This window comes from Zootoca vivipara, chromosome 4 (assembly GCF_965207765.1).
Source record: "Zootoca vivipara chromosome 4, rZooViv2.hap1.1, whole genome shotgun sequence".
Lineage (NCBI taxonomy): Eukaryota > Metazoa > Chordata > Lepidosauria > Squamata > Lacertidae > Zootoca > Zootoca vivipara.
In genome coordinates this window covers 3,708,027-3,996,384 of record NC_142587.1, presented here as the reverse complement: position 1 = coordinate 3,996,384, position 288,358 = coordinate 3,708,027, and the positions used below count along the sequence as shown (strand labels likewise).

At 44.4% G+C, this 288,358-nt stretch overlaps 2 protein-coding genes across 2 annotated transcripts; one reads left to right on the top strand and one right to left on the bottom strand.

Annotated features, from left to right (window-relative positions):
• Positions 1 to 3,193: 3,193 nt before the first annotated feature.
• Positions 3,194 to 11,362, top strand: LOC118082376 (uncharacterized). The gene is made up of 2 exons (XM_035109827.3): positions 3,194 to 5,752; positions 9,152 to 11,362. Exons 1-2 carry the CDS (start codon positions 4,942 to 4,944, stop codon positions 9,724 to 9,726), a joined length of 1,386 nt encoding a protein of 461 aa, XP_034965718.1. The 5' UTR covers positions 3,194 to 4,941; the 3' UTR covers positions 9,727 to 11,362.
• A 90,775-nt stretch (positions 11,363 to 102,137) lies between these two features.
• On the bottom strand, positions 102,138 to 255,966 carry PCDH17 (protocadherin 17). The gene is made up of 4 exons (XM_060273306.2): positions 253,224 to 255,966; positions 200,719 to 200,777; positions 200,376 to 200,548; positions 102,138 to 104,770 (listed from the first exon to the last, which is right to left on the bottom strand). Exons 1-4 carry the CDS (start codon positions 255,822 to 255,824, stop codon positions 104,085 to 104,087), a joined length of 3,519 nt encoding a protein of 1,172 aa, XP_060129289.2. The 5' UTR covers positions 255,825 to 255,966; the 3' UTR covers positions 102,138 to 104,084.
• Positions 255,967 to 288,358: the final 32,392 nt, after the last annotated feature.

Below are 288,358 nucleotides of genomic sequence, written 5' to 3'. Positions count from 1 at the left end.
CGCCAGTGCTTCCATTCCCACCCTGGCCAATCACAATGGGGAACTGAACATTTTAAACCTGTGCCCACTGCTTTAAAAAGTGATCTTCACTTAAACAAAATGAAGTGGCAGAGTCTAGGAACGACTATGCCATATGATTCTGCTGTGTATGTAGAAGAGTTCTAATACAGATCTTAAAAAAAAAATCATTAAGCAAAATGAAAAGAAATGCTTTCAAGGATGAAGCCTGTCACCACAAGTAGTGGGCCAACACTTGCTCGAAAATCAAGAAACTGCAGTGCATAGGGTCAGAACTGTTGCCTTCTCAGCACAGAGAGAATAAGATTTGTGGGGCTTTGAAATCCATTTCTAATAATTTTACGCTTTAAAATCCCTGGATAGCTTGATAATGGAGAATATGGTGGACATTAGGGATATTGTAAGGAGTCAAATATGGACATTTAGAGGGAGAAGACACCTTCATAGAATCATAGAGTTGGAAGAGACCACAAGGGCCCATCCAGTCCAACCCTCTGCCAAGCAGGAAACACCATCAAAGCATTCCTGACATACTGTATGGCCGTCAAGCCTCCACTTAAAGACCTCCAAAGAAGGAGACTCCACCACACTCATTGGCAGCAAATTCCACTCTCGAACAGCTCTTACTGTCAGGAGGTTCTTCCTAATGTTTAGGTGGAATCTTCTTTCTTGTAGCTTGAATCCATTGCTCCGTGTCCGCTTCTCTGGAGCAGCAGAAAACAACCTTTCTCCCTCCTCCATATGACATCCTTTTACATATTTGATATATTCAGTTGTCCCCACCACTTTCCCAGCTACTGCAAGTAAGTTCCTGGGCCCCTGGGAGTGCAGGGCAGACAGGCAGCAGGGGTGATGGAGGCAGGTGCCCTATGGGTGCATTTAAGCTTTTAGTGAACATTAGAAGCAGGTACTTGCACAAGGCTCAAGCTTTTATTCAGTCCCTAAATTGAGTGCTCATAAAAATTCAACGTATTAGGGGTTTGTGCATCTCTACTGAGGAAGCATAATCACAGCAGTCTCATCTCTATATATTCAGAAATGTGTAGTACAGAGCCTTCCTGGGATTACCCCACTTTGGACTGTAAGTGAGATACTGGATGTTTAAATTATTCTTCATGGGGTGGGGTGGGGAGGGGAAAACACTGCATGTTCTTATTTTACCAAGGGAATTTCCATCACATAAATCTGTAGAGCAGCAAAACTAGCATAGGAGAAGACTAAACTACTTCTTTTAAACATTCCGAACCTCCTTTCATGCAGAAAGACAGCATACCTGTGCATGCACAAAGTCCTTTGTACAGATAGTGTACACATTGCTGGCTGAAAACACAGTCAGGTCGTTATTTTTCTTGATTCAGACTGAAGCTGGAAAGACCTCAAAATGCAGTGTTTCATAAGAAATGGCAGGATAGATGTGAGTTGTGGTTAATGTCGTATGCACACCACTTTCGAAACCAGCAGTGGGAGCTCATTGGTGAAGAATAAATGAGAACACACACCGCCTCAGAGTAGTTGGTGCACAGCTAGAAAGACTGACAACCTGACTCAAAATTGGGCAGCAACATCCTATATACAGTTTTGTTTTAGTGAAAAGCTTTCAAGGCAGGCTGGAATATGAACTTTTCAATTAAATCCTTCCAAATGAGATTAGACGGTATAAAATTTATAGTGTTGCCATTAAAAATATCAGCCTGCATGCAGAAAGGTTAACCCTAATCCCACAATTCAAAAAAAGAAAAAGAAAATGGGGGCTTTTGCTCCCAGCTTCTTCCTAATTTCAGGACTTAGATGGACCTTTCAAAAGCTGACAATAATCCTATATAACCCCTTTGTAGAATATTAGAAAGAATCCAAACACTGTATTCAAGAATGAAAAGATAAACGTTGCAATTACAGTTTAATCTCTCTAGCTACAGAACTCCTATTTGCTTACTTCCTCGCCCAGTATCATTGTCCTTAGCGCTGCCTTCCCCTCCACAGTCACACTAATGATAAATGCAAAATGTTATGCAGATGGTTTTAAAAGGCTTAGGCCTTTCAAGACTTTCATGAAAGATCTAGGAGAGGAAATGGCTGGCAGACGCTGTTTGTGGCTCCTTAAAGAGTCCTTGAAGAAAATGTAATGCAAATTTTATGCCATTTTTTCATATTGCATACTGTGCCCACAATAAGTGAACAAATTATTGATTTTCAATAGGGAAATTATATCAAACACTTATTTCATGCTTTCTGGGTCAGCGTTAGCCAGCAATAAGCTTGTCAGGATGACATTTATTTAAATCCAGTAACCTCTGTTATGTCAGAGGAGGAGATGCTGAGTTTGCACGATGAATCAAAGCTGTCTGCTTTAATGTAGATATCCTAGCACATTTCCTTAAAATCAATTTTAAGAGCAATGGAACACCCTCAAAGCACATGAAGCACATGAAGCATTGTTATTGTGTGAAAATGGACCATTCATTTGGCAGGCTTTGAAAAAAAACAATTGTGTAGTGTCTTGCTTCTATAAGGTAGGCCAGAGTATTACAGTTTAAATTGATAACTTTTGCTGTCCATTCCAGGAAAGGTGCTATTTGGGGATTGTTTGGTGGAATGTGTCCCCATGATTTCGGTGGTGGTAATAGCCGCACATACAAAACTGGCCTATCATGGAGATGACTAAGGTGGCTTCTTCCTTTCACCCGGTTTTCTGTGTACAGGGAGCGGTTTTGTTTTTGCATATGATGGAGTTTCAGTGATTTCATCTCCTTCCTCTAGTGGTCTAGTGCAGGGAAAGTGCGATGACCTTATCTGCTGTGTATAAAGTAGGCTTCAGAGAGAGTTGAAGGAGCCAATCCGCCTGCCCTGCCTGCCCTCTTCAATTCCCTCTCCTTGTACATCTATCTTGAAATGGAGATCTGTGGGCAGGTTTCATCTTGAGCATTTAATTCTGCAATGTGTGTAGCCCTTTAGGTGCTTTAACAATTAATCATCAGAAGATAGGGGAGAATGAGAAGTGAGAAAGCGCTTTATATCATCTAATATAAAGCGGATTGTGGTAGGGCTGTTAAGAAATTTAGCTTAGGGTTTGGTTTGTGTAAGGCCACAGCTCATGCTGAGTAATGGGGGGCGTGTGTATGCAAATTCCTTGGATCTGATTGGTTGTTGGGGCCTCTCTTAAAGCTGCGTCCACCATTTTCTGGTCACATTTTTGCCTGGCGTTTGAACTGTGTGTTTCTATCGGTTCCTGTCTGGCAAGAGAGCGTTCCTGGATTCCTGGAGTCTGGTTGTATCTGGCTTATTTAATTTGCTGATTTATTCAGCTTATTGCTTGCTTTTGATTTTTAGCTTTCATTTACTGCCTTATTTAGCTCCGTTTTGATTCTCCCCCTCCCCTCCCTCCCCACTCCCTTCCCCTACGGCTCGGCCTCGGCTGGGGGCGTTGGGAGTCCCCCCCCCCCGCACAGGCATCCCACTTTATTTAAAGGGCGCACCCCCCTTTAGATTCCTTTAAATTCTTTAAATCCCCCCCCCGCTTGCCTTGGCTAGCCTGCTGTGGCTCTTGGTGGGCAAGGGGGCCTTGGTACCCTGAGGGAGCCTTGGCTCCTGGCTCCTTGCCTGGCCGTTTTCCTGCTGGGGCTGGGCTGGGCTGGGCTGGAGCCACGTGGGTGGTTAATAGGGCTGTTGCCGGCTGAGGAGCATTGAGGCTGCTTGCGCTCTGCTGGGGGCCTCTAATTTGGCTTATTGGGGGCTGTGGCGTTTGCCGCCCCCCCTGGGGTGCCTGCGGGGTGGGGGTGCATCATTGGGAGGGCGCCAGGCCGTTATTGTGCCTGGTTTGCACGTTGCGTCCGCCATTTTAATGCTTGCAACCCCCTTTGCTATTAAGCAGAGAGCTGCTGCTTGTGCATTGGGGGGAGCGGTTTGAGGGGGGTTGCTGGGTCTTTAGGACCTTGGGAGGGGGTCCCCTCACTTGATTCACCTGGGGGGCCTCTAGTTTTTGTGTCCTGTATAGCGTTTGTTTTCTGTTTGCATCTGTTTTAGCTGAGGAAAAATTTTTTCCTGGCTGCAGTTTATTTCGAGGCTTGAGTGCTTGCAGCCAGTTTCTGGGCGTTTGGCGCCATCTACTGGCCACGAGTTGTTACTACACCTACAAATTTAATTGCCTTTTCCCTCAGCCTATATTGAAGTCCCTTGAACAGGCTTTGACTTTATTGTGTTGCCTGACTAGCTTATTGGGTCATTTTAACTTATTGGTTTCCTTTAATTACTTGATTTAATTTATATCCTTTTATTCAGGAATCTTAATTGATTCAATTGGATTATAATTGGCTTTGACCTGCGTGGGCTTGCTTTGGTTAAGTGAAAGGAAAAAACTTTTACTCCTTGCCTTTAATTGGAGGCCTGAGTACTGCAGCCTACTTTAGGTTCTCTATGCCATCGGCTGGCCTCAAGGGGGTTATCGCACCTTGTTAGTTTTGATACTGTTCCTTCCCAATAGATAGGGAATACATTGCTTGGCCTGCGTTTTGGGTTTCTTGCATTGTTTAATTGGCTTAATTGATGTCCATTGTTTAATTCAATTTAATTTTAATTCACGTTAATTTAGTTTTCACGTATTCTGGTTAAGGATTCTATTTGGTTGCGTGGGTGGGAGTTTGGCTTTGGCCTGCGCATTTCCCTCTCCCTCCCTTTTAGGGGGGGGGCCGGGGCGTGTGCCGGGGTCCGGCCTACACCAGCCTGCAATACAAGTCTAACTGATTTCCCTGGGGCCTTTCAGAGGCCTGGGTGTCCCCAAATATTTTGCAGTTAGTTTTGCAGATTGGTTGGGAAGGCTCCAATATTTGAGGGGTGGGGTGACGCCGCCTAGTGGTTAAAGTGGTAATACGCACCCCTGTGTGATTCCACGTGTGTTTGCTTGTTATTCCAAGTAGTTAATAGTTCAGGATGGCGGCCCACCCATCCACTTCAGGGAAATCTAAGAGGGTCATTAAGGGCGCTTCGCAGAAGCTGCGTTCGCCAGCCTCGCAGGCAGCGGGTCGCGTGGAAGCATTCATCGCTAGCATTGCTGGTGACCCACAGGCCCTGGCCCAGCTTGGATCTGGGCTTGATGCCTTATTACAGAACCCGGCCTCTCATCCTGCCGCCTCGACCTCTGCTGGTTTACCTCTGGAAGCAGGGCGGGAGGCGGCGACTACGGCCATGCCTCCAGACCGGCAAGGCCCAGACCCTCTTTCTGCCCCCTCTACCTCTGCAGGTGTATCCCTGGACCCTGGGCAAGCTACGGTGGCGGCGTCGCAGCCTCTGTCCCCCATGGCGACCATTCTGGAACTGCCTGAGACCACCACGTCTGGGCCAGCTGACTCGTCGGATGACGACTTCGTGGGGCCTTCTGGTGTTCTGATGCCGAATGCCTCTTCCACTCCTATGGTGGTGCCGGCGCCCCCTCCCGTCAAACGACGAAGTGAGGGGAAGCAGCCTCGGCGCACCAGGAGGGCGAGGCAGGCTAAGGGCAGAGTAAGTGGGCAAGGGCAGGGGGGGCGGACGGGGGCCTCCTCTAATGTTGTTGTTTCGCCCGTTGCTCCATCCCAGACTCTTGCCGTCGCCTCGCGGCGCGAGGGGCTTTCGTCGGCATCCGGCGAGGAAGCCCTCCCAGTGCCGGCTAGAGCGTCGAGTGGCGGAAAACGTCGTCACAAAAGTCGTTCCAGGAGGCGGGCAAAGAGGCGCAAGGACGATACCTCGGCTTCGACCACCTCAGGTTCGTCCTCTAGCTCCGAGGGTTCTGATCACTCTATGGGGTTGTACTGGGCTTACGGGGAAGTGGATTCTGGCCTTCCTCGTTGGGCCTGGGCTCGTCGAGCGAATTCGCATCGTGCTCGTTATGGAGCTGTTCAAGAATGTCTCGACGGAGAGTTGGTCCCGGAAACCACGGTTTCCACCAACAGTACTAGGGATATTATTCCGGGCAGTCACTTGTCCTCTAAATTGAGGTCTAGGATATTGGATGGTAAATATGTAGACATTTTTGATTTAGCTCCACCAGAGGAGGTGGTCCCTGAGCAAGGAAACGCCCTCGTTGGTACTAAGAAGAAAGGCAGGGGGAGAAAGGTGGAGCGGACTTTCGAGCGTTGGCTCGATTGTTATCAAGTTTTTTCCGGGGTAGTAGTAGCGGCATATCCCCGCAGGGCTCTACACCTTATCGTGTACCAGTCCATCGTAAGGTCAGCATATAACATGGCAGGGGAAGCGGCCGCAATTGCTTATGATGAAAGATTTCGCAGGCGGGCGTCAAAAATTGACACCGCCCGCTTTGACAGGAAAGACTTGGACCTTTGGACCACGTATGTGGCTCCGTCGGTTTCACGGAAACCCGCCGAGCAGCAAAGGGCTAAGACCCAGCCTTTTAAGGCGGCACCTAAATTGCGCTGCTGGGATTTCAATAAAGGACTGTGTCAGCGCCCGCGGTGTATTTATGCGCACACTTGTGACCGGTGTGGCGGTAGCCACCCGGCTGTTAACTGCTATGCGGGCCGGCGGCCCTTTCGTGGGGGTCGGGGAGGATTCAGGCAGGCGCCAAGGGGTTCCGCCCCTGCCCTCCCCGCTCCCCCCGCAGCTTCCACATCAAAGTGAATTGCTTCAGTTAGCTTTTTCTCCCATTAAGTTACCGGCCCTTAAACATTGGTTAGCCTCCTATCCCAATATTGAGGCGGCTGCATATCTTCGGGATGGTTTCTCCTTCGGGTTCCGGATTCCGATAGCTTCGGTTCCCCTGGCTAGGAATCCTAGGAACCAGAAGTCGGTGAGAGAGATGCACGAGGTCGCAAGGCGGAAGGTTAATAAAGAAATAGCCCTCCAGCGCATGGCTGGTCCTTTTGCGTCTCCGCCTTTTCCCAATCTGCACCTCTCTCCCTTGGGAATCGTCCCCAAGAAGGCTCCGGGTGAGTTTCGGCTCATTCATAATTTGTCTCACCCTAGGGACACGTCCGTGAACGACGTGATCCCTCCGGAGCTTTGTACGGTCAAATACGCTTCTCTCGACCAGGCAATTAAAATGATCAGAAAGTTTGGGCCGGGGGCCTTGTTGGCAAAATGTGATATCGAATCGGCTTTCCGATTATTACCAATTCATCCGCATGATTTTTGGTTGCTGGGCTTTCAGTTTGAAGGCGCCTATTATTTTGATAAGGCCATGCCAATGGGCTGCTCCGTAGCCTGTGCGGCCTTCGAGTGCTTTAGTACGTTTTTGGAATGGGCCCTTCGCACGAAGACCGGATTAACGGGGGTCACTCATTATTTGGATGATTTTTTAATGGTTTCTGCGGCCGATACGGGTGACTGCGTCACCCTGCTACAGGCCTTTAACGACCTTACCAATGAGCTGGGCGTGCCCCTCGCAGCGGATAAGACTGAAGGCCCAGCTACCAGGCTCACGTACCTGGGTATCCTTCTGGATACCGTTAATCAGACTTCCAGCTTACCTATGGAGAAGATCACCACGCTTCGACGGGTGATAGAGGAAATGCTGGTGCCGGAAAAAGTGACGCTTCGCCAGCTGCAATCGTTGCTGGGTCACTTTAATTTTGCCTGTAAAGTTGTGTCACCCGGTCGCCCCTTTTGTGCGCGTTTGAACAAACGCACCATTGGCCTGCGTCAGCCTCATCACCGGGTGCGCTTATCGCAGGGTGAGAAGGCTGACATGAGGATGTGGCTGGTATTCCTGGAGGAATACAATGGGGTATCCTTGTGGCAGGATGTTTTAAACCTGCACAACGATTTCCAAGTGCACTCCGATGCGGCGGGTTCCCTGGGATTTGGTTTGTTTTGGAATGGCAGGTGGTGCGCACAAAGATGGCCCCCTGCTTGGCGGGACACTGAAATCACGCGGGATTTAACTTTTCTTGAGTTCTTTCCTATAGCAGTTGCAGTCCATATTTGGGTTGACGACTTCAAGGACCGCCGCGTATGCTTTTGGTCAGATAACCAGGCTGTGGTGACTGTCCTTGCGAAACAATCTTCTAAGTCAACTCGGGTATCGGCTCTGCTGCGGGCATTCGTGCTGCAGTGCCTGCGTTTTAACATTATTTTCTCTGCGCGTTTTGTCCCGGGCGTGGCCAACGATATAGCTGACGCTTTGTCACGATTTCAGATGGAGCGCTTCAGGTCCCTGGTTCCAGACGCACAACATCAGCCGGAGATTTTCCCGGATCGTCTTTGGAACCTTGGCAGCTGCTAGTCTTGCAGGGAGTAGCTGCTTCTGTTTCCCCCTCTACCCTGCGGGCTTATCAAAAAGCTTGGACTGACTTTTTAACTTTTCGCAGTCAGTCGCTCGCGGTGGAGGGAGCGGCCCGCCCCTCTTCTTCCCAGGTGCTTCAATATTTGGCACACCTGTTTCACCTGGGAAGGGCTGCCAGGACCATAAAGCTCCAGTCTGCGGCCATTTCATTTTTCTCGAAATTGTTTTTTAATAGGGACCCTTGCGCCAAATTTGTGGTGCGTAAGGCCATGGAGGGATGGGGTAGGCTTTGTCCTCCCCGTTCCCCTACCAGGAACCCGATTTCTTTTGATCTTCTCACTAAAATGAGATTGAAGCTTAGGGTGGTGTGTTGGTCTAAATATGAGGCCCGTTTGTTTTCGGCCGCCTTCTCAGTGGCCTTTTTTGGCGCTTTGAGAATTGGTGAAATTGTAGGGGGTCAGATGCGTCAGGGGGTGCCAGGGGGTTTGCTACTCCAGGACATACGTCTGTCACCAACGGAATTGTTAATCACGATTCGGAGTTCCAAGACCGACCAGGCTGGTAAAGGAGCAGTAATGCGACTGCCTGCTACGGGGCAGACGGGCCCCTGCCCGGTTAAGGACGTAGCCAAATTCTTGGCGGAAAGGCCAGCTGGGGAGGGCCCCTTGTTTGTGCATCAGGATGGTAACCCGATGACTAGGCTGCAATTTACTAGAGTTATGAGGAAGGTGATAGCGGCATGCGGTTGCGTGGCCGCTAATTACGCTCCTCATTCCTTTCGCATTGGGGCCGCCACTACGGCGGCCCACTGGGGTCTTTCGGTTGATGCTATTAAGGATTTGGGCAGGTGGAAATCTGCAGCGTATAGATCTTATGTTCGGAAGCGCTCCTAACTTTGTCGTTTGTTTTCCAATGTTTTCCCAGGGCTCGCGGACGTGCACATATGGATGGTGGGACATTCCATAGTCCATTGGGCAGGCCTTCGCGCTGGCCAAACGCCATTGGGTCCTCGACTTGGCCTTCCATCCAACATCCAAGTGACCTGGATGGGCAAGAGGGGCATGCGCTGGGGGGAGCTTCTCCCTTTGCTGCGGCGCAAAGCCCTCTTGCTCGGGTGCCCGTCCGCCCTGGTGATCCAGCTGGGAGAAAATGACATCCCCGCTGTGGACCCGTTATCTCTTCGCCTGGCTATCCTACGAGATTTGTTGGAGATAAGGACTTGGTTCCCTGATACCGTCGTTTTTTGGTCCCAAATGTTGCAGAGGATGCAATGGCGGGGTGATATTCCTCCTCTGGCTGGGGAAAGAGCTAGGAAGAGGGTTAACAGCGCAGCATCCAAACGGGTGTACGAAATCGGGGGGAGTTTGATTCGTCATCCCGAAATTAATGTTAGAGCCCCGCTTTTATATCGGGATGATGGGGTTCACTTATCCCCTGATGGGTATGATATTTGGCTGCGTGATGTGTCTGAGGGTTTAAAAAGTTGGTTAGGTCTCTGAGTGTTGGCGGCAAGCCAGGGCTGGCTTGATTGGCGGTTAGGCTTTTGGTTGGTTAATCGGTTGGTAGAGGGGGTGGCACACGGATGCCTACCCTCACCTCCGTTTGCTCCATATAGAAGTATTCCGTTAAAGGAATCTCAGGGCTTACACTCTTGTCCTTACCATCCCGCCATTGGCGGGAATGGTGGGCCCAATTTTAAGAGCAAGAGCCTTGAGGAACATTCTTGGTGAAGGTGAGGAGGGAATGACTGGGCGCAGCCACCTCCTCACTCCCAGGTATGTTTACTTGACTTCCATGCGGAAGTCGGAGCAGGAACTGTCCAAGCGGACAGTGGTGAGTCCTGTCCTATGGTGACAGCTGATGTGAGTCCTGCCACGTGGGCAGATGAGGTGAGTCCTGTCCAATGGTGACAGCTGATGTGAGTCCTGCCACGTGGGGCAGATGAGGTGAGTCCTGTCCTAAGGGGACAGCTGATTGAGTCCTGTCCTGGATGGACAGATGGGGATAGTCCTTCTTTAGGAAGGACGAGTGAATAACCAAAAGCCTAAGCCAACACTCGGATTAAAATTGTGTATTTAATAAAGTTGTGGCCCTAAATTATTTGCCAAAAACCAAACCATAATTCTGTTGTCAGTTGTGAGTTATTTAAGGTAATTTTCTGGGAAGCCTCGACACACAAAGCGCTTTATATCATCTAATATAAAGCGGATTGTGGTAGGGCTGTTAAGAAATTTAGCTTAGGGTTTGGTTTGTGTAAGGCCACAGCTCATGCTGAGTAATGGGGGGCGTGTGTATGCAAATTCCTTGGATCTGATTGGTTGTTGGGGCCTCTCTTAAAGCTGCGTCCACCATTTTCTGGTCACATTTTTGCCTGGCGTTTGAACCCCTCCCACCCGCCCTTTCTTTCTTGCAGGTTAGCACGACATTGCTATTGCCTTCGGGGCCGCCTGTATTCAGGGGTCAGTAGGAATTTTTCCAATTGGCTGATTGGCTGTGCCTCTTGGTTTTCGCCTACTGCGCTAGCAAATTGTCACAACTTGTTAGGTTGGCGGTTAGGCTTTTGGTTGGTTAATCGGTTGGTAGAGGGGGTGGCACACGGATGCCTACCCTCACCTCCGTTTGCTCCATATAGAAGTATTCCGTTAAAGGAATCTCAGGGCTTACACTCTTGTCCTTACCATCCCGCCATTGGCGGGAATGGTGGGCCCAATTTTAAGAGCAAGAGCCTTGAGGAACATTCTTGGTGAAGGTGAGGAGGGAATGACTGGGCGCAGCCACCTCCTCACTCCCAGGTATGTTTACTTGACTTCCATGCGGAAGTCGGAGCAGGAACTGTCCAAGCGGACAGTGGTGAGTCCTGTCCTATGGTGACAGCTGATGTGAGTCCTGCCACGTGGGCAGATGAGGTGAGTCCTGTCCAATGGTGACAGCTGATGTGAGTCCTGCCACGTGGGGCAGATGAGGTGAGTCCTGTCCTAAGGGGACAGCTGATTGAGTCCTGTCCTGGATGGACAGATGGGGATAGTCCTTCTTTAGGAAGGACGAGTGAATAACCAAAAGCCTAAGCCAACACTCGGATTAAAATTGTGTATTTAATAAAGTTGTGGCCCTAAATTATTTGCCAAAAACCAAACCATAATTCTGTTGTCAGTTGTGAGTTATTTAAGGTAATTTTCTGGGAAGCCTCGACACACAAAGGACATGTGAGTCACTCAGGCGTCCTGTTCCCCACATATCCTACCCTCCAATCCTGCTGACATACAAATAGCTAACTGGATTCTGAAATCTGTAATAACACTGACAATTCCCAAGAATATAAGGCCTTTGAGGATCTGACTGCAGAGCTGCAAAATCAAAGGCTATAGAATGTATTTAAAGGTAAAGGGACCCCTAACCATTAGGTCCAGTCGTGGACAACTCTGGGGTTACGCGCTCATCTCGCTCTATAGGCCGAGGGAGCCGGCGTTTGTCTGCAGACAGTTTCCGGGTCATGTGGCCAGCATGACTAAGCCGCTTCTGGTGAACCAGAGCAGCGCACGGAATCACCATTTACCTTCATGCCGGAGCGGTACCTATTTATCTACTTGCACTTTGGCATGCTTTCGAACTGCTAGGTGGGCAGGAGCTGGGACTGGACAACGGAAGCTCACCCCGTCACGGGGATTTGAACTGCCGACCTTCCGATCAGCAAGCCCTAGGCTCAGTGGTTTGGACCACAGAGCCACCCACATCCCATAGAATGCATTTAGTGCTGCTTAAATTTAGCATCAAATGGCAGGCACACTGCTGGAGTAAGGTCCACTCAGGATCAGCTGAATGGAGCTCCTGGGTCAATCCAAATCTCCCTAAAGCAGTGTGGCTAGCATTCAGCCACAAAAGCAAGGTGGGCTTGTAAATATAGCAATCAGGAGCCTTTATTGAGTGCAGCATTCCTGAGCTTATCTGCCCCAGCACTGCAGCTTGCATTTGGTGCCAAATTTCAACAGTGCCAAACGCAAGCTGCTTGGCTCTGCTTAAATTTGGCACGGAATGCAAACCATGGTTCTTCACCTGGGCTTGGATCCACCAGATGTCCCACGATGACAAAACATGGTATATAGGGGGGGGGGGTCAAAATCAGATCTAGCCCACTGGCTGAAACTGGTCCCATGCCCCTGCACTTCATGAGCCACCCCTGCATAAACAACTGCTGGACTGCAACCAGCTTGGTGCATCCCAAGGTGTACAGGCTTGAATGAATTGGAGTTGGAAGGGACCCCACCTAGCCCAACCCCTTGCAAAGCAGGAATCTCAGCTAAAGCATCCAAGGCAGATGGCCACCCAACCTCTGCTGAAAAACCTCCAAGCAAGGAGAGTCCACAATCTCCCGAGGGAGACTGTTCCACTGTCAAAAGGCTCTTACTGTCAGAAAGTTCTTCCAGATGTTTCGTCAGAATCTCCTTTCTTGTAACTTGAAGCCACTAGTTTGAATGCTACCCTCCAGAGCAGGAGAAAACAAGTTTGCTCCCTCTTCCATGTGACAGCCCTTGAGATATTTGAAGATGACTCTCATATATCTCCTCTCAGTCTCCTCTTTTCCAGGTTAAGATCCCTTATAAGGTCTGTCCGTCCCCCAAAACATTTGCACTCTAAGCTGCTGAAGAAGTTGAGAAGCAGAATCCAAGATAATGGGAATAAAGGGTGCCTGCTTTTTTAGAAAAGAAAAGAAAAGAAAAAAGTCCAGCTTTGTTTTTAAAAGTTACTTACACAGTAAATTCTAGTTTCAGAGTCTGTTATGAATTAGCCTATCTTTACTGGACTTTTTTTTTTCTCATAATGATTGAATTATCACCTGATTTTGTGTGTGAGTGTGTTCTTTGCGAAGTGTTCAATGTCATCTTCCCCTTTTGTTGAAAAGTAAATTAAGCAGCTCAAAGAAGCTTTGTGCCAATGTGTTTGCTTCTTTATTCTGTCTGGGAATATTGGGAATTCAGATCACCTTCTTTCTTTGCGACACCAAGTGTAATAGCTTTAAGAAGAGCATAAGAAGGAACAACGTGAGCAGAGGGAGAGAGAAAATGCAAATACACTGTGGCAAAGGGCCCAGGAGAGAAATAATACATGCAGGCACGATGCATTTTTCTATGTGTTTGAAGCACCATTTCAATTCCTTGGCATTTATTGGAGGGGAATAATCGGATAAAACTTTTCACCCATTTTGGTAGTCCTCTACCAAGGAAGTGATACAGAAGAGCAGACTTGCTGGAGCTGTCATTCTTGCACTGAAAGATGGCCACCACAATTGCATGATGCAGGCATGTTGTTCTGGGCTGGTGTTTTGGAGAAGAGACAGGAAGCAGGCAGCCTGCCAAAGAGGTATGCATGAGCAGGCAGCTTCAGAAGGTCCAAGCAAGAATCTCTAGCTGCAAAGGACCTGGTGGAGCCCTTCTGGGCCCTTCTGACCATCTGATGCAAACCATCTCCCTCCTACTTTGATGCCTCAGAGAGCCTGCGCTCCATTGACTGGCACCTGACACTCTTTGGGTTCCACACAGTGTCTCCACTGAGGTGCTGGAAGATCAAACAAGGGGCTCCATTACACATGACCTGGGCATTGGAAAGGTGGTTTCATGAGGTGTTGCCCTTTCCAGGTATGTTTGTCACAGAGGGGAGTCAACTTCTACAGACATGAGGATTTTGTGCATTTATGTTTTTATTTGCTTACATAATAATGAATCTGCACCCCTCCCTAAATCTATTTAAAAATACTTCACAAAAATCAAACTAAAAAAAGCAATGGTAGAAAGGGATTAAAAGTAAGCAGTGACAATCACTCAAAAGGTAGTGGAGTCTCATTTCCTGGGGGTTCTTAAGCAGAGGTTGGATGACCATCTGCCATGGATGCTTTAGCTGAGATTCCTGCATTGCAGGGGGTAGGACTAGATGAACCTCGGGGGTCCCTTCCAACTCTATGATTATTTGATTCAGTCAATAAAATGACAGACAAAAACAGGTCAAAAACAGTTGCACCACAGATTAAAATTTAAAAGTAAAAGCTGAAGGGGGGGCATTTACCTGGTGCCAAAAGACATCCAAGTCAGAAACAGGCATGCTTACCTAGGAGAGTGTTACCTAAGTGGAGCGTCACAACCAAGAAGGCCTACCCTCCATTTACCACCTGGCTCACCACAGGTGGTGAAGTAACCCTGAAGATCAATCACCTTGCCCAAGAAAGGAAGATTTGAGACTGGGCAATAGTTGGCCATATTGGCCGCATCTAAAGATGGTTTTTTAAGAAGCGGTTTAATAACCGCCTCTTTCAACGGGTCTGGGAAGACTCCCTCCTAGAGAGAAGCATTCACCACCCTGTGAAGTCCATTGCCCCGCCCTTCCCAGCTAGCTTTTATAAGCCAGGATGGGCAAGGATCAAGGAGACAGGTGGTTGGTTTCATTCGTCCAAGCAGCCTGTCCACATCCTCGGAGGTAACAGATTGGAATTGATCCCACACAACTTGACTAGACAAGACTCTAGCACTCTCCTGCCCCGGCCCTGCTCCCACGGTGGAGTCTACCTCTTTCCGAATCTGGGCAACTTTATCTGCAAAAAACATTGAAAAATCATTGCAGGAGATCATGTGGCCCGTATTGGGCCCTGATGGATCAGGTGGCCAAATTGCGAACCACCTGAAAGAGTCTCCTGCTGCTGTTTTCTGCAGATGCAATAGAGGCAGTGAAGAAAGTCTTCTTCGCCATCGCTACCGCCACTTGGTAGGCTCAACACATAGCTGCCAAGTTATCCCTTATTTTAAGGGATTTTGCCTTATGCTGAATAGGCTTCCTCGCGAGAAAAGGGAAAACTTGGCAGCTATGGCTCAACATTGAGCTCTAACCCGTGTCCGGTCAGCTTCAGAATGAGTTCTCCGCCACCGGCGCTCTAGCTGTCTCAGCAATAGTTTCATTGCCCTCAGATCCATGGAAAACCACGGGGCTGTCTGGGCTCCATGCAATTGGAGAGGGCGCTTCGGAGCCAAACAGTCAATAGCCCTGGTTAACTCCACATTCCAGCAGGCCACCAGGGAATCGGCTGAAAGGCCATCAACATGAGATAAAACATCCCCTACCACTCTCTGGAAACCATTTGGATCCATTAAGTGGTGGGGGTGGACCATCCGAATCGGTCCCACCTCCCTGCAGAGGGGAAGAGTTGCGGAGAAGTCCAGTTGCACCAGGAAGTGATCTGACCATGGCACATGGCACTTCTTTAGTTTCACTTTTATTTAATGTCAGATCACCAGCATCCATAGAGGTTAACACTAGGTCTAAGGCAAAATTCAAATATGCTATAGGGAACGTTGAAATATATCTAGATATTTATTTAATTAGTTTCCTAGCTGCACCCTTCCCAGTGGTTAACTAAAACTGTGCTAATTTATATTTAAAAAATGCACACTGAAGTCACTTTCTGCTGGCAAAAACCCAGCCACAGAAGGTGGCCCTGATTCTCAGGTTGCAGTTGATTCATGCTTTACCACATAATAATTGCAACTATTCTCAAGCAGTTTGGTTCTCTGAAATAGCCCTTAAAGATCAGCTGTCATGGATAAATTTTTCTTATCATATAAAAGCTTTACCCATTAGTGGAGTCCAGCTTCTCAAATGAGATGCTTATCACTTGACAGCTGAGGGGTAGTTAGCATGGTGTGCCAAAAAAATTGAATTATATACCAAGAAAACTCAGATTTTGGGCCAAGTAAATTCATAAAACTATTACAGCAAGTCACATTATATAAATTAATATGAAATTACACAACATTTATTCTAACTTGGCCTATATTGAAGAGAGTTGAACGCTTTCAAAACTGCCCAACCTAAACATAAAGAATAAATCATACATTTTAAAAATTACTTGAAATAAAATTTAAGCTGCCCTTTGATAGTATGTATATACGGGAGGAATGTGACTGTCCAGTGATATACATAATGTTTGTTTGCTTGCTTGCTTGAAAAAAGCCTCTTCATAAAATTTGTTGCTATGTACTAATGTCCACCGAAGGACTATTCAAGCCCTGTTGTTCACTGATGAGCATAAATGGCTGTATTTTTAAAACACACATACATTTTTAAAAAAATCGTGCATTTTGAATGATCACTCTAAATAACCAAACATTGTATGTTTTTCAAGAAGGCAAAAATGTTCATGGAATTCACTTCCTGCCCTGTTTAGCACAACACCAATAATATATTAAATGGGACATATCACGTCAGTTTTACAAATGGGGGCTTGAGAGCGAGATAAATTGTCCTTCTGGGGACTGAAGCTCCACCACCCCTAAATACTTTCACAGTTTATGCAGGTAAGTCTGCATGTTGCCACTCTTGAGTTTCTTTACCAATAATTTAGGAACTCCCACCACTTTATAATAGCTAAGTTTTGCTGCCTGTGCAACCTATTCTGAAGCACTTGAATATCACCTTTGAGGAATTTGTAAGGAAACCATATTTTTTAACTTACAAAATGTGTGCATTTTCTCTGCTAGGGGCAGCAGAGGAGAACTTTGGAAGGAAATTAGAAGGGCATATTTCAAAGGTCTAACAGCTCAAATTTCCATGCTTTAGTTTGCTGCATGATTTGTAATTTTAAGACTCTGCTGGGTTTCTCTCACTAAAGAGCACTTGCTCCAAACCTTGATCTTAGCATCCAGGGAATTCTCCTTTTTTTGTATTTTTTTCCTTGCCACAAACAGTAAGTCCCTCAAAAGGAGTGCAGTAGTGGGACCTGAGAGGGGGACTTAGGCTGGAGTCAGCAACCCAGCAATAGAGCAGGACTTTAAGGCTTGTTTCCCCGTCAGAGAATCAGCATTGCTTAGGAGTGTAGATTAGTTATCATTATTAGTTATCATTATAGTGGTGAGAATTATGGAGCTGAAAAATAGCTAAAAATAATGTTATGTACTTGTGAATTTTCATAAACATTCTATAAGAACTTTCTAGTAGAAAAGTGGATACAATTCTTCATCCAGTGCTAAATAAGGAGGGAGAAGCAGCGGCCCACTCCCCTCCCACGGCTGTGAATTACCATATAGTATATCAACTTTGGTTGAGATTAACTGCAGCAAATAATTACCATAATAATTACAATAATTGTTATAGAAATGGAAAAAAGGCCTTGTAGAATAGATTGGGGTAACATGCATTCCTTTTAAAACAAAGGACTGACTCATTATAACAAGACATATTTTCTCTCCGAAACTAATTAACTTGTCAGTCAAATTTACTTGAACAATGTTTAAAATGCCTGTGGAATTCTGGAAAAAAAGTTTCAGAAATGTTGAGGGTGGGTAGGTGGGGGAAGATGGTGATCCATCTTCGTATTTTCTTTCTCTTCTCACTTCCCATTTTGCTATACATACATAAGCATCAATGAAATTAATGTATGTCACATCACTTCACATTACTGGGAAGAAAGGAGAAAGACTCACGAGCTTTGTAGCCATTGCCACCTAGTCTGGCTCCACTGCACTCCCACTGCTGGTACATGAACCTGCGGACACTTGATGTCAGTCACAATCTTTATGTATCCCATAGATTCTTGAGAAATAGTCCTGTATTGAACCAGCTTCCATCCAATTTGAAACATAAGCCATGGTCAGCTGAGGTGTGCACACTTCAGACAACCTCTGCACATGGACAAATGACATGAGGCCAAGCTGCTGGATCAGACCAAGGGCCCGTCTAGTCCAGCATCCTGGACAGTGGTCTGTGGGAAACTCCACAAGCAGGATTTGAGCACAAGAACAAAATACTCCCCTCTTGCACTTTTCAGCAACTTTGATTCAGAAGCATTACTGCCTCTGACGGTGAAGCCAGAGCATCGCCATCATGGCTTGTGTCAACTCTTCCGCACCTTTTCTCTAAACTAAAAAGTACCAAATGTTTTGATCTTTCCTCACAGGTGAGTCACTCCATCCCATTGATCATTTTGGTTGCCCTTTACTGAACCTTTTTCAACTCGACAACATCCTTTTTGAGGTCAGGCAACCAGAATTGTACACAGTATTCCCAATGCAACCATGCTATAGATTTGCAAATCTAGCAGGTGCACAGCTGGCGACTTCCTTGAGTTCAGGAGGGAGGAGGTTACAGATGCAGGGAAACCAAGCTGGTAATGTGCATCAGGTGAAGTCATGCCCACCCACTCTCTGGTGTGTACAGCAATGTAAACATGCAGCTTGAAGCCCAGGGCTCTCATACAACCTCACTGTGTTTCAAGCTGCTAATGTGTCCCATGGAGTGGAAGTGGCTTGATGTTTCCTGTATCATTTTATTTGGCCCTTAAGCTTTGATTATTCCTTTATTGGCTGATTACAAGGCTGTGGTTGTGGCCCTACATTAAGGGTGAGGTGGATGAATATCATCCCACCAGGATTTCCCTGCTGTCTAATTCCTTTGTGCTTCCCAGACACACAGAGAGAGGAACAGTAAGATAGAAACAAAGATAGGGACATAATTTCAAAAAATATTTGGGTAGTATCCAAGAGGAAATAAGAAAAAGTGTGTGTGTGTGTGTGTGTGTGTGTGTGTGTGTGTGTGTGTGTGAAAGGCAGAGAAAGCAGCAAGCACCAACCACGGGGAGCGCAAGGGGGGCATGGTGATGTCACCCCCCTCAGGGATTACACCCGGGGCGTGTTGCACCCCCCCCCCCCCCGGACCTCCCTTTCTCAGCCAGTGGTTTATGTACTGGCACAGTGCTTGTTATATTACCATCTGAATGGAAGAGAGATTGAGGGAGAAACAGAAAATATTACAATAAAGTATCCATGTGCTTGTGAATTCTTAAAAGTTCAAACAGTCCCATCTGCATTTGTTGTGATGTCTTTCTAGTAAAACTGATGAGATTAATTTTATCCATGGAACAGTTGTAAATTTAGTGACAGTAGAAAAGCAAGTTGTGCATTTAATTACCTTAGAATCAAAGAATCATAGAGTTGGAAGAGACCACAAGGGCCATCCAGTCCAGCCCCCTGCCAAGCCGGAAACACCATCAAAGCATTCTTGACATATGCCTGTCAAGCCTCTGCTTAAAGACCTCCAAAGAAGGAGACTCCACCACACTCCTTGGTAGCAAATTCCACTGCCGAACAGCTCTTACTGTCAGGAAGTTCTTCCTAATGTTTAGGTGGAATCTTCTTTCTTGTAGTTTGAATCCATTGCTTCGTGTCCGCTTCTCTGGAGCAGCAGAAAACAATCTTTCTCCCTCCTCCATATGACATCCTTTTATATATTTGAACATGGCTATCATATCACCCCTTAACCTTCTCTTCTCCAGGCTAAACAGACCCAGCTCCCTAAGCCGTTCCTCATAAGGCATTGTTTCCAGGCCTTTGACCATTTTGGTTGCCCTCCTCTGGACACGTTCCAGTTTGTCAGTATCCTTCCTGAACTGTGGTGCCCAGAACTGGACACAGTACTCCAGGTGAGCTCTGACCAGAACAGAATATAGTGGTACTATTACTTCCCTTGATCTAGATGCTATACTCCTATTGATGCAGCCCAGAATTGCATTGGCTTTTTTAGCTGCTGCATCACACTGCTGACTCATGTCAAGTCTGTGGTCTACCAAGACTCCCAGGTCCTTTTCACATGTACTGCTCTCAAGCCAGGTGTCACCCATCCTGTATTTGTGCCTTTCATTTTTTCTGCCCTTAAGTGGGCTGTTGCAAATTTGATGTGGGCCTATCAATCGTGAGTGGCTTCTATTTGCCCACCTTACAGAGTTGCTTCAGCATATGCAAAAGTGATATTTAGCTGCTCCCGGCAGCTTCTCAAATGTTGGGGTTTAAAATATCTTCTTAGAGGTCATTCCAAGTGTCTAGCAGAGTTTGTTGTACAAATATATTTCGCCTCACAACCTCTGTGGCTTCATTTGTTAGAATCCACAGCACACTGTTATAGCTGTTAGAGTGTACTGTTCCAAACTAATGTTGCAATTTTTCATTTCCTTCAAGTGTCCCCCTCTGTTGTTTTAGCCTGTTATTTCCATTGGACTTGTGTAGCACACAATTTGGAAAAAACTGAAGGATAGCAGCTGTCTGATCTGTGATTAATCCATGAAATGTAAATCAGGTCAGTTCACTTTAAAATGTGACTAAACAATTTTTATTTTTATTTTTAGCATTTCTATCGGATCCCTGGAAGCAAAATGTTTCAGAAACTCCTATGCGGAAAGCAATTAAACAAACATTTTCATAGGACTAGCAGTTTTTTTAATGGGAGTTTTATATTTTTCTACTAATGATGCATAAACCCCCTTCTTCTCCTTATTTTCACAGGAAAAGAGGACAGTGCCATAAACCCTCGAATTCTTGAGAATGGCCAAACCAGTTTTCTGTTTTATTGAAGGTGAAAGGTAAGGAAAGTGCAAAATATTTTTTTTTTCCTTTTTAACATTGACTATTTCCATTAGCAGGCTGCTTGGATCTTAGCACTCACATTAGGATTCTATAGGAAGTACTTGCCAAAGAAAATTGCTGTCACAACCTTTCGTTACTTTACACAAAAATCTGTAGGAACAGTAATTTACACTATAAAAAAAGTTTTTGAGGGGCGGGGTGCAGAAAATAAACCTTGCACCATAATGAAGTCCTTTGCCCTTCCCTTTAGACCACCAACTGTGTTCTGCTCCCCACCTAATCAAGATCTAATCTCCCTTCCTCCTCTTCTCCCCTTTCCCCGAACATTCCTCCTCGGCTTTGCCTTCCTCTCTTCCTCTCTTCTCCCTTTACTTCTGATAACTGCTGGTAACTTTTCCATGCTAAGTCAAGTTCACTTTGCTGGTTTGTCTTTTTTTATAATTCCCCAAAGTATTTTTGTACTCTTATGAGCATGTTCTAATCCTACTTCTTATTGCATACCACCCAGTATTTTGGGAGGGCAATTCATGGCACCCCCACCCTATTGACCCCATTGCTTGCTCCCTGCCTCCTCCTGAAAGCATGAGGTCACACTGGCCTGCACAGCATTGAGAGATGCCATGCCAACCTGCACAGCCTCCACCACCTCCAGCGCTGCAGAAGTGCCATGATGGAGGGAGGAGGAAGAGTGGCAGTGCATGGGGTTTTCCTTCCTTTTTTTTTGGGGGGGGGGTCCCATGCTCTGGTGTGAGCCAACTGACTTGCGTCACAGCACTAAACAAAAAAGTCTGTCTTTTGGTCCCGCACTGTGGTGCAGCCAGAGCATAGGAGTCCAAACAGGACAGCCAGGACTGGAATCAGAAGACGGAATGACTTCTGTCATTCTGTTATGTCCCACTTAAATCAGGAGGGTATGTTGGAGGGTATGTTAGTGGTAAAGGTAAAGATAATGGGACCCCTGACCATTAGGTCCAGTCGTGACCGACTCTGGGGTTGTGGCGCTCATCTCGCGTTATTGGCCGAGGGAGACGGCGTATAGCTTCCAGGTCATGTGGCCAGCATGTCAAAGCCACTTCTGGCGAATCAGAGCAGCACACGGAAACACCGTTTACCTTCCCGCTGTAGTGGTACCTATTTATCTACTTGCACTTTGACGTGCTTTCGAACTGCTAGGTTGGCAGGAGCAGGGACCAAGCAACGGGAGCTCACCCCGTCGCGGGGATTCGAACCGCCGACCTTCTGATTGGCAAGCCCTAGGCTCTGTGGTTTGACCCACAGTGCCACCCGCGTCCCTCATGTTATTGGTATATGGGTCCTATTTTGATGCTGCTGTTGTTGTTTAATCGTTTAGTCGTGTCCGACTCTTCGTGACCCCATGGACCATAGCATGCCAGGCACTCCTGTCTTCCACTACCTCCCGCAGTTATATGTTCATAGCTTCGAGAACACTGTCCAACCATCTCGTCCTCTGTCGTCTCCTTCTCCTAATGCCCTCAATCTTTCCCAACATCAGGGTCTTTTCCAGGGAGTCTTCTCTTCTCATGAGGTGGCCAAAGTATTGGAGCCTCAGCTTCACGATCTGTCCTTCCAGTGAGCACTCAGGGCTGATTTCCTTCAGAATGGATAGGTTTGATCTTCTTGCAGTCCATGGGACTCTCAAGAGTCTCCTCCAGCACCATAATTCAAAAGCATCAATTCTTCGGCGATCAGCCTTCTTTATGGTCCAGCTCTCACTTCCATACATCACTACTGGGGAAACCATAGCTTTAACTATACGGACCTTTGTCAGCAAGGTAATGTCTCTGCTTTTTAAGATGCTGTCTAGGTTTGTCATTGCTTTTCTCTAGGTTTGTCATTGCTTTTAGCATCATTTTGATGCTACTAATATTTAAATTAAATTTAATAACTCTATCTCTCCAAACCTGGTGTGCCTTCTTGGGAAATACCTGGGGTACTGAATCCAGTTAATTGGCCTCTTGGTCAGACTTCTACTGTGGACATTTGTTCTAGGCTCAAGGCTGGCAGTGACAGAGAGCTCCTCAATCTCAAGTGGTGTCCGGTAATCAACAAGCGAAGCCTTCTCGCCCTGCAGGCTTAGTCCAGACTTCTTAATAAAGGATCACGCAGGCTTGCCTTGGGCTCAAATGAAATGTGCCCTCTGCACTCAAATCCACTTTTCTTTTCGAGGTTATTGTTCCAGCCAAAGGCCATGACAAAGCTGCAGCAATAAAACAATACAGACCCATAATATAAGCCAGCATCCATGATGTAAGAGAAAAGTTATCAGAGACAAACTCAAATCCAGCTTAATTTCGAATTAAGCCTCTGAATCACCACAATTAATAGTGATTTTAATTGAACTCTTTTCCCAGATTGTTTTTGGCAGCCAATGCCACTCTCTGCGTTATGAAAGTATTATTGTCACTCAGAAGCAACTGGACCATTTCTGCTGGGGTATACAAAGGCTTCAGAAAGTGATCTCTTGGGTCTCTCTATAAGGGGCAGGCTAACAGATGATGAAAGATGTCATCTACCTGAGGTTGATCACAAATACAACGTCTGTCTGTGTATGGGGCAGCCATGCAGTGGGCATCACTGGGAAATCTGGTGTTTTTCATGAGTTACAGGTCCCTTCTGGATTCTATCCAGAAGAGCCAATCCCTTAGTGGACACTTACTTCTTCAAGGTCAAAGCGGAGCTTGGCCTTTTCAAGATTGCCTTAATGGAGAAGGGAGTTTATGCCTGTGAAGTGATATGGCAGAGAAGCAGGGCTGCAATTTGGCAATGCCCGCATATTCCATTATTTTTTGTCTCCACTCCTCTATTGAGGGTATCCGATGCTGCTTCCATACCTGGAAGCGGATTTCAAGAATTTCATGTACATGAATGAACATATATACTCACATCACCTATTATGTCATGCACCCAATTGGATGTTTGTTTGTTTGTTTGTTTAATATACCGCCCTATAGCCTCAGGTCTCACAAAGCAGCCGGAGGGACGCTTCACAGAGCAGCATGCATATAAAGATTGGTCCCTAATAGACTTGTCTGTTCATCTGCTAGAGGCTTATATTCTGTAACGTGCATGGCATTATATAGTACATACCGTGCAGTGAATAAGACCCATGCAGGGGGTGTACAAATTGCATTTGGGAGGATTATATGTAACCAAATCTGAATGATGAACACATTGTCCATCTGCTTGTTTTCAGTGACAAAATTACCAGTCACAGCATTAATATGGAAGCACATTGGTGTGATAAGGCATCCTTCAATTTGCAGGAGGTGGACACAGATTTAGAGCATGTTGCATCATGCTGCAGCAGTGTTTATCCAATTTGAGCTTATTTTCACTGAGGTCATTTCAATCTGTCAGAATAGCTCCTAATACACATAGCAAGACAGACTCAACAAAAAAGAAAGAAGATTAAGTGGGTGGGGGGAGAGAAAGGGATTACATAAAGAGGATGTTCCGTGCAGCAAAGGAGCCTCTCTGATTTCGATTTACAACATAGTGCAGCCAAAGTTGTACAGAGCACCAAATTCTGGCAACTTTGAATGTACAAGCCACGACCCTTAAGAATGCGAACCAGCTGAGCTTCTCATTTGGCTCTTACTATTCAAAGGATCTGAAGCTTTAATTAAGGAAACATGCCAGGACGTCTTTCTCTTTAAATGGGCAGCACCTGCATCAAATGAAAACGATCTGTTTGGACTGCTTGATTTCCTAACATTACAGAGGCAATTGACAGCACCCATATGGCCATTAAAAGCATCTGATGAGCAAATACACAGGAATTGCAAGATGGTCCATTCAGGGGGGGGGGGGGAGAAGATGAAATATGATTCATTCCTTGAAAAGTAAATTGCTTATGATAGAGCCATAGAAAGAAACACTCTTTCTGAAATTTGCACTGTGGATGGACAAGATAATTAAGACTGCCGCTGTAATGGTTTTGGCCTTCAGAATATTTAGCATAAGACTATTCTGTGAAAATTACCTCAAAGGCATGCGTAGATTATATTTTATTTTTGAACTGAATGTCAAAAATTACATCCTTCTTCTTGTTTTCCTGTACAGGAGTTGGTGGCTGTGCCACAGCATGGTAAATTATCATTCCCAACCTCATACACCTGCAAGAAAGATGTACATAATTTAAAGAAATGTAAAGGCTTTAAAGAAAACGTGGGAGTCTTCCGAAAATCTGCATTGAAATCATGCTTGTAGAAGAAAATGTGGAAACAACTGATAGAATATATTTATTCAGACTGCATCAAGCCACAGGAAACATTCCAACTGAAGTGTAATTCTATGATTTTGATTAATACAGAGAAAAGGAGGCTGCACTATACACTATAAATTTTTCTACTAATTATAAACCAATGTTATAAAATCATTAATACTGTCTGCACTCCTTGAATAATGTTGACTAGTTAGAAAGCTTGGAGTTCTTAGGATAGAATACCTACAATCAAGAAATGTGACTTTGGGCTGGATTTCATATTCTATTTTCCATGCCCCTGTCACTTCTGTGTGCTGAATTTCTCCCTCCCTGGTGCATCTTTATTTATTTAGGAGCATTTCTACCATGGCTACCAGGAAAGTTCTTCAGGCAGCTCACAATATATTTAAAACACAATAATTCTTTTACTGAATCAACTCGGCATTCCAGCTCTATATAAAACGACCCTTTTGAACACTTTTGGAATCGGACTGACATTGACGGATATTATTAGTTGATAACTTTTGTCTCTTTACACTCTAATGTACTATTATTTTCTAAGTTATACTGTAACACTTTAAACTATATATACTCTAGTGAACTTGAAGCTCATTTCTTGTTTGTATTCATTTGTTCTGTTCAAGACTGTTAGTCTTACCAGAATACATACCTTATTTGACTGTGACTCACGAGTAGGATTTATTCCTAACATTGACATTTCTGGCCAGAGTTCTTGGTGCAAAAAACCCTTCTTTTCGGTGTATCTACAATTAGAACTCCAGTTTATTTAATGTGGACAAACACCGGCTCCCTTGGCCTGAAAGTGAGATGAGCACCCCACAGTTGCCTTTGACTGGACTTAACCAACCATCTTTACCTTTACCCAACCAGGAGGTTGGTGGTTTGAGGGCAACCCTGTGGGCAGGTTTCCTTCATTGCAGAGCTGGGGCTAGATCAGTGTTTCCCAAACTTGGGTCTCCAGCTGTTTCTGGACTACAACTCCCATCGCCCCTAGCTAGCAAGACCAGTGGTCAGGGATGATGGGAATTGTAGCCCCAAAGCAGCTGGAGACCCAAGTTTGGGAAACACTGGGCTAGATGACTCTCAGGATCCCTTCCAACTCTAGAATTCTATGATTCTATATGACTCTAACCAGGGACAGACTTTGGTAATATGGCACCTTGAGCGAGGGAAGAAAAATGGCACTCCCCCACTCAATATTTCCTATTTTCACAATAATTCCTTTTGGTATAGTTGTTTTTTTAGTTGATCTTCTCACAAGTCTCTCTATATACTACGTCATAGTTGCAGCAACTCAATCACCCGTCTGACTGGGCCTAGCTGTGAGTATGTACCCATATAAATATTTGTTGTTGTTGTTGTTTGTTGTACCGTAGTAGTAGTATTTTGAGCTCCCGCGGCTTGGCACCTGCACTGCTCTAAATCTGGTGTTGCCCTAACCACCAAAACTGATGTGCCCTGTAGCCAGAAATCTCTCCCATCCCATCCCACATTCAGCCCACATGAGATGGAGGGAGCCGAGATACTACTTCACATGAAGGTTCACAATTGGCAGCAAAAACAACACAGACAAGGGATACCACTATGCACTGGCGGAGGAAGGTGGTGTGGGGGGGGGTTGCACCGCTCTGGGTGTCATCCCTGAGCAGGGGTAACATTTGGTGCTCCACCTGCCTGCGACTCGGACTCTCATGCCTACCGCGAGCCGCTGGGGGAAGGGGGAAGTGGCTATGCTACTTTGCCGGTTCCTTCCTCTCCCCTCCCTCCCTCCCCGCCTACCTCCTCCAGCTGGGAGCGCGGCTAAGCAGCTCCCCCCTTCCCCTGACAGCTGGCGGTAGGCATGGGAGTCACGGGCGGGCAGTGCGCCATTGCCCTGTGCTCCTGGCTGGAGGACGCAGGCAGGCAGGGGAGAGAATGGGAAGGAGGCAGGTGAGTGGGAAGGGGAGAGGAAAGAAGTGGGAACGGTGGGTCTAGCATGGCTGTCCCACGCCTGGGAGGGCACCCTCTGCGCCCCTCGGGGGCGTGCCTGCCCTGGGCAGCACAGGCATATGCTCCACCACTGCCACTATGGTAAGAAGCTGGCAAATAACTACACACTTCTCACTTTGCAGGAACCCTTCTCATTTGGAAATGAGAGGACACTTACTTAATTTATATACTTCAAATGTGGACCAATTAAGGAGTAAGGATTTAATAACACATTTATTAACAGCAGGTAGTATGGTAATAACCAGAACATGGAAAATCTTGCAACTAATGAATATTGATCACTTGCGTAATATAGGCTGGCAAGCAGCCATAATGGAAAAGCTGTCGTAAAAATTGAAGGTGGCAAGGAGAGAAATAGCAAGGTAAATTTTACACTGTATGGTATGATTTTATGAAATATTCAAATGAAACATGTGGACAAGAAACATTTACGACATATATTGCAACATGGTGTAGAAAAGCAGGCAATATTATTCTGTGTTTACCAAGTTGATTTATTGAAGATTTCATTTTACTGGTTTACTATAATCACCTCATTATCATGTACTGTAAAATAATATGTTTAGTAGTTTACCCCCCCCCCCCTAGTGATGCATTTTTGTTAGTTATGTCATGTTTTATTATTTATGTGTGTACAGATTTGCAACAACAAAATAATAATAAATTGTTTAAAAAAGGGAACTGAGAGATCACCACAGATGTCCACTTCCAGAACGAAGAGAGCACTCGCTGAGTAGCAAGCACCTCACAACTCTCCCTTGCACTGCTTCTAGAAAAGTCTGCAGTTGTCTCATCAAAGGCTCGTGACCCTGCACTGGTTTGGCTAAAATAAGTGCCTGGCATCACAGTGGACTCCTCATTCCTCAATGGCAGTGACATCCATCAGTTAAAAGTAGCCTTTGCCTCCTCAGCTTCCCAGGTAATAACAAATACTTCACCTTGCGCTCCCAGTTTAAAGGCAAAGTGAATAGCAGGGCAGAGATGTAGACAAACACAGCAGTTTCCATATACAGTATATGATTCCTTGGCTACCCGTTGTGGCTATCCCTGTTGTAAATATACTCAAAGTGGCTGGACAGGAAATTGCCTGGAAGACTCATGTAAGCTACTCAGGGAAAATATAAATGTCCGGAGTAAATAAATATCATTCCTGTCTTTAAAAAAAAACACAAACAAAAAAGCCATCCTCCATCCTTTGTGCACAAAGAGCGCTGTGCAGTTCAAAAGTTTGCAAATTACACTGTAAACAATGGTTATTTGATTGACCCTGCACATTTTATTCCAAGAGACCAACTGGGCTGTGATGTTTTGATCTGTTTCCAGAAAGGAATTCTAACAGATTGCAGCATGATCCTTCTTTCCTAATAATTTATAAACATACCATATGGTGACAAAAGCCAAAATCTCTAACCTAATTTACATTTTTTTTAAAAACACCTTTTTGTAGGTCATCCAAAAACCTGATGAGATCCAAGGTGGCAGCTCTTGCCTGTCTTTTTCCCATCAGAGACAGAGTGATAGGAAGAAAAGGTAAGAAGACCCTTATTTCTCTTCTGTCAGTGGCAGCTGGGGGTTGGGGTTGGTGGTTAATGCATAGAAAGCAGAGGCCTGCTTTTTACAAAAGGTTGTGCTCTGCAGTTCTGCTCACAGCCTCTGCTAAGCAAGTTGGAAAACTTAGACTTTCTCAACTGACCCTTCAGTGCTCGCAGCAATCTCTGTAGCCCTGCAGCAGCAGCAACAACAACAACAACATACTAGCTGTTGGTCATGGGAATTTTCAGGTGGAATTTCAGTACAAAATTTTCTGTACACAAATTACAATCCTTTCCATTTCCTTTGTTTGAAATATTAAAGCAAGCAGTAGTGTTCCTCGGCTCATGAAAGGATGAAAATATCCTAATAGAAAACAGATGGTTTATTGATCAGAACAGGTTCCCATGTTGTCCCCTTGGCCCAGCATATAAGGGACATTTTAGTACAGAAGACGTAATCTGCAAACAAGAAGACAAATATCAAGGGAGGAATCGTATACACAAGAAGCTGGCATATAGCCACCCCCTCCACCCCCATCGCTCAGCCCAGACACTGAGGTCCTCTTCCGGGGGTCTTCTGGCAGTTCCCTCCCTGAGAGAAGTGAGGTGCCCACCCTGTGGAATGCCCTCCCATCAGATGTCAAGGAAATAAAGAATTACACGACCTTTAAAAGACTTCTACCCTGCATGGGAAAGTTTTTAATGTTTGATGTTTTGCTGTGTTCGATGCTTTAATTTGCTGGAAGTCACCCAGAGTGGCTGGGGCAATCCAGTAAGATGGCCATAATAATAATAATAATAATAATAATAATAATAATAATAATAATAATAATGGTGTAAGCCAGTGGAACTTAAGCTGCAATTAAGTTACACCAGAGCCAAACCGCAGAGCCAAACAATTTCAACTTTTGAAAAATAGGACAAATGATACTCAAATTTTGCCCTTTCAGTATTAAACCTATGTTGTTAATTACTCTAAACAGTTGAACCAAGATGGTGGCCCATACCTGGTGGTTCAAGTCCTCACCTGGGACTTTTTTTGGTCTTAGTTTAGGAATCAAAGTCTCTGTTTCTTGGGTTGATGCCAGTTGTCATTCCAGTAAAGGTTCAAGTTCTTTAAATACAGTTCCATTTCTCTCTACAAACCTCAGTGAAACATTCTTTCCAAGATTCTGCAGATATTTGCACATCTTTCAGAATTCTCTCCTTCCTTCCATAGAATAGTAACCCTCCCATAAATGTATCTCCTCTTTTTTACTGATAAACTTAGATCTTCCCATAACGTGTTTTTTTTAATTATTTCCACAGATAATTTCTTTTTGAGCTCACTGTTTACAATTCCCTCTCCCTGCCAATCCATGTCCATATATATTTGCATTTGATGAAGTAGTGTGTGGTCTGCAAATGCTTATGCCATAATGAATGAGTTAGTCTTTAAGGTGCCAGCATTTTTTTTTATTTTAAATTGCTTTCTTGTGTGTGTGTGTGTGTGTGTGTGTGTGTGTGTGTGTGTGTGTGTTTGTGTGTGTTTAATCAATTCCTCAAGGGTTCCTGTTGCTTTTAATCATTATGAAAATCTCAGGTATTTGTGCAATTTCCTCTTAGCTATCCTACATTCAAAATCAAACCACCCAAGGATCTGGCTTCCTAAAGTCTTAACTGATGCTGTCTTAACCACTAAACTAAGGTGTCAGTGCAGCAAGAATCTTATGATATAAATCATTCAATTTAGAATTTTCAAAATACACTGATAACACTAGATACACTCTGTGCCTCCCATAATTTTCTTTCTACCGTCTCACTTAGGGTTCTCTATGCATCAATGGGGACCTAGGTGGCGCTGTGGGTTAAACCACTGAGCCTAGGGCTTGCTGATCAGAAGGTCGGCGGTTCGAATCCCTGTGACGGGGTGAGCTCCCGTTGCTTGGTCCCAGCTCCTGCCAACCTAGCAGTTTGAAAGCACGTCAAAAAGCAAGTAGATAAATAGGTACCGCTACAGCGGGAAGGTAAACGGCGTTTCCATGTGCTGCCCTGGTTCGCCAGAAGCGGCTTTGTCATGCTGGCCACATGACCTGGAAGCTATACGCCGGCTCCCTCGGCCAATAATGCGAGATGAGCGTGCAACCCCAGAGTCGGTCACGACTGGACCTAATGGTCAGGGGTCCCTTTACCTTTACCTATGCATCAATTTACCTCTTTTCTTCTACACTGCATATATATGGAAGAGGCACTATCCTGCAATTATTAGCTAACCCTGGGAAATACCTAAGGGAAGGTCAGCATCCCAGGGCCCCTTGCAACTGCATGCGGACAGGAGCTTCATCAGGCCTTGCTCAAGTGTGGTCATGACCAGGGCAGTCTCGAGTAGGTCGGGCGCCCTGGCACTGAGCGGCGGAGATCACTCCGCCCTCGCAGGGCACAGCATGGTTTCCGCACGGCTTTGCCGCGCAGCGCCCCGCCTACCAGCCTGGCGCCCTGGCGCACCGCGCCACCGGGACTCTACCTAGAGCCGGCCCTAGTCATGACCCTAAGGGCTGCACCACTCACTCCTTTTGCATTGGGGAAGCCACCACCTCCTTTGAACAGAGCCTTCCCACTGGGCCTCTAGCACTCCTCGGCTTACAAGCACTACATCTGCTCTAGCAGCAACCCAGTACTGACCCAAACCTCTTGATTGTCTTTTTCAGATGTGGCACCCAAGGAAATATGGATCTGTGGACATAGCATCATCCACTGCCCGGTGGGGTGCACCTGTCGGTCACTGGGAACAAACTCTGGTTGCAGGATCTGGCAAAGGGCCGAAGGGGTGGTTGCACATTGCACATCTGAGTGGTTCAGTGGTGACACAGCAAAATGTGTGTGGGGGTGGTGCTCGGGGGCATTGGGTTGGATCTTTAGCTAAAAAAATCCATGTATGAAAAAGTAAGGAAACTTCACTTACCAGAATTGTAAGCCCCTCTCTCTGAATAACCCCAAATTGTTTCAGGTGAATTCAGCTGAAATGCCCTCCAAAATTCAATCAAAATCTGAGAGTGAAGCAGAAGGAGACCAACCCTATTGAAGATTATGCTTCACTTGCAGTGACCTTGGTCTATCATGGTTATTATCTAGGACAAAAAATTATTCCCAGACCTCTGAGCTGATAACATAGACAGAAATCCCTTCTGTCGTAAAACCGTCTCCACTTATGGTCTGCACAGTGTTGTTGACATCTGATAATCTGGTATCCCATTTATAATGGCTATTGTGTTTAGAAAATATTAATACTGTATGATTTCTAGTTCAGTGCCTGAGCGAGAAATATGTTGCACATCAAACAGTCAGCACCGATGCGACAATAATAGACTCATTTACAAGACGCATCAACAAATAGTTCTTAAAGCTAGTGCAAATGTATTCCTAAAAGCATCAGTGTTGGAAATGGAACATAGAGAGTCTACTATTCCCCAAAGTTAAGACTTCTTCTAAAAAAAAATATTTTCAGCATGTGTCCCCTATCTAAAACATAAAAGATAAAAATGCTGGGTGTAAGAAATATGCACAAAATTTACAAGTGGAGCAGACTGATTTCCCCCACTCTTGGACCAGGCTGCTTTACACAGGCTTAACTGGGTAAGTGGCTGGCTTCACAGTTTAAAATCTTACACATCACCCTTTTTTTAATTGAATGACAGAAAAATACATAATTATATCCATTCTGAAGGAAATCAGCCCTGAGTGCTCACTTGAAGGACAGATCGTGAAGCCGAGGCTCCAATACTTTGGCCACCTCATGAGAAGAGAAGACTCCTTGGAAAAGACCCTGATGTTGGGAAAGATTGAGGGCACAAGGAGAAGGGGACGACAGAGGACGAGATGGTTGGACAGTGTTCACAAAGCTACGAACATGAGTCTGACCAAACTGCGGGAGGCAGTGGAAGACAGGAGTGCCTGGTGTGCTATCGTCCATGGGGTCACGAAGAGTCGGACACGACTAAACGACTAAATAAAAACAACAACAACATGCACTAAACATGGTGAGATGTAAATACAAGGGAAAAAGAAAAAGAGAAACAGCACCCGTGTAGAAGGCAAAGTAAAGGGGGGAGGGGAATAATACCAAAATTGTATACTTTACAAAGTTGTTATTGTAATTCACCAGATCTTAACCTATTACAGTGTTTGTAAGAATGGATTCCAAATACCATTGAATTTGCCCATGCCAAGTCTGTGTTTATATGCAAGTTTCACAGGGCGGGCGCCACTTCCGAGCAGGCCCTCTGCCTGGTTTCCCATAACCTCACTTCTCGCAGTGAGGGAACTTCCAGAAGGCTCTCGGTGCTGGACCTCAGTGTCCGGGTTGAACGATGGGAGTGGAGAAGCAAGTGTTTTATCTGGAGATATTGCCATTGAGCATTTGTAGGTAATCTATATTTGTCTCTTAAGAAGAAATATGTATAAAATTCATCCTCTTCGTTTATCAACTGGTCAAACGTTAATATACCCAAATTCATCCACCTCTTCCATACAACCATTTCTTTCCCGATTTTAAAAGACGGGTCTTCCCACTAAGTCATTTTGTCATGGGAGAAAAAGTCAAATTTATATTTTTTTGACATTTGGTGCCACATCGTTGAAACTGATGTTATTGTTTCAATAGCATCTTTAGTATTAATGTATTTAGACCCAAGTGCTACCTAGGAATATTCCAAAGTAGCCCAATTTGGACAGTTGTTTTCAATTGTGGGTCTCCAGAATTGTGTACCTGACAGTAAATATGCTTGGTGATACAATTCTAAGTCTGGGATCCCAAATCCTCCTTCCTAGATATTATTGGAACTGAAGAGCCCCAAAGGCTCTTTTTAAAACAAAGATTTAATTTTGTGAAAGTATTTGCTTGTCGTGTGAATTGGAATTTCTCCTAAAATATAAACTACTCTAGGTATTGTGTTCATTTTAAGAGCATTGATTTCCCCCCACAGGGTCAGGTTCAATGACTCCCATCTGTCAATATTGATTGCTATCTCATGACATATTTTGCTGGTGCTTAATGATGCTAATTTAGGTAAATCTCATTGTATTAATATGCCTAGATATTTGATGTTATCTATGCGAATGTGAAATTGGTATTGTTTAAACAGTTAAACCAAGAAGTTATTCCCTATTAACATCAAACCGATTTGAACCATCTTACAAAATTGGGAGATGATATATAATGAAGTGGGGGGAAAATGTTTAAAAGGACATTTGTAAAAAAAAAAAAAAAAAACCTGAAGAATTTTTCTTAGGGATCATAGGACAAGACCTGCCAAGGAAAACAAAGAACTGTTTCTTGTTAGCACAAGGATGGAAGAATGAGGAAGTCCCAACAAAAGAACAATGGCAAGAAATGGCTATGCGGAATTTGCAAAGTTAACATACAAACTACGAGAGAAGGACAACCGTGACTTCAAGGAAGAATGGGAACTTTTTACAAACTATTTCAAAAGACAACAAAAGGACTTGGACTCCTTGGCAGGTTTTGAATAAACATCCACAATTTATTAGTAGAACATAGGATAGATAAGGCAATGATATGTACAACTTTATAGCATGCAGAGAATAGCATGTGTAAACAAATCAGAGGGGGGAGCTGAGGGAAGTCTCTGGAGGGTGGGGGAGGGAGGGAGGGAGGGAGGGGAGGGGAGGGGAGGGCATAAAAAGGGGAAAATGTAATTGGTTATATTGATTATGTGTTTTGTTAAATTTGTTCAATAAAAATATTTTTTTAAAAAAACAGTAGTGTCCCAATCAATGAAAGTAATACCGTAGTAACACTCTATTCTGCCTTGGTCAGACCACATCTGGAATACTACATCCAGTTTTGGGTGCCACAATTTAGGCTCGAAGGTGTGCAGAGGAGGGTGTCCAATAGGAACCAGGGTCTAGAAACCCAGCCTTATGAGGAACACTTGAAGGAGTTGGGTATGTTTAGCCTGGAAAAGACAAGACTGAGAGGAGATGTGATTATAGCCATCTTCAAATATCTCAAGGGCTGTCATGTAGAAGTGGGGCAAGCTTCTTTTCTACTTCCCCAGAGGGTAGGACTCAAACCGACGGATTCACATTAGAGGAAGGCAGATTCTGGCGGAACATTAGGTGGAACTTTCTGACAGTAAAATCTGGACTCTCCTTCATTGGTGTTTTTAAAGCAGTGGTTGGATGGCCACCTGTCATGGCTGCTTTAGTTGTGATTCCTGCAATGCAGGGGGTTTGACTAGATGAGTTTTGGGGTCACCTCCCACTCTACAATTCAATGATCTCCTTAAGGTTATAGCTAACCTTAAGGTGAAATAAACTAACAGGTGAGCACCCTTAGTCACCTCTGAAAGTGGAGAGTGTTTCTGGGGGCCAGCTACTCTGGGTTATGGGGCCCTTAGCCTGGACATGGAACACCATGGCTCTAGCTGTTGTAGGACTAAAACACCCATTGTCCTGGCACATGGCTCATGCTTGCCAGTTCTGAGGGGTGTTGAAAATCAACAGTATGTGGAGGGCTACAAGTTCCTGCCTCACATGGTATAACATATAAGCTCTAAGCAACACACCCAATAATAGTAATGGATGCTTTGCCAGTTTGGAATATCTTGCTTGTTGATGTCTGAAACAGTGGGATTGATTTATTGTTACTGTTATTGTTATTGTTTAAAGGAGGGACATGTTTGTTTCCTGATGACACAAAAGGACAGGAAATGTAGCAAATATCTTCCAAGAAAATAAAAAGATGCATGTCCTATGATTTAAAGAACTTCAAGACCAAACAGAAAGGCACCTGGAGGAAAGGGACATGCAAAGGTACAAGAGGAAGACAGCTGAAGAGAAACAAAAAGAAAGAAAGAAAAATAACAGAACAAGGACACCCAGAGGCACAATCTGATCCAAATTATTCTGGGCATCACAGCAGAATGAAATATCCAATCTGACTTCCCCTCACATACACTTGAAACAAATATCCCATCATTTGTGCCTCTTGAAGTTTTGTGGTATGGATGTGCATAACTATGCAAAATAAACACCGATGAGAGAGACAGAGGTGAGCAGAGACTCCAAAATGAAAGACTTAAGCAGCAATCATAGCAGCAGGCTCCATAGGTCAGGATCCAGCAGATCTCTGGCTGAGCTGGGAGGTTAACTTCCTCCTCCTTGGCTCAGTACGTATATCTCTCCTGGCTCAGTGGGCTGAGCCAAGCTGGTGTAAGTCCTGAAAGAAAATGGTGTGGCAGAGGCAGGGCATGGCATGGCAGGGCAGGGCAGGGTGGCTTAGGTTATATATTAAGCCAGTTTGGCTCAGCCACATGACCTGGCAACCTGGCCGAAGTGAAACTGGCAAAAAGGGTGGCATCACTCAAACACTACTTTAAAGGCTTAGGCCAGCTCAGGCAGCAGTAGCCCCACTGCTGAATGGCGTTTGGGTGTGCTGCTGCTTTATGCCAGCTCGCCTTGCACTGTCCTCCTTTATGTGGGCTTCTTGTGCATGGGTTCGTTTCCTAAGGGTAGTGTTCTGCTGGTGCAACAGGACTTCAGTTTCCTCTTCTCCCCCTGTAACCCATTCAAATTTAGCTCCCGAGGCAGTGCTACTCCATGCACAGAACAGAAGTCCCTTGTGCCAGCAGAGCTGCCCAAAGTGTGGCTAAGAGGAATGCTGTCTGGACTAGAAGTACAAAGTGGAGGTACACCATCACACACAACCACAAAGCCCAATAAGGATTGTGAAAGAGTTTGGATTTCAACTCTGATTTCAACTCATTATAGGCCAATGAGGTTGTTTTTTTAAATAAAGAATAACATGAAACATTGCAAACAACCAATAAGGGCCTTTATGGGAGCTGCTTAAGCCCTTCCCTGGCCAAGCCATCACATGTTTAGAGAACACATGCACTATGTTCACAGTGATGTGCTGCTCTCTTGCTGGGCTCCCCAACATCCACACATCCAGTCATATACATGAAAGAGCACCCTGGGTACACAAAGCTGAATACACACGGGAGCTTTCACACAGCTGGGAACCACAATGGTGCAGGATTTCTGATTATATTCATGTAAAGCTAATAATGCTTTCCAGGTGTCCTCACCAGCTGCCTGTTTCTGAAGCATGTCACCTGCCGGTGCCCTTTTTATCCTGCCGTTTCAGCTGCCCAGTAAATATTAATTATATCCCAAAGGCATCATAGACACTATGTCAGGTTTTTATAAAAATGTATCCATCATTCCCCGCCATGCCCGTTTCTTCTCCAGCTCACTCAGAAGCTTCACTCCTCCCTTGAGAAGAGGAGCTTTTCAAACCTCAGTTCAAATTCTAAATGCTGCGTTAAGTTGCGTGTTCAATCCCAGAGACCTCCCCGCTAAATAAACACACATTTGATTCAAATTTTAGTTTTGGTTTCTGGCAGAATTTAGGCCACAACGTTATTGGTTACAGAAAAGTGAGTGGTTGCATAGGCTCTGGTTCGACTAGCTCCCTGCACCCTTGCAGGTAGCGCTGACCCAGAGCTCCATCATAGGTCAGCCAAGGGTGAACACCTGAGGTAGGTGGAAAGCCCGGGAACAGACTCTGTTCACCCCCAGATACAGGCACAACCTCCTCTTGGGGGTTGACCAAACCAAGTTGAGTCCCTGGATTCCTTTAACAGAATACCCTTCACATAGGGATAGCGAGACCGTTCTCCCACCCCTATTACCTGAACCAGTGCCTATCCGCAACCTTACAAGTTGTGACAATTTGCTATGCGGCAGGTGAAACCCAAATGGCAACAGCCAATCAGCCAAGAGGGGGGAATTCCTGCCGTGCCCCTGTCCCAACGATAGACGGCATAGCAAGGTCAATCGCAAAATGCCCTAAAAGTAGGGAGAGGTGAGCAGGTGTTCTGATGGCACGCGTCGAAAGAGGAAGCTCTGGCTCATGTGCATAGGTATATAATATAGGTCCCTCGATCTGTCTAGACTGCACCCATTGGCCAGATTAAACGAGCAATGAGGGACCTACCAATCAGGTGTTGTGGCTATTCAATAGACCCACCCACAACCAGGAGGTCAATCTCCAGGTCTCACCACAGCACGTGCCCTCTTTTAGGGAGGACACGCTTTACAAGGAGGCCTGTCACTACGTAGGCCAGAATAAGTGGGGGGAGTGCCTGCCCAGAAGGGTGCACCAATGCTGGGAGCACACTTCATATATTAATAAATGTTGTGCTTTAGTGAAATGTTAAAGAGCATTGCCAGCACTCCACGCATCAGCATTGCTCCCCACCTGCTAGAGGCGGTAGACAATTTTGTCTCCCTGGGCTCCATCATAACCACAACCTTTCCATTGATGCTGAGCCAGACAAGGGCCGGCCCTACGGCCAGGCTGGGTGGCGCAGGGCTCTATCCCAACTTTACTCAACCTCTGCTGTTGTTTAAAACTACCATTTTCTTCTCATTATCATTCCATCCCTGCTTTACTCAAACCTTCACACTTGTTCAAATGTTAAATATGAATGGGACAGGAAAGAGTTTGTGGCTTTGAGAATGGGGGAAGGGATTTAATAAGAATACTTGACATTCTCATTGGGAGAACTGTACCCTGGCCTGGACCAGCCATGGACCAGCTCCCCCTGATTAGATGGTGTGCTGGCAAACAGGAAGCCCAAGGCTTCTACAATGCCATGTCCAAAATACTCTCTAAGCAAAATTTATTTGCAAAGCACCTGTGAATATGGTGAGAACTGCACCTTGGAAATGAGGCTGGATTTTAGGAAAGGACAACATCTCAACCAAGGTGCAATAATTGTGCTAAGGAACTAGGGAATTCTAGAGGAAGGTATAAAATGCCCAAAACTGTAGAGCTGCCAATGGATTTTTTAAAAATATTCAAAATGCCTTAGAATTGCATTGCTCAAGGATCACAGCATTAACTGACAAATATTTATTTAACAAATATAAGGTAATTAGTAAGACTTTGCAGAACTGTTTCACATAACAACTGCCTATGTTCTCACACTGTACAAGGCAACGACATGTGAAAATTTCATAGGGTATGAGGAAATGACACACAGAAATTACTTTTTCACACCTGGGCAGGAAAGAAATCTGTACTGTATATCTTCCAAAGGTAGCCTCTACTTTTGTTTTTCTCCACAGCTGTACACTATAATTCTCTTGGTGTCACTAGAAATGTTCCCATTGTTCCCCATATAACTGAAGTACATGCATATCTTCATTAGCACTGAAAGGAAAAACTGATTACCTGTTTCGGAGATGCTTCTGCTATTGAAAGCTAGAGTGTCTCAACAAACACATTATAATTACCTGGCAGCTCCTTACATAAACAAAGTAACAAGACATGACCTGGGAATGGACAGAGTACCCCCAGCAGTAGCTGGCCAGACTAGTAAAGCAGGAAGTTGGTGGTCATTCCGTGTGGCTTGTCCCCAGCATCTGTGAAGCAAAGGTTTGTTGTCCCCAGAGATGGCCTACCCATGAGGCAGATGGAAGCCGCTGTCTTGGGTTGTGGGATCTCATGGGCTCCCCACCCACCCCTGCCACCACACAACTCCTGCCAGCAAACCTTTGGCCACTTTCTTGTTTCACCTCTGAAGCATGTTTCCTAAGAGAAGTAAACTAGCCATCCAGATGCATGCTCATCCATGGAGAAGGCCACACTGTGGCATCCCATGGGTTGGGAAGGGTACTCAATGTGTGAGGAAACCTCGCAATATCCTAGTACCAGGAAGCAGCAGCAGGAGTCAGTAAAACTTCTGTGTGTGATCAAAATAGCAGCTAGGCTTGATAATCCATATTGTCCAAGAATGCCTACATCTGCCACACCACTACCCTATCCTAAAAGGGAAGTTGTTTGCAACTAGTCAGCAGTTAGTCTAGACCAATAACTCCAGCGCTGTCTTCTTTAGGAATGAGCAAACCCTTGCCTCTTTCAAGGCAGTAGAGACCCACCCCCATGCATAAGGAAGCATTAACCATACTCTTGACCCAGCCAATCAACCCCCCTCTGCTAGATTTAATAAGCCAAGAGGGACAGGGGTAAAGAGTGTACTTGGTTTGACATAGAACAACAGGCTTGTCCACATAGTCAGGCTGTATAAACTGAGTGGTCCATCAACACATTTTGGTAGGGAGTGCAATAAATATGGAATCGAGGTCTCTTCAAAGCTGAATGACTTTATCCTTGAAATGTGCAACTGGTTGGTCAAAGCAGGTCTTTGAGGGCTCCAGAGAGTATTTCTCCTCTGTTGGATCAACAACCTCTGGACCCACCAGAAAAAGCTCCATCAGGCAGTTGCTTGAGAATGAAATGCAGGCTATGAAGTTCACAGTCTTCACTGCCTGCACTGCCACACAGTAGACACAATCCTATGCACCAACCTGTGTTTTGTCCACTTCAGAGAGAGACTTGTGGTTTTCCTCTACTCTGTATGGCTTGCTTCATAGCCCATAGGTTCATGAGCATATTTGGAGTGATACTGTCAACCACCCACCTCATCTCACTGACTGGGGCTGGTTGACTTTCTCCACTAGAAAATTCCCCAGAGCAATCCAAAATCTGTCAGATTTCCTTAGTCTCTGGTGGCAGACCCATCCAGCTGCCTTGCCGGGGGAGGGGTGGGATTGTCACAAACAATCCCAGCGTTACCAAATGGTGGGCAGACCATGACAATATGGTGCACTCCAACTCCAATGCCCCCCTTCAGAACACCCCTCACATCACTTGTGTCTGCCCTGTTCAGTGTGTTGGACTGATGGCTCTTTGAGATAGTCCTTTTGTTGGCATGGAGTTTAGAAAGTAAAGCAAGTTCAAAAAGTTTGGGAACCAAAGTTTGAGAATCTTCTTTCCAAAAAGAAGTAATACTGGGGCAATGGCCCACAGGTTCTTGGAGTCTAGTATAATGCAGGTTAATGGTTGTATAAAATCAGCGAAAACAAGGCAACAGAGGAGATAAAAGTGTTAAATTATTGGATAATCCATGCATCATCTGTAATGACCAGTAATAATTTCATAGGAAAGCAGAGCACTCAGACTGAGAGTCAAAGTACAGACATACTGTACAGTATGTGTTTCAGTAGGGGGAAACCAGGAAAGCTTAGAAAGATTACAGAATGCAGTGCCAAGTGTAGCAATCAGTTAAAACAGTAAATGTGGAATGAAATGAAAATTGCAGCAGAGGTTAAGATAAATAATAAACCATGTTTTCAAGTACACAAGAAATGAGAGGACATTGAAGGAGACAGTGGGATTTCAAAGAGATAGCCTGGATATTTTACTAACCGAAGAGGCAGACATTGCTAAAATGCAATCAAATGAATTCTTTTTCTCTGTGTTCACACAGAAGACTGGGGGACAGATGTCAGCAACAGACATAAATTTCCCAGGAGAGCCAGTAAAAACATATCCAAGGCAGATAGATTCATGCTAGAACAGGTGATCAAAAAATTAGAACATCTGAAAACTAGCAGAGCTTCAGAGCTGGGGGGCGGGGTGGGGGGGAGGAATATGCAGATCCTCTCAGGAATTCACAAAGAAAAGGCTACAAATGGCAGGGGAAACAATTCCACAGAGATTTTGAACCCTTTGGGGAATGCAGAGGGGGTCCAAGCTGAGGAACTATTCCCAGACGGTGGGCCTGGCCATTCTCATAGGTTGACAAAGCTTTGCAGGGTCAAATGCCCAGCAGCAACACATAGGGCTGAGACTGAGAACCTTATCTTATGCAGTAAGATAAATTATGGGGGCTGGGTCCCCTTTGACAAACGTTTGCAAACTGATGGCAGGTTTTTCAACAAAAGCCTGAAACAAAAATGTGGGCCTGTTCCTACACTTCAGTAGTCTGCCTTTAGAATTCTGCCAGTGCCTCAATGAGTCTCTGGAATGTGGAGATGAGCCGGTTGATTGATATGATCCTAAAATCATAGAAGAATCCTAGAATGGTAGAGTCTGAAGTGGCCCCCTGCAATGCAAGAGTCTGTTCTGTTGTCTATATGGTTTCTGGTACAGACCATAAGCTTTCTGGTTTACTGGGATGTTGAAGTGAAGAGTGAACACAGCTTAGGGCTCACCTTCTGCCTGGTGAAAATGTTGATTGTTTTATACTTACTGTTGTAACCCACTCTCTGGTATAAGGCTGATATATGTTATATAAGTTAATAAACAGCCTTGACAAGGTCCTCTCTCATCAGGAAGGGTCATGGTTGGTGGAGAAAAGCACCCCACACCACTGGGGCCACCTAGACATCTAAACAAAAATGCCTGGTTGGGGAGAGTGCACCCCAATCCCAAACAGGTTAAATATCCAGCCCCTGAGTCCCATCCCATCCTTCACAGCAGAAAAACAGCAACTCACGACTTCCACTGCCTTCCTAGAGTCAGATGTAAATGAGCGAGAGAGCCCATGGGTGACTCTGCAGCACAGATATCCAGATGTCTACACCAAGCAGTTTCATGCAGGTGCTGAACAGTGTGGGGGACAAGATGGAACCCCAAGACCACAGGCCCAAGGGAAGGGCAGCAGCATCTCAGCACCACCATCTGGGTCCAGCCTCCCAGGAATGAAGGAAAGAACAGAGTGTATGCAGAGCTTGTCCCTGCAAGGTGGTCCAGAAGGATACTATGGTCGCTGAGAGGTCCAGGAAAACCAACAGGGTCACACTCTCTGGTCCATCCATCTTCCATCACAAATCAGTAGAATGGCCAAACAGTTTTCTTTCCCAAAACCAGTCTGGAAGTCAGACTGAAAAGGATCTATATAATCAGTTTCATCCAGAAACTATTTCATCCAGCCTAAAGATGCTACACATCTTGTCCAAAACAGAAGTATTTAACAGTAGGTGATAATTGTTCATACTGGACGAGCCATAACAAGAGGGAGGAAGTTCCTTCACAACAGGGGCTGAAAAGCTGAGAGTCCTAACACTCTTATTCCACAGGTGCCCAGACACGCACAGGAGGGATCTCTTTGCAAGAGCTATACTTTTGGGTTAGGGGTAGTTAAGGGGTGCAGAGACTTGATTGGCCAGAGAGCAGGTGATCTGCAGAAATGCCTCCACAAGCTTCTGTAAGGAGCATAAAATATGTACAGGACAGAAAAGATTGTGTGGGTTTGATTACTTTTGGACGGCTGGGGGCTTTAAAAGAATTGCTTGCTCTTCTCATTGGAGGGTTGTGCCCTAGCAGCTCTACCAGAACAGCCTTCACTGCTTTTCTGACTTGAAAATAATTTGCCCCATGCGAGCCTTGTTGGAAAAACAACCCTTTTTGGAAAAGCAACCCTTGGCCTACATGCTGGCCATGCATATTTGGACTTCACCTTAGCAAACCTCTTGACACCCTTCCTTTTTCTCCTTACTTCAGCAACTGTAGATATAATGGCTGATTAAGCTAATTTGTCATACAGCGTCTTGCAAGCAACTTAGAACAATAAATCACCTCACCATCACAAAGGTTAAAATAAACTACCCATCTGAATAATTCAGTCTGAATAGTTTCATAATTATATACTCATATCGCGGGGGGGGGGGGGGCTATGAATGAGAGAGTGGGGGTTATGCCAGCCCTACAAAGTAGCCTAGTGTTGTTATACCCATTTTTCTTAAGGGAGTGGAGAGGAAGTTTGTGATAATCTTGTTGTAAATTTGGAGAAGTGCAAATTTGGAAGAATAACTGTGTTTCAGTTTGTATATTGATCTTTGCCACTGCCAGTTTCTTTCACTTGCTAATTCTATGGGTGTTTCCAGCCATTGTGGGACCATTTCCTCATGGCCACCAACTGTGGTACCTGCCTCCACTCTTCTCCTTTTCTTTAGGGTTCTTAAAGCTATAGAACTCACTGCATTAAACCAGAAACACAGAAATCAAGTTGAGCACATGAGCCTATAGTGCTTCATGTAGTGACCATGTTTGCTTTGCAAGCACAACTTGTCATATGACTTTGACTTTAAGCCTTCCCTAAAGCCATCTTCATTACAGTTTATCTGGCACTGCATGCATCATAGAAGAGGTGGGTGAGTCGCCTATAACTCAGAGTACTTGGTGTCTGTGCTTTTGAAGGAATGCCTTCATCTCCCACTCTCTTGTGCAGAGTTATATGCCTAATTCCAGGAGTGGCCCTGAAAAATAAGGACACTTGGAGGGCATGCAAGGTCCCTTTAAAGGAGGGAAGCTCCACCCTCCTTGTGAGTCTCGCAATGCTGAGACCTGGCCAGGATCCACATATGGATCCAGGAGCTTGCAGCAGATAAAGTGTCCCTATTGCAGGAAAGGCATTGAAGCATGATTTACAATAAAATGTAATCCAGGCAGATCAGAAAAATCCCTCGTGACCAACTCTGGGGTTGCGGCACTCATCTCGCGTTATTGGCCGAGGGAGCCGGCATACAGCTTCCAGGTCATGTGGCCAGCATGACTATGCCGCTTCTGGTGAACCAGAGCAGCGCACGGAAACGGGGGGGGGGGGATGTAATCATAGCTACCCATTATAGAACTGTACAGAGCTAATTATCTCCTTTGAACTACACAACAAGATATATAAAGCAAAACATAATTAACACCACTACAAGACCCAGACCAAACACCAGGTTTTTCCATTTATTATCAGAATTCTAAATCTGTTCCAAAATGTGTTTATCTACTTCTGGAATGGGGACATATGGCGTGTGGTCTATGAGAAAATTATTAATTTGAATGAATAGTTCTAAATTTTAAAATACATTTCTTTATATTTCCTGAGGAAATATCTGAAAGTGCACGAATCTATGCTTGGTTAATAGAATAGAGCCAGGTTTCTGAATCCAAAAAGTTCAAAATAACAACACGCACCACACCAGTTCAAGCCCCAACCCAGAGAACCTGGGAACCAATTCACACACCAGACAGCAACCCTGTATTTACTTCAAACACATTAGGCAAAGAAGAAAAACACTGGAGGACTAAGAACAATCCCAATTTCATTCCAAGTATCCTAGAGTCCTGTGTCATGGGTTTTCCCCCCATTTCACTTTTAATTTGTGCATGTAGAAAACAAGCATGTTAGACGGAAATCTAGCCTAGACTTCTCTCTCTTATACATTATTTTTCTATGTGCAGGATTTCCCCCCCCTGTTATATGAGCCCACATCTGCAAAGCCCAAACTCAGGTTTAGCACCTCAGCAAGTATTACACTTTAGAAAACTTGTTTAAGAGCACTGCATAATGACTTGCTTCCTCCCCCTCTATTTCTTTTTTGACACTGGCTTTGGGGCATGATGCAGCTTTTGCATCTCTCAAAGGACCAACTCTGGCAGAGTGTGTCACAGGAGGTGAGACAACTACAGGTTGTGCATGCATTTTTTATGCCTGTACACACCAGAGTTTACAGATGTGACGTCTGCTGATGTGCCCCCTTGCTTTAACCAAGTAAACAAAGAAGAAGAAGAAGAAGAAGAAGAAGAAGAAGAAGAAGAAGAAGAAGAAGAAGAAGAAGAAGAAGAAGAAGAAGAAGAAGAAAGTCTTATGCATTTGATATTTATTTTCTCTTTTGATATTTCCCGTCTTTTCTTGTGCAATCTGTCTCTACGTATTCGGGAGGGGGAAGAAGGGAGGTAATGTGCTTTAAGATCTTCATTTCTCTTTCTCTCTCTTTTAAAGTCTTTTTTCCATTCTGTAAGAGAGTAATGATCAAGAGATACCTACCATGTCTCCATAGTATATGCTTTTAAAAAAAAAAGTGTGAAGCTTGTACAGTATATATAAGATGTAAGTGAGAGAAAGTCACCTGAGGTTTCATTAGGCAATAATTCGGGAACAAGGGTAAATTCACATCCCAACCATATTGGTGTTGAACAGAAACAAAATATTGATAAAGGGCACCTCACAATATTTAAAGCTACATCAACTAAATGATTAATATAGTGAAAGATATAATGCTGAAGGAGCTACGGGAGCAGAAGAGTTAGGCAAGTGAGGGGGAATGGAAGGGGATTTAGTAGGGTTTGTTTCCACTTTTACATTAAGATTACCAGATGTCCCCGTTTCCCGGGGACAGTCCCCAGATTCACAAATCAGTCCCCATACAAAATTCATTGAAGTTGAAAAGTGTCCCCGGATTCATTGAAAAAAATCTGGTAACATTATTTTACAACCATGTTGAGGCAGCAGCAAAAATAGCTAATGCTCTTCTAGGCTGCATCAACAGAAGTCTAGTGTCCAGATCAAGGAAAGTAATAGTTCCACTCTATTCTGCCTTGGTCGGACCCCACCTGGAGTCCTGTGTCCAGTTGTGGGCACCACAATTTAAGAAGGATGTTGACAAGCTGGAAGATGTGCAGAGGAGGGAGACCAAGATGATCAAAGGTCTGGAAACCAAGCCTTGTGAGGAATGGTTGAAGGAGCTGCGTATGTTTAGCTTGGAAAAGAGGAGGCTGAGAGGAGATAGGATAGCCATTTTCAAATATCTCAAGGGCTGCCACATGGAAGAGGGAATAAGCTTGTTTTCCCCTGCTTTGAAGAGTAGGACCTGAACCAATGGATTCAAGTACAGGAAAGGAGATTCTGAATAAACATCAGGAAGAACTTTCTGACACTAAGAGCTGTTTGACAATGGAATGGTCTCCCTTGGTTATGGACTCTCTTTCCTTGGATATTTTAAAGCAGAGATTGGATCTGTTATCTCAGGTTTAGCTGAGAGTCCTGCATTGCAGGAGGTTGGACTAGATGACACTTGGGGCACCTTCCAACTCTCCAATTCTGTGATTATGCTATACCACTGCTGTCATTATGTCCTTTACAAGTTAGAATGCTCCTGTGGTCAGACTGATCCAGCAAAGGGCACCCTTACATTCACTTTTAACCAGTGCTTTTTTAAAAAAAAGAAAAGAGAAAGAGGTGCCCCAAGAACGCCTTCCTCTTAGAATGGCAATGGCACCCACCTGAGAGGTGCCGGGACTGAGTTCTGGTGAGTTCCCCTTGAAAAAAGCCCTGCTTTTAACCCAAACATGCATTGCAGAACCCATTTCTTAAAATTTCACCATATATTGGCATAGTGGTGATGCTCCTTCCTGTTGTTATCCACCAGCTCAAGACCAGTTCTCTATTTAGTTGCTAATTATGTTTTGCAGAATGTAGGCATTCTCTGACTTTAATCTAGATGCTTTCATCTACAGTGTAAACCACTTGCAGATTTGTTTAAATATTAGTGCTATGAAAACTGTCAATTTTGTATTTTATTTTTGGAAGAAAAATTGAATCTGCCCTGGGAGCACTTGCTGAAGGGTGAACTACAAATACATATAATAAACAGTAAGATAATTCCATTTGGTTCCCATATTACAACCTCCGAAATAAGCAGGAAGAATCGGTAGTCTGAATCATGAATCTATAGAGGTGCCATCAAATGGAAGCTCAGAGATCCTGCACTCAGCCATCCAGTTGGACAGTTGTGGCTCAACCCAAGCAAGCTTATGTAAGGTAAAGGTAAAGGTAAAGGACCCCTGGATGGTCAAGTCCAGTCAAAGGGGACTGGACTTCAGGCCGAGGGAGCCAGCGTTTGTCCACAGATAGCTTTCCGGGTCATGTGGCCAGCATGACTAAACCGCTTCTGGTGGAATGGGACACCGTGACGGAAACCAGAGCACACAGAAATGTCATTTACCTTCCTGCCACAGCTGTACCTTGCACTGGTGTGCTTTCGAACTGCTAGGTTGGCAGGAGCTGGGACAGTGCAATGGGAGCTCACCCCGTTGCGCGGATTCAAACTGCCAACCTTCTGATTGACAAGCCCAAGAGGCTCAGTGGTTTAGACCACAGCTCCACCCGCGTCCTTGTGCAAGCTTATGTGTGGCATTGAGAGCCCTAGCTGCCAGTAACGCTACATGACATTCAAGATCATAGACCTATTAATAATGTTTTTACTAGTGGTGATATAATCTTTGATGCTAGCAGTAATTGCAGGTTCCCTCTGCTGCATTTGCTAATGCTGTTCATGTGTTCCTCTCCATGCATTCTCAGAATGTGTGGCGAGAGAACAAAAGTGGAACTGGGCATGCTAAACCTATCCATCCCACTTATGTCTGCCTGCTGTAGCCGCATTGAGCAGAAGGTCTAACGGGGGAATAATATTTGTATTTAGAATTCGCCACATGATCAGGAAACCTGGGTGGTTTTACAACATACAAATATATTTTATGCCTTTGACCTTCCCACTGAACATTGATTTTGATCTTCGTGTGCCAGAAATGATTCTGTCTGTAGATTATGTGTGACCAATCCATGTAGCTTATATTGATGCTGTGGATGGAGGTAAAAGTCTCTGCAGTTCCTATCCTACTTTTAAATAAAAACAAATTGTGGTCTGTGGGAGGATATCAGGTATCCTCATTCCTCCTTCTCTGAAAACAGATCTGTGGGCTTTGTTGTCAGTGGTGCACAAATGTCAATATGTATTGGAGTTCAGCAGCTAATCAGAATCCTGTAATCCATAGAAACCATTTCTGGCTAACAGTAACAAATACAGTAACAACAGTTGCGTAAAACTGTGAAAGGGCCCTAACAGTAGAGGAATGCTCACAAGACAAAAAAGTGTCTCCCAAAAAATCAATATCCAAGTCTTGGCACACTTCAAGCTTCTAAGTGCTTCAATGCTTTCGGTGGGGGGGGGGGTGTTACGTAGTTTGGAACGGTTATAAAGACAGCTCCTTGGCACTTGCAAGTGTGTAAGGGGGGGAATCTTCATTTGCAGCATTTTCCACTTGCAGAATCTAAAAGTCTTCTTTGTTTGTTTACTAAGCCAGTTTTAAGCACCTGCAGGAGACACTCGCTGGAGTTCACAGGCCAAAAGGGCCAGTCTGCCATCACTTCATATATTTTTAGTAAGGTAAGTAGATTTGGGAAAAAACAGACCATCCATAAAACCACAGACAGCAATGCTGCTGCCACCTGGAAACATCTCTCACCTCCCCATTTCTGTTCACTGCTGTTCACTTACTTCCTTTTTTTAAAAAAAAAATAACTTTATTGAAATTCAAATTAAAATGAACACACACATAAACACATACACACATTTGAAATGATAATAATAACATACAAAATCATATATAATAGAAAGAAAGAAAATAATAATAATGAAATAATGACCATATAACTAACTTAAAAATTAGATTCATACATTCACTCACAGAGATATAAGTAAAAGGGAGCATAGATGGAAAGTATGATTCTTTTTCTTTCCTTTTTTCTTTCTATTTCTTCTTTTCTTTTTTTCTTTTTTTAGTGTTTTGTTCTTACTCGTAACTCTTTTTTAGGGCCACGAGTATTATAATTTAAGTTGGATTTGAAGCTGTTCACTTACTTCCTTGTATGTTTTCCCAGTTCTCAAAAAACAAATGAAAACACTTATGCAGACAGTACAACTATGGATTTGGATGTTAAGTAGTATGCTAGACTCCACTGATGCCTGGATTCAGCAAGTGTTAAAATCTAATCAAGCCTTCTAATTCCTGGAAACAGCCAAGCTGGCTTTCCAGCTGGTCGACCTGGTTGATAATTTCTGGCGGGCTAGGGACAAAGGTGAGAGCTGTTTCCTGGTCCCGCTGGAGCTCTCAGCGGTTTTTGACACCATCGACCATAACATCCTTCTGGACCGCCTAGAGGGGTTGGGAGCTGGGGGCACTGTCATACAGTGGCTCCGCTCCTTCCTCCTGGGTCGTGTCCAGAAAGTGGTGGGGGGGGGGATGAATGTTCAGACTCCTGGGCTCTCACTTGTGGGGTTCCTCAGGGCTCTGTCCCCTCCCCCATGCTTTTCAACATCTACATGCAGCCGCTGGGAGAGATCATCAGGGGGTTTGGGCTGGGTGTTCATCAGTATGCGGATGATACCCAGCTCTACCTCTCTTTCAAATCAGAACCAGTGAAGGTCCTGTGTGAGTGTCTGGAGGCGGTTGGAGGTTGGATGGTGGCTAACAGATTGAGGTTGAATCCTGACAAGACATAAGTGCTGTTTGTGGGGGACAGGAGGCGGGCAGGTGTGGAGGACTCCCTGGTGCTGAATGGGGAATGGGGAAACTGAAGGACCAGGTGCGCAGCCTGGGAGTCATTTTGGACTCACAGCTGTCCATGGAGGCACAGGTCAATTCTGTATCCAGGGCAGCTGTTTACCAGCTCCACCTGGTACGCAGGCTGAGACCCTACCTGCCTGCGGATTGCCTCGCCAGAGTGGTGTATGCTCTAGTTATCTCTCGCTTGGATTACTGCAATGCGCTCTATGTGGGGCTACCTTTGAAGGTGACCCGGAAACTACAATTAATCCAGAATGTGGCAGCTTGACTGGTGATTGGGAGCAGCCTCCGAGACCACATAACACCGGTCTTGAAAGAGGAAGGGTAAACATGATGCATGGAAGGATGGGTGGCATTCATGTGGCCCATTTCAAAGGCTCAAAGTGCTTTGTGTCACAGCAGTGAAGCCTAGTATAAACGTGAGGCCATTTTGTTTTGCATCTCTATGGAGTGCTGCCTGGCCATTGTCACACTCAAATGAGCTCCCTAAACCTATAGGTGCAGCATTAACTTGCCTGGGACTGTTCCTGTTGCCTGTGTACAGCACTCTGCCAAGTTAATGAGGCATTCCTGGGTGTCAAATAAGGCAGCAAACTGCTTGAATATAAGAAAGAGCCCTGTTCTCTCAATGGCCAACCAGATGCCTATGAGCAGTGCTATTTTTCTAGAAAAAGAGGTGCTGGAACTCAAGGTGAATACCTCCCTGGTTTTCTTAGAATGGCAATGGCGCCCACCTGAGAGGGGGCAGAGCTGATTTCCTGTGAGTTCCTCCTGCCCCTGCCTTTGAGAATCCTGTATGCTGGACCTCTGTGCAACAGCACTCTCCCTCCTGCAGTTTCCAGGAACTGGTATTTGCAAGCATACTGCCTCCAGTTGCAGGCCTCAAACATAGCTAGCCATCAGGCTTAGTAGCCACTGGCAGCCTTATCCTTGGAACTAAGGGAGAACCAAGGATGCTGTCCATTTCACTTTTCAGCCATTCACCAAATCTTTGTATCCCAGGACGAATCTAACAAATATGTAACATGCCCACATTTTTGTGTGGCTTTGCTCTTCTGGAAATGGCATTGTCCAGTTCATTTTGGACACTCTTTTCGCTTGCAGGGAAGTAAACATGGGAGGGGGAGTATGAAAGGCAAAGGTCTGAAGTGGGTAGCCTCCTCACTGCTCTCTTTGCAATTGTGCAGGGCTGTAAATCACACAAGGACCAGCCCTTCATGAGCAGAGGAGGCCTTGTGCTCCAGACCTTTACCCTCAAACTTGTGCAGGGCTGAAAACTGGCTAAACCTGATGCACTAGAAGGGCCTGGCAGTGCACCCCAGGTCACCTCTCCATGTTCACGTGCAAGTGAGTAAAAAGGATTCCCAAACAGGGCTTGCAAAGGTTTGCTGCCTGGAATAGTGTCACACATGGGCATTTGGTAGATGTTTTAGTTGTAGAATCATAGAATCATAGAGTTGGAAGAGACCACAAGGGCCATCCAGTCCAACCCCCTGCCAAGCAGGAAACACCATCAAAGCATTCTTGACATATGTCTGTCAAGCCTCTGCTTAAAGACCCCCAAAGAAGGAGACTCCACCACACTCCTTGGCAGCAAATTCCACTGCCGAACAGCTCTTACTGTCAGGAAGTTCTTCCCAATGTTTAGGTGGAATCTTCTTTCTTGTAGCTTGAATCCATTGCTCCGTGTCCGCTTCTCTGGAGCAGCAGAAAACAACCTTTCACCCTCTTCCATATGACATCCTTTTATATACAGTATTTGAACATAGCTATCATATCACCTCTTAATCTTCTCTTCTCCAGGCTAAATATACCCAGCTCCCTAAGCCATTCCTCATAAGGCATCGTTTCCAGGCCTTTGACCATTTTGGTTTCCCTCCTCTGGACACGTTCCAGCTTGTTAGTATCCTTCTTGAACTGTGGTGCCCAGAACTGGACACAGTACTCCAGGTGAGGTCTGACCAGAGCAGAATACAGTGGTACTATTACTTGCCTTGATCTAGACGCTATTTGTGTGTGTATAGTTTTGTGTGTTGGAGTCTTTCTGTGGAAAGCAAATGAAATCTATTTCCTCCCTGAGCATCTGTGTTATATTCTCTTAGGTTTTCCTTTCCTCTCCCACACATGTCTTGTTCACAATAATGCAGCAATATCTGCTTTGGGGATGTGAACCTGCTGCATTCCAAGTAATCCATTACTTTCACAACAGTTGGGTAATGTCTAGTCTCACAGACAACACACAATTATGCAGTCATCACTTCTTGCAAAATATTTTCTTTTTCTTGAACAATCCCCTGAATGGAATAGTGCTGGACAGCAGTGAAATAACATCAATTCTCTGAAAATTGGGATCTCCATCAGCACTGTTTCCATCTTATCTCATAGAAGAATGTAATTGTTTATTTATCTAAGTTACTATCCCCATCTGTTCCAAAGACACAGATCCTGTTATCTTAGAATATTCAAAAGACATGGTAACAGTATAAATCAGTTTCACAAATAGCCACTTGCTAGTAAATAGACACCTAGTGGCAGGCCACTTGCCTTTGTTGTGTGATGGCTGCTATATGGTGTTTGGTGTGTGTGTGTGTGTGTGTGTGTGTGTGTGTGTGTGTGTGTGTGAGAGAGAGAGAGAGAGAGAGAGAGAGAGAGAGAGAGAGAGAGATCCTACCCTTCCTCCCAAAGGAGTCCAGTTAAGGAAGGGACTACCATAGATTTGTGTGGGCAGGTGGGGTAGCAAACTCCACCACCACTGACTTAGTAATGTTGGCTACTTTGGGTACTTATTTGAAAGTAAAATTGCTAAGCAGTGATTGAATTGCAGACACTGAGGTGTGGCTCACAAGGCCACCACGCAGGATGATCACCTCAGCATTACTGCCACATCAGATCAAAGGCACATTGTGTTTGCCAATCTGTTCCACACTGGCCAGCCAGGTGCTGATGGAAAGCCCATGATTCGATGAGTGCAATAAAGGTGTGCCACGGCCCGACTCCAGGCACACTGGAGCACAGGGATGGAAGATACGGTTTGGTGCCCAAAGGCATACCTCTCTAGGTGTATGTATGTATGCATGTAGGTATGTATGTGGGTATAACTTTTATACGCCACCCTTTTGAATAAAAATTCATCCAAGGCTGCACATTGCCCCAAAGGTCAGGCTCTGGTTACACATATTTCTTCTTCCCTGTCATTTCTTTGTACTTTTGTGGGGACAGAGTGAAGCAGCCGTGTCAGGGGCCGTGGTGGCAGTGATGGCAGAAAGCTCAACAGCAAAAGCAACTGAAAAGCCAGCCCAACAGGATTTGCATTCATTGGTGCAACTCACCCAGCCCTTAATAAATTGTTTTGGGGCTAGAAAAGTTCAAAGCCAAAAGCGGCTGATTTCCCCGGAGCCAATCAAAACGAGATGTGTGCTGGTGTGAGGATCACAGCTGAGTGGGTTTTGTCCTTTCATCACTAGCTGCAGATGGCAAGTAATTTAGGGATGCCTGTTTGGTGAAATTTACTAGCTTCTCTGGAGATTGCGCATATGGGTTTGCATTTTTTTTAAAAACCAATTGTGCCATATATAGTATGTAAAGTAACAGATGTAAGTATTGACGGGAAAAGGATAACATTTTTTAAAGAAGCTGTATCTACGGAACAGATACTGTGTGTGCATGTGGTATGCTTTGAAGCATCCTATGTGCCATTTTTAACTTCGCAAAAAATAGACAGAAAATACCAAAGCTCCTAAATTAGATATGAGAATCTGTCATTACGGTTTATGGCTTTCCAGCATCTATATTGTATTGCTCTTGTGGCAATGAAGCCAGTGACATTGACTGGCTCACAATTTTCAGTTGCACAAGAAAGGCTCAATTTCTAGTGTAGGTTCTGTGAGAGAAATAATATATCCAGTTTGTCTGGGGTTGTTATGCTCTGGTTATTATTATGCTTGGACTACTGCAATGCACTCTACATAGGGCTACCTTTGAAGGTGACCCGGAAACTACAATGCAGCAGCTAGATTGGTGACTAGGAGGAACCCAGGTGGCACTGTGGTTAAACCACTGAGCCTAGGGCTTGCTGATCAGAAGGTCGGCGGTTCGAATCCCTGTGACGGGGTGAGCTCCTGTTGCTTGGTCCCAGCTCCTGCCAACCTAGCAGTTCGAAAGCATGTCAAAATGCAAGTAGATAAATAGGAACCGCTACAGCGGGAAGGTAAACGGCGTTTCCATGTGCTGCTCTGGTTTGCCAGAAGCGGCTTTGTCATGCTGGCCACATGACCTGGAAGCTATACGCCGGCTCCCTCGGCCAATAATGTGAGATGAGCGCCGCAACCCCAGAGTCGGTCACGACTGGACCTAATGGTCAGGGGTCCCTTTACCTTTACCTTACTGCAATGCACTCTACATAGGGCTACCTTTGAAGGTGACCCGGAAACTACAATGCAGCAGCTAGATTGGTGACTAGGAGTAACCATATAACACCAGTCCTGAAAGACCTACATTGGCTCCCAGGAAGCTCATACCAATGACAAACTAAGTTGGTCTCTAAGGTACTACTGGAAGGAATTTTTTATTTTGTTTTGACAATTCAAAGTCTTAGTGTTGACCTTTAAAGCCCTAAATGGCCTTGGCTCAGTGTACCTGAAGGAGCGTCTCCACCCCCATCGTTCAGCCTGGGCACTGAGGTCTAGTGCCGGGGGCCTTCTGGCGGTTCCCTCCCTGCGAGAAGTGAGGTTGCAGGGAACCAGGCAGAGGGCCTTCCCAGTAGTGGCACCTTTGGAACACCCTCCCATCAGATGTCAAGGAAGATATCTGACGGGATAAAGAACTGACAACCCAACTTATTCAAAAGATATGGAGTAAAGAAGAACAAATTAGCGAATCAAAGGTCGAAAGGATAATGAAAGGAATAGATGAGATTAAAGTAAGCAAATTTAGGGAGCTCGAACTAAAATTCTTTCTAAAATGGTATAGAACTCTGGCCCAGCTAGCTAATATGATACCATGATTGAACCCTAACTGCTGGCACTGTGAACAAGCCAAGGGATGGTTCTCCCACCCATATGTATTGGGAATGCCCAGAGGTAGGGGGATTTTGGAATGAAATCCTTAAGGTTATTAATGAAGTTTTTAAAGTGAAGCTACCTATAGACTTCAATCTTATGACAATGGGTATACTAGGAAACACGACCATAGAGAAAGGTGACCAGCACACCTTCAAAGCAATGATACTAGCAGGAAAGGCAACAATAGCTTTAGGTTGGAAAGACAGAGAAAAATGGACAGTAGAGGTCTGGACTAATTATTTATTTGAATTTATTCAGTCAGACATTGTGGCAGTAACATCACAGGAAATAACATGGAAGGCCAAGTCTACTATGATAAGAACCAGATGCAACCCCTATCTTCAATGGATAACAACTACTGGACCAGAAGACAATCAGTGGAAATTAAAGACATTGTGCCCGTGGCTGAGGACAACTGTTTGAACCCTTCCAATGGATTATGGGTGGGGGAGGGGGTGGGAAGGGAAAGGAAAGGAAAAATGGTACGGGAAATTAAAAATTGGAAGGAGAGAATATAATGTATGTAAAAATTCTTGTACTTCAATAAAAATCTTTTTAAAAAAAGAGGAAGATATCTGAAGGCCGCTATGTATAGGAAAGTTTTTAATGTTTCATGTTTTCATTTGTTGGAAGCCACCCAGAGTGGCTGAGGCACATGGAGTCAACTGGAAACTGGAGAGCTATCCTAGTTGTAGTGAAGATATGAAACAGGAGCCCAGAGTCAAAGAAGTTAAAGGGTCGGTGCACAGAAGGTGGTGGACCTGAAGAGAGAGTGTACGGAGAATGAAGCTTCATGGAAAAGACAGCCGATGCAGGGAACGGAGGCGAGATGAGGCTTACTAGGTGGATATGAAGAAGCCTCAGAGTACTTAAGGGAAGAGATGAGAAGAGTGCTTAGGAGACCAAGAAAAAGCTAATGGAAGTAGGTCAATGGAGGGATGGTGAACAAAGGAAAAACTAATGAGAGCTTACAACTGGGGCAAATCTATATAGGGATTAGAGAGGGGATCCTGAGGGCCATATAGTTGCATACATACATGACAGGTGGCCATCCAGCCTCTGCTTAAAAGCGTCAAATGAAGGAGAGTCCACCACCTTCTAAGGGAGTCTGTTCCACTGTTAAAGAGCTCTTACCATCTGAAAGTTCTTCCTGATGTTTAGATGGAATCTCCTTTCTTGAATTCATTGGTTTTGGTTCTATTCTCCAAAGCAGGACAGAACAAGCTTTCTCCATCCTCCATGTGACAACCCTTTAGATATTTGAACATAGCAATCATTTCTCCTCTCAGTCGCCTCTTTACCAGGCTAAGCATACCAAACTCCCTCAACCGTTCCTCATAAAGCTTGGTTTTTGGACTCTTCATCATCTTGGTCATCCTCCTCTGCACATGTTCCAGCTTGTCAATATCTTTCTTAAATTGTAGTGCCCAAAACTGGACACAAGACTCCAGATGTGGTCTGACCAAGGCCGAATAAAGAGGTACTATAACTTCCCTTGACTGGGAGACTAGACTTCTGTTAATGCAACATAGAATTGCATTAGCTTCTTTTGCTGCTGTGTCACACTGTGGACTAATGTTCAGCTTGTGATCTATTAAGACCCCCTAGATCCTTTTCACATTTACTACCTGGATAGGTGTACCCCATCTTACTGTATATTTGTGCAGCTGGTTATTCCTGTCAAAGTGCAGAATTTTACATTTGTCCCTATTGAGACTCATTTTCTTAGATTTGGCCCACTTCTCCAGTCTGTTAAGATCATTTTGAATCCTGATTCTGTCTTCAGCAACATTGGTTATCCCTCCCAGTTTGGAGTAATCTGCAAAAGTGATGTGCATCCCCTCAATGTAGAAATGGACCGAGGCACTAGGAGAGGATATATTATTTAGTTATTAGCCTTCCTTACCCACGTGAGTGAGAACAGCAGAGTACCATCCTTTGCAGCTTTAAACTTGGAAGCTAAAACAAAGTTGATTTAACCTTCTAGAAACCATATTACAGGATGCTTTAAGGCAGACTGAATTTTTGTGGTATTAGCCCCCCCCCCAAAAAAAAACAATCACACACACACATCTAAGTTGTTGTTGCTGTTTAGTCGTTTAGTCGTGTCCGACTCTTTGTGACCCCCAAGTACAAAGTGCAAGCTCAGACATGTACATACGGTCAGCTTGGAAGCATTAAGAAAGAGGCTTCCCGGACAGGAAGGAAGTAGCATATCTCTCTATTAAGCTCTGTGAGCCTCGACCCCTTCGTGTGTCTATCTAGCAAAGCAAGAATCAAGAATCAAGTGTGAAGTTATTTAGGGGGGAGGTCTCTGGGATGAAAAATTCATCTGCAGTTTTATCTAAATTTCTTCTAATGTACATATTTTTGTGTACAATTTTGCCTAGCAAACATATTTCTGCAAAGTTATTTCCCCCCATGCAATGCATTTTGGTATGCTATTTTCAGTAATGCATACATTTGTATGGACCCTTTACTCCAGAATATACATTTTGTACAAATTGCTTGTGTACAAAATGGTTGGACAGTGTTCTCGAAGCCACCAACAGGAGTCTGACCAAACTGCAGGAGGCAGTGGAAGACAGGAGCGCCTGGCATGCTCTGGTCCATGGGGTCACGAAGAGTCGGACACGACTAAACAACTAAACAACACATTTCTTTGCTGGAGAACTGTATTGCAAATTTGGAAAAAGTGCACATTTCAAAGGATGAATGTTTCAGTTCACATTTTGATTCAGGACATGTGAACTGGGCAAATTTGCTTTTAAACGTAAACTGAATCTGATTTCTCCTCCATCTCTGAATATCACAGTCAAGGTCTTAAATCTCCAGAGTGTACTGAACTACAGAATGAAGAGCTTTTTAGTTCTTGGTGTAGAAGACTGGAGCCAAGAAGAGTATTAGATAAAACCTACCTTTAATTAAATGGCTGTGGTTTTTAGAACTATATCCCTTCATGAACATACAAGAAAGAATGTTGAGTTCTAGCCAAATTTCTGTTTGTTTTGAAAAAGTATGTGTGACCTTCCAGCTTTGCAAAAATGTTGTCAGTGCAAAAATCCTCCACAGATATTGTTGGACTACACCTCCCATCAACCACAATCACTATGGCCAATGGTCAAGGACATAGGCTCCAGCTTCCACCCAACCTTTGAGGGGAGGGGGGAATTGCATGTGTGTGACATCACCCGCATGACACACACGTGTGACAGGGCCTGCCACAGTTGCAGGGAGGCCTGACAGGGCCCACTGCAGTGAGGTCCGATGGGTCTCAGCCCTCAAGATTGGGGGGATTCCACCCCATCTCAATATACTGTATTTTCCGGCATATAAGACCATTGGGAGTATAAGACGACCCCCAACTTTCCCAGTAAAAATATAGAGTTTGGGATATACTCGCCGTATAAGACTACCCCCTCTCTACGATTGTCTGTGGGCCGAACATGCCCACGCTGCCCATATCCAAAATCTCCGCAGTGCCAAAAATTGCTTCTGTGCATGTCCGGAAGCCGAAAATCGTGTCTGGACATGCGCAGAAGCAATTTCCGGTGCCGCGCTGCCATTTCCAAAATGTTTGCAGTGCCAGAAATCTCTTCTGTGGCTGCGTATAAGACGACCCGGTGTATAAGACGACCCCCGACTTTTGAGAAGATTTTCCTGGGTTAAAAAGTAGTCTTATACGCAGGAAAATACAGCCCCACAGAGTTTCCTCAACCCCACAGAGCTGGCACCTCTGGTCAAGGATGATTGCAAGGGCCACCGATTCCCCATCCCTGGTGCAGAACTTTTGCCATATATTACAGAACTTGTTCCCACTCACCTTGCCTCCTCTAATTTGTATTAATCAACAAATGATCTTGGTTTTCTTTAAAAAAGAAAGCTTCCAAAGCATTCCTAGATATGTGAGTAATGCTGAAGGCGGGAGATCTTTTTTTAGCTACATGGGAAGTGCCTTGTGGGTGTTTTTACTGTCCGTGCTATTCTGTTATTTCAGCTCTTTTATCTCTTGGTTATTTAAGTGGTTATTATGTGCTAATGGTTTATTGCTATTGAGACTGTGATATTCGTATGTGATTCTGAAATGCTGTTTGTCACTCTGAGGAACCTCATGTGAAAAGGCAAGAGGGGATCAATCCAGATATAACACTAAACATGCACCTGCTCTGCCAAAAACAGCAGCAGCAGCACCCACCCCCCACCCCCAAAGTATGGTTGTGATATTGTGATGCTGAAAGGCTCTTTTCCGTCTTCCTACCATCACAGATGTGGGAAAGAGGTGGTAAAATCCAGAATTATTATGACACGTGGTAAATTGTATTCAATATTTCAGAGAGGGAGGGGTTTGCTAAATGAATGGCTTTTGTTTCCCGCACCCTCTTATAAATTTGGCCCTGATTAATACCAGCAATGAAGCAGCAACAATGACTTACAATGCAATGGGGCTTGTTCCCCGGCAAGCATGCACAGGATTCCAGGTTTAGCTTTAGAATAGGTATAAAACTGTATGGAGAACAGCATCATCCTTGTCCTGGCAGCGCATGTGGTGGTTCCTGATTTCCATTTCTCTATTCAGGTGTTAGCAAGCACATATGCTGGAGACAAGGGATCTGCCCAGACTTTTCTATTCAGCAGCGCAATCTGGTGTGTCTCTCATCTGTTCATTCTGCCATTACATATGGAAGCAAAACATAATTAAAAGATTGGACTGGTCCATGAAGCTTTCTGACACGGATTGTTTCTAGGCTGCACATCATTTTGGGCTATTTCTCTCAGCCTCCTGACGTAAATAGCTGGGACTGCAATTTCACATGCAAATCATGGGCATTAACAGAAGATCTGATGGAGGTTCCCACCCCCTGTTGTTTATGAAAGCCAGGCATTTGAAATTGCTTTGCACAGAATAGCTTTCACCTTGCAATGTTCTCTCCACAATTGCTGAATAGGAAGCGGGTTCTCCAAGGAAGAGCAAAGGCCGGCTGCCAAGACAAATCCAGGCTGGGCCGCAAGCCTGAGAAAATTGATTGAGTGATGATTGTACAAGCAGAACCATTCTTCCCACATGCAATTGCATTTTTGAGCTCTTGCATTTTTGAGCTCTTCCAGTGACATGCAAAAAGCCAATCCACACACAGGCCTGAATATGTGATTGGTAGTCAGGATGCTGACAGTTGCATGGAACAGCTACAATACTGGATGTGTTTGCGTGAGTGTTCAGGGTTTGTTTTTTACTTCAGCCACGTAAGGTTCTTTAACTCCTGTGGAGAATGGAAGGTTGACATTGCAGTTACTTCCCATGGCTGGCTCTTGGGGGAGATGTATTGGCAAGGGAAGCAACCACACGGGCATTTTGCAAATCTTTTGGTGGGTGTTACATTACCAGAGCAGCATGGGAATGTGTCTTTAGGGCTTGTCCACACTTCTGCTTTTCCTGCTGCTCTGCCACTCTGCCAGTGGCAACCACTGCATGATCCATTACCTGGTGACAGTCATGAGAAACAATATCAGGTTTCTTTAGACCAAGTACGGCATAACAGAACAATACAGGAGGGCCATATACAAGAGCTGGGGTGATCTTGCAGACAATCAGAAGACAAGCAACCTGGCCAGAGATAAGGGACACTCCTCTTTCAACCATGGTGTCACTATTAACGTAGCATGCCAACGCATTGGGGGGAGAAAATTGCAACCACTTCGCTCCTCTCCTCTCCTGCCACCAGTCTGCTGGGAGTTAAGCCATGGTTGGCTTAGAAGTACATCAGATGTCTCAACCCAGGCTTGTGGTTTGTTACCCTGAAACAAACCATGAGTTTACCATGGTTTACAAATCAGAATTTGTCGAGTTTGGACTTAATGCTAAGGCAGGTGAAGAAGAAAAATGACTGCAATCTCCCCCCCCCCCCCGCATACCAGCAAACTGAGCATCCATCTTTAAAACATTGTTAATATTAATTGTGGTTTAAAATGATGTACAAACCAGGGGGGGCAGCCTGAAATATGAGAAGGAACTTCACCTGCTCTTTGGACAACTTTGCACAGTCCAAATGACTAAATCAAATCATGGGGGGAAAACAAAGGCATACTAAATGCAAAAAGAATCCCCAAAGGATTTGTGCTATGTATGCACATAAAGTGAAGGAATACTAATGAAGAGACTAAATGGAATTTCATTTGGAATTTTTGTCAGAAATACAGTCACTTCGGGGGGGGGGGGTTACTCTAAATTCCTGCATATTTGAATACAGGACCATGAGAATTGCCATATGAAATTAGACCAATGGTTCTTTTTGTGCGGCATGTTCACCACGAGTGTTGCTCAAGTAGGATACATCAGCAGATGCAGCATTAGATTGCAAAATGAAGAAGAGTGAGCAAAACATACATTTTCTCCCTTCCTTCCTGAAACACCCCCTCACCTTAATCACTGCCAGGGGCTTGAGTGCAACTCCTCTCCTGATACTTTCCCTCCCACCCTCCCACTTTTATTTAAGTTGAACATTTGCATGCATACCCATAGAACCACACGTAAGCAGAGACCCTTACCTTGCCCAAGTGTTACCCCATTAAACCACAGGTGGCACTGGAGTTCAGCATCAGGAGGAAGAAATGGGATCCCACAACAAAAATTTCCTGGGTATCTAAGGTGTGACTATGTTTCAGCGAGCCTATTGCCGAGGATGCTGTAAAAAAAACCCCAAAGCTAGCAGATAAAAAGGAATCCCTGTTCTACCTTGGACCTTATTTAATGTACAAAATTTATTGTTTTTAGTTTCTGAACATTTAAGTGTACAACCAGTCTGCCAGTGGAACATGAGACCTTTGCTTCAACCTGAGAGCCATGAGGAAATTTTTGACTGGGAATCGAAACAAGTCTCAGCCCAGTCTCTGGCCTGCAATAGCTCCCGGTAGCAAACCCTCCAACATTTCATTCTCCTACCCAGTGCCCCCTATAAATGTGGATTTTGAAATATCTGCACACACAAATTGGTCTGGTTCCCTGCTAGTAAATCTTGAAAAGACACAGTCCTCATTCATATACACACAAGCATTTTCTTTCTCACTTTTGCCAGTAAAACAAAGCAATCACAAAGGCACAACGCATGTCAGATGAGAGGAATAGTAATCCTACAACTTAAAGGTGTGGTGGCAGTTGTGGGAGCCACACAAACAGTCAATATGTGATGATGAATCAACTTTGTTCAAAGCCTTTCAATCCCCTGTCCCCAAGTTAGAAAAGGGGAGCACCACAAAATACTGTAGGAGTATCCCCCACTTACATCACGGAAACAGTATGCATTTGGGGAAAGTGGGTTCCAAGAGCATCAGTGAAGCTGAAATTCCTGCTCTCCACATTAGCCTTGGCATTTCCTTTCCCTTGGCACAAACTGTATGTGCTTTGAAGGCAGAAATTCAACAGATGAAAATTTGGCCGTCGCTCCCCCCCCAAGTTGTGCAGAGGGGGCTGCCATTACCTATGGAATGTGGGTCAGGGTGCGTGTCTGGAGAAGTGGTAGAAAACCTGATCCAACCTGTGGGACAGGGGGAGGTCACCGAGGATCCAGTCTTTGGGAAAATAATATAAAAGGAGGGGGGTTTTCAGGGAGAAATTGGACTGTTGGGTGCCCCCTAATGGCCAAGTATGAACCCTACTTGGCCACCAGCTTCTGAGTTGTTGTTTGTTTCCCTTCGTTATGGTTGAAACTACTTGGCATGCACATAATGTTCTGCAAATAGCTTCATAATTTACAAAATCCACATTTTGGGGCAGGCAGCACAGAAGGCCTTTTCTTTTGGGGGGGAGGGGGTGTCACAATGGGAAAGCAGCAGAACCTGGCTGTGTAAGTGCTAGTGGAAGGGAACCCTTGAATGACACAACCTTTGCAATGGGGAGGGGGGCACACATCCCACCCTCCAAGTCAGCTCCCCCCCCCATTCCAGGATGGCTCCAGAGTTTTAAGCCGGGAGAAGAAATAAAAAAACTCAGGGCGGGATCCTGCTGGGGGGGGGGTGAAGGTTGGAGAGGAGAGGCTGGGGGTCAGACACGAAGCAGGGAAGATGACACACAGCGCGTCTGTCCTGCCCTGGACTCAGGAATCCAGAAACACACGTGGGGGGGGGGCATGTGAGTCACTTTCTCCACCATTACTTCTGTAAGGTGAGCAAGGAAGCCGCCCCTCTCCATGGGCAGAATACAGAACACACAGAAGCCTGGGAAGCAAGCAAGCCAGAAGGAATCTGGCTCCACTTTGGACATTTCAGTGCCCAGGAAATGCAATTTGCAATGCCTCCCCACACACATGCAGTTTGGCCCCTGGAGGTACTGACTAGCACAGTGCAGCAGCAGCAGGTGGGCAACCGCCCACAGGATTGAGGGGGCCCCACTGAGCCCCCCCAATCTCTCCCTCTCTCCAGCCAGGAGAGGAAAAGAGAGGAAAAGATTCCAGCAATCGAGACCCCCCCCCCCGAGCTGCTGTATTCTGGGAGAGCTACACTGCAGGGCTGCCATCTAGGCCCCTCTCTTCCCTCACTCAGCCCCTTCCACCCTTACGATTCACACCTTCACAGATGCAAGGAGGCCACAGAAAGGAAAGGGAGAGCAGGGTCATGGTCTGAGATTCCCAAGGTGCACAAATTACAAGAAAAGTCTAAAAGGGGGGCATTTGTGAGTCTCTCTCTAGAAGCTATGAACTCAAAGCTGCCTTTAAAATGCTTACAATACTTTTGGACCTCCCATTTTCCTATCTTATGGCCAAAATTCATCATTGAAACCTGTAATTTCTGGCACAGCGAGAGCCAATCTGTCCAAGGGGCTCTTGATTTGAAGTTACTTTTGCCTTCGTTTTCAGGGTTTGATGTGGGGGAAGGCACTTCCCGTAACAAAACAATAGTAATTTACATGCAGAGTGGCAGCTTCATTAACTAGTATAGTGAAGCTATGCACAATCCAAAATTAATAGTGATTTTGGAGTCCTTTGGCCTGTGTGAATCCTCTTGCTAGATTTCTGAACTGCAATCCAGCAGCCTCATGCAAACCAGTCCCTGCAAGGCAACACATTAGTTAGGAGACCATTTATTCAGTTCTGCTTCATTATTATTCCACAGTTCCATATTGTTATGCCTTGGCTTCCACTCTGGTCGTCTTCTGGCAAGAAAAGAGAATTTCAGAATAGTAATGGAATTTTTGCATGTGCTCTCACACTTTACCTGCCACACATTTTCACCCTTCAAAAGTCTTCTTAGGTTTTTCTCCCCCTTCCCTCTCAATATAAATAAATAAATAATAGAAGAGAAGACAAAAATAGTGCATAGCTGCCAAGTTATCCCTTTTTTACAGGGATTTTCCCTTATGCTGAATAGGCTTCCTCGCGAGAAAAGGGAAAACTTGGCAGCTATGATAGTGTTATTCCCCTAGTTTGTGCTTCCATTTTAGCTGTAGGTATGAGTGCAACAGACCTGAACCCAAACAATGAACGGAGGCACATTTAAAACTCTACCTTACAGGTGAGTGATATACCCCTCCTTCTCAACCATGTTTACTGGATCATCTCTCAGGTGTGTGCGCGCATGCGCGTTCCTAGCAATTGTGGACTTCTTGGTCCTTGAATAAATAAAGGCTTTCCCCCCCCCCCCCCGAGAGCAAAACAGAGAGGAAGAAAAGAGCTGGCAGCACATTTGAAAGCCGGTGTTTCTGGAGTGCTTTCTAAGTTATGCCTAGAGGAAAAAGTGACGAGCCGTGAGTGAGGGAAGGAATGACACCTTTCTGAAGTAGTTGAACCTAGAGCCTGGATGCCCGATAGGAGCTTATTTTCACAGTGAAAGCAGCCCTTTCTGCATAATGAATAAAGATAAGATATTTGTGAAATGAAATATGCCACTGCCCCTTTCATTCCTGAAAGAAATAACTTATTCCCATGAAAAACCTGTCAGCATGGCGCATTGCTTCCACCAGAGTGTTAGCACATTTTCTTGACAGTTTATTAAAGTTTCACATAGAAGTCATGCAGATTAGTCTAAATATCTTATTTTGCCTTAACGCCAGATTCCTGGTGGTGGTGGGTTTAACTTTTTTATAAAAAACAAAAAACAGGAATGAAATCTTCAGGTTCATTCATCATCATTTGGCTGTGAGCTTGCAGTATGCCAAAAAATAGTAAACACTTGTGGAATCTGTAGTAATTGAAAGCAGCAGTAAATTACATTTTAAGTGCTCATCAAGGTAAGAAGGAGGCTCTTCAGGAGCTCATCGTAGGCTCTTGTTAGGAAATATGCCAAAGGAGGCCAAATGAAAGTTCAGAGATGGTGCTGATTCCCAGTCTCTACAAACACACACACACACACACACCCCTTTTCATTTTGGAGTGCAGGAGAAATAGCATTCCTGGTTTTGTTTTAAAAGACAACCACAACAAAGTGGCAGGATAAGGATTTCCTCCTCCTGACTTTTCAAGTGCTTTGCATCATAATGAGTTCCGTTTTCAGAGCTCTCTTGGAGAATTCCCACAGAAACTCAGAGTTTTCCAAGCTTTTCCCTAGAAAACTGAAGGCAAAAACCAAGGCCAGATTGCTCATTCCCAACCTTACCCATTGAAAACAATTTTTCCCTTATCTGAAATTCAGGACTTGACTGCTGACATCCATGTTCCGATAACGTTCTCTACTGTAATGCCATCTAGGTGGGCATGTCTTTCAGAGATGCTCAGGAATCCTATCTGGTACAGAGTGCAGCCATCCAGTTGTCACTGGGTGCTGGCTTGCACACAGCATTTCTCCCCAATTCTGAAAGCAGTTAGTTGGCTTCCATTCAGTTTCTGGACACAATCTGAGGTGCTGGTTTTAATCTTAAAAGTTTCAAATCAAGCATATGAAATGTAGGCTCAAGCAAGCTCAATGAAGTCTACCAGCCACATGCCATGGCTTTCTAGGTGCTTTACAAACCACTCCTGTTTTAAAGACCCAAGTAGGCAGCAGGAATCAGTTTCCTGCACTTCTGGAAACTCCTCACCATGCAGCTGGGTTTGCATTAGTTGTGGGTCCATGCTGTGATCATGGAGCACAAGAAGGTAAAATCTCTCATTGCCTCCATTTCCTGCCAAGAGGTGATGGGACCAGTGGCCATGATTTTAGGGGTTTTTTTTATGTTGAGCTTCAAAGCATATTTTGCATTCTCCTCTTTCACCCTCATTAAGAGGTTCTTTAATTCCTCCTCTGCCATCAAAGTTGTGTCATCTGAGGTTGTTGATATTTCTTCCGGCAATCTTAATACCGGCTTGGGATTCATTCAGTCCAGCCTTTCACATGATGTATTTTGCATATAAATTCAATAAGCAGGGAGGCAATATACAGCCTTGTCGTACTCCTTTCCCAATTTCGAACCAATCGGTTGTTCTATATCCAGTTCTAACTGTTGCTTCTGGTCTCATTTAGAGATTTCTCAGGAGACAGATAAGGTGGTCAGGCACCCCCACAAAGTCAAAGGCTTTTGTGTAGTCAATGAAGCAGAAGAAAATGTTTTTCCAGAACTCTCTGGCTTTCTCCATAATCCAGCGCAGGTTTGCAATTTGGTCTCTGGTTCCTCTGCCCCTTCGAAATCCAGCTTGTACGTCTGGGAGCGTGTGAAATGAGGGCAATTGTGCGGTAGTTGGAGCATTCTTTGGCACTGCCCTTCTTTGGGATTGGGATGTAGAATGATCTTTTCCAATCCTCTGGCCACTGCCGAGTTTTCCAAACTTGCTGGCATATTGGGTGTAGCACCTTAACAGCATCAACTTTTAAGATTTTAAATAGTTCAGCTGGAATGTCATCACTTCCACTGGCCTTGTTATTAGCAGTGCTTTCTAAGGCCCATTTGAATTCACTCTCGAGGATTTCAGGCTCAAGGTCAACAGCCACACTATCTTGGGTGTCTGGGAAATCTGTATCTTTCTGGTATAATTCCTCTGTGTATTTTTGCCCCCTTTTCTTGATGTCTTCTAACTTGTCAGAAAGGCCTTTTTGGAGGCTGCTCCCAGACTTTGAAACTCCTTCCCTAGATAAGTTTTCTAGGTCCTTCCTTGCTTTCCTTTCACTGGCAGGTGAAGACCTTATTTCAACAGGCTTTGGGGAACTAACTGCTTTTAATGAAAGGGCTGGTGCCATGCTGTTTTTATTGTAATCAGCTGTAGGTTTAAAATTGATATTTTATATTTATACTGTATATACCGGTAGTTTTACAGTAATTCAATAAACAGTTAATTCTTGGTTAAAGATTAGTTTTTCCTGTTTATAGCTGTTCCTGTTTAATCTGTAAGCTGCCTTGAGTCCCTATCAATGAAGGTTTAGTGTCACAGTGGCCGGAGTAGGCTACTTCAGAGTAACGACGCTACGCAGCTCTGCATTTTATTCTTTTATTGGTGCTGCGTATTTACAGTGCTGAAGTCATTGCTATTTACACGGAGTGATGTGGTCAGTCGGTATCAGAACCTCCGAATGACTTTTGGCGCGTCTTTCCCCAACACAAAAGCCTTGGAAGCCCCATCCTCTTTCCCCTCCTCTTTCTGCGTAATTCTGGCGTTGGAGGGATGGGTCTCCCCCCCTTACTTGCCCCTTCCTGTCCCACCTGGGACCCTGGCTCCGCTACCTTGCCTGAGCCTCGGACCCGACTTCCTGCTTCCCCACTGGAATCAGAGCTCCCTCTGCTTTCCCCTGTGGTCGGTGATGGGCTTGAACTCAGGAGGGGAGGGACTTCGCGATATCCCCTGTCCCTCACATCCACCCCCCTCCCAAGCTCCCCTTCTCCCCTCCCCAGGTCCCCCCCAGGTGTCGGTGACGACTGGAAGCCTAAGAACTCAGTGCGTTCCGAGCCCGTTGGTGTGAACACCTCCGCCCAGTCCTGCGAGGCCCCCCCTTCCGCCTGGGAGGACTGGAATCCCAAAAAGTCCGTGGCGTCCGAGCTGGTGGGGGTAAAAATGTGCTGCCAATCTGCTTCTGCCTCTGACTGGGTGGATCTCGGTGACACCCATACCTCGTCTCCCGATTCCTCAAACTCCGCTTCCCAGCGCCATGGTGAGGTGCTCTCCCGTGCCTCCTCCTCCTCCCCCTCCCTTTCCATGTGCCAGGGCTTGGGTCTGTGGGGAAAGAGGGCGTGAAATTCTTCCACCAAGAATTCCTCCTGTATCTGAGTGGCTGGGACCCATTCATTCTGGGACGGTGGAGCGTCCTCCCATGCCATGAGGTACTCCAGGCCCCCCACCCCTCTCCGTGAATCAAGGATGGCCGTGGCTTCATTTAGTTGCTCCCTGCCTCCCCTCTCCCCCCCTCCCTCGGGGGTTTGTTCGCTGTCTCAGAGCCTGCTGCTTTCCCTGTACGGCGACAGCAGCGATCTATGAAACACTGGATGCACCCTCATTTCCTCTGGCAGTGCCAGCCTGTATGCCACCGGGTTGACCTGTTGCGTGACCGTGAAGGGGCCCAGCCGTCTGGGTGCCAGCTTTTTGCACCTCCCTCTGGTGGGAAGGCCCTCCGAGGACAACCAGACCTTGTCCCCCACCCTGATGACCTCCCCTTGTCGCCTGTGGCGATCTGCCCCCTTTTTGTACGCTTCCTTGGCCCTCTCCAAGTGTTCTCTGAGCTGCTGGTGCACCGTCTCCAGTTCCTCTGCCCAATCCTCAGCCTGTGGGCCCTCCTCCTCCTCCTCCCCCTCCCTCTCTGGGAAAGATCTGAGGTCGCGCCCGTAATTGGCCTTAAAGGGCGACACCCCTGTGGAGACGTGCACCGCATTGTTGTAGGCAAATTCTGCCAGTGGCAGGCGATCCACCCAGTCTGTTTGCCGCTGGCTGACGTAGCATCTCAGGTACTGCTGCAGAATGGCGTTGACCCTCTCCGCCTGTCCGTTGGTCTGCGGGTGTCTAGCCGTCGACAAGCTGACCTCCACCTGCAGGAGGTTCATGAGCCGCCGCCAGAACCTGGAAACAAATTGGCGGCCACGATCCGAAATAACCCTTAAAGTTATCCATGCAGTCGGAATACGTGGTCAACAAACAGTTTGGCTGTCTCTTCTGCCGAGACCGCCCTGGCACACGGTATAAAGTGGCACATTTTGGACATGAGGTCCACCACCACCAACACTGCGGTCTTGCCCCTGGAAGAAGGCAGATCTGTGATGAAGTCCATGGACACCACTTCCCACGGCCTGTGTGGTGTGGCTAAGGGCTCCAGCAATCCTGGTGGCGCTGCTCTGACCACCTTTGCCCGCTGGCAGGTGTCACAGCCCCGTACATAGTCTCGAACATCTTCCCGCACCCCTGGCCACCAGAAGTGTCTCATGACTAGGTGAGCGGTTTTGTCCCTTCCAAAATGACCCGCCGTTGGGTTGTCGTGCATCTGCTTGAGGACCGTACGTCTAAGCTGGGTGGTGGGCAGGTACAGTGCACCCTTGTAGAAAAGCAGCCCCCTGCGTTCTGCAAAGTCTTTTGCCTGCTCTCTCCCCCCTCTCAGTTCTCTGAAGATGCGGTTGGCAAATTCATCCGCTGCCGTCAGTGCTGTGAGTTCTGCCTCGCTCACCACTGCTGCTCCGCAGGACCATGCTGACGGGGGGAAAATGTGCCTGGGTGCTGGTGGCGCCTCCTCCTCCATGTACTCTGGCTTGCGGGAGAGGGCATCCGCCCTGACATTCTGCTCTCCCGGGATGTAGTGGATGGAGAAGTTGAAGTTCGAGAAGAACTCTGCCCACCGTATCTGCCGCTGGTTGAGCACCCTGGCAGTTCTCCAGAACTCCAGGTTCTTGTGGTCTGTGCACACCTGGATGGGGTGCTTGGCGCCCACCAGGAAGTGTCTCCAATGCTTGAACGCCGCGTGGATCGCAAGAAGTTCCTTATCAAATACTGTGTAGTTTCGCTCTGGCTGGGTCAACTTCCTGGAGAAGAAGGCACAGGGTCTCCACTCTCTGTTGGCGTCCAGTTGCAACAAAATGGCGCCCACAGCTTTTTCAGAAGCATCTGTCTCAACGCGTAGGGGCGCGTCCTGAACCACGTGGAACAGGTTCTGGTCTGAGGCGAACACCCTCTTGAGGCTTTCGAACGCTGCTTGCGCCTCTGGTGTCCACCTGAACTTCTGCTTGCCTCTCAGGCAGTCAGTGATGGGAGCCGTAACGCGAGAGAAATTCTTGATGAACTTCCTGTAGAAGTTGGCGAAGCCTAGTAGGCGTTGGGCATCTTTGCGCGTCCTGGGGCTGTGCCAGTCCAGGATGGCCTGCACCTTGTCCTTGTCCATCGCCAGCCCCTTGTCTGACAGCTTGTAGCCCAGGAAGTCCACCTCTTTGGTGTGAAACTTGCACTTCTCCAGCTTCACATACAGGTGGTTCTCCTTCAGGCGCTGCAACACCTCCCTGACATCTTTCACATGCTGCACTGGGTCATTGGAATAGATAAGGATGTCATCCAGGAAGACCAAGCATTTCCTGAAGAGGAGGGACCCCAGGACGTGGTGCATGAAGGCCTGGAAGCATGCTGAGCCCCCTTGCAACCCGAAGGGCATCACCAGATATTCAAAAGAGCCCAGAGGCGTGAACATCGTGGTTTTCCATTCATCGCCTTCCCGGATCCTGATCAAGTTGTACGCCCCCCGTAGGTCCAGCTTGGTGAAAATCTTGCCCCTGCATGCCGCTGTCAGGAGATCGTCCACTCTGGGCATGGGGAAAGCCACTGGCTCTGTCACTGAATTCAGCCGTCTAAAATCCACCACAAGACGGCGCTGTTGCGTGTCTTTCTTGTCCACCCAGAAGACCGGGCTGCCCCCTGCTGCCTTGCTTTCCCTGATGAACCCCCGCTTGAGGTTCTTGTCGATGAAAGCGCGCAGATCCTCCAGTTCCTGGTCTGACATGGCGTACAGCTTGGCTGGGGGTATCGTCGCCCCTGGCACCAGGTTGATCTGGCAGTCAAAAGGCCTGTGCGGGGGTAGGTGGTCGGACTCCGCTTCGCTGAAGACCTCCTGCAGGTCCCAGTACGGCTTGGGTATCGCCTCACCCCCTTTGACATGCATGGTGGCCACCGTGGCTATCGGAGGCCCCTCCCCTGGTTGGTGCTGCATGCAATGTTCCAGACAAAAGTCCGACCCAAACGTGATGCATCTCTGGTGCCAACTGATGGAGGGGTCGTGGCGCGCCAGCCAGCTCATGCCCAAGACGATGGGGGGGTCTGAGATGGTGGTGACGTTGAACGCCAGTGTCTCTGAGTGCCTTCCCACCGTCATTCTCATGGGGGGGGTTTGATGTGTGATGGCCCCTCCCAGCAACTCTCTGCCGTCAATGGTTGCCACATGCAGAGGAAAATCCAGCTGCAGAAGCTGGATCTGGTGCTCTTCTGCAAAGTTTCTCGAGAAGAAGTTGGCTGAGGCACCACTGTCAATTAAGGCTAGGACTGTCAGGGGATAGCCATTTGGGAGCGTTAGCGTGACTTCTAGAACCACTCCTGCTCTGGGAGGGGTGGGCTGGCTCTGCTCCTCTCTGTGCGGGTGGGCGGGCTGGGGCTGTTGTCTGCTGACTGTGCCTGGCTGCTGCCCCTTGTCTCCTGCAGCCAGGCTTTCCCGTTTCCCTGCTGTGGTGCTGCGTCAGTGGGGGAGGGCACCACCGTTCCCGCCTTTCCTTGCCACTCCCTGCGATGTGGGCAGTCTCTGACGAGATGCTGGGGGGAGTTGCAGAGAAAGCAATTCCCGCCCCTTCCCTCCTTGCGTCTTGGCGCCGCTGGGGTTTGAAAAGCCCGCGCGCGCGCGCTATCAATCTGCATGGGCTCCTGGTCCTGGCTGGCCCCAGGCGTGGCTTGAAAGGGTTGTTGGGGGAGTGGCTTCTCCTGCGACCGTGGGAACCAAGCCCGCTTTGCGCGCGTTGCTTGCTTGTCGCTCCACCGGGACTCCTGTCTCACCCCCACCGCCAGAGCCGCTTTGCTCAGCTGATCCATAGTACTGGGCTTTGGACCTCTCGAGAGCTCATCCTTCACCTCCTCGTGCAAACCCAAGTAGAACGCCGCTTGCATAGGAGGCGACTCAAGTTCCCACCCCAGTCTGTGCACCAGCATGGTGAATTTCGCCCAATATGCGCGAACTGTCATATTTCCTTGGCGTAAATTATGAAGTTCCTCCTTAGTCTGGTCCATATGACTATCGGACGAATACATCGTTCTCAAACCTTCTAGAAATTGTTTGACATTTTTCATGCAAGGATTCTTGGTTGCAATTAACGGTCTTAGCCACTCCCTGGCTGCCCCGGTAAGGTGTTCCACAATAAACGCTACCCTGTGCTCATCATCGGGGAACTCATTATGGTGCAGCTCAAGAGCATACACGATCTCAGTCTCAAAGCCATGATATTCCCTCGGGTCTCCATTGAACTTGCTTACTAGGGTCCCGGCTCTCCTTCCTGGCAGGAAAAGGTATGCATATGATTTAGAAAGATATATAGACCAGGGTAAAGGGTAGACTGGAAGTCATTTTAGGGGGAGGGTGGAGGGTGGAGATGGGGTCTTTGTTCTGTGATTCTTTTTATGTGGATATTTTTGTATGAGTTATATTTATGTTTTTCAGTTAATATATGATTTATATATGATTTATTATGTATTTTGTGTTTAGGGTTTGGGGTTTTTGTATGTCCGTTTGTATGTGTTGGTTGTTTTGTAAAAAAAATTTAATTTAAATGATTTACATATGATTTAATTATGATTTGCAATTATTATGATTTATATATGATTTATATATGTATCTGGGTTTTAGGTTTGGTTTTTTTTGTTTATATGACTGTCTTAGTTGGTTTCTGTGTGTGTAATTTTTTTAATTTAAATAAAACCTTTTTTAATATTTTAATATTTAAAAAAAATCTTGCCTCTTTCTAAAATGTAAATCTACCAAAGAATAAAATAAAATAAAATCAAGATTAAGGGGTTTTCTCAGGATGGTGGAGGGTGGCACTTGGCCTTCTTCTGATAGGGAATGCTCTGCGGGTGAGGGACAAAAAATGGGGAGGGGGTTGAGAAGGGTCACTTGGGGGAGTGAGAACTTGGGGAGGGGTAGAAACCCAGATTGTGATGGGGCAGCTGCCAAGCAGAAGAGAAATGGACACACAGCGATTCAGATAACCAACTGCTTGTCACATGGTCCCACCTTGGGAGCGGCCAAGCATGTGCTTTGGGTAGAAGGGGGTCCTCCTTCTGGTAGGAAATGCTTTGAATGAGGGGTGGGGTCAAAAAGTGGGGGTCAGTGAGTGTCAGTTTGGGGGGGGAGTGAGAATTCCTGCAGCCGGCAGAAACACAGTCACCCAAGGGGCAGGACACCTTCCAACATTCCTCTGATAAAAATGTCCCTGTTTCCTCTGAGGAATGTTGGAGGGTATGGAAGCAGCTTTTGTTCCTCAGAACTGCAGTGCAGAGGGAAGGGAATAGTCCTAAATCTTGCTCCAGGGGCGCAAGATCCCCCTGCCTGACTTCCACCCCACTTAGACTGCCGTTTCACGTAGTGAACTGTTGAGGAGGAGCCCTTTCCCATATTAGGCATGGACATACCTTTCCCCTTTCCCAAAGAAGCTTCCTGAGGACACACAGGACTGCGGGGGGAGGGGGAGGGGAGGATGAGCTCCTCTTCACTTACGCAGCCTTTGGGTAAATACGTTCCTTCTGAGCTTGGTGCCATGCAATCCTCGCTACAACCACCATTAAAAGTTATGCAGGTTCTCCCTACCTGGCCACTTTTCTTGCTGCAAATAGTTTCTGGAGTGATGCCAAATGAGACTAGGGTAGTAGAGGCTGTTGCCAAATTGCATTAACCCCTCCTGCTGCACAGATGAAGCACCATTTTTGTCTTCTGTTTACCCTTTCCACATCAGATTTATTTAAACAAAAACAAAACAAAAAACACCCAGCATTGTATCTTATTTTCAAAGTAATATATTTGGCGTCTGAATCAGAAGATCACCTGCCTGAATGGCAGATCCCTCTTCAATCCTTGTCACAGTTCCCTCTGCCCTTACAGGCTTCGATTCCCAAGCTCCTATTTAATATTCAACTCACTCAAGAACATTCAATGTACTTTTGCAACAATATCACTTTTCATCTTTGTCTAGACCTTGAAAGTGAGAGAGGAGGATATATGCCTATTAAATACTTTTTTTAAAAAAAAAAATCTTGACGGAGGTTCCTCCATCTTCTCCAAAATAATTGCACTGTTACACTCATTCACATTCTCCTATAACTGTCAGGTGCTAGTTTTGATATGTAGCACAAGACAAGCATCAGGTGTAATCAAGAGCTCTTTCTTTACAACACAATTTCAAATAATTTTGAGAGTAATCTGAGCACAGGTCATTTCCTTATCTGCGATCCAGACAAGCAGTCGTCATGATCCACTATGCCTTTTGTAAAATCCTATTAGAACAATATTCTTTCAGCAACAATAGTTTGACTTTGGGGGGGATCTATCATTTAAATAACTACCCCAGTCACATAGGAAGATGCAATTGCACCAGGTGTTATTGACTGATGTGTTTAATAATGTAATAAAGATGTCATTTCTGACTAAATTTGTTATCTGAGAACAGGCCATTTTACCTCTAAAGCTGGCAAAGAAAAATATGATAGGGGCGGCCTGCCAAGTTACCAGGGCCATACATTCAACATGTAACATACACTCAGGGATTTCAGTGGGATCTGAAACAGAAGGCTGAGAGAGGCTATAAGCAGCTCACTTGGATCAAAATCTGGAGATTCACTGTCAGGATTGTTTGGACTTCAGCCAACAGACTCTAAATCTGCCCTTTGGAGCTCATTGTGGTGGTTTAGTTACAGTTCACTGTTATCAGTTGACAGTTATCAGCTTTTCAACAATCATGCTATTGGGAAACTTTTTTGCCCCTCAAATGGTTTTGGAGAAGAGGTTAGGGCAGCTATAAACATCCTTCCATAGATTTAAAATCTGGACACTTTCTGGTCATGGTGGCTGGGAGTGATGGGAACCTTACCTTCCAAGTTCCGGACTGCAGAATCCGGGACCGGCAGCCATTTGACACCGGAAGTTGTGTCGATGTAACTTCCGGTGTCGCTTTGCCCTTCTATGGGCACCCAAAATGGCCATTGCCGGCTTCGAAAGTCGCTTGTATGCATGTCAGGAAGTGCGCCGACGCAACTTCCGGTGGCGCTCCGCCCATCTATGGGCACCAAAATGGCCGTTGCCAACACCGGAAGTCACGTCTATGCACTTCCGGACATGCGTAGATGCGACTTTTGAAGCTGGTGGCGGCCATTTTTGGTGCCCATAGAAGGGCAAATCGGAAAAAAAAAATGGCCGCCGGCAGGAGAAAATAACGGAGAAAAACGGGAGAAGAAGTGATAAGGGGGACCACTGGGGAAAGGTAAATAAAAAAGGGGTTTTCCCGGGGAAAACGGGAGACTTGGCAGCTATGATTGGCAACTGGAGTTCAACAACATCTGGAGGGTGCAACACTAGCTTCCCCTCCTGCACACCAGATGGTGAGTCACAACTGTTTATCCTTGCAGATTCTGAATTGCTCAGGCAATTCCAAACTTGTCATCTTCTTTCTGGAGGGAGACCTTTACGGGCCTGTTTATCATTTTTCATTCACCTCTACCATGAGGACCTCTTCTTCTTCTATTCAGGCCTTGCAGGGGTTCTGATTGGGCCCACAAAGCTGCTTTCCCCAAACCTGCCCCTCACCTGATGTCAGGTGCGGCAAAGACACAGCAGCAAAGGAGCAATTGGGAGTATTAAAATATACACCCAAATATACACCCTTGGAAAGCAGCGCTTGTATTACATTGCAAAAGGTCAGCTTCACTGGGATTGACAATCCACAAGCCTTTCTCTTCCCATCACATGGATTCCAGTGAAGAAGATGGCAGGAATAATGGGGTGCAGAAAACCAGAGATTAGGAACACTCACTGTTAAATAGTGGGTTGACATAGCAGACGACACAGCAATCTCTTCCAAGCAGCTCTTTATTTGGAAACTGCAACAGAACTGAACTGAACTGCATTGCCGAGCTGGCCTGCTTTTATAGATGCTGGCTCAAACAATGTATCAAACATAATTCAAAGTTCCCTCCTAATGTTCCCTCCTAAAACAACTGCCAAGGACCTGAGGGAAAACTATATACACTAATACATAACACTCACATCCATACAGATGCTTTCAGCATTCCCTCCATCCGAATGTCTCATATTTGGGGGTTCCAAAATATTTGGATCTTCTTCTGGAAATTCTTTTGTTTGAATTTCTACATAGAGTTATTGGCAGATTTGTTTAGCTGAAGATTGTTGAAACGTAGAACTAATGAAATGTTGACGCACCTGCAGACATTATCTCATGATTAAACGAAAAACTGCTTGAAAATGTCTTTTTCACACGCACTGTGTTGGGTTGGGTTGGAACCCGAGTGCTTTGGGACTATTTGTTTTTACAATTGTGAAAATTACCCTGAGATGGTCTTGTAAGTGTGGTTTGCTAGAGTCAGCTTTCTATAGCTGTCTTGGACACAGATCTCCGTATCTGGATCAGGCTGAAACTATGAAACCAGGCTGGCCTTTTCAGGCATTAATTAACCTGCTGTCCAGGAGATTTGTTTCTCTCCTCTGTGCATTTCTCAGCAGGGGATTTGCAAGGATGATAAAGAAGCTTAAATGTAACTCCTGTGCTTTCCATTAACTAAACAAGATATGTTTTAATACACACAATTACTCATGCAAATAGAAGAAACAGCACAAGAACAAATTTTGACATTAATGGTAGAAATTCTCAAAGAAAATCGGAATGGTGGAACAGAACATGGAGAACTGCTAGTCCATTGAAGATAAATGGAATAAAACTGGGGAAGTGCATTCTCCCAATTCTTCCTGGGCAGCTTTCTTCCCAGTTCTGCAGGTTGCAAATATCTGGTTTTTAGAAAGTGGGTCTGAAACACCAAGTGCCCTCTGAAACTACTATGGAACTAGATTTGGTGGAAAAGAATTTGTATTCATCTAGAGAGTGGCCCTGCTGCACAGAGAGGTTTCCCATAAAGATGGGCTGTATATTAGTGGGTGGGTGGGTGCCATCCTTAGCTTCATTCTCAGCAGGCTTTATTTACATCTTCATGCCTGTTTTCCCGTTTTCTTATCTCTTACCAACCCTAGGGATCCTTGCCTGTTCTTCTGCTTCCTCAAGTTCTGCATTCTCCTGCAGTGTAATTCACACATAGCGACTGTGTTGGGTGTTGCTTTGAATGCCTGGAGTGGAATCACTCTCAAAACTGTGCTTCAAGGCCTCCCATTGCCATTTGTTTTATTTATGTCATTTAAAATATACCACCCAGGCAACAAAGTTCTCTTAGGTTATAAGTCAATAAAATACAAGCATGCATTTTAAATTAAATAATAATAATAATAATAATACAATAAACTGTGCTAGTGCCAGCACTTTAAAAAAAACCTTCTTACACCATGCAGATACCAAGTGTGGGTATCATTCCTGCACTTCATGATGGCGCTTGCAGCAACTGCTTCATACTGCTACCTGATGGTGCTGGCCTGCACACAGAGCAGTCTATTCATTGGAGGAAACAAGACACATTCCCCATGGAGTTTCCCAGGTGAAATGTTGAAGATTCCCCATGTGTACACAGTTACCTTCTGCTCTTCTCCTTCTTCCCAGTTTATAGAATCATAGAATCATAGAAGAGTTGGAAGAGACCACAAGGGCCATCCAGTCCACCCCCCTGCCAAGCAGGAAACACCATCAAAGCATTCCTGACAGATGGCTGTCAAGCCTCCGCTTAAAGACCTCCAAAGAAGGAGACTCCACCACACTCCTTGGTAGCAAATTCCACTGCCGAACAGCTCTTATAATTCTCTCACATCCCCAGCACCACCAACAACAAACAGTTCAAGCCAAAAAAAAGTGGACAGGCAGATAGAGGTGTGGAGCATTATATGAAATGTGGGGAAAATGTTCCTTCAACTCTTTGCTTTCTCAGGCTGCCTGGATGTTGCCCAGGCATTGAAAATGAAAAATAAGACAAAATACTGATTTGGACAGTCAGGAAGTTGAGAGCGGGGGAAAGATTAAAGCCTGAATCAGTGAATCCAAATCCCAACAGAAGTTTGGCAGGTGACCAAGCTGGTTCCTGTGATGCCAGTATTCATGGCAAAGGGCCAGCGTCTAATCTTGGATTCATGGCGTGTGGCACCTAGTATCACAATTAGGCCATGTTTGAGGCTCACACAGGCAGGCACAGGCGCTGATTTTACTGATGCCAGGGCCATGTAGAGGAGATTCCGTGAACCCTAACAAATGTTTCCTTGACAAGATAATTGCTTTTAACCATTTGGAAGGAGTTATAAAAGCTTATACTTAATGGAGACATTTCCACCCATTTTATTCCCTTTCCCTCCACCAAATGGAGGCCAATGTTTCCTAGCAGGAACAAAATTTGAGTCAGAGACTAAACACTGCTGTAAAAATAGCACAGCAAGATAGTTTTTCGATCTCTACTCACTTTTCCCCCTCCTCAAATATACATTGGGCATTAAAAAAATCATAAACTCACAAGTATTTATTATTTAAGCTAATTCTGCAGCATTGTAAAACAATGTGGATACTGCCAGCTAGAGAGAAATAAAGTGTGCCGGCCTAGCAGAACTCGATTAGAAAGTGTGATTTGATTATCTCTGGCTTATTTGCATCACAGTGCTGGTTCAGTCGGTTGTACCTGACTGGAATATTTTCATGGCAGCTCAAGCAGGAAGCCAGCAAAGAAAAAAAGAAGCTTTTCACCATTTTCACGCTGGAACTTGCTGGCATGCTGTTGGTTTAAATGATTGATTGATTGATTGATTATCCCTTCCCGTCTCTGTTGCATTCCCTTCCTGGGTTTCTTGATGGGTTGCTTTGGAAGATCTCCACAAAGATGAAGTTGATCTTAAGGATGAGAAAAGGTAGAAGGATGGGATGCCAAGGAACTAAGAGCTTGCATGCACATGGATTGATGCAACCTCTTAATTTACTGTAGCCTTGAACGATGCACACTTCATCTGGCGAGATGAGGGAGTTCAAAATCAATCAGATTCTGATGGCTTTAAAAGTCACGATAAAACAGAAGATAGCTGTATATTTACAATCTGGGAGCTGCAAAGAAGACCCTTTCCTGTGGCAATAATTATTATTATTTTTAAAAAAACACCACCTAGCCACAGAGGTCAGCTTGAAAAGCAGGAAACAAAAAGGGAAAGAAAACCCTGACCTTTTTGTTCCAAGAAGAAGGATCATTACTTGAATGATTAATTTTTCAAAGACTTCATCCCTCCTCCCTAAGCATTTATTTTCCCCTAGTTTTCTCTTCTATGCGTTCTACGACTTCTTCAGCCAGGAGGGAGGATGCTGTGTCTCTGAGCAACCGCTAGGGGTCCAGAGACTCCACCCCCTGCCATGCTGCTTTCATCGACCGCCCCTCTTCTTGGGCTCCCCACACTTAATAATCTGGCGGCCAGGCAATTCTTCAAAATTGAGATTTGCTAGGTATTTCTGTTATTGCTCTGGGCATGACTAGACATGGGAAGATGCTGGTGTACATTTGAGGGCATTTCAACTGGACAACTGGTTTAGCAGAAAAACAGACAGGTCGAATTCAGGGATGTGCAGATCCAGACTCATTTTTTTTTGCAGTGTGGTATCATTTTATTCTGTGTGCACGTAGAGGGGATCAAGTGAAATGGACACCTCAAAGGCATGAAAGTTATGAAGGGGCTTGCAGCAGAATGGAGAGTCAGTCAGAATGCTCATGGTTTAACTTTTCCAGTCTAATAGCCATTCCCTAACAAAACCTGTATGTGCACATAGCCTTATATTTGGTTTTAGTTGGTTTCTTTGTTCATAATAATTTCTACAATGGTCATTTGGTATTCTTCAAACATAATATAAAAAACAAAGCAATAAAAAGGAAAAGGAAATAACATCCCTGGAATAATCTCCCTGTTCCTTAGAAAAATGGAACTGTAGCTTATCAGAAGTAGAGACTGAAAGTGACCAGGGGATGACATCCCAAATGTGACACAATTAAAGGTGCATTCTGATGTGGGCTTGATTGCCTTAGTTTTCCTGGTTATGCTAGTGCTTCTGTCCTGATTTCTAACCGTCCCTTTACACAGCATTAAATGTGGCATTATACAGTGGTACCTCGGGTTACAAACACTTCGGGTTACAGACTCCACTAACTCGGAAGTAGTACCTTGGGTTAAGAACTTTACCTCGTGATGAGAACAGAAATCACGCGCTGGCGGCGCGGCTGCAGCGGGAGGCCCCATTAGCTAAAGTGGTACCTCTGGTTAAGAACAGTTTCAGGTTAAGAACGGACCTCCAGAACAAATTAAGTTCATAACCAGAACATAGTTGTCAACCCTCCCCTTTTTTGTGGGAAGCTCCCTTATTCCAGCGCCGTTTCCCACTGCTATCCTGGATTGTTAGATATACCGTAGAGACTGTCCCCGGGACAGGTGAGGCTGCTGCTGATCCCTTGTTTTCAAATCTGAAAGTTGACAGCTATGAACCAGAACACAACAGCAGATGCCATCAGACATGCCACTACCCTCCACACCCCTTAGGTGCTCGTGGGCTTCTGTTCCCCCCTGAAAGTGGCAGGTGCTGGGATACCACCCAAATTTCATCCCATGACTTTCTGGGTTAACAAGGTTGGGTTCAGATTTTTTTTTCCTTGGAAGCAATTAACATGGAAATGAACATTAAACTTCCACTGGGTTCTGTTAGGTTTCCAGAACTAGCATTTATGTCAAAATAATAATAATAAATAATAATAATAATAATAATAATAATAATAATTGTACTCCGCCCATCTGGCTGAGCCTCCCCAGCCACTCTGGGCAGCTCCCAATCAAATATTAAAACTATTAAATATTAAATATTAAAAACTTCTGAAGGGCTGCCTTCAGATGTCTTTAAAAAATAGAAATAGCTGCTTATTTCCTTGACATCTGTTGGAAGGGCATTCCACAGGGCAGGCGCCACTACCGAGAAGGCCCTCTGTCTGGTTCCCTGTAACCTCACTTCTCGCAATGAGGGAACCGCCAGAAGACCCTCGGCACTTCTGCAAATGCAAATATCAGGGATAAAGTACTGTCTGGATACAGCCATACATAATAGTTGTGAGTCCTCAGAAGCCATTGGATTCTTATATCTCACTGAGATAAAAACCAAGAAATGTAACAGTCATTATTGTCTATCATTTGGTTTATTAATCATTTTGACCCTGGTTTATATAATGTTATCATCTCTTTCAAAGTTTGTGTATATTTAAAATATATATATTCAACTAAGAGATTTACCACAATGGGGAAGCCTCTGTATTTACTGAATTTCATTTTTCCTGAGCATGTCTCTACCATGGGTCTTCTCGAGGTTAATCAGAAATGGTACAATACAATCAAATCTTAAATTGTCTATTTCGAACACCACATTATCATTTCACTGACCAAAACATATGGTTTCAGTAAAATTAAAATAGCAGCATGCTTTGACCCAGCTTTCGGTCTCCATCACAGGCACATTGGGGTCATGTATAGCATAGATTAAATCTACTAGGGCCAGAAATCTTCATTCCCCCCCCCCCATTGTCTCAGAATATTGCCAGCCTCCTCCTGTTTTCATTATACCAATGTAATGCCAGCCATTTCCTGTTTTCATTAGACTATTGTAATGCTAGACTCCCACTGTTCTCATTAGTGCAGGACTCTGTAATGGCAGCCACCTCATGTTTTCATTATAGCTTAACTGTATGGTGCCAGCTGCTGCTTCTTTTTTCTGTACAGAATTATATTTGACCACAGCTTATATAAAGACACGTTGAGGGATTTCTAGGTTTCAGGAAAGAAACTGAGGAGAAGGCTACTTTTCTACTACTACTGACTCGAGGCATTGCTCCCCTTTGCCCAGTATGGTCTATCTGACTGGCAGAGGCTCCAATCTCAGAGCTATGTGAGGAAACCTTAGCAGATGGCTGGCATGGGCTCAGATGTGTTGGCCAACGGCCTTGAGAGGAGAGCCAGTTCTTCCTCAGATAGACAAGCCTATCAGCATCCCTATATTCCAGACAGGAAACGCAGCGTGGAAACCAGTAACTTAGCTAAAGCAAAATAACAGGCCAGTATTTGGACCAGGGACCATCTCAAATTAATGAATGTTGGGGGTGCTCAGAGGGGTGAGGAGGGGGTGGAAGGAAACCCAGACACAATAATGGAACCTTGGAAGTGCTGTGCCCTGCGGGTTCCTCTTGTGGCAGGAGGGGGCCTATGGGAGGACAGCATGGAAAAGGAGGAGGATTAAGTTAATATTATAAGAATAGGATTTTGAATTGGAATAGAAAACCCGCCATAATTAATTAGAGAATGTCAGGAAAACCAGGAGGAAGATTATCGAGGAAGTCACAATTATAATGTTAAGATAATAAGAATTGGGAATTTATATTTCTTCCCTATTGTTGTTGTGTTGTCTGTATTTGTTTAACTATGTTTATGAAATAGCTGGGGGGAAACCAACCCTCAGAGCTCCTCCATTCCTGTCCTTTCAGTGGCAGGGAGGGGATGTGGGGGGAGGAGGGAGGGGGGAGGCCAAACCCAACTTATAATGGACCCCTTTGATTCTTAACGCCCACGGATACCACTGGTGGCAGAAGTGGACTGGTGGGTGGAGGGAAAATGAAGGGACAGTGTTATAATGTATGTTTTGTTTGTCTTGTTTGTATAAAACTAATAAAAATTATTTTAAAAAATCAAATTAATGAATGTTATGATATTTTTAATATATAAAAAATATTATGGGATGCTATGTTGTATTTTATTCAAGTAGTTATGTGATCGGTGCTCCTGATTGGAGGAAGGGCAGGATATAAAAACAAATACTCAATAAGTAAATCAAATCACTCTCTCCAGAGAGGCTGCAAGCTTGGACACAGTACTGAAAATGCATAAATATTGAGCCGCTCTGCTGATTATCAGTGATTATTGTGACTCTGTTGATGTGTACTTAATTTAATAGCATGAAGTATGGAACCAAGATAAGTCGCCAGGGCATTCACAGATTTTGTCACCCCGGAAGCCTGTAGTGCTCATTATTTCATAGGATACAAACTTGTAATGACACAAAAGTATAATTTACCCCCTTTCACCAATCACATACTGAAAATTCTCTCATCTCTGGCATGCAAGAGAGTAAGGGGCAAAGGTTGCTTTTTTACTGGTATCTTCATTCATTACTTAAGTGGATCTTTACTTAATTTTTGTTTTGTTTTATACTTTATAGCAAAGGGGGAGAATGTTCTTTACCATCCTCCAACTGCAGTATTATTAATATTACAAAACAAAGTAATTGACAGATGTGTAAAAGTTTGATTGAAATGATAAAAAGCTGCTGAGAACCATAACATGTCAGTTTTCCCTGGGAAATAAAGACCCATCCATCTGCTGGGGGCTCTGAAAATGACTCTAATGAGTCACCTTTAAAATGACAGCTGTCACCCCAGGAACAAAGCCTTGAAGCTGAGCTAAAATATACAATAAATTATGTGCCATGTAGGAAGAGCGTAAACCCTCCCGATACAAACCCTAGACCCCAAAGTCAGCTTCTAATTTTGTGCTATTTTGATCACTTTCCTCAAGGTAGAGAAGAATATCTTGTAACATTATCTGTGATCACTAGCATTTGGGCTAGGCCCAAGTCAATAAGAAGATAGGGATGCCAGAGCGATGTTACGTTTTGATAAGGTGCAGAGTGTCAGCTTATATCATTGCAGTTTCCTGTCACATTGCATAGAATGAATGAGGTTTTACCGGGAGAGAGGCAAGTGATAGCATCGCACCTGAAAATTAATTCTCTTAAGCTGTGCTACCCCCAAAAGAAGTTATGAAATATTCTTTTTGGTTACTGGCTTGCGATTTCTCCACCGACTCAACCTCCTCCCCTCTTCTAAAAGAGGACCTCACCTTCACAGTCTGGCAGTTTTGGCAAGAGGATCTCTCGGGGGGGGGGGTGAGTCCCCCCTCCCCGTTTTCTCTCCCTCCTCCACACACACATCATCATTTTTGCCTCCAGTTGCTGGTGTCTAGTGTGAAATAGGGCAGGTGGAGCTGTAACATCCTCTCTGAAATAAAATGCAAATTCCACTATGCAAATGGACCATTAGGAAGTAAATTAGATCGAACAGCGGTGGTAAATCAGCAATTATATTGTTGTTGGCTTAAAAAAAAAAAAGCTAGTGAGATTCCAACACACGTAAAACCTGAGATGTTTGCAACACATGTTGGGGGTGGTAATACAACTCACCACTGGAAAAGCTACCCTAGGGCTGTTGATGTGCTTTGCTGGATCTGCCGCACATTTTACTGCTGTTTTTGAAGTTGTCTTCAAAAGTGGGGATGCTGAGCAAACTGCCTCGAGACGGCTGGTATTAATTACTGTTTATAATAGCTTCCATTTTCACATAATTATTGCATATTTGGGCACATTATGCCAAAGGATATCCCCAGCATGGGCTGGTGATTAAGGATTAATATTTATATTGTGGTTAAAATGTCCATGGTTTACCTTTTCCTGCCAAATAGTTTCCAGTCCTTCTGGATTACCCATAGCACCTTTGGACCATATTAAAGAACAACACCACACAGGGCAGTGCCATAGCACAGGGGGTGCGGGGGAAGAGAGATAGCCGGGATTTTTGCCCGAGGTGAAGTTTCCAGAGGGGCACCATTGAGGCTCCCCAGCCTCTGTGTGTGTGTGTGTGTGTGTGTGTGTGTGTGTACCCACAAATGCACACAGGGGGTGGGGGTGCCAAATTGGGTCTTTCATCCAAGTGAAATAAAGCCTAGTCTCACCCCAGCACAGGTTCTGCTCCCAATCCCTGTATTAGGATCAGCTTCTTGAAGCAAAGAATAATAATTATTATTTATTAAATTTAAATACGGCCCTCCTTGTTCTAAACACTAGTCCTGCTGTTATGGGATATGTGGTAGGTGAGCAATGCAGATGTGTGAGGAGGGAATTAAAACCGGAGCCTCAGCAGGGTGCTGATTTGATGGGGGGGGGCACCTCATGACTTTGCCTCTGGCAAAATGTTGTAAGTTCACTCCAAGAAGGTCTCCGAACACCAATATGTTCTCTTTTATTTGGATACATCTGATTGAACTCCAGATCTCAAAGGAGCAGGTTGATTTTTCAGGCTCCTTGGGTTCAGTAGATTTCTACACACACACACACACACACACACACACACACACACACAGCTTGCTTGCTTGCTTGCTTGCTTGCTTGCTTGCTTGCTTGCTTGCTTGCTTGCTTGCTTGCTACTGGGCTGAGCTTCCTGCTCAGACTTCTGCCTCTCAAAATACGCTTCAGTTCTGTCATTTTGAGGGTTCTCCCCGCCCCCAATCCCTGTACCTTTTGGGCAAATCTGCTCATCTCAGTCTCTCACCCTCTTTGCCCTCCTTCCCCTACAACTGCCAACACCTTGGTGCCCCCCCTTTTCTGGTCCACATATGGTTTCCACATGTGAGTGAGGGATAAGGAGGCTGCAGTGCCAGCTTGTGGATGAGATGGGAGTGGGCACCTGTGGCTCCCAGTCTCCTCTGCCATTGTACTTTCCCTATCTCTCCACACAAACCTCCAACACAGTCCATCCCCATCTGCAAAATGGGCATAATAATCTATTTTATAGGGCTGATGTTGTGTTCTTGAGATGAATTAGGGAATTGCTTGAAGTGAGTTTGTTTGCCCTTGTTGATGACTTCCACTGGGAAATGGGCAGGGGGGAGTGCAACCCAGCTATCCTTCTGGCCACCCGGGATGGCAAACCTGAAGGCACCCCGCCGGGGGGGGGGCAGGGTGTCCGTCGCACACGTGTCACGCGTCACGGTGCATGCACGCACAGGAGCCATACGACGCGGCGCCACGGCAAACCCCACAAGCAAGCTGTGGAGTGAGGCTGTGGAGTCTCACTTGCATCAGGGCTTCTCCTCGATGGCAGCAGCTGCGTCACGCGGCGGCTGTCAGAGATGGTTAGCCCTGTCCAGCCTGCTGCCCGGGGCGGCACGCCCCCTGCCCCCATTACTGGTGCAACCCTCTTCATTCTCCTGTACTTCTCAGCAATTTTCAATGTCATCACCTGTGGTGTTCTTCTAGTCCAACTGGTTTCATTAAGACTTGGAGGTGTGGTGGTGGTCACTGTCCTTTCTGGAAGGATGGACCAGGAGGTTGTGCTATGGGAGTACAGTTCCGCCACATGGACAATGACATTAGCAGTACCTCAGGTTGTCATCTGTCTTCCATGCTGTTTAACATCTACGTGAATCTGCTGGGAGAAGTTATCCAGAGGTTGGGGTTAAAGTCTGAGGGAAGCTGTGGAAACTGTTCTCCACAGGTAGTTTTGGGGATAGGTGAAACATAGTCCAGATAACACAGAGGTACTATGGGTGGGGGAAGTTCTTGATCTGGATGGAGGTGTGCAACCAATTCTGGATAGGGCTTCCTCCTAAGAGACCAGGATCACAGCCTGGCATTTCACTTGGACCAAGCGCTGCTGGTAGAAATACTGGTATCTGGTCTTGTGGGTCTGTTTTCTAATTATAACAAACATCAACACCATTTTTTGTGAACTCCATTACAAAAGGATAGGAGTTGATTGTTCAAATTTTGTTAGAAAATGTTCTAATTTATTGGAAATTTGTATTTCATGTGTTTTTTTTCAAGATAATAATAATAATAATAATAATAATAATAATAATAATATAATAATAATAATAATAATAATAATAATAATTCATTATTTATATCCCCACTCTGGGCGGCATCCAACCAAATACAGTGGTAACTTGGTTTAAGTACACAATTGGTTCTGGAAGTCTGTACTTAACCTGAAGCCTACTTAACCTGAAGCGAACTTTCCCATTGAAAGTAATGGAAAGTGGATTAATCCGTTCCAGATGGTCCGCGGATTACAACTGAAAGTACTCAAACCGAAGCGTACTTAAACCGAAGTATGACTATATTAAAAACGATACAGCATCAAACATTAAAAACTTCCCTAAACAGGGCCACCTTCAGTTGTCTTTTAAAAGTAAAATAGTTGCTTATTGTCTTGACATCTGTTGGGAGGGCGTTCCACAGGATGGGTGCCACTACCGAAAAGGCCCTCTGCCTGGTTCCCTGTAACTTGGCTTCTCATAGCGAGGGAACCGCCAGAAGGCCCTTGGCGCAGGACCTCAGTGTCCGGGCTGGACAATGGAGGTGGAGACGCTCCTTCGGGTATACAGGACTGAGGCCATTTAGGGCTTTAAAGGTCAGCACCAACACTTTGAATTGTGCTCAGAAGCATACAGGGAGCCAATGAAGATCTTTCAGGACTGGTTTTATATAGTCTCGGCGGCCACTCCCAGTCACCAGTCTAGCTGCTGCATTCTGGATTAATTGCAGTTTCTGAGTCACCTTCAAAGGTAGCCCCATGTAGAGTGCATTTCTGTAGTCCAAGCGAGAGATAACTAGAGCATGCACCACTCTGGCAAGACAGTCTGAGGGCAGGTAGGGTCTCAGCTTGCATACCAGATGGAGCTGGTAAACAGCTGCCCTGGATACAGAATTAACCTGCGCCTCCATGGACAGCTGTGAGTCCAAAATGACTCCCAGGCTGCGCACCTGGTCCTTCAGGGGAACAGTTACCCAATTCAGGACCAGGCCGCCCCCTGTCCCCCAAGAACAGTATGTCTGTCTTGTCAGGAGTCAAGCTCAATCCAATAGCCGCCATCCATCCTCCAACTGCCTCCAGACACTCACACAGGACCTTCACTGCCTTAACTGGTTCTGATTTGAAAGAGAGGTAGAGCTGGGTATCATCCGCATATTGATGAACATCCAACCCAAACACCCTGATGATCTCTCCAGCGGCTTCATGTAGATGTTGAAAAGCATGGGGGAGAAGATGGAACTCTGAGGCACCCCACAAGTGAGAGCCCAGGGGGTCTGAACATTAATGAACATTGTCTACAGATTTTTGTCCTGCATACTAGATTTGACCCTCTATTTTAGATAAATAGGTAAAGGTAAAGGGACCCCTGACCATTAGGTCCAGTCGCGGACAACTCTGGGGTTGTGGCGCTCATCTCGCTTTACTGGCAGAGGTACAGCTTCCGGGTCATGTGGCCATCATGACTAAGTTGCTTCTGGTGAACCAGAGCAGCACACGGAAACGCCGTTTACCTTCCCGCTGGAGCGGTACCTATTTATCTACTTGCACTTTGACATGCTTTAGAACTGCTAGGTTGGCAGGAGCAGGGACTGAGCAACGGGAGCTCACCCCGTCTTGGGGATTCGAGCCGCTGACCTTCTGATTGGCAAGCCCTAGGCTCTGTGGTTTCACCCACAGCGCCACCCGCGTCCCTTCCATTTTAGACAAATAGGGTAGGTTAAATGAAACAATCTTTTAGGACCCAGTTTATTTTTGATAATTGTAAATTGTTTAAAATTATTTTCAATATTGTGTTTTACCGCTGGAACTCTCCCTGTTACCTTAGGATGAAGGGTGGGAGTCACAATACCATCCACAGAAAGTTGTAGGACACTTTGCATGGAACATCATCCTTCATCTTCTGTCTCTGGTGGCTTCTCCCTGATTCATGTTTGCTTTGCTGGCCAAGATTTGGATGACATCCAAGCCTGAGGGTGACGTGAGCAGCACCTCAGACTAAAATAATCTCCTCTTATCAGCAAAGCTGTCTCCGCTTTACATCCTTGATCCCACATTCAGGCTGGCATGCATCCAGAAAAGCTCTTCAGACCTGATGAGAGTTTATCTCAGATGTTCTTCACCCACCTCTGTCTAGTCTGTTGTCCTCCCTGCTCACAATTTCTCTATCCTTCCTCAGTTTCTACTGACCTAACATGTTCCTGGCATTTCACTGTGTCTGCAAAAGGTATAGTGAACACAAAGTTCCATTTTCCAACCATCTCTGACCCCATTCCCTTCAGCTCCATGTAAACCCAAAATGAGGACTATAATGGGCTTTTAGAGCTATTAAGACTTACCAGTTTGGTGACAATTGCTCTTATAAGCTTAATGGGCAAGAATAGGGCAGTAATATTTTTGTGGAAAAAAACTAGTTCACTTAGGATTGCTGTATAAGTCCATTAGTGCAATACTGTGGCTCTCTTTAGCCATGAATCATTAGTGTCGTGGATGGAAGTTTCTCCACATGATGCGGTTGGTGAAATGTTCACAAATGTCTGAGATCTAATGGTTTCTTCGGTTTATATTCCTCTGATTTGGAGAAGTGTGCTACTTTGAGGAAGATTTAGAAATGAGGTTCAAGAGAAAAAAGAAAGAAAGAAATGAAATGAGGTCAACAGACAGACGATGGCCAAGTAGCATTACAACGCATGCTGGGATTGATATTATGGGTTTGCCTAATGCCAACTGGCCTGTGTGCAGATGTAGTAGAAGAAATTGCCAGCTTCCAGAGGCAGAGGCTGCTTCAATGCATTTAAGGCTGTGAGCTGCTTTCTGTCGTCTGGCTGCTGGTGCAGAAGTCGGGGGCAAATCACAGCCTCAATGAGCCTAAGAAGCTTATCTTGGTGCCAAAGATAAAGGCTTATTAATAGTTAGTAATCTACTGCTAAATACCTATTGAAACAACTTGTGAAATGCAGGTTATTAAATCCTTTTTTCCAAAATGCATTTTTTTTTTCACCAGGTCAAAGCCCCAAGAAAAAGTTATCGGCTATAATTGTCTGCTGCTAGGCATTTCATCTTTACAAAGGCATTTCAGTACCATTGAACAATGTAATCTACTTAACGGGAGAGATTTGTCTATGCCTTTTCTATGTAATGGTTTTATGCAATGGTTTTATTGTTTGTGTCTTGGAGATTCAAGTGACCACGGGGCTGCTCTACCATAGAAAGGAATAAGTCTCAATGTTTATTAGCATGGTGAGCATGGCATGACTGCAGGCAAGTATAGAGAACGTCTCTAAGGTGTGTCTGCTGTTATATGTATGGGGCAGGTTAGTGGTAGTGCACTGATAACAGGGGTTATTGGGAAGGGCAGGTGAGTTGGGAATGGGGTGGCAGGGCTCTGAGGACATGGGAGCCAGAAACGCATTTAGGGTGGTGCAAGCAGTTCCTTTGCCAAGGGGGTGAATTAATAATAATAATAATAATAATAATAATACCCTGTATTTGTATGGGTACCTACTGAGAAGATCCATTAAAAAAGCAACTGATCCAAAAGGAATCATGGTGAAAAGAAAAAATGGGGGGGGGGGGCTGCCACATTTTGTCCTCACTCAGGGCACCACATTACCAGAGTCCAGCCCTGTTGGGCATCTCTGTGCAGTATTTCTAACGGGCCCTTCCTCTAGTTCTCTACCACTGTGGCCTTGGCTATGCTGCTGTTGAATGCCAGGTCAGTACAATATTCATGGACAGCGGTGCCGCCCTGACTTAGGGGCAGGTGAACTGGGTGTACTTGTTTTGACCCAGCAGTACCGACCAGGACCAGCATAAGTCATTGGACCGAGGAAGGGGGTTGCCATGGCCCACAGGGAATCCAACTCCATCCCTAGAAAATCATTCTGCTTTGAAGTCGTCATATTTCTTTTTGTTTTAAAATACTGAAATGCTACTTTTCTGGACAATGCCCATCCAAATAATAAAAACATCTCTCTCCCCCTTTTTGTCTCCAAGAATCGAGCAGGTTCACAAAAAAAGCAAACAACTCAGTACTCCAGGACTGTAAACAATATGTGAGCCTCAATCTGGAGAGCAGGACAAAAAACTACCCAGGCAAGACCAGCCCAAACAAGTGAGTACTCAAGGCCTTCCCAAAAGCCTAGCCCCCCACTGCACCTCCCCTGGAAGAAAATTCCAAAGGTGTGGGGCCACCCCAGTAAAGGACCTATCCATTGCGGTCTCCCACCTCACAGGCCTAGGCGGTAGACTCGCCAAGGGGGCCTGCGACTGAGATCCCAGGGAACAGGCAGAATGGCATGGGTGTAGGTGGTCCATCAGATAACTCTGGTCCCAATGATTTAGGGATTTAAAGCTTAAAACCAGCCATTTAATTTGACCCTAGAGCTCCCTCCCTAGAGAAGCTAGACTGGCTCCCTCCTTGTCCTCCTTCCGCCGGCAGGCAAAGATCTTACTGTTCCAACAGGTTTTGGGGAACTGGCAGCTTTAAGGAAAGTGGTGGTGCTGTTTTTATTGTAATTATCTGTATGCTTTTCATAGATCATCTCACAATTTTATTTCTATTAATGCTTAATTGGTTTTTAATGATCCCCCCCCCAAAAAAAATGTTTTTACCTGTTCTTAATTTTTCTGTATGCCGCTTTGAGCTCCTGTCAGGGAAGAAGGCTTGATATAAACAAACAAACAAACATTAATAATCATAACTTGGCCTGGAAACTCACTGCAAGCCGGTACAGTTGGCACAATGCTGGTTATGGCTACATAGTTTCCCCGAGTACTTGTTTAAGTTATTGCCTAGCCCCTGGTGAAAGGGTACACAAGTGTTGAATTCTTCAGCCTTTCGGTTGACGATTCTGCAACACTTCTCCTGAGGCAACAAGAGACGTTTGGGCTGCTGTGTGTTTTCCCACTCCATCTGCTGGCATCGCAGAGTTCTTCATTGCTGCTGCTCTCTCCACCTTCTCTAGCAACCTAACTTTGACATCAGCCTCCTAGGATTAAACTACTGAGTCTGGACCCTGCCCACAGTTAGAATAACCCAGTGCAAATGGCGCTGGAGGCTCTGCTTCTTCCTGTTTCCATCGCTGGTGGCTTCTAGTTCCAGCAGAGCCCCAGGCTTCTGGGCAGACTTCTGGGCAGCTGAGCTGCCCCAGTTCCAGCTGACCACGATCAGCTCGCCCTGGCTTAAAGTAAGGACTCAGCTAGATTGGTAAGGAAAAAGCGTTTTATGTGCATTGTATATGTGACATAACACTGTGACACCAGATGGCCCTTTCCCTACCGGATTTCCCTGCATGAGTTTACAATATGTTTAACTGAATCAGTTCTTTGATGTGTCTCGCTCCAGCCTAACTCTCTCCAGCTGGGAACAGGGCTGAGGATGGGGGGGGGGGCACTGGCCAAAGGCCCAGGAGCAGCATGACCCAACTGCACAACTCCCGCTCAACCACTGCCCTCCTCTCCCCACCAGAGTCATGTGTGCAGGGCTGCCAGGAGAACGCTTTGAATTGGAATGGATTCTTGCAGAAGGACCAGGAGCAGGGGGGGGGGGCTTCCAGGGTGATGGCCCTGGGTGCATTTTCAGGGGGGGGGGCGCTGCTTACACTGCCCTGCCAGCCAAGCAAGTTGGCTCAGGGCTGGCGTTGCTTCAGCAGCATCCATGGTGAGGGCTGGGCTCCATTCACCCCTGCCCCCCAGCACACACCAGCCTGCTCTGGGCACCAGCAAACAACGCTGCTGAGAAGGACTATGAACTCCATTCAGTCCCAGTACTCAAAATAAATTCCTGGCTCCAGGTAAAATCAACAGTGGCACGTTAAAGATTTAAAACAAAAATAATGTTATGGCAGAAGTGTTTATGGCTTCAAGGCCATAGTGTCAGGTGTGCAGACTCATAGTTTGCAAGTATATAAAGGAGAAAATTAAAAGGTATGAGTTGAACACCAATGAGATCAAAAAAATACAGTTGGTGATTATGAGCTTAATGCATTATGCATTTAATATGCAGCAATTGGTGAGGCCAAGACAGAGGCTGTGGTTTGAGGAGGAAAGGGATTGGGCCAAGAGCCCCCCTGATCTCCTCTTCCCAAGAGCCCCCAGCAACCTGTCTGGAAATATTTTGTAGCATGTGATTTCTGCCCAAGAACAGGAAAGCAGAGGGCATTGCTGTGTGTAGAGCTTATATGATTTTTGCACTCTTTCTAGTGTCTCCCCCTTCCCTGCCTCCCTCCCTGCTTCTTTCTCCCTCCCTCCCTCTCTCCCTCCCTCTCTGTCTCTCACCCCTTCCTTCCTTCCTTCCCGCCCTCCTGCCCTAGTCTAGTGCTGCAACCTATAAAGGGCATGTGTGCAGCTTTCAAATTTGGGCTGTCTTCTAAGGACTTCATTTGAAAGCCAATGAAGCCTTGTGAGCAGAACCTTGGCTGGGAGGCAAGGGCTGGAATACTTTGCATAATATGACCATGGACCACTGGCAATCCGATTAGAATGACCGCTGGGCTCTACTGAGGTGGAACACAAAATATATACCATAGCATTTTGCACACAGAGTTCTGTATGTGCCCCTAACACAAAGCTAAGCCCATGAAACCAATGGTGTTCAGCACACTTAGTGCTCTGATGGATTGTGACCTAAAACAGATTATAACTTTCAATGGCAGGTGTTAGGAACATGGCTTAAGATAGGGTTGCCATATTTTGAAGAGCAAATGACAGCCATTCAAATCAAATAAATGCAAATTGTCTCAAATTTTATCCCTGAAAAAGAGGGTGTGTCTTGAAAAATAAGGACACAGAAAGATTATTGCCTTTCATTATATTTTATATTCAAGGTTTGGCTTATTTTATAGCCTTTCTTCTGTTCTTTAGTCTGTTAGATCTGTAAAATTGCTGTAAAATTTGATAGTGCCACCTGAGGATCAGATGGTTTTAATTGGGGGCTGGATCCAGACCTCAGGGTAACATACTGGTCTTCTCTTTAAAAAGCAACAAGCTAGTTACATCCTTAAGGTGGGAACTATGTCACTACAACAAACCCATATATAGAGCTTATTTTGTAGCTGGAACTAAACTATAAAACTCGTCAGCAGTCTTTTGGTACAGCTTTCAAATAAGCATGAAAAGACTGGAATGACCACAGAGGGAAGTGTTTGTCTTGAACTTCAGTGAAAGATGCTAGCAAGCTGCCTTTGTTAGCATATGCATGAAGCGAGGTGGGAAGGGCTGTGTTATTTTTGCCCCCCACTATTGCAGGCATCATGGAAAATATGTCTCAAAAAGCTCCAAGATGGCTCATTAAGCTCCCGATCCATTTCTGCCCATGCTGCTGCTGCCACACTGACCTTTTACAGCTCAGACTACAGATGGGCATTTCCCCATTACTGTCAGCGAGATGCAGCCTGGAGGGATACATAACCAGCAAAAGAAATACACTTTCAGCTGTTTTTGTCTCTCAGACCCAGAAGAGGAATGGCAAGAGGATCTTTCTCCCATGAATGAACGAACACACACACACACATCATTCTATCTGGTCAACCTCCATGGATATCAGATACCTTTTGCTGTTCCTTTGCAAAGAGGAAATCAACTCTGTGTTGGGGGATGGGTGGGCATGCGATGCAAGGCCTGTTTTGCACTTCCTTTGTTCTTCACACAGCAGCGTGAACACAGCCGAGCTCTGAATTCTTTAGATGGAGTTGATGGCAGCAAGGCACCGGAACCTCATTGTATCTAACAAGGCATATTCTGGCAGGACTCCTCACAGACAGCCACTTGCTGGAGTTTGGAATGCAGCCTGTGGAAGGGCAGGCAGATGAAGCCGAGGAGGGAAACAATAGCTGCCCCAGCCCCCAGGTCTGAGAATGGGAAGTAGTTTTGTTAGTGCGGCAAAAAGAAGAGAATGTCCAGCTGGGTGAAGGAACTTCCTTGGCAAAGCTCAGTCTCAAGACAGCAAAAGACAACAAAAGACTTGAGTTACAATAATAATTAGACAGGAGGCACTACAGCACATTGGCCAAATGTTTGCAGCCTTGCCTTCTAAGTGAGGCTTTAAATTGAGATTTAAATTTATTAGAATCAATTGCTTTGAGTCACTGCACTCCATCAAATCACATAGTGATTCTTAGAGCCTTCCAATGTTTCAAGTACAGTGGTGCCTCGCTTAACGAATGCCCTGCTTAACGAAATTTCCGCTTAACGAAAGGTTTTTTCTAGTGGAGGTTGCCTCGCTAGACGAATTCATTTTACGAAAAATTCATCTAGCGAATCGCGGTTTCCCATAGGAATGCATTGAAATTCAATTAATGTGTTCCTATGGGCAAAAAAAAAAAAAATCCAAAATAACCCACAATGCATTCCTATGGGATTCACTAGACGAATTTTTCATTATAAGAAAAGACCCGTGGAACGAATTAAATTCGTCTAGCGAGGCACCACTGTACTGTATTTCAATGGGTGTGATTCACCATTGCTCACTGGATGGAACAATTCCACCTCTCCTCTCCTCTCCTCTCCAGCTCTTTTGGGAGTTCTCTCTGATGCAGTTGGTGCCCCAATCCACCCACTGAAGGCCAGGGGTCTAGACTACAGGAATCTCCACAGGTGCCACCTCCCATCCCTTTCCCCTTGTCTCCCCTCTGCATGTAATTCAAAATGCCATGGCTTGTAGTACAGGTGATGCAACTGAACGAGAAGCAATGGCATCAACTTTCCAAGGAAGTTGGTATCTGTCCATTTCTTCCTTTGAGCCTTTAAAAAAAGAAAAGGCACAAAGTTCATTTTAGACTTGATTTCTGGAAATCATTGTTTGGTTGAATGTTTACGTTTCTAATTAAGTTTATATTTAATGATAATTATCTCTTGTTAGTAATTCAAGCTTGTGTGTTGCATGGGCACCTTATAACATTGGCACGTTGGTGGCTGTTACTGCCTAGACTCCTAATGTGTCCCTCGAGTATAGTAAATTCCCCAACCCCTATGGAGGGATTGGAGGGATATGTACATGTCCAGGTGCACTTTGCTGGTTGCCAGTGTGAGGGAGATTTTTGTGTCCCTTACTTCAGATCTTAGAGATAAAGAGCCCCATTGTTATTTCTAGTAAGATGACAAAGCTGTGTGTTTCCAAATTCATTTCAGGGTATTATGGAAGCATTAGTCATTTGGAGGTGTCATTCATCGCCTACGTTTTGAAGAGCCACCCAGCCAGCCTTTCCCCAGCCTGGTCAACTGCTTTTTCACCACCTTGCAAAGGGAGTTGGGGGGGGGGGTGATATCTGACTATCAAAACAAGCAGCCAGATATAGCAAGTGATGAGAAAACATTGCTGCCATCAGCTTTGGAGGAAGCACTATTATGTCAATCAATCAATCAATCAATCTTGTATGGATAGGTTGTTGCATTCCTCAAATGTAAAAAGGGAGAAATAGGTCCATTAACTTCTAGTAGGTAAACTGCAACATCTAAAGAGTGTAAGAGGACATCATTTTCCCACTAATAAGACACTAAGAGCTTGATGGTTGGTCTCCCCACACCCAATCAAATACCACTTCTAGATTATTTTTCACTTGCATTGACTTCAAACAGACTGTCAGCCTTTGCAATTAAGTATCATTTAAAATAAGATTTTGGAGAGGTTGCTTGCCACCCACATGCAAAACCAAACACTCGTGTGTGTGTGTGTGTGTGTGTGTGTGTGTGTGTTTTACTGTGGTGCCATATTCTTGCAAGCACAGAGCAAATGGCAGGATGTTTACCGCAGCAGCAACTTAAAATACAAACCAACTCAGCAGGCTGAAATAATCTCTGCTGCCTTCCTGTCGAGAGTAAACAGTCACACATTCTTAATAAAGGAGCAGGAACTGTCAGCACCCCCCCCCCCTTCTTTTTTGGCAACCCAGTAACTAGATGCAGCCACTGCAATGTCACAGTTGCTTTTTCTAATTACCTTTGTGGTCCCGGTGGTATGTCTTTAACGTGTCTTCCATATTAATGAAGGCAAGAACAGACAACACCACTATAGGAACTGCTTTATTACTACTCTACTGCTGTCTATGGGGTTTGGGTTTCTTTTGTATTGTTAGGAACAGTCCTATTTTCAGATAGGTCTTATCAAACACATCCAGTGAATAACAGGTGTTGAAACCATCCATATAATGAATGCCACTTGTGTTTGTTCACTCGTGATGTTCACTAATCACTTGTTGTGACGCTTCATACCATATGGGAGTCAGGGCCGATAGATGGGAGCTGCAGCCCTGGAAAATGGAGGGGGCAAGAAAGTTGAGACCTTAATCAGGTTTCAGTCAATGATACTTAAAATCAACAGATCTTGATAGCCCAAACACCATTTGAATTAATGCACTGATAAAAGCCTCCTGATGTCAGGGAATATAATTAGGTGGCCACAAGAGGGTATATATTATTGCCAAGTATCAAACTACTTGTTGACCTCAGCAGTGTTTCCTCCATTAGGCAACAAGGAGCTTGAAAGCTGGTTTGAATAAAATATTGGGTTCCATTACCAGCGACTGAACAGCTTGTCTGAAGTGCTGTTTTTCCAAGGGAGATAACCTCCTGCTTGTTGTTGACAGCAACATTTGATAAAAGAGAAATTCTCTTTTAGCAGAGCAGCCAAAAAGCATTCTTGATTTCCTGACCAAATATGAACCCATCCAGTCATCTAATGCCAACCTTTCCTTGACTTTAGATGGCTGAGTTCTTGATTTTTGAAAAGTTGTTAATTCACATCTTGTGCTGTCTGTTACTTAACCAACTTTCATTTGCATTGATAATAGTGTATTATATGTATCTGGCTGAATGTACACATATACAATAATACAATCCTCATCACTATTACCTGACCTAAATCTAGCTGTCCAGTATTTAAGTCCATTAGGTTGCACCTCTCTTGGCCAAATGTTACCCTGAGCTTAGTAAAATTTACTGATGAGTAGCATGCCTGGTATCAACTGCTGCAACAGTATAACTTACAAAAAAGAATTATGTTCCCTCCCTTCAAACTCAAATTCAGTAATAGTCATGATCAGGCAGTCACTCCCAACACTTGGACATAGAATACACAACAATTCCAATTCATACCTTCCTCCTGCTGCTTCTGCACAGTAGCCGGTTTTTAAGTGTGAGATTCCTTTGCTGGGTGGAGGCAATTACATTTCCTTCATGTGTAGCATTTCCTGTTCTTGACATTTTTAATATATCCTTTTTTATATCAATTTGCCTATTGCCAACAGTAGCCGCAAGACACCTCTGAAATAGCAGTCCGGGTAGATAATAGCCATGATTTCTCAGCCTTGGAGAAGTGCAAGGGTCTGCAATGCTTTATGTCAGGCATAGGCAAACTTGGCCCTCCAGATGTTTTGGGACTACAACTCCCATCATCCCTAGCTATGAGGATCAGTGGTCAGGGATGATGGGAGTTGTAGTCCCAAAACATCTGGAGGGCCAAGTTTGCCTATGCCTGTTATATGTCCATAGCTCACTACTGGCTCCTCCCCCACCACTTATCTCTGTGGCTCTAGAGTTACCATGATCTCCTTCTCCTCCACTTCATGAGCTTGGCTTGGTCAAGCCCACATTTTTATTTGAACTTTGGGGGAACTACCCTTGACTCGTTGAAATCCAAATGTGCAATGGCCCACTTGCAAACCCTTCACAGTTTGTAATAACAAACATGGATCTGGGAGTAATCATTTTCAAACCTCCCACCTGTTCAGAAAACTGACCGGCAATAGCAGAATGCCTAAATGGGACTGACTTGTAAGTGTGCTCAGAGTTGCAACTGCAGAAAATAATCTACATTTCCTAAACCAAATGCTACCTGGCATTGTTTTCCCTGAAGATGCCAAGGACTGAACCTAGGGCATTACACATCTATTATTACATTATATGATTTGTAATCATACTGCTAAAGTTCAATAGGACCCCACTCCCTGTTAACTGTGTTAAAGATTATAGCCTTGGTAGATAATATCTGTACATCACAAACCTAATTATATTTGAATTTTGCTCTTAATCCTATCAACCTTGTGTTTGATAACCCATATGTCTGGGGCTCTGTAACACCATTGGGCAATGGTGGGGTGTTGGCCAGCAACCATATTGCAATTTGAAGGCCATTTCCCATTCAGAGAGACAGGGTGACGGAGTCTGTGACTGCTCCTCTCCACCTCCATGCTTGCCCAGTGCTGGAAGTATAATTCTCAGGGGTAGAGTCATAGGCTCAGGGGTAGAGCTCATGATTGGCATGAGGCAGGTCCCAGTTGCTAGATAACCAATTACAGGATAGCAGGTTCTGTGGAAAATTCAACTGGAGACTCTGGAGAGCTACAGAATGGGCAGTGTGCTGGTGTGTGTGCGCACTGATTTAACTTGGCATATGTACAAAGAAGCCCAGTGTATGTTTCTTCACTTGACTACTCACTTGATCCTTTGCACTCGAGGGGTGTCATGATGTGTAGCCCCATGGGATATATCTGTTGCTAGTTTTTACTGCTTTAGGATGCAGGTGGAAGGTAGACTTAGAGCTGAGCCAAAAGTCCTTTGGAGAACTGGGCTTGAAATAAGAGGCTTATAGTGGCCACTGCCTGCTATAGTGGCCACTGCCTAGCACTATCTGGCGGCAGTGCTAGCTACTCCCTCCAAATCATTTCTGCAGTTTTTTTTCATTCTTGCTGGTTTCTATGTCTTAATACTGTTTCTGTTCTGCATTATGTTTTACATTCTGTTTCTGCACACCACTTTAATATTATTTGAATGTAGAGAGGTTTATAAATTATGAAATAACTAAACAGATACAGAGCACAACACACTTCCACTGCAAAATGCTCACAGCCTTTTCAGGGGCATTTTTCCCAGAGGAAATTTAAAAGTTGGGATGTCCATACCATCTGCTCCTCAGATGTACTTCTGACTGGTGTGATCCAGGGCAACAGATCTATCACAATGCCCCCTTCTCAGCGTGGGAGCAGCATCACTGCTCATGCCATTGGCATGATAGGAGCTTTCCACCTGTGGCATCCGACTGTGGTGGCACTGCTTTGCACATCATGACCTGATACTGCGGCCATAACAACTCTGTTCAGGCACTTCTTATCAGGTCAAGCTTCCTGTTTGCAGGAAGGACTGAAACTGCATTGGGTCACCTAGGCTTACAATCCTCCTTCAGACCATCCTGCTCAATGCAGGAATGTCAGCCGGGGAGTGGGAGGAGGCCGCATGTAGAGCACATTCATGATCACCATAGAATCATAGAATCATAGAGTTGGAAGAAACCACAAGGGCCATCCAGTCCAACCCCCTGCCAAGCAGGAAACACCATCAAAGCATTCTTGACAGATGGCTGTCAAGCCTCTGCTTAAAGACCTCCAAAGAAGGAGACTCCACCACACTTCTTGGCAGCAAATTCCACTGTCGAACAGCTTTTACTGTCAGGAAGTTCTTCCTAATGTTTAGGTGGAATCTTCTTTCTTGTAGCTTGAATCCATTGCTCCGGGTCCACTTCTCCGGAGCAGCAGAAAACAACCTTTCTCCCTCCTCTATATGGCATCCTTTTATATATTTGAAGATGGCTATCATATCACCCCTTAACCTTCTCTTCTCCAGGCTAAACATACCCAGCTCCCTGAGCCGTTCCTCATAAGGCATTGTTTCCAGGCCTTTGACCATTTTGGTTGCCCTCTTCTGGACACGTTCCAGCTTGTCAGTATCCTCCTTGAACAGTGGTGCCCAGAACTGGACACAGTACTCCAGGTGAGGTCTGACCAGAGCAGAATACAGTGGTGCTATTACTTCCCTTGATCTAGATGCTATACTCCTATTGATGCAGCCCAGAATTGCATTGGCTTTTTTAGCTGCTGGATCACATGAACAAACTAACCAAGGGGAAGGTCCATAGCTCAGAAGCAGGGCACCTGCTTTGCATCTCAGGGTTCAAGCCCTGGCATCTCCATGCTGGGCTGTAAGAGATGCCTGCCTGAAACCCTGGCGAGCCAGTCAATGGGTACCATGGATCAACGGTGTGGCCTGCTATAAGGCGGCTTCCTATGTTCCTAAATAGGACTTGAATGGCCACAGGTATCAGCCCCTGAGCAGGAGTTTTCAGAAGAGAGATCAGCATCAACTGGTAAAATTCTGGGTGATTTGCAGAAGATCTGCAAGGGTTTCCGTCTCCCCAGTTGTTTAACAGAAGCAACAAAAAGGCCTTTCACCCTTCTCAATTAGGCTGCTGAAATTAAGAGAGCTGTGAGCTTGGGGGCACTGGGAGCTGATTTTTATGTGTGAAGGACTGAGAGCTCAATTCTGATCCTGAAAACAAATGGCTGTTTCATAAGTCATAATCTACCCTCCTGAACCACTGTTTTGCACCTGGCAAGGCAGGTCCTGTAAGCCTGAAGTCTTCCCAGCCTGCCTTGTGACCTCTCCATGGATACAAGAAACAAATGCCTGAGCAGGACTTGGGTGATTGTGTGAATAGACCCAACAAGCACAGCCTTGCTGCTTCACCCCTTTTCTGTTTCACATTTGTCAGGCCGGGAAGCAAAACAATGCTTCATACACAAACAGCATCCCAGAGTTCTATGGTGCCTAGTAACTGACAGCTAAATGAAATAAAGGCAAGATTTCCTAAACTGAGCATTACAGCTGTGAGTCACGAGCATTGCAGTACCTAAGCCTGGTAAATAAATAATCACAACTAAATACAGATAATGTGTGAAACAGCTAGAGCTAGTAAATCACCAGTGACAGAGTGCCTTAAGGAAAATTGTTTTTTTTTACATTGGCAAAGGCCTTTCTAGGAAGGCTGTGTGTGTGTGTGTGTGTGTTTATGTCTTCAGACATGTAACAGTAACTGGTTACTTAATGCTGCAACCATTTAGAAAATACATTTTAGCTCCATCACTTAACATTGCTTATACAAAGAAACTAAGCTTCTGTGGAAGAATTATGTTGCTGGCAGTAACTACATGCCTGCTGCTCCTTTCTAACAAGGATATTTCAGATGTCAAAGCTACACCATCTTAGAAAATATTTCCTGGTAAAATAATACTTCATGGCACTCAGAACAACACATTTTGGATACATAAATTGATTTGTATCAATTAATTATGAAGAGGAGCTTCAAACAGCAAACAGGGCCATTTTGTTAATTCAATAATGGGCTCTCTGGTAACAATTCAAAGTTGTCTGGGGCATATGGCGTTCAACATGGGCAGGAGCACATGCAGACCTCAGAATGTCACTTAGGAGACATCCAGACTCCACAATTTGTAGGTGATTTGAAAACTAAATCAAAGGGATTGTCATTTCCTGCTACCAGCACTTTGAGGCAGGAGCAGATGCCCATCTCACCTTGTGATGCTGGGAAGTGGGAGGTGATGGCAAGGTGAGTGCAGTGCAGTGCAATGCACCTGCGGAGCCAATCTGGCATTCCTGCCTGTGTTTGCACCATGCTAACCTCACCACCTCCTCCCACCTTCGTCTCCATCTCCCAGAAAGCAGCAGTGATGTGACTGAGCAGAGGTCAGGTGAGTGCCGCCCCCCCCCCACACTGTCAGCTGCAAGGAGATGCAAGGAGGGTCACCCCAAAGCAATCTTAAATGTCAGGAAACAAGGCAGCTCCTGCTCCTAAATAATGGAGCCCAACATCTTCAAACATCTGTGTGATGGAAACCAAGCTCAAAGTGAGCTGTTTTCAGATACAAGGACAGGGAATTATTTTTTTCGTCCTATTTTGCTTTTAAGGAAGTGATAACCATTGCACAACTAACATAACATCACCTCTGAGTACTACACTCTCTCACTTCTTTAGTGGAGTGAAAAATGTGGAGTTTGAAGTAAAAGAAAGGCTGTGGAGCCTGAAATTTGCCAGCCTGAAGTAAGTTTGCTTTTCACCCTGAAAAAAAAGTAAGAAAATGATGGGTTCATATTTAATATTGCTGCTGCTATGTTGCACAGTTTACCCAAAACACAGATATGGGGAACTAAGGAGATATATGAATGTTTCATGGTGCTCAGTTGTACTTACAAATTTAATTCAAAGAAAACATTAATTTTAAAACGTAGCTTTCATAAGAATCAAATGTGGAACAGCACATAGAAAAGTGTGTGCAATGGACAGAGAGCGAATAAAATTACCAAAAAACTCTAATAATAGAGGATGATAGGAGAGAGAGAGAGAAGGAGGGCTGTGAGCTCAAGCTGAAACCTCAGTCAATGTAATAGCAATTTCCAGGAAACCAGACAAAAGATTGTTTGTACCACATGGGCACCAAAGCATTTTCATGCTCCATGAACCGAAGTCTAGTATGAAACTTTGAAATATTAGGCTAATTTGAGAACTCAACCATGACTGTGATATCTAAACAGACCGCCTGCGTTCATGTGAGTGAGTGACGAAGCTCAGTAAAGAATAAGGTTCCAGGTGTTGGTTCAAGTGTAATTTTTGTTATTAAACATGGGTTGCGACAGAAGCTTCTACAAGGACTTGCACATAACCATGACTGATGGATGTATTTGCCGGCCGTTCAGTCAGCTCCATCAACTCACTCAAGACACATTTTGAACAGATTATGTACTGTGGTACTTGGTAGACCATACATTAAACAAGAGACTTTGCTCTGAGGCTCTGCTTCCCACAATCCACAGGGGGGAAGAAAGAAAGAAAGAAAAGGAGAGAACAAAACTCATAGAGTTTGACAGCTACTGAGGCAACACTTGCCATTTACATCATAAGCCCAAATATTTTTTTTTTTGCAACACAACTATATATTAATTTAATAAAATACACAATATAGCTCTTATACACTCAACAATTTGGCTCAAATGCACTGAATCTGCAATAAATCAATAAAAATATGTCATTTGATGTAAACACATTGAATCTTCTTACATTTGCACATTTAAATGGTTTTGTGTGGATTTGTGTTGATGTCTGAAATGTTTGCACTCACTTGAGCTATTTTAGTGTCCACAAATGAATTACAAAAGGTGTTAATAATGTTAATTTGTCTCCTCTATTATTACCTATCAAAAGGTAATTATTATTTGTGATCTCATATTATGCCTCAGGTTTAAAACATACTGCTAGCCTAGAAATTTTGCTGGACACTAAAGCATTTCTCTCCCCCCCCCCTCCTTTCCACGTGAGTTAGTTTATGCAGGTGCAGGACAAACAAGGACTCTATCATTTCACATTTAACTTTTATATGACATGAGCTGTGTTACTAATGACCAGAATATTTTTGCTGAACAATGTTATGGAATGGATTCTTGGGTTTCTTTCTCTTTTTCCCCCTTTTTTTTTTTGGTGGCAGATAACTTTATACAGAAATGGTTGTCACAAATGAGTGTTAATGTTTGGTGGGGCCGGGTCGACTACAAGACTTTTTGTTTCTTGGTTTCTGATTTTGGGATTTTCAGTTGAAGCCTATAATGACTGCTGGAAATCTATCAGATAACTATTCCACCCTGCTTTTTATGGAGTCTACACATAAACAGTGAACAACTATCAGTCCTAAAACATCAGGTTCCATTTGCCTATTTTCCCTTTGTACCTTTCTATTAGATTGTCAAAGTGGCATCATTGTTCTCCCTCCTCCTTCCTTCTCATTAACATACATCACACCGTTCTAATAAAAGTTTGGTAAAAACGAAACCAGTGTTATCTGTGGAAAAAGATAGAGCAGTGAAAAGAACATACTTGTGGGCACTTCAGATGTTCACTAAAAGCCTTAAAGCAGCATTGGTCTTCGTTCATCCCTGTATAAATTTTAGAACCAGGGGAGATTTTGTTTTTTTTTTGTTTTAATTCAGCAGAAGAAGCAAACAAATGCCAGACTGTCTTTTGTGGTTTTTGCTTCATTTCCTCACAGCTACAGGGTCGTTTCCCCGACAGTCCTGCAAAAGCTTGTCAATCTCCCGCACTACTTCCTCTGCATCCACTGACTCTCTCCCTAGTTCCCTGTTTGAACGGTCTATCTGCTCCAACACAGAGTCCATCTCAGCGGAGTCGCGGCTCACCCGGGAATGCACCTCAGCAAAGACCCTGGCCATCTGATCAGACGCCATGAAGGCAGCGTCTCTGGACTGTTTACTAGGAGACAGGTACTGGCTGTCACTGGCTGTCATGTACTGGCTGCTGGGGTTAGCCAAGGCTCCTGTTTTGACTTCACAACTATCCAGCGGTCCTTTTGTTGAGGTGCAAGGCTCAATACAGGTCTTGGTTGGGCTGCTTGATGCTGAGGGAACCTCTTGGAGGAGAGGACTCAGGGCACGTTTGGCTTTGAGATAAGGTTTCACATTGGCAATGAGAATAGTGTGCTCTCTCTTGTCTTTCCCAAATGTACAAAAAGTCTTTTTCCCCGTGGGGTTCACAGTTTCGTAAGTCTCAGTCTCAACATTAGCCTCCACTGTGGGGACAAAGAGATTTGTTCGATAATCTGCATTTTCAGCCTGGTTGGCAGCAGGGAACTGGGGCATCCAACATCTGTCAGAATGACCAAGCACTCGGCATTCATCTGTGCAATTAACACACTCCTCTTGTTCTGCAAAAACAAACGGGGGGGGGGGAGAGAAATACAATGCTTTTAAAGTCATTAATCAGCTGCCTCCATCAGATCACAGCTTGCTTATTTGATCACTGGCCATCCTCATTACAAAAGGAATCATAATTAAAACATTTCAGGAGCATTGCATAAACCAACAAGTTGAGACCATCGATTTATTTAGAACTATTCTCAAGGTACATCAGGCCTCTGTAGCCCAAAGGAAGCAGAAAGGGGGCCTTTAGGGAGCTGCTCTCCATGGAATTGAGCTTCATCTGTAAACTAATCTGCGGTAGAAATCTGTTTGTCTCTCTTCTGCTTAAATCGTTTGAGAGAAGAGCAAATGGTAGTGAACTAACTCAAGAGGAACTATCAGTATTACTTTTTAACACAAGAACCAATAACCGAACAATGGCTGATTCTACATGAACACAAACACTTAATAAAAATTAAGAAAGCTGAGCTTTCATCTTTGACACCTCTGTTGTTTGTAACTGTTTTGTTGTATGGCAGTCGTGTAATAAAAAGCGTTTTTTAAGAAGCTTCCTTTTCTAGCAAAAAAACACAGGAATGGAATTTTTCCGCTACTGCGCATTGAGTACAAGCTTGTCAAAAGAGCCATTGCAGCTGTTTCATTAGACATGAGTATGGATCGTGTAATTGGCTTTTATCTTTTTTGCTTTTGTTTTGGTAAGAATCTGTTGGAAAAATTGATTTCTGCAGCACTTACTATTAGGAAGCGTCATACATTTACATCTTCTTACAGCTGATAATATTTTCTAGTCCGATTGCTTTCTTTTCTTTTCTCAAGAATTGTTAACAAAGTGGATTTTCTTTTCTTTGCCATGATATTCTCATGAGAATTATCAAAATGCCTGGAGTTACAATGGGCAGTGTGTATGTGTGACTGCATTTAGAGGAAGGGCCTGTGATGTGCACATGTGAAAAATGTGTCCTGGACACAATGGATCTCCCATGAGATTCCTGCTGGTGGACCACCCAATGACAGGAGCAAGGGGCAAGCTTCACACCCCAAGTACAGTGCTTTGGATTTCTCGGCAAGGCTGAATTTCAGGGATTCAGTAACATGAGAAAAAGTAACAGGGGGTACAGCTAATCCTGTCCATGGCGATCCCAGTGGAAGGAAGAAGGGGCAGGATTTACTGTATCTCAACTGATTGTAGCTATTCACTTTGTCCCACTGGGCTGAGTGTCAGCCATTGAGCCTGGGTCATCACCCCGCATCCTCATTGATACCCACTTTCACCTCCATATCATGACACACACCCCGGTCTGGTTCAGTTTGTTGGTCACACCAATGTGTGACAGAACCTAGAAACTGGTTTTCTAAGGAATAAATATGAACGAAGTAAAGGAGTAAAATAGAAAATAAGAAAGAGAACTTCCTTAACAACAACAGTCTGTGTTTCCTGAGTAGTCTTTAAGGCCCTGTCCTGTCAATCAAAAAACAAAAAATGAACACTGAACACAATATCGTCCTAGTTAAATTCCATCTAACCCCTATTCATTTCAATGGGGACTTTTAAGCACACATACATTTAAGTGTCTTTGGTTGAAGTCAATGGGACTTACGTGCTTAACCTTGGCTGGATGATGTCCAGAGTATAAATAAGCTGATTGCATGTGTAGGGCTTTAATACTTTGCATATTAGCCTTCCATATATTATTAAAGAATTGTAAAACAAAATATATAAAAATGAAAATATCCCATATAGATTGCTCTGGCCACTTTACAACTGTGTAAAAAACACACAAAAATCAGAACATTACTACTAGAAACTTTCAAAGCATAGATGTGTACCAAACCAGTCTATGGATGGCAGTGACTATTATATCCCTTTATGGACATGGCAGGGATTCACAGAATTACTTTATTTTCTGTATCTTGATGTTTCTGTGTTGCTCTTTGGCCTGACGGCTTCCCCAGCAGCTCACAAAACAGTTTCCAAACTACCTAAGCCACATCTGGGGACTATGACAAACCCAGTAGAATCACTGGCATTTTTGTTTTTCAATGGCAGACCCACACCCACCCCAATGCCAAGTCACAAACCACATCAGGAACATCCAAACCATATCCAATTATACAAGTTTTGCCAATTAGTCCACTGCTATTAGGATTTTCTGAGCAACGTTGAAGAGGATCTCCCTTTAAAATACACAAAGGAAAGGAGGCAGCAACACAAACCAGACAACAGGCTGAAGGTGGAAGGAGGCAGAAAACGTTTTTAGAAAGAAACTGGCTGAGTCTTCTTTGTTTTCACCATCCCCTCCAGAAAGAGCCCCCTTGTTCTCTGTGCAGGTGGTCCATCCTCCCACTGCAAAACCTTACCTAAGTGACAAGGCCAAGCCCAAGCCCAAGGTCTGTCAGGGGACGAGGGAAATCCAGATGGCATTTCTCCAAGCACACACTCCTAAAGACACATTGCATGCTCTACTGGAAACCTCACATGGGTAAACCCCATCAAGATGAGCAAGAGTTGCTCATGAGAATGCTTATTCCAAGGGTCAGCAAACTTTTTCCACAGGGGGCCAGTCCACTGTCCCTCAGACCTTGTGGGGGCCCAGACTATCTTTTGGGGGGAAAAATGAACGAATTTCTACGCCCCACAAATAACCCAGAGATGCTTTTTAAACAAAAGGACACATTCTACTCATGTAAAAACACCAGTCGGGCCCCACAAATAACCCAGAGGTGCTTTTTAAACAAAAGGACACATTCTACTCATGTAAAAACACACTGATTCCCGAACCATCCACGGGACAGATTTAGAAGGCGATTGGGCCACATCCGGCTCCCGGGCCTTAGTTTGGGGACCCTGGCTTATTCCTTGTTCCCTGCCTCCCCAAAACCCTGGCGCAGGGGGGCTGTGCAGGAAAGGGCTTCCATCGCCATTAGAGCAGCTCTCCGTATCCCTTTGGGCCACCCAGGTCAGAGGTGCCTGCCTCCCACTCTGCCCCCCTGAATGGTGGCCCATAATTTCCCGAGGCATCCATCTCAGCTCGCCTCATCATGGAGCTGCTGGAACCGACCTATGTCACTACGGCTGACTCCACTGCTTTCCTCTGAACGTGTGAACTAACAATCCTGGTTTGTATTTATGCTTTCAGTATTGACTAAATGTCCACTTGAGCTACCAGGGATTCCTAGCACCAACTGAATTAAATATGAAGAGGGGAGAGTGGTTTTAAGAGGAAATAAGCACGCATTGACCTTGAAGGGGAAACCTACCCCTTCTCCCTGAGCTTTTGTCCACTGGGCTGGGGGGAAAGAAGCGGGGGACATCAGCAGTTTTCTGCCTCTTTTATTCACCTTCCTTGCTTTCCTTTTTTATGTCACATCACAGAAAGCAGATTTGAAGTATTGATTATCATATATTATAAGCTGCTCACCTCACCATTAGCCTGCAATTTTGACTTGCTGCAGCTAGCAGACAGGAGAGAAGTAAATCGAAGCAAAAAAAAAAAAAAGCACCTATAAACACAGAGCGAACTCTCACCACCCACAGCTAAATGAGTATTTATGAGAAAGTGAAATCAATTTGAAAGGTAAAAATAAATATATAAAATGGGCCCTCATCTCACATTGTGCAACAGAATCTGATCTGCGCCATTGGTCTTTATCACAACTCCGGCCAACCTGCTTCTCTGGTTGAAAACAAACCTTTAACAGTCCAAGTGGGTACAATAAACAGCAGCAGCCCGGAGGCTTTGTCAGTCTCTGGAGGCACCGGGGTAAACAATCAGAAGCGCTTTGTGCACATTAGGGAGAGCAAATCCGAAAATAGACCAGAGAAATTAGCAGCCATAGAAAGAAAAGGAAACAAGTTACCTGGAATTAACCATGGCTGGCAAGTCATAGCAAACAGGGAAGCAGAGAAACAAGGCAGCTGCAATAGAATCGAGAGTCGCAAAACCCCAGGATGCAGCCCATAGAATGTGTGGTTCTGCTAATTGTACACAAACAGGCAGGGCTCTCCAAGCATACAGAACATTTAAAAAGGGGGTTACAGGGTAAGAACAAACAGAAATTACAGCTGTTGGTATAATGCAAATTATTTTGATTTCTGAAATGTTTTCAATGTGCATGTTGCAGCTTCTATTACCTTCTGGATCAATACGAATTCAGCTTAATGTATTGTTTATAAGGTGTAACTGAATCCAATGGAACAGAAGTGCTTTGTTCATATGATGAATGTGTTTTGTGACCATTTTATATACTGTATCTTTGACAGTAACATTTATTTACAGCCCCCACCCCACCCCGCCGTTTCCTCTGGCTTCAAAGCAAATGACAACTGTTAAAATAAATCAACATATATGCATGGATATAAAGCTAAAATTATCTCCATTTTTACCACCTAGAACAATGGATAGATGTCACTAATTCGGAGCAGGGTTGCTTTTTATGATCAATTCTGACGTAGCTCCAGCCACTTTAGATCGTGTGGGAGGGGACAAGGATGTTCTCTGCCCCAGATCAGGACTGTCTTTCATTGGGAGAAGTGAAACACTAGGCTGGGATATAAACACACGGTCCTGGAGTCCTGGAGAGCAGCTTCCCTCTCTGAACTGGCCGTAACTGTCTATCTTGATGCTAGTCATGTCAAGAAGATGCTCATCAGACAATTTAGTTTCCTGCAAAAGAGCTTTTTAAAAAATCAGGCCTGGGGCATATTTTATAATGGTTGGGATTTTTGAAAGAAAAAACCCTTTTAAGGTTGTTGTTTTTTTCCTGGAGTGCCCCCAACATCAGGGTGCCTTCAGATATATATGCACCAAATAATATCTATCTGAGGCATGTGGAATTGCTCTGAGTATTTTGAAAGTAGTCTTTCTTAATCTGTGAAAGTGGATTTAAGAAAATCATGAAATGAAATATGCCTCTTCAGGAATTAGGCAAGCACTTTTTCTTATTCCTTGCTTTTTGGTAATATGTTGCCCATTCCCACAGTTTACATTACATGTTTAAAATAAACCATATGGGATCAGTTTCCTGGAGAATGAGCAGCCCTCTCCATCCGGATTATATTATGGTCAATAATTCTTATTTTTGACAGCTTTTGTTGCTGCCACAATAGTGTCACAAAACCTTCTATAATTCATATCAAAAAGTCTCTCTCTCTCTGTTGGAGGGGAGCAATTGTTTGCTGGAAAAGGAGCTATTATCACAAGGTATCTATAAACGGAAACAGTAAAGGAACCCTGGACGCTTATGGGGTGCAGCGCTTATCTCCACTTTCAGGCTGAGGGAGCTGGTGTTTGTCCACAGACAGCTTCAGGGTCATGTGACAGAAAGACTAAACCGCTTCTGGTGCAATGGGACACTATGATGGAAACCAGAGCACAAAGAAATGCCATTTACCTTCCCACCACAGAGGTACCTGCTTATCTTCTTGCACTGGTGTGTTTTCAAACTGCTAGGTTGGCAGAAGCTGGGACAAAGCAATGGGAGCTCACCCCGTCCTGAGCATGGATTCGAACTGCCAACCATCTGATCAGCAAATCCAAGAGGCTTAGTGGTTTAGACCACAGCGCCACCTGCGTCTGTCAAGGTATTGGGGGGGGGGGAGAAGCGGAAGGTAGAACAATGGTTTCTCTGAAATATACTAAAGGGATATGGGATTCTCCTGATGAGAATGATCAGCTAAAGTGGTTCTTTTGATGCTGAATTCATCTTTAATTACAATTGATCTTGACATAAATAAGCAGAGACAAACAAATAGAGTTCTATGTTCAAGCTCCATGTTATTAAACAGAGCTCTCTGGAATCTACATATTTACATTGCTCTGGATGGTGTTTTCAGCTAAGGAAAGCAATTAGGAGGGTTAGATTAGAAAACTGATAAATCTAGAACAATTCCTGCCCCCTCCAGGGGCCTTGCAGTCTCTCTTCAGTACAAAACATTCTGTCTCTTTTTTAGGGCTAGCCCTAGACCTTTTGGTGCCTGATGCACCAGATCCCACTTACCCTAATTAATCTTGAGGAAGTCTGCTCCACAAATGGCATAAGAATAGATTGTGCTCCTGCTGGATTGTGTCCATCATGCACCAAGTCTGTCCTCCACATTCCAGCTCTGAATGACAACCATATTCTGCCTTCCCTTCCTTACGGAGAGGGTTGCCTCTAGATAGCTCCAACTAGCCAAGGATTGCTACCATTGTGCCTTAAAGGAAGGTGTATAGCCAGATTTCCTTTAATGTGGCCCATAAACTTCTTGAGCTTCTACCATTTATAATGTGTGACATCCATATTATGTTTCCTGGGAATCACTGTTGCCCCACACTTTTCCCTTCCTTAATCCAGATTATCTCTACCCAGCAATAGGAGGAGAAAGTTCAGATCAAACCATTGCCACTGGCAAGAGGGTGTTTGCCTCTCCTTTCCCTTTCTGCCATGCTTCCCACTTCCATTTCTGTTTCCCTCTGGGCCCCCGTTTATTTCTGGATGTTGTCTCAATTATTTCTTTCTTCTTGTCAGGGTTTATTCTACCGAAGCTTCCAAGCACCTTATGTCGTCTTTTTCTTGCATACTTGTGTGGTATTTCTTTGGCAGCTGGAAACTGTATTTTGCATGTCATACATTTACTACTTCACAGTTCAACATTTCTTTCCAGAACCAGAAACAATGAATATTTCAAAAAATACTTCCTCAACCTCACTTTTTGCTATGCGAGGGGCAGAGGTTTGGAGGTGGGTGGGGTCTTGTTGGATGATCAGAGTTTTGTCCCTTCCTTTAGCTAGACAGTCAATGAAATGCTTGAAATGGATGCTAATGGGGGAGGAAGGGGTGCTTTACCACATTTGAGGGGTTGGTTAAAAGCTACTTTTGGGTTGTTGCTGTTTTTTTTTTAAGGCTCACTATTGCCCCCAAACACTACTAGTTTTACAGTATATTCCAGCATATTGTTTTGTGCATAAACTGATCCATGAAAAAAGATAAATCATTTTTGCACTATTTTTGTGGGGCGAAAGTTGCCATTTTTTAAATCAATTTAGAATCAAGTTGAGATGAGCCTGAACTAGCAGTAAAAACCCTATGTACTCCATTTCAGTAATTAAAATGGCAATTTCAGATTAAACAGCAGTAGCTTCTGTGCATGTGTGCATTCAAGCCCCAGGAAATTCCATTTTGCACATTTCCTGGGAGGATTTTTTTTGGGGGTGGGGTGGGGTTAAACAATCCAGAACATGTGTTTAGATGTGGCGTGAGTAGTGCATTCTCAGTCTGATGCAAAACAGAAGGGTGTGCACTGAGACAAGCTTGAGGGGGGGGGGAATAGGGGATACCTACAATGTGTGGTCATTTTTTTTAAGGCTCACTATTGTCCCCAAACACTACTAGTTCTGCTAACTAAATCATGACACGGCATAATATGTCACGTGTGGTTCTTCATCTGAGGTTGTATTTACCTAATTTTAAGACCTGCTAAGGAACAAGTGGTTGCTATTACATCCTGATATGTAAAACCACAGAATTCAAAGAGGGTGCACTTATTTTTCCCCATGACTGTAATTATACAACCTTTAGAAGACATATGAAGGCAGCCCTGTTTAGGCAGGCTTTTAATTTTTAATAGATTATTTTATTTCATTTTCTGTTGGAAGCCGCCCAGAGTGGCTGGGGAAACCCAGCCAGATGGGTGGGGTATAAATAAAAAATTATTATCATTATCATTATTATTATTGTCACCCAGAGTCTTCTCTCCACACTGAAGCCATTTTAGGCCTCTGGTAGGAACATGGACATAGTTTTCAATTCTGACATTAAAGTTAGAGTTAACATATTCATGCAAGAAAAAGAAAACAATGGTTGTTACCTGGAAATTTTCCTTCCTTACAGCGGGCCGGTCCACAGAGCCCAACAATGGGTCTTTGGCCTCTCCCTTGCTGTTCTGGAGGAAAATTGGACCTGTGAGTTATGAAGCAGAAAACACCCTTCATGCTATACTCCCCAGCCACCCGCATTATGCCCTGCAAAATATTAAATGTTCACAGCTGAAATCTATCATCCAGGCCAGACATGCCCTAAGCAGGTTCAAACCTCGACCCTCCGGAATACAGACATGCACATCCTTGTTCTCCAGGCCCCACAGCATGGTTACCCTGCCCCCTGCACAGGTAAGAGATACAAAAACCACGAAAGCCATAAATCTGTCAAGCACAGAATAGTGAAAATACTAACCGCATACCCTCCAACATTTCTCTGGTGAAAATAGGGACACCCTATTCCACAAATCATCATCATTACCATCATATTTTTACTATTTCTCTCTCCACCCCCCCCCCCCCATCAGACTGGGTTGCCCCAGCCACTCAGAGCAGCTTCCAACATATATAAAAACATAATAAAACATTAAACATTGCAAAACTTTGCTATACAGGGGTGCCTTCAGATGTCTTCTAAAGGTTGTATAATTACAGTCATGGGGAAAAATAAGTGCACCCTCTTTGAATTCTGTGGTTTTACATATCAGGATGTAATAGCAACCACTTGTTCCTTAGCAGGTCTTAAAATTTGGTGAATACAACCTCAGATGAAGAACCACACGTGACATATTATGCCGTGTCATGATTTAGTTAGCAGAAATAAAGCCAAAATGGAGAACACCCTTACAGCTGCCATAGGAATTAAGAGGCTATGTAGCAGACAAGGGCTGCTAATCAAACATTTGCTTAACTGATCATCGGCAAGTGTGCCCACCTCTATAACTCTATAAAGTTTTGGCAGTGTGCTGGTCCGGAGCATATAGGTGTGCTTTAACACAATGCTAAGGAGGAAAGATGACACAATGCTCTTAGAGAAGCAAGTGCTGCTGGCCATGAAACTGGGAAGGGTTCTAAGGCCATCTCCAACCAATTTTATGTCCATCATTCTACAGTGAGGTAGATTATTCAAAAGTGGAAAACTTTCAAGGCCAATCTTATCAGGAGTGGACGCCCCAGCAAATTCACTCCAAGGTCAGACCTAAGTTAGCATGTTAAATGTTAAGGTTTGTGACAGTACAATTAGAAAAGGATGAAACAAGTATGGTTTGTTTGGAAGGGTTTCCTGGAGAAAGCCTCGTCTCTCTAAAAAGAACATGGCAGCACAGCTTAAGTTTGCAAAGTTGCATCTGAATAAACGACAAGATTTCTGGAACAATGTCCTTTGGACAGATGAGACCAAAGTGGAGATGTTTGGCCATAATGTACAGTGCCACTGTGAGGGACAGGGGATATCGCGAAGTCCCTCCCCTCCTGAGTTCAAGCCCATCACCGACCACAGGGGAAAGCAGAGGGAGCTCTGATTCCAGTGGGGAAGCAGGAAGTCGGGTCCGAGGCTCAGGCAAGGTAGCGGAGCCAGGGTCCCAGGTGGGACAGGAAGGGGCAAGTAAGGGGGGGAGACCCATCCCTCCAACGCCGGAATTACGCAGAAAGAGGAGGGGAAAGAGGATGGGGCTTCCAAGGCTTTTGTGTTGGGGAAAGACGCGCCAAAAGTCATTCGGAGGTTCTGATACCGACTGACCACATCACTCCGTGTAAATAGCAATGCCTTCAGCACTGTAAATACGCAGCACCAATAAAAGAATAAAATGCAGAGCTGCGTAGCGTCGTTACTCTGAAGTAGCCTACTCCGGCCACTGTGACAGCAACCTCCAAATCCTTTTTTTTGGGCTACTTTGGAGTTGCCGGGATGAGCGTGTCAGAGGCGGAGAGATGGCGGCAGATCGCGGAGCAAGCCCAGGAAGAGCTGCAGCAGTTGTCGTTGCAGGCGCAGGGGGAATTAAAGGCAGCTAAAGAAGAGACTAAGAAGGTCCAAGACGACCGTCTACAGCTTGCGGAACAGGTGAGAGCGCTTCAGGAAAGAGAGCAGCAATTAAGGGCGGTGGTGGTAGACCTCCAAAGCAAGCTGGATGCAGAGAAAGACAAGGCGGGAGGGGCCCCCCAAGTCCAAGTGCTGCCAGGAAGGAGAGCCGGGACCCTAGTAAGCAAGTTCAATGGAGATCCGAGGGAATATCATGGCTTTGAGACTGAGATCGTGTATGCTCTTGAGCTGCACCATAATGAGTTCCCCGATGATGAGCACAGGGTAGCGTTTATTGTGGAACACCTTACCGGGGCAGCCAGGGAGTGGCTAAGACCGTTAATCGCAACCAAGAATCCTTGCATGAAAAATGTCCAACAATTTCTAGAAGGTTTGAGAACGATGTATTCGTCCGATAGTCATATGGACCAGACTAAGGAGGAACTTCATAATTTACGCCAAGGAAATATGACAGTTCGAGCATATTGGGCGAAATTCACCATGCTGGTGCACAGACTGGGGTGGGTACTTGAGTCGCCTCCTATGCAAGCGGCGTTCTACTTGGGTTTGCACGAGGAGGTGAAGGATGAGCTCTCGAGAGGTCCAAAGCCCAGTACTATGGATCAGCTGAGCAAAGCGGCTCTGGCGGTGGGGGTGAGACAGGAGTCCCGGTGGAGCGACAAGCAAGCAACGCGCGCAAAGCGGGCTTGGTTCCCACGGTCGCAGGAGAAGCCACTCCCCCAACAACCCTTTCAAGCCACGCCTGGGGCCAGCCAGGACCAGGAGCCCATGCAGATTGATAGCGCGCGCGCGCGGACTTTTCAAACCCCAGCGGCGCCAAGACGCAAGGAGGGAAGGGGCGGGAATTGCTTTCTCTGCAACTCCCCCCAGCATCTCGTCAGAGACTGCCCACATCGCAGGGAGTGGCAAGGAAAGGCGGGAACGGTGGTGCCCTCCCCCACTGACGCAGCACCACAGCAGGGAAACGGGAAAGCCTGGCTGCAGGAGACAAGGGGCAGCAGCCAGGCACAGTCAGCAGACAACAGCCCCAGCCCGCCCACCCGCACAGAGAGGAGCAGAGCCAGCCCACCCCTCCCAGAGCAGGAGTGGTTCTAGAAGTCACGCTAACCCTCCCAAATGGCTATCCTCTGACAGTCCTAGCCTTAATTGACAGTGGTGCCTCAGCCAACTTCTTCTCGAGAAACTTTGCAGAAGAGCACCAGATCCAGCTTCTGCAGGTGGATTTTCCTCTGCATATGGCGACCATTGACGGCAGAGAGTTGCTGGGAGGGGCCATCACACATCAAACCCCCCCATGAGAATGACGGTGGGAAGGCACTCAGAGACACTGGCGTTCAACGTCACCACCATCTCAGACCCCCCCATCGTCTTGGGCATGAGCTGGCTGGCGCGCCACGACCCCTCCATCAGTTGGCATCAGAGATGCATCACGTTTGGGTCGGACTTTTGTCTGGAACATTGCATGCAGCACCAACCAGGGGAGGGGCCTCCGATAGCCACGGTGGCCACCATGCATGTCAAAGGGGGTGAGGCGATACCCAAGCCGTACTGGGACCTGCAGGAGGTCTTCAGCGAAGCGGAGTCCGACCACCTACCCCCGCACAGGCCTTTTGACTGCCAGATCAACCTGGTGCCAGGGGCGACGATACCCCCAGCCAAGCTGTACGCCATGTCAGACCAGGAACTGGAGGATCTGCGCGCTTTCATCGACAAGAACCTCAAGCGGGGGTTCATCAGAGAAAGCAAGGCAGCAGGGGGCAGCCCGGTCTTCTGGGTGGACAAGAAAGACACGCAACAGCGCCGTCTTGTGGTGGATTTCAGACGGCTGAATTCAGTGACAGAGCCAGTGGCTTTCCCCATGCCCAGAGTGGACGATCTCCTGACAGCGGCACGCAGGGGCAAGATTTTCACCAAGCTGGACCTACGGGGGGCGTACAACTTGATCAGGATCCGGGAAGGCGATGAATGGAAAACCACGATGTTCACGCCTCTGGGCTCTTTTGAATATCTGGTGATGCCCTTCGGGTTGCAAGGGGGCTCAGCATGCTTCCAGGCCTTCATGCACCACGTCCTGGGGTCCCTTCTCTTCAGGAAATGCTTGGTCTTCCTGGATGACATCCTTATCTATTCCAATGACCCAGTGCAGCATGTGAAAGATGTCAGGGAGGTGTTGCAGCGCCTGAAGGAGAACCACCTGTATGTGAAGCTGGAGAAGTGCAAGTTTCACACCAAAGAGGTGGACTTCCTGGGCTACAAGCTGTCAGACAAGGGGCTGGCGATGGACAAGGACAAGGTGCAGGCCATCCTGGACTGGCACAGCCCCAGGACGCGCAAAGATGCCCAACGCCTCCTAGGCTTCGCCAACTTCTACAGGAAGTTCATCAAGAATTTCTCTCGCGTTACGGCTCCCATCACTGACTGCCTGAGAGGCAAGCAGAAGTTCAGGTGGACACCAGAGGCGCAAGCAGCGTTCGAAAGCCTCAAGAGGGTGTTCGCCTCAGACCAGAACCTGTTCCACGTGGTTCAGGACGCGCCCCTACGCGTTGAGACAGATGCTTCTGATAAAGCTGTGGGCGCCATTTTGTTGCAACTGGACGCCAACAGAGAGTGGAGACCCTGTGCCTTCTTCTCCAGGAAGTTGACCCAGCCAGAGCGAAACTACACAGTATTTGATAAGGAACTTCTTGCGATCCACGCGGCGTTCAAGCATTGGAGACACTTCCTGGTGGGCGCCAAGCACCCCATCCAGGTGTGCACAGACCACAAGAACCTGGAGTTCTGGAGAACTGCCAGGGTGCTCAACCAGCGGCAGATACGGTGGGCAGAGTTCTTCTCGAACTTCAACTTCTCCATCCACTACATCCCGGGAGAGCAGAATGTCAGGGCGGATGCCCTCTCCCGCAAGCCAGAGTACATGGAGGAGGAGGCGCCACCAGCACCCAGGCACATTTTCCCCCCGTCAGCATGGTCCTGCGGAGCAGCAGTGGTGAGAGAGGCAGAACTCACAGCGCTGACGGCAGCGGATGAATTTGCCAACCGCATCTTCAGAGAACTGAGAGGGGGGAGGGAGCAGGCAAAAGACTTTGCAGAACGCAGGGGGCTGCTTTTCTACAAGGGTGCACTGTACCTGCCCACCACCCAGCTTAGACGTACAGTCCTCAAGCAGATGCACAACCCAACGGCGGGTCATTTTGGAAGGGACAAAACCGCTCACCTAGTCATGAGACACTTCTGGTGGCCAGGGGTGCGGGAAGATGTTCGAGACTATGTACGGGGCTGTGACACCTGCCAGCGGGCAAAGGTGGTCAGAGCAGCGCCACCAGGATTGCTGGAGCCCTTAGCCACACCACACAGGCCGTGGGAAGTGGTGTCCATGGACTTCATCACAGATCTGCCTTCTTCCAGGGGCAAGACCGCAGTGTTGGTGGTGGTGGACCTCATGTCCAAAATGTGCCACTTTATACCGTGTGCCAGGGCGGTCTCGGCAGAAGAGACAGCCAAACTGTTTGTTGACCACGTATTCCGACTGCATGGATTACCTTTAAGGGTTATTTCGGATCGTGGCCGCCAATTTGTTTCCAGGTTCTGGCGGCGGCTCATGAACCTCCTGCAGGTGGAGGTCAGCTTGTCGACGGCTAGACACCCGCAGACCAACGGACAGGCGGAGAGGGTCAACGCCATTCTGCAGCAGTACCTGAGATGCTACGTCAGCCAGCGGCAAACGGACTGGGTGGATCGCCTGCCACTGGCAGAATTTGCCTACAACAATGCGGTGCACGTCTCCACAGGGGTGTCGCCCTTTAAGGCCAATTACGGGCGCGACCTCAGATCTTTCCCAGAGAGGGAGGGGGAGGAGGAGGAGGAGGGCCCACAGGCTGAGGATTGGGCAGAGGAACTGGAGACGGTGCACCAGCAGCTCAGAGAACACTTGGAGAGGGCCAAGGAAGCGTACAAAAAGGGGGCAGATCGCCACAGGCGACAAGGGGAGGTCATCAGGGTGGGGGACAAGGTCTGGTTGTCCTCGGAGGGCCTTCCCACCAGAGGGAGGTGCAAAAAGCTGGCACCCAGACGGCTGGGCCCCTTCACGGTCACGCAACAGGTCAACCCGGTGGCATACAGGCTGGCACTGCCAGAGGAAATGAGGGTGCATCCGGTGTTTCATAGATCGCTGCTGTCGCCGTACAGGGAAAGCAGCAGGCTCCGAGACAGCGAACAAACCCCCGAGGGAGGGGGGGAGAGGGGAGGCAGGGAGCAACTGAATGAAGCCATGGCCATCCTTGATTCACGGAGAGGGGTGGGGGGCCTGGAGTACCTCATGGCATGGGAGGACGCTCCACCATCCCAGAATGAATGGGTCCCAGCCACTCAGATACAGGAGGAATTCTTGGTGGAAGAATTTCACGCCCTCTTTCCCCACAGACCCAAGCCCTGGCACATGGAAAGGGAGGGGGAGGAGGAGGAGGCACGGGAGAGCAGCTCACCATGGCGCTGGGAAGCGGAGTTTGAGGAATCGGGAGACGAGGTATGGGTGTCACCGAGGTCCACCCAGTCAGAGGCAGAAGCAGATTGGCAGCACATTTTTACCCCCACCAGCTCGGACGCAACGGACTTTTTGGGATTCCAGTCCTCCCAGGCGGAAGGGGGGGCCTCGCAGGACTGGGCGGAGGTGTTTACACCAACGGGCTCGGAAAGCACTGAGTTCTTAGGCTTCCAGTCGTCACCGACACCTGGGGGGGACCTGGGGAGGGGAGAAGGGGAGCTTGGGAAGGGGGTGGATGTGAGGGACAGGGGATATCGCGAAGTCCCTCCCCTCCTGAGTTCAAGCCCATCACCGACCACAGGGGAAAGCAGAGGGAGCTCTGATTCCAGTGGGGAAGCAGGAAGTCGGGTCCGAGGCTCAGGCAAGGTAGCGGAGCCAGGGTCCCAGGTGGGACAGGAAGGGGCAAGTAAGGGGGGGAGACCCATACCTCCAACGCCGGAATTACGCAGAAAGAGGAGGGGAAAGAGGATGGGGCTTCCAAGGCTTTTGTGTTGGGGAAAGACGCGCCAAAAGTCATTCGGAGGTTCTGATACCGACTGACCACATCACTCCGTGTAAATAGCAATGCCTTCAGCACTGTAAATACGCAGCACCAATAAAAGAATAAAATGCAGAGCTGCGTAGCGTCGTTACTCTGAAGTAGCCTACTCCGGCCACTGTGACAGCCACATTTAGCAAAAACCAAACCCAGCAAATCAGCGCCTCCACCCCCAACATTCACTGAGGTCCAGCGCCGAGGGCCTTCTGGCGGTTCCCTCACTGTGAGAAGCGAAGTTGCAGGGAACCAGGCAGAGGGCCTTCTCGGTGGTGGTGCCAGCCCTGTGGAATGCCCTCCCATCAGATGTCAAAGAGAAAAACAGCTACCAGATTTTTAGAAGACATCTCGAAGGCAGCCCTGTTTAGGGAGGCTTTTAATGTTTAATCGATTATTTTATTTCATTTTCTGTTGGAAGCCGCCCAGAGTGGCTGGGGAAACCCAGCTAGATAGATGGGGTATGTATAGAATGTCCTGGGAAATTGAAGTGTTCTCCTACTGGTTTCACTGTACCACTGTATTCTGCTCTGGTCAGACCCCACCTGGAGTACTGTGTCCAGTTCTGGGCACCACAGTTCAAGGAGGATACTGACAAGCTGGAACGTGTCCAGAGGGGGGCAACCAAAATGGTCAAAGGCCTGGAAACGATGCCTTATGAGGAACGGCTTAGGGAGCTGGGTATGTTTAGCCTGGAGAAGAGAAGGTTAAGGGGTGATATGATATCCATGTTCAAATATATAAAAGGATGTCATATAGAGGAGGGAGAAAGATTGTTTTCTTCTGCTCCAGAGAAGCGGACACGGAGCAATGGATTCAAACGACAAGAAAGAAGATTCCACCTAAACATTAGGAAGAATTTCTTGACAGTAAGTGCTGTTCGGCAGTGGAATTTGCTACTAAGGAGTGTGGTGGAGTCTCCTTCTTTGGAGGTCTTTAAGCAGAGGCTTGACAGGCATATGTCAAGAATGCTTTGATGGTGTTTCCTGCTTGGCAGGCGGGTTGGACTGGATGGCCCTTGTAGTCTCTTCCAACTCTATGATTCTATGATTCCCTGTCTTGTGATTCCTGATGTCAGATTTATGTCCATTTATCCTTTGACGTAGGGTTTGGCTTTGGTGTAGGGTTTAATTGCTCATCTTCTAACATTGTGTATGCCATCAAATGCCAACAGTGTCCTTCAGCTCTCTATATCGGACAAACAGGCCAAACCCTACGCCAAGGAAATGGGAGAATCATCTTTGAATAAAAAGGTTGCATTAGCTTTTAGTTCCAACTCAGTATAAGTTTCCATTTTTTGGGTAGAAGGGACAACATTTAATGAAAGCATAAGAGTAGGACTCAGCTGAAAGTTTCAGCTTCCAGTTCAATTAACACTAGTTTAAAAAGTAGTTCAATTTTCCAATACTTGTGGTAAATTACAACTTAAACTGCACGGTAGCTTGCAGTATAAAAAGCTTTAGTTGCCATAAAGCACAGGACTGGTTTAAGGTATTAAGGGCAGAAAAATCAAAATGGCAGATTTCAGGCCAAGTCAAAGCTTCATCTTTCAGTCCAGCATAAAAACTGTTTAAAGTTCTGGAGGGACTTCAAGTTCCCACACCCAGGCTATAGTCCCCCCCCCCCCAATGTCCACTTCCCATTTAATCACTGCCCATCATCTACTCCTTAAATTACCCATGTTCTGGTCATGAAAATGAGGTAAAATTTCTAGATTCCCTAAATAATTGCACCCTAGAACAGCTTTGGTCATACAGCAGATCAGAGGGGGTGGGGGCTCTTAATCGTAACTGGCATCTTGCTGTGATATGTCAGTGCTGTTGAACTGACTGGGAACAGCATTCAGAGTGCTGTCGAATTCAGCATATTTTGAAATGGCCAAGGAAGTCCAACACAGTAACATTTGACTTCAAAAGAGGAATCTCCCCTCAAATGAGACCACCTCTCGACTTTGTTTTTTACAAAAGGATAAATCTTTCAGGAATGTCAGGGGGTTGTTCAAAACTTCAAGAACAGAAGCTCATATAGACTGTATTCCACAGAATGCCAGGAAGGGGGGAGGACAAACAGAACCAGAAGAATGCCAGCATGGCTAACAAGCAGAGTCAAGGAAACTATTAGAGGCAGGAATACTTCCTCGGGAAAATGGCACTACTGTATAGTGGTACCTTGGGTTACACACTTAATTCGTTCCGGAGGTCCGTTCTTAACCCGAAACTGTTACCATGAGGCGTGCTTTCGCTAATGGGGCCTCCCACTGCCGCGCGATTTCCATTCTCATCCTGGGGCAAAGTTTGCTACAGGAGCACCTACTTCCGGGTTAGTGGAGTTTGTAACCCGAAGTGTTTGTAACCTGAGGTACCACTGTACTCTTGTTCAAGAGAGAACAAAAAAGGAACAGCAACTTCAGTGAAAGAAATGCAAGCAGTCAACAAAGCATGCATATATATGTATGTATGAGAGAGAGAGAGAGAGAGAGAAGAGGACTGCAAGACTTCCCTTGCAAAACAGCATAGAATTTATTTTACAGGGGAAATAGACATTACAGTACACTACTATTATATCAAATTCACCGAAATGAATTAATTCTGTTCAGTCTAAAGGTTAAACTACATGTGATATGGGGGAATCCATGACTGAATCTTCACACACACACACACACACACACACACAGAGAGAGAGAGAGAGAGAGAGAGAGAGAGAGAGATGACATTTAGGGAATGTCCCAATATTTCAGAGCACATGTGACATTTAGGACCGATATCTATGGTTCTTCACTGGCTCCACATAATGTCTTTATGGTATGGTAGATGCATGTCACAGACATGAATTCAGGTTTCAAAAAAGTCTGAAATGAGTTAATAACATTGGTAAAATAAGTAACCACAATGACTGCTGTTTAAAAAGAGCAATTTAAATCTTTGATATATGCAAGCACAAGTCTTCGAAGTGTCCTTTGCTCTCTTCCTCAAAATACAAACCAAAACACTTATTTTAGCTAGAGGATTTTTATCAGGATGTCTCCTTCAATTAGAAGATGTATTTTGGGATTAAAAATAGAACTGACTTGTGGTAGGGATTTGTTTATCCGCATGGCCCAAGGAGAGTTTAATAAATGGAATGCACTTCTGCAGCATATAAGGAACATCTCTATACTGCTTTAAACTAGTCCTTTGGTTCTCCTGGCCTAGTGCTGTGGCTCTTCAGGGTTTCAGATGTGAAACAGGCCATTGATTTGGGCAGCTATGCAAGAGACACTTGGATCACATAAAACATTTGGTGTACTTGTAGCAATAGCAACGGCGTTTGTTTGTTTGTGGGTGTATATTGCAGTTTCTGCCATTCATATTAAGAGTAGACATATCTGCCAGCATCAGCAGCAAGATGTGTCACTTGAATGGTGAGAGCCCTCCCCAAAATTGTGGCTTTGCACCACAGGAAAGTAGCCCTGGCTGAAGTGAAGTGCTTACACAAGGAGGAGAACATGCACAACAGCTTTATGCAGTAACTGACAATGCCAACAGAAGACAAAGCCATTACCAGGTTCAGAATGGATGGAGCTCTGGAGATGGATGCAACCATGACACTTCAGATAAAAGATAAATGGGATCTACAGTAGGCTCCCTATCCGAAATATGGCCAGTCCCCCCCCCCCAGCCAAACCTTGACCCATATGCCTCTTTCATTATATCCACACATCTCCAAATGTCTGCTGCAACAAACTATATTCGCTCTGTAAAAGCTGTTAATACATTGGGTTCCAGGAAGGCAGATGGTGTACCAGAGACATAAACATCAATACTCCTGTAATGCAAGCAATGGGATTTATTGCTATGGCCATTTCACTAAAGGTCATCATAAGCCTGCTCTCCCCCCCACCATTTTTCTTAATGTTAGATGGATCTGATACACAAGACAAAATCCACACCATACTGAAGGACCTGTAGGAAGGTTAGGAGGTGTAGGAAGAGTCGTCACCTGCCAATTCTACTCTTGATTATCAGAAACACAAAATAAAAACTTAAAATTCTGTTTGAAAACAAATCAAAGTCTCTTACCAGGGAACCCAAACCATATACAAGTGGACACATCCATTCATCCACCCATGTTTTGCCCTGGGCTCTGCTCACCACTGGTGCACATACCTTGGAAAGTTACCTGTGAGGGAATGTGGCCATTGGGCTGAAACAGGTTTCCCCACCTCTGCTCTGCATCCCTGTGTCAAAAGTGGGAGGGGCAGGGACTTCTAAGCCTCTTTATTTGTCCCTCAGAACTCTTCCTAGGCCACACCTCCTCTCCACCAGCCACACCCCCTCACTAGCCCTGCTTGGCATGCAGATGTCTTGCTCAGATGTAATGCCTCCTGCTTGTCTGGATGCAGGATGGAGAGGGGTGTGTGAGCATGAGCAGAAACTAGCATGCCATTTCCATTCCTTGCTCCACCCACTTTTGCCATTGGCCCCATCCAGTGCTGCCATGTGGCCCTTGGAAAGTCACCCAGAATGGAATGTGGCCCTCAGGCTGAAGAGTATCCTCATCCTTGTAGGCCTCCTGAACAGGTCAAGTCCTTAATTGACTCTCTCTCTCTCTCCACACACACACACTTTTTATTTGTTTTTGCATTTCTGTGGACCTCAGCGCTCCACCATGAGCATGCTGCTGTTTCTCAGTGGTTCCGATTGTAGCTGGCATCACCACCTGAGTTCACTATTAGAAGCCGTGCTTCTTGGGCAAGTTATGATATTCAAAAGCCAGTGGTGAGCTCTGCACTCTTCAGCTAAGGACAAGTTTGTTTTCACTGTAGTTGAAAGGAAAAAAAGAAAGTGATTTGTGCACCCCACAGGAAAGACTGGAAACTGGCAGTATTTCTTTCATCCAAAAAGTTTGCGAATCACTTGCCCTCCATAGTGATAATGATGTATTAGACCAACATTCCCAGCAGGTTCATTAGGGCTTGACCAGATGGCACCACAAACTATGACTTTCCAGATCCACTGAATTATGCTTCATTGAAAGCATTATTACACCCAGGTGAGAGATTTCCTGGATGAGGTTAGATGGCTTCTGTCTGGGTTATGGGAAAATCCATGTTTTGTCCAAAAGCCAAAATGCTACAAGTCTGTCCTGGCTTTCTGCCTCTCTTGTTTCTAGGTTAGCAGATCACTCCATAGCCAGGAACTTGGTGCTCTCTTTGTCTGGAAAACTTTTAGGGCCATAATAAAAACCCTCTGCTTGCAAAGCAATTGAAATACACCCCCCCCCCCGAAACCCAGTTGTGCATCACTAAGAAAAAAATCAGTAAGGTCCTAAATGAAGTATGAAGGTGCCTCACAGTAACTCAGTCCTAGATAACCACAACTAGAGGCATTTTACAAGTGTTTTCTGTAGTCCAGCTCAATAAATGAACAAGCTGCTTTTTCTATTTTAAACCAGTCAGATGACCACTGCATTTTCATGTGTGTCATTGGCATCTAGGATTGCCAACTACAGCTTCTAATTTCCCATGCACTTTGAAACATAACATGAAGTGTCTGTGTTGTTCAGTTCTTAATAGTTTTGTTCTCCTTGAGCTTCTGGACCAAACTGGGATGCCCTCTCCTTCACGCCAGGGTTCAGCGCTGACCTGTTAGCAGGCACAGAGGTAATTCTCCTCTCCCATAGTTGGTCAGCACAATGCCTACAGATAATAGCTGCCACGGTAGTCTTCATTATCAGGTTGAGATACAGGGTGAGTAGAAAGAGACAAGAAGAGCAATCCAAACCCATGGTCTGCTGGAATTAGCAGAGTTTGAAATAGGCAGATCTCCATCTGGTGTCTTTCATCCTGGCTCAGATGGAGAAAAGTGGAAATAAATTGTCTGGGCCAAGGCCAGAGTAAGCCCTCCAAAAGGGGCACTTGGGAGGTGAGTATGGCAGGATAGAACAGGGGCAGACTTGGCCTACCCCAAAATTCCTTCAGCTCAGTTGCATGATCAAGCCACCTAGCAGAAGTTTCACTGGCAAAAAGGATGGTGTGAGTCAAGCTCTATTTTAAAGGGTTATTTTCCCTCTGCCAGGCTCAACCAGCAGTAACCCCCACTTCTGAATGGAGTTTGCCCTGGAAGAAGGTGTGGGGAGGGGGGAAAGCACACACATGCTATGCCCCACAGAACTTGAAGGAGGAACCCAAGAGTTGGGGGGGGGATGAGGAAGACAGCAAGGGTCTCCATAACTTGCTCCTTTGAAACCTTTAAATGAAAACATAGTAGGACTTCTTCCAGTACCTCACCCCCCCCCCACACACACACCTGAACTGGTGGGACAGTTTCTGCAGGGCCATAGCTACCATTTTGCAGGACTCCATCCCACACCATTCTGGGACTGCTGGGGCCAATGCTGGCATGGGAGGCAACGCTGTTCCCCCATCAGCTCTATGGGACTCGGCCCTCCCCTCTGTATCCTGATGTTGCTGAAGCAGCATGGGATACAGCCATGGCCTCAGCAGCAAGACTCTTGTAACTTAAGGGCCATCACAGGGTTGCTGCTTCCATTAATTGCTCCTAACTCTGAGGTCCATGAAGCTTCAGATACAGTTGTAGCTATCAAAAAGACTTATTTTGAGCCTGTTTCATTAATCCTGCCCTAGGACACAGCCTGTGTTGCATTGTAGAAACAAAACACTCTTCTTGACAGAAGCAGAACTCTTGCATCCAAAGTTTCTTTTTCAGCCTGCCTAACAGTGTCCATATGCATCAGCTTCATATCTTTCATCTCTTAACTTTCAGACATGTAATTTAGCCACACAGTTGCAGTTTAAAAAATATTTCTCTCTCTTTCTACCCACCCTCCCACTGCAGCCGCCACAGTCCCCCCCTCTCTCGTGACTCTGAGTTCAGCTCAAGACAAATGCACGCCAGCCAATTTGCTGCTACCCAGGGAAAATGTTAGAAGATAAAAACATTCCCTCCCCTTAGCTTCAGAAAGAGCCCAAGGCTCAGGGATGCAAGTATTAGTAAATCTGATGCCATGCATATGCTTCTATTGCAAGGGCTTCTAGACAGACCTCTGGCATCTGTCTCTCTGTGTTAAAACAGGCTTAATTGTAATAATATCTCTCTTCTGGATTCTGAGCACACAACACTACAAAACCGACTATGACTGATACCACGGTTAAAAATAATGTTTTCTTTTTGGGGGGTGAATATGTCATCTGTGCATTTTAATGAGCTGAGTAGAGTTAATGATTGTGAGTCACAGGAGTGGGTGCATGAACTTAACAGGGCCTAGTTTATTTTTTGCTTTTTATTTTGATTTACAGATTATAAATGTTGTATTGATTTGATAATCATATAATCGGCCTTTTGCTTTGTGATGTTTAGCTTATTTTTTTAGTTGTTGCCTTATTAACAGTGTTTTGTAGATTGCAATGGATGCATTTGTGATGTTCTATTATGTTCTAGTTATTTATTGTTTGTAAGCTGCATAGCTCCTCACATCTAAACAGAAATTCATTGAGAGAAGTTTCTGTTTTATCACAGCCATTCTGGGGCAACCCAGTCAGATGGGTACATATAATTATATACTACTACTACGAATAATGGGGACCCAGGTGGCGCTGTGGTTAAACCACTGAGCCTAGGGCTTGCTGATCAGAAGGTTGGTGGTTCAAATCCCTGTGATGGGGTGAGCTCCCGTTGCTTGGTCCCAGCTCCTGCCAACCTAGCAGTTCGAAAGCATGTCAAAATGCAAGTAGATAAATAGGAACCGCTACAGCGGGAAGGTAAACGGCGTTTCCATGTGCTGCTCTGGTTTGCCAGAAGCGGCTTTGACCTGGAAGCTATATGCTGGCTCCCTCGGCCAATAATGCGAGATGAGCGCGCAACCCCAGAGTCGGTCACGACTGGACCTAATGGTCAGGGGTCCCTTTACCTTTACCATGAATAATAATAATAATACCTTTATTGTCAATGTACCTGTGTACAATGAAATTAACTGAGCCTCCCCCCCCCCACAAACACTCAATCTCATTGCACTCTGTGTTCTTGTTGCACAACACACCAACCCCAAAAGTCAGTTGCACTATATTATTTTCCATTCAGCAGCCTCACAGCCCACAGATAGAAACTGTTTTTTAGCCTGTTGGTACGACTGATTATACTTCTATATCTCCTGCCCGAGGGTAGAAGATTAAAGAGGTGCTGGCCAGGGTGTGAATTGTCCCTGATAATTTTTCTCACTCTCCTAAGGCAACAATCCCTTGCGATGTTATCTAGCAGGCTCAGGGGACAGCCCATGATATCATGTTTACCACCCTCTGTAGAGACTTTCTGTCCCTGGCTGTCAAGCCAATGTACCACACTGTGATACACTATGAGAGGATGCTTTCTATTGTGGACCGGTAGGAGGTCATCAATTGTTGTTCAATATTGTTCTTTCGCAAGACCCTGAGAAAATGGAGTCTCTGTTGGGCCTTCCTAATCACCTGAGTTATATTGTTTTTCCAAGTTTTTTTCCAAGTCACATGAGATCTTCACTAAGGTAAACTCCCAGGAATTTAAAGGAAGAGACTCTCTCCACACAACCCCCCCCCCCGATATATAACGGGGCTAGTTCCCCTCCATTCCTCCGAAAGTCCAACACCATCTCCTTTAGGTGCCAGTTATTCTCTCAGCACCATGTAGACACTTTTTGAACCTCTCCCCTGTATGCTGATTCATCTCTACCTGTAATTACACCCATTATGGTGGTATCATCTGCAAACTTAATAATTACTCTGGATGGATCAGATGAAATACAGCCATAGGTATACAACGAGTACAAGTAGGGACTCAGCACACATCCCTGTGGGGTGCCAGTGCTCAGCTTCAGGGAGGTAGATGTAACAGGCCCAATCCTCACTGTTTGTGTCTTTAATCCAGGCTCATTGCCATCGCCATCATCATCATCATCATCTTTGTTCTTCAGTCTTGTGCCATATAATGATATTTTAAAATAATCTATTTCTTGCTTCTGGCAAAACCATATATACATGAGTTGGTATTTAAATGGGGCGTGGGAAACCTCTTTGAGAAAGGTCACTGCTCTCAACCAAACATCCCCCCCCCACTTCCCCCCAAAATCATAGAAATTGTATACCTCAGAGGGAACCTTTAAATGTGTCTTGAATTACACTTTTGGCATAATCTGGCAGCAACTCAGGGAAATGTGGAGCTCTTTGTACTGAGACATTTTTCGCTCTCATGTTGAAGCTTTCTAGCTTTTTTTCCAAATTCCTCTCAGATGTTTTGCTTGAGGACAAACTTCAAATTCATTACAAATTTCAGTGTTTTGGTAGCAAATCTAGTCTTTGAGCTGTGCCACAGGGCTCTTTGATATTTTCACTGGAATATACTAATGTGAGTACCTCTATGGAATTTAAAAAGACGAAATGTTCTTTTCCTTGATTTAACAGTGGAAACTGTTCACAGTCTCTTAATCAAACTTAATGCCTAGGAAATGTTTCATCTAGTACTCTAGTCCTCACTGGTTCCCTCTGCTCTCCCCCACCCCAACTGCTAGTTCTCCTTCCTCCACACATATAATCTCTCATCAAATCTGCGGCAGCAAGAAGAGAAGAATGGAGCTTTGCAAATCTGCAAACAAGTGTATTTAGGTGACCGGAAAAAGTTTATGGAATATTACTTGGCAACAGAATGGAAAACTTGGATAGATTCATGGGGGTAGTTCAAGGGTTTCCACTTCCTGGCTGAGTAAAAAATAACTGAATGAACAAAATGTAAAGTATAATATTAGACAATTTGTGATCTAAACTTAGTAATATAATTTGTTTTCAGATAGGACAACAGCATTGGAAATTGTTCATTCAGACCAGCAAATTTACACACATCCTTCAGAGATATGACCCCTTTCTGCAAGAAAGAATGAAAATGGTTGAAAAGCTGACATCCAACATGAATTATAACAGCAGAGGCTGAATCTTCTCAAGGTCTTTTATTTTACAGAGCTTATTACTATTCACATTCTTACTCAAGTCTATAAGCTGTAAAATTCTCCCTTCTTGTAGCAATAACTCACTTTCTAGAATGACACCTTTACCTTTCTCTCTCCCTCTTGCGCGCGCGCACACGCACACACACACACTGCGACTTTCATTGTCATCATTGCTCAGTGTAGCAGTCAAAACATAGTTTTCTACATCCTTCCGTTTAATTCTACTGTAGAACAATAACAATACATCCTTTAATACACCTATGGAGTTCTTCTAAGGAGGTTGGTTCCTGTACCTTCTTTGCTTTTGTCTAAGCTGAGGCAAGCCTTTTTCTACGCAAATGGCCAGAACAAGTAGCCATACACCATGGTCATGCAGGGTCTGCAAAGGACTGCACTCAACGTTTAACCTTTAGCCTTTCAGCTTGTGACCTATCAAGCTGAACAGAGCCACCAGCCCCCTGTTTAACACATGAAGCTGCCTTGGAATGAGTCAGGCCACTGGCCCATCAAGTTCAGTGCTGCCTTCTAAGGCAGGCTGTGGATTTCCAGGGCATCAGGCAGAGGCCATTTCCAGCCCTGATTCTTTCTTTTACTCTGGGAAGACAAGGGATCGAAATGAGGGCAATTTGCATGCCAAACATTCACCCCCATTTTTAACAGAGCTTGCTGATCAGAAGGTTGGCGGTTTGAATCCTCGCGATGGGGTGAGCTCCCGTTGCTCGGTCTCAGCTCCTGCCAACCTAGCAGTTCAAAAGCACATCAAAGTGCAAGTAGATAAATAGGTACTACCAGTGGCGTTCCTACCCCAGCTGGTACTGGGGGCGGTGCCTGCACGGCGCCCGCATGTGCGTATCGGGGCGGCAAAACTGGAGGGTGGGGCATTGTGACGTACGATGCTTGCACAGATTAGTCTTTTTACCGGCCTCCGGCGAGCGAGTCTTTTACCGGCGAGCGAGTTTTTTTACTGGCCTCTGCCTCGCTGAGTGAGGCTAGGGAGTCGCGGGGAGGGACCACACCACAATGCAGCGGCGCATGACGTCAGCAACACTGATGTCGTGCGACACTGCATCGTGGGATCCCCCCCCATGACTCCCAAGCCTTGCTCAGCGAGGCAGAGGCCAGTAAAAAAACTCACTCTCTGCACACAGACCAGCCCATAGAGTCTTCGGAATCTTATCTCTCCCCCCCCCCAACACATTGCAACTACTAAGCCCCATTTCCACAAACCCACCCAATTCTGAAGCAGACAGCCCCATCTATTCTGCATCTCCTTGGTACCTGGGTTTTCATTTCCAACCCCTATTCCAATGCTACATCCTCCTTCTTCCTCTGTCCAACACATCTGGCAAAGCTCCCTGGGTGCAAAAGAAACTCCTCTGAACATGTGCAGCCTGTCTGTGTATTTTTTTTCACCACCCCATGACTGGTCTCCTTAGTGCACTCCCCCCCCCCCCATTTCTCTTTCTTTCCTGCCTCCCCCAGTGATTCCTCATCTCACTACTTCCCTGTATGGGACACTTCTCCACCCAATTTCCCCTTTGATACCTACCCTTTAGCTTCCCCCCATAATTTTGTATCCATTTTCTCCCTCCTCTTCTGGTAAATCCTGCTTTCTACCCACCCCATCACGAATATTGCTACAACAGTATTCTGCTCAAAAGTGGCACACAAATAAATAAAAAATAGTAAAAAGGCAGTGTGTGAATTGAATATTACATTCAACAGCTGCAGTGTGCTGTGGTGGGTTTCAGTTGTGGTGATTTTTCTAACTTCATTCAAAATTCTCAAGAAAGGAAACAATTGGATAATGATCTTTGATCCTCTGGGTTTTCTAAATAGGTTTATCATGGTTCATTTTCAGTCTCTCCAACAACTTTCCACTGTTGAGAGATAAGAGAAGCAAACCTTGAAGATCCTTACTGGCCCAGAATACAGTATAATTTCTGCCAGCATTTTCAAGGGAGTGGCTGGTTTAATATGGAAGGAATTTAAAGGTTTGTGAGGAATTGTGGAATTTATTGAGAGTTAGGTGTAAAATAGTGTTGAAGTCTGTATTAAAATAACACCTCTTCTCTGTACCTAGTGTCGGGCTGACACCCCATATTTAACAGCTAATATTTTAAAAGCCACAACCAAGAGGAAATACCGTGATAGCAATCTTGCATAGTAAGCAATGGAATGTGTTACAAAGATGTTTCTCATGATCTATTCCCCCCCCCCCCCCGACTGCATGCAGACACAAAAACCTCCTGGTCTGCAGCATCATGTTCAAGTCAATGCAGCAGCTGGGAGCTCCAATCTGCAGCCAACAGCATCAGCTCATTGAACCTGCATACCTCTAGGGACTGATTCAGAGCCTCACTGACCCTCTGGACAGACTACTGAGCATCTAATCCACAGTATGTTCTGGGATGTGTACTGGCTAAGCAGCGGAATGCCCTGTGGGTGGCAAAAGCTAAAGAGAAATTTCAAATTGGATGGAAAATAAATGGGAAAGGGGATAAAGGAATGGATTAAAAAAGGACTAAGGGGAGAGAAACGAATACAGTCAGGGATGGTTGAGAAACAAAATACAAGAATCTTTATCAGCACTTTAGCAGGTTTTGAATGCTAAGGGTTAACATTGACAGGAGGAGATGATACTCAGAAAAATAAATTTTACCCTGATACATTTCTGGAAGGAAGCTTTTAACCATGCAATGACTAAAGGTATGTGCATCTGGGAGCATGGTTCATGATGTTCATCTGAATTTCACTGAAATAAGTCGTGGTTAGATGTATCCTTTGAGGTAGATTGAAACGTATGCAGTTTAATGCACCCATATGCAGGCTACTAGCTCTTGCAGGCATCTAGTTGCACGTAATGAGAGCTGGATGGAGAGAGTTAGTTAGGGGAAGATTTCAAAAAGACGTGATATCTATTCTGAGAGTAGCCTGCTTAGTGTGTGTTAAAATGCTGTTTTATACTATTCTGCATTACATTTGCTTATTTGGGCTGCGGAGAAGCTCCTATATGCACAGCCCCAACCCCACAACTGTATCTGTCTTGTGCTTATAGTTTTTCATTTCAATGATTGGGTTCCTGGAAGACTTACACATTTTTAAACCAAAACTAAACTAGTGAAGAAGGATATCAATCCTTTCGAGCTGGTCTATAACCGTAATAAACAGATGAATGAATGATATCAATCCCACTGGAAAACTGATAGCAGGATTAAGCACTGGTCCCCAGGGGTGTCATTTCGGAAAGACAAAGAGGGTAACCTATGTTTCAGACTGCATTTCTCAAGTCAACTCCCTGGCTCTGTAAACTGGGCAAATGCTAGAACAATTCCATGGCCTCACATATATGTGTGCCAAAGGCACAAAACAGTTTATACCAGGAAAGACAAAAGGGTGGCTTTTGGACCAGAGTTACTAACTGCTTTTTATGAAGTATAATTGTAACAGATGCTCCTAAACTGCATTGCTTTTTGGGTGGTGGTGGTGGGAGGGGAGTTCACCCTTGAGTATATTCAGGAGAAGACATTTCAAAGTGCTGTTAATCACATACAGGCCACTCTGAAATTTCTTTGGCCCTCCCACTGAAACTGGAAATGCTGGACCTTTTTGGTCCATAAGCAACAAGGTTTAGGATCATAGAACAAAAATGCTCTAACACTTTGCTACAAAGCAGGACCTGTATATGCCAAGCCCCAACAGCGGAAGAAGCGACTCAATCAGGAATACAATGGGTCATAAGAAGTCAGGAGGAAGAGGGGCAATATGTGTGAATGGCTAGGTTCAACTTTGTACAACTCGATGCTCCTGTTCTTCTTAGGAAGGCCATAGTGAAAAGATAACCATAAAACTTTCCCTTTAGCTGTGGCATGTGCCGCAACACATAACAGTTACAACCTTGCACTGATCCTCAGCATGGTAAAAATATCTTTTAGCAACATGCCATTGGATAATAATATATATATATATGATAAGAATAATATTGGAGAAAACTGGGTATTGAAACTTGCTTAATCTAAATCATATATCCCAGTTTTCAGTGGCCCTTTAAAGTACGCTTCACGCAGAGTATACGCGGTCAGAAGTCGACCTGGCTAAGAAAACACCACCAAGAGCGTAGGGAATTATCTCCCTTATATGAAACCCCTTACTACGCTTGTAAAAGCATACAAAAGAAAATACAAACTGTTGGGTTTCTTTAACTGAAAAACAAACTGACTCTAAAGAGACTTTAAACTAAAGATAAATGCTTTCTACCACATTCCAAACCTCCCACAAACTCCCACAAAACTACCCGAGAATTAAGAGCAAACTAGCATTATAACTAAGCAACTCTCATACTAAGATTCAACTGAGGAATCTCTTAAACTGAGAACAACTGAGAGAGTGATCTACTTAGAGATGAATCAAACTGAAAGATCTAACTAAGAGATGCAGAAGGCTTTCTGGCAGAGCCTTATATACAAGGAGCAGAGCCCACGCCTGTGAGCAATTAACAGAAACACCGGCACCTGTTTCTCTTAAACAGACAGTATTTACATTAGACCGGCTCTAAAGTAACTTGACTATTCAAAAAATGCAACACATGCACCACTTGTAGGAGATCAACCCCCACTCCTCCAAAAGAAAAAAGATGATGATAAAGTGCTTTGTAAAACAAAAGTGAATTGTATGGCTTAAAGAAGAGAAGCTACTAATTCAATGTATCTTTCTATCAATGTCACAGATACAGCTAAGTGGAGGTCCAGCAATACCCAGAACTTGTCCAGATGATTATGTCTCATGGAAACACTTCTCTTCTAGCAAAGCCATAATCCTGAACTGAAGGCCAAGGCAGCAATCCCATCTACTAGACTCAGCTGTGAGTAGCAGGGATTGTTCTCCTGCTACACTCTCTGTTTTGCACCTGTGCAATTGCTACAGGAGCAGCCTTCAATTTGCCACATTAAATCTTGTTGTTCCTCTTCTACCTCTTAGCACACTTCCTTTGTTCTTCTCCCAGAGTTAGGCAAACAGAATTGGCATTCTTGTTAGCAATCTCTGAAGACACAGAAAATGCAGATTTATCTAATCCAGTCCCACTTATTATTCAGGTATTGGTGCCTGCCAATAGGATCAGAATGTCCCAGAAAACATGAGTTCGATGGGAAGGGTTAAAATCAGCTTGCTTCCTGACACTCTCCATTCTTGAGCTCATTCATCATATTCATGGAAACAGCACCATGGAGGGATCTAAGGTTGCCAATTAAGTTAAATTAAGCAAGATGGACAGGAATCTAAGTGAACAAGATCATTGTCATGATCTAAAGCAACTTCATTAATGGCAGAAAGCAATCTTAGCTAAGACAGTTCTTTTAATCAGGTTTTTCTGTCAGCCTTATGTCTCATTAAAAAGTTCCATTTGGGAGAGATTGCTCTTAGAGCTGTATTCCCAATGAAGGGAATGTTATGAGAATATTATGAGTAAAAATTTGTTACCTGTATAGATTGCTGTGATTGCTCATACTGACATCCTTCTTACTCAAAAATGTGTCATTTTAAAAAACAAGTTGGATCGTATGACATCTTTAATCCCTGATGGAGACGCTGGCCTATCTAGTCTGATCATAGGTCTTGGAATTGGCTGGGGAGATAATCCTGTCTGACTTTATGACATATGGGTACTCAAAACTTTTTCTTTTGATATTTAAAAAAACCCAGCTCTCTTAAACATACCAGGAATGGATCAGGCTTTGGGATTGAAATGTCCTCTATGTCACCCTCAGATTCACGCTTTGATTAATCTGCCTCCCAGATCTACCAAAAGCTTTAAGGCAGAGGCTAATAGTTTTAGGGAGGAGTAGCCAAAGCAGGGTTCTCCAGAAATTTGGAGTACAGTGGTACCTCGACTTACGAACGACTCGACAACCGAATTTTTGACTTATGAGTGGGGCAAATGGCCACACGCTTACGAATTTCTAGACATCCGAACGAAACCGTGGCGGTTTTAGATAGGGTTTTTTTTACTTATGAATTTTTAGATGGGGTTGCTTCAACTTACGAATTTTTACCGTTTCCAATGCATTCCTATGGGAAATCGCGTTTCCAATGGTGCTTTTCGACTTATGAATTTTTCGACCTACGAAGGTGCCTTCAGAACGGATTAAATTCGTAAGTCGAGGCACCACTGTACACGTCTCATCAGCCCCGACACCAGGGCCAATAGCCAGGAATGATGGGAGTTGCAGTGCACAACTTCTGGAGACTCCACACTGGGTTGAAGAAAACAGGATTGAAAGATGCAGCAGCCGTGATGCTGATGGTGTTGATTATGATTTAGGGATGGTGATTAGGTCCAAGGCTATGCATGCTTGCTCCACTTTCAATAGAAAACAGGTTGATACAAAAATAAAGCAGGGAGATAACAAAAGCCAGATCCAATTAGTTAAAGGATTTCTTAAAAACAAACCCAAAAACCTTCAGATATGGGAGTGGATCTGCTGCTCCATCGCTGTGTTTTGATTGCTTCACCTTGTCTTGTAGCAGAGCTGTGGAACATTGTCAGAAGCATTTTGCAGAATTGCAAGCTTGTACCGCTCTCTCCTCGCACCCCGCTATTTCTCTCTCTGATTCTTGCCCTCTTTCTATTTCAGCTTTTGCCCCCTCTTATTTCCTCCTTCCTTTATTTCACATATCAGAACTGACTGTTTGCAGGGGGCATCTTCCATCACTTTTTCTGTTTCACCTTGAACCATTTTTCATCCCCCTGCCCCACCATCTTTCCCTCTGGCCCTGACTCCATTCCAGAGCTCACTGAAACGTTTTCTGAATCCCACAGTTCACTGTGAAGCAGTCTTGTCTCCTTGCGTAACAAGGCCCCAAGAAATCCCAATAACTCACAACGGACACAATAATTATGGTTTGGTTTTTGGCATTAATTTTTTGGCCACAACTTTATTTAAAATACAAATTAAATTCGAGTGTTGGCTTAGGCTTTGGTTAATCCTTCTGTCCACCCTAAGGGACAGGACCATTTCCATCTGACCACTGGGTCAGGACCATACCATCTGCTCAGTTGAGCAGGACCAATTCCGACTTACCTCGCGGTTGGTAAGTCAAGTAAACACCCCAAGGGATTGGAGGTACGGTTTCCCAGTACTCTCCTTCCCCCAAGGAGTGTTCCCCGAGGCTCGGCTCTGTAATGGACACACCATCCTTGCTTAAGGCCGGATGATGGACTAGAGTCCCTGAGCCCCAGGATTCCTTTAACGGAATACTTCTATAAGGAGCAAATAATTGGGGGATAGGCCTATAGCCATGTCCCTCCAAAACCATTTAACCAAAGCCTAACGGCCAACCTAACAAGTTGTGCCATATTGCTCGTCAGTAGGCCAAAACCACATGGCAACTGCCATATCAGCCAAGTGGGAAAATTCCTACTGAACCCCTGAATACAGCGAGCCCCGCTAATCGGGCAAGCAGTATCGGCTAAGGCCTAAAATCAGCAGCGGGTGGGTGGGGATTCGAAGCTCCTCAAACGGACTGGGCAGAAACGAAAGTGTGGAAACATTAAGTTAGAGTGCCTGCCAATCAAACTCCACTCAGCTTAACATTTTAACCCACCCCCTCCCAGATTTCTCTCAGGCCTGTCCGCAAACGCCACTACACTTTATTGAGTGTAATGGTCCTTCTCTGCCGCTCTATATCATCTACATTTGATGCAGAAGAAGAAGCAATTCCCAGCATGATGGAGACCAGAGAGCAGAGGAAGGGGAGAATATGGCCAAGGGTATTTCCCAATGGGCATTATAAGTAGCCTCAATGCTCAGCTTTATTGCTAGCAAAATCCTTCTGCTAAGAGCTTGGTATTGGGACCAATGCCTGGACTTTAAACCAAGTGGTTATTCTACTTTTAAAATAGACAATAACTTAACTTTTTTTTGCCAAGTTAAAAAAAAGGTCATTTGTAATTCAAAGGTCATTTATAATACCAGAAGCTCCAATCAATGGCAATACGCAGAAGTATACAAGCAGGCAAACAAAGGCACAAAGAGAGTACACAGCTCACTATCCTGTATCACTTTAAATCATTTAGTGCCTGTAAAAAGGCCCAAACTGCTTTTCTGAAAGAGTTTTTGTCGCTTGCTTTGCTCATTCTCCTATAATACCTGCAGGTTCAGTAGAACACATTAACACACAGGTTCCATCTAGCCACCAGAGTGGGGGCGTTTCAAGTGACCTCAAGTCAATTGGAAAAGAAAATCCTACACAGCACAAAGGAGCCTTTTTCTTACAAGCGCCAAATAAGAAAGCATATCACTGAAAAGGTTGCTTTCACAATATTGCCTCAACAATTCTAAAGAAGAAAACACTTATTACAATATGATAATAAAGAAGAATCGGGTGGCACAGGGTGGAGGGAGGCCTGTGTGTTGCATGCATGCAGACCAACTGGTTTCTCTCTCCTAATTGCTCTGTAGTTGGTAAGCAGGTGCTGAACTGGTGAAGTGACTCTGCTGAAAAGCCCTGTGTGATCCTGAGAGCTCCAGCTGTGGAGTTATGTCCTGGACCATTCATACAGGCAAACTATCACTGGATAAGCATGTGCAGGTGACCCAGGCCCCTTTGGCATGTTTGTGTGAATGGGCTATTTCAAACCTAGCTGTGCAGACAACATTTTTTATAACACCTCAAATATTTCTCAGTAGAGCCCAATTCACACACACAGCCACCAATCACTAAGTGTAGGGTGAGTCAAGTGCAGAAAAATCAAGAGATGTACATGCATGTATGAATGAGGTCTACAACAAACATGCACAGAGAACAGTGAAGTTGGGTGGATTCAGGAAAATATCCTTGACCAGCTAACATGGTTTGTATATATTTATTTATTCGGAGGTAAGACATTTATTTGTTTTCTGGAAAGAGAAAATTGGGGGGGGGGGTGTCTTTATATATAATTATTTCTCCCAAGTAGTTTTACCTATCTAAAAACTAGGAATGTTGATTTTTTTAAAAAAAAATAAAAGTTTAAAATAGAGTGAATTTTGGAAGCAATTTTAGTGGTTCCTTAATGGCTGGACATCTGAGGAATGTCAAGAGAAGCAAATAAAATTTTGATCCAGTTAATAAAGTTGCTTTGAATGATGCTTTAAATCCTTAACTTGCCATATCTATATTCAGTGCTTCCCCCCCCTGAAAAAATAGATGCTCACCATGAAGTTGTTACAGTAACACACTTTTTGCCCCCCCCCCCAGTTGCCAGTACGTTCTTGACTAACCCCTGGAGTGAAGCATTGCGTACAACAAAATTTCAAGGTGAAGTTGGATGCTAAAAAACTTTGAACTGCTGCAATTTTACTCAGTAAAATCAGACTATACTAAAATGGATTTGGGACTCTGAACTTGGCTCTCACCGAGATGGGTAATTAGGGTTGGGGCTCTGCCATTTCAGATTGCAGGTGGAGTTTTCATGGTTGAAAAAGCCTTATTGCAAAATAGAAATAGAAATGTCCTGCACGTAAGATGTAAGGCAAGAGACATGTTGGTTTTCTACATGCAGGGATTTGCAGGTGGAGAGAAATGGAGGATTCTTGCATCGTGCGATGCCCCACCTGCTGCACCTAAAGAGCTACTTTCCAGAGAAAGCTCTGCCACGTAAGTACTAGGCTCAGTGTTAGAAAGGAGCCGAACAAAAGGGCACAATTTCCACGGGAAGAAAGCAGTGAAGCTGAGCTGGCAATATACCGTCAATATGCCATTGAAATGCCAGGTTCATGTCAAAATGTTCTGGCTGCCTTCCTAGTCTCTGTCTTCTTTTGGTTCTCCACCACTCAGCTTTCCAAATTTGATTTTCTCCACGATCATATTACAAGATACTGCTCATTAAAATGGAAAAGTATTTTTAAAAGAAATGGCAGAGAAATCCAAAAAAAGGAAAAGAAGGATAACAAAGCTAATTCTATAAAATTCCCCACCATACACAATGATTACATTACAATAATTTGGATCCCACCAAGTGAAGAAAGCAGAGACCTCATTCTATTAAATAACTCTACACTACCCCAAGCCTAATCGAGCTAGTTTTGATAACAGTGCCTTAGTTCATCCAATTATCATCAGCACCTGCATTTGGGGAGCCCGTGTGTGTAAAGCAGGCCTTCCGGCATGTGGCCACAGTGGACGGTGAGAGTCCAACAAAAGTGATGCTGCCCTCCTCCCACATGTGATGACGGTCATGATGACAATGTGAGGGGAGAAACCTTGTTTAATACTCACACTAAATCCAGGAGGTCCCAGCCCCCCCCCCAATGTCCTGCCCTCTCACCATCCTGGTAAATGGAGGTCAGATTTTCACTTCATCCGGACCATCATTCAGTTTCCAACAGTGGCCAGTCAGATAACTGTTCCCTATTATCTGTCCTCAGCACCTGGTACCCAGAGATATACTATTTCTGAACATGGAGGTTCCATTTAGCTATCATAAGAGGCACAACCTCCCTCCATCTGATTATCATTTCATGGAGTGTTAACCCTCACAAATGGCTTGAGTCTCCTAAGTTACGCTTAATAAATCCTTGTAAATAATGCCACTACTGTCTCTCTCATAGTTTCTGGCTGTGTGGACTCTGCAACAGCATGCCTAGGTTCTTGAGGTCTAGGTCGTTATCTCAAGCTGCACTGGAGGGTGAGACACCCGGTAGGTCGGCTGGGAGGACACGGACTCTGGCGACTCCCATGGTGTTTGCTAACACGGACATCATCTGTCTAGTGAGTCCTCGCTTGCAGTTACAGTCTGGAGTCAGCTTTGCCATCATCTGCTGCTTTTGAGAAGTAGGCCTGAGAGATACCTGAAATTGTCTTAGTGGGAGCTTCTTTGAAATGCAATCCTGAAAATTACTGTTGACATACATGTTAAGATTTATAGGGTTGGGGAGAGAAAGTGAATTTTGGAGATATTTGGTGCTATAGAGAGGATATTTTGGGAGAAAACATTCTTCAAAGTGGGGGGATGGCTGCAGCCCTGCCAGCCGGCCACACTCCAACAGGAGAGAGTGCTGAAAACTTGTAAAGAAGGGAAGGCATTGTTTCTTTTCTTAATAAACAACCACCACCAAGTGTTTCCGGGACTCAAGCCCAGTTGCAAGCTGCGCCCCTTTGCAATGGAAGCCATTGCCCTAATCAAAGATCTATGCTTGGGTGGTTGCAGTTACTTCATGAGGAGGTGTCTTCATGTGTTAGAACTGCTTGCTTCCACATTAAGTTGCACAGACTGTAAGCAAAACTGTCAGAGTCCTCCTGCTCCTCCTCAGGCACCTGCTGCTTTAAGGGACAAGACTATGATTGCAAATCTCCAAGAAGGGGGAAAGGCATCCACCCTTTCAATGCAAATTCAGAGAGATAGGCAATGCTTTCAACTCACATCATCCCTACCACTTGGTGAATGTGAGGCATAGCAGCTAAGCCCCTAGCTCTAGCATTCCTCCTGCCAGTAGGTAGGTAGGTAGCCTACTGATAAGTCAGGTAGGTAGGTAGGTAGGTAGCCTACTGGAAATAGGTAGGTAGGTAGGTAGGTAGCCTACTAAGTCAGGTAGGTAGGTAGCCTACTGATAAGTCATTGTCCCAAGAGACAATGGAGTGTGCCTCCAGGGGTGAAGTCAAACCACTCCATTAGCAGCACTGAATTGACCTCCCAGGGATGCAAGCCTGGGCAGTGGGCATGGAGAACCTGGGCTGCCCAGACGACAAGACCCCCTTCTCGGCCTCATTGATGGGGTTCAAAGGAAAGCAGAACAATATGTGTGGCACCAGCTTGGCTGCAGAAGTATTGGAATATAATATATATGATAAGAAAAACATTGGAGAAAACTGTGTATTGAAACTTGCTTAACCTAAATCATATATCCCAGTTTTCAGTGGCCCTTTAAAGTACGCTTCACGCAGAGTATACACAGTCAGAAGTTGACCTGGCTAAGAAAACACCACCAAGAGCATAGGGAATTATCTCCCGATAAGAAACCCCTTACTAGCTGCACACTTGTAACAGTATGCAGATGAAAATACAAATGGTTGGGTTTCTTTAACTGAAAAACAAACTGACTCTAAAGAGACTTTAAACTAAAGATAAATGCTTTCTTTCTTAGCAATGTTATCTACCCACTTTCCAAACCTCCCACAAAACTCCCATTAAACTACCTGAGAATTAACAGCAAACTAGCATTATAACTAAGCAACTCTCATACTAAGATTCAACTAAGAAATCTCTTAAACTGATAAAAACTGAGAGAGTGATCTACTTAAAGATGAATCAAACTGAAAGATCTAACTAAGAGATACAGAAGGCTTTCTGGCAGAGCCTTATATACAAGAAGCAGAGCCCATGCCTGTGAGCAATTAACAGAAACACCGGCACCTGTTTCTCTTAAACAGACAGTATTTACATTAGACCGGCTCTAAAGTAACTTGACTATTAAAAAAAATCCAACAAGGAGTTGCCAGAAGGAAGTGTACAAGGCACCATCCAACTGTCTTGGGGACTCCACTCCGGGTTTGTGTAGGGTTTACTCCTTAGCCTTTTTGGCTCCCAAATATATCTCACAGGGTAGCAGATGTCTGAGATCAGTTTTCCTTCTCCTGCCGGTAGATGGGCTACCTTCCCAGGTCTCAACCTCAGCCCCACCAACGTCTGAGATGTGAAAATAACAGTGCCCTGCCCTAAAGAGTTGTAAGGATGACTGTAATTATGTATAGAAAATGCTACAGCACAGCTGGGCAGCAGTAAGCCCTAGGCTTAATTTCAGGAGGTCTGATTTCATGTGGGTGACTATGAAGGGGAGCTGGAAGATGAGACAAAGGAGTGGCAGAAAAATGGAAAGAGAAAGCTCTGTCCTGTCCCTTTGGCGGCTCTGGCTGAGCTCACTTGGACTTCAGCCCTGCCCACTGGCAGTAAGCGACTACAACAGGTTACCCCCAAGGTTCTCAACAGAATACAAAAACAAAAACCTACGGTTTATTACCCTTAATGCAACAGCATCCGAAACTGCCATCATGTAACATTAGGATGACAGATGCATGTCAATTTCTCTCAATCCAAGGAAAAGGTGCATTCATATAGCATATTTTGAAATGGGTGAAAGTAACAAATTTCTTAATTTCCATTTTGGGCCAGCCCTAACACTCACTGATATGCTAATGGCGTTTTAATGATGCTTTTGGCCAAACAGAAATCTTCACAGACTGACAACAATTTAAGAGGGTGGGGGGGGGGAGATGTTTCTTGTCTCCAGCTGTCATCAATGCTCAGCAAAAGCAGGTAATAACGAGACAAAATATGCCAGCAACTTTTGCAAAAAAAACCCCTGCCTTTCCAATAAATTTACGCTAGGCAGTAATGAGCTGTGTTGTGCAGCATTTAATCTGTTCTTTAAAAAGAAGAAGAAGCTAAAAAGGTATTCTTTCAGAATGGCTCTCTGATATTAAAGTCCGCACATCATTTATGTTGACAGTTCGGCTTCAGGCTATAAAACAGAAGAACCTGTTCTACATCTTCGCTTAAAAAAGGAGCAGAAAACCTAAACCCACATCAATCCACTGTCATGGTTTTATACCTTATCTGTGGCAAAAAATGAATCATTGGAAAGATTTGTTCTGATTCCACAGACAGATGCATCAACTTGGTGAGGTTGTGAAGCAGGTGATTCAGTGACTGGTAATTAGTGGCGACCATCCCATAGGAATGTGGGAACACCTTGTGCAACCATTCTTTCTGCATTCGTAAGTCAGTATTCTGGATTCTGTGTTTCAATTCTGTGCTTCCCCTTCGAGTGTCTCCTTAACTCAGCAAGGGCCACGCACTTAGTGGGGCTGGCCCAAACAGAAAAGCAAACCGAGAAACTACTTGGGGTGCGGAAATCTCAGTGGGACTGGCCTCAGCTATGGTAAACTGATGTGAGGCACAACTAATTGTAGAGCAGTTTGTTGGCTGACTGGATATCTGCTTTATTGCTAATGGCACAACTGAGAGTCTTCAAATGTCTATCAGTTCCCTGGGGCACAGACACAGTACAGTGGTAGAGGTGAAGTGGTAAAGAAAGGCATTAAATATGGGAGGGGGCGGCACACAACTATCCCAGTTGATTATTGATTGCCGAGGCTGCAATCTTAGTCTCTCTTATCTGGGATTAAGACCAGCAGATCACAGTAAGACTCTCTTCTGAGCAAACATGTATAGAATTACATTCAAATAGGCTACGGATATTTGGCTCAGCATACGGTAAAATTCTCATTAGCTGAGTGCAGCCAAAAAGAATAAGCAAACCCAAACCCAATCCTGTGCTAGCTAACTAAGAAAGGAGGTGGGATGGGGTAGAATCCTAACCCCTGCCCTGGATGTAAGTAAATTGTGAAGTCTGCACAAACTGAAAGCACCATGGTAGGTATAGGGAATCGAAGACCCAGTGGCCAAACAGAACCCTTCAGGCCCTCTCTCTGGTCCTTGGGACTCTCCCTGGGCCATATCCCTTCCCTGGCCACACACACACCCTTGCCAGTCCTGCCTTGCACCTTCCTTGAGTAATTCTGAATGGACAGAAGTTTCACATTTTGAAGTTTATTGTGGCTATAAGCCCATATAAACATAAAAACATAAAGCATAAAAGCACAAAATTCACAAGGAACCCAACAGCAGAAGACCGTACCACAGCCATCAAAAATAACCATAAACACAGGAATATTGAGGCAACAGTCGGAAGGATAACAGAAGCCTTTAACAGTCGTATAACTGACCAATTTGCCTTTTTTGGGACAGAACAGAGTTTAAAAACCTTGCCACCTGCAAGATTGTATGAGGATCATTGTCTTGCAGGATTAGGGCAAGGTGTGACTCTACTGGCGAACCAACCAATTTCTGAATTATTGGTCTTAGTAGGTTTGCCCGAGCATCTCTGTGCAATGGACATGTAAAAATGATATGATGGAGGAATTCCGCCGACGTATTGTTGCAAGCGCATAAAGCAGAAACTAGACCCTTGGAGAATCTATGTCTATGAATGGACGGAAGGTGTCCTTGAACTCTGCTAAGGCTTGCCTGGATGGAGGGGTGTGCGACTGTCTGTAGAAACTATCCTACTGTACAAAGGTAGCCAACACATTTGTTGCTGTGCCCTCCCCCCCCCCCCCCGCATGTGGCCTCCCAGAAGGGATTGCCACCCTGATGAAAGTTTGCTACTCCTACCTTCTCCATTACACACATTTGGTACACCCAGTATCAGAAATATGCTGCTTTGGGCTCAGGAAAGCTGCGGTTCCATGGGTGTAGCAATGCCATAGTTGTCAAGCTTTCCCTTTTCTCACGAGGAAGCGTATTAAAAAAGGAGAGAACTTGACAGCTATGAGCAATGCCCAGGCCAAAACCAGTGCACGGCATTAGCAATCCTGCACAATAAGAGCAGACAGAATTGAAGCAAGGACTAGAGTTGGTCACTGCTGACCAAGCACAAAGGAGCTACCACAAGAGATATGGAAAAGCTTACAAAACATGTGGCTCCCTGGACATGCAACAGAAGTAAGTCAGTTACCTACATCATGTGCTTTGTGCATGAAATGAAGAGAGGTCAAAAGAGCTGGAATTTCATATCCACTTTAGCTGAAACTGAGCTCATTTGCAATGCGAAATGTGCTTCTAATTAATGTTCAGAATCCTAATTTAACAAGATCTTTGAAACTCTTTGCAGTAAAAATTCACTTTTATCAAATTCTCAGTTGCAATATTTAAAAAAGAAGACACCCCCCACCCCACCCCACCTCTGGAAGTTTTACAATTTCACATGTAAAATTCTGACCCCCAGAGTAAGACAGCTAGCAGACGAAGGGTTTGCTCACCTGACAGAAGCAGATCAACAGACTGAAGTCTACTTGTGATGGTGTGGAGGGTGAGGAAAGCAAAGGAAAGCAAAGTCGGGAATGCTTGAAAAATAAAATATTTTTAGTTAACAAGGAGGAAAAAAATCATTTGCAGGAGAAAGGGTTCATTTGCATTCAAAACCCCGCTCCCCAAATGGTCTCTGCTTGTGCTTGAAACAGCCATTTAGTTTGGCATATATTGCAGAAAGCTACAGCAGCAGCAGCAGAAGTCTATCATGAATCCCTAGGTAGATATTAGTGAGTCCATCATGCTAAACAACACAAAAAGTTTCATAGAATATGATGGGGGTACTCTGGACAGGGATGTCACTCATCACCGAAAGAAAGCACAAACCTGACAGTGAGGTCGACGTCATGTGGCAACATATGAAAAACACCCCACCCCCAGCAATTATTCTGCTATAAATGTTAAGTGCAGAAAGGCCCTATAATTTTGGGGAGACCCGGATTTCCTTTAAAGTTCCACTCACCATGAAACTCCCACAATATTGCTGAAAGGATAAAATGAAGGGGGAGAGAACCATGGATTGTTCCACATAAAACAGGTGCAGGTAAATCTTTTAGCTCCATGGGTAAAATCCTTATCAAGATCAGCTGTGAGGACCCACTCATCTGTCACAACCCATCACTTGACTTTGTAAGCTGCCTCCCTGCCCCTTTGAACTCCAGATCCCAGAGGTTTAAAACAGAAGAACGGGGCAACTTACTAAAGCAGGCACCCCCAAACTGCAGCCCTCCAGATGTTTTGGCCTACAGCTTCCATGATCCCTAGCTAACAGTGGTCAGGGATGATGGGAATTGTAGTCCAAAACATCTGGAGGGCCGAAGTTTGGGGATGCCTGTACTAAAGCTTTAAAAGAGCTGTGTTCAAGTTGGAGCCTCAAGAGGCTCAAATAGGAGTGACATGGACTATCCTTGTAAAAGTGTGACCAGGGAGGAGAACATTTTAAGGAGGTCTTCCAAGAGTGCTTGTGCAAACCAAAGAACACTTTTACAAAGGGCAAAACCGCTCTTTGAAGCAGCTCCACTTCTCCTTGGAGCAGGTGGGCAGCAGAGTCCCCCAAACCCCTACTGCTGCCACTCATGTGCTCACTTCAGTGTTTAAATGATGGGGGAGGGGATTCCCCCCCACTAGGGTTGCTGCCACCTCTCCGTTCAGTTAAAGGAGAAGCGTAAAAAAGTGCTTCAATGCCCCCTCACCCACTGATAGGCAGATATCAAACTCTTCTGCCGAGGTTCTGTGATCTTGTTACTTGCTGGGAACAAGGGGCACAGCTAATGCAAATCAGACCCTGCCCCCTGTCCATCAGCTGATGGAACCCGTGATGTCAGGTGATGGGCAAATGCTGTGCTTTGGGTAAAATGGGCTTGTGAATTAAACTAAACAAGTTCTCCAACCCTGATATAAAATGCAGACTAGGGATCAGATTTTTAAATTCTCTCTCATGTTTAGAACAAAATAAAAGCCTTGCATCTTGAAAATTCTTTTTTGCTTTTGTTCTGCAATTCTCCACTTGCCTTCTGAAATCTACCAATATCAGTCTCAAAAGGGTTGTACCACCTGCCTTTTAAATGTATTTATATTTTATTCCTGCTCTAATTTGTCAATATACACATAATACACACACACACACACACACACCCCAAATGTTCACATTGGCCCTTATTGACCAATCCAATGTGTCATCATCTCTCTCGTTTGACCTGTGTCAGCCAGAATACTTCCACGTTATCTTCTCATGTCTCTTTGGCCTTTGGGCCAGCTCACATACCCAGAGCAGTTCAGATGATTGTAATGTGGTCATGTGATTGCTTTACTGCCAGCCCTGAATGCTGTGTATATTCTACTGCACCAGTATTGGCAACCTCAATAAACGTGGGTTGCAATGTAAGGTGTTTTGGATGCCGTTATTAGTTTCACAGCCAATTCACAAACTCACCTAGCCAAGGATCCTTTTCAAATTATGTCCGATGTTTTGACTCCCCATGTAAGCCCAGTTTGCTTCCTAAACAAAGAGGGGGGACTATCAAACCTACTGCATGCAGATTTATGAATGGACCATCCATATAACAAGGATCCTTGGCTAAGAGGGTGTGGAAACCAAACCTTAATCCTAAAACAGCACAAGGCTTTCAAATAAACGATGGCTTCTCTGCACCTTGCAGAGCCTGAGGTGTTTTGCTGGATATAGCATGTAACTCTACTGTAATGACATTTATTCAACAAAGACCTTGACAACTGTACTCCTTTATTGATTGTTTCTCCCTTTTTGTGCTGAGTAAAACAATTAATTTGTAACAGTGAAAAATACATCCACTTGTAGCATTTCTGACCTGATATCATATTAATTTAATCTGCTTTATGAATTGCTGGAGGAAATATTCAGCTATTTTCTGAAAGACTGACTTGGGGATTATTGGAGCTGTATAATTGTTCTACTGATCAGATGTGAGGGGGAAAAATACTTTATTTGACATTAATCTTACCGAAATGGGCAATGTATCTGAGAAATAGATTGCTGTCTAACTGGCTTGCCAAAATATCTCTTGCTGAGAGCAACTGTAGCTCATTAAAAATATTTATTTATTTAAACAGCCTCTTTTAAGAATGTTCAATCTTTTGTCAACATCTGTTGTCTCTTCCTCCTCAGGAACATAATTGTGCAGAATTCCAGTGTAAAACAGGCTGTGCACAGACTTCTCAAAATATTCCTGCAGTTACCCTGCAGATGTTTCTTTTATTTTTGTATACTTCTCCCTTGCTCTTAGAATGCATGCACACAACATATGGAAACACCTGAAAATAAGTTTGCAAAATGCTCTCACTGAGATGACTACTAAAGATATACCTCCGGTGCTTTCAAGAGGAGAATAAAATGCAAGCTACTTGCTTAGCTGGTTACACACACCACTTCAAACAATGATGAAGAAGACTAACACTCTAGAACAGCAGTCAAGGCAATGAGCACTCCCACTTTACATTGTGGCTGCCCTTTGCGGGATCGCGCCTGGTGCTACAGTTTCCAGGGAGCTTACTGGCAAACAGGGGCTGGCTTGCCTCTCAGTGTAAATTTTTGGAGGTTCACGCCCAGCCTCACTAATCAAGTTTCTTGCTGGGAGGTAGGGCCAGCCCCACTTATAAATAGGGGGTGGAGTTGACTATAGCCAGGCAGTCGGCTCTGGAGATTCACCCTCTCTACCTTCCCTTTGTTTAATGTTTCTTGTTTGCAGGTTAACTTTTTCTTCCTGTTTAGAGGATGCTGCTACGGTCTTTGACTGGTTGCTGTTGAAGGACCGGGAAGAAATTTCCCTGCATTGGCAGGTTTTGTCTTCCCCGTAGCAATTCGTCACAACTTTGGGGGTTATGACCTTGGGTGGAATCCTTTAGTATTTTCTTCTCAAATGGGGTGTGTGTGAAGTAGTGCCTTACCCCCCTGCGGCAGCGATTCCAGGGTCCCCCTCTTAAAGGGGTTATATATATATGGGTGTCACTGAAAGGTCGTCAGTGAACTACCCTGTGTGCGGGGATATGGGCTTGGCTGCCTGCTACACTTACATCTTTCAGAGCATGTGACATGAAGATGCCAGAACCCTGAATTTAAGACAAAAAGTACAAGCTGTAGAAGATCTTGGTTTGCACAGAATTTGACCAGCTTTATGTCCTTAAAGAGAAGCTCAGGGGTAATGAATGGGATGCCCTCCAGATGCAATTGGACCACAACTCCCATAATCCCTGACTAGAACTGATGGGAGTTGTGGTTGAATAGCATCAGGAGGGGACCATATTGGGAACTGCTGCCATAGTTCATCCCACATGCAACCATGGTTCTCAGACCTGTTGGCTCCGGGGGGAAATGTCAAAGGCTCAACTATGTCATTGGCCAAGATGGTTAAAGGGCCTTCATAAGAACTTTTCTCTATACCGGTACAGTCGTACCTTGGTTTTCTAACAGCTTATAGTTCATGAACAACTTGGAACTCGAACGCCTCAAACTCAGAAGCTGGATGTCCAGCACAGCTTCCACTGCTTCCGATTGGCTGCAGGATTATCCTGCAGCCAATCGGTAGCCGCACTTTGGTTTACGAACATTTCAGAAGTTGAATGGACTTCTGGAACGCATTCTCTTCAAAAAACAAGGTACGACTGTATTACATTCATTCAATCATTCAATTACATTTCTTTCAATTCAACTACTCCTTTACCTCCCTTCCGTAGGTTTTACTGTCCCTTTCACTGTGAGGCTGACAGGCTCAGTTCCATGATAGTGTAAGCTGAAGCCAATGGAGGGAATCCATTGACTTTGTAAATTTGAGCAACTTTGTATGATTGTAAGTTCAATGCAATAAACACTTTGATTATCTTTGGAAGGAAAGATCTTTCTAACATCAAATAAAAATCTTACAATGACTACATATTCTTCTTTGATATATAGTCCTAATTTTTCAAAGATAAGATTTTGGTCAACCACATTTGCCATTCAGCAAAGAATAACAAAAATGTATGAGTTACAGGTAGGTAGCCGTGTTGGTCTGGATTGAAGTAAAATAAAAAAATTCCTTCAGTAGCACCTTAAAGACCAACTAAGTTTTTATTTTGGTATGAGCTTAGCATGCACACGAAAGCTCATACCAAAATAAAAACTTAGTTGGTCTTTAAGGTGCTACTGAAGAAAAATGTATGAGGTGTCACACAGAAAGTTAGATACTTTGTTCTGAAATCCTAGCTATCTAGAATTATTCCATTCAAACAGACAAAACTAAAGCATCACATATTTGCTTTCCTCTCAATTTTAAATGGATCATTTATAAGGATGAGTAAAGATTCTTAAGAGCAAATGGAAATGAGATTACAATAAGGGGAGGGGACAAGTTCACATAAAGGGAAACAACAGAATAGACTAATTAATTGCCTATTATGTATTAGCATAAAGGGTAAACAAGAAGGAACAGCAGTTCAAAATATGGCACTAAATTATAATAATCAGTAACAGGATGTGCTGAACCATCTCCCCCCCCCTTCATCTGGCATTTCTTTAGGAGAGGCTCCGTGGGAAAATTCATTTGCTGGAAGCGTACTCTCCAGGCAGGGATGGGGAACATCAGGTCCAGGGGCGAAATGTGGTCCTTGTGGCCTCATGGATCCTGCAGGGCAGCCCCTTTCTGCCTTGGTGGAATAATGAGTATTTGAACTCTGATCGCGCTTCTTGACTGTCTGTCTGGAGGACAGAGAGTGTTAGGTGAGAGAGTGCAGAAACGAGCTCACGGTTACGAAGGCATTGGTTTATTTGCCCGTGGACCCACACACCACTGGCAAGCGGCCCCTGAAAGGTTGTTCAGAAGAGAATATGGCCCTTGGGCTGGGAAAGGGACTCCATTCCTGTCTTAGGGCTTTCTTACAACACATCATACCACACCACTTCCAACACTTGGCGTCTGGCACACGAGTCCCAAAGGAAGTAGAATGTGTCACTTCCACAAGGGGTCTTGCATGTATAATTTGATGCTTTCTCCTACATAATAATGGCAGACCTTGCTGGGCTGCCACATAAAAATGATTTGCGGCACAAGGGAATCCACATGGAATGGGATGGTAGAAGTTTTGTAAATTAACTTGCTCACTCAAACCTGGTCATCATATTATTTACATTGCAAGCACAATTTTAAACGAAACGGCTTCCCTCAAAATATCTTGGGAATTATAGTTTGGTGAGTTGCTGGAAGTTTTCTGCTAAATCACCAGCCTTTGTAGTCTTTGCAGCCACTAGTTGTAGTTCACATAACTACTGATTAGAGGGACTTATTTTAAAACTAGTTTATATCTGTAATTCAAGTGTATCCCGTGTCATATTTAAAAGCCTGTTTCTCTATCATAGAATCATAGAGTTGGAAGAGACCACAAGGGCCATCCAGTCCAACCCCCTGGCAAGCAGGAAACACCATCAAAGCATTCCTGACATATGCTTGTCAAGCCTCTGCTTAAAGACCTCCAAAGAAGGACACTCCACCACACCCCTTGGTAGCAAATTCCACTGCCGAACAGCTCTTACTGTCAGGAAGTTCTTCCTAATGTTCAGGTGGAATCTTCATTCTTGTAGTTTGACTCCATTGCTCCGTGTCCGCTTCTCTGGAGCAGCAGAAAACAACCTTTCTCCCTCCTCTATATGACATCCTTTAATATATTTGAGCATAGCTATCATATCACCCCTTAACCTTCTCTTCTCCAGGCTAAACATACCCAGCTCCCTAAGCCATTCCTCATAAGGCATCGTTTCCAGGTCTTTGACCATTTTCGTTGCCCTCCTCTGGAAACATTCCAGCTTGTCAGTATCCTTCTTGAACTGTGGTGCCCAGAACTGGACACAGTACTCCAGGTGAGGTCTGACTAGAGCAAAGTACAGTGGTACTATTACTTCCCTAGATCTAGATGCTATACTCCTATTGATGCAGCCCAGAATTGCATTGGCTTTTTTAGCTGCTGCATCACACTGTTGACTCATGTCAAGTTTGTGGTCCACCAAGACTCCTAGATACTTTTCACATGTACTGCTCTCAAGCCAGGTGTCACCCATCCTGTATTTGTGCCTTTCTTTTTTTCTTTTCTTTCTTTTTCTTTTTTGCCTAAGTGTAGTACTTTACATTTCTCCCTGTTAAAATTCATCTTGTTTGCTTTAGCCCAGTTGTGTAATCTGTTAAGGTCATTTTGAAGTGTGATCCTGTCCTCTGGGGTATTAGCCACCCCTCCCAATTTGGTGTCATCTGCAAACTTGATCAGGATGTCCTCAAGCCCATCATCCAAGTCATTGATAAAGATGTTGAATAAGACTGGGCCCAAGACAGAACCCTGTGGCACCCCACTAGTCACTTCTCTCCAGGATGAAGAGGAGCCATTGATGAGCACCCTTTGGGTTCGGTCAGTCAGCCAGTTACAAATCCACTGAATAAAGTAGATCCCCTACCACTCTCTTGAAACCATTTGGATCCATTAAGTGGTGGGGCGGACCATCCGAATCGGTCCCACCCCCCTGCAGAGGGGTTGCGGAGAAGTCCAGTTGCATCAGGTAGTGATCTGACCATGGCACTTCTTTAGTTTCGCTTTTACTTAGTGTCAGATCACCAACATGCATAGAGGTGAACACCAGGTCTAAGGCATGTCCGCGGCTATGAGTTGGGCCAGACTTATTCAGGGACAGCCCCATGGAGGCCATGCTTTCCACGAAGTGCCAAGTGGCCCCTTGTAAGGTCATGTCGGTGTGGATGTTAAAATCCCCTAGGACAACCAAACTAGGTGTCTCCAGGAGAACATCCGCCACGACCTGAAGCAGCTCGGGCAGGGAATCCTTGGTGCAGCGGGAAGGTCAGTACAGCAAAAGGAATCCTGTGCTGCCCCTACTGCCCAACTTCCAGAACATGCACTCAAAGAACTGGGTCTTCCCAAGAGAATGCCTGGTGCAAACTAATGACTTCCTAAAAAAAATACTGCAAACCCCCCCCCCCCAAGGCCTGGGTTGCTGTGCATAAGAGAAACCTGGTGGACAAGCAGCAACAAGGACAGGCCCATCTGCTTCAAGTCTCAAGTCTCTGTTACACATGCCAGGTGAAGTCCTCCATCCACGATCAAGTCATGGATGGCAGTGGTTTTATGAATCATTGACCCGGCATTGCACAGCAGCACCTTCAGGTCATGTGGGTATCCCTTGCTGATTCCAGTATCCGTCCGGACAAGACCAGACCTAGAGGCAATGCTGCCAGAATTTTACAAAATGGAATTTAATTTTATGCACTGTAGTTTCAGGGCTTTTGGCCTCCAAATCAGAGGCTATTTTCAAAACTCATCAACACCACCAAGTGAATTTAAATACCAGATATGATAGCATGGGGAAAAAAAACATTATGCATTCTCACCTGATTATTTCCTGTCTCCCAAAACATTAACTTTTCCAAACAATGTGTATTTTATTCTCAGGAGCAGGCTCCACCTGCACAGAAGCACCAAACAGTACAAGCAGCATTAAGTCTATAAAATCCATAATGCTGTGTAACCATGTGCAAAAAAACAAAATACAGTTGTTAGTACTGAAGGAACTGGAAAAATGGGAGTGAAGAGGGAGACTTCACCTTGTAAATCTGCCATTTGAGGCCAGACAAAGATGGATCTGAAAAAGAGAGAGACCTGCCTATGCATTTCATGCATCTACCTTTTATTACACATGAACAGAAATCCTTTAAATATAAAGTGATTTTCTTAAGGGAGAAATCCAAAGAGAAAAGTCTCTCTTTTTGTTCTTCTGAATGATGTCTTTCCCCCTCCAAGCAAAAGGTTAAAAATAATTTCAATGTGAAACATTTCATATCAAATCATGCTTTTAAATCTGATAAGCACAAGCATTTGAATTATTTTTAAGAACACCTTTATGTTGGAAGCTGCTTTTTTTTTTTAAAAAAAAAAAGGATTACATTTGTAGTTGTTAGTGAAAGTACCCTTTAATAGTAGCCATAAATATGTGCATATGTAATGTGGGCATTTCTTTTGTAATGCAAAATTTTCAGGGGGTGGAGCTTGCATTTCTGTGCTCTCATAAAATCACTGAAGTTACAAGCCCACCTTTTGCTCCAAACTGTCCTCATCTGCTTTCAACACAGGAATCAAAGCAGCAGCCCACAGCACAATGATAAAAAAGAACCACGTTAAAGGCAATAGTGAATGACAAACCCCAGGTCTGGAACCCAAAGCAACTCCACAGCAAACGTGCATGTGGGAGGTAGCACTGGAACCAGAATTGCTGAGATGTACACAGCAGGGTCACAGGCGCTTTTTAAAAATCTAATAGCGCATCAAAAATGAAGATAAACCAAAAGCAGCATATTCAGAGATGCACCAAAATAGCACATTTTAACCAGAGACTGGCAGGGACTGATTGATAAGGATGCTTGAATATTTTTTAATTTATTTTTTAAAAAAATTCCAATGTGACCTGACCTAATCTTTGGATGTCACACTTCTCTGAATTTTGCAAACATTTCTTAGCTCAAAAAACATACCAAAATGTATCAAACATTAATATTTTTGGAAAGAATATGTTTAGAAATTCAAATATTTTATATATTTAAAATATATAAAATACTTCTTTTTGTTAAGGTGTGATAGTTAAATGTACATTTCCATGCTGGTGTTTTTTTTTTTTTTTAAGAAGCCAGCAGATTAATATGGAAGCTGGGCAGAATGGACTCGTGAATGAAGACATGCAGAACTGACAGGGACCTGTAATAGTCCATCGCCAGCCAATGATTTCATGACCATGTTTTGGTAGAGGTTAGGTGTTTATCACTCATCTTGTTTATAGTAAAAACCATCCTGAAAGTTATTTCACTGTGTTTGAATGAAAAGTTGCACACCTGTTGCGCACTCTGCCTTCAAACAGACTCAGCTGTTGAAAGCGAAGAGATTTTTCACACCCTCCCACAACCCACTGATCCTCTCTGCACAAGAAAGAACAGCTTCTGCGAGTGCCTCCTCTGTCATTCAAACAATGCGATGAGTTGCGCAGGGTTTCATTCATGCAGCTGACTCATGCATCCTACCCTTGACATTAAGGCAGGGACACAGAGTCTCTTCTGCTGCAAGAAGAAGAGTCAAGGGCTTGGTGAGCGTGGAAGCTGTCCTATTGTTTCCAGGCAGAAGGCCATTGCAGACTTATTGGCAATGGCACCCTGGCTGTGGAGCACTCCCCACTCCTTGGCAGTTTTTTGGCAGCAGTTTTCCTCTTCCACCAGGTTTTCTCAATGTGCTGTGTGGGTATCTGTGATATATTTGTTTATGTATTGGGTTATATGGCCATACTGACTAAAATACCTAACAGATGGAAGGAGATTATATTTTTATTTACCGTATTCATAGAATCATAGAATCATAGAATCATAGAGTTGGAAGAGACCACAAGGGCCATCCAGTCCAACCCCCTGCCAAGCAGGAAACACCATCAAAGCATTCCTGACAGATGGCTGTCAAGCCTCTGCTTAAAGACCTCCAAAGAAGGAGACTCCACCACACTCCTTGGCAGCAAATTCCACTGCCGAACAGCTCTTACTGTCAGGAAGTTCTTCCTAATGTTTAGGTGGAATTTTCTTTCTTGTAGTTTGAATCCGTTGCTCCGTGTCCGCTTCTCTGGAGCAGCAGAAAACAACCTTTCTCCCTCCTTTATATGACATCCTTTTATATATTTGAACATGGTTATCATATCACCCCTTAACCTTCTCTTCTCCAGGCTAAACATACCCAGCTCCCTAAGCCGTTCCTCATAAGGCATCGTTTCCAGGCCTTTGACCATTTTGGTTGCCCTCTTCTGGACACGTTCCAGCTTATCAGTATCCTTCTTGAACTGTGGTGCCCAGAACTGGACACAATACTCCAGGTGAGGTCTGACCAGAGCAGAATACAGTGGTACTATTACTTCCCTTGATCTAGATGCTATACTCCTATTGATGCAGCCCAGAATTGCATTGGCTTTTTTAGCTGCTGCATCACACTGCTGACTCATGTCAAGTTTGTGGTCAACCAAAACTCCTAGATCCTTTTCACATGTACTGCTCTCAAGCCAGGTGTCTCCCATCCTGTATTTGTGCCTTTCATTTTTTTTGCCCAAGTGTAGTACTTTACATTTCTCCTTGTTAAAATTCATCTTGTTTGCTTTGGCCCAGTTGTCTAATCTGTTAAGGTCATTCTGAAGTGTGATCCTGTCCTCTGGGGTGTTAGCCACCCCTCCCAACTTGGTGTCATCTGCAAACTTGCTCAGGATTCCCTCAAGCCCATCATCCAAGTCATTGATAAAGATGTTGAACAAGATTGGGCCCAAGACAGAACCCTGTGGCACCCCACTAGTCACTACTCTCCAGGATGAGGAGGAGCCATTGATGAGCACCCTTTGGGTTCGGTCAGTAATCCAGCTACAAATCCACTGAATGGTAGCATTGTCTAGCCCACATTTTACCAGCTTCTTTACAAGAATATCATGGGGCACCTTGTCAAAGGCCTTGCTGAAATCAAGATAGGCTACATCCACAGCGTTCCCTTCATCTACCAGGCTTGTAATTCTGTCAAAAAATGAGATCAGATTAGTCTGACATGACTTATTTTTCAGGAACCCATGCTGACTTTTAGTGATCACAGAGTTTCTTTCTAGGTGCTCACAGACTGTTTGCTTAATGATCTGCTCTAGAATCTTTCCTGGTATTGATGTCAGGCTGACTGGGCGGTAATTGTTTGGGTCCTCTCTTTTCCCCTTTTTGAAAATAGGGACAACATTTGCCCTCCTCCAGTCTGCTGGAACTTCGCCTGTTCTCCAGGAATTTTCAAAGATTATTGCCAGTGGTTCTGAAATCACCTCTGCCAGTTCTTTTAATACTCTTGGATGTAGTTCATCTGGCCCTGGAGACTTGAATACATCTAAACTAGCCAAGTATTCTTGTACTACCTCCTTACTTATTCTGGGCTGTGTTTCCCCTGCTGAATCATCTGCTCCATATTCTTCAGGTCGGGCGTTGTTTTCTTTCTTGGAGAAGACTGAGGCAAAGAAGGCATTGAGGAGTTCTGCCCTTTCTCTGTCCCCTGTTTGCATTTCACCATCTTCTCCTCTGAGTGACCCCACTGTTTCCTTGTTTTTCCTTTTGCTATGGACATACCCATAAAAGCCCTTTTTGTTGCTTTTAACCTCTCTGGCGAGCCTGAGTTCATTCTGTGCTTTAGCTTTTCTGACTTTGTCTCTACACGTGCTGGCTATATGTTTGAATTCCTCTCTGGAGATTTCCCCCCTTTTCCATTTTTTGTACGTATCCCTTTTAAATCTTAACTCAGTCAAAAGTTCTTTAGATAGCCAGCCTGGCTTCTTTAGGCACCTTCCATGTTTCCGTCTCATTGGTATTGCCTGAAGTTGTGCTTTTAATATCTCCCTTTTAACAAACTCCCAACCATCATGAACTCCCTTCCCTTTTAGTATTACTGTCCATGGGATTTCACCCAGCGTTTCCCTAAGTTTTCTGAAGTCGGCTTTCTTAAAGTCTAGAATTTGGACCTTAGTATGCTTGGTTGCTCCTTTCCGCTGGATAATAAACTCCAGAAGAGCATGGTCACTCCCACCTAATGATCCTGCCACTTCTACCCCACTAACCAAGTCATCACTATTGGTTAGGACCAGATCTAAAATGGCTGATCCTCTTGTTGCTTCTCCCACTTTCTGGACAATGAAGTTGTCTGCAAGGCCAGTGAGGAATCTGTTCGACCTTATGCTCTTGGCTGAGTTTGACATCCAACAAATATCAGGATAGTTGAAATCCCCCATTACTACTATCTCACTTCCTTTGGAATGCTTGGCCATCTGTTCCAGGAAGGCATCATCTGTGTCCTCAGTTTGGCTTGGGGATCTATAGTAAACTCCCACAATGAGATCACTGTTGTTTTTCTCTCCCTTAATTTTGACCCAGATACTCTCAATTTGGCTTTGAAGTTTTAAATCCTGGATCTCTTCACAGGTATACATATCCCTAACATATAAAGCTACTCCTCCTCCTTTCCTGTTTGGTCTATTTCTCTTAAATAGATTGTATCCCTCTATTACTACATTCCAGTCATGAGACTCATCCCACCAGGTTTCAGTGATGCCTATTATGTCATATTTAGTTTGCTGTACCAAGAGCTCAAGTTCATCTTGTTTATTTCCCATGCTCTGTGCATTAGTATACAGACATTGAAGACCGTTGATCATTCCCCCATGTCTCTTATTTAAGGATATTTTCGTCCCACCCATTGCTTCTGATATTGCTGTGACCCCACCCCGAGATCACATGTGACGAGAGGCAAGATGTAAATTCTGTAAAGAAAAGGGATTGTGAGGGGAGAAAGGCAAGCTCAGGCACTATTTCTTAGAATTTTTGACACGATCAGCTGAAATGGAAAGAGGTTGCTGATCTCTCTGCAGAGAGTCCCATCCCTGCCCCTCTCCCACAGGGGGTGGAATGGCTGCTGCAACCGACATTTGGGGTGACAAATTTGGGGTGATGGATTTCTGTAGTTTGGTGGATTTCTGTATTTTAATGTTTTGTTGGAAGCTGCCCAGAGTGGCTGGGGGAACCCGGCCAGATGGGCGGGGTATAAATAATAAATAATTATTATTATTATTATTATTATTATTATTATTATTATTATTATTATTATTATGACAGTGAGGACTATACAGTGAGCTGCTCAACTTCACCTTGTCACTCCATCTCTCTCCACGCATCTCACCTCACTGCAGAAGATTCACTAGCACAAGGCTCAAGGCTTCCATTGTAGACGGCACACTTCAAATAAGAATTTCGCTTAATTAATCTTGTAAAGTAACATGTGCATGTATAGTGCTATACAGAGAGTACGTAATTCTACTGATAATAATAATAATAATAACAACAACAGTGAGCTGGAAAGCCAATTATACAATCAGATTAAAGACCCAACAAATCCTAATTGAAGGGTAGGGCAGAAGCAGATGCCTATGAAACAGAAATGAAAAGTCAGTATGTGGTTAGCAGGGGAAATCAAGAAAGATGTGAGATGAAAATATGTAAGAAGAATGTAAGAGCATGCAATAGAAATTTAACAGTTCCGCAGAAGGTATGTCAGGCTAACAAAATGATCAAGGAAGACTTGTGCTGCATGGCTGAGGATGGAGATGGGGTCTCAAGATAGGGCAGGACATATTGTAACTGTTACCAGCAGCACATGCAGCCATACATATGCAAAGAAACACTAACCATTCAGTTTTTTCTATAAATAATAATTATCTGGGATGCTAAAATATCATGGTAAAAGTTAATCTAATAAGTCTCATTATCCTGTAATGCTTTAAATCTGCGTTGTAAGCTAAACAGTTGTCAAAGAAACCCTGAGCTCTATTTACACCAAGCTGAAGAAGACTGAAATAAACAGAGACTGCGTGCTGAGCTCTAATTACAAAAAGCAAATTGCTCTCTCTGAAATCTAGTGGGAAAGGTTAGCTCCTCTCCTTGATTCTGCAGGTAGAAATGGCAGGTGAAAGAGCCAAAGAAATCTCAGGTGCCTGCTCTCATGGTAAGAAATTGTCTATGAGAGAAAAGTCCACCAACGGACATAACATGTTAAGAGCTGCCTTGAAAGAATGAGGTAATGGAGAACATAGGAGTATTTCTTCACCATCTGATGCATTTCAGATTAACACAGCTAATAGCTTCCAACAGCCCTAGAAACTCCCCTTTGTGTGAAAACACACCAAGTGTTTGTTTCATACATCAATTTAGGCTCGTTCTTCCTGGGGTGGCCAGCCTGTGCTTGTGGCCCTGCTCCACTTCATAGCTCATGTGGGAGCCGGTTAGTACGTCACAAGAGAACAAGAGCCCATGTCCGCCCAAAGGCCCCTCTGGGCAGCATCCTGTCCTCACACCCAGATGCCTGGGGGAAACTACGGTACAAGCAGGATCTGAGCACAAGCAGCTCCCCCTACCTGCCCCAATGGACACAAGTAGCTTTATCCTTCATGAATTTGTCAAATCCTCTTTTAAAGACATCCAGTTGGTGACCATCACTACATCATCCGGTAGTGAATTCTTTAGCTTTATGATTATCTGTGAAAAGTACTTCCAGCATTCAGCCTCACTATATGGCCCAAATTCTAGTATTGTGAGAGGAAGGCAAACTTTTCCACTTTCTCTACACCATGGATTTTATTTATTTATTCAGATGATGGTGGTGTTGATGTTTATTATTATTATTATTTATTATTATTATTATTATTATTATTATTATTATTATTTATTATTATACCCTGGGTTTCCTCAGTCACTCTGGGTGACTTCCAGCACATTTAAAATTTGATAAAACATCAAACATTAAAAGCTTCCCAATATAGGGCTTCCTTCACATGTCTTCTAAAAGTTGTGTAGTTCTTTATCTCCTTGACATCTGATGGGAGGGTGATGTTGTTCATCATACGTTGAAAGCATAAAATCAAAACAACAATTTAAGGAACTCAATGAAGTTGCATCTTTTCCACAATTATTGTATTGAAAATCCATACTTAAAATTAAGAAGTATTCCATGCAAACTACTGTACTCAATAAACCTATTCTATTTTGCCGAAAGGAATTATCTATATTTATATTCACTAATAAAAAGTCCCATATCTTACTAAACCACTTTGTAAGGAAATTCTCTTTCAGTTATTTGCATATAAGATTCTAGCAGCAACTAAGATATATGAAACTATTTCCTTCTGATCCTTTGTTACCAAACCATCTAAATAATTCAATTAAAAATATCACTGGTTGAAGTGCACTTCATAACCCAAGGCTTCTCAAATGTGTTTTTTAAACAGTTTCCCAGGATCTCTTTGCTACTTTACACTTCCACCACATGGGGAAAAGGTCTCCTTTTTCTTTCTGTCCTTTCCAACATTTGGGGGGAATAATTGTTAACTGTTCTGGCAGGAGTGATATACCACCACCTCACAACTTTTTATCAGTTTTCTCTTATTCCCAAAATCAAAGAAACGTGTGTACAGATGTCCACAGCTTTTTTCTAACCTCCATTGGTCTGCTTCCTGTGGGGTTTGGGGCCCTTTATATTATGACTCTTTATTTTGTTTCTGTTCTATGCCAAATTTGAGTAATAAATAATATACAGTGGAATCTCGGTTGTTGAACGTAATCTGTTCCAGAAGACCGTTCAACTTCCAAAACGTTCAACAACTTAGGAGCAATTGCCTGTTTTTCAAATCCATTGAAAAAATGGAGAAACGACTTCCGAGGTGCGTTCAAAAATGGAAGATTCATTTCTGGGTTGTTGGTGTTCGAAAGCCAAAATATTTGACTTCCAAAGTGTTCAACAACCGAGGTTCCAGTGTGTGTATGTGTGTGTGTGTGCGCGCGCCAAGCTATGTTTATTTGTTTTTAGTACAGCTTCCTCAGATTCAGTCATCTCCCTAACTCTCATATACTCTTGCACTCTGGAACAATTTGCATCTATCTCTCCACTTCTGCACATGAGATCATTTGTTCTTGATTTATTAGATCTTATATTCTGAATATTTATGGTACTTCATTTTCCACATTTTAAACCTCCAAGTACTTCCTCTTATTTTATCTATGACTGATTCCAAAAGGTAAGAGCTAGGACTTAGCAATTTATTATATTGATTAGATTTTAACAGATTTGTTGCGATCAACAAACTTGGCTCTCTCACTGTTCAGCCCCAATTCTAGTTTCTGAACAAATTAAAAAGGTCCAGTATTAATTTTGGGGGGCTCCACCAGCTACATCTTTCCAAGTGTCCCAAATATTTCTCCTCTCTGCTTCCTGTTAACAAATACCTAATCCACAAAAGGACATCTCCTCTTTTTCTATGACTACTAATCTTACTCAGGAGTCTTCGGCATCAAACCACTTAAAACTGATATGATTAATCACTCCTACACCCACGCACAACCCTATTCCATCTACAGTACATAGAAAATCACCATATTCATCAGAAAGCAAGGTAACAGCCTTTGTAGAGCATGAGACTCTTAATCTCAGGGTTGTGAGTTTGAGTCCCATGTTGGGCAAAAAGATCCTGCATTAGAGGGGGCTGGACTAGATGACCCCTGTGGCCCCTTCCTGCTCTACAATTCTAGGATTCTATGCTCTCAGAGACGCTGGTTTTCTAAGTGGAGACTGGGGACTTTTTGTATAGCATTCAATTAAGCAGTCTGAATTGCTATAGCTCAGACACAGCTTAGTGAGAACTAAGCCTAAGTGTTGCACTATTTTCCTGAACCAAACTATTAAGCATCAGCTTCAAATAAAAAATGAAATAAAGGTTGTATCACTGAAAACAGAGGTTCTCTGTAGTGGATTAACCAGTGTGCTAAAGTAAACTGTAGAACAGAAGTCTTGCTAAACCGGGAGCCCCAGCACAGAATCATTCTCTAAGAGCACATCTGCTGCAGAGACTGTGCCAATCTGCCACAGGCAAGCCAGAGCTGTGGGCAGCTGTGCTCAAATGCAGACATTGTGTGTTTGTTCTCTAGCTTATGATCCCTGAAGGCAGTTAGAATCATAGAATCATAGAGTTGGAAGAAACCACAAGGGCCATCCAGTCCAGCCCCCTGCCAAGCAGGAAACACCATCAAAGCATTCCTGACAGATGGCTGTCAAGCCTCTACTTAAAGACCTCCAAAGGAGACTCCACCACACTCCTTGGCAGCAAATTCCACTGTCGAACAGCTCTTACTGTGAGGAAGTTCTTCCTAATGTTTAGGTGGGTTTAGTTTCTGAAATGCAGCAGACAGAAAGGACTACTCTGCTGACCAGTCAAGGCAAACCTGACCAGTCCAGAGGTTTCATCTCCCCTGATAGTCACAAGGGCCAATTTAGCATTCCTCTTCTCCAAATAAGACTTTGAGGCCTGAGCACATATAGCTCAGGGAGTAAATAATCTGACTTGAAAGGGCTGGGTGAGCAAAGGACTCGACCTGCTTTATGCGCTATAGATAAATAGCCCCAACGCTTCTAGAAACATGAGATATACTGCAATTAGAATGCTGCATTCACAAACGACAGCAATTCTGCCTCACACCTCCATATGAGCTGTACTGTCGCCCCATCGATATGAGTGCTTTGCTGATACTACAACAGCTACCAGTTTCAGTAGACCATCTATTCATTAACAGGAAGATATCAGTGAACATTTCATAAAATATTGAAGGAAAGTCCATCCTGGAAGGCTATAGTTCTTCAATGCATCATTTAAGGCCACAAATATTGATGTACTTTAGCCACATGACCAATTTAAGTGGTCAGTTAGTTCATATGGTAGCATACACTGCAAGAAATGGAATGGTGGGTTCTAATCATGTCATGGCAAGTAAAGAACTTTAGTTTACTTCAATCTCGTAAACTATTTGTGAATCTGGAAGGACCATGGAGAGTTGACATGAGAGATTTATTTTAATGTGAACCAGTTTCTGCTTGTTCAGTACCAGACACAAGAAGCTTTGCATCCATCATTTATGCTCTTTTGCTTATCTGGCACCTATGTTTCAAGCTGTAATTTTCCAAAATTATTAAAGAACAAAGAGAACAGAAAAGCTAGGAAAGTGCAGGATAGACTGCTATTAATACGATGAAGGAAACTCAAGACCTTTGTTCATGTTCACTATTTGTAACTCTCATTTGTACTATTTTTCTAAAATTATTGTGACATTCAAAAGTAAAATACATGATACTACTACAGCATGATTTAACTTGAATTTGCTACGCGGAATGCGCCCCAGAATTTGAACACTTTTGAGGTTTGAACACTTTTGAGGTTTGACCTTTGTTTACTCCAGTCATATGAGGCTTGTAAATCTGATAGCTAGCTGCTCTTGGCAGTGGGTATTTGGGGTTTGACACAGCAGAGTACAGCCAATAACTTCTTTAAGTTTTCTCTAATGCTGCTTTAAGGACACTATCCTGCTCATGGATTTACAGTAGCTGAAGAGGGTCTGTACCACCTGCATGTGATATGAGAAAGATCCTGAAAAATCCACCCTTGAGCAAGGGAATCAGAGAATTGGGGGCAATGCCACTTTTTGAGGGATGGGACGGGGCTTCCGCCTGAAGAGTTCCAGGTTTTCTTCACTGTGACAATGGTAAGGAATGGTTTTTATGTAAGTGTGTTATTATTAAATCATTCTGATCTGTGCATTATGGGTAATGGACCTCTGGACTCCCTCCCAACTCTCCTTGCTAAACTTCAGAAGCAGATGGTGTTCGAGTTTTATGATAATTTTTTACAGTTTCCTTATACAGCCATACCTCGGTTTAAGTACGCTTTGGTTTGAGTACTTTCAGTTTAAGTACTCCACAGACCCGTCTGGAACGGATTAATCCACTTTCCATCACTTTCAATGGGAAAGTTCGCTTCAGGTTAAGTACGGACTTCCAGAACCAATTACACTCATACTTCGGGTTAAGTACGCTTCAGGTTGAGTACTCTGCGGACCTGTCTGGAACGAATTAATCCACTTTCCATTACTTTCAATGGGAAAGTTTTCTTCAGGTTAAGTACGCTTCAGGTTAAGTACAGACCTCCGGAACCAATTGTGTACTTAAACCGAGGTACCACTGTACTGTTTTCTGTGGATTGTTTTCACATGCACTGGTTGGAAATGTGAATAATCGAGAGGTTTAGAAGTATATTAAATAAGTAACTAAGTTCCAAAAATATCATTATCAAATGCTTCTTGCATATATCCTTTTATTTCTTTTGTTGTTTTTTACACATTCGATATTAAAATTCTAGCCTGTTCTGTTCTCTTTCACCTTTTCCCCAATTGTATTCCAGGAACTATCTCAACTACCTGAACAAAGAAGAGTTTCATCTGATCCTGAGCTCACAAAGCCTCAGCTTTCACCTCTGTTTGTGAAGTGTGTGTGAAGTCATAGCACTGAGTAACTGCCACCAGCTTCCATAAATATTAGAATCTGAAGAAGTGTGCATGCACAAGAAAGCTCATACCAATGGCAAACTTAGTTGGTCTCTAAGGTGCTACTCGACTACGGCAGACCAACATGGCTACCTACCTGTAACTATAAATATCAGAGTAAGGGGTGGGAATTCTTGGCCAGAGGATGTGACCTCCTAGCAACCTTGATCCCAGGTTCCTCTGATTTTAGACATTAGACAAAGGGGCAAGTACACGAGAACTCTAAAATAGGAGCATGTGCTGTTCAAAATAAAGAGCTAAAGGACAATGATAAATGCAACACGAACAAACCAATTCTTCCCCATTAAATGAAAAGCAGCTCAAGAATCAGGGATGAAAAGAACTATTGAATAAACTTCAGTTAAATGTTACTATCATCTCCCTGAATGGTCTACAAAAGAAAAGGCAGGCAATTAGACCTACTTAATTCCTAATTTTTTGCAAATCTACATCACAAATCCAAAAAAATAAGACTCATTTAGAGCTAACCAAGTGGGCAATTAACAGCTTGTTGAAGCCATCAATCAACTAGAGATGTGGGAGGAATTTAAACAGATGTAAGTTCTGTAAATCTTCAAGTTTGAGGTTTCTTTTCTCTCTCCCCCCACCCATCTAAGGGAGAAAGACTCCAGTCAGTTTTTGTCAGTCATGTGCAAGAAAGGTGTGAACACACAGTTTTTCCCTAATTGAAAATTACAATTGGAAGCTACCCGCTTTTGTAAAGGAATGGCAGGGATAAGAATCACTTAATCCTTTGCCCTCTCCCAGTCCTTCTGCTGAAAATGACTCCCCACCCCCACCCCATTGTGCAGGGACTCAATATTCTTTTCCCCCATGTCATACCCTCCAAGAGTCCAGACTTTCCAAGGAAAGTATTGGAATTACAAAAGCCTTCTAATTTGATCCTGGAATATCCCTATTTCCCCCACCAGTGCTGCTGTCACTGAGCTCAGGGAGGAGGGGGACCTGGCACTTGTTCTGGAGCGACCACAGTGGCTGCTGTGGGGGCTGCAAGGAAGCACCCCATGGCCTCTCCATGGCCCTTGGGCAGCTCTTGGCAGCTGCTGGAGAGCAAGCGAGGAGGAGGAGAGGCTACAGCTGCCGAGGCCCAGCCCTGCCGGGTGCAGCGGCTCTGAGGGGCAGGCAGAGGGCAGGGCCGTCCCGGGCAGGAAGAAAGGGAACAGAGTGGAGCACAAGGAGTCTTGATTAAAAAATAAAATAAAATGTTTTATGCGCCCATGTCTAATCTTGCCTCTTTCTAAAATGTATTTATTGGTGTGTGTGGTTTCGTTTTTGTAAATCTACCAAAAAATAAAATAAAGTAAAATCAGTATTAAGGGGCTTTCTCAGGATGGCGGAGGGTGTGTGTGCTGTGTCCTGTTGGTGTCAGGGTGGCAGAAATGCTTTGTGAGGGGGGGGATATAAGGTCACTGAGGGTCAGTTGTGGGGCAGTAAGAAATGTCCCTATAGAGGAATGATGGAGGGTATGTCATGTTTGGGGGGGGGGGCAACTGGGGTAGGAGGAATTTTGATTAGAAAACAGCAAGGAAGGATATAACATCCAGTTTATACATTAAAAAAAACCAATAAACATTGTAAATAGAAAAGTATCCAACTGACCTCTTACAGTTATTATTATTATTATTATTATTATTATTATTATTATTATTATTATTATTACACCATTTGAAGTGCAAGGTGCTCTGTAACACAGCCTCAAAAGTTAGGCTGTGGCTTTTACCTACCGTACTGATTTTTGTGTAGCACAAATGACATCAAAGTGGAAACTAAAAAGAAACATGCATTTAAAGCTGACTACCTAAACAAGAAAGCTCTGGTTCAGGTGATAGGTATGGGGGAGCGCTCTCGCCATCCCTATGCGAAGGGTATTCTTCACATAGGTGAAGGAATCCAGGGACTCAATGGTTTGGTCAACCCTGTGAGGGTGTTGTGTCTGTGCCTGAGTCCAGGGGCACATCTGGGTGGTGGACTTAGCCTGTTCCCGGCTTTCCGCCTATCCGGGTGGTCACCCTAGGATGACCTATGGGTCAGTGCTACCTGCGACGGTGCAGAGAGCTAGTCGAACCAGAGCCTATGCAACCACTCACTTTCTGTAATCAATAAAGTTGTGGCCGAAATTCTTCCAAAAACCAAACCAAAATTTGAGTCTTGTCTGAATTTATTTAAGGGGGAGGTTTAAAGGTCTTCACACGCAATAGATTTTTAAAAAACAAGACAGGCACTGAGCACAGCTTGCCCCCCTCCCCCGGCAACTTAGCACCCCCTAGCTCACCTACTGCTAAGGCCAGTCCCTGGGTACCAAAGCTATTCAGGTAGATCACTATCTGGAGTTTATCGTCCTGCAGTTGATAAGACATACTGTGCCATACACTAGTCTTGTAAGTTATTCAGTGCAAGTAGATAAATTGGTACCAATGTAGTGGGAAGGTAAACAGCATTTCTGTGCACTCTGGTTTCTGTCACGGTGTCCTGTCGCGCCAGAAGCAGTTTGGTTATGCTGGTCACATGACCCGGAAAGCTGTCTGCAGACAAACGCCGGCTCCCTCGGCCTGAAAGTGAGATGCGCGCTGCAACCCCAGGGGGTCCTTTACCCTCCCTCCCTTTTATTCAGGGTAGGGATGCAGCCTATAGCTTCCGTTTCCCTCAATAGTGTTGCCCACTGGCCAAATCTGATTGGCTGATGAGCTCATCGTTTCTAGGAAGAAGATGGTTATATCTATATGGTCCAGAAAGAGGAGTTGTGGGTTGGGTGACTCCCATATACGTGAACCCTTTTGCTTCCCCCCTCCACCACCTTTTATGCCAACCTAAAAACACTGGCAAGATGTGAAGAACACTTCGCAATGGCAGAAAATGTTCGCTGTGCCACTCTAGTTTAGGACTCTCTAAAACTAGTTCCAGAGCCAGGTCAAAATCAGTATGGCCCTGGCAGGACAGAAACTGAGTTCCACTCACTGCACACACCGAGACAGCTGTGTTCTTCCAGCCCAATGAATCCAGATGGCACCAAGAGTGAAACTGTCAAAAGCTGGAGGGGGAAATTGCTCTTCAGTTGCTAGCTGTTGCATGAGAAAGACCTCTCAGAAGAACCTAAAATGAAACTCAAATGGAGCACACAAGAAACCTTTCCAAATATGGTATGAGTGTTACCGGTATATGTTACAAAAGCCTAATCCTATATAATAAAGTCCCTGTGTCTCTGCGTCCAGTATTCCCTGTGTCCCTGGGTTTGCGCTAATGTGCATGTGCCCCACGGACACAGGGACTGGACGAAGAGGCGGGACGTACACAGGTGCGCTCTATCTCCCCCCCCCCTCAACCCTCTGCCTCCCGTTCCCCTGCGGCGGCGGACCAAGATGGCGGCATCGGGCTCCGGGGCCGCGGCCCCGGAGCCTGATGCCGCCATCTTGGTCCGCCGCCACCTCCTCCTGACAACCCTACCTGGCCCGTGGGAGGAGCGGCGGGGCCGCGGCCTTCCCTCCCTCTCTGCGCTTGGCCGTGGTACACAACGGGAGAGCGCTTTGTTTAATTGCGTTCCCAGCGCGCCCCACAGCCGAGCGCAGAAAGTGAGGGAAGGCCACGGCCCCGTCGCACCTCTAGTGCCCGTTTTCTTAACGGGCTGAGTGAGACTAGTAATACAATGATACTGTAGTCTGAAGCCAGGGTGAATGGTTTATAGGAGCAGAAGATAAATAATAATCATTAACTGTGTTTATAGCACTTTCCCCCAAGAACTTACTGTAATGGGACCATCACAGTGGTTTTACTGTTTTATTCCTAGAAAAATCCGGTGAGATAAGTAGTAAAAGGTTGTGGCAGGTCTAAGGATCACTCAGCAAGCTTTACAGCAGAGAAGGGCTCCCCTATTCTAAGACTGCACCTTTGGTTGTAATAAATACCCCTCTTGTTCTAAATATGAAACTGCTGTAAAAAGTGAATTGTTCATCAAGGAATCACATTGATTAGTAATCTCTGAGAAGCAGTGGAGCTTAGCACTGTGTCCATTCACAAGCATCTTTATCATTTGATGAGTGCAACATCATGTGGTGACTTACATGTGTAGACAGACTAACACAGATCAAACACCATAGACAGAGCTTTCCTATCATCTCAGACCATAGCTGTCAAGTTTTCCCTTTCCTCGTGAGGAAGCCTATTCAGCATAAGGGAATTGCCCTTAAAAAAAGGGAGAACTTGACAGCTATGTCTCAGACACAAGGCTCCCTCACCCCTGCCCACAGTGGAATCAGTTCACACATTTGTCGCATGTCAAATGAAGTAGTTTGGGCCCAGTTCTCCAATTGGTTCAGGCCATACTGATCTTCTGTGGTATTAGCTACCCCTCCCAGTTTGGTGTCAAAGATGCTGAGCACCAGTGGGCCAGGAAAGAACCCCGCAGCACCCCCACTTTGGTGAGGTGTTTGCCACTGTGAAAGACTCAATAATGCAATGCATCTTCTGTCAACAGGCTGCATTCTACATCACAAACAGTGGCATGTCACCCTACATATGTAAGACATTTCTCTTCATGCAAGGAAACAAATTCATACAAAGGAAAGGGGGAAGGGAAAAGCCTGAATTACTGGGAAAACTGAGAACTTCTTTCTCATGAGATTTTGCATGCTGCACTTCTCTGGAGAATGGAAGCAGGGCTCGTAATTTGCCTGGTCAAAATGTATTAACCCTGCAGGAAAGAGTTCCCTTCCCATCCTCCCCTTGCTTGTGCGTGGCAAACATTGAGTTTTTCTCACTACAGCAAGCAGGTGCGGAAGGAAGACAGATGAAAGACTGGCAAAGAAAGTGCTGTCAAAGGCCAAGGCTGCTATGTCTGAAACGTAATTGGTGATTTCAAAAGTACAGCGTGATTCTCCACATTGTAAATCAGCAGGTCTAGGTAGTGAGTGGATCCTGAAATAAAAGTCAGTGTTGCAGAATCAATCAGCTAATTGTATACTGTTAGTTAATTAAATCTGATTTGTTCATTAGTTGGGGTTATCACTATAACTTTTCTGTCCAGTGCAGGTGTCTAAATAGTCATTGCTACATGGGCCTTAACTGTGCATATTTGTACTTCTGGGGTGGTGAAGTTTGAGAGCAAATCATGTATTTTAATTCTTACAGATGCAGATCTTCTGGACTAAATAAAATGTTTAAAATGAGCAAGGCTACAGCTGAATCTGTGCTTACGTTGCACCTTGCTGACAATTTTTATTGCACTTGCTTTCATATCCATTATTCTGAATGTCAGAGAGCTATTTTAAGTACCAGCTTAGTTCAGCTTAAAACACGTATTAAAATACTGTATCTACATCTGAATATAGAGAGTGGTGGGGAGGGGAGTAACAGCTTATTTTGGATAAAAGCAGATGTTTCCCCACCTGCCTGATTACGAACAATCAGCACGTTGCTAGGGAGGAATGCCAATAGACTGGAGGAAGCCCCGTCCATCCGCCTGAGGCAGGAGGCTGCGCACTAAGCATAGGTGCCAACTCCCAGGTTGAAAAATCCGGGATCGGCACCGGAAGTCGTGCTGTGGCCATTTTGGAACTGGGCAGCGCAGCACCGGAAGTCGCTTCTACACATGCTCTGCCCATTTCCAAAATGGCCACAGCGCCAGAAATCACTTCTGCGCATGTCCAGAGACTCCAGACATGTGCAGAAGGAACCTCCCCGGGCCGGTGAGAATCCGGGGGATTTACGGGTGTGTTTTTTTTTAATCTGGGCTGCCAGCGGGAAACGGCTGGAAAAACGGGGGTTTCCCAGGGAATATGGGAGACTAGGCAGCTATGGCACTAAGCCGAACCAAGTTCAGCAGTCCTGCTGCCATGCTCTTGCCCTTCAGTGGGGCTTTCACAGGAGACCAAATCTATTGGCCTCTCACTCTGCCATACTGAAACCATATCCCAAATCTGCCACCTTCGGCTGCTGGAGCTGTCTCACAGTGGGGCCACAACTGATGCCTTGTTAACCACAGGCACTTTGGAGCAGGTATGAGGAGCATAAGGTAAAGGTGAAGGGACCCCTGATCATTAGGTCCAGTTGTGACCGACTCTGGGGTTGCGCGCTCATCTCGCATTATTTGGCCGACGGAGCCGGCGTATAGCTTCCAGGTCATGTGGCCAGCATGACAAAGCCGCTTCTGGCAAACCAGAGAAGCACATGGAAACGCCGTTTACCTTCCCGCTGTAGCGGTTCCTATTTATCTACTTGCATTTTGACGTGCTTTCGAACTGCTAGGTTGGCAGGAGCTGGGACTGAGCAACGGGAGCTCACCCTGTCACGGGGATTCGAACCACCGACCTTCTGATCGGCAAACCCCAGGCTCTGTGGTTTAACCACAGCGCCACCTGGGTCCTATGAGGAGCATAGCCTGGCACTAATCAGAAGAGGTTATGAAACATCTGTAAAACAGAACAAATCTTGCTAGTGCTGTTGGCCTTGGTCTGAACCGTCTCCTTTTCTCCACTTGTGTCCCCATTAATCACCCTGTATTGGACCACATCTCTTCTGTAAAGAAAAATATATAAAGTAAAACTATATCTTATACAACACTGTATATCCTACCAATAGCTACAATATAAAAGTAATTCTGAGCATGTACAGCACAGAGTAACTGCTGCAATCAGTCTCCACATTCTTAGGTCTCCTCCTAAAATTATTGCAACGGTGTGATAGTTGCTAGCGCCTCTTAGATGGCATGAGACAACCCAACATTTTGGCTGCTTTCCACAACAAATTAGCAGAACAAAAATATTTCTGATGAATTTATCCAAACATTTACTGATTCCAAAAAATTGTCCCCTGATAGAGAATTACAAGAAACTGCTACTAAGTTTAATCAAGGGGTGAATGGTTACTCCCATCTAATTTAAAACCTGGAGCAAAAAAAGAAAAGAAAAAAAGAAAAGTGTGTTATTCTGAAATGGGGTGGAGGACAATTGTTCATCCCATTTGCAAACTGTTTAAAACTACAAGTGATGGTATTTATAAACATACATTAATAGAACTTCCAATGACATACAGGAAACAACTCTGCTGAAGATGGGGTTTGATTGTTATAATGACAAATCTTGAGATGATGTTCAGCCTCATCATGTGTTTACACTGCTGTATATATAAGGACTGAACCTGCACATGCTGCACAAACCTGGGGGAAATATACTCCAAATTGTTCTCTCAGCAAGAAACTATCCTACTGCTAATAGCTGTGCCAATTTTTCAGTACTGGACAAATCAGAAAACAAACTTCTTCTTCTTCTTCTTCTTTAGCGATCACTCGTAGCCGAGTAAGAGTGTCTTCCATACCCAGGGAGATCAGCATTTGATTAGGCGGTTATTTAGGAGATGGGAGTTTATGCCTCCTTGTGTTCTTTCTTAAGATGCCCTCATATGCTTGCCAGAAGTGTATTCTGTAAGCGGCATCTGTGGGTCCCACTGATCCGAAAGCCTCTCCTAATGAGAGGAGTGCTGTGACACACTCTGTGATTCTGTCGTTCAAATAATGATACGTGCTGAGCGATGATGAATAGAACTGGGCACTGTAGATTGACTTCAAGAGCTTGCAATGCATATTTGTTTGGATTTAATAAGACTTGGACTACATATTTATTAAATGCCTACTGATTCCTAAACCTATTTGTCAAGATTAATAGTTGTTTAAAGACCCATCTGCAATTACTGAGCACAATAAGTGGCTTCTAGAGTAATATCATTATCAAATAGATTAATTTAAAATATACAATTAGCTATTTGCATGACATAAGTGCTGTGTATTGAGTCAAAGGATTTTATATCTGCATTACTATTGTATGTACTGTATGTGCTTTAGGGTAAAGTAGCTGCCTTTTGGTTCCAGAAGGTACAGCTACTATTGGTTCATTTAAGCTGCTGTATTTGGATCCTCTGTCTTGTTGGTTACCTCCAAAAGGCAGCACTGTGATTGCCTGATATTGTTCCCTCCAAAATGTATCCTCAGAGCTCAGTCTGTTTGCTTTAATAAAGAAGTATTACTAGATAACTGTCTCCAGCATATTATGTCAAGAGAGCTGAAATCACAAACCCCACGTCACAACAATAAGTAGATTACTTTACACTTTAATGGGGAAAAGAACTATTGTAATATTTCAAAACATTCCCAAACAACCAAGTTAAAAGCATTTTTTTTTACAAAATCAAAACATCTCTAAGTTCACAAATACATTTTAAATTAATCATTAGAATTTTTTTAAAGTTAAGAAAAATAAATGTGTTATTTTTATGAGTGTTATTTTTTATTTATTTCACTTTGTTTGTATATGGCTTTTTAAAAGTAAATTTACATATGACCATTTTTGGTGTAGGAGGTGGTATATAAGTCTCTTAACACCTAAATACATAATGATGTGACAGTTGTGTTTATTCTGATAATGCTGGTCTCCTTGAACTGACTAAAAGACCTTGATGAAAATTGTCATCTGTTTTAAACAGACTTTAATGACTGTTTAAACTGTTTAATGTCAACTGACATTTAGAAGTGAAATGAATAGAAATGGAAAATAGATCACATTTAAATAATCAAACTTCACATTTTCATTTAATGATTTGGAATATGACCATTTTTGGTGTAGGAGGTGGTATATACAGTAATTCTCTTAACACCTAAATACATAATGATGCGACACTTTAGAGGATGTTTAAAATTGCATATTTGCATAGGCTCTATAATTCTTCAGGATAGAATGTAAATATAGTAAAACAGGAAATTTACAATACCCCAGCAATATTATATACCCTTAATTATTGAAATGCACTGAAGCCTATTCAAGTCACTTTTATAATTTACACTCTGATGCATCACCTGTCCTAGCACCCTTTATAACTCTTTAATGTGTGTGCACACACAAACACCTCCATCTCCCCTTGTTGTGATTGTTTTATCACTGTTTAGTAGGTCTGGTAAAACAGAACTTTGTACACCACGGCCCGTCTAGCTACCCAGACCTGGCCTAAGAATAAAGACATATGGTGATAGGGCAGGGTTAAGAGAGGAACCAGGAATTATAAAGTTTTCTTTTTACTCTTCTAAGTCCTGGTTCTCAGAATCTGACATGTAAGCTTATGAAAAATGATTGCTTCCCACACTTTCCCCTTCCAATCTTTATGACTAACCAAAGTTCAAAGCCTTCATTTACTCATCCAGGCTATAATAGCTTTCAGAAACAGTAAGAAATCCTGTAAATTTCGGTACAAGTTCAGAGAATCTCCCTGTCAATGCTGCGCAGTAGATGAATTTGGGGTTCCTAGAAAATGCATGCTTAAAAGTTTTCCCACATACTGATAACACCAGGTCTGAAAACTATTGGGTACTCCCACCAAATACGGGGAAATGTGCCCATCTGACAAAACTATATCCAGAACTGGACAGGAACTAGACTGCTCATTAACTTACACTGTATCACAAACATATTTGTACATACAGCTAGTTGAGCTGTCAATTTCTTCTCCCAGGCTAGAGCTGATAAAAATCATAACCCCAATGTTCCTCCAGGCTGTACCATACATCTCCCTCCCCATTTCATACTCATAATCCTGCTTTTATTTATAAGCTGCCTTAAGTCTCATCAGAGGAAAAGGCAGGGTATTTTTAAAAATTAACAGCAACAACAACCCTTTAAGGTAGTTACAGGTAGGTACTCGTGTTGGTCTGCCGTAGTCAAACCAAAATTTAAAAATTCCATCCAGTAGCACCTTAGAGACCAACTAAGGTTGTAATTGGTATGAGCTTTCACGTACATGCACACTTCGTATCTGAAGAAGTGTGCATGCTCACGGAAGCTCATACCAATGACAAACTTAGTTGGCCTTTAAGGTAGGTTAGTGACTGACCCAAGTTTGCCAGAGTTATTCTACAATATCCCTACCCAACTGGCTGGTGGACAAATGCTGTGTCAAATCTCAAATTTTGAGCAGAAATTGGAGGGGAAGGATTTGTATGGAATGAGTACCTTGACAGAGCAAAATGGGATCCCCATGAGGTCTGTCATGGAGGACTGGGATTTTTAAATGGATAGTGCAATTTGTGAGTTTGGTTTTGTCATGCCAAAAATTGGTTGAAGTCATGACAAAGTCACATTTGGGTATGCTATTTTATTCAAAATGCTGCTTAGCACCCAAACACTGATGAAGACTGCCACCCCCACCTTGAGAAATAATACTTCAATAAGGCTGAACCTATGCCAAAGCTTGCCCTCTTCCCTTGCATTCTGCACTTTCACGGGCAATATACCACTAATCAGAAAATCTACTGGTCTTGTAGTCTAAGCTGGAGAGATGTGGCAAATTATAGTAATAATAGCAGAGATTGTCCATGGCTGCCTGGGAATTGTTCATAGAATCATAGAAGTGTAGAGCTAGAAGGGACCCTGAGGATCATCTAGTTCAATCCAACCCTGAGGATCATCTAGTCCAAGGGAAGTAATAGTACCACTGTATTCTGCTCTGGTCAGACCTCACCTGGAGTACTGTGTCCAGTTCTGGGCACCACAGACGAGCTGGAACGTGTCCAGAAGAGGGCAACCAAAATGGTCAAAGGCCTGGAAATGATGCCTTATGAGGAACAGCTTAGGGAGCTGGGTATGTTTAGCCTGGAGAAGAGAAGGTTAAGGGGTGATATGATAGCCATGTTCAAATATATAAAAGGATGTCATATGGAGGAGGGAGAAAGATTGTTTTCTGCTGCTCCAGAGAAGCGGACACGGAGCAATGGATTTAAACTTCAAGAAAGAAGATTCCACCTAAACATTAGGAAGAACTTCCTGACATTAAGAGCTGTTCGGCAGTGGAATTTGCTACCAAGGAGTGTGGTGGAGTCTCCTTCTTTGGAGGTCTTTAAGCAGAGGCTTGACAGGCATATGTCAAGAATGCTTTGATGGTGTTTCCTGCTTGGCAGGGGGTTGGACTGGATGTCCCTTGTGGTCTCTTCCAACTCTATGATTCTATGAATCCCATGCAATGCATGAATATGCAGCTGTCCCATATGAGGACTGAACTTACAACCATTAGCACCATGCTCTAACCAGCTGAGCTATCCCTCCAAAGTCACATTTTAGTCAGCCATCTTGATTCAAAATGGTGTCTGGCACCCAAACATCAACAAAAAACCATTGTCCCCATCTCAAGAACCCTCATGCTGAGTTTTGGTGATGGTATCTTGAGATGCAGCCAACCCTATGTCAAAACCCTGGTCAAGTTGCCAGAGTGACATTTCAGTCTACCATATTGATTCAAAATGGTGCCCAGTGAAACATCATCCACAGTGGCTGCTCCCAACTCAGGAACTCTCATGTGGAGTTTGGCGATGATATCTCAAGAGGTGGTCAAATCCACAGAGATCAGGAGGACAGAAGAAACCACTTTCTAAAACAGAAAGTAGACAGTAGATTACTGCAATGAATGGGAACAGTTTACACCACAGGTGGTTGATCCTGTTTCTAATTGTAACCCCATGTGAAAAATAATTAAAATCCCTGCAGATAAGAGATTAATACATTCATGAGTCCATATGACGGGAATGGTGAATGATCTGGGGGTCCTGATCACATGGAGCGCTGCTTATCTGTGAAGTTTTCTGATTGTACATCTTCAGTAGATATAGAGCTCTTAGATTCTAATTTCCAATGTGGTTCTGCTGGATGTCACCTTCAAACAGCAAAGATTCAAGTTGGTTTAGAATTAGTTCCTAAAGGGCATATCTAACATTTATGTTGGCAAGAAGATCAAACCTATCCATTCTGAAGGAAATCAGCCCTGAGTGCTCACTGGAAGGACAGATCCTGAAGCTGAGGCTCCAATACTTTGGCCACCTCATGAGAAGAGAAGACTCCCTGGTAAAGACCCTGATGTTGGGAAAGATGGAGGGCACAAGGAGAAGGGGACGACAGAGGACAAGATGGTTGGCCAGTGTTCTCGAAGCTACTGACATGAGTTTGACCAAACTGCGGGAGGCAGTGGAAGACAGGAGTGCCTGGCGTGCTCTGGTCCATGGGGTCACGAAGAGTCGGACATGACTAAACGACTAAACAACAACAAAACAACACAGTTTCACTGGAACTGTAGTTTGGTGGTGGTGTTACCACTAAATCACGCAACAGAACGGCAGTTCTTAGGGCATGACCATGAAATCACAGTTCTAGATTTGCCCTAAGAGGAGAAGCTGCGAGCCAGGATGCCCCGGGCTGAAAACATTACTGCCACACACCAACTAGGTAGCCTCAGGGAAGTAACTGTTCTTTCAGCCACACTCCAACAGCTGCTCTGTAGGGACAATAATAGTGGCCTCTTATACGAGGCTATTGCAAGGTTTGCTGAGATAATGTATGTGAACCACTCTGAACACTTGAAATGTGCTATATAAATGCTAAGTATTATTATATTCCTGATGGTGTAGTGACCTTCAGTGAACAAATACATTAGTGCTAGATCTCCTAGAAAATATATAGCTGAGTTTAAAGCCACATTGCATGTCCTTATTTCTCTTCCTATGGTGCCTGCAGCAAATACACAAACCTTTCCTTTTTTCTCCTTTTTTGGCACACTTGTGGATGGTGCAGCATAATCAGCCTGGATGAGTTTCTCTGCTGCCGGGCAGCTCAGATTATTCATATCGCTTACACTGCCTTTGAACTTTACTTGGGCATGGAATGCCCTTAGGTAATTTGACCCAAAGTGACTGCTCAAGTTTGGGGTTTGTTTTCTTTTTTTAAGTCTTTGGGTTATGAAAGAAACATTTTGCTGCAAAAAAGGGTGACTGCTAAGGTCAGAGACAGGCAATAGTTTTTTAAGAGAATTAGAGGGTTGTTACATCACCAGCCACAGTAGACACCCTAATTTCTTTTCTGCCACTGTCATTTGAGGTGATAGAGGTTTGGTGGATTTTTTAACATGCAAAACATTCTTACCAGAGGCAATAACAGGGCGAACGTACAGACCACAGGTAGCAATGCCTCTGTCATGCCACCTTCTACTGAATACAAATTGTAATCTACTTCCTTCAGCTTCAGGACTCGTTCATACCAGCTTAAACATTTCTTGATCTCTCTGCACTTGCTCCTGAACACTTGAGGTCAGGAATCTCAATGCATGAATGGACTCCACTGGAAAGCATTGTATTTTAAGGTAATGTGAGGCAGTACTTAACTTACACCTCTGATGTTGTTCATCTGATGGTCCATTTATAAACATAAGTCAGTCAGCAAGGGTGATGTACAAACATTTATGGACCAGCTCTCAAAGAGCTTTGCAATCCTACATTTCTCACACAACCTCATCTTATGCTGGTTCTTTGTCTTTTTTTGGTGTAAGCACAGCTTTTCACCAACAGCTAAAGCCTCATTCTGTGTTAAACTAGTGGAGCAGGGACGTGGGACTGACAAGTGACAACCTCTAGCTCAGGGTTCCCCAAACTAAGGCCCGAGGGCTGGATGCAGCCCAATTGCCTTCTCAATCCGGCCCACAGACGGTCCGGGAATCAGCATGTTTTTACATGAGTAGAATGTGTCCTTTTATTTAAAATGCATCTCTGGGTTATTTGTGGGGCATAAGAATTCATTCATATTTTTTTAAAAAATATAGTCTGGCCCCCAACAAGGTCTGAGGGACAGTGGACCGGCCCCCTGCTGAAAAAGTTTGCTGACCCCTGCTCTAGCTGCAGTCCTTTCCAGTAGTCCTTAGGATACGGTAGAAGGGTTCACTCAAGTGGTAGAGGAGAAAAAGACAGGAAATAGCAATCACTCCAGGTCTTTTATAAGGTCTAGGGTGCTTGTAATCTACAAATAAATTAAACCTGAGTACAAACCAGTTTAATCCCATCAATGTCCACATAATTAACAACTTAACCTAATCCTAAACACATTACTTGATAATAGGTCCCTCTGAGTTTAATGGATTGAGGCATAATTAACTTAAATTCATTCTTCTGGGCTATTTAAGAGGAAACACAACATCCTCTAAAACCATTATCTGATCAGTTGTGCTTTTCCAACAGTGCTTATTTTTAACTTGAAACAAAAATAAAAATAAATCACAGCTGCAAATGCATTTATTATTCATAATATGATGCAATCAGGTTACACCTGGATTCGGAAATGAATGAGGAAGTAACTGCTTGGCTTGTGCAGAAGCCAGTCAGTTCTGCAAACCATTAATCAAACAGAGCCAAAACAATCATAACCCAATGCATGTAACATTAGCAAGCATAAAAGTGCCATTGCTTTGGCACGGTCATGGTATCAGATCATTATCAACAAAAATGCAGTACTGAGTCCCATCAGTCCATACAAACAGTTTGATATTCACTCAGCAATGGTTTAACTCACTAAAACTTACAAAAAAAGACCAATGCTTTGCATCTATAGTTTATAAATTAATTTTCCTAAGTGCTTAAAGTCTTTCACATACCTTGCCCCAGTGCTCTTTACAACAACCCTGTAAAGCAGGTGAATGTTATCATCTCCATTTGTTGTGAAGCAGCTGGGGGAGGGGCTGCTAAGGCCAGAGGCGTCTTTCCTATTGGGCTTATTGGCGCCTTGCACCAGGGTGCTGGCCTCTCAGGGGCGCCCCAGCGAGTGGGGGAGCTGCGTGGCTTTGCTGGTGGCCTCCCCTTTCCCTGCACCCGCCAGCTGCGCCTCGCCAACCGTATGGCTGGCGGGCGTGCAGCTTGTCTCCCAAGCCTCCACAGGAGGAGAGCGATCCCTGTAGAGGCTTAGGATGGAAGCAGCACCTGCCAACTATATGGCTGGCTGCCGTGCAGCGCTTTCTCTCTCTCTTTCGTTCGCCCTGTGGGAAGAGGGAAGCGGGCGATGGCAAGGGGGAAGTGGAGCGTGAGGAGGAGGGAGGAGGAGGAGAAGGAGAAGGAGAGGTGCCCCCCCGACTTGCCCCTTTCTTCCTCCGGCCACAGAGCCTCCGCAGCCCTGTCCTGTTCTAGCCTGTCCCCTTGGCCGTCCTGTTCTAGCCTGAGCAGCAGCAGCTGCTGCCCTGGTTTCTCTCTCTCCCTGGAATCGTGCCCTGTGCTTAATGTTATGGGCAACTCTATCCCGGGGAAGGAAAGCCTGCTCCCTTCACTTTTTTTCTTCTTCTTGAGGGATGGGCTCCTTCTCCGCCCGCCCCGCCCCCCAACAATGTCCCTAGGAGTTGTAAAACAAGCCAGACCATTCTAGCACCGATCCCATTCATTCCAGCAGCTGGCCATCACCCACTCCAAGCCCTGCAAAAAATATCATCACCATTACTATTACTACTACTACTACTACTACTACTACTGCCCTCCATCCACAGATATCAGGGCAGCTCACAGCCTGAAACTACGGTACTAAGCACATGCTAAAAACTAGAACAAAGGCAAACCAAACCTAGCCAGCAACCCTCCTTCTCCCTTATTTGTGAAACAAGCCTGTTAATTGCCTATCCAACTAAAATAAGGGCACTGAAGGTTTTTGAGATCAATGCAAGCTAAAAAGCATTGCAGGGGTTGGGCTAGATGACCCGCAGGGTCCCTTTCAATTCTACATTTTTCTGAAAAACACACACACACAACCCAACTATGGTCCCTCTGCAGTCCTCACCCCAAGCAACTGGGTGTGAGACTTGCTCCCCAGAAAGTGTGCCTTGTCTTCCTACCTGTGGTTTTTGGTCTCCCGTTAGCCCCCTCCCCCCAATCTATTCATATTCCTTTCTCCCTAATCTCCAATATTACATTTTCCTCTGGTTGAGACTTAAAAAGGAAAGCCCTAATTCCCAACTGTGTTTCTTGCTGCAGTCCTACTGTCTACTCAGAAGTAAGGTCCTATTAGATTCAGCAGGGCTTACTCTCAGGTAAGTGCAGTTAGGGCTGCAGCCTTTGTGACCCAAGTTTTGAGTCCTTTTTAGGTTCCGGATGTCACTGCTTTACACCCACCCCACCCCCCCACCCCCCACAATATTGAAAACGTCATCTTTGTACTTAAAACACAAATTGGCCGGGGACTTCATTGTCTGTGTCTTTATTAATTTATTTAAAGAACAGCAAACTGGTGATTGCTTTAACTTTTTGATATGTGGTGATTTGAGTCATGAGGATGAATTAGAATAACTGCCGAGTCTTGCATGAGTCTTGCTTTGGAATTGAGGACTTCATTAGATTTTCTTCTGCCTTTTCATTTCATTTTGTTCTAAGGGCTTGTTAGAGATAATGTGTAAGCGTGGTGTCAGCCCCCCCCCCCCCAAAGTCAACAACTCTTGGGAACCTTTCCTAAAAAAGGTCGACAACTCTGGGAAATGGGGCGGGGGGACGCCAGAGGGATCTTTGCACCACAGCGCTGGATATGGTTAAGACGGCCCTGGCTGAGGCTAGTTAAAAGGCTCAGGCAGTAAAGCACATGGAAAATGTCTCCCATAAGCCATTGAGAACTGCTGGCTGGTGAAGTAGACAGTATTTGGCTAGACAGACAAATAATCTTAACTGACATATAATCCACACTGAAGCCCCTTTCATTTGTCAGGTATAGCTGTTGTGGCATTTTCCACTTAAGCAATCGCCCCGCAGAAAGCATCCTACTCAATAGTGTCTCTTTCCTCTTCATATCATGTCGCTGTGCTACATTACACCATTTAATTTGGGATCTAAGTAATCACACACACACACACACACACACACACACACACTGTTCGTAATCTCAAAAGTTAGTGCCACACATGACTGTTATTGGTTATAACTGTATGGTAAGTAAGCAACATTTTAAAGCTTTCTTTTTGGTATCGGGTACACACATGCACTCCTGGGCAAATCATTACATGCCTGCCTTGGCACGCTTGGCAAATCCACACTGTGATCAACTCCCGCCAGGAAACCAATGTCCCCACTGTGGAAGGACGTGTGGATCCAGAATTGGCCTCCACAGTCACTTACGGACCCAGTGTTAAAACCCTGTTTATGGAAGACAATCTTATTTGGCTACGAGTGATCGCCAAAGAAGAAAGAGTGCCTTGTGGCTTCCACACCTTTGCAGGTGGCTTTTTCTGCTGTTGTTAATAGCATTCACTTCTCTTCATTCATTTCTCAAAATGGATCCTCAAAGAGTGGAGTTGTATGTTCAAGTAATCTGCATTGTAATTATCTATGGATTTTCAGCTACTATGAAATTAATAAAGTCATGATTCTGAACTGCAAACCTCTGCCTTATGCTCAATAAGAATTGGTGGGGAGGGAAGAAATATGGTAGAATATTTATTATTTACTTAATGAAAAGATTTTAAGGCTGCTTTTCTGGATAAATGTCCACCCAAAGAGGCTTATAATCAAAACAGAATAATAATAATAATAATAATAATAATAAATTATTATTATTATTATTATTATTATTATTATTATTATTTATACCCCGCCCATCTGGCTGGGTTTCCCCAGCCACTCTGGGCGGCTTCCAACAAAACATTGAAATGCAATAATCTATTAGACATTAAAAGCTTCCCTAAACATTAAAAGCTTCCCTAAAAGAAGAGTAACACAGTTCAGTGTTCAGTAGAAGGGAATTTCATAATTGAAATGTTAGCAAAGGTGGCATGGGTGCAGACAATCTAATAATAGCAGGGCCAAACCATTTGTAGTTTTAAAGATCAACACCAGTACTTAAAAATAGGCTCAAGAACTTGCTGGTAACCAGTGCAGCTATTATACTGAAGGTACTACAGACCTTGCTTCCAACAGGACTCTGGAACCAGATGAAGTTTCCCAACCATATTTAAAGGCAACCCCACAAATAATGCACTTCTGTACTCTGGTCTGGACATGAACAGAAATGGGATTGCTGTGTTACAGTCAATCCTCTCCAGACAGGGGTGAGGTTGGCAAAGCAGTCAAAAGGGGTAAAAAGCATTCTTGGTCACTGACCATCATTTGGGTTTCCACAATCGGTGCCAAATCCAAGAGGACCCTCAAATGACATGCATGTCCAACAACAGCTGTAAAACACCTTTCGGAGCTCTGGATCTCTCTGCCCATCTCACCTTCATCTGGCTATGATTCAACTTACTGTCTTTGACCCACTGGTTTAGGGTGTGGACCTAGTCTGATGCCTCTCATTATTATCTACTTAAGGAACATTTGGGCGTGAGGGGAAATAAATATTCTGTTTGCTTTTCCCTTTCCGACTCCTGATAAACACTTCGTGAACAGAATGCTCTATTTGCATACAGTGCTGTGTAGCAGGGAGGGCAAGACCTAAATCTGCTCCATCTGTCAGAAAAAGCAGAATGACAATTACCTCTAAAAACAAATTATCTTCCCCCATGGTGAAAGCTGAAGGATAATGGAGAAAGGATGCAATTCAACGCACACAGGGGTAGTGGCTTAAAAATGTGCCAAGAAATGGGGTAAAACAGACTAGATGTGAATGGGTTCAATCACGCCTGACCATCACCACAGCAGCAGGTGAACAGGAAAAGGCACCTGACATTAAACAAAGCTAGCTACTTAAGTCCACTGGTATCACTGGGAAGTAGCACTTAAAAAGAAGACAATGTACCGTGGCATAAGGTCAGTGCATCTGGCTGTAACCAGAAGGTTGGTGGTTCAAGCCCACCCAGGGATGGCTGTGGGCAAGATTCCTGTGCCGCAGAGGGTTGGACTAGATGACCCTTGGGGTCCCTTCCAACTCTACAATTCTATGGTTCTATTATTCTGTCCACTTCCACCCCCAGGAAAAGTGAATGGGAAAGGGCTCAGTCATTAAGCAAAGCTGTGCAGGCCCACTACTGCACACTGAATATTTAAAAAATGGTCAGCAAAGTAGTGGATATAACTTTCTTCCAAAAGGAGCTTCTCCCACAGGGCCAAGGATGAAGAGGGTGTGGGGGAGAGAAAGGTGGAGCAAAGGTTGCCAAACTACTCTGGCATGTTTGAAGCCATTCCCACCAGTAAGAGTGACAGCAGAACACAGCTGGTTCTCTGTGGGAAACAGTTGTGCCAGTGCAATGCAAGAGCAGAACCTTTCCACTCCCAAATAATAATAAAACAAGTATGAAGAATACCATAGTAAAGAAGCACAACTAGCACAACAGCTATAAATTGGGACATGCATCATGCAAATCACAAACAAGAAAGAAGCAGCAGTACCATAAGGAAATGCTAATATGGATTGAATCTACTAAATGTGGATTTTAGATATACAGTAAGACCATAACTTACACAGGAATTACATTCCAAGGTTGTACATAAAGCCAAAATCGTGTATAGTCAAAACACACTGGTTGCAATGGTGGGTGGGATTGCCAAAGTCTTTTCCCCTGGACACACACACCCTTTCTTTTTCTTTTTTAAAAAAACATTTTGCCAAATACGTAAAGCCAAATGCACACAAGTTAAATGTGCATAAGTAGCAGGCTTGCTGTACTAAAATTAGTATTACACATGTTCCTACGTCTGAGACATAGCATTTTGTCCAAGGTCACCCACCAAATTCATGGCTGAGATCAGATGCAAATATTTGAGCAAATGGCATCCTAAGTCATAGTGTATCTGAAGAAGTGTGCATGCATACGAAAGCTCATACCAAAATAAAAAACTTAGTTGGTCTTTAAGGTGCTGCTGGAAGGATTTTTTTTTATTTTGTTTCGACTATGTCAGACCAACACGGCTACCTACCTGTAACTAGAACTAAGTCATAGGGCTACAACTTCACTGGCCTCACTCAGGTGGAGGACATTAGCAAAATGTAAGCCTGAATCCCTGCTCAAAGAAATATGTATTGATGTCACAGTACAGGTTTGTCACAACACAGGCGCTGCTCTCCCATTGCTGAACTGTGCAGCAGAGCAGATGGAAAGAAATGTAATTTGGCACACGGCCCGTGGGAAATGGTGTGACATTTGCCCCTAACACCATGTAGTCACAAGCAGCCCCTTCGGAAGAAATTCACAGCAGAACCTTCACAATGAAAAGGGCATGCATCTTCAGGAACGGGGAGGAATCAAGAATAATGTATGTTGCTGGTGGCATATTTCCAGCAGAAACAACATGAATGCAGACTTTTTTAAAAAAAAAAAAACCCTTCCTGCTTTCATGAAAAGTGGGCTCTGACAGCATGAAGGTCAAGATGGTTTATTGCAGTGTATCATCAGCTGAATGTGGAGGGATAAAATACCATCAAGTCATGGAATCCAATTAAAAGAACATAAGAAATACTCAGGTGGATCAGACCTAAGGTCCATTTAGTTCAGGATTTTGTTTGCCCACAGTGGACCACTAGATGATTCTGGACAATCCCTATCAGAAAGTGAAAGCAATGGCTTCATCTTCTGCAGGACGCTATTCATTCGAACATGAAGATTGCTATTAGCTTTACGAGAGTCATTTGGTTACACTTAACTGCTACTCTGAACATCAAAGACCCGAGTTTGGTCATCTGTCCTAGATGCTTTAGTTGAGATTCCTGCATTGCAGGGGGTTGGACTAGATGACCCTTGAGGCCCCTCCCAACTCTACAGCTCCATGCTGCTAATATTCCTCACCCTTTTTCAGCAGCAGCAGACTTCCACCAAGCATTCACAATCCAACTCAATTAGAATAATTATTTTTAAATAAAACATAGCCTCAAACTTACATTATTATACATCTAAAATTATAGATTTTGGTTGCAAGTAATCATTGCCTTAACACCAGAGAAAACTTAAAAACTATTCTTGTTCACATTAGCAGTTTGGGGCTTAACACCCTACTGAGGGAAAGATAAGAGGCAAACACATTATATACATACTTTCAATATTTCTAGAAGCAGCTTGAAAAAAATGGTGGCCAAGGTGGAAGATCCACAATGACACTCACACCCTTTCCCTGAAAACCTACAGTTTGGTCTCCTGGGAAGTTCTTCTAGTAGTAAGCGTTGTGGTTACAAATTGTGGGTTCCCAATGGATTGTGCTCCCGATGGATCAGAACTCCCTGCCTCCACTTTATTGCTCCTTAAAATCTACCACCTGGAATGACTGCCTTAGTTCGTTTCATGATTGGTCCAGGTCTGTACATCACATATTTCCTTTATTCATATTTAGAGACTTACTATGGCCACAGCTCTTTCTCTATGTAAAAACCTGCATAAATGCTCAACAACTATTAACTGTTGCCAAAGCACTCAGCAGTCCAGTCACACCCTCTCCACTTCTGCATCACCGCTAGCCTCTCTCTCTCTTTTTCTGCACAGAGAATTACACCATATACAAGCAACACATTAAAAAAGGAAAAAGGGGGAAAAAGAGAAACTAAGTCAACATAACCTTCTTCCAATAAGGAATAATAATAATAAATACATTAATAAGAATACATTCACTTCCTCGTTTAGCTTCTGTTCTAGTTACATCGTGTTGCTATTCTGTAAGAATCTATTATATCCTTTTCTCTCGCATATGTTATTTTATTTCTTAAATACTATATATCCCTCCCCTCCCCTCCTCCCCATTGCTTCCCTTCACCCGTATTAGATCTTACAATCACTAAATTGTTTCTAGTTGCTTTAGTATTATATTATATTATATTATAATTATTTTATTTTATTTTACTTTATTTTTTTATTATACTGCTAGCCTTTCTCACAGACAAAAACCCTCGGGATGATGCAGTTTAAATTTTCCCCTTCTGTGCAGTTTTCTTCAAAAAAGGAGGACATGGCCCATTGTCACATTTAATTATGTGCCTGTTCTAATTTTGTAATTTACATAACTGGATACACACACATACACAAATAGGGCTGCAATTTAATTCTAATGGAGTTCCACAACTAAGCAAGTTAAGTAGGTAGATTTTCATCTCTTTTATGGAAATTATAGGTTAAAGCACTCTTAAGAATGGTAATGAGCTGCCGAATATAATTGTATAGGTAACAAACAGGCAAATTTGATTTCCTTCTCCAGCAGAGGGCCAAAATGCCAACCTTATTCCTCTACTTTTGCATTCCAGATTGTTCACTCCTTCTGATTCTCACTCATCTAGTCAAAAATATGTGACAGTTCCCTAGTGTTTATAGAGTATTTCTACGTCATTGAAAACATTCCAGCTGTTCTCATTCCATCTTAACAGGGAACCCTCTGAGCTGCAGTTTGTGGGAGGAGAGGAGGGATCTTAGACAATTCTTAGCATCGTCACCAAACTACAATTCTCAGAATGAAGCCACAAAGTGATATAAATCTGATACAAGTCTGCAGTGTGAAATATACCCTATGGTCAGCTGTTTTAAAATACAGTGGTACCTCGGCTTAAGTACTTAATTGGTTCCGGAAGTCCTGAAGCGTACTTAAACTGAAGCGAACTTTCCCATTGAAAGTAATGGAAAGTGGATTAATCCATTCCAGGCGATGAAAGACACCCCCTAAAACAGCAATTTAACATGATTTTTACTGTCTAATAAGACCATTGATCCATAAAATGAAGGCAATAATCAATGTACTGTACTATAAAATAAATAAGACAGTATTGTAGATGATAAAAAATAAAATTATTACAGTGGTACCTTGGGTTAAGTACTTAATTGGTTCCAGTGTGCCATTCGCACCCAGGAAAGTACTTAATCCAAGTGGCAATAGCGCATTTGCGAAGTGCGCAGATCGCTTCTGTGCATGCGCGCGCTGTGGAATGTGGAAGTAAACACTTTCGGGTCCACGGAGTACTTAAACTGAAAGTACTCAAACCGAAGCGTACTTAAACCGAGGTATGACTGTACTGACTATTATATTATATATTATATTCTCAGGGGCGCAGGTGGCACTGTGGTCTATACCACTGAGCCTAGGGCTTGCCGATCAGAAGGTCGGTGGTTCGAATCCCCGCGAGGGGGTGAGCTCCCATTGCTCAGTCCCAGCTCCTGCCCACCTAGCAGTTCGAAAGCACGTCAAAGTGCAAGTAGATAAATAGGTCTGGCAGGAAGGTAAATGGCATTTCCGTGCACTGCTCTGGTTCGCCAGAAGCAGCTTAGTCATGCTGGCCACATGACCCGGAAGCTGTCTGCAGACAAACACTGGCTCCCTCAGCCTATAGAGCGAGATGAGCGCCGCAACCACAGAGTCGTCCATGACTGGACTTAACTGTCAAGGGTTCTTTACCTCTTTATTATATTCTCATCTCCACTGTTTCAGGATGAAACTTGAAAAGCTTAAGTGAACAGCAAAAGACAGGGTTTTTGTTTTTAATTTAGGATTTTAAACAGAAGGAAAACATTTTGAAACTAACTAACAAAGAAACACACTACTATTTAAATGTGGACAATTCTCCGTTTATTTCAATAAATTTCATCATTGCCAGTAACATTTTAACCAAAACGCTGAAATAATGTTTTAGACAGAGTGGCCTGCACATATTCACATCATCATTTCTTAGTATGCTCTGTTTGCCAATGCTTGGAATAAATGAAAACAGGAGCACAAGGGGGATGGCGGAAGGGAAGCCCCTCCCCAATCCAAGACTTATTCCCCTAGGGAGATAGAGCCCCACTACTGGAAGGAAAGGCATTCTGTAGTGCATCAACGTGGAAATTAAAATAAGGCTCCACATCCTTGTGTGAAAGCTAATGCCATCAAAATGGGTATGTCTTACTTGAGATAAAACACATTTTAGATGGGAAAGTTAATGTGAGATATTATACATTGCTCCTCTTTCCACACACTCAATATTCTTTTTTCTTATTTAACCAGGGCTGGGGCCTCAGGTGTTTCTCAGTGGCTCTCAGGACCAGGGGCAGAAATAAGTGCAAAACTCGCTTTATCACCTGATATGTGCCGATTTTAAAGCAGAGGTGGAGACTAAGGGAGTCTGTGCCTTGCCCTTTGGGATTCTGGCAAAGTGAAAAACAAAACAAAGCCAGATCAGGCCATTGTGGTTATTCTTTTCTGACTGGCTGACAACCCCACGTGCAACGGATTCCAGCAAGAACTGCATGCACATGACACTGTGTACTACATTTTAGAAAAGAAACCTTGATCAACATTTTTTTCAAGTGGAATGGTTCCTGAGATTAAAATTGTCAATTAAACTTCTAAACTGAGCATGCAGTTCCTAAAAATACTTTATCTGTGGCTGAAAGAACCAAGTATATTGTAAAAGAAGTGGAGAAACCTGCTTAACACTGAACTAGACTATGAGCACAAGGCTTTCTATTGAGATGGACAGCAGCTCCCAAAGACTCAGGCATTGCTCTGTCCTGAGTTTCTGTTTCAAAACTAGACTTGCCAGGAAGGAACCTGGGACTAAGTATATGCAAATAATGTACCATATTATGTAGCTATGGCCCTTCTCAATTTTCTCATATGAATACAACTAAGTCCTCTCTTCCCTAAAACCTGGTGTTGTGCAAGGCACCATGATAGTTCACCCAGGCTTTTCAGTCTCATGATTTACTTTAGATTGCCTTGCAGTGTCGTGTTTTCCAGGTCTCTATGCGCAGCACCACTTCTGCTTTTGCAAAACTGGCTTAAATGCAAGGTGCAGAAAACTTTGAATTGAATGAACAGCTCATCACTGCCCAGCAACTGATGTGGAAGCATCATAGCAGGGGAGGAACAGGTTGCATGGGACCACTGCCCCCCTCCGCCCCGCATGCATGCCTCTCTGGATATGGAGGGTGAACAGAGTCCTTTGTGAATGGTTCTTTCACAAATTTGTTGGAGGTGGTTTTGCTAAAATAAACATACACAGTACTAAAAGTACTGAATGAATTTTCAACCCTTCTACTTAGCTTTAAGCCACCTTTCTACCCAAATATTTTAAGGTAAAGCTGGAGAGATTTGGGGCCTTTTTTGCACTGGGTGTTGATGTGCTTCCCCTGACTGTAGTATTTAGTTGCTTAAAACACAGAAATCAGTCAATCTGCAATCAAAATGAAAACTAAATCTCTATCGGAAACCAGGGCAAGGGGTCCGCAGTCCGTACCTGCAGTCTACCTATCAACAGTCCATCCCACTCTTCATCACTAGTTTCCTGAGTTAGATGGAAGTGAAGATGGGAATTGCGTGCACGTCCTAACATACAACAGCAAGGCAGTTTCTTACCTGACCTTGTTAGGGGTAACCAACTTGGAGAGGATGGTACTCTTGGACATAAAGTTTCTTAGGTGGAGTCAGAACAAGGAGTGCAGTCTGACAGCTATTCTCATTTTGGGCACAGAGAGAATGAGAGAGAAGATGTTCTGTCCAGGGGGAAAAACCTATGGGAGGAAGCAATGGTGAACAACATTTCACAGATTGTGTCATTTTAGGGTGGGACTCCCAAACTAGGCCACGCTCACAGTTAGGGAGGAAATCACCAAATGGTGAAAAACTCAAGGAAGTATTTCAGTTTACATGCTTTGGGGTTGTAAATTGATTCATATTGTATGAACCGAGATTGGCAAAGAACATATTGGTGATCAAAGAGGGAGGGAGTTCTAATTTACAAAGTGAAACCACCCTACCCAATATTTACCTGGCCAATTTCTAGATATTTATTCAAGTGCTTCCAATTTTATTTTGTTTTTCTTTTATGAGCCAATGGATAAATATCAACGGTGGCATTAGGAAGTTCAAAACATACTGGAAACTCAAAGCCTATTAAGGAATTCAAACCTATTGTTTTGAAAGCATAGCAAAGCCCTGGATTTCAGAAACTGTCACTCTTTCTTATTCATGGGAAATTTGTTGTGCAAATATTTTTTAAATAAAATCATGGTGAGAACATTTTCCAAGGGTATTATACCAGCAACTTTGGCTATTAAGTTCATAATTGAGATCCAGGGTATATCTACACTACAAATTTGTATTGTTTCAATATCAGTTTGTGTGTCATGATTAAAAATTCCTGCATTGCAGGGGGTTAGACCAGATGACACACACCCCTACTCTACAATTCTATTATTCCCCTGCCCCACCCATAATGATTATTGAGAGTTGCTATTAAGTGAATACTGTTCTGGAAATCTCTAGCCTCCTAGCTCTCTCCCCCACAATCACGCAGAACAATAATTTGAAGAGTTCAGTGGTGTTCATATGAGCCCGGCTCCATTATCATGTAGGTCAGTGAGTTAGCAATTGTCAATCTATGGTGACATTAATGACCTAGGTCCCGGTCATGGAATTGAATCATGAGTGTTTTATATTTGTACAGTTTTCTATATTAGTTTTTTGGTGAGCCACTTTGATTTTAAAATAAAAGAAAAAATAAGATAGAATCTTTTAAAATAATTAGATGCATATGAAACCACTGACAAGATCCAAACTGAGAATTTGTAGATCTCATTGATTTCAGTAGCAGAGACTTAACAACTTAACATTTTCACCAGGAAAGTTAAAGCTGCAGTTCTGTCGCCCCTTGGAGGGAGTCTCAGGGGCCGCAGGATTCATCAGACTTCCCTCTGCAAGAGACCTGGTGTCAGGTGACCTTTCCCACCACCCCAGCAGCTCCCTCTGCCCTGGTTCTACCAACATCAGGAGGGTCAAAAGGGAAAAATCACAGAGAGCTGGAAGGGACTCCGAGGGTCATCTCATCCAACCCCCTGTAATGCAGGAATGACATGGAGATCCACAGCCTTCCAACCCTGACACACGCACCTCAACCCTGGGAGAGATTCATGCTAGCTCTGGGCATGCCCTAAATCTACCCCATTCATTGTTTTCAGTGGAGGGGGGGGGGTGCTTTTTAAAGGGGAAAGGACCCTGGAGGACTAGAGAGCTCCTCAGCTTTGTGTGACCCAAGAAACACATTAGTGGGCATTAAACTGCCTTCAGTTTCCTCACCACGAGCAGCTTTAAGATTGTCCCAACAGTCTTTGGACCTAGAACGTGCCAAATATCTTTTCCTGATTCTGAGCACCAGTGCAATTACATGTCTTTATCACATGTGATTCAGTTGGCAACTGATGGCCCAATTCAGCAGAAGCCAAGGTTTCGAAGATCTGCTCAATGAGGTTCACTTGCTGCATGAATGGAAGGAAACATTTCCAGCAAGGAGGCAGTGTATGCCATAAGCCACCCCCCCTCCTGCCCCGCCCCATGCTAGGCTCCTGCTTTGTTCCTATAATTCTCTGGAGTGGTGCTGGGTTATTAAGTTCTGCTCTAAAGACCAAGTTCACAACTTGCAGCATTATGCCTATATTGGTCATTGGGCAAATTAAATGTGAATGGCAAAGATGAAACAAATTTGAAATGCAGAATTTGGCTTCATAGCTCAAGCATAACACTGAGCTTGAAAGTGTGAATTTAGGGGGGAAATGGGATAGGCGGCTTTCACATGTAGGTAATGGAATGCAAGAGACAAATAACAGATAATGGAAACTATTTTTTGGCACCAAAATCTAAGTTTCAGATTACAGGTAGGTAGCCGTGTTGGTTTCAGAGATTGAGAAAACATTGAATCTTGAAAGCTGGTTTGTAAACTTTAAAACTTTTATCATTTCCAGATCTGATTTCCCAGTTTAAAACCTTAGAACTTCATGATACTACTTATTATCTGTTCCACTCTGTCTGTTTTGGTGTACATATGGTAGCTGAAACACACACAGAGTTTGCCTCATTCTCTTCAATTAGTCAAGGAATAACTCATGCATTCAGTGGAGATTCCTTCCCACAGAGAAATCTCCAAAATAGCCTCTGGGAGCATGGAATTCCTCTTCCACTTTGAAGCTCCATAAAGCATGTCTCACATGATAAGAGTTCAGATTTATTTTCTTGTTTAGTTTGGCTGATAGGATTACAAGTAGAGTTTTTTTTAAGCTGTCCGTGATTTCATCTGCATTAGGTGTTTGATAATGAGGCTGAGGCTGTGGATTTTGCAACAGTAGCTGGAAGCTCTTTTCCCTATGCTGCTGCTGATGGTTTAAGTCTAAACTGTACTTCCTATCACAGCAAGGCATCACAAGGCTTTCTAGAGACATTTAAAATATCTTACTGTTGGGGAAGAATGGAAGAATTCTAAATAATGAAGGCATACCTTCTTCCAGACCCTAATTCAGGCCTGCAACTGTGAAATTTTGAGAGGTGTGGCGAGAGACCCCCATGCCTCACTCCTCTCCCTCTCCTTTTGGTGAAAATCAGTGACCTGACAGGGCGTGGGGGGACCCTCTACACCCCACCACCACCACCACCACTGCTCCCAGCAGAAACAATGTCAAGCGTTAAGTCCCCTTCGTTGTTTCTAAACCAGGCCTGTAAAACTTTGATGCACAAGGCCAAACAAATGTGGCCCATCAGTTCTGATTTGTTGCCTTATTGGGACTACAAAAAAGGGGCAGCACTTGCCAGAGCACAGTACAGAACAATGTTGGGTGGACCGCAAGTGGCACCGGCAAGCCCTAAATTACACTCCATGCAGGTGGGGAAATATATATCCCCAACACGCCCTTTGGATTCTAGGCTGAAGGGAAGCTGGTTCCCTTTAGTGGCCTAATCACCACAGTTAGCTGAGAGATTGCATTGGTTCCTACAGGATTTGAGGGTTTGGAATGCATGCTTCCTTCCTTCCTTCCTTCCTTCCTTCCTTCCTTCCTTCCTTCTTTCCTTCCTGTTTTCTAATTTTACCTTTCCTACTGTTTGGATACACAGACTACCCAGATAAATGTTACAAATATGGAAAGCACCCCCTAACCCCACCCAAGTTTACAAAAATGAGACGAGAAGAGATGCCAGCAGTAACTGGAATGTTTCGCTTTGGAGCACATCTACACAGCAAGCTTATATTGGTTTTCTACCAGTTCTCCTGTCACAGTTTCCCAAAATAACATGGAAATTAAAGTTTAGTGGTGGTGCAGATCATTTTCTGTTAGAGATAACTATATCTCCCTATGGAACTTCCCATGATCCCTTGAGGTAAAACTAAAACTATTTGGATGTGATTCAGCAACTTCACACAAGCCTTCTTCAGGCATTATTCCCAAACCCCTGACAAGAATCACATGAGGGAGGACACTGGAGGGCCGCACACATTTGCCATGCTGCCTTGTCCTGCCCCAGCCCTCTCTCCCCGCAAGACTGTCTGCTTGTTGAGGGCATGTCCACAATGGGGCAGCCTGCTGACTGCATGTAGGTTGTTCCTGTCAACTGGGACCCTGAGTATTTGGGGCTCCAGGCCCATCTCCATGCACCCAGTGGGTTAAGCATCTGTGCACGAGGGCAGGGGAAGCGCAAGTGCTGCTGCCATTCTCCCTCCCTCAGTTATCACATTTGGCAATCCCTGGGGTGCCACTATGGGAGGATGGGGAAGTATTCCTGCCTTATTTTAGATTGCACATGGTTATGCCTTTAGACGGAGACCAGCAGCACAATGCCAAATCCCAGCAAAATGCTAGTTAACAAAGCAGAGTTCAATTCTGGTAATACGGCTTGACGATGATTTTTTTTGTGGGGGGAGTGCACAGTCTAAAAACGAGGCACAAACAAAATGTCAAGCTGAACAATTTCCCTTAAAGAGTAGTAAACATATGGATGGGGCTGCTTACTAATGCTAGTGAATCAGAGAGCATAAATAAGCTTATGAGACAGCTAGACATTTTTATAGAAAGAGTAGGTAGAGACTTCCTTCAGATAGCTAGAGTGAAGATAACTTAAAGGGGACATGCTTGGTTATTGCACAAGACTTTCTGTCCCAATGATTATGCTTTCTTTTCTCCTTTAGGCCACCTGCCAAGATTTATCAAAGCACCCTCATTTTTTAATTCTCCTTCCTTTATTTACTTTTACCAAGGAGGCTAGCACAGAGCAAATATTGCTATCCATGAAGCTTTCTTTTTAAGCAACATTTTCCCGAAGAGCAGATATTCTTGGGTTTTCCTCTTCATTATTCCTTCATTTTCAACCAAGCCTTGTCAAGTGAGATGAGAATAGGGACTGTGTTTGTTTAGCTGAGCAACTGGAAGATTAAAGCAGACAAACACTGGCATTCCCAAGGATTTCAAGCCAAGTTAAGAGATGTGTCTTCTATTTCCCTTCTCAATATAAATTTCTACAAAGTTTGAACGTCACAGGCAAATAATAATAATACGGCTTCTCTTCTGATCCACTGTAATCAGAAAAAGCACCATGCTGGACCAATACAACCTGAGAGCTAAGGGGAGCAGTGAGATGCCGGAAGCATCTTCCGTTCTGATCAAAGCAACTTTGCTTGTGATGTGTCTCCACAGTTTGAAAGAATGACCCTTGAAGTATGTGGTTGTTGGCTACGGGAGCTCATAGACTTTGTGATCCTAAAGTTCAGGGTCACTTCACATGTGGCAGTGGAGATTGAAAGTGTGTATATATCACCAATGCTGTTTTTCTAGAAAAATGGATGCCAGAGCTCACCATGAACTTCTCCCTCGTTCTCTTAGAAGGGCAATGGCACCCACCTGAGAGTGGCCAGAGCTGAGCTCCACTGAGCTCCGCCTGAAGAAAAACCCCTGCAAATCATACACCGCGCCATGTGCAGCCAACAACAGCTGACTGCAATGTAGAAAAAGATACATAGCCACAGGGCAGAAGTTGATACATCTCCAGAAAACTGTGAAATGATCCTTATCTGAGCTCAAAAGAGGCGGCTTCCCTTTTTCAAAGAATGCTGCAGAATATGGTGGGGGACACTGGGACTCCAGGACTACAACTCCCCTCAGATCCAGCAACAATGGCCAAAGGTAAGGAATGCAGGGGGAGACTATACGAGAAGGAGAGGAGCCATTCCGGCCACTTCTTCTGGTTTGGCTGTTACCATTCTGTTGGCTTGAATAATTAATTCCTCCATACACAAACACACCAACAGACTTAGCATTACAAAATTTCTCTTTAGTGTTTTATTTACTTTCACATATGCTAAAGAAATAACTATTAGTCCTTATATTTATAAATGTGTGTATTTTTCTCCAAAATTAAGATGCAGCAACCTCCACAATTCTTTAGTTATGTAGCCTGGGAAGGGAGAATAATTAAAGAAAATTCAGGGACAAAAATGGTATCGGAAATTATTAATGATGCACAGCCACACAACGAGTTCAGCATTATTAAACCCTCGGTGCCTTCTTTCTTTAACCTTTTAAAATATATTCCTTCTCATTTCCTATTTTTGAAGAGGTACAGTAAGGGTTACTGTTACTCCTTGAAGTACATCTGTAAAATACCTTCTCCTACCGCAGGCACCCTCAGGCATACATCTTCCTGGGTATCCATCCAAACACACAAAACACACAAATAGTGCACATACCCACGAGGATTACTCTTTCCATCTCTTAGGTATTCAGAAGAGTAGACCAGTCCAATCTACATGCCAAGGATGGAAGAGTTAATACCAGCTGTTTGCATGAGCTGGTTTTTGATAAATAGGACCCTTCATCCAGAATATGGTGAAACACTTTGCCTGAACACTTTGCATTATCACTCATATAAGCAATAGTATTGGTTGACTAAACCTGGTTTATTTTGATTTTTTCATTTTTTTTGCTGCATATGACAACTTGCAGGGTTCTAAGTGTTGTCCCTTCTAGCAGCGTGAGCCTATTTTTTACAGTATATATATTAAAATGGAACACTTTCTTCTAAGCCCTGCAGAAACCTTGAAATTGAACTGCATGCAGCCTCCGCCTTCCTCAGCTCACAGCCTGCAGCATCCCAACCATAACTCATAACTTTTGCCCAAATTTTGGCAAACAACTCTGATCAATGGGAAGAAGTGAGGAAAAACTCCACCTCCTGCCCACCCAGCCTGATTTGGGATATAGTTTGGACAGACCATATTATTTATCTAGATACATGATATCCTACTGGATACTATTCCTCAGTAGGAATAGAAGTCAGGTACCTCACGGGTGTCACTGGTGAGTGCCAGGATTCTGTTTCTGGGCCTAATGGGACACATGTTGGGCATCTATCTAGTTCAGCATTCCCTCACCTGGCACCTTCCAGATGTTTTGGACAGTAACTCCCAATGGCCACAGCTAGCACTGGAGAGCATCACAGTGAGAAAGGCTGGTCAAATCCCTCAGGGTCTCCAAACTCTCCTGTTGATTACATACAGAATTAAAGAGGACAAGGCTTTCCATGATATTTAGGGAAAGCAACATATGTTGGGCATATCCTGTTCACCAGTATTTTGACTTTCACTCTGCTTTTTTGCATCTATAGGCATTGTCCATTGTCGGTTTCTTCAGCCACTGCAATAAACAGCACTTGCAGAAAAGCACAGTTGTGGGTTGTCCTATTCATTTCAATGGAACTTGAGCAAAGAAAGAAAGAAAGAAAGAAAGAAAGAAAGAAAGAAAGAAAGAAAGAAAGAAAGAAAGAAAGAAAGAAAGAAAAAGTACCTGACAGATTCAGGCTCATGTATTCAGACAGCAAATATAAAGATGGGTTGTGGAAGGTAGTGGACAGAGGGATATGAGAATCCCAGATTCAACTCCCCATTCAGCTATGAAACTGTTTTGTGGCCCTTGGACGAGTCTCAGTATTTCTCCATTTATCCTACTTCACAAAGTTGTTGTGAGGTTAAATGTCTAAATCTTCTTCAAGGAAGGGTGGCATAAAAATGTAAGAAAAAATTTACAGAAATCCCTTCAATTTTCCTACAAAATCCAGCAGATTTCTTGTTGAAGCAAGGCTTTTAAACGCTACTATGAATTTCAGTGTAGATAAAATTTGATGGCAAGTAGGAATTGAATAAACCCTTCCTCACTCTTTCCCCAGGAAATGTAGTGAATCTTTTAAAAATGTCCCTCATAATGCCAAAGTATATTCTATCTAGTACAATTCTTCTGCAGCTGTACAACCCAAGCTACAGAACAGTTTGGAAATCTTATTCTGTGTTTTTCATATTAAAAAAAATAGCAGGTATATATGTTAGAAGATATTTTTTTAGAGAGAAATATTTGCACAGAATAGTGGTCCAATTATAAACCAAGAGTCACTATGCAAAGTGGGGAATCAACTATTTGGCATCTATCATTTGGAAAACAAGGTCATGAGGTCCTCCCTTGAATGAATGAGGAATAAATTACAATGTAGCATTCTAAATATTCTACATGGAAACAAAATCTTCTTGCATTCTTGGCATGATCAAGAAAATGAAGCCAAGCGTGCCTTTGCTGATGAATGTGGTACAACTCTGGCTGTGCTGGAGGCAAAAATCTAGTTCTAATTAATCACCAATTAATAGAAAGCTTAGAATGTATTTCTGCTTAATTATAAATATAGCTTCTCATTAAGAAAGACTTAATTAATCAATTTTTTAAACATCCTCAGTGCTGTGAATCATTTTGCACACAACAAGCTGAAATGACTAATGGAGATGAGAAACCAAATTCAAAATAATTCAGCTGTGTTCCTCCTCACTGCTTGGAAGCGAAACAACACACGCACACGCACACACGGACACACACACACACGGACACACAGCTGATATACTCAATTTAACTGGCACTGATGGGAAATAATGGGTTTCTTTTGAAATAAAGTTACTCTTAGCAAAAGGGAGCATAAACCAAATCAGGCACAGACTTTGGCAAAACAGAGATGCTTTTGTCTCTGTAAATATAACCCAGTTGAGAACAGTCTGTAAATCAGTCCAGCAGGCTCACAGGCACCTGTCAGTAACTCCTTTGTAGCTTGTAAATGAAATGATTTACTAACTAGGGGCCAGATCGTGGGTCTACCAAGGATCTACACAGCTTCCACTTATTTCAATGAGACAGGGGGTTTCAAACTGCATTTCAGGGAACTCCTGGGATTGTTTGGAAACTTGTCAGGGGCTTCCTCATGAGATTAACCATGCTGGACAAACTTCTCTAAAAGACTAACCTTCCTCTGCCATGTTCTAAACTCTAAAGTGAGTTCTAAAGGGCCTGGAATGGTGCCTGGCAGGAGCTGTGTATCTCAGAACAGTATACAGAATCCGCCATAACAGGAGAAGCCAATGCAGTGCCCTCCAGATTTGGCAGGACTACAATTTCTATCATGCTGGCTGGGGCTGATGGAACTGCAGTCCAGCAACATCTGGAGAACACCATGTTGCCCTCTGTAACATGCAGGAAGATCTGGCAGGTGCTCCGTGTTATCCAGCAGGCCAATTAACGAGTGTGTTGCAAGAGGTTGCAATTAAAAACAAACAAACAAACAAACATGGCAAAGGAACAGATTGAGGGCTCGAGTTAGAATTCATTGAAAATATTAGAACCTGCATAGCACTAGCACTTGGTGAAGTGAGCCCTGGCATGATTTGATCATTTCGTAGCACAGGCAACTCCTCATTTACACGTTCTCTATTTGTGCACAGCTGTGCACACAGATGTTGCCGGGATCCTGGAAGTTGAACCCGGAAATGGGGAACACCCTGGAGAGGAGTCCTGGCTCCTGAGGAGACCCTTCCCAGGGCCCGAAAAGGACCTCCTCTTCAGTCTGAGAAGGGTCTCTTCGAAGGTTCTTCCCTGCCCAGCAGCTGAGCTGATACAGGCAACTCCCCATTTTACGTGATTTTGCGCATGGGGGTTCAGAACACAACCCCCGACACTTGAGGTTGCCAACAATGTTTTATATTTGATAATGAAATCAATCTTGGAAACAAAAAAAAAAAACATGAAGTCACCATTAGTTACGAGTTGTTTCTGATTTCAAATGTTTATCCTGCCAAATTATCATAGCAACTGAAAAAGGAAAAGTATAATCATGTTGTGGCCATATTTTTTCACGCAATAAACGCAGCTATCACATAATATCTTGGGTCCCATGAGCTTTCTAACCATGAGTCTGTTATCACAATTAAGCATCTAGGCAGGAATATTCCACTGATGTGGTGGTGAAGGGCAGATGCGATGATCAAACCATTGCTCTAACTGTGTAAATCCAACTTCACCCTTCGGGACAACACTAAGGAAAAATGGCAGCAGGGTATCCATTTCTAGAAATCCTCAAGAACATAAAGTCAGGATCCAAAGAGCTGCTTTGTGTGCACCTAGTGAGATTTTTGCCCCTATGCCATATCACAACATACTCCTGAAAAGTCCCAAGGCCTCCTTTGCAGATGTGGCACTAGTTAAAAGCCTCTCTGGATCCCAGGGGGGAAACATCACTATTACTTGCTAATATCTGACTTGTTGGGGCTGAACAGGCAAGATAACTGTCTGTTCCAGTTTGTAATTATTACACACCAACATATTTATGTGTGTGTGGTATATGCATATACACAGAGAGAGAACATGGCAAGTTGCCTGGAAGATTAAGCCCTCCACCTGATAGCATTATCAATGGGCTTGCCTATCTACTGTGCAGAACAGATGTAATAGGTTTCTAATCATTGCTTAAGCTGCAGACTTAGCAAGCGGTAGCTGTTTCACTCACCTGGTTCGAGCGGCTGGCTTTTAGTCGAAGTCGCTTTCATCTTAAGGGCCTCTCTAACCGACATGTCACAACAGGAGCCTTTGTTAGTATCCTGGTCACTGTCTGCTTGGTCGCTGTCCCCATGGCCACTGTCTCTCAAGCTGGCTCTCTCAGGGTCCTTGAATGTGGAGCTACTGATATTTCATGTATAGAAGGAAAGAGAACAAGAGAGAAAGGGGGAGAGAGAGAATGTGTTAAACTTGTATTTATTTCCCCCCACCCCATTTGAATTGTTCTTTCTCAAAAGGAATTTCTGAAAAGGATGCAAATGGGGAAGCCGAGAAAGTTATTTAATAGGCCTTACCTTTGAACAAACTGCTGCCTGCTGCCCATGTAATTGGGCTCTGCGGGAAAATTGTCTGTCTGTGAAAGAGAAGGGAAAAAAATACATCTAGTTGTACACTGGACAAATCTCCTGCAGAGCAACAAGATTTCCTAGAGGAGGAATGATTAATAATTCAAAAATAATTTTCCCCACCCCTTAATGTTCAGATTTGTACATTTTAATTAAATTGCAAAATGCTGGTATATCATTATGCACTCAGAACAATTAAGTGATACTGGCTCACAAATTACCTGCTAAAACAAACAAGGAAGATTTACATAAGTGACATGGAAATATGGCTTGTAATTAACCAAATACTAAACTCATCTTAAGCTTTGTATTAAGGCAAGTTCAGATCATCCCATTTTGTTCACAAGTATTTACTGTTATGTATCACCTTTTGCAGATGCAGTAGAAGCTCTCTTGACAAAAAGTTCACATGCAATTTAAAAAAACAACCAGCTAGACTATTCATTTTGATTTATAAACAGATGTTGGAGAAGGTTCCAGGCTAGCTAGTTTTAAGCCCCCTGATATGATAGATTCCAGTCCCCTCCCCTGTCCAGTAAAGAAATATTCCGTCACGTAGCCCCTACTTGACTGACTGCAGTCTGAATGAAGCAGCTCACAGCCGAGCAACAATTGTACCACATGCTTAGAAAGGCTCTTCTCCTGTTAGGAAGCTCACACAAAGGCTTCAGTCAACAGATGCTGCAGCAAGTTGCCCATCTGCTCCTGAACACAGGAATCCCCCACCACCACCAAAACAAAACAAACTTATCAGTGGTAACGGATAGAATATTGGATGAAAGCAGGGAGAAGGACAATCTGCATATGAATCCCACAAGCCTGGCACAATAACTTTGGACATTTGATGCGGTTCACCCACAAGATGCTATTGTGCCCCCTATGAAGGGAGATCAAATGTGGAGTCTGGGTGGAGACAGAGGTCACCAAAGAGAGGAACTGGTCGGAACTCCAGTTTTTGTTTCCAGGTCAGTGAATGTGTATTCAAACCACTTCCACCATACTTAAAGCATGGCCTCCAAGTACCACACTTCAGCCATGGAAATCAATAAGCTATCCTGCTTTCTTCCTGTGCCAAAGGAAATCTTGGTTTAAGTTGGGGACATAGGCAAGATTGCCACTAGTTTGCAGCCCTTTTAAGAGTACAGTGGTACCTCGGGTTAAGAACTTAATTCATTCCGGAGGTCCATTCTTAACCTGAAACTGTTCTTAACCTGAAGCACCACTTTAGCTAATGGGGCCTCCCACTGCTGCTGCGCTGTCGCCGCGCGATTTCTGTTCTCATCCTGAAGTAAACCCGAGGTAGCAGAGTCTGTAACCTGAAGCGTTTGTAACCCAAAGCGTTTGTACCCTGAGGTACCACTGCATCTTGGTTCCCCAATTCCCCGCCTTGCTCTCCTCCACAAACTATGAAATGCTCCTCTCCGTCCAGTTTGCTTTCCACAGTTGCCTGCCCAACCAGTCTCCTGCTCACCAATGCCTCCACCCTCTGCCCGATTCCATGGCCAGAAGGCTAGGAGAGATCCTTAATCCACACCGGTGGGATCTTGTCAGCTCGGCAGAGGAGCATTGGAGCGAAACAAGTGCCTCAGAGCATGGGCGTACCCAGGATCAAAACTAGGGGGGGGCAAGGGGAGGGGCCAAGGCACGGAAGGGGAGGGGCCACAAAGTGGGCGGGAACGGCGAACTCGCACTCCGCCGGGCTGTGCCCCTCCCTAGCAGCAGGGCTGGTAGGCGGAGGCGGAGCCCAGCCCAGCGGAGCGCGAGTTCAGCGTTCCCGCCCGCCGCGCCGCGCTCTCTGGTTCCCCGCCGCGCTTGGCCTTGCCAGAGGGCGCGACGGGGAGCTGGAGGGAGGGCGCAGCGCGGCGGGCGGGAACGGCGAACTCGCGCTCCGCCGGGCTGTGCCCCTCCCTAGCAGCAGGGCTGGTGGGCGGAGGCGGAGCCCAGCCCAGCGGAGTGCGAGTTCGGCGTTCCCGCCCACCGCGCCGCGCTCCCTGGTTCCCCGCCGCGCTTGGCCTTGCCTGAGGGCGCGCCGGGGAGCTGGAGGGAGGGTGCGGTGCGGTGCGGCGGGAATGGCGAACTCACGCTCCGCCGGGCTGTGCTCCGCCTCTGCCCACCAGCCCTGCTTCTAGAGTAGGGCAGCTGCCCTAACTTGCCGCATGGTGGGTACGCCCTTGCCTCAGAGCCAATGGGCAAGCAACTGTACCTGCGTGGCTTTGCAAAGTTAGCTAGGGATTTCTCCCCTCCCAGTCCAATCCCAAACATGTCTACTTAGAATTAAGGCCCATTGTGGCATTTGCTATCAGGTAAAGGTGCATAGTCAGAAGAGACCTGCAAAGGGGGTTGTTTGGGGAGGGGGGCGAAGCTCCAAGGGTGAAGTGCATGGCTGCATTCCTAGAGCTGAGCACCAAGGCAAGGATGCCCATCTTCAGGCTGGGTATTTGGCTGATACCGGGTAAAGTAAAAAGATAAAAAGGTAAAGGACTCCTGGACAGTTAAGTCAAGTCAAAGATGACTATGGGGTTATGGCGCTCATCTTGCTTTTCAGGCTGAGGGAGCTGGTGTTTGTCCACAGACAGCATTCCGAGTCATGTGACCAGCATGACTAAACCGCTTCTGGTGCAATGGAACACCATGACGGAAACCAGAGCACACGGAAACGCCGTTTCCCTTCCTGCCTATTTATCTACTTGCACTGGCATGCTTTTGAACTGCTAGGTTGGCAGGAGCTGGGACAGAGCAACGGGAGCTCACCCCATCGCAGGGATTCAAACTGCCAACCTTCTGATCGACAAGCCCAAGAGGCTCAGTGGTTTAGACTACAATGCCACCCGCATCCCTACTGGGTAAAGTGGACACGGGCCACCCTGCTTCTCCTTTGGCAGTTTGCCATTTGTAACACAGTGCCTTAAAAGCTACCCAGGCTGGAGGCTGGAATTCTGCGGGGTCTTTAAAAGACTAGCAGTTACACTGAGCTGGTGTTGTGTGTATTAAGCTTCTTAATTAACCACTTTTGAGGTTGCAACAAATGTTTGTTAGACTTTTAAAGTGCTGCCAGGTTCTGAGTGTGAAGGTGCCACCATCACTCTCTTTCTCTCTCTCACACACACACACAAACACATACAATCTATACTTTTCTGATACCAAAAATTAATAGATAATAAAATACACATAGATAGGACTTCCGGCCGATCGCGCAGCAATGGTGGGCACTGTTCTCCTCAGCTGAGAAGAACGTAGTGCCTCCGAGGCAAGGGGGGACTGCTCCAGCGCAGCAGCCCCCCAGAAAAAAACCCTGAATCGAGCGTTTCGGGGATGTGGATCCGGCAGACACCAGAAGCGAGCTCCCCCCTCCCTCGGCTAGCCTATTTTGGGGCGGCGAGAGAGCAGGGGGTCTTGAGCTAACGCGGCGCAATGTAGCATAGCTCTCTCGGAGGCACGAAGCTGCGATCCTGCCAGGCAACAGCGATCGGTTCTTCCTCAAAATTGAAAAAAATGAAGACATTGGACACCGTGAGTACCGTGTTTCTCATATTTTAAGACATCCCTACAAAATAAGGCATGGCAGGATTTTCAAGACCTGGTGAAATATAAGGTGTACCCCGAAAATAAGACATGCTGGTATGGCAGGGCACGCCATGCCAAGTCCCAACCCAGCGGGACCCGACAAAGGTCTGAGAGGGCGGCTCCGGGAAGCGAGGAAGGAGCAGGCAGCAGCCGACAGCAAGAACCTTCTGAGAGGGAAAACGGGACGACATGCCCAGGCGAGAGACAGGAGGAGGAAGAGGGCAGCGGCGGCGGCAGCAGCTGCAAGCAGGGACCCAGACAAGGAGGCAGCCGGGAGCGCAAGAGGGAGCGCAGCCGGAGCCGGAGGGCGAGGAGGAGCCTCTGGCGTGGGGAAGCCGGAGGGCGGGCAGACAGGCAGGCCGGGTGGCTGTGGCGGGGCAGAGGATCCGCCGGTGGGAGCTGGGAAGGAGGAGGAAGCGGTGTGTGTTCCGGCTCCTCGTGTACTGCAGCGCGGCAGCTCCGCCCGGCCTGGCTCCTCCTTCCCTGGTGTGCGCTGAGCTCGCGCTGTGCTGCTCTCCCGCCGTCTCTTCCAGCTCAGCCAGAGCCGAGACAAGGACACGGGGAAGGAGGAGGAAGAGGAGGCGGGGCCTCGGCACCCATGGCAGCCTCCTCCGGATGGGAGCAGCACTACACGGCGGGGAGCCCACCCTTTGCCGGCTCGAGCTCCTAGTCGGCGGCGGGCTGCTGCCTTTGCTGGTTCCCGCTCAGTCTGGGCTCGGCAAAGCGCGCACTTTGCCAAGCCCCAACGGAGCAGGAGCCGGCAAAGGCAGCAGCGCGCGCTTTGCCAAGCTCCAAGCCGCCGGCGGGACGCAGCAAGAGCTGCAGCGCACACAGCTTGGAGCCCCAACCCGGCAGGACCCAGCAGCGTGCCCTGCTGAAGCGCCAACAAAGTGCGCAGCAGCCAGTTCCGGGTTTATTTTCTTGAGTAAAAATAAATATAAGACGTGTCTTATATTATGAGAAACACGGTAAAAGGAGAAATTTAAGAATTATTTGGAGTATTTGGAATGAATTGGCCACGGGAGGAGATTTAAACAGGAAGTCGATCTCCCCCATTGAGAGGACCGTCATGCAGTTAATTTGCCTATAGCCGGAAAAGTGAAAGGAACCTATTAATTATTGAGGACTGCCTCCCCCGGAGGCAGGGTAAAGGGAAGAAGGACTAAATTTATTAAAATCCCTGCAAAAATGTTTTCATTTGGATTGGGGAAAATCCCCCTGGAAACTGAAGTCGGGTCCCGGGAGGAAGCAGCGAGCCGCCATTATGACATCATAATAGAAAGGAATTTGTTTATCTCTTTGAGACAGAGAACTGTCAATTGTGAAGAGAGTGTAAAATATAAGGCTATGTATAAGAAGTTTGACAATTGCTCTTTTCATAAATGGACACAAGAATTTTTAGACATGAAGAAGAATTAAAAAATGAGACTATAAACAGTTTGGATATAAACTTGGTTTTTGATGTTATGAGAAATACAATCTGTACCACTTCCTCCTCTGCTCTGTTCCCATGAAATCTGAGACGAACAGGATGCCTGTAGCCATAACATCAGCTGATGGCTTGGACTTTCAGAAGGAACTTTTGGAATCGCTTTTGGACTTGAGAAATGAACTGCGGCAAAATAATATATTGTTGCGTGAAAGTAATGCACAGTTGTCTGAATGACGTGAAAGGAATCAGAATCGTCAGGACAGAGAAAAAGGATTAACTCTAACAGAGAGTGAAGTCAAGCAAGAGGAACAATTATCAGTCTTGGACAGTGTAATTGAAGTTACAAAAAAGGAGGAAGATATATGGAACATTGTTCCCCCAGTGGGGGGGGGGGACAGAACACCTGTTTGATCCAAGGAATCCCCAAAGAAGAACCAGCATGGAGCAATGTCCTCCCAGTGAGAGAGGGAGGGCAGGATCCATGCTGGGGTCAGAATCCAAAGGGAATGAAAACTGAGAAAGGGCTGGAAAATGGAATTATTGCTGGATGGTTTGGTACTACAGCATTTAAAATATTAGGAAGGCATCAGGGGGTGATTGAGGAAGAATGGTGGGTAGGCTGGGACAGGGTGGGAGTGGGGTGAGGGGTAGTAATAGATGTAACTTTCTTGACTGATTTAGATGGTCCGAAACTGGAATGACTTATGGAACTCGCTGAAGAATCGGGGAGACCCTGAGTTCAGGGGAAGGGGGGTTAAATTTGTTATAATCTGCTTAAATGTTAGTATGGTAAAAGAATTAATATTTAAATTTATGGAAAGTTCTTGGTAAAAAATTTTGAGGCTAAGGGGAGAAATAGAAGATAGAAGGAAGAGAATATAATTTTTGATTTGGATAAATTGATTAATTATTGGTTGAAAATAGATGATATTTTTAGAATAGAATATTTGAGTGTTAATGATAAAATGTGTTAAGGTTAATTTAAGATATAAGATGAAAACTGCTTAATTGGAATTTTAAAATGGACCCAGTGAGGGGGGAATTGAGGAAGTCAACAATGTTAAGCAAATAATATAAGATTTGAGATGTTTTTCTTTTTATATGTTTTGTTTTTGTTTTTTGTTTTGTTTTTCTTGTTTGAGTTTTTGCTTTGTTTTTTGTGATTTTGTATTTGGAAAATCAATAAAAATTATTTGAAAAAATAAATAACAAATAAAATACACATAGATAACTGGGCTTGGCCACAGGTTTAGAAGGGAAAGATCTGCAACAAAACGTTTTAATGTGAACAGTTTCATTCAGGGGTTCAGCCAGCAATGCTTCTCCATTCCATTTCCCTCTCCTCCAGAACAAAACATTAGCTTAGCATTCTGCATTGGGGGGGGGGGGCGTTTCCTACTTTACAGAGGACCGTTCTCTGAGTGAAGGGATATCTGGTCCCAATGCCATTTAAAGATGCAGAACCATCAGAAGATGCTCATCCACAGCCTTGGGGCAGCAGACTCCACAGACACACAGATCCTCAGGTCACCATTCTCCTCACTCACTATGTTGAGACATTTTGTATTTCTCTTTAAACTATAGGAGTTTTTCTGAAGTTGCATTTTTACATAGAAATAGTCACGTGTAAATGTTATGCAAACATGTCTCCTCTTTTTTGGTGATGCATTTCCTCGGTTTTGATGGTACCCTGTTTCTCATATTTTAAGACATACCCATAAAATAAGCCATAGCAGGATTTTTAAGCATTCAAGGAATATAAGCCATACCCCGAAAAATAAGACATAGTGATAGGCGCAGCAGCAATGCCGGCCGCGGCAGGAGGAGGAGGAAAAAAATAAGACATCCCTTGAAAATAAGCCATAGTGTGTTTTTTGAGGAAAAAATAAATATAAGACGTGTCTTATAATATGAGAAACATGGTACATCCTAATTCTGTGTCCACTAAGCATACTCTGTCCTCGCTGAGCTGTTCTTTGGGGCATGCCAACTTTAGAGATTTTCCAGTAAATATTTATGTACTTCTATGAACCTTGGAATATCCCTGTGCCTGCAAATATTTACTGCTTGTTTCTCTGTGACCTTGTGGTAGCTGCAGTCCTCTCTGCACTCAGCAGCTGAGTTCACTAAGAAGGAGTGATATACTGCTTATGGGGGAATTGTGGATTTCACATTCCTTTCATGGAAGCTGCATCTGGAAATGTGGCAATGCCACCTGGCAAGGTAAGCCTCGTTTCAGACATAGTTCATGCAACTAACAGATGAGGACTGTAAAAGTATTCATGGCTAATATCACTACAGACTGAAGGTGGGAGATCCAGTGAATACATATTTTTATTTTATAACGTGCTAATAGAAAATAGATGTTATGGGGGAAAGTGCTCTAATGAAGGCTTCATTCTGGTATGCTAATTTTGTAGGTGTAGGTTTGTTTTCTCCCAGTAGAAAAACAATAAACCATGTGATTCCCCACCTGAAGTCAAAAACAGAAATGTTAAATTCCAGGAACAATTTTATTATCTTATCTACTTTTTGTGTGAACAAAGCATCTGGTCTGATTAGCATATAATGCTAAACCATGGTTTGATAGGCTAAGCAGCTATCCTATTAAGACATCTGAAGGTAGCCCTGTTTAGGGAAGTTTTTAATATTTAATGCTGTATTGTTTTAATATTCGATTGGGAGCTGCCCAGAGTGGCTGGGGAGACTCAGCCAGATGGGTGGGGTACAAATAATAAATTATTATTATTATTATTATTATTATTATTATTATTATTATTTGTTTCAGTATATGAACACATCCCAGTAGATTAACTATGATTTGTTTGTTGCCAACAAACTATGATCATAAGTCATGGTTTGTGGATGGCTTGCAAGTCTTGGCTTGTTCTGGCAAATGCTTTTTATTACATGTGAACCGACACGGTTTGTTAACCATGGTTTTCCCTGCTTCATCACAGACCTCTGCCAAGCAGAAGAGCTATGTGGCATGTGCAGTGTGCAAACAAAACCATTCCCATGCCTAAGTGGCTCTTGCTCACCCTTTGCCTAAGAAGAATTCATGTCTAACTCACAAGAGAGACAATTGCACTTTGTAGCTGCTGCTGAGAAAATGAAATTTTAAAGCAACAGCAACCAAGTATTCCTTACTAACATCTAAAATTAGTGGATCATGAAAGCAAGGAGTTAAACAAACTGTAAAAGGTAAATGTAAAGGATCCCTGAAGGGTTAAGTCCAGTCAAAAGCGAATGTATATAGTGATACTCCAATTTCCCTTATTGAATTGTAGCAATTTCTGTGATTTTAATATGCAGATATAGATATAGTTACATGGCAATTGTTGAGGAAAAAAAACAAAAACATAGGTCACACTGGCAAAAATGTAAGAAATTCAAACCCCTTGCAATACAGAAATACAGTCCTTGGAAGACAGGGGGGGGGGACTCAGTGAGCTTTCAATCAACCGTCAGTACTGCCCATAAGAAAAGAGTGTTGTCTGCAGTTTGCAACTCACAGCTACAAGGTAGTTAGCACCTCCTACACAAAGACCTTTCAAGAAACAAACCATGGTTTGTTGGATCATTTGCAAGGCAGCTTGTGGCTGTTTTGTAGTTTGTGAAACAAACCATGGTTTACAACAGGCCAAATTAGGCATTTTCAGTTGGCCATGCCCACCTGTAACTCACCTGACATGATCAGATCAGGCGCTCCCAAGTGATCCCCTGCTGATAGTAGGCATGAATCCACATGACAACATATGATGTCTGGTGAATGAGAGACTGGTGAACCCACTCACCTATCAAAAGGGAACTGTGGGCTGGTGGCCACTTTTGGAAACCTCTACTTCAAGCTCTCATTTCTGAGTCTTACACTTAGTATCTCTGGTCAGTTTCCCATGTGAACTGCAGGTTTGAATGCACTTTACTGAAAGTCACCTTTCTGAATACTGTATGTCCAAAAGGAAACAGCAGTTACTGCTATTGTCAATAGCATTATTTCCTAGCACCCTTTTGTATATTTAATAACTTCTTACACGAACTGCAACATTCTCCCTAAGTCTCAAATAACCACTGCAGGCTACGTATATTGGCAGCTTGTGTTCTTTTAACAAACAAGCAAAAATCGGAGGAAACAAGTACAAGTATGATGGATGTGCTTGATTTCAAGTCTCAGCAAAACTCTGATTCGCTTTAATAAGTGCTTCCAAGGATGGCGGGCTGAAGCAAACACAACCAACAAAGAAAGGAAAAGTGATTTGGCGAGCTTTCTAGTCAGAAGATCAGGCAGCTAAGGACCCAATCCAGCTAATCCAATCTAAAGCCATTTCACAGGGAATGTCAGATGCATGCCTAAATCTCTCCCACTGAAACCATTTGGCCTCTTTAAAAGTGCTTAGCTTTTGTGGCATCATCATATTCTAAAGCTTTACAGTGGTACCTCTGGTTAAGAACCTAGTTCTGGAGGTCCGTTCTTAACCTGAAACTGTTCTTAACCTGAAGCACCACTTTAGCTAATAGGGCCTCCTGCTGCCGCCGCGCCACCAGAGCACGATTTCTGTTCTCATCCTGAAGCAAAGTTCTTAACCCGAGGTACTATTTCTGGGCTAGTGGAGTCTGTAACCTGAAGCGTCTGTAACCTGAGGTACCACTGTAGTTAAATAATCACTGAGGGTCAACTTTAAATGGGAACTCTTGAGAACACTTGATTATTTTTGAAGCTAATTAGTTATCATGTATTAACTGTAAAACAAGGTACCAAAGGAAACATCCTAACTTTCAAAATTACATTTTAAATTCTGCATCCCTGGCGATACCCCTATATTACAAGTTCGAAGGAACCTATACTAGTGAAAATGTGCAAGTTCATTTACATATTATCAAGCACATAAAATGTCCTAAAATTAATGAATACGATGATAGTCAGAAGAAAGGTAAATTCTGAACAAGGATCCAGACAACATTAAGCACTCTGCAGTGTCACTGATTTCAACAGAACTACCATATCGAGCCATATTGAACTCCGTGGGGGTCACGTCTGGGTAGCTGTGTCTAGGCCTGCACTGTCCAGCATGTGTTTAACTCTCACTGAAATCAATAGGGCTTAGAAGTGTTTTAACACTGGATTGATCATGCCCTAGGTTTGGTGAGCGGGTGGGCGGGTATTCACAGTATCTGTGGAAACCAGCCAAATACTAGAACTGAACCACTCTGGTATAGTCTTCCGAGAGAGTATTTTGGGCAAAAAATTGTTTCACAGAATTCCAGCAAATGTACATACACATCCCTGGGTGGCCTCCTGCGGTGTTCTTCATCGCCACGCCTCCCTCTATGCTGTGGAGCAGCGGTGATATCTGCGACATTGTCTAGGGCTATTATGCTCTGTGTGTGAGGACTGCAAGATGTGCAGGACTGAGTTGGATAGAACAGGAATGGGCTGTCCTATCCAGCATTCAGGACACTCTTTGTTCTGAATATTTAATGCACATGCATAAAATAGTGTACGACACGGGAACCAGCAGCTCGGAAAAGTCTTCCGGCTCCTGTACAGCCCTCACCCACTGTCATGTCACCCGTGTCAACTATTAAGACCCCAGGTTTGCAGAAGTCAAAACAAAGCAAAACAAAGCAAGTGAAAAGGAAACTCGTGTGTGTGTGTGCGCGCGCGCACGCACACACGCATGCACGTGCGCGCGCGCACACACACACACGACAGAAGATGTTCAATGACCACAGGATGCTGAATCTGGGGGGGGGGGTTGGGGGGTGGCAAAATGGAAACCAGAGTGGATGAAACAGAGTATCCTCTAAAAAGGGCATTCCTGGTTAAATTGAGGTTGCCAGGATCCTACCCCCCTGTGAGCGTAAGGGCAATCCCTTTCTCCTTCTACAAGCTAGAAATGTTTGCTTTTCTGTTTGTCCGTGTACAACTAAGGAACTCTGAACACCTTAGGAGTATGTCAGCCTTCCTCCTAACCCTGGAGTTGGGTAGAGGACAGGGCATAGTCACACAACTGAGGGGACAATTCTCCCCTCTTTCTGGAGTTTCATGGTAGAATGGAAGACCGGAGCTTGTCACGCCAGGGGTCACTAAGCTCAGTCACCATGGCAAGTAAAAATATGGAACCCCGGCACTGACATCATTAACAACCCTTTGATGCAATCTGGGATAAATTGAGATTTCCTGAGGTCCTGAGGTCCAGCTATCGCCCCCACCCCAAGTCTTCCCAAACTCTATGGGGATGGTGACCAGAACCTGCCACTTATTTTATTTATTTATCTCATAAAAGTTACACACCACTTGATTGTAAAAAGGGGAAAGCCCTTATTTTACTTTAAGAAATGTCGGTGGCATCAAGTCGTTGCCTAACAGCCTCTTCCCATAAAACTGATCACCAGGAGAGGAGAATGCTCTCTTCAGACTCAGCTGCCATGATACCCTTGAGGGCTAACGTCTATGTATTGGTGGTGCTTTCCTATCATTGTTATGCCTGCCATAGGGTCTGAAAGGTCCACTGTCGGCAACCATCAAATCCCAGGGTCGAAGAGAAGCATTGGGCAAGATGACTGTAGTGAAAGTTGTCATCTTTCCTTCTGGACCCTTATGGGCTCCAACATAGGAACCACAGGCATTCCAGAGAAATGAAGATGTCACTGGTCACTTCTGCACCTGCCTCACCTAGGGGGTCTCCTCAGAGCACAGGTTGCCCACTGCTGCCCTGCTGCCCATACCTGCTGCTGCTGCTGCTCCCACCTCCTATGACCTCCTGTGATCTCTCTTGGGCAGCATTGGTGTGGCATGCGGGTACCAGGGCAGCCATTGCTTGGGGAGTGGCACCTCAAGTCCCCACAGCTTATGACCTATCAAGTGAAATGCTGCCTACCCTCCAAACAGCGTGGCCTTTAATAGGTGACCCCCTCCCCTGCTCCTGCAGTTCTGGCCAGGGAGCGAAGACAGGAGATTTTAGGTGCTATGTGGCAGTTTAGCTGTCCCCCAAGGTGAGCAGAACACCTTCTCTCTCCTCTTTGGGGGTCTGTTGGTCTGCACCAGAGCCAAGGGCGAGTATGACTATGGCTGAACTGTTTCATAGGACAATGGGGTGCTTCAACCATGCAGTGCGGGGTTCAACTCACACCTTGTCTTGTTCCCTTTAGGAGTATAAGCCAAGTGTCATTTCTCTTCTTGTTTTTTCAGAGACATGGGTACATTGCATGAGTCAATCCCATCCCTAACGACCATCTGCAGATAGAACACAGGATGACGAACGCAAGCTGAACAAAGATAAGACCTGTGAACTTCAAGGCTATTGAGATACGGAATCTGAATTTGGAGACAAGCGCTCAACGAGATCTAGAACTAGGAATCTGTAGGAGGAGTTATGAAATGAAACTGAAATGAGCCAAAGAAGCTGAAACGTTGGCAGGGCTGGAGGATGAGCTTTCTTATCAGGTTTTACCTTGGAGGATGTGCACTGGGCCCAGGTGCTGAGCTTCCCAGGGCTGGCCCCAAACATTTTTCTACCTGGGGCAAAGAATAATATTTCCCCCTCACCCAATTCCATGTACAGAAGCTAATGAGGCGTTCAAACATTTAATTTTAACCAGTCATCATCTTAGGTATGCTTTTCATTCTCTTGAAAACATGGGTGCACATTTTGTGCTCTGCTTTTAGGTTTAATCTCTGCCATCACTTGTTTAAGCACAGACTTCAAGGAGAAGTGACCCCGAAGACTCACACCTGGGCCTCAGAGCAGGCAAGACTGGAATTCATTGATCAGTGGTGGGATTGGCATCAGCTCCCCCCTTGTACCTCAATGTGGGAAGGCGCCACTGCTCATCGCTAGAACAAATTCTTTGCATGAAAAGCTCTGAGAGTCGACCAGCAGTAGAGAGCCTCCTGGACAAATGTATGAGGGGGCGGCACTCTAGCCAGGATCCCAGCAGATATGCAGGAGCCAGTGTGTGACATGCAGCTGCCTTTAGCCCAAAGAAGTTGTGGACAGAAGGGCAGCTCTGACTTTGTGCCACAGCCAGGTAAGACCTCAGGTCCTGCTGCTCTTTCATGCTGCTGTGCGCCCACAGGCGCAATACCCATAAACATGAGCCCTTACTGAAGGAAGATGTGTTAGAAGTTAAATTAATGGGTGGATGCGTGCAAAGCCTTACAGAGAAATTTCACTGCTCTTATCAAGGCTCCTTTTGCTTTGCTCAGAATTCCTTAGATGTTCCAAACTGAGTGGGAACCTTGAAATTTCACTTTTAGCCAAATCTGGTGGCAACTCCAGAACATACAGGCATGAGATATACAAACTAATTATCTGCCTTGAGATAAATAATGAAGGCTGTTATATTAGAATATTGGAAGGTTTTAAAAGAAAGAGATGCTGTGTTATGAATTAGTCACTAAAGAATGCTGACACTCTTTGCAAACAACATACCATCATCCTTGGAGTAAAACCAAAATTAATAATATTCTTTATATCAGTCTCATGTCTTCATTTAGGAAAGCCATTCAGCTCCCACCAAGGACCAGCTACACTGATTTACTCCCTTATTGCTTGTTGTTTCCAGCAACAAACACACACACACATGCAAACACAAAAAACAATCTATCATTAGACATTTAGCATTAATATTTTTGAGGAAATGTGAATCACTGTATAGGCAGATTTCAAAGTAATTAGATTTTCTGGGCGTGTTTTCATTTAAGGCACATATGAACAAGCAGTTCTCTTTAAAATGCTTCAGTGGGTATGCATTTGGGGTGGGTGGGAATGGAAATTGTTGGTTTTTGACAGCAAAAATATACTTCAAAATGTAATGTAGTTTTGTAAAAATGATTTTAAGTAAGACCTTTCTATATTTTTCAGTATAAGAAAAAACTGAAAATATTCGTATTACTGTTAATAAAAATGAAGACAACATAGTTAAAATAAAACAAATGAAGTATAGAGTTCTCTTCATGCAATGAAAATAATGGGGGGGGGGCAAAATCTGAGGGGGGAGCAGATGCACAGGCCCTCTTCCCACCCCCTTTGCGCCTGCTTGCTCCACCCTGACCTTCCTGCATTGAATGGGCTTCCATCCATTGAATGAAGGGTCTGAGAGGGGCTTCTTAGTGTATTCCAATGAGCATTCCTTCTCACCAATGGGAACCCTGAGAATGCCTGTTCTCACTTGCAGAGATGCTTCTAGAAGACACATTCAGCCAAATGCTCCCAGAATCTCCATTCAGGAAGGCTTGAAGTGGAGCAGCATGGATGTCTTCTGCTGGGACCCTGGGAGCAGGTGACAATGAAGACAGGCTAAAAGCGCTGGGGTTAGGGTAAGGCATCTGCTTCTTTGACACACTTTACACAAGTTTTCTTAAATGTATGAAAAGGGGTATTTTTAGGAATGTAGGAATACAGTACTGCGTTTTTGGAAATTCTATCAGGGAGTTCTCTGAAGCCCCATTCATTTCACTGGGCTTGGTCCAGGTTAACTGGACCTACAAGAATCATAGAATCATAGAGTTGGAAGAGACCACAAGGGCCATCCAGTCCAACCCCCTGCCAAGCAGGAAACACCATCAAAGCATTCCTGACAGGTGGCTGTCAAGCCTCCGCTTAAAGACCTCCAAAGAAGCAGACTCCACTACACTCCTTGGCAGCAAATCCCACTGTCGAACAGCTCTTACTGGCAGGAAGTTCTTCCTTCCTAATGTTTAGGTGGAATCTTCTTACTGTTCTTATAGTAATATATTTAGCTGTTTCAGGGCCATTTTGTACATGCATGGAGATTATTTGATTTATCTACAAGTAATTATTGTGTGCATAATTACTGGGGCAGCCAAATGTGTGAACTTTGAAAAGCATGGAGCTTGAGGTTAAAGTTCTTTTCATGGTATTACATCTGTGATGATCTATTCACAAAATCAAGCCACAATGTTAGTCATCCGTGATGAACATACTTGTTGATTCAGGCTTGGGATTCTAACACTCGCTTCATTCTGGGCACAGATCCAGTTTGTGGGCCTATTCAAATTCATTACTACCTGTGTTACAGTTATTAATCTAGTATGAAATAACCAGGTTGATTTGCTGAGCATATGGTTTTAGGGATGAGTAAAAGAAACCTTAACTGAAATTTATCACAGGACCTGTTTGCTCCTTCTGGGGAGGAAGACAGTTAGGATTTTAGTGGGTTGGACTGTGGCGCTAGTACAGACCACATTGCGCCTTCACCTTTCTTTTTCAACCCAATCCTGCCCCTCAATTTCAACAGAATTTAATAGAAATGCACAGGGACGTGGCAATTTTGCAGGTGATAATTTTGAAAATGCAGCCAACGCACAATGGCAACTCCGTCATTCTGTGTGCATGTCACTGGTTGCCAGTTGGATACTTGAAACATGGAATTGTAGCTTCAGCTGCGTAGATTTCACATGCCTGTTCCAGGGATCAGACAAATCTTAGCTTTGCCACTTAACGGTCGGTGCAGCTCCAACTCGCCATAGCACAAGATACATCATATGGCCTAAGTACCGTATCTATTAGGGGTGTGGCCCCTGACAGCTGCAATTTCCCACCCTCTTGGAGCTTCAGTGAACATGGAAAACCCTTAACACAACTAAGAGGTTATTTGTTCATTGAATCAGTGCAAGGCGGCCATGAATTCCAGTATCACCGGAAACAGTGAAAAAGTATATGGCATTTTGCATTGATTTTTACAAAAGGACTCTGAAAGTCATTTTAAGCCAAAAATAAATTAACTCAAACTGCAAGTTGCATTTAAAAAACATCACCTAGAAGGACAATTTAATGGCAATTTTAACCAGAGCTACTACTGTGAAACACTGTATTTAAAGCACTTGTTAATAGCCTGTAACTCAACCATTTGACACATTTTCTTCATACTGTACTGTGTTTAGCAAAACAACAAAATGGTTGGGTGCCTACCTTCAACTGAGCAAACACAATTACTAATAAATCACAAACAACTAATAGGTGAGGGCAATAGAGCACTTCCAGCAGGCCCAGAATCACAGACCTTTATTATCACACACACACACACACACACTGTAAAAAAAAAAAAAAGGAGACGCTATGGTTGAGCAGTGACATATTTGGGGCAGAGATCCCTACCATTTCTGTACGAAACTATTCCAAATTCTGCAATTAGCATGCAGTACGCAAGCCTAAGCTGCCTGCAAAGGTTTACTCTGTGCGCAATCCGCCCTTCTAAGGAACACTGCTCACAAAGTGGTCTGTTTTACTGTTTCAAACTGTTGAGAGAAAAGATTGGCTTTCTCAGCATAGGTTCCAGGGCCTCACCATGCTCTGCTTTCTCTTTGGGGTTTTTGTTTTTGCTTCACTGGAGAGGGTTGTTCTCCCTTCAATTAAATATAACCGTTACTGTGCCCTGCAAGTGAACAGGACTCTCTATACATGCTAGATGTTAGAAGAGTGATGATGGTCCTTAATGTACTGTACATTTAATGATATCAAGTACGCCTTTCTGCAGTATTACTTCAAACCAGCAAGTTGTGATCTGGTAATCTGACTCCTTTCTCAGCTGTCACAAAAACTTACCTTCCCAGTCTCCTCACCTCTCCTTTTTATTCTTGCCTATTTTTGACCTTATGTGCCAGTATCTCATGGAGGGAAATTCCAGATATTCTGTAATTCTGGAGATGTCAAAAAATGTACAACAGAAACAGAATCTAATTACTGGAGGCATATTTTGTTCCACATGAGCTCCCTGCTTTTCAAAATTCTTTGTTCTAACTTTAGTTATAAGTCTTCCCTTTAATTTCTAATGCTGTTTATTATTGTGATTATAAACATCTTGATGAATTTGTGATACATCAGAAGGGAGATAATGTTTTATTTGGACTACATGGTGCCCTTTACACAGTCTGCTTGCTTTCACATTGGTGAAATGTAGAAATGATCACCTCCTTGCATGAATAAATATCGTTTCCTAACTACTCTGATCTTCATGCCTCTTGATACAAAACCTATGGCACAAATAGCCATCTTAATTTGCAAGGTTTGCAACTCCAGGAAATTTATAAATGAAGAATCAGATTGTGTCTTAGCGAGAAATCTTTGTCCCTGTGACAGAGGCCATGCATGTGAAAGTAAATACTGCAGACAAACTGATGATAATAGTTTCTTCCCCCTGAAGCCAAAAAGCTAAGAACAACATGCTAAAAAACATGTCAGAAGAATTTTGCCATTGAATCCATGCCCAGAAAGAATTGTCTTATTAGAGGAAGATTTATTCCAAAATCTAACAAAGACTTAAACATTAATCAGATTTATGAATGTGAGGCTGCTGGAATATTCATAGGTTCCCCCCACCCCCCCACCCCACCCCCAGAATTACAAGAACAAGTATCACATTTTCAAACCGCATGATTCAGTGCTGGCCTTACTGCATGTAGGTTTCCATACCTGAAATTGTAATAAAGCAAAATGTCTTTGCTGACTTTAACTGCTCTTTAATTAAACATTACTAGAAAAAATGAAATGGAACATCTCTACCCTTTATGGAGCAGCTCTTTAATATCTCATTGAAGCATATTCCAGTTCTTCCCCTGGAAACCTTAATTCCAAGTATTTCTCCTTCAGTGCCACAGTAATTTAACATTACTGTTAAATGGCTCTGCAAGACAAGAGAACTGCATGCTGCAAAATGTGGAAAGAAGAGACGACTGTGGTTTTCACAGAAATGGTACCGTACATTTTGACTCAGAACAGGAAGAAAACCCTTTAATCAACATGACTTTGAGCATGTACTTTCCTTTAAAAACTGCATACTATTTTACAAAATGGAGGTTTCAGCTCCAATAGATAGAAGCTTTACAAAGAAATCCATGTAAGGTCATAGTGTCTCTGAGGATATGCAGAGTGTCACCTTCCTGCCCCCTTCTTTTAAAGAAATCTTTCTGAGGGAAGTATAAAAAACAATTTAAAATGTTAAACATTTAAAAATATATTATGGCTTTACATCCTCTTATTTAACACAGCAATTCCAAATCCGCTTTGTGTCAGGCTGGGGAAGGGGGTGTGTGGTTTGGGTGGAAGTGCTTCTCCCCACCCCTGCCAATCTCCACCCAAGGAGTGATGCCAGCGTGACTCTGTGGGTGGGCAGAAATGCTGCCAGTGGAATCCGCACCAGTTGCTGCCCAGGGAAAGCCGCACAATTGGGCATTCTTGGGTGCACAGCCAGCTCGGGATCTGCTGGATTCAGATCTAGCCCCACTGCCATCAAATAGAACCACAGATTGAATTGAATTCCCTGCAATGCAGGAATCTTTTGCCCAATGTGGGGCTCAAACCCTCAGCCCTGAGATACAGGATGGGTGGCACCTGGCTTGAGAGCAGTACATGTGAAAAGGATCTAGCAGTCTTGGTAGACCACAAACTTGACATGAGTCAGCAGTGTGATGCAGCAGCTAAAAAAGCCAATGCAATTCTGGGCTGCATCAATAGGAGTATAGCATCTAGATCAAGGGAAGTAATAGTACCACTGTATTCTGCTCTGGACAGACCTCACCTGGAGTACTGTGTCCAGTTCTGGGCACCACAATTCAAGAAGGATACTGACAAGCTGGAACGTGTCCAGAGGAGGGCAACCAAAATGGTCAAAGGCCTGGAAACGATGCCTTATGAGGAACGACTTAGGGAGCTGGGTATGTTTAGCCTGGAGAAGAGAAGGTTAAGGGGTGATATGATAGCCATGTTCAAATATATAAAAGGATGTCATATAGAGGAGGAAGAAAGGTTGCTTTCTGCTGCTCCAGAGAAGCGGACACGGAGCAATGGATTCAAACTACAAGAAAGAAGATTCCACCTAAACATTAGAAAGAACTTCCTGACAGTAAGAGCTGTTCGGCAGTGGAAGAGGCTTGACAGCCATCTGTCAGGAATGCTTTGATGGTGTTTCCTGCTTGGCAGGGGGTTGGACTGGTTGGCTCTTGTGGTCTCTTCCAACTCTATGATTCTATGATGGGTCTCATGCTCTACCAACTGCACTATCACAGGAATGATGGCATTCACACCTGATTGCTGTGTCAGCTCCAGGCTCACAGTGATTCTCCGCCGCCCGCCCGCCCCCTACACACACACACACCACACACACATACCCCTACACATACCAGCATCAGCTGTGAATGTTGTGGTGGCAGTGATGCTCTATTAAGCCCTACTGCTGCCCAGCCAAGGTTGGGATTGTACCCTAAGCCTCCAGCCAGGAGGTTGACCAGGCCATGAACTCTCTCTATATCCAGCCAACCCAGTTACCATCTGACAGAGTCAACCTGGGGATCTGCATGTTTACATAAAAGTGCACTAGCTGCTTCAGCATACGCAGGCCCTATGCTATGGGTCTGCCAATTGCTGTCCACCAGCCACACCTGCTGACCAGCCACTGCTTAATAAATGCCCTTCTTTTGCCTACCTGAGACTGCAAATCAGAAAGGTATATTGAACATACAATGTGTGGCTGAAGGACTGTGTGGAGCTGAGTATGTTGTGCATAAATCGTTCTGAGAGAGCATCCATATATACTGTATCAGATATGCTGATACCAGATATGCTGATACCATACCATATCATACCTTCTGTTTCCCTTTTTTAAAAAATCTTTTTTAATTAAATGTTTTCAACATAAAATACAATAAAATCACCCTAGTCTAGAAAAGAAAATTAGAAAAGAAGCAGGAAGAAGAAAAAGAAAAAAATAAAGGAGAAGGAGGAAAAGAAATTACAAAGTGCTCTATCAAAAATTATATACTGACGCTCATTTCATACACAGAATAGTGAACCCTCCCGGCTCTCCCCTCTTCCTCCGCAGATCCTGTGAGAGAGCGTGGCACCCAAAATGGATGTCCCATTTTTTCCCAGGGCACTTGAAAGGTATACTGTATATTGATGACACCTCACTTCAAAATTCACTCCAAAGCCACTGAGTAACGATTTATGGGTTCCCGTAAAAAAAAGAAAAAGGAAGAAATACTCCTTCTGAGAAAGTGGTCAAAACACATGAAAAGCCTTGGCCAAGCACAGCTGCAATTGTCCTTCAGACAACTACAACAGTTGTGAGTAGCTACAACAAGCAGCTAATCTAGGTTCAAGGAGAATGAGTTTTGTATTCTTCGAAATTCAATTATGATACTGCAGGGTTCAAACAACACCTTCACCCTGTCATGGAAAACATGACTTCCTTCCTTACCTACCTGAATATGTATCTCCTAATAGAAAAGCAACTTCCAGAAACAATTCCTTGAAGGGCCCTTGCTTCTTTTTTCAAACAACCAGTCTTTGATCCTCACTACAATTTAGTGTTTTAAAAATGCGCTGACTGATTAATTGAGGAGAAGATGGATCTTATGGTATCTCAACGGGGCTTCTCAAGACAAACTACTCTTCTGAGAAGGTAGATGAGATTCCCGTAAGAAGTGCCAACTATCACAGTATATAAATATTTCTAGTCAAGAGAGAACACAATAGCTTTTCCTTCAGCCATCACCCAGCCGAGTCAATAAATAAACGTAATGAAATTCATGGCACATTATTACATTACTCAGTACGGCTGCTATTCATTTTTTAAAAAGGAAAGAAAACGCTGAAGATTTTTGAAATAATTCACAACATGTCAAATGCTTACGATTGCTGCAGCTGAGACGGATGCTTTAAAAAGGATTTGTGAAGACTAAGTGACAAAGCTCGGCTTCAGTTACATCAAAGTTAAGATAGAAGTACGGGAAACCGTAACAAAATCTATTTCGCTCTAAACCACCCGTATTGTTATATGAAATATATTCACATCATTCACCACAGGTATGTATTATTTACTAAAGTAGCACTGCCAATAATAACCACATTGGACCGGGGGGTGGGGGGGAGGAAAGAACCAAGGCAAAACTTTACACTGTGCTTCCCTGTCAATTAAGCCACAGATAGATTTTGTCATTCTAGTTTCCACATGTCAGTTTAATATATTGGATCATATTAAGAGTGCCGGGCTTGTCAATAAGACAGATCAGCATCCTATTAATGGAGTTACCTTACTAATATAATGGGCTTCTTATGTATTGAACTATCCAGTATTTTTTTTGGGGGGGGGGGAGTGTGAAATAGGATTAAAAGGTTACAGTGGGTGCATCTATCTTGATGTTATATAAATACTACCGGTATAGGAATTTGACCCTACGGATGGAAAGAACAGCTGCCTAATCACTTTCCCCCCTGTTACATGAGCTTCAAAACAAGAGAACAGCACAGCAGAACAGATAAATCTCACCAGGCTGCCTTTTCTCCTGAAGGTAGTCTACACTTTTACAAGATATCCTGCCTGTGTCACACATGTAAGAAAAGTAAGTGTGTTTGTAAGGGAGAGAAGCGTAATTCTACCCCTGTGTGAAGACAGACATGGGCAGAGAAAATAAAAAAGAATCAGAATGAAGGGGTACACAGGAATGAATACACAAAGGGCACCGTAAGTTCAGCATCTATTTATTTCTGCATCATGTGGTCCCAGAAAATAGTGGCTCAGACATTTAAGTTCAGAAACTCTTTTGTTTAACAGAGACCCTGATGAAGTTGAACGTTGGGTATTGTGTAAACCAGCTGGCAGAATATGCAAGAAACCTTTAAACCATCAATACTAAAAGAAGACAAAATACCATCATTTGTATTTTTAAAGGTGTTGGGTGGTGCTGTAACCAAGCTATCTAGGTCAGATTTGTTTTATGAAATGACATAGTCTAACAAGAAAATTAGTCGTCTCCAACTCTTCGTGACCCCATGGACCAGAGCACGCCAGGCACTCCTGTCTTCCACTGCCTCCCGCAGTTTGGTCAGACTCATGTTGGTAGTTTCGAGAACACTGTCCAACCATCTTGTCCTCTGTCGTCCCCTTCTCCTAGTGCCCTCAATCTTTCCCAACATCAGGCTCTTTTCCAGGGAGTCTTCTCTTCTCATGAGGTGGCCAAAGTCTTGGAGCCTCAGCTTCAGGATCTGTCCTTCCAGTGAGCATTCAGGGCTGATCTCCTTCAGAATGGATAGCTTTGATTTTCTAGCAGTCCATGGGACTCTCAAGAGTCTCCTCCAGCACCATAATTCAAAAGCATCCATTCTTCGGCGATCAGCCTTCTTTATAGTCCAGCTCTCACTTCCATACATCACTACTGGGAAAACCATAGCTTTAACTATACAGACCTTTGTCGGCAAGGTGATGTCTCTGCTTTCTAAGATGCTGTCTAGGTTTGTCATTGCTTTTCTCCCAAGAAGCAGGCGTCTTTTAATTTCGTGACTGCTGTCACCATCTGCAGTGATCAAGGAGCCCAAGAAAGTAAAATCTCTCACTGCCTCCATTTCTTCCCCTTCTATTTGCCAGGAGGTGATGGGACCAGTGGCCATGATCTTAGTTTTTTTGATGTTGAGCTTCAGACCATATTTTGCGCTCTCCTCTTTCACCCTTATTAAAAGGTTCTTTAATTGCTCCTCACTTTCTGCCATCAAGGTTTTGTCATCTGCATATCTAAGGTTCTTCCGGCAATCTTAATTCCAGTTTGGGATTCATCCAGTCCAGCCTTTCACATGATGAATTCTGCATACTGTGTAAGTTAAATTATATTCCTATTTTAGCCTCAAACTCAGCAACTACAGTCCTCTTCTGCCAAGTCAACCTGCAGAATGTGTGACCAACCAAGCCCAACGCAGCCTTCTCCCTATGTATGCAGACCCAGAAGGATAGATCCCTTGTTCCTTGGCTGCTTGGGGCAGAAATACACATTACAAAGTTAAACATTCCTGCAAAGTATTTCCAGGAAAGCAAGGGATGAAATAAGAGGGAAGTTCTTAATACTTTTCCTGCCCATCCATTCTCCCGTGGGAACCTCCCCCACCTAGCTTGCTTTTGAAGTTTCACCACCCAGTGAGCTCCCCAGTTCATCAGCTGGGGAGAAGATGTCTCTGGGGCAGAGGATCTGCAAGGCAGAACTGGCTGGCATTAACAGAAACTCCCCTTCCTACATGTTGCTGAGAAGTTCCATTCAGCTGCAAATCTGCATGTGTGCCAGGAATATTTACCAGTAACTGCTTTGGCTCTTCCACTGAGCCACATGATCCAGAGTTAGCTCTGTTCTTTTAATATCCACCTCTGTTGCTACTTCATCAGCTCTATATCATTTTCATGGATCCTTCCTTTGAGGTTTGACTCTTCTGTTGCTCCCTGAGGGTGTTGCCATTCACACCATTTTCATTCTAGGGGAAATACAGTGGCGGTAATTCTATACTCCCTTTTGCTATTTCTGCTGAAAAAACAGAAAGGTTACCAAAAGAGCAGGAAGGGCAGAAACAAACATGGATCTGTTTAAAAGTTTCATTTTCCACAGCCAGATATAGAAAAACTGGGAATCTTGGAGCATGTTTTACTGAAGCACAAACTATATAGATGCTAGTATTGTGTAGCATTTACATAGAAACTTAGAATGTTCAAAGTGCTTCATATATATTATCTTCACCATTTGGTCCTGCAGATGTTTTGGACTCCAGATTCTAGCAACCCAGCCAGCATGGCCAATGGTCAGAGATGAGGTAGTTGGAGTCCCAACAACATTCACAACCACCCAGCCTGTGGCTGCCTAGTGAGTTCAAGGTAAAGGCAGATTTCAAACTGGAGACATCACGATTCACAACTAAGGGTTGTATCCAGTGCTGCACAAACAGGTACCCATTTGTGTGACAGGATTTATCCTTCCTCTCCCCCACTGGAAAAAAAAATCTGCTGAAGAGGATGCTCTGGAGCAGATTTTGAGGGTGCATGGAAGGAGGCTGCAGTAGAGAGGAGGGGGTAGTTTCATTGCACAAGCAGAAGTCTCATGCGCAAGCAAGAGTCACATTGGATGCAACCTCATGTCAATTGCCTAGTTGCTACACTAGCTGTTTTGAGTTTCTTGCAGCTTTTTCCAGAAGCACAGACAAAGCAATCACTGCAACGTTGTCTTCTGCTGCAAAAAGCGACCAGGCATTGCTGCAGGGACAGGCAGGTATGTGGTGTTCAGAAAGGGCTGGAAGCGACTCTCTGCGGGTGACTGTAGTAGCTGTCAGAAACAATAGCTGCTACAGTTATAAGGACTGTTCTGGCTATATTGAGGCTTGTTTATGGCTCTTGTATGAACTACCCCGCTGAAAAGAATGTTCCCTGAAGGAAAATAAAAGAAACCTCTAGTCCTTCTACAACATAAGTACAAGTCAATTGTGAAGATTACTTTCAAACATGGATGCTACTCTTGGCTCATTTGTATGTAAATAAAGCAATACCAAACAAACTCCAAAAGTTGATTTCAATATTTACTTATTGAAACCTGTGTACTTATTTAAATCCCCGTCCTACTAGGATAGATCCAAGCATTGTACAAAAGGGATCAATAATTTGAAGTTAAATTGTAACTAACATTTATCATTTTTCAATGTGTTTAAACCATTTTATTGCTCCTGGTTTTGCCTTTCAAAATTGTACTGTAGTGAGCTTGATTTGGTTATGATTTAACCATATCAATTAAACACTCTCGCAGAGCTTGGAAGGTCCAGCATCAGCGCGTGGCACCTCCAGGCAGCTGCCCATGGCCCAAGTCCCCAGAAGCTCCCACAGCAACAACCCTGCCCCAAAATACCAGCAACCTGCACTCAGTCGCACTCCCAGGGCTTGGGGGCATTTTTTCCCTTTGCTCAGCACTGGACCTCCAGTAGCTGTGACTGATGGACACATTTCAAATCACCCGCCACGCCCCAGGGGCTCCGGTGTAGCTTTGCTCTGGGATTGTGCTATATTGGTTTCCCAGAAGCCACGTGGAGCTATTAGAACAGCAGGCACCACCAGCAGGGCATTTTTGGGTGCTGCTGGCCCTACCAGCCACTTTCACGGTAAGGGGAGGGGAGGGGAGGGGAAAGGTGCCTCCCACAGCAAAAGGTTGTGCCAAATCTAGAGCCTTCTCATTGTTACTTTTACTTATCCAGACATAGTTCATTTTAAAAATGAAAAGACAAGAAGCTAGCACACAAAAATTGCTGCAAGTGGGAAAGCAAGAAGATTGCCTTACTTTCCATGAACTGGGAAATCAGAAATGGTAATATTGTGTTTCATGGAAGTTGTGCATCTGAAGAAGTGTGCATGCACACGAAAGCTCATACCAATAGCAAACTTAGTTGGTCTCTAAGGTGCTACTGGAAAGATTTTTTTTATTTTGTTTTGACTACGTCAGACCAACACAGCTACCCACCTGTCACATTAATTAGTTCATTCCTCCAAATTTATGCTACTCATTTAGACCACTTGCATGTGCAGTTTTGTGCAATGAAGCCTGTTTTTATTTTCTAGAGCTGGCATCAAAGTAATATTTCCTCTAGGGATGCAGGTGGAGCTGTGGTCTAAACCACTGAGCCTCTTGGGTTTGGCAATCTGAAGGTGAACGGTACGAATCCCCGTGATGGAGTGAGCTCCCATTACTCTGTCCCAGCTCCTGCCAACCTAGCAGTTTGAAAGCACACTAGTGCAGGTAGATAAATAGGTACCATTGTAGCGGGAAGGTAAACAGCATTTCCGTGCACTCTGGCTTCTGTCACAGTGTCCTGTTGCACCAGAAACAGTTTAGTCCTTCTGGCCACATGGCCCGGAAAGCTGCCTGTGAACAAACGCCAGCTCCCTTGGCCTGAAAAGCAGGGCTGTCTTAAGCATATCCAGCGGCGGGGCTGGAGGAGGCAGGCAGCGGCTGGAGGACAGCTCCTCCAGCGGGGAAGAAGCGGAGGCTGGATGTGGTGCCTCCCGGCTCAGCTGGCCGCTTCGTGGGCGGTGAGCTGATGCCAGGAGGCACCACGTCCAGCTTCCACCTGTTCCCTGATGCCCTCCAGAACTTGGAGCCCTGGCACCCCGTGCCACTAGCCTCTATGGGTAAGATGCCCTACTGAAAAGCGAGATGAGCATCACACCCCATAGTCATGTTTGATGGGACTTAACCATCCAGGGGTCCTTTACCCTTTTTTTCTTTTTACCTAAATCTTTCCTCTGCTGATCACCAGAAACAGAAGACAGCTCTTGCTTACACATTGACAACAGGTTGAGTATATTTCCCTTTTCTGATCTGTTATTCTTCTCTAGTTTTGTTATGCCCCACAACCTTCCAGTTGAACTTGGATAACTTTTTAAAATTGATTTCAGAATTGGTGCACATAAAACATGCCATAATTTTAAAATTTTCAGTTGTTGTTTTATAAGTTACTGATGCATATTGTTTAAGCAAAGAAATTTGCATATGATTATCCAAGTGCATCAAGATACAGTTTTGGATGGTGACTTAATCTAGACTCCTGGAAAGATTAGGCAAACTGAAAAACTGCAGCAAACTGAATATAAGTATTGTGGGGTTGTCTGAAAATCATATAAGGAAGAATGGTGGATTCCTAACAAAATTAATCCGTTCTGGTAACTTGTAAGCCAGTATTCTGCAGATAAAGATCATCATTAAGCACACCTAGTATACATTTCTTCCTCTCCTCCTAGAATATAGTCATGGGGTTATGGTCCTCTGAAAAGGAATCATGTCCATTTCTTCCTTTCCTCTTCAATAACAACAAAGAAACAAGAAACTGGAAAAAGCATAAGAATACAGAATGGAACCAAAGGATGATTTATTGTTGTATAATTTTATTGTACATCACCTTGTGTGTGGTGGTAAAAGGGTGATTCATTAATATTACCCCAAAAACGCTATGCTTGGCACACAGCTATTAGGGAGCTCTTTGTTTTTATTGTTCCATTAATGACCACGGCACTTTACAGATTAATGAAAAGTGCTAGGGTAGGGTAGCAGTTACAGTACTGGACTACTTCTAAGAATCCACAGGAGGAGAATCCCAAGAATGCTGACAGTGGAACAAAATGCTAATAGAACTCTGCCTTCATATCAAAGAATTCAATCTCAAAAGACAGCATATCAGAAATAAGGCTAGATATGTTCTCACCATTTTCTGGATTGGAGAGAAGCTCTGAGTTGCAATACAGTGGTACCTTGGGTTACAAATGCTTCAGGTTACAGACTCCGCAAACCCAGAAATAGTACCTCAGGTTGAGAACTTTGCTTCAGGATGAGAACAGAAATCGAGCTCTGGCAGCGCGGTGGCAGCAGGAGGCCCCATTAGCTAAAGTGGTGCTTCAGGTTAAGAACAGACTTCCGAAACGAATTAAGTTCTTAACCAGAGGTACCACTGTATAATAATAAATTTTATTTATTTATTTATACCCTACCCACCCCAGCCAGGACTCAGGGTGGCTAACATGAAAGTATGATACATTAAAACATAAATCAAACAATAATAATAATTAAAACAAAGACAAAAGCAGAGAGGCAAGATTTGGAATTTTTACTAATTTTGAATGCTCCTTAGTTATAATTCAAAACCCTTTATCTGCCAAGTTATTAGTGCTATATAAGCTTCTATTTTTGTGCTTTCACTAATTACTGCTGTTGTGAACAGTTACACTAATTTTGCATATAGGGCCATTCCGTGAAAAATGAGCCTGATAAGAAAAAAATTATTTTTAAAATATACTTATTTTACTTATAGTTTCATTAACTAAACATATTAAAGTTCAATATTCCAAAGGAAAAAAGAATTTGAAATTATTTTTTCATGAGAAATTTGAACTTGAAGTTTCAGTATCACTTTTCTGATTGTGTAGCTTAATTTTGTTTATTTAGGTTGGCATTATTTTTTAAAGATAAACAAAAATTGTGGTTGTCGTTGTTGGTATATTATTAAGTGAAGAACTTTGTCTACACATTGGACTTGAAAAATTTTAAATAGGTAAGTTATTTCTATTTTATTTTTATTATTGAATGGGATGCTGTTTCAGTGTCCCACCCGTGACAGCAAAAGGTACAAAAGTTTATTTTGTGATAAAACTAATTTATAGGTTATGTTTGTTTTATTGTGGGAGTATATATTAGAGTATAACACACCTATCAATAATAAAAATGCAGTTAATTAATGTAAACACCATGAAATTTTAATAATTCTTTTTCTGTCCCACCCGTGACAGTTTTCAATGTTGTAGCTTGAGTTAGTGATTTCAGCAAGTGATTTCAGCTCTCTGCAGACAGGAGACAGATTCTTCATGTAACAATTATTTATTCTGGCAAACAAGACTGAGGGACTGAGGAGAGGGGAACTAGCTAGAAAGGGATACATTTTGGAGGGAACAATCTCAAGCAATCACAAAGCTGCCTTTTGGTGGAAACCAATAAGACTGAGCAGCCAAATGCAGCTGCTTGAATGAACCAATAGTAGCTGTTCCTTCTGGAACATAAAGGCAGTTACCGTTACTTTACCCTAATGCGAATACATACAGTAATACAGATAATATAACCTTTGAATCAATACACAAAATGGGAAAGACTACATCTGCAGAACGTATGAGAAAGCTGCGTGAAAAACTAAAACAAGATAAAAACAAGGAGTTTGGAATGCAGTGAAACAAAGGAGAGTAGTAATCTGTGAGGGACAGGGAATACCGAGAAGTCCCTCCCATCTTAAGGTCCAGCCCATCCCCAAGCGCGGGGGAGAGCTCTGCCTCCAGCGGAGAATCAGGAAGTGGTGCCCGAGGCTCAGGCAAGGTTGCGGAGCCACTGACCCAGGTGGGACAGGAAAGGGGGAGCCAGGGGGGAAGGCCAATTCCCCCGACGCCGGAATTGCGCAGAAAACGTCGGGGGAAGAGGATGGGTCTCCCAAAGCTTCTTTGCTGGAAGAAAACGCGCCAATCTCCATTCGGAGGTTCTGACACCTGACCGAAAGCATGTATATAGATCGCTCTGAGCACTGTAAATAATCAGCACTTAATAAAAGCCTGAAAGGAATATGCTGCGAGGAGTCGTTACTCTAGAGTAGCCGCATCAGCGCCTCTGACATAATCAATTCAGCCTCAGATTTTGTTAAATGTGCTGAAAAAGCAGTACCGAAAGTGAAGTTTGTCCTTTTAACACCTACTGATATCAGTGCAAATATGGCGATGCTAGATGAGCGCTGGACTTTGGTGAGGAAGATTCCAAACGTGCAGTCCAACCATTTTTTTAAAGCTAAAGACAAAAGAAGTTTAGTTTATGGACCTTCTTTTCAAAAGTCCACCCACGTAGTCTTCACAGAACTGTTCAAATTAAAAGTTTCTGATGTTTACAGAGATTCTGATAGTGACACAGAAAAACAAGATGGTGTAGCAAGTTGTACAAATGAAACAGATGTGCCGGTGGTTGGAGTGAAGCCGTTCGTTGATGGAGTGACTATTGGGACATATGTTTTATGAATTAATGAATTATGAATTAATTTGAAACAACTACAAAAAGACAAAGAACCAGGCCTACTAAATATAGATATGCTGCAATATGCCAAAGTAATGTTGAAGATGATGGAGAAGTCAAGGTGATGTGTATGCGAGCAGTTAACAATTCTGGAAAGCTGTTTCAAGTTGATGAAAAAGACATATCATATGTGCAGTTTGAACATATTCTTAGTATCTTACCCCAACCAAATGTTAAACGAGTCAGAAGGAACATTTTTTATGAATTTACTGAAAATGTAGATGTGTTTGAAAGTGGTTGATTGGCCCAGAGATGGACTAGAAGAAAATATTTTTTAAATAGATTTTAATTTTAGTAAATACAACATTATACTTTGTAGGCTATAGTAGATAGTAAGTATAGTAATAGCAAAATGTTTTTTGTAATTATTCCATTTTTAACAACCTTAATTGTATGTTAAATCAAGTGTATGCCAGACGCGTCCCACCCGTGACATTTCATTGTCCCACCCGTGACAGCATTTTTTCCTTAATTTTGTATCATTAAATTTCTTAACCTAAATTTCTGATTGCATAGTTGTAACCAATAAACATTGATTTAAACAGATATGCTGAGTTTATAATTGATTCACCTCCCAACTCACAGAGTTTTTCCATAAATCAAACTTATCTCAAGCTCAATGTCCTTTTTTTGTCCCACCCGTGACAATACTTTAACATTTAATAAAATTGTCAAAAATATCCATAAAAATAATAAAAAATTAGTAAAATGTTCAGTATCTTATTAAGAACATAGTTCAAATTTTGGTTGTTAATTTTTATGTATATTTACATTCTTACACATGTGTGAATACCAAAAAACATGGTCCAAGTGTCCCACCCGTGACAATGGAATGGCCCTATAGGTGTAACTGATTTGTCATAGGCAACACTCTTCGCATTTCGTTGCCGTTAGCCCTCAGTATTACCTTTTAGCTCTACTGAATCCTTGAATTGGAATATATATACAAAATAAGGAGAATTGTTGACTAGATGTGCACCTCCAGTTGTAATCTTGGGGTTCTGCCTTCTCTGCTTCCATAAAACAGAGTTAAGCTGACCAAGATGACCAAGGGTCTTGAAACCAAGCCTTATGGTTGAGACAGCTGTGCATGTTTTACCTGGAAAAGAGGAGGCTGAGAGGAGATAGCATAGCTATCTCTAAATATCTCAAGGGCTGTCACACGGATCAAGCTTGTTTTCTCCTGCTCCGGTGGAGAGGACCTGAACCAATTGATTCAAGTTACAAGAAAGGAGATTCCATCAGGAAGAACTTTTCTGGTAAGAGCTGTTCAACAGCAGAATGGACTCCCTCAGCAGGTGGAGGCCTCTCCTTTGTTGAAGGCTTTTAAGCAGAGGTTGGATGGTCATCTGTCTTGGGTGCTTTAGTGGAGATTCTTGCATCGTAAGGGGTTGGACTAGATGATCATCAGGATGCCTTCCATCTCTATAATTTTATGATTCATTCATTTATTGCATTTATATCCATTTTCTTTCTCCAAGATGCTCATGGTGACTTTCTCACCCGCTGTCAGGCATGGAGAGTCCTCGTCTCCCTTTGGTGACTTCACAGACAAGAATTAATGAGCAGTTTGTATTTTATAATCTTTTTTATTCAGTCATCGGGTTGCAAAGCAAAAATCCACCTCTCTCCACAAGAAGAACAGTTGGCTACTCTAAATCCTCCCCTTCCATCCCCAGCAACATCCTGGGCGCCAACGAGAAGTTCCTCCTCCTCTATGCATTCCTTGTTCTCTAATATGGATGGATCTCCTAGTTCTTGGGGAGGGATGGTCCCCCACACTCTCTCATGACGTCTCTGCTGGCTGTTCCCTCCCTTCTGTTTCTCTTTCCAATATCTTGTAACTAGGCAACTCCTGTCTAAGCTGTTCAATGTCTGTGTCTCTCTCTTTGCTCCTGAAACCGCTGGAAATGCTTGAGAGTGCATTTCCCAATCATCTGATTCACACCATTCCCTGACACCCGCCCTCATTTGATCCCCCACCAAAACCCTGTGAAGTAGCTTAGGCTGGGACGCAGTGACTGGCCCAAGGTCACCCAGTGAGCTTCCTGGCCAAATAGAGATTTGAACCCTGACCTCCCAGGTCCTAGTCCAACACACTGACCACTACACCACACTGTTATATAGTAGTAGTAGTAGTAGTTTGGATTTGATATCCCGCTTTATCACTACCCGAAGGAGTCTCAAAGCGGCTAACATTCTCCTTTCCCTTCCTCCCCCACAACAAACACTCTGTGAGGAGAGTGGGGCTGAGAGACTTCAGAGAAGTGTGACTAGCCCAAGGTCACCCAGCAGCTGCATGTGGAGGAGCAGAGACGCGAACCCGTTTCCCCAGATTAGGAGTCTACCGCTCTTAACCACTACACCAAACTGGCACTTTATGCAAACTTCTAGGTGAGCTTTCAAGTGGGAAGGGTTTCTGTTGCAGGGGTGTACATTGATTTTTGAAGAGAAACCACTGTTGCTGGAAATGTGGGGACACCCTACCCTTCCCCACAGAATTCACGCAATTAGTAAGCTATGCTAAACTGCAAGCCTCCCTTTGAAAGTCTATTGGCTGGGCTTGCCGTGAATTAATCTGCCATTTCACACATCTGCCCAAGGGAGGCATTGTAATTGCAAATTTTGCATGTCGACTGCTGAGAGTCATAACAATTATATATGTGTGCTTCTTTTTAGAATAGAAATAGCCACAGGTGGTTAAAAATGGGTTTAAGATGGGAAACTGGGCATGCATTTTAATTAACCCAAATTACTTTGGGAATCATCTTGATTAGAAAAAGAAACCTATAGAAAATCTATTGCTTGAAATGTACTTCAGAACAAAATGGGGGTTGGGGGAGGGAGACCTTTTCACTCTATCTTCTCCTATTCTTCAACTATTCAATATATAGCTTCCTTTATTAATATCAGCAAGACAAAAAAAAAACCCCACCTCTAAGTCATCAGCTATTGTCACTGCCAGCCAAAGAAATCCTGCAGTTCTCATTTGTTTAAACAAATGCAGTTGTCCCTCATTTTACCTTTATGCTAGGATAAACAGCTGCCTGAGTAGGCCAAAAGCTGTGTAATATAGTCACAAATTGTAAGGCATCCCTTGCCAAAATTCAAAATGCTGGGATGGGAAGTTGCCCCTCCCCGCAATTTAACAGAGCTAAAATAAGTCTTGTTTCTGATGGCAGAACTTCTGGCATATAATTGAAAACTAGTAGCAAATGAGCTTCCTTTCTTCATAAAATCTGTATTTCAAGACACTCATATTACTTTCGATAAAGAAATGCTGTACATCAAAGTGATCTATGAATGAACAGCAAAAGAAATTACTCAATAGACTTTGGTTTTTTATTGTAGGCACAGAGCTGTTAGGGTTGGGCAAAGTTGCCTTTTTGAACCCCCATCATAATGTAAGGCTGGTTCACACATACTGGCACAATGCAATATTTGGTTTCTCATCACTTGATCGCTGCCAGCTGAATGTATGGATACAGGTGTGTTAATGATGGGCAATGAATTCACCTACTATAAACACACATTCTCATTTGACTTATCTTCCCTGACATATATATGAACCACCTTCATTGAACAGCACTGTGTTTAAGAGGATGTGAGAAGATATGAAAGTGATGAAATAAAATGCAAAATCTGAGAAAGACAGACAAGGCAAAACAAGGAGGTGGCAAAACAAAACAAGTAAGGTCTACTTTTCCAAAGTGGGGGTTAGGAAAGAGGACTAGCAGTGCACCTGCTGTGGCAGCAAATAAGAGAGAGTTGGAAAGTCAGAGTCCACACTTTTGAATGTGCTCCGACCTCAAGAGCCTTCGGGGGGGGGGTCATTTTGCTCTGTGCAGGTGAGGGACCCATATGTGGGACTGCACCAAGACAATGAAGTTACCAGTTTGTTTGTTTTTTTAAAAAAAACAGCCTATATAATAGTTTATTACAGTCTATAATCCTTTGGAAATGATTTATAACTTATGTAACAATTAGGGCCATGAACAAAAAAAGAAGTTTCCTTAATACCAGCAGGGGTATTGGATTTAGATCCCAAAGAACTACCGGTAGAGACACATCTGGCCGTTGATTTTGGGGGAAATAAGGAGGTTGAGCCTTTTGCGCTTACTTGCAAATGTGTGTGAATAACCAGGGCCAAGAAAACACAGTTCGGCTTGCAGGGCCAGTATCACCCCCAACCTGTACAATGGGACTCACTGGGCAAGCGAGGGCAAAAGAAAGCCAAGAGTTGCAGGAAAGATAATTGAATAAGACCTGCTCAGGAAAGTTTAAATATGCCTGATCCACAGCCACTGTTCTTGCAATTTCACAGAGATTATGTGTAGCAAAGTAGATAAGAGAGTGAGCTAGGAAATCCCCGATTCACATCTCCTCCCTGCTATGCACTCACTGAGGGACCCCTAGGCAAACATCTATTTTCTCAACCTCTGTTTGCAATGCAGGAGAAACAGTACCGGTCTATCCTATAAGAACAAACAAAGATTGCTGAGATATTGCCTGTCTTCTAACATCAAATGGAGTGGTTCTTCATATGTATTTAAATATTCTCCAATTCTGAAGACTTGTTATGAGGTGCACAGTTTACACATAACTGTGTGAATCTGAAAGAAAAAGGAAAACAACTCTTTCCTCTTTCCCCAAAGAATGTAAGAGGCAGGATCTGGCCCTGAGTCATTGTATAGTGTTCACTGGATAAGAGGCTAGAAAAAGGACAACATATTTTCTCAGGCTCTTTAACTATTCTTTACAGGCCACATAATATCTCCAGAAAATGCCATTAGATGAGCATTGTTAAGTAAGATTCGTTCTCCATTCCTGCTGAAGTGGATCTCTGCCTCCCTTTGAAGCACGCTGCTTCCCACCCCAATCCTTCTGACTGCACACACACATTTAGTTTGTTTGAAGTGTGGCCTAGATATTGAAATAATTTCTAAGGGATTTTATAGCCATTAAAAAATTATAAATAAAAGGCTTTTAAATCCATTATTTCCTGGGTACTCTAAATTCGACTGTATTCTTACTGTCATTTGATCCAGCAAAAAAAGAAAGAAAGAAATCGGGAAAGAACACAGTGGAGAGTTTTTTTTACAGCTGTGGCAGGATAATCTTGTGCCTGATCATCAAAGCAGGATTGTGTGGTGTGTGTTTTTTTAAAAAAGAATGATCTTCAGATCCGCATCTCAAATTACACACAAGTGTATGCAAAACAGCTAAGCTATCAAGCTGGCAGCCATGAGGATTATCTCAACAGAATACTATAGAATATGCACTTGGAAGGCTCCTAGTTAAAAGGTGCACTTACGCTGCATTGGGAACCCAGAGATGCTGTTGAACGTGAGTGGCTACAGCAAAAAGTGCCGGAGGGGCTGGACCCTATCCTGCAGTACTCTATGATGGGCAAGTTGTATTTGAATGCTTCCCAATGGGGTTATATTTTGATCACTGATTTAAAGCAAGGGTGGACAACTTTTGGGTGGTAGAGTATTCACAGAAGAGACTTTCATCCCACAACCCGTGAAGCTGTCAGGAGCCAGAGTAAATAAAAAGAACACCAGCATCAGTGAAGTTAACTTCATTCAAAGATGCCAAGGCAGTGCAGGCCTAGTGATGCCGGCAGCTCTTCCCAATAGGTCTGTCATGTTTAAGCAACCCTCGCCCCTCCCAGCCACCCCTCCAGATGTCGGTCAATTTGGTGGGAATGGCAAGAGTTGCAAACACTTCTGCAAAATGCAGCCAAAACAAACTCAGTAGAATCGGCCACCACCTCTCCGTTCTCATGCAAGCTCCCCTAGGGGGAGAGACCGGAGAAGAAATCCCTCTGCCCTTTCCAGGTTGCAATGTTCTTTTATCTCTTTGTGAGACACAGACAGAAGTTCAACCGGTTTGGTTTTCCTTTACCAAACCCAGGCCCACTATACTGGGCAGCCTACAAAAGACTAATTCAAGAGATTGTACAGGACTCTGGCCCACCTTAACGTGACGCCAACAACTTAACAAAATGGTAAGTGACCAAATGGTTTACGGACTGAATCAGTTTTTCCCTCCCCTCGGCAAAGCACACACAAACCAGGAAAAGGCAATATTCCTGTTCTAAATTTTATTTAAAAGGTTAAAACAAGACAACTTAAAAGTCAGTGCACATTTCTTAAAGAGGTTACAGACAAGAAAATAATAAAAGTATATAATTTCTCTAGCTAATACATACATACAGATCAGAGTTCCACTACATGAAGTCGTAGGGTGACGAGGGTCCGCAGACCACTCCCTCTCACAGCCTCATGCTGAGCAGAGTCCTTGGTAAGCTGCAGTTTGCAAAGTGCAAAGTTCCATTACCGGGAGCAACTATTCTTATCCAATTTGCCCCCGTGGGGTTCCATTTTTGAACCAATCAAATAACTATTAATTAAGACTTGCCCATGATTTTAGGTGTAAAGCATAACTCACAGCTGTCTATACCCTGTTTCTCCAAAAATAAGACGTAGCCATAAAATAAGCCGTAGCAGGATTTTTAAGCATTCAAGGAATATAAGCCATACTCTGAAAATAAGACATACAGTGGTACCTCGACTTACCAACAATTCGACAACCGATTTTTTTGACTTACGAATGGGGGTAATGGCCGCACGCTTACGAATGTCTCAACATCCGGAAAAAAACCGCGGCTTAGCGAGCAGGACAGGCTCAGTGAATAACCCTTCAAAAAAACCAAACCAAACCAAACACAAGCTACAATGCACAAGACACTGTTTTTTCTTCCTGCCCAGGACCTGTTTGCACTGGCTAGATGATCCTACATTGAACATGCCGTGTGAAACATGCCCACCCTTCATTGAATACCAGCATTGGGCACCCACCTTCTCTTTCCATGGACCTTCCTCTGTGAAGAGGTAGGATTGCAAAAACCCAGTGCCAACAAAGTGAACAGCATGAATAGCAACCAGGGCAGGATAAGTCCACTGCTGGGCAAGGCATTGAGGGCATCACTGACTTCACATCAGGATCCAAACTGCTGATAGCCAAAGAGTGACCACCATGTGGTAGTGGCTCCTCATCTGAATTCTTGATGACCAAAGTTGCCCCTCCACAAAGAACCTCTTTCTTTGACAGCATTCTGGCTATGCAGGGCTGTCCCAAGGAAGATGGAGCAAGCTTGTTTTCTCCTGCTCTGGAGGGCAGGACTTGAACCAATGGCTTCAAGTTACAAGAAGAAGATTTCAACTAAACATCAGGAAGAACTTTCTGAGAATAAGAACTGTTTGGCAGCGGGATGGAAGGCAGTGGACTCTCATTCACTGGAGGTTTTTAAGCAGAGGTTGGATGGCCACCTGTCATGGATGCTTAAGCTGTGATTCCTGTATGGCAGGGGGTTGGACAAGATGACCCTCAGGATTCCTCCCAGCTCTACAGTGCTATGATTCTATGAGTGGCTGATGTAGGTGCCTTATTGATTTGGGGGAGGGGGTTTAATTCCTGCACCATTTGGGGGAGGGGGTCTGCCACTTTTTCTGCTCTTTTACATGTGTTATACCAAGCCCCCTACCTCAGTTGTTTTATGTTAAGCCAAACACCCCATGGCAGCCATTTTGTGACTGGTGCTCACAACACTTTCTCAACATTCTAAATGTGCCCCACTGCATAGCTGCCAACTTCCGGATTGGAAAATAAGGGATCAGCAGCATGTCCAGACATGCGCAGAAGCGACTTCCGGTGCTGGGCTGCCCATGTCCACATGTCTGGGCACCAGAAAATATTTCTGCGCATGCCCCGGCATGCACAGAGGCAATTTCCGGCAGCACTCGGCTGGCAGGAGCTGCTTTCTTATAAATCCGGGGGATTTACGGGATATTTTGCAATTCAGGATAACAGCAGGAAACGGATTTAAATACGGGGGCTTCCCGCGAGAAATGGGAGACTTAACAGCCCACTGGCCCAGGAAGGTTGGTGACCCCATAGATGGTGACCCCATAGATTGTCTCTATTGCACATTTGTGTCCTCATTGGTGGGTACTGACCTGCAGCTTAGCTACTCTGTGCCTGGTTCACAATGAAAGACTGAAAAGGTGGGCTAGGGGCCGTTTCCTTTTTGCAAGTCTCCAACGAAGGAAGGAGGGGAGGCTGCAAGAAGAAGGGGTTCTGCCTGTGGCCTCCCATCACACCCCCGGCGATCTCTCAAAATGACCTTGGAGTCCAACGATCTCACTTTTCCGATAGGAAAAAAAAATGTGAAGGAGCAGACACGCTGGCAGCCACCATAGCAGAACATTCCAACCCATGGCTCAAGCACTAAACCAGTTTCATTGTTTCAGGGCAGATATGCATCAATTCTCCCACAATCAGTTCTTCCTTTAAAGCAAGCCTGAAGAACTTTTGATCCACCTGAGTTGAATGCAGCCCGCAAGAGTGTTTTATTGTTTTTGTCATTATTGTTGTTGTTGTAACTTGTCCTGGACCCTTATGGCAAAGGGCAGGTTAATAATAATCACAGCCAGCCACTCCAAACTCCACTACCTGCCCCAGTCCCAGGGTCTTCCTAGTGGTGCAGAAAGAAGCGAGGGGGTCAAGTGCTTGGCAGATCACAGCGCAGGGTCACTGGGCTGCATTTGGTGGCACAAATTGCACAACTACAGTGGTGCCTCGCTAGACGAAATTAATTCGTTCCACGGGTCTTTTCTTATAGCGAAAAATTCGTCTAGCGAATCCCATAGGAACGCATTGAATTTTTTTTGAATTTTTTTTGTCCATAGGAACGCATTAATTGAATTTCAATGCATTCCTATGGGAAACCACGATTCGCTAGACGAATTTTTCGTAAAACGCATTCGTCTAGCGAGGTAACCTCCGCTCGAAAAATCCTTTCATTAAGCGGAAATTTCGTTAAGCAGGGCATTCGTTAAGCAAGGCACCACTGTATTTCCATTGCAGGGATGGGGATCCTGTGGGCCTCCAGGTGTTCTTGGGAGGACAACTCCTCTCACCCTCAACGGGTGGCTGGGGCGGATGAGACTTGGGCACCCAAAGGGCCACACAACCTCCATCCCTTTTTTGCCCCCGTGGTTCTCTCCAGAAATAACAGCTCAGCAATTGGCAAATACATGGGTGAAAAAATATGGCTACTAATATAATTTACTGGCAAGCTCTGGTGTGGACTTGCAGTATTTATTAAAGTGAAATAAGTAAAAAGAAGCCCAAGGGTGGCAATCCTATGGCAAGATCCACCAGGATGAGCAGCCTAGGATGCTGCAGGTAGCTGAGCTCAGCCGAACACTTGCTCAAAGTGGCTCAGCAGGCGTAAATCGCCCAAAGGGGGCACTGTGGGGGCAGGATGAGAGAGGGAGAATGAGGCTGGGTACTAAGCTGGTTTGGCTCAGTCACATCACCAGGAAACCCAGCACAGAATGCAAATTTAAAGGCTTGTTTTCCCTCTACCGAGGTGAAGGCAGGATGGCAGCAGCGACAGCCCTGCTACTGACTTACAGACTTGCTTTAGGCCAGCTTCTTGTGCGCAGGATGGTTCCCCTAAACTGCCATCAAAAAGAAGAGATGGAAGCAGCATAGCTATCAACAAAATAGTGAAACAACTGTCTTCAGTTACAAATTATCCTTTAAAAAACAAAATTGCAAATTATGAAGTCCATACCACTTAATGGCAAAAGATCTCTTAGCTACTATTAAAAATACATCAAAATCCTTCAAAATTTTGACGATGCTATTATTTACCTTTTGTTTTTAAATCCAATTGTCAATTATGTCCAATGGGGTTTTTTTTGGGGGGGGGGTTAAATTATATATCTACAAAGCAAGAGAGACTTTACAGCTTTGAAGACTTGCAATTGATTTTTAATGCAGCAGCTTCAGACACTACAAAGGCTGTTCTCCTCTGATAAAGACAGTAAACAAGAAATTGTCCTTTAAATGTTCCCTTTAATGTTTTTTTCTTCTTTAATTAAAAATCAATCAAAATTGTGAAGCAATTTTGTTTTTAAGTTCAAGGTTTCTGACCAAGGGTTTGTTTTTGTTTTTGCACAATGAGAGGTGCCCATGGTTGTTGCAGAGGCTGATAAATTCAGGAGTTGCACCCCTGGATTGATAGTCTGGAATCCTGGGCTGTTTAAACTAAACTAGGCATGACCCAGAATGAAGCAGCCAATTTTGATTATACACATGTCTACCCCATTCAAGTATAAAACAATAAATAGATCTGGGGTGGGGGGGAGCTATCCAGAAGCAAGTTCCATGCACACTACCCCTGAATTTTGGGGGGAGGAAGGTGGGATATAACATATATATGTTATATGTGTGACTCCTGTTATGGCCAGCCACTCCTGGGTCCCTATGGGCTTCCTGTGCAAGCAGGGGCGTACCCAGGATCAAAACTAGGGGGGGGGGCAAGCCATGGTCGTTCAGGTTGTGACATTTCAGCATGGAAAAGGTGAATGAAACAAAAAATTTAAGAAAATTATATAATACTGTGTTTCTCTGAATATAAGAGACTATTTTATATTTATTTTCTTATTGTCTTACGGCGATTCCCACCTAAAATAAGCAGAGCAAAAAACACCTGACCACGCACTACAATGTACTCTCAAAGCAAACAATTTAGGCTACCACAAACAATACTACAAACGCCTCCCTCTAGAACAGAGAAATAGCCACAGATCGCAGCGAACTGTGCCAACTGCTGCCCTGGGAACAGAACACAATTATTAGATGTAGTAACGGCTCATGCCAGGGAGCTAAGAACGTTCAGGCGCGCCCCCCCCCAAACCAAACACCCCTTTTCCTTACACTAAGCCCCAAAACCAGCAAATCAAAACAATGGCAATTAACAAAAATTGTACAGCAAGACCAAATGGTTGTTATTTGCCCTTTTTAGAATCACAGAATTGTAGAGTTGGAAGGGACCCCAAGGCAAGGGTCATGTGGGCCAACCCCCTGCAATGCAGGACTCTTACAGTGAATGAACTTGTTGTTGCCCTCAATTGAAAGAAACAAATGCCAAATTTGCACAGAATTCTGCCTCCACAACAATATTATTCTCAGGATATGGCCTGGCTCACTGGCATGAGTCACCTACAGAGATAAGTCGGGGTGCTCTCTCAGTTTATGCACCGCCCCTTCTACTGATGAAAGAACCCATGGTTCCTTGTCAGAGTGGGGCAGGGGACAATTCCATTGTCGACATTTCCTTCCTTACATACTTGCGTAAAAAAACGTTCCTCAACCTAGGACTTTCTATTTGTTTAAGTCTTAAATTAATATTTGATCGAAGCAGACTCTGAAATAATAAACTACATTTTTATCCCAGGATTACAGAATATGGTAACTCCACTGTGCAGAAGCTCAAAAGGAAACTTTAAAATCTTATGCTTTTTTACTTGTGTATTCTGTTTTCTGCTGATGGTAGACATTACTTTTTTATTTTAAAAAAGTGCATTGCTGCATTTTATCACTGGAAGCAGTTATTTTTAATAGAAAGGCACCAAACAATAGGAATAACTCACTATTTTTTTAAAAAAAATTACTGAAACAAAATGATTTTTTAAAGTAACATCTAAATTATTTTAATGTATTCCATTCTTCTAATCAGACCAAAGCCTATTTATGTAGATTAGTTACATCTACAGTCTCAATTTATCCAACCTGTATTTATCCTTCGATCACAAAGCTTGTTAACTTAAATGGTCTTTTATTGTTATGATTCGTTTTCCCATAATTATGCAGTTTAACTGCCAGATTTTTTTCTGAATAAATATATGTAAACGCGCCAATCATATTCAGCTGTATTATGCTAGATGCTCAATGAACTGGAAGGAGCCATTTCAGTACAATAAAACTGCCTGGAAGTGTTCCAGGGCAGGGCCTGAAAATACCCGTAATCAAAGCGTCAGAAGGACTAGAATGGGCAAAGGGAGGGAGGCTGACACATGAATCTCAATGGATTGTCTGAAACATCGTCTGAAATTAATTTCGGATGTCGATCACTCCAAGAGCAAAATGAAAATAATTTTTAGAGAACACAGATGCCTAATTTCTGTTGCATGGGCACGGCCTTTATCAACACATGTGAGTTCTTCAGTGCCGTGAAACCAAGTTTCTTACACATCACCATCTGCCACAAAGCCTTGGGATACTGATGGCTTTGAAGAGTTACAAGACCACTTCCATCCCCATGAACCTTCCTGCATTCTCACTCTCCCACTGGCTTTCTGAAATCTTTGGGCCTGGGGGAGTGGGGAAAGCAACAGAAATACATTTACACAGGCTAGATACCCCAGGACAGAGAAGGTGGCAAGAAGCCCCTCTGCTAGTTTCCTGCCTTCTCTTTATGAAGGCACCTGAGCAGCATGGCACCTCAGGGTGTGACAAAGAAAGAGGGAAAGAGTTGAGCGCAGTCCAGAAGTGCAACCAATGAATTTAGCCAGCCAGAAGTCATTTCCAAATGGGGACAATGACTAATGTGAGGCAATGCATCAAATTCACTTGGAGGTGGGTTTTTTGTTTGTTTTTTGGCCTCTTCTTTTAGTACCTCAATTGACTATAGGGCAGACTGGGCCAATTAACAATAAAGCAGAAAATTGGATATATTACATGCTTGAAAGCTACTAAGATATAAATCCATCTGTGCGCCTTACCAATCTTATGCATAACCCAGAAATTCTAGAATTCTTCCTCTGTACCTCCCACAGCCCCACAGGTATGTTCCACCTGCAGCAGCATGAGAGAGCAAACCTGGGGCTCCTCTCGGACCCTCTTCATTGCACTCAGTGTGGTAATGTGATTAAAGGTCTACACATTTAAATTAGCATGCAACTAGCCCCTGTTTGCAAGATTTGTGAACTTCTGTGTCACCCTAGGATATGATATAATGCAGGAGAACACCTCACAAGTAACTTGGATCATATCCAGCTACACTGAGAAGCCTAAATCCATTCCTATGTTTTCTGAAATTTCTGCACAACCTTACAGTAAAAAAGAAATATCAGTGTAAGTTTTCCCATTTAATTAAACAAGGCTTTATGGAATACAGTAATGTTAATGAAAATGAGATTTAAAATCCAATCTTTTATGTGTCTACTCAGGAGCAAACTCTGTCAAGTTCATTTGGACTTACTCTGCTGTGCAAGTCTGCACCCTAAGAGGAGCAGCTGCCACAGAAGAGATTCAAGGCTCTCTCTGAAAACTATGTCAAAATTAGGGATGGGGAAAAATTTGATCAGTCCACATTTTAATTCAAACCTACCTCATTCACAATTCCCAAAACAATATGCAAACTGAAATGCATGTGTACAAAAATGATACAGTAGGGAGAAATGTACAAAAATGCATTGTATTGGGGGGAAATCATGCAAAAATGTGTATATTAGCGAGCAAGCGAGAGAGCGCGCACACAACACAGTGTATAAATGCTCATATAGACTTAAAACAAAAGGTCTCCAACTGATGCAGAATTAGATCAAATTCAATTTAAGATTGGAGAAGTAAGAAACTGAGAGCAACTAAAATCGACAGATTTCTCCATTCCTTGTCAAAATGTCACTCCTCATAAAAGCACCTCCTGTTCTACCAAGCTGAAGATTCGTAGCTATAGATAGACCTCTCCTCCCACTAACAGTGGAAATGGGTCCATTTATATTAATTTGGACACCTGCAGATACTGAATCTGATTTAAGACTAGTCTCATTCTTAATTGACAGCGCCACACTCCTTATGGTGCCATTACAAGTCCCTCCCTGCCACAGAGTATAGAGCCACGGGTGGCAATGACACGCCCCACCTGGGCTTCTCTTTCCAACGCTTACTAAAGCAAGAGGTGCTGGCGAGGGCTGGCAGGGATCAAATCCAACAATATCTAGGAGGCACTGCTTTGGCTACCATGAAGCAGCCAGGGAAGCCAGGAATTGTGGGAACTACATTTTCTATGGTTTCTGTTGGCCCTGGTCACTGCTGCACATGCTTCCAGCAGGGTGCAAGATCTAAAGCAGGCATCCCCAAACTTCGGCCCTCCAGATGTTTTGGACTACAATTCCCATCACCCCTGACCACTGGTCCTGTTAGCTAGGGATCATGGGAGTTGTAGACCAAAACATCTGGAGGGACGAAGTTTGGGGGTGCCTGATCTAAAGCACCCGTGAGGAACCTCCAGCCCACCAGCCTAATTGGACATGACCCAGCAAAGAGCTAAATTGGGCCTGAGAGGACATTTTCCCCCAAACACATCCACCTGGCCCACACCAGACATCATACATGACATTATGTAGGGGCAAGTAAAGAAGATTGAGGTGGCAAATGAATCACTATGATGCTGATTGTTTCTTGGCTCCACTGGGACCATCTGCACTGATGAGGTTCTCAGCACTTTGAAGTCCATTTGCAAACTGCTTGTATTCAATCCTCTTGCAAACGAACCACAAAGGCACCACAAAAGCTATACCAGGTCAAATAGCACACATTGCACAAAGGCAAACCTAAGTCAGATGTTGCTAACCTAAAGCAAGACCAGATCAATCCAAGGATCTTTCTTAGCACAGCTGACACCTTACATGGAGAAGTCAACCTATATATGTAGAAAACTGTGGGTGAAAACGTATATGGATAGAATGCTTACTGCATCTAGATATTGCACTATCCAAAGTGTTTCCCCCACAGATTCTGTGTAATTTTGTTTGTTTGCTTGTTGAATTTATATACTGTCCTATATCCACAAGCCTCAAAATATATAATCAAAATAAAAACAACAACCCAATAAGCTCCGCCCCCAACCTGCATACCTGGCTATGCAAAAAGAATGCATGTACTCACATGCTGCCTAGGGCCACAACAACCAGTTTCTTCCCATATTGCTGTTGTGCCAGAGTATGCCCAAGTATCTCTGGTGCTTGGAAATAGTTTCATGGAATAACATTTTCAGCCCACAGAACTGCTCTTTATCTAGAGAACACCAATAGTGTCACCGTTGATTTAATGAAGGTGCTTTCATTTCAAATGCATCATTAATCCTCCATTCTCACAAAAGCAGTATGTCCCTTCTTGGCTTCTTATCTTGTAGCTTCACTATCACTGTTGCAACAATCTCCCCCAAACCATGGCAACAATGAAAACCCTCCCAGCAATTGCTTGTGGTGCTGTGATGCCTTGGAAGCTGCACATACATAGGTCAAGTAGCTAAGGACTGCAGATCATAAAAGAAAGTGAGTTGAAGAATGAAGGGGTAAAGGCAAAAACGTGTCTGAGGAAAACCACACATAGGATCTAGAGAAGTGAGGCTGGATGACACTGAAGAAGGATGGAGACAAGCGAGAACTGGAGAAGCTTAGACACATTGTTTCGGGGATCCAATCATGTATTGGCTTGCCAAGAGTTGACAGTTGTGCCTTCTCATTGCAGCTACACTGTGACACTTGCAGTCCAAAGCGGGCTGTGGGAGCCAAGGGGAAGTAGGGTAGAGAACTGAATTGGACATCTTCTAGTTTGCATACTTTCAAAGTTCTCAAACTCTGAGGGTTCCTCGGTTAACACAATGGGAAAATCTATTTAAGCCTTCAGCACATATTCCTCAGAGTCAATCTCCAGAACCAATTTTCCCCTCCAGGGAATTAGGAAGGCTGGCTTTCCAATTCCCCATCTGCAAAGCATAAGGAAAGGGAAACTAAAGTGCAATCCCAACTAGGGTATTGTGGGCAGCCAAAATGGGTTCAGACTGAAGACCTGACAGAGAGGTGTGCTCTAATGATTTCTAAAGCAATTGGTCAGGAAGCCAGGATAGGTGGTCTTTGAGAAAGAGTGGAGTGTTTTAGCTTGGGTAAGTGGGCTTTGTCTTGGTGATCTACAACTTGTGCAAGCTGGGCTTAGCAGGCTTCATTTAGGGCCACACAGCCTGCTTTGGACTGCAAGTGTCACAGTGTAGCTGCAATGAGAAGGCAGAGCTTCTACACAACTGGCTCCTCATGGCTCCTGCTTAAAACACACAAAAATACCAGTACATTCAATAGTGATCTTGCATTTAATATAATACCACTTAAAATACACTGACAATTCTTTGTAAAGCATCTATTCCAGATTTGAGGCTTCTCAGTACAATTTCTGAATAGTAATGGACTTTGCTAAAAAGGAAGGAAGGAATCTCAAGTTCAAATCTTGTCTTTGACATAAAATCACTGGATGGCTTAACACAGATCCCTGGCCTAGTTCAGACAATCACAACCCAAAAACCACAGCTGAGGGGGTTGGGAATGAGCTGTGGCAAGACTTGGATTCAGGCACTCCCCTTCCTCTCTGCTAGAGGAGCAGCTTCAAAGCTGCCCATTGCACCCAAACTTAGGGAACTGTGGTTTCTTCTTACCAAAATTAGTTTAAACAAACCACAGATAGTGGGAGAGATGAGAAGCAGGGCTCATTCCATTAGCTCTGCAGAAAGACCAGCTCATCAGGCACTTCCTGCCCTTGACAAATGTATACGGTCGTTCTGAATGTTCTTTATATAGACTGTTTCTGAGAAGATCTGACTATCGTATTTGGGTGAAATATTGTTTCAATGAACCCTTTCTGTTCTTGGAAGCCAGAGCAAGGATTTCACGAGTGCAATGGAGCTTTGCCCCCTTTGCTCCCCCAAATCTACTCAGGGGGGTTGCAACAACTCCCAAACAGCACGCGGGGGAATGAGAGGGGAGGATGAGCCATCAGATAGGTGGAAAGGCAGGTGCTGAGGGAACAATCTCCTTGCCACTACTACACTGAATTCCACTCATATTATTTGGTCCCAGCCATGCAGTCTTCATAATACAGTAATTATTGTACAACAAAATGGTGATACTACGCAATCCTCCTAAGCATGCATACTGAGACAAAGAGGGGAAATATGTGGTCCTCCAGCTGCATCATCAGCCCCAAGCAGAATAGTACAATTCTTGCACTGAATGTGGATGTCACATTAAAATATCTGGGCCTGACTTCTGAGGAAACCTCCTTCAGCACATGCTGCATGAGTTCTGGGACACAGGCCCTCATTATTTATTTTTCAAAACAGGGCTATCAGCTAGAGATCCAGGCAGCTAGTGAATTCCATTAACTCCTGCTACCTGAAAATTGCTACACATATGAAGGATGCAAAGAAAATTAAGAAGTATGTGGCAAATTTGGTTGTGGATTTTTCAGTGTGTAACATAAACACAGTATCTTTAAAAAGAAGAATTCTCCTCTTTTCCTGTTGCTGTGTCCTCAGGCTCTATTAAGCCTTCTCAAAACAGACACACTGAAGTTTCTAACAGCAAGCAATGCAACAATAGCACATATAGATGAACAGCATGAACAGAGCTTATGGGTTTTTTCTTCCCCTCCCAAAGTCTCTTCTCTTCTCAGATGCTACTAGGGACACCTGGTGATGAGGTTTCATTGGGATTTGACAGTAATCTGTCAGCACATCGTAAACATCAGGTGCCTGGAAGTATTATGAACGATCTGTACTTTATCTTAAAATGTTACAGGACTGCTTACCACAACAAACCATGGTGATTCTCAGCTTGAGAGTTTCTTGCAAAATGGCCTTTTTTGTTGCCACTGCTCAATAAAAATCTGCAGCTGTGGTTTTCTTATTGTCTCCACTCTTGCTATATTTACAAATCTCTCCGCACCAGATCACAAGTACAATCGTAAATATTCTCTATGATCATCAGCACGAATTGCATATGTAGATAGTTTTCAATGCTGCTGTCATGTCACTTTAAAGAACCTATATCTGCTGCTTTCCCTTTATCCATCAACTCTTTCATCTTTCTGAAAATGTAGAGAGAAAGAAAGAGTGGCTTGTTTGCCAGAAGTAAAAAAACACACACCAAAAACAAGCCTTTTGTGTGTGACTGTTAGCATGAAATTACTGCACTTATCCACACAAGTTTTCTTCTTCTGATTTTACATGCAAGGATGCTTATATCTGAAAGAAACAGAACAAATCCCTGTTTGCCTTATTTAAGTGACTTGGGTCTGTATAAAAACTTCAGAACTGTCCAGCAGGTTCAGATGAAGGTTACAAACAGGAAACAACAGGGGGCGGGGGGGGGATCAGTTATAATTAGCCATGTAATGAGAAAAGCTTACACATAAAATGCCTCCTGGATTTTATTCATCAAGCACTGGACATCCAACTGGGAGAGGGCCTAAAGGATGTAAGGAGTCAGGTGGTCCTGAAGGACCCAAATTGTTAAGGGCTTTGTAGAATAATCCAAGGACCCTGAACTTTGGGAAGTCACTCTCTCCCGAGCCTCCTCAGCCCAGAGTAACTGCACAATAATAGGAGTAATACTATATTATACATGTAAAATAAGGGTGAGTTGAAGCTCTCCTTTTTCTCCAATGCAGTCCCCTATGGATTACCTGAACATGAAAACCAGCTACCATGGATCATTCCCTCTTAGCACAGCAGCCACTTCCCTAACCAAGAAAGGTTTGCCCTTGCTAGTATTCCTGTTTATGTGGGAGCTTCTTCTAAAAGGGGTGGAAATGGATCAGAACTCCTCGCTCCTGCACTTGCCATGTTGTGCGGCCTTTTAGCTTTCATGATTTACAACACAATAACTGTTCCAGATGCAGAGTATTACAAAGTGTAGTCTGTTCTGAAATCATGCAAAAAGGAAATAAACACCCAGAAAGTTTTACTAGTTGATCTTTGTTGGGGGGGGGGGGTTAACAGTTTGTTCTGAAGACTAAAAAGCATGGAGATTTAAAGAGTTCACAGTTACAAATGTATGGAGTAAGGGATTGGGGTTCACGTTCTAAAACACATCCCCAAAAATATTTGAACTATTTTAGCACTTAGGCTGTTGTGGTTCCTACTGAAATTTGAATCTTAGGTACCAGCATCAGGCGCACTGATAACTTTCTACACGTGGATTATTTGCCACTGTGAACTGTCAAAAGAAAAAGACATAGAAATCCAACACCAGTTACTTTTCCTTGTGTAGGGAAATTTTTATTTTTCCCCATGGGAAAGAATTCAAACATGAGACTCCTCCACCTGCAGCCTGATGTGGTATAGTCCCAGAAAAGCTGTATAATAACACAGTCGCTTACTGTGTTATTTGAGCCCATGTTATTTGAGGGAAAAGAGTATTATTTCACACTAGTGCTGACATCTTGAGGCATCCTGGCCTGCTGAGACCATGTGGGTCAAGAGTCGTACTCATTTCTGAGGAAGTACATATTTTTATTTAACTCCCTTTACCTGGGTTTCTAGCACTGGTCCATCTGTACCATTGCATAAGATGGAGCAATTCAACAGGCGAGCCTTTCCCTATCCTAGCGTTTTCAAGCCAAAAATGGAGGAAAGTGACATTTCTCCCCAAGAAAAAACAGGAGAAGTTTCACAGGAGGTATTTTAGCAGGGGTTGGATGGCCAACTGTAGCTGCCAGGCTCCCACATGGAACATGAGGCTGGAGCAGAACCTCTAGGATTCTATCCTCAGCTCCAGGATGGAGTTTTCCATTACTAACTGCAGATTGGTAGCCATGCTCAACTTGTACCCATGGAGCCTCATACCCACAACCCACAGAAATTGGTCACCTACCACTTGATTGAAATATCTTTCTCGAGAACATGTAATGCCAGAGGCACTATTATTTATTCATGGCCTAAACCTTGGGGCCCCTGATCTTCCCATGTGGGAAAAAGGAGGGAGAATTTAGTCTGATGACTCCACAATCCCCTCTGTCACACCAAGTTACAGATCCTGCAGTTAGTTCCCATCCATGGTTAGCATTTTATTACATATATATAGAAACCACAGAACACCTTTTTAAGGGAGGAAATTCCTCTTTCAGTTTTATATAAATTTCAGGACAAAAAGATATAATGCAGTATTACACTGTAAAAAGGAAAACAAGTCATGTTTGCCAACTGGGATTTTACACTACATTAAAATCTTTAATGATTCAGCACCATCAATACATGTTATTTGCTCTAGATGGATATTACATGGTTTTAGCAAAATATAATTCTCTAAGATTTAAGTAACTATTACACTAGATAGAAAATGGTTTTGGAGAGGGTGGGTTTTAGAGGGCTTGGTATTCTAATTACTCCATTTCACATTTTTAAGACAGACACGATCTAGACAAATGCCACTAGGAAAAAAATATCCATTTTAAATGCATGAATTATAAATCAAATTACTTCCGTTCTGCCCTAACCTGATATTCTTCCTCCAAGTGTCACTTTTTGTTAAAATCAATTTCAAATTTTGAGTATTGCTCAGCTCACCTAATTGATAGCAACACACATTCATGATAAGCATAAAATGAAATTGTTTCTGTAATACAACTCAATAGTGGGAATTGAAGAATGGTTTGCAGTGACCTTGCAAGGGGGGTTGCCGTTATTAGAAGACATAACTCTGCTGGATCAGTGATTGCAGTATTTGGGCCTAAGGCTTGCCAGATATCAGCACCCCAGCCTCAGCAGAACAATTGGAGATTAGTCCATCATAATGATGTACCAGGGGAGTGTGGATGGCAACCTATTATATGGGCTGGGAGGGGCATGCTGGAAGCCCACAGGATTCCTTCTGGTGGAGACAGCTTCTGCTCTCCCCTCAACATTGGTTCCAAGAGCCGCACTCCCCACCTCCAGGAATGAACAACAGCCTGTTCACCTACACAGGAACTTGAAACATGAGCCATTCAGTGACACCATTCGAGTGGGAGTTCAAAATGTGTGTGGACACATGTTTACTCAGAAATAAATCCCCTTAATGTCAATGGATGTTTGCATAGGATTGCTGCGAGAGGCAGAAAGACAGAAAAGAGCAGCAACCTTAAAAGTATATGAAATCATGCAGAAATGAAAATCTCAAACCCATTATAATTTCTTTTCAGCGCACCAAGAGCAAGAGAGCAAGTTTCCCCATTAAGCCTGGAACATAAATGAGTCTCTGTCACTTCTGATACACTTAGATCATTCCCCTGTGACTCAGAACAGCATATTAGAAGGGACCCGGGACAAAACATACGACATTGGCAATGTTTAGCAGCCATTATCCAGAGCCTGCACAAGGTTGTTTTGTCATAGGCAAACATCATTCCACAACTACCACTATTTGTACACAGAAGAAAACAAACCCGGGTCAAGTCCTGTTCCATTGGGCTTAGACCCAATCGGCTCATCATGCAGAATAAATGAAGGGGTGGAACTTTGAAATGTACCGCTTCAAATTTTAGGTGAGGCTGAGTCATGCACTTTATGCTCCCTGCATGTAATAGGCCAGCACATCAAGAAGAGCTGAATCCCAATATAGTATTTTACTACCGTGCAGAGAGGTTGCATTAAACATAAAACAGTGTTCAAAAAAATATGACACGCCCCACCTGCAAACCGAAGTGGAACAATCTAGAATGCAACCACTTCATCCTGAATTACGGTAGGTGTAGATTGACTCTGAGTAGCCTGAGACACACCCCAGTGAAGTCCTCAGGTTTCAGCGAAACTGAGCTTAAATTTAAGCCTTCTGGTCCAGGCTATTGAGATGCCATCTATAGCCCACTGACTCTACAAGAGCCCTCTGAAATAACAAGGGCATGATATGGAAATACTGAGACCCTGGGAGATGACTTCCATAGCATCATTATTCCAAACCAACGATCTTCCCCCTTGAAGAAAATAATTTACTTCTCTGAATATCCAATGCAGAACATTCCACCTCCATCTGCAAGTAAAGAGATGTGTGGCATGCAACCCACGCCAAGTTGAGCATGTTTAAATTAGTCATGTACAGGTGCATTACAGTTGTGCATGTGCTTCTGTCTCTACTAGACTTTAAAAGTAATTAATTTTGTCTGTATCATTGCCATTCCACAAACATTTGCCATCACTTTCAGGTACTTGCAGCATAAAAATTAACCCATTTCAGAGCTGATTTACACATACATGTACACTACTAGACAGTTCAATGGTGCAACCCTTGATAAATGCTGGCTGAATGGCTGCACTGACTCCACTGAAAAGCACCATAGTCAGGAGAATGTACAATATTAAAATGTTATCCATTGTATTCAAACTCTGATGGTCCATTCATACATGCAAGTCGCCATTTGATTTGCTGTTATCAAATGAGGAGCACGCACGCCTGCAGAGTCAGTCTGAAGTCCTTGGCTACAAGGCAAAAATCAAAATGTCGATTCATGCCAATAATAAATATTGTGCCTTCGCTTCCTTTTTATTTATTTGCTTGTATATTTGAATCCCATGAAGTGGAGCTCAACATATAAATTAAACATATACGCAGCTAAACATATATTCTCAATCCAGTTGAATTTAAGTATAATCAGAGCCAACAGTAGGGTAAAGGCACATGGTGAAAACCTTTTCTGTGGAATTTCAAAGTGTTTAACTTTCATCAGATAGTAGCGATGTAGCAAATCTAACTGCAGACTTTATGTCTCTTTTAACTGCTTAGTTCTTTTGGTTATGAAGAAAAAGTGGCAAAGGCACACAGTACTCTTATGTCAAAAATAAATATTATGTGTATATCTCTGTGTACAAATATATTTAATAAGACATTCTAAACATAAAAACACACATTTGCAAACAGAATTCACCTTGACATACACGAATGGAGAGCTACATAAACTGCATCTGCAAATTTCCTCAAATCAAACCCTATATATGTAGATATATTTTTTATTTAACTGAACAATATCTACCATCTCCACTTAGCAATGAGGGATGGGCCTACCCATTTTCCCTGGGAATATTACAGTGAAACCTCAGACAAAGCACCTCTGCTGGTCAATTTCCAATTCTGAGAAACCCGATCAAACATAGAGGTTCTAGGTCTAAATGTGCACCAGTTTCACAGTACTGTAATGCTTCATTGGTATGCTTTTTTTTTTTTTTTTTTGCTGACCCAACTTCCAATCAACCTGCTACCAATGAACTGAAAACAGAATCAGACCCAAATGCGGGCAGGTTTTTGGAGAGAGGCCTCTCAGCAGGTTTCACTGCAGACCTAAAATGCAACTGGGCCGTGAGGGAGTTTTGGGTGATTTCTAAAAATCTCCTACCTGAATTATGGACATCCGGCTCGGGGGAGCCTCACTGACGTTAGTCCCTTGCCCTGTGAAGCTGGTGTGGCACCCCACATGCCCCTGCGGCACAGTCAGGTTGTTGGAGGCAGGCTTCAGGTACATCACCTCCGACCTGGGCGAGCTCAGGGGCAGCCGGGTCTGGTAGTCAAAGTACATGGGGGAAGTGGCCAAGGAGGGGCTGCTGACCACGTTCATGACATTGAGGGGCCCCCGGCTGTCCTCCCCTTCACTGGGCACCAGCATGATATCGTTCTTGCTAATCTTCTTCTTCTTGCCCTTGCTCCCGCCGCTGCCTCCTCCCCCACCTCCGCCACCACCCCCTCCACCCAGCTGAGGGTGGCTGTACTCAGCAATGCGGCAGTTGTAGGTGCGGATCTCCTTGTTCTCCCGCTTGCACTTCACGGCAATGGTGATCATGGCAGCCAGGAGGATGATGGAAACGGTGCTCAGGGTGACAATCAGAGGCAGGGACAGGTCCCAGTGGGGTCGCCTGTGCTGCTCGCCATTCACCTGCGGCTCACCTGCTTCAGGCAGAGGTCCAGCCAAGGCCCGCACAATCAGCTTGGCCACTGCGGAAAGGCTGGGCTTTCCATGGTCACTGACCTTGACCACGAGCTCAGCCACAGGGCTCAGCTCTTCCCAGTAAGGGTGCAGTGTGCGGATCTCCCCACTGGTCGGGTCCATCTCAAAGAGGTGCTCCTCATTGCCTTCCACAATCTCATAGGTGAGGCGCCCACTTTCCCCAAAATCGCTGTCCATGGCACGGACAGTGCCCACGGGATACCCAACGCCAGCGTTCCTCGGGACCTGGAGCTCGGCGGTGTCATTGATGAGGGCTGGCAAGACAATGAGAGGAGCGTTGTCATTGACATCGAGGACAGTGACGCGGACGGTGGCGTTGCTCTCACGGTGGGGGGAGCCGGAGTCTTTGGCCAACACATGGAACTCAAAGTGCTTGGTCTGCTCGTAGTTGAAGCTACGCAAGGCATAGATGGCGCCATTGGTGGGGTTGACGGAGACATAGGTGTAGATGGAGACATCGCCCACGTGGCCCGGCAAGATGGAGTAGGACACTGTGCCATTCTGCCCCAGGTCTGGGTCCTTGGCCAGCACAGAGCCCAGGTACTCCCCGGGGATGTTGTTCTCAGGGACCTGCAGCACATAGAGACTCTTACTGAAGCGGGGAGGGTTGTCGTTCTCGTCCAGGATCCTGACAGAGAAGGATTTGGTGGAGTTGAGGGAAGGGTTGCCCCCGTCTCTGGCCAGGATGGTGACATTGTACTCGTCCTGCACTTCTCTGTCCAAAGGCCGGTCTGTCACCACGGTGTACAAGTTGTCGTAGTTCTCCTCCAGGGTGAATGGCACGGCCCCGTCCCCCCCGCTGCCATCCCCTTGCACCCGGCACTGCAGCTGCCCGTTCCTTCCCGAGTCCCGATCCGTCACTCTCACCAGGGCGATAACGGTGCCGGGAGGAGCCGCCTCGCTCAGCGCCCCTTGGCGCACAGAGACGAAGCCGATGGTGGGTGCGTTGTCGTTGCGGTCGACGAGGCGCACGGTGACTTTACAGTGGGCCGGAATGGGGTTTGGCCCCAGGTCGCGCGCCTGCACGTCGATCTCAACGAGGCCGCCCTCCTCGTAGTCCAAGTTGCCCTTGACGCGGATCAGGCCCGTCTGCGGGTCGATGCTGAACAGCTCGCGGACCCGCTCGGGCGCGTAGCCGCTGAACGAGTAGAGCACCTCGCCGTTGGTGCCCTCGTCGGCGTCGGTGGCGTTGAGGTCGATGACGGCCGTGCCCAGCGGCGCGTTTTCGGGCAGCTCCACCACGTACGAGGCGGCCTCGAAGACGGGGCTGTTGTCGTTGGAGTCGATGAGGCGCACGTTGAGCTGCACGGTGCCCGAGCGCGGAGGGTCGCCGCCGTCGACCGCCGTCAGCACGAGCGTGTGGTGGCTCTGCTCCTCGCGGTCGAGCGGCTTCTGCACCACCAGCTCGGGGAACTTGGTGCCGTCGCCGCGGGCCTTGACGTCGAGCGAGAAGAGGCCGTAGTCGTCGCGGGTGAGCACGTAGGTGCGCAGCCCATTCTCGGCGGCGTCCGGGTCGTGTGCGCTGGCCAGCGGGAAGCGGGTGCCCGGCGCCGCGTTCTCGGAGATGTCCAGGTCCACTTGGTCCGACGGGAAGGCGGGCGCGTTGTCGTTCAGGTCCTGGATCTCGACCTTTATCATGCAGATCTCCTGGTCGTTGGCGAAGACCTCGAGCGACAGCTGACACTTGGCGCTCCGCCGGCACAGAGCCTCGCGGTCCAGGCGCTGCTTGGTGTACAGCAAGCCGCTCTCGCCGTCCACGTCCAGCAGGTGCGGAGCCGAGTTCTCCAGCACGCGGAAGGTGGACTTGGAGCCGCGGGCGCGCTCCAGGGACGGCAACCCGCCGCCCGCGCCGGACTGCAGCCGGGCATCGCGGCCGATGTTGCCGATCACTGTGCCGGCGCCCTGCTCCTCGGGCACCGAGTAGTTCAGGTTCTTGAGCGTCAGGGCAGGCAGAGTCCAGCACAGCAGCAAGCAGCAGGCCGAAAGGGGCCACATCCCCGGGCGCGCCGACGAAGCCCCCTGACGAGGCCGCCCGCTCTGCCGTCGCTCCCCGCGGCCGGGAGTCGTCGCGCCCGCCGCCCCCTCGGCCGCCGCCTCGCTGCGCCCCGGCTCGCCGCCGCCTTCGCCTCGCTCAAGTTCCAGGACCTGTTGCTCGCCAAGATCCGCGCAGACCCGCCAGCCCCACCATGGAGGCAGCTCGCGGGGGCGCCTGGCTCTGGCTGGCGGATCCCCCTTGCGGGCGGCGTCCAACTTCGGGGTGGAGAGAATAATTCAGAACCCCGCAGCTTCTCTTCTGGACCCAACGCAGAAATATCCTCCAATGCACGGACTTGACGGCGGCGAGAGTGCGCGCGTGTTCTCAAGGAAGAGCTTCCTCGCTCCAAGGCGCCTGGCCCAGAAGCGCAGCCCCGCCGGCGCGGCCAGGGAGGGGCGAGCAGCCGCCGGGCTGGGAGGGGGCCGCAGTCGCTCGGCCAAGTCTTGGGGGGGGGGGCGGCGGCGGGGAAGCGACGCCTGACGGCTCCGGCTGCCGGGTTTCCTCAGCGAGCCTCTTGCTGCAGTTGCCGATGCAATCTCACCGGCTGCGCTGCTGCCGAGCACCGCATCTCTCAGCCTGGACCCGCCGCCCGCTTGGCCGCCTCCTGCGGCGCCAGAAATAATATTCTCAATCGGAGGGGAGGCAGAGCGCGGTGTCCAAAAGCCCCCCGATAGAGCCGGATCTCTGCAGGTTTGTAAGTCCTACACACCAGATCCTCCTCCGGGAGGAAGGGGGGGGGAGAGATGATTCAGAGCCCGCCAGAACCGCTCCTCCTCCGGATTTGCAGTGGGTCTCTCGGCAAAACGAGACGGGGAGGAGGTGTCAGTTTAAAAAAAATAAATAAATCAGCTACCGGCCCCGTCAGAAGCACGCCGGAGAGGGGGGTGCTGCTGCTGCGCCTGGGAGATCGGGAGGAGCCGCCGCCGCCGCCGCTACTGCTCGTGGCGCCGCCGCCGCCACCGCCACGAGCCCCTCGGCCGCCCGCCTCTGCCTCTCGCTGCTGCCTCTGTGCGTGTCTGCAAGAGCTCTGCACTTTCCTCGCTGCAGTTTAATTTCAGTTTGCCTGCCTCGCTCTCTGTCTTGGCCGTCAAGAGGAAATCAACAGGCAACTCATGGCTGGGCGCATAGAATGGAAGGGGGGAAAGCGAGAGGTGGGCGCTGTGTGTGTGTGTGTGTGTGAGAGAGAGAGAGAGAGAGAGAGAGAGAGAGAGAGAGGCGCACAAGGAGTCTCTCCCTAAAAGCGAAAACAGCCTTTGCATTCACGAGGCAGCGCCTTCAATCGCCCCTCTTTTCTTCCTTGCGCCTCCATCTCCTCCCCGTCGCAAATGCCACTTTTGTCCTCTTCACCGAGTAGAGTTTCACACAGCTTCGCTAAAAAAATATTTTAGAATCCTTTCATTTTTAAAAAAATGCTCTCAGAAACGGGGAGGGAAAAACATGAGGCTGCAGCAGCCACGGCTCTTCGGTGCCTTTTTACAAGCTTTTGAAACAAATACGTGTCTGTGGAGCGACAGTAAAATGCGGAGAGATTTTTAAGGCGGGGGGGGGGGAGTTGGCTGGCGGGAGGGGGGGTTATGGATGGATGAAGGGTCTTTAAAACAAACACACGCACGACTCCCTCCCTCCCTTGGACTGGATGTCAGGATTTCAGAGAACAGTCTTTACTCTCTCCCAGCTGTCGTCCATGGAAGCCAGAACCAGAATTGCAGGTGTTTCGAAGCTCGCCGAGCAAGAATCAGTAGCGCCTCACGTTGCTCCCAGGCAAGCCAGAGTTGCAGCTTCCTGGGCTCTGGACACACAAGACGCCCCCCCCCCCGGCAGTCGGGGCTGGAGGATGCAATTCTACAGTCTCAGAAGCGCCGAGTGGGAGCAGGAAAAGAGCCTGCTTTTAAAAACAATGCCATTTGTTGCAATCCACACAGAGCTGTGGGGGGAGCACAGGTGTGGGGAGGGTGCTGGTCTCGGATCCACTGCAATGTTGTTGTGACCCCTTGTTTTCCTGGGTATCACGTGTGATAGAAACACCCAGAGTTCGGATGGAGTGGTGGCGGGCGGGAGAGAAACACGCCACACACTCGCACTGCGCACACACGCAAGCTGAAAAGCACAGCTCTGGCAAGTTTCGGCGCTGCTCGGATGTACGTGAGAAGCAGTTATCTTCTTTTGCTGTTATTTTGCATCACTACGTAAGTCCTGAGGAGGATGGAAGGGCCAGGAGCGAACCCTGCAATGTGCAATCCGCTGGAAGGCGAAAGCTGCTTCGGTCGCTTCCCCCGCCTGAAAGCAAAAAATCCTCTGGCGGGTGGATCAGTGGGTCAAACCCCACGCGCAGCAGGAGGGCGCGCGGAGCCCGTAGCGAGCAAATCCATCCCGCTTCGATCCCGCAGCAGGTAACGGCTGGGAAGACCGGAGGCAGATGCAACAGTTGGATGTAGCCGAGGAGGAGGAGGAGGAGGAGCAGCAGCAGGAGGAGGATCGTCAGCGGCGCCTCCCCCTCCTCCCTTTCTGCAGCATTCGCCGGATGCAGCAGCAGCAGCCGCGCAGCCCCTCGCTCTCTCGCTCGCTCGCTGGCTCCCGCCTCCGTCTTGCCGACTGACTCTATTCACCTCACGCCGCCGCTTAAACATTGATACTGATTTCTCGCCAGCCAATGGCGGAGGAGGCCGAGGGGCTGGCCTCCAATGAGGGGCGAGTGCCTGGCTGCCGCGGGGCGGGGCCAGAACCACCACCACCCCCTCTCCCGGCTTCGCTGTCATTGATGAGAAGGGAAGGGACTCGGATGGGAGAAGCGGGAGCGAAAAGCGGGACGCGGCGCCGCCGCCTCTTTCGCGTGCGCCGGGTGACGCGGCGTCTCCTTCTGCACTGGGGGTGGGGGGGAATGTTCTCCAGCGGGGTGAGTGGGTGCGCCTCACCGTATATCTATGCAGCTCCCCCGCCCTTTCGCAGGGTCCACGTGCAGCCAGCTTCGTCCACGTTCGCCTGCCTCTGTTGTGTTTAATCCGGATTTGCCATTTCCAAACACTTGAGAAAACACAACGCAAACCTGTTGCCAGTTTGCAGTGAGCAGCACCCCATTGGGCATCTCTCGACGACACCTCTTTCTTGACTGATGGTTGTTGCAAAATAAGGGGGGGGGGTTGAGGTTCCCACGGGTTCTTCTGCCCCCAGCCTAGGGGGAAGGCATACTGGCCTGCCCGCGGCCTGGAAGGCGTCCTTTGGATGAGCCTGGGGAGTAAGGGACTCGAGGAGCTCCGCACTCGCTCTCTTGGGAAGCTGCGCGATTCAAGCAGCCGCGCAGTGGACGCGGGAGTAGCGCTATGGGAAGCACCATCGGAGAAGGTAGCGAAGAGGTCACCGAACTACTCGCAAGGGTGCCAGCGCACCTCTGTCACCCTTTTGCAAAAGCGCGACAAGGCGAAGATGATCCGATTCAGTCCAGCGCAAAGTCCCCTTTCTCCGCTACTCAAAGAGCGCAATGAATTGTGCCAGGCAAACCCTCCTGAGGTTAAGGCGCGAATTTAAAATGTTTTTAATCAACTAAAAACTAGGTGCACTGTGGTCAGCAGGCAGGCAGCGGCGGAGATAAGGCTGCGAGTCTGTGGCGTGGCTCCCGAGGCACGCAGCTCTCCGTCAACTTTGGGTGCTGTAATTAAAACATTAGTTTCTGGTCCCCATTGAGAAGGGCGGGGAGCTGAGATCCTGTAGACCGGTCTTCGGCACCCTGGTCTATAGCTCCCCTTCCTTCTCAATGAGGACCAGAAACAACAGCGGAGAGTTGACTGGGCGTCGTTTTCCTCCCGGCTGTCCCAGTCCTAGTAGATGTGTAAACGCATCGGGGGTCAAGGCTGCCCTGTTGATCCCGGCAGCTCGTCACTTGCTCTGGAAATCTCCGTTCAAGACACGTGAGGACTGGTTGGGGAAGGAAAGCATTGTGTGCCTGGCCAAGGGCGCTCTCTTCATTATTCCTGCTCTCTAAGGCTAAGCCCTGCCCTGGCACGGAAAGGCGTTAAGCCCCTTACACTTGGGATGCCCATTTGCCCCCCTTTCATTCCTCTTTGCCACGCCAGTCTTCAGTAGCGGGAGGGGGAATCCGCACCCCACCTGAGTCCATGGCGTCGGCGTCAGCTACGCCGTGCCTTATTGTCCCCAGGAAGGGGCTTTCCCCAGGTGCACCCTGTCCTCCACCAGGACTAGGAGAATGGAAAAGGGTCCAAGGCAGAAAGGAGAACGCCTCGCTCGCTCTGCCTCCTGCGCGATGTCTAGGGAAGCAAACCGGGCAGCAGAGGAGGGCTGGGATGGGAATCCCTCCAGGAAGAGGAGGGGAGGCGCGCAGGGTCGCCTTCTGGACCTCCCTCCGCTGCGGTTGGAGGTGTTAGTTGTGAACAATAAACTTCCAGGGAAATAACGCGCCCTCGCCCCCTCCAGTAGGCATTTGGGGAAAGGTGAACGTTTTTGATTGCTTAAAGCATTGATCTCGATTCATAAATAGTAAAGTCAGGCTGCCATTTATAAATTGTGAATGACTCCCGTGTGGGAGACTGACATGAATCACTTAAGGATGGGAGGGAGAGAATATCAGATTGCGAGGGCAATTACAAAAGCCCCTGGAAATTATCTAAAGGGCCGGTTTTTTTTTTCCTGGGGTTTGGCAGATTTCTCCCAGGATAACTGCTGGGACTCTTCTCGAGTGACGCTGTTCATAGATCTCAGTCCGAGACGTGTCTTGGGAGGATTTGCATTCCGGATCCTGCTTTCCTCGAGACGTCTCCCCAGCCAAGCCCCCTCGGCAGCCTGCAAATGGACAGCTAGCCGTGCAGAACGGCGCTGCTGCTGCTGCTGGCCATTATCAAGCTGATATAGTACTGTGCAAAAAGAAGAGGGGGGGGAGGCGCGCGCGCGGGGCGGGGGGAGAGAAATGGGAACAAAACCCACAAAAGCGCATCACGTCCTGCATGCTTCCATTCGCTGCTGCTTAAGTAGCATCGCACTGAGCAGAGCCGGAGAAGACTGAAACTCAGGATGCGATTGGCTGAGGAAGGATCTCCCAGGATCATAATCAGATCCTGGACTGCGCGGTGGGAAAGCTTCCTGCTGCAGCGCCCACGCCTCTTTCCCTCGTTCAGCCAGTCACGCAACTTTGCAAAATCACAACAACAACAACAACAACAACAACGTCTAGTCAGATAAAACTGCGAGCCGCGGGCGGGTGTTTCATCTGTGCTGCTGCTTGCGGTGGTTGCAATGCACCTTGCAAAGTTTGGCCATGCTTTATCTTCTCCATAGGAAGGGGGGGGGGTGAGCCGCCTTGAGATGAGGCTGTGCCTCCCTCTAGTGCGCAGAGCCAGTAGCGCGGCCTTGGGGGCATGTTCTCCGGCAAGGAGCAAGGGATGCCCTGAACCAGGCGCAGCGGGTGGCGTCTCAAAAACTACTGAAACGGGCGGGTGGCAGCATCATTCGCATAACAGGGGGGTTTCAGGGTTTGTTTTTTAAAGTTAGATGGGCTTTTATTTCTAGAGGTTAGAATGGTACTGAGAAGGAGCACCTCAGTACTGTATGTGCTAATGGCATTGCCAATGTCAGGATGTCTGTGTTATCAACAACTGCTTTTCGGCATTTGCTATCTCTCTGACGTTGCTGTTCACAGTAGCCACCCCTCCTCCCCTAGGATAACATGTCATGCATCTGACTAAGGGATTAAAGTCCGCAAAACTCATTACAGTACAAATCTGCTATGCTAGTCTTTAATGGACCAAAATGCTGTGTTGTTTCTAATGTAAAAGACTATCATGCTACACCCTATAATTTATTTAGGAATTCTAGAAGGTTTTATAACTGAGATGCGTCATGTTGTTCTACGTACCTTTTCTTTCTTAACTCCCCCTCCCACAAAAGAAAAATAATAATCTGTTACCACCACAGAATCTTCCACTACAAAATAGTGGAATAGAGACATGATCTACATGGGATGAGCATCTTAATTATTGCAAAAAGCAAAAAAGTTTAGATGGAGTTAAATTTAAACAAAGAAGAAGACCACTACCAACAACAGCCACTGCCCATTTTTTCCCATAAGGTTTATGGAAGTTTGACAAATCAGTCATTTTGAGGAGGCAATGGGGTATGCTAGTTGTTTGGTGAATTGCAATAGTTTTATTAGCTATATAAAAAATTTTCAACATTGAAATTGGAAATAAATATTTTCTTTTTTGTAATTTTCAAATTACAATCCTGATTGACCTCATCCTTGCAATGCAATCATTGGGAATTTGAGGTGAGATCCAATATAATGGGAGTGAGTATTTGCTCACGCAGTGGGGCTTCTACTTCCTCTTCTCCCTCTGTACCAGACAGTTTTGGACGTTTGAGGAACCATCCAGAACTGATTCGAAGGGCACATGGAAGGCACATGTAGGGGGGGGGGGAATGAGAAACCAGAAGTCTCATTTTTCAAGTGGTTGTCTATAAGCTGGCAGACATCACTGGAAGTCACCCACAATTCCCCAGTAAATATTGGTTCTGTAGAATTTTCCTGCCTCTTGTTTGCTTGCTTGCTCTGGATCAACTGATGTCGTTCCCCAGAATTCCATGCAAATTGTGTCAACACACATGCACACAAACCTTTACCTCACATTACAGGTAGGTAGCCGTGTTGGTCTGGGTCGAAGTAAAATAAAAAAATTCCTTCAGTAGCACCTTAAAGACCAACTAAGTTTTTATTCTGGTATGAGCTTTCGTGTGCATGCTACTGAAGGAATCTTTTTACTTTACCTCACATGTTCATGTTTGTTGTGCCAAAGAAGTTGTGGCAGTTATCCAGTAACTTTCCATCAGTAAATAAAGGTGCTACTGGTTTGCTGAAATTATTGAGTCATATTTTTAAATACTGTAACCCTTTTATGTTTCATGCTTTATACATAGTGGTGCCACATATATAATGATACTATATGAGCAGAACGGTATATTAATGTGGTTGAGGTGGACACTAAGATGAAACTTATACTTCACTAGATCATCAAGTGATCTCCATGTGGAGAAAGCACTGGTAGCAAGCAAGCTAGTCTAAAGGCTTGAACTGAACACACAGGCTTTTCCCTGAACACATGAAGGTTAAAGGTGTCAGGATGAAGATCTGAAGGAGGCTTCTGCATGTGTTCAGTTGCACCTGCTTAGAAACCTCCATGCAACTGGGAACCTTTGCTTACCAGGGGATAATGGATTGGGGGGATCTCATACTGACAAAAATATTGCCATTTTACTATCATTTTTTGGAAAAAGGAAAAGCAGTTTTGTTTTAACATCACTGAAAACCAGCTGCCAGTGGCTCTTTAAGCATTTGTTGAAACAACCTTTTAGGTTACACTTTTGCTTGTGCTTTTTTGCCTCCTCAGTATTTGTATATTGTTGTGTGAGTTTCAAGCGTAAACAAAAAATGGTAAAGAGCATACTGTAGATAAGCTTTCAAATTGTTATGTGGCATTTTACCCACATATCTGTCAAGTAAAAGGTTAGAATTTTCACTCTTCTGAGGAAAACATACCAATTAGCAGCAAGGCAATCCTATTGCGAGCTTAACACTTGGGGGAAAAGTTTTGACATATTTGCAGATACAGTCCCTGCCATTTGTGGCCGCATATTTCTATGATTAATCTTCTAGCTGACCCAGACTTTGTGGTGCCTGACATGCCTACTAGAAAAGGACACAATTCAGCTAAGCATATGCACAATGCAGCATGATAGTAAGATACCTTTACTCTGAAGTTGGGCACACTGGTGCAGGAATTAAATATATGAATCCCTGTGACTTACATCTGTGGGGTGGATAACAAAAGAATGGGCTGGATTTAAAACTTGAGGCTTAGCACACTCTCCACCAAAGTCCCCAGTCGGGGCTTCCCATTACTGCTCTGCATGCAGCAAGTCCATGACACATATGCTCTAAGGAAGCACGCGGAGGACTTTATCCCCAAAGCCACACGGAAATCAATGGGAAAATCAAGCCAATGCAGAAGTATCTCCTGTTGGAATAAAAGTGCGTCGTTTTAACCTGGTGTTTTTAATTACTCTCTTTGTCATTGGAACCCCACAAACAGGAAGTGCTTCTATTCCCATCCCACCACATCCTCTCAGTGCGCCAGACTGGAATCACGAGGGCAGCTGCCATTTCTTTCCAAGGAGGTGAACCGTTGTTCCCTGTGAAGCACAAGTGCAAGGTTAGAAGCAGCACAACACTTGGCACTCAGGAGCAGAGGGGAGGGAGAGGGCCAAGAAAGGCAGATGTGCTGCTCCATGGGAAAATGAGATGACATTACCACCCCAGCTGCATTCGTGACTCAGCTTTAAAGTGTGCCTTTATCTGCCTATACACACTGCCTGTACACATGAGCACTATGATGTTAGAAATGAGTAATCACACTATTTGCAGATACACACATACTTATACCTGTATTTCAAACTTTGTTCACATATTATATACACTTTGTACACATTCTTCCCCTAAAATACACATTTTTAAAAAATCCATTTCTTCCATAAAAGTCATGTTGTGCACATTTTTTTAAAAAAACTGAAATGGTGTTGTGTAATCCAGTTGATTGCTGTGTTCCAGTTCATGTATAAGTTCTGGGCCAGAGAATCGGGTCAGTTCAAAATGCAAACTGAGCAAATTTCTCCCCCTGCTCACAGCAGAAGTAGCCACAGAGTCCCCCACGAGACCCTCCCACAGTGCTACAGTTTATTCATTTTTAAATTTATTTTGACAATTCATATACTGCTTAATCACAGTCATCTTTAAGCAGTGTGCAAGAGATGTAATACAATGAAACTAAAAATCAGTTAAAACTCTAAAATCAGAATTCAGTCTAAAAGCCTACTGGATGTTCTTCACAAGCATACACAAATTATGCTGGTCTCAGGCTTCAGAAAACTACTGCAAACAGAATGAACCTTTATAGGTACGGGAGTCATTTCCAGGTGCTCATTCAGCATTCATTCTGGTTTATTTGCTGTTTATATGATGCTATGTTACCCAAAATGTCAGTGTATTTTCCTGTCACACCCTACTGCAATTTTTTATTTGTTTTGGCATTGGGTTTGTTGGGCAAGAGTGCCCCATTCACTTCAGCTGAGCACCCTGAATTTGTCGGTATGCAACTGATTCCCAGTCACAAAATAGTGACAGTTTGCAAAACAAGTAGCAACAAGAAATCTAGAAACTCAGAAAATACCAGAAACATTCTTGCCCACTTGCTTCATGCATTTAGTAGTCAAGGGCCAAAGAACTCTTCACATTTATATTTGTAGGTGTGCATCTAAGGTCTTTTAAGTGTACATCTCAAAAGTTGAAAGAGACAGCCACAAGCATGCTTGCCACATATATGGGAGTGGCTGCCGAGACCACATAACACCGGTCCTAAGAGACCTACATTGGCTCCCAGTATGTTTCTGAGCACAATTCAAAGTGTTGGTGTTGACCTTTAAAGCCCTAAATGGCCTCGGCCCAGTATACCTGAAGGAGCGTCTCCACCCCCATCATTCAGCCCGGACACTGAGGTCCAGCGCCGAGGGCCTTCTGGCGGTTCCCTCACTGCGAGAAGCAAAGTTACAGGGAACCAGGCAGAGGGCCTTTTGGGTAGTGGTGCCTGCCCTGTGGAACGCCCTTCCATTGGAGGTCAGGGAGATGAACAACTACCTTACATTTAGAAAACACCTAAAGACAGCCCTGTTTAGGGAAGTTTTTAATCTGTTATATTTTAATGTATTTTGGTGTTGTTGGAAGCCGCCCAGAGTGGTGGGGGAAACCCGGCCAGATGGGCGGGGTATAAATAATAAATAATAATAATCAGAGAGGCAGGTGTGTTTGATTCATTGACACACCCAAGTTTGAGATTACAGGCGTCCCCGACTCATGCACAATCAACTTGTGCTCAATCGTGTATACGTGCTGGACTGGAAAATAAATAAACAATTCCAATCCATCCATCCATCAATCAATGAATTCAAACCTGAAATGGCAGGAGAGAGCAGGAAAGTCCTTGCGGCTCATGAGGAGACCCTCTCCAGAGCCCAAAGAGGATGTCAGTGAGCCAAAAGTCAATAAAGAAAAGGCTCCCAAACATTGCTGCCCACACTCCCCTGCTCAACAGCTGCATTGCAGGGGGCTCCCCACTTACATGCGTTTCGCTGAAGCGCACAGGGCCCCAAAACATACTAAGAACTTCTGAGCATGATCACTGAGTTACACAAGTTGATGCTTTAGTTCACCAACAGATTTTTAAAACATATTTTCAAGTCCAGTTTTGTTATGGCAGTTTTTGCATTTTTTATTATTTTTTGCTAATGTAATTGGCACTCTTCATTATCTCGTTTGTCTCTCCTGCTGTTTGCTAAGTACTGATAATGTCTTTGTTCTTATAAATAAACAAACAGAAGGTTTCTTGACCAATCTCTCTAGATGTTTAAAATTTCATTAAACATGAGCTCGACTGAACAGTTGTGTCATCACAGTTGGTACACTTCAATTAATACAGTTTGATTCCACGGCAATAGCTGACATTGTTACATGGTGAGTTCACCTGTCACTTATGCCAGGGAAGCCCTGCAGTTCAGACATGCTGAGCAAGCACAGGCTCAACAAGAAGCTGCTCTCCATTCTCACTCCCCAGCTCACACGGAAAGACCTTCAGGCTAAACTAGATGCAAAGGCACCAACCACGACTGCTAAATCACATCTCCCCACACATTCAGGTGTAAAGCCAATAATAAAGAAAGGGGTGGGGACATGGGCGTAGCCAGGATTTTTGTTGGGGGGGGGCAGCCAAAGTTGTTTGGCTTTTGGGGGGAAATCAAAGGTAAAAATACCTGGTAAGAGGACATTTATTGTGCTTTTAATATTCTGTTGGGAGCCGCCCAGAGTGGCTGGGGTATAAATAATAATTTAAAATTTAAAAATACATTACAGGGGATGGGATGGGCAATCTTCTGCTGGGGGGAGGGCAAAACCTTAGTTAATTGAGTACTTTCAATGCTTTTCAATAATATTTGTGGATCTTCTATGCCCATGGGCTGGGAGCTGCTTTTCATGGGCACACAGGTAAAGAAGCTGAACCTCCCTCCCTCCCACAGCCAAATCATTTTTCTCCCAATCCACCTGGCAGTAAAGGCAGAGAAAGAAAGGGGCTCAGGGAGCTGATCATGAAGAGATGAGCTCCCCAAACGCATGTGCCCCTTTGGATATTAAAATCAGGTCCCATCCTCATGTTATTTCTTAAATTTATTTAATCAGTTTCTATGCTGCCTTTCATTGGAGGATCACAGGGCAGTTTACAATATAAAAGCACAAAAATACACGATGTAGTAACAAACAAAAACAATAACCTAACTAGACATTATGGCAGCAGCAACCGTTGTTGTCATGAATGTGCCCTGTGGGGGGACATTTTCCCCAAACCACGCCCATTTGACAATCAGCCGACATCACTTGAGAGGGAGGACTGGGTTAAATCTTGCAATGGCCTCACACAGATGTTCACAGTACACAACCATAGGCCAGGATTTAACACTCTCCCATCAGCTGATGAGTATGGCTTAAATCCTGTTCAGTTAGGCAAGATTCCATGCAAATCCCTTCCACATTCAGGAAAGGGTTTGCACGGAAACCCCCACCCCCCACCCCGCCCCCACTTAAGAGGAAGCCTATCCCCTTCATCCAGGGAAGGAATTCCTATGCAAACTCCTTCAGCAGCCAACATGCCTTTAAACAACCAGGCACATATGGGCTGAGGACTCCTGGCAGAAGGATATGGGAGAAAGAAAGAAAGAAAGAAAGAAAGAAAGAAAGAAAGAAAGAAAGAAAGAAAGAAAGATTGCTGACACTTTGCCATAGGAAAACAGTGCAACTGCAACAATCCTATCTACCAGCAATAGATTGCCTGGTTGTTCTTAATGGGAATGCCCTGGACTAAGTGGTCTTAGTTAAAATATCAGAGTTTAATATCCAAAAATTGTATTCAAATTAAGATTTGCATTTGCAGAGAAAATGAGTAAGTTGAGCACACTTGAGCACATACTGAACAATTTGTTTTAATTTAATATGTACAACAGTTTTAAGTTTTCCAAATGGGTAACTTAGGATAATTCCCCACATCATTTATGTGTTTCCATTGTGCTGTAAAATAGCAGAGTTTGGAAGAAGAGTTGCATTTTAAATTAAACTTCCCATTGAGTTGTCATATGGATTTGATCAGACTGTTATTGTACATGAATAAAATATAGAAAATTTCTACAGCACATTTATTGAGGCTTAAATGTTGCCTCTTAAGGGTTGTACTTTTCCATTTTGCTCTTTATTGAGGAGCAGTCAATAGCCAACATCTAGAAATGGTCACATTCAACCTTAATTAAATGCATATTTGGGAAACTTAATGTAAAGTGCTAGCCCAGAAGGTTAGTTAATTTGGCTGTAAAGTGAAAGCCATATTGATTGATGCAGGCCACAATACTGATGTGAATTCCTCTGAAATATAGCATTTGCTGTCCTGACTGTTTGAAGTACCTCGGGTCATCAAATTGATGCAGAGGTTATTGAACTCTTAATGTAAAACTTAATTACTCAGAAATCTGTTGAATATGCATCTTTTAAAAACTTACCTACTCTTATATTCTTTAAGGGACAATGACCTCTTCTGACCTTTGCCTTGTAAGAATGAAATGTTCTCAGTTCAGATTGAAAATGGCAGGTTTCCTGAGCCTGCAAATACCTAATGGCATGCATTTGTTTGAATTAAACCACCCCTTGTGTTGAGCCAGATAAAAATGTACTTTGTTAATATGCAAGGGCCATCTGCGAGCATTTTCTATGAAGCAATTACTGTGATCAAGGAAGAGAGACCTGCACACATCTTGATTTGGGTCAAGCACGGGCCTGAAGGAGTTCTCCAGCCATCGAAACGCCAATCCTACTTCTACTGAATGGCTGGATACAACTTTTGAGGTGCACCCCCCACATCCAGCACCACCATTTGTATTTAACTAGTTGCTCCTGACTACTGTTGGAATTGGAGCCAGTTTATTTCTCTACATGTAAAGGTGTGCCCTGTTCTTGTGACTGTAACTTGTTTTAAGGGTTCTGTTCTGAAGATGCAATCATGTAGATCAAAATGAAGCCTCATTTGACTTGCTTCAAACTGATGAAGGTTAAAGAGATGATGGTCAAAGTGATAAAGACCATGCCTCTGTGATATCACATGAGGAGGAGAGCCTTCCCCAGAACTCAGTGAGGAGAGCCCCAAGCCGCATCTATGTCCAGCTTGACTGGGTTGGAGAGGAATGTTCAGAGAGTTCAGCATTGGGACCCTATCAGTTCTGTCGTCCTCTCATTTCTGACCCAGCACCAAGTGCAAATTCATTTTGGCTGTGAGTCCTGGAAGACCTGCTCCCTGCCCTGCAGGCTTTTGCCCACCTGGCCTGGGAGGGCTGGAATGACTGCAGCCACAAAAGGCTTAGGCTGCTGAACAGACTCTTGGGCTGGGTTACTGTTTAGGGGGTATTGCTGGGGGTTTTTGTTGTTGCTATTATTGATACAGTGGTACCTCGGGTTACAAACGCTTCAGGTTACAAATGCTTCAGGTTACAAACGCTTCAGGTTACAAATGCTTCAGGTTACAGACTCCGCTAACCCAGAAATAGTACTTCGGGTTAAGAACTTTGCTTCAGGATGAGAACAGAAATCGTGCTCTGGTGGCGCGGCAGCAGCAGGAGGCCCCATTAGCTAAAGTGGTACCTCAGGTTAAGAACAGTTTCAGGTTAAAAACGGACCTCTGGAACTAATTAAGTTCTTAACCAGAGGTACCACTGCATACCATATTTTTTGCTCTATAGGACACACCTGAACATAGGACGCAGCTAGTTTTTAGAGGAGGAAAACAAGAAAAAAAAAATACTTTGCTTTCTTTAATTGCCCTAGGCGTGACTCTGGCTTTTGGCAGAGCTCTGGCTCTGCACGGGCTCTGGCTCTCGCATTCGCTCCATAGGACGCACGGACTTTCCCCCTTCCTTTTTGGGAGGGAAAAAGTGTGTCTTATGCAGCGAAAAATACGGTATTTTTTGTATCTTTAGTTTTAGATTTTATTATAGCTTATGATATATACAGAAATCATTCTGTTTGGTTGTGTACTTTTTGATACGTTTTATTTATAGTTTATGACTATTTTCTTATGTTGGTAATTATGTAAATCTTTTAATGTTGTATGCTCCATTGAGCACGGTGTTGACTATGGAAAGGTGGCATTCAAATATGATTATAAATTACTGTAATCTGTCCTGGCACCTGCTGGTGAACGACGGGGAATAAATTTAATAATAAATTTAATAATAATGTTTTTATTTGTGGTTGTATAATAATGCTACTTTTCAGATACAGGCTGACTGTCCAACTGTTTGTAGTGGTGTGGGAGTCAATTGCTTAAAGTACTTTAGTTTATTGATGTAAACAAATATGCCTAGTACAAAACCTTCATTAGTGCAATTAATTTCAACATCACAGGGGTCAGGATTCAGCTTTGTGGGGCATTCCTAAGACCCACTGCTGACCAAAGGAACCCACTTTCAGCCTTAATCTTCCACCTTGCTGCTTCCGTCTGTTTGCCTGCTTCTCCAAGCAGGAAATCAGAGACGAGACAAGAAGAAGGAGCAGCTTCCATTGGGCCCTGAGGAAGAAAACACTGGTAAGTTCCTCTCTCTCTTTAAATTCTTAATCCTGTAGGAAGATATAATCCCACTCTATTCTGCCTTGGTCAGACCAGATCTGGAATATTGTGTCCAGTTCTGGGGACCACAATATAAGAAGGGTGTTGACAAGCTGGAAGGTGTGCAGAGGAGGGGAACCAAGATGATCAAGGGTCTGGAAACCAAGCCTTGTGAGGAACTGTTGAAGGAGCTGGGTATGTTTAGCCTGGAACAGAGGAGACTGAGAAGAGATATGATTATAGCCATCTTTAAATCTCTCAAGGGCAGTCACATGGAGGAGGGAACAAGCTTGATGTTCCCTGCTCTGGAGGGTAGGACTTGAACCAATAGCTTCAAGTTAAAAGGAGATTTCAACTCAACACCAGGAAGAACTTTCTGGTGGTAAGAGCTGTTTGACAGTGGAATGGTCTCCCTTGGTTATGGACTTTCTTTCCTTGGAGATTTTTAAGCAGAGGTTGGGTGGTCATCTGTTATGGATGCTTTAGTTGAGATTTCTGCATTGCAGGAGGTTGGACTAGATGACCCTTGGGGTCCCTTCCAACTCTAAGATTCTATGACTCCACTACTAAGGGTGGAAGCTTATTTTTCATGGCTTTCCTCCTCCTCTTCCCTCCCCATTCCTTTTCTTTTTGCAGAATGTCTTGCGAGCCTCGGGCAGGGTCAGTCTGTACCTGTACTACACTTTGAAAATCTAAGCACTTTAGAAGTGATCATTATGATTATTTGTTATTATTAGATGTTGAAGGTGGTGAGAATTCTGTTAGAAGCTTCTAGTCTCTCACATAGAACTTCATAAAGGAATTACTATTAAATCAGTTTCAATCTGTGGTGCAGATTAATTTGCATGAATAGGGATGCTGGTAGGGAATTAAACATGCATTCACGATGGAGAGAGTCATTCAATCATACAAATTTTCATAAGAAAATGAATCTTTGTGCATATGTCTACTGTCACAGAGTTGGAAGGGATCCTGGCGGTCATCTAGTCCAACCCCCTGCAATGCACCCATGATGGATAGCCAGCCAGCCTTAGAGCATTGGGAGTGACTCCTTGGTCCACCTTCATTCTGCTTCTTTTGGTTATTGATTCCACGCCTTGAGAATAGGCTGGCAGACAATGGCTGAGGGCACTTCTCTCCCTTTTGCATAGGAAGATGCAACACTGATAAAGCCTGCAGTCAGTAAATCATGGGAGGCTTAACACATCAGTCTGCGTAAAGCCATCTTAACAAAAGGCAACGTAAATTATTTAAAATTAAACATGCAAATATATTTTGCTGCCACTCTGAAATATTGCTCTAATTTGGCTCAGACATATGTTGTGGGAGAAAAAAGAAAGAAACTGTGGGCTGTTCTGGTGGGTTGTGGATTGCCTCTCTGAATAGAGGCTTTCAATCAAAATATTTAGACCATTCCATGCTGTGAGTGCTGCTGACTTACTGGTGTCACCCGACAGCTTGGCAAGGAGGCGTCACAGCTGAGCTGTCAGTGAGCTCCAAAGCAGAGTCCTGCACAAGGATGACCAAGAGTCGCCCCCCAAAAGGAGAGCCCAGACGGGATCTCCAGCTTCTGCTTCCAAAACTTCCACTCCCTGGGCAGGAATATGAGTCAAAAAGTCCCTGGTTCAAACCTTGTTGCATCATGAACTTGCTAGTTGGCCCTGGGAAAGCCATTCTTCACCACCTCCCTACCCCGACCCCCCATCTGCAGTACGAGTAAACTGCTGAATTAGCAGTGATGAAAAAGTTCAATTTCATCTCCTGTGGCTTGAATACGCAGAACGAGGGGTTGTTGTTTTTTATCTCACATGTGTTAATGTGATTACTAATTAACTGAGCACCAACATTGCTTTGTGAATGGTCACTATTTGGCTGTAATGTGATTGTCACTCTCTGTGTTTTGTGCATGTCCAACCTTCACATCTCCCCCACCCCTCTGCCCGGCCCACCAAACCATGTTTCTGTCTACCTGCAATTTGGGCTACAATTTCCTGGATTCTTCTCCATGAAAGCTTATGTTATAAGAAGAAAGCTGGTCTTTAAGGTGCTGCAAGACTATTTTAACCCACCTTAGAGGAGGTTTTAAGTGCACTCTGCTTTAGGGAGTTTATTTAAAAATGCCTGGTGACCTTTACATTTTCCATCTGATCTGGAGACTCATTAAACCCAGTCCAGTGGTGTAAGGCTTTTGAAAATTCAAGATGGCCTTAAGTGGCCTGGGAGATGGTGAAATCATTTGTATACTGTGAGTTCAAGCCCTTGGGGTGCTGCTGGCCATAGCAATCCAACCCTTCCAATGTCCTGATGATCAGCTGAGAGACAAGAGTGGGACACCCAATGGCGACAGCCTTGCTTGCGCCTGGGAGAATTTCAATGAGTGTGCACATTATCTGACCGACAAGCAGATGCTTCTGGCCAAAGTGCTGAACATGCAAAACATGCAATAGCAGCTGAGTGATTTATGATTACTCTAGCTTTGCAGCAAGTGGTGAATTTGGACCACCAGGTGTAAGACTCATAATAGGAGTATAAGAACCATAGCTGTCAAGTTTTCCCTTTTCTCGTGAGGAAGCCTATTCAGTATAAGGGACTTTCCCTTTTTAAAAAAGGGAGAACTTGACAGCTATGATCAGAACCAACTTCAAATCATTTGAATATATTAAGAAAAACCCTGTGATGTGAAAGTCAGGACAAAAAGTCCTGTCTTGGTAAAGATGAATGAAAGTTTTGCCACCGACTTCAAAGGAACTGTAATTTCACCATTAACTTTTAACATTTGCAATGCATCTGTTGCCATCTTATGTTGAGACAAATAGCAGGTGTCAATTAGAAAAGAAACAATAGATTATGTAACCAATTACTTTTGCATCCCAGACAACAGTTTGCAATCAGAGGGATGTGTGATAAGGTTTAATCAAAGATTAGAACTTTTTAATTAAATAGGGCCTTTTGTGGCTAGTCGTTTGACATTAATTACTGTTTTAACTTGATGCATTTTGATTTGTAAGAGGGCTTGAGTACAACAAAAGAGAAAAATGCATCATAGAAAGTGTTGATTATTAAAGTGGAGATAGAAACTTTTTTGTCATGTAGTTCCCACCTTTCTAAAAAACAAATGTTATTTCAAATCTGAGGTGGCTGTGTTAGATAATCAGAGCAGGGAGCTTTTAAAGCTACATAGCAGATGGCTCTTGGAACTGAGAACTACACAAAGACTTAATTGTCATGACTGAAGATCTTATCAATGTTCTGTAAAAACTTTCAGGGGGCAAAATGTTGGCATGAGTTACGTTTAGAGTTTTAACTAGATGTCTACCCATTGGGCATCTTAAAGCTAACTAACACCACCAGCATTAATAGAGGTCATCAATCAAAACGAAATGCCAAAGCCGGAAACTTTGGGAGAGATTTTCATTTGTTGGCCCACAGAGAGGCAGATAAATGTTAACAGCATTCTTGTGTTAACTTTAAATTCAGGTCCAGGGATGGTGCTGGGCAGCAGCTTTTGCAAGTCACTCTTCTGCAAAACCTTCCTTTCCATTTCCTCCAGTTATTCCGTATAATGTGGTGCTTCTGTGGACTCCCCCTCCCCTCTCGGAATTGACATGGAATGGAAAGTGGGGGGGGGGGACAAGAGGAAGCAGCAGTTATCATTTTCTCATGGAGGGTGTGAGGGTGATATATACAGAGGCACAAAAGTACCCCTCTCAGGAGAGAGTGGCGGGAGGGAGAGAAAATGAGAGAGATTCCTGATTTCCTTGGAGGGAAGATAGAATCTACGTAGCTTCAACCTAGCACACAGATTCATATCCTCCAACTCCTCAAAAATGAAAAGAATAAGAGTTGTGTGCTGGTTTTTTGTTTGTTTCTTATGATGATGATAATTATTTGGCTAACGGAAACTTGTGCTCTGTCAAAGCCTGTCCTCCAGTCTCTTCCCCTGAGAAAGAGTCTTCTGTTTTTCTGCCTGATCCTTGCAGTACTTTGGAATTTCTTTGGAATTACTGAGGGTAAGGGGTTGAGCTGACCTTTTATCATTGTGATGTAGCCACTGGTGGTGTGCATGTGTGTTTTCTTTCTGTTAAAGGTCTGTCCAGCATTCTGCAGCCTTATTCACGGCCTGGACCTTCTGAACGGAGAAACCCCCATGGATGGTGTTCCCTGACAGTAGCTTCCCCTGAGCTCTCACTGCAGTGGAGGAAGTTCCCTACTAAATGTCTGAAATTGACATGTACCCTGATTTTGTTTTTTAAAGGAACTGTTTCCTTTTACGCTTTTCCCCTAAATAATATAAATAAAATAAAAGCAGTTCTACACTGATTTCTTCAAAAGGAAAAATACAAGGTGTGACCAGAAAGTTCGGTGAATGGTCACAGAAATCGGACAGTGAGAAATATTTGAACATACATGCCTTACAGACCTTCAAAGTAGGCCCCCTCTGATACAATGCACTGTTGACAAGGTTTGTAGAACAGTTGGAAACTTCTGGAGAAGTCCTCTTTTCATACTGCTTTCAGTTCCCTCGTCACAACAGCTTGGATGTGTGAAATGCTGGAAAATCTGTGCCCTTTCAGTGCAGATTTCAGTTTTGGAAAAAGAAAGAAACCTGGTGGGGCCAGATCGGGAGAATATGGAGGGTGGGAAAATTCAGTAACCTCAGTAACGATTCCATGCAGAATATGCAAATCTTCCGGCATCATTTGGACGAACAAACGCCAATCCCACATCAATAACTCACAAACTCTGTCGACGTTTGCCACCGTTCTGCTCGTTGACAATCTGCCAGACCGAAGGTCATCTTCGATGGTTTACTGCCCTTCATGGAAACACTTAAACCACTCATTCACTGTATTTCGAGTTACAGATTCATCCATAGCTGCCAAGTTTTCCCTTTTCTCGCGAGGAAGCCTATTCAGCATAAGGGAATTTTCCTTAAAAAAGGGAGAACTTGGCAGCTATGTTCATCTCCCTGTTACACAATTGTGAGCATTTCCTGGGTTTCTGATGCCGATTTACCCAGTTTGAAACAGAATTTCATATTGACCCTCTGCTCCATTTTCAACCACAACACACTGCACTATTAACAGCTACAAAACGCTACTGCATGAATGTAGGTGTAATGGTGGTGTTGCGGCTACTCTCGAGTAAAGATGCCCAAGTCCGTGCTTGTCTTTAAAGGTTTTATGGTGCATAATATTTACAGTGCAGAGATAGCAGAAAACATGACCTCTCAGTCACTCACAGAATCTGGGAGTGGACGTTTCCTGTTGCGTGACCAGCATAAGAGCTTGGGCACCCCGAAACACTTCCTCCCGACATTACGTTTAGTGGCGCGCCTTAATTCGGGTGCCGGGAGGGGCTGCGTGTTCCCCTCTACCTGCTGGTCCAGGCGGCGCAAGGGCTCTCCCACATCACTGAGCCTTCCCTCCTCCATCCCCACTAACTTTCTCATCCCCCCCCCACCTGGCCCGCTGCTGCTGCTGCTCTCACTGGGCGAAGTGCTGGTCAGCAAGATGGGGGGAGGTTCCCTGCAGGAAGGTCCCCTGACAGTAGGCCTGTCAACCAATGCCGAGACACTGCGCATATGTTAGCTCAGATATGGACAAACGCCTCCCATGTGTCTCTATGAATCCGGCAGCTCCCATTATCACATATAGGGGAGATTTGCCCTACCTGAAAGAAATGACATTGAACAGCTGTCAGAAGTTTCCTGGGGGGTCATGGGGCTTCTAGGAAAGGAAAACAGCACAGAAGACTGCAGAGTGAGGATTTGTACAATGAGGGAAAAAGCATTCACAAACACAAAATGTTCCTTGGCTACCTTGAGAGGTAAACAAGAAGCCTATGATAATTCTTTTCCTAAAATGTTCTCTTCCATTTAATAATCTTCATGTAATTTTATATTGTCATTAATGGATGAAAAATGGTTTTTAAAATGAGAGACATTTTGCCACGGCTCTGCTTGAAATGCTCCAAATTCTGAGTAGCCCCTCAGCTGTAACGCACAGATGGGGAAGGCCATAGCTCAGGGGCAAATCCTATGTTTTGCACGCAGGTTAGATCCAGGTAAAATCCTGGCATCTCCAGCACCTAGTAATAATAGCAGGCTGCTTTATACTAAAGCAGACCATAGAGTCATTTACTTCAGCACTTTTTTTTTTGCTTTTGGTATTTTTAACCAGCCCTACTGGGGATGCCAAGAACCAAACCTGGCATCTTCTGCATGTAAATCATGTGCTCTACTACTGAGCTATGGCTCACCTGCTGCCTCCAGGTAGGGCTGAAAACCATGTCATGTCACTGTAGCCAGTCCTGTGCTAGATGGGCCAGTGGTCGGCCTCTGCTCCACCTGTTGAAAGCGGTTTTCCTCACTCTGCAATACAGTGTGTTCTTTTGCCTTCTGAAGCATGGTGTATTAGGGCAGCCCCATAATTTACACAACAGCTGTGTTTACCGTGGGTACACTAGTGTTTTCCCAAGAAAGCGCATAAAGTACGAGTGGCAGCTGGGTGCCCCAAAGCACCTGTGTGCTTGGCACACACCTGGGAGCCCTAGTCCAATCAAAGCTCTCAGCCACATGGGCACAGGTGTTGAAGAAAACACATCTGTTGTTGACATAGTTTATGCATTTGGTGTGAGAGATACTGATACATGGAGTAAGTACAACTGCCACATAAAATGCACAACTGCTCCAAATAAATATACCATAACAGTTTCCTTAAAACAAAAAAGTTTTACTCGACAGAATGCTTGGAAAATTCAGCTTTCATTTTGCAGCTGGAGATGGGATGTGAATTAGGACGTGAGAGATATGAGTTGAAGACAGATCTAACCCTTATTTGTTCTTCCTCTTAATTTGCACAATGAGTTTATTGGTTGGAAGGATTTATATTAGGAACCTTCATAACCAATGCAAAGTTTAGAAGGAATTTTTGATTTCTTGAGTACCTTTATTCTCAAGGAATTTATAGGATGGAATTTGGATTGTTTAAAGCACATTTCCTTTAATGGGACTAAAGTCATCTTTGATGGATCTCTTGGACATCAATTGTAATGGTGGATCAACCTGTATATGCCGTATCAATATTATTGAAAGATAAAACTGTGATGGGAGAGAGAGAGAGACAGACAGACAGACAGACAGACAGACAGACAGACAGACAGAGAAGAATAAGAAAATAGAATTCAAATCAATACTTTTAAAAGCTAAAGTATTTAAAACATCACTCATGGATATTTGTAAAATACTATTTGGGGGGTGAATACACACTGCAGGGATCAAAAAAATAATACTATTTTGTATTCTATACACCTGCTATTTCTCTAAGAAAGCCTATCAGTTAAAATGATGAATTTTAACCTTTTCCAATTCTTCCAGCGAACATCCAATTTATATTCTTCAAGCTCTGTGCTACAAGTTTGCCATACTGATGCAAAAATTATTGTTTTTGCAATATTTATAAAGATCTAGTTACAGTTTTTCAAGGGCATAGATTACATTTCCTTTGGATTTGACTGATCAAGTATAATTAAAGGGGGAAAGAACTGCATAGACATTCGTGATACGAGTGCATGTTATAGTACATTAAAGCCATCACTATAGGTTTCCTATTAATTCAGCTCTTGTGATCAATAGAAAGCACAAATGTTGCATCATCAGAGAATGCAGGAGGGCTATGGACATGAATTTCAATGGATCCAAACTTCTGTGAATAATTTATCTTTTTTGGGGTCCATTTTAGACACGTATTATTAAAAGCTATAATTCCACAGGCATATGACAGAATCATTCCACCTGTAACTGGCTGACTGACCGAACCCAAAGGGTGCTCATCAATGGCTCCTCTTCATCCTGGAGAGAAGTGACTAGTGGGGTGCCACAGGGTTCTGTCTTGGGCCCAGTCTTATTCAACATCTTTATCAATGACTTAGAGGATGGGCTTGAGGGCATCCTGAGCAAGTTTGCAGATGACACCAAATTGGGAGGGGTGGCTAATACCCCAGAGGACAGGATCACACTTCAAAATGACCTTAACAAGATTAGACAACTGGGCCAAAGCAAAAAGATGAATTTTAACAGGGAGAAATGTAAAGTACTACACTTGGGCAAAAAAAAAGAAAAGAAAAAGAAAGGCACAAATACAGGATGGATGACACCTGGCTTGAGAGCAGTACAAGTGAAAAGGATCTAGGAGTCTTCGTAGACCACAAATTTGACATGAGTCAACTGTGTGATGCAGCAGCTAAAAAAGCAGATGCAATTCTGGGCTGCATCCATAGGAGTATAGCATCTAGATCAAAGGAAGCAATAGTACCACTGTATTCTGCTCTGGTCAGACCTCACCTGTGGTACTGTGTCCAGTTCTGGGCACCACAGTTCAAGAAGGATACTGACGAGCTGGAATGTGTCCAGAGGAGGGCAACCAAAATGGTCAAAGGCCTGGAAACAATGCCTTATGAGGAACGGCTTAGGGAGCTGGGTATAGCCTAGAGAAGAGAAGATTAAGGGGTGATATGATAGCTATGTTCAAATAATGTATATCATCATCATCATCACTTTTAATTTGTATACCGCCTTTCTATCATACAATACTCAAGGCGGTTTACAAGCTGAAGAAACAGAATCTAATGAAATACAAAAACAACCTTATAACAATCTAATGCAGTACAAAATGTGATAATAAAACATAGCTTTAAAATAAGCAGTCAAATAATGTAACATTCAACAATCATTACAATAGTATAGAATAATATTAGCATATGAAAATTAAACAGAAACCCACTCTTAACATTTACAATAAATAATATCAAACAATAATCAATAACAACAGCAAGCAACAGTGCATAAAACAATACAATGCAAATTGAAAAATAGAGACTGGAGGGGGCAAGGCAAGGCAAGGCAGGTGGAAAGAGGCCTTGCCTGATGGAGTCTCTCCCCTCACAGTCTATATTAAAGGATGTCATATGGAAGAGGGTGAAAGGTTGTTTTTTGCTGCTCCAGAGAAGTGGACACAGAGCAATGGATTCAAGCTACAAGAAAGAAGATTCCGCCTAAACATCAGGAAGAACTTCCTGACAGTAAGAGCTGTTCGGCAGTGGAATTTGCTACCAAGGAGTGTGGTGGAGTCTCCTTCTTTGGAGGTCTTTAAGCAGAGGCTTGACAGGCATATGTCAAGAATGCTTTGATGGTGTTTCCTGCTTGGCAGGGGGTTGGACTGGATGGCCCTTGTGGCCTCTTCCAACTCTATGATTCTATGTAACCATGGAAGATCAGAAAATATGAGGCCTTTAGCTGAATCAATACATATAATACAAAATTTGAAATATAACAGACAGGTTTAAGAACAGTAGGTCCTGTTGGTAATAATATAATAAATATAAGTGTTAAGAGGTACTTATTTATATTATTCTTCATGATACTTAACTTTGATTGTACTTTGTAGTAACATTAAACTCCAGTCTTATTCACAGCTACTTGAAAGTATCATTGAAGAAAATGGGACTTTCTTCTGAGTGTACATAAAAAGAATATGTCTGCACACCCTCACGGTATTGTTACTGTAGAACTCTTAAAACACAATTTCATTGAAATTTAGCTTATTGGTTTTTATGGATTATCCCAACACACTATATTTCATACTGGAAAATATTTGCAGCTGCCCTATCACCCTACCCATTCCTGGATTTGACAGTTGATATTCAAATATATATGCCCCTTTTATCTGTGCTTAAACCTCCCCCCCCCATTTGTTGTTCCAGCATCACTCTCTGTTCTCTGCTTCAAATGGGGTTCTGAGCTGCTCTGTATTCCCCATTCAGTGTAATGGGAAATGTAACTATGGCTATAACATTTCCTCCTCTTGGTCAAAGTGGATTAAATTTACATGCACAGGAACCCTTCCTGAAGCCTGCTGAATTTTGGGCAAATAGATCTGAAGACTTTTTGTGAGGGAAGTAAAAGAGATTCACTTTCTTCCATAATAATTTATGAACAGGATTTTTCTCATGCTCTGTTTTTGCTTGAAATAATGAATAGGGGGCTTGGGTGTGGTATATTTCTGCTTGTGCATTTTTATAAGCATTGTAGCTTTTCACTGGTTTTTTCTTACAAAGGAGGCTTTCCAAAATGTTGCCTGGGGAGTCCTGAAGGGTTCAGATGGCTTTGTCATTGTTGTGGCAGAGCAACAGGGGATTAACACATTCAGCAACCTTAAATGAAGCTTCTATCTGTAAAAGAAAATAACATCCACTACAGTGCTTTAACAAAACAAAAACAGACCTTGTTCTTTGTGCTCCACAACCAAGGTTTCAAACAGCATTACTTATTGTGAAGCTCTTCTTGTTGTTGTTGTTTAGTCGTGTCTGACTCTCCGTGCCCCCATGGACCAGAGCATGCCAGGCACTCCTGTCTTCCACTGCCTCCCACAGTTTGGTCAAAGCTCTTAGACCTAGATAAACATAGAGCTATCGCAGAATATAGAGCTATAAGATGCCTAAAATTAGAACAACATGAGGTTCAAGGTTGCATGAGTGGCTGATCTGACTCAGGTAGTTTACTGACATCATGCATTGCCTTGAGAAGGGGAAAAGGACTCAGATCACATCAGTGAGCGCACATGCACAAACACACACACTGATGCTTTTATGTCAATTCTGTGAGTTGGCTGAAATTTTTGCTGGGATAAAGGGAATAAACTTATGCATCCTCTCCCCAGTTCTCGATGCAAATATTTTCTTACCTATGAAAATGTGAGACATATCACTGGTATTGCAAGAAAGAGTGAAGAGTAGACAGTTAAGATGAGGATTTCAGGGTTCGCTAGTCACCCAGGGATCTCAGCGCTCTGTGAAAAATACAAACAGCCTTAGAAACAGCCCTTTCTTCCTTCTTCTGGACAGACCAGTGTTCCTGTCTCACTTATGTGTCTCTGACAGCTGCCATTTTTCGTTCGGTTTATAATGTGGGGAACGGGTGGAATGCTCAGCATGTCTTCAATACAGATCTGCCTGACAGTGTTTGAGAACTTAAGATCAAGCACCGTCATTCTGGCGAGCTTTGTGGTGCTGCTGCTGCTGCTGTTTTCATTTTGCAAAGGGCAGTTATTCAGCAAAACCTGTTTTTCTGCAAACCTGTGTCATGGGAGATGTTTCCAGCCCTAATATCTGCAGCTCATCTGCTGAGTACCCTGGAAAGATTCATGTTACGTCACATGATGCCAAGTACTATTGCAAATTTTCTGACACTGTTAAATACTAAATATTAGTGCATGCCAACTATTAAATATTGTCAGAGGCCACTCTGCTGCTGGCTGGCTGTCCTTTATAAAGGTAAGCTGCAAATAGTTTATGATCAGTTGCTGTTTTATTAATGGCAGCTGATAATAACAGCTGCTTTCCCGACAGTGATATCTGGAACATGACATTCATCAAAGCTTGGAGAAGGTGACAGCTGAGGGGAGGGGGCAGTGAAATAGCAAAAAGTAGTCATCCAAATGTGAATGGACAGTCAGAAGCTTTTTCCAGCATTCATTTCATTGATAGTGAAAATGCATTGGGGGGGGGGGTAGCACTTCTTGCGTTGCAAATGGCTTAGAGGCTTTCTTACCACCAAGTGGTAAGCAATTTTTGTAAATTAGAATGATGGATATTCAGCTGAAGAAAGCCCACATGTGTGTGTAGGATCTCTGCTGATGAAGGGGCACCAATAAGGAGTGCAATGGGCACCAGCCCTACACATTCAGTATCCATGACTCCAAAGTCTTGTTGGGGTGCAGCCTTGAAACGAGTTTTTTTGTGGGTGTGATGTCTGCTCTTAGGAACTGGCCTGCTTCCAGTAGGTTCTGCTTGCTTAAAGGTAAAGGAACCCCTGACCGTTAGGTCCAGTCGTGGACGACTCTGGGGTTGCGGCACTCATCTTGCTTTACTGGCTGAGGGAGCTGGCGTATAGCTTCCGAGTCATGTGGCCAGCATGACTAAGCCGCTTCTGGCGAACCAGAGCAGTGCACAGAAATGCTGTTTACCTTCCCGCTGGAGCGGTACCTATTTATGTACTTGCACTGCATGCTTTCAAACTGCTAGGTTGGCTGTTATATGTAAGTAAAGCAAATATTACAAAGACATGGAAAGTCTCCCCTGGGATCTCATACGAAGGAAGTCCTCATTGCTTAAGGAAGTGGGGTGTGAACAATGATACAAACAAACACTTAATATTACATTTCTAGAACATGCTCTCATATTAGGTGTCGATTGTGGATGCCAGATCTGAATATTTGGTGAAAACCCACATAATTGGCAAATATTTGGCACTTAACTCCAAAGGATGGTTTTCAGGGTTTTGAATTTGTGAATCGTGTTCATTTCAGCTCTGGAAGTGCAAGTCAACATAAATAAACCTGCTAGCTTTAAATAAGGTTTTAATGTGCGCTAAAAATAACATTATGAAAAGGCTGGGAAGTGTTTTGACAATTCTTTATGAGAATTAAGGTTGTGTAGGGCACATTCTTCTGTAAAACACATAGCTTAAAGGAAAAGGAAACACAAGTCAACAGAAATTATTTGTGAACTAAACATTGTGACGTATGCTTGCTGCGGAAACACAGATTTCACAATGCAATCCTAATCTAGATATTTGATGTCTTGAATGGAATTTAGAACAGATTTTAGGTTCTGGCAATCAGAACCTCAGAAAGATCTGAGGTCTTTCCTGTGCAAAGACCTCAGTTGTCATCTCAGGCTGATGACACTGGGTGCAACACAAACATCCTTTAAGCTGGACTGTTGGGGGCAAGTGGTTGAGTGGGCGAATCACTCCTCCTGCTTCTGCCACCTCAGCAGTAGCTCCACTGGTGGTATCTTGACTGTGGAAAGTGCAAAAGGTGGTGTTACAAGGACAGGGCTGAGCCAAGACAGTATCTGCTGAATCCCGTGCTGATCTTACAGTCAGCACTGAGCCAGCTCCTCACCATTGCCTGGTCCAAACTTTTTGCTACTGCTGCCGTACGTGGCTGGGCTGTGGATGTGGCAGAAGCTCCACCAATGTCATGGATTGGATGGACACAGAGGAGTGGTGGGAGGAACCAGCTGGGGAATCCTCAAGGGAAGATGGCTCAGAACCAAGGAAGTGGTAGCGGGACAACGATGAATGCAGGGCTGTCTTAAGCATATCGGGCGCCCGGGCACCGTGGTGCGTAGATCGCTCTGGTGCCCCCCCCCCCGCCCCATTTCCCACTGCGGCTGTTTGGCAGGCGCAGCGTGGCTCCAGCAGGCGCAGCCATGCTGCGCCCCCCTGGCAGCCCGGCGCCCTGGTGCCCTGCGCCGTCCAGCTTTGCCTTAGAGCTGGATGAATGGTCAGAGGGAGAAGAGGCAGAAAACGAGGAAGAGCTGGTGTCAGAACCTGAAGAGCTAACAGGGCTTAGTGAGAAGGGAGAGTCTGTGCAGAAGCAGAAGCTTCAGAGGGAGTGGGAGGAGGGCAGCTGAGAAGCAGAGATGAGGCAGGCTGGTGAAGAGTCATGGGTGCCTCCTCCTTCTGCAGTTGCAAGCTCCCCTCCCCGGTCTTCCAGAACCAGGAGAGGCATGAAATGGGAGGAGCAAAGAAAAGCTGCACACAGGTACAGTCTCTGACTGCTTGCAAGCACTGGCGGAGAAAGAGGAGTGAGGGCGGAGCGCACCACCCCCAGTAGCGCAATCCCGGTGGGGTGTCATCGTGGCTGCCCTCCCACCCGTGCTGGGTGCCATGCCCCCAGGACGTGCATCACACCCCCAGGACAGGTGCCAGCCCCACCCAGTCTGCTCTCCACCCCCTGGTGTTGGAGCACGAAGCTCCGCCACTGCTTGCAAGAAGTCCTGGAGAGGAGGAGACATAGGTGGCTGTGGACTTTTAGACTTGGCAACTGATTTCATGAAGCATGTCATGGACTGGCTTGATAAAGAGATGTGGTGGGAGGCAACAGCTGGGGAACCCGCAAGGGAAGAAGTGGTGGTGGGATGACGATAAGTGGCCAGAGGGAGACTGGGAGGAAGAGGTGTCAGAAGCTGACAAGTAGGGCTGGGCATTACCTGGTTTTCAACATTGTGATATATTAGCAGCTACGGTAAATACCGTGATATTCAGATATATCAGGGTGTCTGAAATGCATCTAGGCTGCTTCTCCCCCCCCCCCCCAACCTTAGGGGAAGAAAAAGCAATCAAAATCCATCACCAAGCTCTACATGAAAAACCCCAATGCCTCTCTGGTTCTTGTGTGCCAGAGGGATACTGGGGTTCGTTAGCTGCTCAACTGGGGGTTGGGAAGCCTCCCACCCCTCAGCTGAACCAACCCCCATAATGCTCCAGCTTGCACAAGCCAGAGGGGCAGGAGAGCTTCCTCAAAGGCACAGGCAGGCAGGCAGGGACCAAGAATGTGCTCACCCAGAGCCTTCTCAGGTTCTGCCTGCCTGTGCTTTTGCCATCTGCAGGCAATTTGATCTTGCAGGTTGTATTGCCAGCTCAAATTGACTGAAATCAGTATCATGATCTGAACACCACAGAGGTGTTCACTCCCCGAAGGCATGCTTTTGCGTGTGCGCAAAGCGCCAATAGAGCACTTCTGCGCACACGCGCACTGCGCAGATCGCTTCTGCGCATGTGCGATCTGCGCAGAAGTGATCTGCGCATCTGACACCGCGGAACCCAGATGTAAACACTTCTGGGTCTGCGGCGTTCGTAAACGGAGGCGTTCATAAACAGAGGTAGTTGTAAACCAAGGTTCCACTGTACTGGTTTCAGACAATTTACTGTACCAATATATCACCCAGCTCTACTGAAGAGGTAACAGGTTGTAGTGAGCAGGAAAAGGCTCTGGCAGAGAGCGGTCCAGAACCAGAGGCGGAAGAGGAGCCTGCCTGGAGAGGAGGGGGCCAAGAGGCAGAGATGAGGCAGGCTGGCGAGGAACCCCAGGGGTCTCCCCCTCCTGCAATGACCAGCTCCCCTCCCTCCTGGTCTCCCAGAACCAGAAAAGGTGTGAAGAGGGTGGTGCCAGAGGTTTATAAATCCATGAATAATATGAAGGAAGGCTTTTTTTCTTTCACTTTTGCACAAGACTAGAACTTGTGCTCATTCATTGAAAAAGTAGTCAGGATAGTCCAAAGAAATACAAACACAATGCACTATAATGCATGGGACTCACTGTTAGGAAGTGTTATAATGGGTCACAACAACCCAAGGACTAAATTTGTGTAATAGTAGCTTGACATCCTTTTAAGACCATTTAGGGAAAGAAAAGCTGACTCTGGGAGAGTGACCTGGAACAGAGAAATGGCATGGGAGGGAAAATTCAGCCTATTTTCCTCCTGTGGAGTTTCAAAAGCAAGTTGTTTTTTATTTTATGTATTTGAGGAATTTACACCTCAAAATGACTTAAACAAAATAATGAAAACACCAGTTAATACAAGCCAAAAATACAGTTTGACCATCCAAACACATCCAAAACTAGATTAGAAAAGCAGATCAGCTAACAAGCAGTGACAATTAGGAAAACACCAAAAGACAAAATAAAAGTTTTACTTGCCATCTAAATGGGCGCAGAGGCAGTAAACTGCTTTGCTTGTTAACACTCCCAATAAGCCAAATCGTGTTTTTATTTATTTATTTAAAAATAGTCATATTTTGGTTTCTATTAAAAATCTTCCTTATTGTCCTTCTCAACATACTTGATGCACCTTTTCACTACAGCCTGAATGGTTGCTGAAGTCACACAAATTTACTTATTTATTGGGGGCAGTGAGTGGCGGAGGAGCTTAAATATATCAAATGTTCTGAGCTTAAAGGACAGGAAAGACTTGCTTTGAATGAAGCCAAAGTTACTTTTAATGCAGTTTAATGAAGTGCAAAGGCAGATCCTGGAGTGGTCTTTGAAACTCAAGTTTCAGTCCTTGAGTAAAACCAATCTCACATTCTAGAACGTGTGCAGATAGTTCCCCAAAGCTGAAGTGTTGGTCCAGATACAGAGCTAACAAATGCAGTGATTAGAGAATAAGGGAGAGAATGTCTGTCCAGGGATTGGAGGGACAAAGACAAAGAGAAAGGGCTGTTGCTGCCAGAGGTCCTTTAACCAGGAACGTCACCACCTGAGGCTGGGGAAAAGAACAGGGTCTTATGACTTTCCAATTGAACTCAACATGAACCTCCTGGTTTCTTTGTTGCTACTTAGCAGGATGTTTCAGCTGCCTGGAAGCAAGTCGATTTTTCTTTTTCTTTTTTATTTATTTTTTAAAGACTTTACAGAGATACTCAAAACAGGGGGGTTTATTACAGCAGAAAACCAGACAAAAACAATCACCTCAGTAGATCGCAAGCACCCAAACATTAAAGGTTTCATTCAGGGTCTTTTCACATGTTGAAACAGCAGAGTTGCCATTAAATGTAACAAAAGGGAACCACAGCTGATCCTGGATGCTTGATCACTAGGGTTGCCAGGCAACCAGACCAAAATGGTCCAGCTTGACTTTTCACCTGGGAAAATCGCCAGATTTTCTTCAGTAAAGACCAGGATGTCGGCTGGTTGCTTTTTAATAATGATGGTGGCGGTGTTTGAGCAGAACCCAGTAGTTTCATTTCCACACCATACGCAGGCTTGTAATGTTCAGCTCACATGCTTGCAAAAGAACCCGGTCATTGAGCTCAGCTCCAGTGCACCATTTTCAGGGCTAAATGCATAATTTGGAGACCCATTAGGTGTGCTGCCATTGGCTGCCTTCATATCTCTCTCTCTCTCTCTCTCTCTCCTCTCTCTCTCTTTGCCCACCACCCCTCCCCAGTTAGAAAGAGAGTTGGCAGTCCTACTTACTGCTGCCACCAATTCCAGGTGAGCAAATCACTGCCTGCTGCTCACTTGCCTGCCTTCCAAAGATGCCCATTTCCCATTTGGAAATAAGTCCCAGTGATCTCCACAGGACTTAATTCCTACCTGTGTCTAATGCAGTTGCTCATAGATGTCAGCATCCAGAGGGGGTCGAGAGGCCAGCTGGCTAGCCCCCAGCTGGATCATGCCCTTCCAGCTGACACGCTGGTCCACCAGGGTCTCCAAACTAAGGCCCGGGGGCCGGATGCGGCCCAATTGCCTTCTAAATCCGGCCCGCGGGCGGTCTGGGAATCAGCATGTTTTTACATGAGCAGAATGTGTTCTTTTATTTAAAATGCATCTCTGAGTTATTTGTGGGGCATAGGAATTCGTTCATATTTTTTTCAAAATATAGTCTGGCCCCCCACAAGATCTGAGGGACAGTGGACCGGCCCCCTGCTGAAAAAGTTTGCTGACCCCTGGCTGGACAATCCCCTGATCTCTGGTGCGACGTAAACCAGCGACCCAGACTTCAAAAGTCTGAGCACACTATATTAGCAGAGTGCACTGCATGAACAGAAGCGGCTTGAGGAGGCTTGTGAAAGTATAATAACAAGCAGATTTATTAAGCATAAATCAGGACAAAGAAAACATGTCGTCTCTCCTTCGTCTCCTCAGAGAGAGTCACGAAAGCAAAAGCTATACACAATGGAAGTTCCCAGAAATCTGTGCTGGTATGTAAACAGACATGTGACACGCAACAGTTCCATGTCTGCACTAAAGGTGGAATGGAATTTCCCAACAATAGATAGGATGGGTGCCTCACAGCCTCCCCCTGTACTTCCAGGAACATAGGCTTAGTTATATTTTTCTCCCACTTCTTTGAACTATTCTGCTAAAGATCTTCTATCTTAGTACTATAATTTGCAATCC

Coding starts and splice junctions, on each gene's coding strand:
- LOC118082376 (XM_035109827.3), top strand. CDS start 4,942: ATGGCGGCCCACCCATCCACTTCAGGGAAATCTAAGAGGGTCATTAAG. Junction 5,753..9,151: donor CTCGGCTTCGACCACCTCAG/GTTCGTCCTCTA, acceptor ATGTTTTCCCAG/GGCTCGCGGACGTGCACATA.
- PCDH17 (XM_060273306.2), bottom strand. CDS start 255,824: ATGTGGCCCCTTTCGGCCTGCTGCTTGCTGCTGTGCTGGACTCTGCCT. Junction 200,549..200,718: donor AGGCAGCAGTTTGTTCAAAG/GTAAGGCCTATT, acceptor ATGAAATATCAG/TAGCTCCACATTCAAGGACC. Junction 104,771..200,375: donor AAGCCAGCCGCTCGAACCAG/GTGAGTGAAACA, acceptor TTGTTTTTGCAG/AACAAGAGGAGTGTGTTAAT.